We start from the raw sequence: 288358 nt of genomic DNA on the forward strand, positions 1-288358 counted from the left end.
ACTTCGATGGCCGGTCACGCTATCGCCAAGTGGACAGCACGATTGAGCGCACGAGAGTGATAGACATAAGAATACAACATAAGAATAAAACACAACCGTTCATGAAAGAGAAAGAACGAGTCGCAGTCTATTATCATGACGTTCCTCGCAATTGGTAACTGCATGATCTTTTATGGAAGTCAATGCGATATAGCTTTCAATATCTGTTGGTTAAGTTTATAACAAATATATGTATTATGTTTTATCTGCTGTCTATTTTTTAAAGAAAAACCGATTGCGAGTTCCTTCCTTTCCTTCAAGTAATTAGTAATTAGCACTTATAAATTGGTATACAGAAATCATCTACATTTTCGAAAGTGTATATTAAATAATATATGTTCTACATATATATTTTATATATTATAAATAATATATGTATGTACTAATACGTATAAGTTTTTCAAGAATTTAGCAGGTTTTTGTAATAAATTATGATTGCTAATTACTATCTTTAAAGCGACTCGCAATTCACAACGCTCAGTCTTTTTCTTGACGTTTCACCAAACTTTCTCGTGGTCTAATCGCGCGCCAACTGTCATTTACGCATCGTGGAAGTTCCAGGCACGCGGAAAACAATTATCCGTCGCATGTGAAAGAAAGTACCGCGTCTCGACAAAAATGGCAGCGGCGGCGGCGCGCAGATATTCGTGCCGGGTCGACAAACTTGCGTATTTCACAGATTTTTACTCGCAACAAGACCTCGACCATCGCCTCTATTTGCATAGAACTTTCGAATTGTCCGCTTGGCCGTCTGTTAGAAAGCCATTACAGTCACTGATACGGAGGTATGCTTTCTCGTTGCCGGACCACACCGAGTTATCTTAATTTTGAAACTTTCAGGACGCTGCTACCTGCTGCCTGAGATTTAAAGATTCCTTTAACGTTACACATTGTCGAATCAATGGTTTCTAGACGTAGACACCTTTAGAAGGCTTTAAATATCACAAACTTTAAATTATTTTTTAACAAACAGAAAATCTTTCTAAATAACAAAGAGTATGATATATCCGTTACATCTATTTAGATCACTAAATTTATTAAGAAACGGTCGTACAATCCACAAACCTAAATTTTTGAAAAATTGAAAAAAAAACTGTTCACACACACACACACACACAAATGGAAAGTTTGCTTATAAAAATCATAGCATGTTAATTTTTATAACGTGCTATTGAATGTTCTTTAAAATCTTATTAAATTTTATTTAGGTATTTTTTAATACAATTGCTGGCGAATAACGAAAGATAGATTATTTGAATTATTCTGTTTTAATATTAAATTATTCACTAATATTACATTGTATTAGATAGTAATATAATTGCAGAGAAAAAAAGGATATAGCAACATCGACAAGTGAACCAGTCACGAGTAAACGTCATCGAAGAGGGGATTGGAGAAGATTCTTGGACAAGAGGTGATTGCACTGTACACACGGCTTTTGGAGTCTTTGTAATTAACGTGACGACAACCCACTGACCCACTAGACGATCGATTTTTTCGTTTAACAGTTTGAAATAAACGCTTTTTTTTAATGTACCTGCACTTCTGAGATATTTGGGCGTTTATAGAGCTGAAACGTTTTTGGGCTTGCTAAAAATAGCTCTTATTATAATTATAAAAAGAAAACATCGCGACTTTTCTGCGACTCGGGGATCGCAGATTCTGAATTATGCTCACCAGTCGTCCTTCGAGACACAAGGCACATCGAAAGTCGACATTCTCGAAATAAAATATTTGGGAGATTCTGCAGTAAAGAAACAACTAATTTGCATATTAATCTGTCTCAGTTCGAACTATCTCGAATGTCTACCTATTTTCAAAGAAACACGACAGATATTTAGTGAGACCTTCGTCTCTGGCCTTCGCAATAAAACGCATCTTCGTCTGAGATATAGTAATCGCTGCAAAAAAAAATATGCTTATGCACATCGAAGAAAATCGTGATCAAGATAAAAAAGTGAATAGGCTTCTAAATTGATTATAAAACATCCATTTACATTACATTTGTATTCTTCAAGTCTCTTGAAAGAATAAAGAAATAATCTTCGGCATTAATGTCGTATACAAAGTACAACTGCATTAAAGACTGGTTGTTCCAACCTGTTGGAATCACATATATGTCTTTGTTTTTCCCTCAAATTAGACAAAGATAGACATATAATTTAACTATTAATTAGATTACCAACAGGTTGAAACAACCGGCCCTAAGTCATGAGATTTTTTTTTGTAAATTTAAATTTTCGAAGAGTGAGATTTTCTGACTTCTCGAAAGCATGTCTCAAGGAGCGACAAACAAGAAATCTTAATTGGATCTCAAGAGTTCGCATCCTTATCGTTATAAAATTGTGATACAGTTACACGCAACAGTACTCAAGTTAATTCGTACGTTTCATGTCGAACGGAAATGACTCCGCCGTATTCGTCCTGCTTCTAAATGTGTCAGCTGTGCGAAAGGATTCGAGGAGAATTCCCACTGAAAAATGTCGACATTGGGCCACGGTCAGGGTCCCGGTCACGCGACCCTGATTCCGCGTCTCCGCGATTTCACGCTCGCGACACGAACTCGCTACCGGATTTTCTCGTCTTCCTGTCGCGCACAGCTCGCGGTTAATTGCGTGGAAAATGCATTGAGAAAGCATTTCATTTTTGTGCGAAACCGAATGAAATATGCGGAAAATATGTCGTTCATATGCGGCGACTAAACTACCGGATACAAAAGCTCGATGGGAGAAGAACGATGTTTATTGAGTATCAAAGAGAAATTTAATTCTTCCGTAATGGAAGATATACCGTTACGTAATGTTTAATTTTAATTATTTTGCGTGAAAATTATTTTATCTCTGCATGTATTTAAATACAAAAATAGTTTGTATATTAGGATAGATAGTAGATGTAGAGATAATTATAAATTTCTTAATTGATTCAATGAAAAGATATCCGATGCTCCTACTCAATATGTCGTTAATTTAATTAAAACAATTAATTTAGCTAAACCAATGGAGTTAAAATAATACTGTTTTGTGTTAAAATAATAAATTTCGACACAGTAGTTAAAAACAACAAAATGTTATTCAAGGTGTTGGTTTAAAAATTTCATCCTTTAATATTTAACGGTGTACAAATGCAGACTGCAAAGCAAACTCCGTTTAAAAGACCTTTGCACTTGTTGTTTGCTTATAGTCTGGCAGGTGTCTCAGTTCACATTGTTACGCAACAAATTTGTGATTTCACCTTCGTGATCATGTTCTGCTTCGTCGATATGAAGAACGACCTAGAGACCACGAATCCTACCTCTTGTCAAAAGACAATCGTTCACTTCCCAGGCCCCGACAGTTTCTGTGTGAAAACCGTGTGCCGGACGGGCTTTCCTTCACGATACCTACGCAATCTTTGACCTATAAAGGGCAACATGCACATAGCAATACTGCTTGATGTACGACTCGATAAATAATAAATACGAAGATATATGTGTGCTCTGTGGAACTATATTACTCACTTTCAATTGAAGATACAATATTTGAAATACAAAGTTGATTACAACCTGTATTATAATTTCATGTCCGCGTCACCATCTGTAGTCATAAATTAGCATCGTCCGACGTTAATATTGACGGCGTTGAAGAGTCAACTCTCTCGCGACATCCTGATGCGTGCAAAATTCCTGCGTGCTAAAATGTCACATATCTCGAGTCAAGGTACTAACTGGTATTAATAGCAAAACAGCGTCGCGTTGCGTCATTCGCAGGAAAGGGGAAGCGCCATTAACGTCTCCACATAAAATCGAGCCGAAGGAATGTCCATTTCCCTCGGCATAATTCCCCGCCGTCCTATCGACGGTGTTCGCCACCGAGAGGAGATAGGTACGGCGACAGGATCGGAGTCCAGGGAGTGACCCGACGATGAAAAGCGCAAAGGAGGAGAGTGGGAGAGCGTCTGGTGGTGAAGCCGGAGTGGGACCCCAGTCACGAAGTCTCACGCCTTCCACCAGTTCTCAGTCCGAAGACGAACGTTCTGGCAGTTAGCTGGTTCGCCGCTCCGCTCCGAGACCGTCCGTGCGCGTGTGTGCGTGTCGCGTGGTTGGTGTGTTGTGTGTGTGCCCGGACGCAGAAACGGCAAGAACGGCAAGAGCGGCTCCCCCGCAAAGTCGATGATGTGTCAGTGTCGAGCTTGAGGCCCCCCTCGCGTACCATCTTCGTGCCGCTCTTCCTCGAGCCGTCAGCCGTCTTCGATCGCTCCGTAGCATCGAATCGGCATTCAAACCGGAGCAGCATCCGCCATTTTCGCCATCTCCGCGGCGTGAGGCCCAATGAGGCCCACCGGTGCTGGGTACGGTGATTCGCGCGGTCGACGCCTGCGGCCGCGCCTCTGGATTCCACAAACACCAGCACACGGCCCGCGGGAATAGTCGTTAAATCCTCGCCGCCGGGTATCGCCGGGTATCGCCGAGCTGTTTTCTCCATTTGTCGTTCCCAGGTATATTCCACGGCGACCGCGAGTGTACGGAGTACGTGTGCGGAGTACGTGTGCGTACATATATGTGACAGCAGCTACACGTGGAGGTGCGTTAGTGAGGGACAACAACGGCGACGTCTACGCCACTGCGCCGCATACCAGCGAGGGCCCCGGGTCTGATCGCAGAGAAGGGGATAGAGAAGCCTAGAGAGAACTGAAAGGAAGCGACAGAGACGGAGCACGGGAAGGGGGCCCGTGATAGAGGGAAGAGGCACGAAGGGAAAGAAAGCGGCGGAGAGAAACGGAGACGGCGAGGGAAAAAAGGAGAAGGAGAGAAAGAGAGAGACAGAGGGCAAAGCGGGGGCCCGATACGCCGGTGAGAAGGGGGGATTCGCAAGAAGGCGGCCATAATGGCCTGACGCGATCTCGAGCGAGCGGCTACAGCTGCTGCGAAATATACGCGCCGCCGGAGTTCCTCTCGCCGTTGCTGCGCGCACGTATTTTGCAACGCCGCGCTGCGACGACGTGTACACGCCGCTTGTCCGCCTGTCTTTGGAAAGCAACGACTGCGTAATCGACTGCGAGTGCTACCGGGCGGAGTCCCGTCGCAGCGTAATCGCTCAATGAGATCCTGAGTCACATCCGCGGCCCCACATTGCGCATGGGAAACGATCCGCCGCGGCTAATAATTGACGTTCATATCACTGAGTGTCGCCGATCGTGGGACTTACGTACCACGCATTGAAATCTCCGAACGGTTTCTCCGCTTAGGACAGTTTAGGACCACTTTTGAGTGTCATTCCTATATGACAATGCGATTGACTCACGTACAATAATTTTTTTTAGAACTTGAGAGTAACCAGCTAATAAGATTATCTGTAATCGTATTAAACAAATATCTCTACCTTCTACAACTGAATTGTTAACGATAGTTCTCTGATTATTAACAACTATTAAATTTCATTACTCAATCGCGCTCGCAAAAGTCGGTTGAATCTCTCTAATCAATAAGTTAGTCGAGTCGAATAAGAAAAAAAAATGAGGGGAGCTAATCAGGATACGGCGACGCCGTATTGTCGCTGCAGAGTACTCTATTTAGGTAGCTCGGTACCTCACACGAGCAAAGAGGGGCTCCTGGGCGTGCAGGAACCCCTGAGAGAACTCTACCCCGAGCAAGGTGCGTTGGGTGCGCGTGGGATAGACTCCTGGCTAAGCGTTTGGAGCAACGGCTTGCTCCTGGAGAATGTCGACGAGCATCGCAAAAAGATCACGCGGTTCTTCCCCATCGAGGCGCTCCACTATTGCGCTGCGGTCAGACACGTCAAGGGTGGAAACGGCGACACGTCCAATACGCGTTTCCTGCCGTTGGACTCGCCGTTCGCACGGACGCCCAGCGCGAATCATCCACCCCTGTTCGCCGCCGTGCTGCGAAGAACGACCGGCATCAAGGTTCTCGAGTGTCACGCGTTCATATGCAAACGGGACATGGCGGCCAACGCCCTGGTAAGGTGTTGCTTCCACGCTTACGCCGACAGCAGCTACGCGAAAGGCCTGGACCCGTCGTCGGCGACGACGAACGGGGTCACGACGGGTCATCCACAGTCGAACAACAGTCTCTACCACACTCTGGGCGGCTCGAGCACCACCCTGGACAGCCCCCAACCGACCCGTTTGGACACTGCCTCGACCGACGACCTCAGTTTGTACAATGGCGACGAGAATCACAAGGTTTGGGCCAGGGGTCGCGACGAAGTCGATGGACTTTATCAGGAACAGGGCACCCTGCGAAGCACGAAGGGATCCAGACCGCGCCAGTTGGTCGCCCCACCGCCGCCGCCGCCACCGCCGCCCCCTCCCGCCCAACCGTTGTTGCTGGAGGAATCCTCTTCCGCGCGACGGAAAGCTAATAAGAAGCTCAAGAAAATGAAGACTCGTTCGTTGCACGAGGACGCCTTACAGCAGCATCAGCAACAGCAGCAGCTTCTTCACCATCAGCTGCACCAGGGCGTGTACGCCAATGGCCACGGACATCACACCCTGGGTCATCCCATCAGACAACAACACTACCATCCTCACCCGCTACCACCCAGTAGCCGATCCGTCGCCGGTACTTTAGCCAGACCGGCGCCGGTGCTTTTGGTGCCGGCGGCCACCTTGCCACGGAAAAGTCATCATCCGCGTTTAAGGCCCATTCCGGCAGCGACTCCGATAGTCCCGGTCTACGCTCCTCTGCCAGTGGTACCGCCGACCGCGGCACCGGCGGCGGCCATTTATCCAGCCACGTATGGTACCGCCGGAAACAGAGGCAGACGACATCCGGTGGAGGCGGATAACTCCACCCTGGGCACGTCCAGGAGATTAGCCGCCTCTCACGCGGATCTCACCGCGCCGGAAGTCGCTCGACAAGCGGACAGTCCGGAGAACGAGTCCCGTTTTGGTACCGGCATATACCGGCGGAAAGGTCATCTGAACGAGAGAGCCTTTTCTTACAGCATTCGGGCGGAACATCGCAGCAGGAGCCACGGCAGTCTGGCCTCCTTGGGCTTCAGCGCGCAGAACGGTAACGCGCTGCCGAAGGAAGAGAAGAAGGATCGCGAGATTGCTCAACTGGTTGCCGGTTTGAGCCTCAACGATGGACCGGAACGAACACAGGCCATGAATTCGAGGGGAGGATATCATCATCATCAACAGCAGCAGCAGATTCAACCGTTGCCTAGGCCGAGACCCCGTTAGAATCGCTTCTCGAGATTGGTCTCTTGCAGTGTCATGCTGCCTGAAGCTTTCTAGGTGATCCAGACCGACTTCTGGATACTTTTTATCGAAGAGAATACTATAAAGAGCGAAGCATTTTTAGTTAAATTGATATATTCACCTTCTCTTTATCAAATATCTTGGTCAGCTACTAATGATTTGCTAATGTCCGTTACTAGTTTAGAATGCTAACAGATAAATATGGCATATTGGAACATTAATCTGTCGATAACGATAAAGTTATAACGAATAATTTATATCTATCGTTCGATCGTAAAAATTCTTCGTGAGATCCTTTTTTCTTTTATTAGCGATGTTACTACCAGGCGATTGTTCGAAATGAATCTTGCTTTTTCCGGTCGATCGCGTTGATGCAATAGACTTTGTCTGGGTTAACAAACATCTTCTTGCAGCTTGCTTCTCCAAGCGTGACATCGGCGCTACAGTTACGAGCGATTTCATGTTCCGTCGTCATGTCACGTGGAAAAAGACCGCATTGCGAAACGTTGCAATTCCGACTCTCCGTAGCAAGTTTTGCCTAACGGTATTATACAGCAGCAGGCGTATTTTAAATTACTTTTCTTAATTAAATCGATAACGATATAATTCGTATTCATTTTGAAGATATAAGTATATTATTATGTTAAATATAATTATCTATCAAATTTCTTAAAAACATATATCTTATTGGATCAGTTTAATATAAAAAGCATTTAATATAAAAACGGAGAATGAACGAAACGCCATACATTACACGATGACATAACGTCTCGAGAAACGCAACGACCTTTCTATCGCAGAACAAACTAATTAGGTAGTAATTATTGTCGGCTTAGAAAGATAACAGTTCTGTCTGAAGCTCATTAGATGAAGGCGTAAAGCGTAGAGGAAAAAAGAGACATGCTACATATATTTTCTCTGTGAAAACGAGTTAAAAAGTTTGCGAATAGATCAACAAAGATTTCATTGTCGCCAGCACTTAAAAAAGCATTTAAAAGCTATTTCCTCGGATACTTGGACACGTACAACATGTGTTAAATATCAAAACATCAATCGACTCTTAATATCTTTTTTTTGTTTTCGTGTAATTAAATAAACCTCATTTTTCAAACAGTACTTTAATGAGATAATCAGCAATTAACCTGACGTACTGCACATATAACATCTGTGCGATTTATATAACTCGAGGAAAAGAGCAAGAAATGATACGTTATATAAAGAACAGATAAAAAGTCTGGTCAGAAGCCTCGATATTTGCATTTGCGAGGCGCGTACAATCGTACATTACCGCCGACCGAGAAAAGTGTCCTTGGTTAAGACATTTTGCGGCCACGCGCTTGTTGAAGTTTTATCGTGGCACATTAGCACTGATGTCGTAAGCAAAAGCTTAAACGCAAAGGAATCTCGTTCGATGTTGAGACATGTGTTTTTCACGTTCGAAAGATCTCCAGAAATCACGTATTGATATATTATACGTTTATTATCGTGTTATCGAAACATTAATTTTTATTACTGCCGAGAAAAACATTATCCACGATGTTTTCATAGTTGAAAGAAATCATTTTGCGAGGTCGTGTTTTTAAGGATAGGAGGATAATTATATATTAATGATGATATTATGATGATTATACGCGCAAAAGATGTTAATTCTCTATAGATGATAGTAACACAAGTGTCCTCACGATTAAAAATAACGCATCGAGATGTTTTTGCGTAGACGTCAGCGCTGGTGATGATCACAGAGAAGATTTTAATCCCTCAGTCGCTATAATTAACACTTTCGCCTTGTTTCATTGTGATGCGGTTACATAAACCGTCGAATCCTTCGACGTGTCGCCTGCGAATCCTCGAAACTTGCTCAAATTTTCTCAGTCGCAGTTTCGATCCTTTCAGTTTTAAATGTCGCTCTCGAGGTAAAAATGGCGAGAGCTGCGAAGATCTTGAATGATTCATATATACATATTAGTATTCGGTGATTAGTGACCAGGAACTATGCAAGAACAATTATTCGTCATTACGTAACTGGGACACAGCATTCAAATACCGCTCAGAAGTGCGTTTCTCTTTCATCGAGCGCGTCGATTATAAGCAATAAAAAAGAGCTTCGCCTTTCGCCACGAATTTCTCCGAGCGGCATAATGATAGATATTACGCAGAAAAATATCGACGAAGGATGTACGAACAGAAAAAAACATAATTCGACATTCGATTCGACGTCTTCTAAATGAATATCGAAAAAGTTTATTTAAAATATCACTGACAGTATACTTTGACAATATTCATGAGATTTCATAACGCGCGTAGAATAATAAAAATAAATATAATCTGATGTATATTTTGCACTTTCAGCAGAAGCGTTACATAATCGTCACGTTTTTTTATCGTTCCAAATTAATATTCAAGTGGGCAAAGAATATGCAAAGCGATTCAATGTATAAATTCGGAATTATAAGCGGCAACGTGTTTATAGAAGGTGACATTGCTGCTTAATCGACGCGTGTCTTCGAGCAGAAAGTTGCGGCGTAGGCACGTAGGCATCGTTAATGCGTCACAGCGTAACTTGTTCACGGCGGAAGTATTATGCAAATCAGGAAACGAGACAGGTAAATCCTTTTTCTCCGAAGTGATCCTTCCTTGAGATCTCACCGATGAAAGAGAACCGCAAGTCATATCGCCAATATGCAAATTTAAATACCGCTAGATTAAATTCTCTCTCCGACCGATTGATTACCCGATTGTAAAAGATAAAAACGGAGAAAATATTTAGATGCAAACGCACGGCAGGAAAAAGAGAGAATTCCACGCCACTGAATTATTATCGCCGGTCGTGCATACTAGGATGCACACTTTATTAGTCACCGACTATCGTTGCCACGTTGTTTTCACGTCAAGGCTGTAACACGGTCGTATAATTCCCTCTCTTTTCCTTTCCTTTTTCTTTCCTTTTCTTTTCTTTTCAACTGCGCTTCTCCCAGGCGCCTGATCGAAATTTCGCGACGCCTGATAAAGTAAAAATGTACGTTTACTACGGCAAAGATTGTTTTATTGCTGCGACAATTATATAGTATTGCTGAGGTAGAAAGTGAGTGTAAAATATTTATGACCAGAAATGTGCGTGTACAGGCATATACGTGTACGAATACGGAGATATATCTACATACGCGTGTGTGTGTGTGTATTTACCAAATAAGCCAGTCAAAGCTAATTAAACGAGCATGCCATTAAATCGCGCAGGAACGTCGGAGAGTGATCTTGATTCTAATCGACGCGCGCATAACGGAGATACAACGAGGATATTCGTGCTTGCAATTGGAAGTGTTTTGCCAGGCACGAAATTCATTTTGTCGGAACGTTGGATTTCAAGCAGAACGGTCTAACTGATAGTAGTCCAAACTGTTTTGCTGAAACATATTTTGAACAACGGACGAATTTCGTTGTCGGAGCATCACGGTTGCTCGGACACGAGACGCGTTATTTCACTTTACGGTGCATTATATGCACCATGCACGCGAACCTATCCGTCGCCGGCCCCACATTCCGTTCTCCCGTGTAATTTTCAGGGTTAACCGCCAACCCGTCTCGTACGCGATACTCTAGTTTCAGGATTGCAACAAACAACCGGTGGAATGCAAATTACCTTGATTGGTAGCTTAAGTGGAGCGCGTTCTTTCTCTCCGGCCGTTAATAAAAGGGCTTTTTGGCGAGTTTATTATTTCCGAACAAGTTCGAAAGCTGAATATAAAATCTCTTGGGCACTCTCGAGGAAAGTCTGCGCTCTGAATGCTTTAACGTGTACGAGAGAAAAATTACTGAATTATTAGACTACAACGAATTTTCCTCCAAAAAAGGAAAGAAAATGCAATGTCGGTGTCGAATGTGAAAGAATGTTAAACGAGATATGTCTGTTCGATATGAAAAGTTTTATCTTGTGGAAAGGAGAAAAGGCGATAGTAAAAGATTCTTCAGATTCTCTTCTCTTTCATCGATGTTATACAGAAAAATGATTATTGGAATTGTCGAAGGGAAGGGAATGCTAAAGAGATCTTGCAATTTTCCTCCTTTTCAAATAAGAAAAGAGAAGCATGGTATTTTCGAACATTTTCCTCGAGCTGGAAGTGCGGTAGTACAACGGTTTCCAAGCTCGTTTATTCCAGCGTTTTCACGCTAGGATGCAGCCATTGTACTTGAATACATAGGATAATGAAATGTCGTGTGAGAGACGCGACTAGCGATTTATAGTTTTGCGATTATAACACATAATTATAGAATGTAAAACGGCGCTGCGGGGTATAAATGCTACAAGCGGTACAGTTAGAGCGCTCGGACATTGTAACTGTAAATTTCTATGTCGATTTAATCGCCCTGTACATTCGGACAAATCATTTATCGTCTTCCATTTGAATTCTCCCTATCTGGATACGTTAGTATGCCAAATATATATTAACTCGACGTAACGATTATACTAACCGCGTAATATCAAAACTCATCTGTGGTTTATCGTGTGGTAAATGAGCAGCTGGCTCTGCGAAGCTGGCTTGGAACTCACAACGAAAGTCACCAATGCGACAGATTGAGAAATGACACATCGTCAAACGGTCAATCGCAGAAATGATGATTCATTTCATAATTCTTCGTTATTTTCTATTCTACCGTCCATTTGCATTGTTGCTCGCGATCGCGTAAGGGGACTATTCTACATTTTTCACTTCGTCGTATCTATAGGCTTTAAATAATACGCGCGTGACAAGCCACGTTACCAGTCGATCGCGTAAGGGGACACGCATAGCGGTACAAACGCGTGTCCGAGAATAGTGCCTCACACTCCTCTCTCTTTTTCTTATCGCTCTTCCGCCGGTTGGCAGCCGGCGCGCGAGTACAACAACCGCCGGAAGAGCTATGCCAAGATGAAGGGGACGAAATGCATTCGTAGGTATGCGCTAATGGCATCCGGATGCCGGTGCATTACTCCACGACCTTGCAGCTTTCCGCGGTGAAATGAGAAACTGCATAGCTGCTTCGCGCGGCAGGGCACAGGTCGCCACTTCATTGTACGACAATCAATAATACCATAATTAATTGTGTATGCATGCGTGTGTGTGTGCGTGTGTGTATCTGCGATTGGACGCGACAGTTTATTTAAAGACGATTGCGTCGTGCGTAAGACGCCTGTCATTAATTAACACTCGCGTCTGAGACGAGCGCTGATAGGAATGTGCCATCGAGAATGCGAAAGAGAAGACTCATTACGTTTATAACTGCATATATATATAGATAATACATACACAGTACGCACACGCGGAACGCGGCGAGTAGCGAAGGAATGAGGATGGAGTTATCTTCCGCTGAAGAGAAAATGCGAAGATACACCGCGCGGCGTTGCGCAAGCCGCGCTTTTCCTTCGCGACGAAAGTGCGTCGCCGATTAAACTTCCGCGTGTACATACGTACATACGTAGGCTAATGTCATGAATAGAGAAACAATGTGAATATAATGTACACGCGTTTTGTCGCAACAAATAAATATCATTAACTAAATCATCGCAGAACTAATAAAATATTTCTTAATTATTAATTTCCCTCGCATCTCTGCGGTCCAAGTCGTTGCTCCGAAAACGAAAATTATCCGATTTGACAAAATTAACAGTCCAGAAATACTTACGTTATCCCAATTTTTTTATTTCGACAAATAGTACAATAAATAAATATTTAATAATTTGTAATGCGAATTAAGTGGAAAGGTATAATATCTAAAAAACGGAACGGTGAGAATGCAACGTCTTGTTGCAGCTACCACGGAATTTCGCAATTCAGTATAAGTATCTCTTACGAATTTTAATATCGAGCGCTGCGCCGGGTGGCCTTCACGGATCGTTGATTAGCGGAGAGTCGACGTAGCGACCTTAACATTCTCAAATTCCTGCGATAACGTAACGCAGCCGCGCGAGCTAAAAGCTCGAATTACAGTTAGATGGTGGTTCTGCGATTTACAGTTAACCACGTATACACGCTCGTATACGGGCGTACGGGCGTAAAGAAATCGGGTCAGAGGCGAAATTAGTTTTTAATAATCCGTCCAAGCCGCGTCGTCGGCGCGATTCATCCAACCCCCGCCGGACGATTATTGCACTCTAATATCTCGTGCAAATTTAATTCCTATAACGGTGCCGGTGGCGATATAACGGATTAACGGACGATCGTTTGCCGGGCAAAGCGGTCGGCGTAATACTTGCATATGCACGTCAATTACAACAACAGATTACTATTTCTAATACCACCTGCCGCTTAATATTCCTCTTGTACGGTTTTCTTTACTTTAAATGACGTGAGAGATGTTAACGCGCGCGTAATAATGTATCCTCAATCGGACAGCTCTGTAAAGTCTATTGTTAAAAAAAAACAACATTGACATAAATGTAATTTTTTTTATCGCATTCACCTATTAGAATTCGCGTAAAGTCCACTTGCTATTCAACCGTTTACAGTTATCTTCGCGGAATCACTCTTCTCGGTTTCTCCTTGTCTCGGACGACGACAATGGGTCCATCGAACGTTCCTTTTCGAAGGAAGCAGACTGTGTAATTGCATCGCGCACATTACGGCGACTGTGGCCACGAATCTGGAGTATAAGCAACGTGTGAACAGGGTCACGTCGAGATGCATCAGCGAAGAAGATATGGGTAGGGGGAAGAGATCTGTAATACAGAAAGAATACACGTGGTCAAAGGGGAGAAAAAATATGGGGGCGGGATCGATCATCGGGGCAGTTGCGGGTTGATGACACGGCGAATAAAATAATTTACCAACCGCGTTTGAAATAATGGTCTGGTGGCTCTGTTCGAGCAGCTCGAGACCTGATTTACTTTTTATGAAGAAGAGATGCCTCGTTATACTCGCCGGTAGATGTCGGCGGCTATACCGCTCAGAGATGGTATATTTGGTGATTTTAATGAGTGGTGCTATATGAGCACGATCGACCGCGGCCGGCCATCTTGACAGACACGATTTTATTACTCTTTATCGAACTTCGAAAATAAATACTTAAAATATTTTATTTATATTTTTTTATACTTTTTGATTAAAAACATATCTTTTATATTTATTTTTCATACTTGAAATTTGTATGAAATTTGTATGGAATATTTTATTAAACGAAACTATTTTATTAAAACAATGCTTCGTAAGTTAACGCTTTCAAAACATACCTACATATTTTCATCTAATTTCCAACAGATGGAAAGAGTCATTTCCTGCTATAAGTGCTTTTTAAATGCAGTTTCGATGTATTATGAAGTAGTAAGGAGTAATTGTGAATGATGGGAGGTTCCGCAATTAGCTAATGGAGAAACGGCATTTAAACGCGGAACTCTGCATTTAGAAGAGACGAGGTAACAGCTGCGAAAACCCGTGCCTGCGTGACAAATCGATAGTCGCCAATACTTCCGCCTGAATCCCTCTAAGTGATTTTAAAAGCTTTACGTAATCGCACATACCGTGGAGACTTCCGCCGGTTTTGTATACGTCGAAATTAAAAATTAAAGGATATCACGATATCGTGACAATCGAGCGCAATTTATCAATTAGTAACATTTACTCAAGAAAAGGTCTTATAGTTGCACGTTGATTATAAAAATTATAGATCATTAATATCTCGTTCTTTAACGGTTCAGGAATCTCAAAACTCTCTCTTAACAAACGCTTCTCATTAAATGTTTAACCGATTCAACGTGCCGGTTCACGGTATGCATATGTGTAACGAGAAATAAGGCGCATTCGACAGACAGATATGGAACACACGAATCAACAACTCGATGAACCCCGCGAAATAGCGGTGCAACGACACTGCGGCGCCTAATCGGAGATATCCGGCTTAGGTGCATTCGCGTGATTTTCAAAAGGATGAACACAACAGATGCGGGATTGCCTTCGTGAGAAATTGGCAGTCGCCGTAGCCTCTCGCTAAAGCAAAATGTTCCGTGGCTACGAGGCATATATGCCACCTGCTGTTGACTGAACGATACCTATGAGACGTAAGCCGTAATCGCGCGATGCATAAAACCAACGGTTATTATGCGAACTTGATCTATAACGGGTCTCTATCGATCCTGACGGAAACATCGCGCGGCTTATTTTATATATATAAGTTTTCTGAAAGATGCGCTTTTTTTAGACTAACGCGCAAACAATCACATATAATTATTAAATATGTAACAGAATTAACAGTTATTTCTATGTTTTATTAATAGTATTCATACAATTAACCCACTAAGCTGAAATTTTTGTTGCAATGATTAATACATTACACAGAAAAATACGCTTTGAATTAAAAAGCGTCGCAATCATCATCGCGCGAGTGCTTTTAGCCTGCAATTTTGTAATGCAAGTAATAAAGATAATGTTAAACGTATGCGGTATCTTTAAAATTCGACTTTCTCGCCATTAGCTAAAAGTTAATGTCGAGCAATGCATCTACGAGCGTTGCGGCGGCTAACAATACGCAAATGAAAGTAAATTGCGATTGCGACAGAAATTATATGCATAGCGAGACATGGTCACTTTACCCGACTCGAGCGATTGTAACAATTATTTTTCTCCACGGAAGTTTGCTACTACCGACTTACCGTTTTTGTATTAATATTTCGGCACTCAATACCGTTACGTTGACATGGCTGGCTAATTTTGAAAATAACGTAAATCAGATTGTGACGTGCAATGAAGGCTTTTCGCTACAGAAGGAATCGTGATTTTCTCAGTTATCATCATTAAGTACGTATTTACTCCTGGTTCACGTTCACCCCTGGTGGAAAATGTTTCAGAATTTTTCACATTATTAATCAGAATTTCTATAAAAATCTTCAGATTTTCTCAGAATGCTCAGAATTTTTCAGATTTTTTATTACGAATTGGAACGTTTTTTACATAAATTCGAACAAAATAATAAAATATTTCAGATTTTTCCCGCCAACATGTCTTTGTAGAAATCTAAATAAATATGAGAAAATCTGTGCAATTTATCAAAAATTTTTATACATACGGATACCTACTGAAATATATTCCGAAAATCTCCATCCAATTATTTTCAAAAGTATCTGAGAAATTTTATATATTTTTCCAGAATTTTTCATAAATCTCAATTCTTAGAAAATTTCTGAGAAAATACGAGCAAATTTTTCACCAGGGACTCGGGACATGGGAATTCCAAATCTTTCGCTAGAAAAGGAAAGAAACCGGATCGATAGACGTGAACGGTAACACCGAGCCGGACGTGTCGCGGAACGGGTAAGAAAGAGCGAGACGGAAACGCGGGAGTGACGGGGCACAGCCGCTGATGGAATAGACGGAGAGGGAGAACAGGGAGCCCGCATAGTTGGAATAACAGTACTCTCACATTGGTGCGGCCATCCGGTGAACACCGTCGAAGCCCGGTACCGTTACCGGTTACGACGTTACCGCGGCAAGCGCGCACCGGCTTCCAATGCCGGCGGTAATCAGAGGATCGGGACGAACGCGCCATACGGTCCACCCGATTGCCCATCGATTCAGTTGCAACTATCTTTTTCCCTCGCTCTTCCGCTCTCGGCGAAATCCTCTCCCGCGTTTGCTCCTCGCCTCGCCGGTGCGGTCCTCTTGGCATCATTCGACTTAACCCACCTCGAAACCAGTCGGATATCGGTCAGACGAAGTACACGCGTCATGTGTAAAATAATACGCAAAAGTTATTGATTTATTAGGTACTTGTTTTACGAGAAAGAGAAAATGCACGCGCAAGAGCGTTTAAAAACTGGCTGTATCTACATATGTAAATGCAAATAAAATGAAATAAAATTTATCGCAAAATATGTCGATTAGAACAGAGTTTTGATATTAGAAATGTTTAAAATAAGTACTGCAAAGAGAGAATGCTGATGGAAAAGGGAAATATCTTCCAGACAAGATCGTATTATATCCTCATTAGCCAATTTCGTTGATTACTCCAAAATATAAATTAAGGTACCTAGATGAATCAGATGCCTCTTTGAAACGGCGGGCAAAAATTTCTCCGTGAAGCATCACCTCTTTGGATAATAGCGGATGTAATAGCGAGGGAAGAAAGCGTCTTATCCGGCAAAAGTGCAATATCGTGGGCGTGTCAATTGGGTTTATCAGCGCGGTATCATTAGCGCGAGATTTCCGGACGTCGCAACGAGAGAGTACCCGGCGTGTTTTCGCGACGCCCGAGAGCGCATCGGGAGAAGGCATCTCGCCTCTCTCTCTTTCTCTCTTTCTCACTCTGCCGATCTTCATCCCTCTCCTCCTGCTCGTTCCGCGGCGCGGAGGCGCCGACTCGCTAGCTAAAGGAACTCGGGCCTCTCCTGCGGAACATCCCCGGCAGTTTCACGTCGACGGCCATCCGGATCGACTCGCCGCGGCCAAGGTCGGCGGACGCAAGGAGGAGGATCCCCGTCGAAGGTCGGCCAAAGAGATGAATTGGCGAACGATCGTGAGTGAGGCTCCTCGACGTGGTGCGGCATCCTCTCGCGAATGACGCTCCGGTTCGCCAATTCTCGTGATAGATTCTCTGTACCTGACGGTGATATGACAGTGCGAGTTGATCGAACGATTGAGACTGTGTCAGGGGTGGCAGCGCCGAAATCGGATGGTTGAGTTTCATCTTGGAGCACACGTGGCGATATTTAAGAAGCAAACAGGTAGGTATCTCGGACAATTAGTCTTATTCGAGTCGTGACGTAAATATGCCAAATTTTTCACAGAAAGGAAAGTAGATGTTTCTGCCGCTCTAAATATCTAAATAGTGCGCTATATGACGTAATCTCGGGGATATGTAAATCTTAATTACATTATTAGCTTCTCGTATATTTTGATTTGACAATAAACATTGCGACAATCAAATCATCACGTTGTCCACGTGACGGGACGCGACTATGGAGTTCGTTCTTCATACAAATTCGATCAATACTAACAATAGGTAAGTGAAAAATGTAAGTGAAAAATTATCAATCAATATTCTGTCGGCATCGACAACCGTTATGTGTGCGCGTCTGAAATAAATGAAATCTCCGGCCGCGCACGATAATTACCGAGTTTCTAAAATTCCCGGAACCGACGACGTGCCTTTTAAAACCGCTAAGAAAATGATCCATCGGTGCGATCGAGGCGATGACGCACCGACGATGTATGTCTCGCGCATGTGATTATCGGTCGGTTCGAAATCCATTAAAGCAGATGCAGGCGGGAAACGAGCCGTGAACCTGGTAATTGTAAGCTGAACGACGCACACGCATCAAAGTCGAGCGCTTATATCGACCAGAGCTCTCGTCTACGACACGTGATGCCGTAATCTGTTCGCCGACCTTAATACCGTTGCCACAAACACGACGCGGACGCTTCGACAGTTATGAAAACAGGGAGAGATGATGCTCTCGAGAGAAACGCGACGGACAGTGCGGATGCGGATCGAGCGATCGCTCGCGAAATCATCTCCGTTTCCCCGCGCGATTTTCCCGTCCACGCCACAGATTCCTCCGACGTTCCGCTCGCGCGGCGCTCCGCGTTAATTTTTCAAACGTCATCGCTAATTCGGCGCGTAGTCACAGACTGTTAATAATAACATCGATGAGGTTCGTGCTGCTGCAGTGATTACGGTAGCGTGCAGAGCCGAAACTGGGTCACCGGCATCAAGAAGCTCACCGGCGGTGATTATTCAGGGCCGGCTTCAGGCGATGAGCAAGGAGGCAGTCTTCTCGCGAGCGATCTCACGACATAATGAGTGGCATCACATATTTTGTGCTGTATAAAGGAAAATTTGAGTGTCAGGAGCTGTTTACGATGAGTGGAGCGCGCGGAGAGAAAACTTCCGTTTCGATTAAAAGCACGCGCGTGGCCGAAGGTGGCCTCTGTTAATTACCCTGCGCCACCGATAATTATCGTGACGCAGCCTCCCGCTCGTTTTCGAAATCGTCGGTGGTCCAATCAGCCGAATCGTAATTACAGTGCTGTTTTGGCAATCGATTTCGTCGTGTAACGATCGCGTACGATCGGCACGTAAGGTCAGTACGCGTTCGCGACAGGGACACGTACTGACAGTTATTTCAGATTGCGTGCGGGGATGACGCGTTGCTCCGTGGCTGCGCGAGTGATTATATAGTAACTCAAAAGTCCGTACTTCGATTCCGGCCCAGTCTTCATCCTGTGTATACCTCGTTTAAAAGATAGATTCCCTGTTTAATAGGAAGTTAAGGATCCATATAAATTATCTAAATTAAATAATTCGTTTAAGAGTTTAAAAATTATTGTTGACATATTGCAAGTGATAGATGATAGTACTCAGCGCCACTTCTTATACTTTAAATTTGAAAAAAAAAGATTGCGTGCGTAATAACCCGACTCCAAACTCGACATTGACACCTTTCGGCTACCGGCCAGGCTGCATGCCGCCTCATCCAGCTGGCCCATAACTGTAAAGCCTAACTGTGAGCAGTCGTATATAGATATCTTAAAGCGCTAGCTCGTACCGGACGTGAGGCTGACGTTGACTCTTTATTGCAAGAATACATCTTTCTAATATTACGAAATTTGTAATTTGAAATGTTTGTATAACTGCATCGAATATTAATTATTTAATTTCAACTACATTTATAAAGTTTTCAATTTAAAAAAATGTACCTTTAATTATAACATGTGGCAAGATAATCGTTCTGTCTTTTGATTAAGGAGAAAGTCGCATTACTTTTTAAATTATAATATATTATTAATATAAATTTACTGCGGATCTCCGTTGAAACCGGTTTTGCACTTGGACAACGGCACCATTTTTTTAAAGAGTTATTAAAAAGCGGCGCGCGTACACCACCTTAATGAAGAAATGCGTAAAGTTTCAATTGCCGGTGAAATCCGTAACAGCGAATAAACACGCAATTTTTCTATATATATATTATGTATTCCCATGAATAACAGTTTTTACGATTTCTAGTTTGCAGGACAACGACCTTGATATTGATTCAAGGCAAAGGAGTAAAGCACTCTTTATATCAGTTCGCTTTATATTAATTTACGCTTAAATGCGTGCTAACAACTTTCATCATTTAATACGTTGACCGATACGCCAGTCTCTCAAGCCGTTTGCATAATCGCGAGACATCACGTGCAAGAAAATTCAAATCGCCGCTGCCGCGGTCAACCGTTTTATCTGTCACGCATCGACGATCGCGAGCTCATATTGTTCGCATTTTCCTTTTGTCCCGATCACTTTTACCGTTGCCCGCGTCTATCTCGCCTCGTATGTAAAAGTACCGAGGCTGACCCGGTCCTGTCTGACGCGATTTTAATTATTCACGCACCGTCTGGCGCCCGCATAAATTTAACGCGCCGCGACGTCGGTAATGAGCACCACGTGAAACACCAGATGAAAGCCGAAGGACCCGATTGTGCGTATACGCGCGGTCCTAACAACTTTTCCACTGATATCGTATTCGGGTCATTCGGGGAAACCTTAACTAACTTCCACAAGGTTGTTAGAAACAAGTAGGCGCGAGTAATTACCATATACGAGTTCTGTTTAGATATGATCGACGAACAAACTAGCGTCAATTATATCATCAGCTATAATAATTCTTTTCCAATTGAGGCCACCGCTTGATTACACCGTAATAATGTGCATTTTTTTTCAGAACGAATGACGTCAGCGGGCAACACAATAGAAAAACAATTTGCAAACACACGCATCTCGAACGGGTTGCGTAACATTCGTACGAAGCATGTCGACCTTAGGAATATCCCACTACGGAGATGGCTTCCGATTGGGCGGGCCACCGTCGGAATGCTCCCTCAGGAGCAAGGCGCAGATCGACGCGCTGTTCGAAGACTCCAGGTGAATCGAATTTATTAAATTGTTTTAATTACATTCGACCAGTTAGAGAGCATAGAGAATTAACGTTGATCTTATACTACTTCTTGTTTATCTTTCATTAAATTCTTTAATTACGTTTTACCAATTACAGCGTAGGGAATTAATATTGATCTTGCGCTACTTTATTTTTTATTATTTACTATTTTTTTATTACCGCTTTATTCTTATTATCTTCGCACTGACGAGTCTTGATCACCTCAGATCGATCTGCAGTTCGACGTTGGGAGGGTGGTACGCCGGACTGTCGGTCGTCATCCCGAGCAACCCCAACGACGCGAACGAGGAGCAGAAGAGGGTGAACAGCGCCGTCCAGGCGCGCATCGAGGCGATGTTCGCCTCGGTGGAGGCCGAAAGTGGGACGCCCGGTGAATGTGCCGCCGCAATTCTGCCGGTAATGACACGAATAATTACGCACGTGGAGCACCATCGCGAGATTGCCCGCTCGAGTCGCCCGTCGGAGGATTCAGATTCGGGGATCTCGCGGCGGTTCAACCGTATACGTAGCGAGTACGCGCGCGGCTGCATTTTCACTTATGTTAATTCCATTGTGCATCCGCACACGTCCTCGCTTGAAAAATCTCGCGAATCTCGACGTGGCCGAACGTGATCATTCCGTTCTCCAAGGGAGACGAAGGTTCGGGCACCGCGACGAAAGGCTCACCTACTTCGCCATCGAACGTGACTTCACGGGCGCGTTTAATTCGTCTATCTCAGTGTCAAAATTGAAACAACTGCGAAATCCCGCGAGTGAATGTCGAGGCATCTAATGAGAAATTAATGCGACGTAAAATTGCGGAAATCGTTACGCGCGAAAAATAGTTGTGTCTGGATGACCTAGCTTCGCTCCTTTGAGCAGAAATATAATTTAATATGTATATATCTTTTCGTCGCGACCACAATTAATCAGGTTCGTTCATTTTCAAATTCGATTAATTCACCTTTCTCATTTCGTCTCAACAATAAACCGTTAATCTTATATGTTTTGTTCTTCATCAAAGATGAGATCTGAAATATGAGATCGGTGAAAAGCTTCGTGAAAAGAAGCACGTTGGGTGGTATCCATTTTCCGCCTCAGAAATCTCGCGTAGATCACCCTGACGATCGTGATGATTCCGTGTCAGAAATAAAATTGAGATCGACGTATAATTACTCGCGAGCTGGTTGCTCATTAGAAAGGAAAGAATTGCTCAGTGATCTTTTAAGGAGTAATGTACTTATAGTATATACAGAATTGTAAAAATCCGAAGAGAAAGCAAATCATATATCTGAGATCTCTATATATCTAACTTGAGATGGTATCAAACCCTTCGGAGTTTAATCGGTCTTACACAGCAAAATTAATTTTTTACGTGTTAATTAGTTCGTATATTAGTAGATACGTACATTTATTTGATGGTATCGCTTTAATTGAGATTATAATAGATTGCAATGTGCGGTACAAAAGAACTTTTAATAAGCGAAGAAAACGCTTTGATAACGCGTTTACCTAAATTAATTATAAACAGAGTTGCAATAAGGCTTATATTTCCAAACCGTAATAGTATAAATAATAGTATAAATAATATGATGTTACAATTTATATGAAATAAATTATCAAAATCTTGTAATTAAAATATATAAATATATTTAATTAGTGTATTTTTCAAGGGATTGACTTGGGTATTTTGATACATAAAAATTCGACGAACACGAGATCTACATTCGGTATACGTAGCACGCGTTACAATATTGCAATCGCCATTCCTGCGGACGTGCCCCGATTCGCGAAAAAGGGTCGCGAAAAGTCCTTCGACTTTCCTCGGGGCGTCGATCCGGAATTTTTAATCGTCACTTTCATTCCGCTCACGATCCGCGAAGCGTGACAGACTTCCATAAACTATTCGGAGCGCTGAAAAATTCTCCTTCAGTTGTTAGTTGTGTTACGCCGGTATGCGGATTCTTTACCGCCGCCGACACGGTATTCTGTTTTATGGGCTCCGCCGCATTGTTTCGCATCGCTTCGCGCACTTCGATTGGGGCTCACGAAAGAAGATGCCGATCAATCGATAGAATTACGTCAGAGAACCTGACGAGGAAACCTGCTTAGGCGTGGCAGTCAATCATAATGGCACGGCAGCTGTTTGTTACAGTCGAGAGCATTGACTCCCTCCTGTCTTCTTTGATGGCTGAAGTCACGCCTCTCTCTCTATATAACTCGAATCGTTGGATTTCGCGGATAATTGTATGATAAAAGTGAGCACCGTTATTTTTCATCCGAGGTACGAAATCCGATGTCCACGATTCGAGTTTTGCACATTGTAACATATATATTATATAATGTTTATTACATTCCGCACGGGATAGATATTGAAGCGGTAGCGAATAAATAAGCAGCAACGCAATAAAAATTTTTCAGAGAGACTATAGTTAGAACTTTATCGCGTTCAAAATGTGCATAATAAAGTTCCCGTTTAACGACCCCTGTTTATCTTCGACATTGCCCATCGCGCGAAACAGGTTCCCACCGCTTTCAGACACGCAAAAAGAATGCATCTATTGTCAAGCGCTATTTTTACATGGATGCGTCGGTCTCTCGTAATGTCGTCCGAAGTAAAAAAAAAAAAGTTTTTATGTTAATTATTCGAAACTCCCCTGTAGATTTCTTATTCCCGCTACGATCTCTGATGATCATACTACTGAAATAAATCACATTCCAAACAATAAAAAGCTTAAGATACGTCGGCTTTACGTTACTTTAAATTATCTTCTCTGTCTTCTTTCTCTATTAAAAATATATTCTTCGGGATGATTTGTATATTTTGCACGTTCACGTAGGTAAAATACATGGGAGCTGCTCCAGTCGGCGGACGTGTGGCGAGCGTGCGGGGTCTTCAGGAACCTCTCCGTCAGCTATTGGAACGGATGGAGGGATGCGTGAGGGCCGAGCTGGAGGTCTCCCGGCGTGGACTGACGTTCCGCACGAGCGAGGTCTGCGAGAAGAATAATCCTTTCCGCAGAATAGCGGTATGGAGTGCCCTGCGGCTGCGATGCAAGAGAACACCGTCGGGCGATGTGCACCACGCCTTCTTGCCTCTGGTCGGCGATCAGGACGAGGGACAGACGATGGAAGACAAGCACGCCGATCTCTACAGGTGGACGCTACGTATAATTATAATTAATTTTTTGGGATACAAAGATCTACCAATACCTATTATATTATATATATTATATTATATGTTTACCCTGTTAAATATTTAAGGATGCAATTTAATTTGATATTAAAATATTTTGTTCTTTTTAATTACCATGTGTGTCGAAATTTATTATTTTAACATAAAACAGTATTATTTAAATTTCATTAGTTTCATTAAATTAACGACATATTGAGTAGCTGTGACGACCTATAGAAATAATTAAAAATATCTCAAAATGAGTATAATTTGGCACTACAAATTTTTAACAGCGTAGAGAGCGCATATTCATACATTTAAAGATTAAATTCCACGAACAGATGTTTAATTTTGCTTTTAATTTTAGAACAATGCGCGGTTTAAAAAGCGAAGCGGAATTCTATCCCCCGATCTTCGCCGTGGTGATGCGACGGCCCGGGGCGGCCAGGCTCCTGGAGTGTCACGCATTCGCTTGCGAATCCGAAGAAGACGCAATAGCGGCCGCGGCCACGTTGTATCGCGCTCTTCTCGCCGATCTGGACGCGAATCGGCGACGACCTCGTCACACGAACGGCGTCGGCTGCATCAGTCTGGCCTCCGTTGCCTCCAGCGTCCGCGAGCCCAGTCACAGCAGCAGGATCAGTTGCCTGCTGCCTCCGCCATCGAGACCGACCGCGCCGCATCCTGTCAGACCGCCCAGAACCAAGAAGACTTCCGTGAGTAGCTCCGTCACCGAGGACGAAGGCGGAAAGCCTAGCCAGCAGAAGGTACCACGTAGGAAGAAGAAGAATTCCGACGTGAAGGCGGAGGACATTCTCGAGGCGCGCGGCAGGAGACGCGACAATGTCAAAGTCGAAAAGTGCAACCTGGGACAGAACAATCGTGACATCGTGTTGTCCAGAAACGAGGAGCTGCAAAATTCGAAGAACAAGATGTTTTCCGCTAAGGATCAGAATTCTTTAAGGATCGAAATAGAGTCTAATAAGTCCGATAAAATTTACCACGCTCGTGATAACGATACGGACGGAATTTACGAGAGACAGTCGAACAAGTACGAAAAACTGTATAAACGGAACAATACGAGACGGGACATGAAAGATGACATTTACGAAAGAAATTACGGCTCATACGATTTGAATCGAGCGAATTGCGCTGGGAATTGCGAATTATACTCTTCCGGAACTGACAGCGTTCTGATATACGAGAAGGTCAATAAGACCGGGAGAAACGAGATGAGCTCCATTTACGAGCAACCCGGCAGGAAGAAGGAAAATGTCTACAGTTCGCGTATCGAAGACGCTGATAAAATCTACAGTCTCGGGAAGGAGGACATTTACGCGGGCAAGAACAACAGAAACAGTCAGACGAGAAGATGTCAAGAAGACATCTTCTTCGCGAAGAACTTAAAAAATAATGGACACTATCAGTCACATCACGAACATTCAGACGGCACGATAAACCAGCAGAGACGCTCGAGGGACCCGGAGAGAGCGTACTCCGGCAAAAGAGTCAGCCGAGTCGTCACCATGGACAAACCGTTGAGGAAAGAGGATCCTGGTTATTCGCTGAGCATGCCGGAGTACAGTCATCCTCGGGTGAGAAGAAGAAGCAGAGCGGGCAGCGAGCCGCCCGTTAGCCATTCGGAGAACGCGAACAGGATCCTGCAGGAGAACGCGCTGAAGAGATCGCAGAGCGACGTGGACGTGGACAGAGGGGACCTGATGACGAGGGTCGAGCTACCTAGGAGAGGCAGTTTCCTGACTTCCAGAAGCACTCGGAGAACCAATAACGTCAAAGGGGGCACTCCGCTCGGATTCACGGAGCTGTTTGACGAGTTCAGGAATCAGGAGGGTCTGACCAGCGTGGACGACATTTTGGCAGCCATCATAGGTAATAATCTACGCTAAATAATAATATGATTGAACACACAAAGTTCAATCTAACAAAATTTAGATCTAATTCAGGATTTATTATAGCGCGCTGAAGACGATCTTATTTTAGATCGAAACGCATGTCACATTATTGTTTATCTAATTTATAATACATTCTTAGCACCAGCACCAGCACCAGCTTGCCCTTTTACCTCCTTTGTTCTTAATTTTCCAAACTGCGATCTATTATTATTTTAGATCTCATTATTTTCCAGATCCGGAGGGTATGTCATTTAACGATCTGAAGCCGCTCTACAAGGAGTTCTTACTGAAACTGGCCGCGACCTTGACGCAAGATGAATTGTATCAACGATCCGCCAGTATCATGAGAAGACGACGGAGGCCACAAAGACGAAGATCGAGCCGTCGATCTTGTTTATTGGGCAGAGCTATAAAGAGGTCGGTCTCGAGACTGAAAGGTGGTCCCACAGAATTTACCTCCGTGATATTCCCGGCAAGAAGATTAAACGATAGCTTCGGCAGTAGTTCGTCATGCGACGTCAGGAATAATCATCGGAACCGAGTGCTGGCGAGCAGACTCGGTAGGAGAAAATCCTCGCGGAGGACAAGCAAGAACGGGATGTGCCACACAACTTCGGAAGACAGCGATACATGTTTGTAGAAATATTGCAATTAAAATCTAAATTAATCATACTTGTCTACACCTTTAGTACGTTCCAATTTCTCAAAATGTTATAAAGTAAAACAAAATATATATTATAATAATATAGTAATATAACAAAATATCTGAATTTCGGTATAATTTGTACTTATTGACGCGTAATAATTATAAAACTACGCAGGTAGACGATTGAGTCGCAGCATGGGTGCCACCGCGAACAGGAGCAGCAGCGGATACGTGAGCTGCAGCGAATGCAGCTACGACTCCGAGTCGTGTACGTGCGTGTCGGCGGATAAGTGTTACTGCTCGTTGTCCAGGAGAGTACAGGCTACGCCTGTCTCAGGAAATACGGTCGTTTGCGCTTGCGACACGGACAGTTGCTCCGAGAGCAACAAGTGTTACTGCGCGAGGAAACCGATACAGCCGACTATACTGGAGCAACTCAGGCAGAAGGGAATCGTGCCGGCGGAGAGCACGCTCAGCAGAGGAGACAGTCCTGAGAGGATCCGAGGTTCGAGACTCACCAGTAGTCACAGTTCATCGCGCAACACCGATTGCCTCAAGGTAGCCAAGGAACTTTATGTTAACTGTTAATCTTATTTTAATTTTGACAGTCATATTAAAATCTCTTTGTACGAATTCTATCGCAGACTCGATCGTCGCCAGTTTGCGGCAGTTCGGATAACTTGGCCTTGGATTACGATCTCTTCAGCCCAGGGAGAAGATCTCAGCAGTCGTCCGGCAGCGAGAAAGTCCTCGTGGTTAGCGCCAGAGATACTCAGGGCCGTTTGGTTTACGTCGGTGGCGCGGAACGGGACAAGAAGTATTCCTCCCGCGGTAGCGGGAGATCCGGAGCGCATCACGAAGCGCTCTCCATAAAAAAAAGCGCGGAGATCGCCGCGGTTTTCGGCGCGGGTGAGAACAATCGTATTTCGAGAAGGGCTAGTAACGCGTCAAGTACAAGAAGTTCGATCAGCCTCGAAGCTGGATTGGGCTACTTACCTTGATGGAAGTGTCCAAAATTATCTTTAACAGTACTTTCGCATATTTAGTATTTAATATTATTATATACGTGTTCGTGTAATACCTTGCCATTCGCGTTATGATCGATAAAGGATCGTTCACGAACATATCGTGATTCAATTAGTCGTTTCTCGATAAATAACATGCAACTACTTATTTGTACCTGTTTTCATGTTGAAAGATTTTAGCGCCTAAGTTACAGGAAATGAAAATCATTTATATATTTTATTTCAACTTTAAAGCGTTTACTTGTAAGCGATAAAAATCAAGTTATGATATTTCTTTGCTACGCCGGACCTGATAGTTTATTATTAATGATAAAACGGGACAGTGCAATATGAGAAACGCGAATACAAAGAGTCGAATGTGTTATAAATCACCATTTTTATGCTCGTTTCTTCGTTAGATAAGTATTATGTACACTGTATGTGAAATACTTTTCAAATATTATACGTATTTATAATTCAAACTTTTGCACTATCTATGTATCGCTAATAAAGTCTTCATCCATCTTATGGAATGTCTCTGTGTACTCAGATGGCACCTCTACTTCTTTCAAGTTATCTAAGCCAATTTCTTCTTCGGTTCTGTAACAAAAAGATACAAATTTCTTTTATATAAAAAAAAAACAATTAATTAGATTTTAGAAGTAGAATTTTATTCGGAAACATTTACTTTATCAAGATATCCACGACATTTTCACATGCCAATAAACAGCTTCTATCCTTTTCCCATTTATGAAGCTCTCTAAGTATGACATATGTATTTTTTTCTCTCAATATTTTTCTACCTGCTTTTGTTGCACAGAGTTGATTTAATGCTTCCAAAAGTATAAGTCTGGAAATAACATAATAATACTGTTGTTAATGTTTCTTTACATTAGATTTTTTTAAGTATTCATCTGCCGAGCTGTATTTTACCTTATACCTGGATCAGCCTCTCGAGTTTTTGTTGCAGGAAGATATTGCAAATTAATTGGCAATTTTTCATTATCTTCGTCGTCAAACTCTTCCGGACCAGCAAGTGGCAACAACAGGTATGATAACAAATCCACTTCGGGGCTTAGCAACCACTCGTGATTTTCCGTGTCAAAAGTGCAATTTTTCAAAGTACCAACAACACCGCCTCGTCTAATCTGACTTTTAGAATATTCCGTGAACGGAAAGAGCCGTTGAATAACGCAACGATTTCGATCCATCAAATACCTGTAATTAAAACACATGTATCTACGAGATGTAACTTAGTAAAATACAAAAATTATCAATTATCAACAGTACCTTCTGACACGTGGCGATTGACTAAGATTGCTAAAGACATATCCAAGATAATGCAATTTCTCGCCTGTAGTGTTGTACTGGTTTGCAGTAAATGCAGCTACTATTTCATCCCAAGAATAATTACTTTGTTCGATAAGTGTTATCACTCTGTTCACCAGATGAAACGGTCTAGTCATATTAGAAAGTATCATGCAACAGGCGTCAGCTAGAGTACTGGATTTATCCATTATGGCCCTATAAAAAATAACATGTAAAATCCGAAACGGAATAGAAGATACAACAATAAGTATACAATAATATATATTACCTCAGACAAGTTTTTATTAAATTCTGACTAGGTCCCTGGGTAGGCAAATCTGTTGAAAACAAACTTTATAAAGTGTCTGCTACAATTTCGTCCGCAGAATGCCAACAAAAAATGAAAAAATCTGCCATTTTGTAATTATTCAAAATATTCTATTTATGAAGTGACCAGATTTTGCTCAATTTTTTTTTGCTGCTTTAATCTGTCGTCAGATTATTGGAAGTTCTACTGACAGAACAGAAATAACCTAATGCGAATATAATTGACGCCAATAGGATCAAATCCGTTAACATCTTGCTTACTAGGCTACGGTCAACGTGACGCTACAAATGCTTCGAAGCATTCCTCTTCTCTTTTCTTTCAATGAAGAAAGAAAGAGAAGAATGCTCCAAAGCATTTGTAGCATCACGTTGATCGTAGCCCTAGTCATATCTTTCTTTGTCGAATTACCTAGTTCCGAAATAATCAGCATTGCATTGGCTCCTGCCTCATCTCCGGTAATATTTACTAATATTCGTGCGGCACACCCGCTGATGGAAGCGCGATCATCTTGTACAAGAGTAACAAACTGCACCAATGCTTCCGGTGCCTGCAATAGGAGTTCCCGGCCAGCAGCGGTCGCCGACAAGTCTGCGTGAATTTCACAAGTCGATCAGTTGAGACTTTAGCGAAATAGACAAACGTAGTGGGACGCGAGATACTTATACATATATGTATGTAATTAAAATACGTGAGAATACGTACGGAGCACGTGGTTCGACGCGCAGAGTCTCAGATCAAGTCGGCTGTTAGGGCTTAAGTATTCAGTGGAAATTTTTTGCAGAAATTCCATGATTTTTAATTGATGTATTTAACTCCGTGGCTGTGAATTTATCAAAAGTTCTGATAATCTGAACCCTTAGAAATCGTAGTTTTTTTACTTACGAAGAGCAACGCGTGCTATCAACACAAATGCACGTGCATCAATGAACGAATGAAGAAAAATGAAGGAATACAGGATACAATGGGTCTGCTTTTTTTTTAACTGCACTGGCTGAACTGGTGCAAGTGGTGCACAGTGCACACTGATGCGTAAGTTAGAGTGAAACAAAATATATTTGTCTCACTTCAACTTATTGCACCAGTTCAGTCTAGTTCAGCCAGTGCAGCTTAAAATACATGGTCGTGAGTCAAGTGAGTGGCGTGAGTAGCGGTTATTCAGTAGCCCTCTGTATAGTATACGCGTGTAACTTGCAACTAATATCATAATGGTACATACATATAACATCTAGCAGTAAAGAATAGAGTTCACGTCCGACGGTACATACAGGGTGCTCGAGGATTAATTTACCTGCAAAGACAAAAATCAAAAATTACAAAGTGCACGAATGAGGATTATTTTCGATAAAAAGAAATTATTTGTAAAATCCCAGGGGACGTCTCATTGAGAAGAATACAATCTTTACAGCATCTTGTTCCAACGTAACGTACTTGGCAACTGAAATCAATTTTGAACTACTGCGATTAAAGTAGCTCCCTGACAAACGTGCTACTAAATAAAAAAAATAATAATATAAGATGAAGAAAAAATAATAGGGAACAAAGATGAGAAAAGTTGATAATAAAGAAAATTCGATTTTTTTCTGCGTTATTTTATATTTTGTCGTGTTACATTTCCGGTTGCTGGTAATGCAGCTCGTGGCGATTTCACTTCGCTTATTGTCCACTTCTCCGCCAGTTCCGCCACGTGACGGACCAAGACTAACCTCCGAGAAGATTGTTTACATGCTGGAGTATTTCAAGAGCGCACGTTTCATCGATATTTCCGAATAATGACGAGCGAAAAAGTAACGCGTATGGAAGATATATTGAATGCGGCGCCGGTGCAAAATAAAGACACGCCAGAGTCGTCGACTAATGCTGAGAAACGTGAAAGACAACGTATCCCGCGTGGCAAACCGAAATCCGGTAGGATATGGAAGGAAGAGAAAACAAAGTAAGTTACAGCTTGTTACAAATAGTAATAATACAATTATTCTCAAAACAATTCTTCCTTAAGCGTTACAGACCAAGCAATTATCTAGAAATAAATAGTACTGTAATTTTTATGGGAGGGGGTTGTAAGTTTGCCATTACCTTCACTTTGGAGCTTTTTTTTTTTTTAACTTTAATCATTGTTTGAAGGTTTTTTGTTCTCCAAAAATCTTTTGTTGATAAGAAACTGTTTTAGCATTGAACCATCCATGCAATGTTCCGTTCATAATAAAATTCTACAGTAATAATTTCAGTTAATAAAATGAAAATATTTGATGTGCTCTCCAAATTTCCTCCAAATGATATCTAATTAGATTCCAGCGTTTTATATAAGTAAATGAGTAAAAGAAACATGAAGATATGAATTAATGATGCAAATACAAATGTTGTTTGCAGATTTTCTTCTATAATTAAAACGCGTGGAATTCGGTTGTCGTTCGATAAGAAACAAAAGTTGAGAGAAGATTTGAAACGCGTTAAAGAGATGTCAAGGGCAATCAAGGCACGAAAGCAGGCGGAGAAAGAGGCCAAGAAGGAACGAAGAAGAGAAAACTTGAAGAGAGCAGAAGAGAATAGAAAAAAGAGTGAAATCGTGCAAGTTGTAAGTGTAAATGCTAACATCATGTATATTATATAGCGTACATTTGTTGGGTATATTATAAATCTCTCATTGTATCGTCATTTTCAGATTAAAAATACTGCGAAAATAAAGAGGATGAAGAAAAAACAATTAAGAATGATTGAAAAGAGGGACACAACCAATATGTAACATTAAATAAATCCGTATAAATAGGATGCTTAATTAAATACGTAACATAATAATTGTTAATCATTTTTAATAAAAAAAAAGTTCTTCATTCAGCGCATAGACTTTTATATATCTTCTAAAGAAAGTGTTAATTCTCTATACATTTTTCTCCTCTTTCACGTGCAGCTTGCATGGCTACAAAATCTTGAAGTTCTATTTCTAGATCGTAATCATTGTTACATCTCACCTGCGATATAAATCAATTATTAGTAAAAAATTGTAAATATAGTTTACAATAATTTATTTTGACAATTAAAACGTACACTTGTTTTGATCCATTTTGGTAGATGGTTCAATCTGGACTGATATCTAATAATAAAACTTAATCAACATAATGAATATTTTTATCTATTCCCAAATTTATATCTACACATACATACCTTTCATCTACTAGCAGCACAGCCCCCCAATCGCCTATATGCCTGACACAACGACCTATTGCTTGATTTACCGCTCTAAATGCATTGATACCATACCATTCGCTACCAGATAGCAAACCTTTGGATACTTTCGAATCATTATACCTCATCTTCATGTTTATATCATTATTTTTACAAGGTTTATACGGTATGCCAATCTAATAGACATAAGGATATATAAATGTATACTACATATGTAAATACATGTGTACATGCATGTGAATGTGTAAATAAAAATTAAGAATGTTACTTACTGCTAATACGCAACGAGCTTCATTATCACTGAAATCAATTCCTTCCGCCACTTTTCCTCTGTAAACTGCAAACAAGATAGCTCCGCATGCTGTTCGAAACGATTTAGACGACGATTCCTCAATTACTCTGCGATAATTTCTCATGACTGTGGGCAGATCTTCATTTTTTTGCGGTTCCATAAAAATTTCCTTCAAGTCGGAGAGTTTCTTCAATATGCCGAGTTTTTCCCATCTCTCGTGTATCTTGTTCATTGTCGTGTAGGACGAAAAGAAACATAGTACACCATATGGTACCGAGTCACATACTTGAAGAATCAAATTCCCGAGTTCGTCCTGTTAGGATAAAAATTATTACCTAACTGATTTTCGCATACTTATAATATGTAATGTGTCTAAAATAAAATCATTAACAATCCGTTTCTCCTGACCTGAAAATCATAGGTGCCCACTTTCTCATAGACGGCCTTTAAAGCTATTCCTTTTGGCCCTCGTGATATGCATCTTACATACACTTGCTCCTTCGGTATAATATGATTAGGATTGACTATATGCGGGAACTGCGTGCCGAGTTCACTTTGAAATGACGTAGTCGGCGTCAAAGTACCCGAAGTGACTATCATAGAGCGGACAGTACGGGCCAAAGGCGCAAAAACTATAGCGGGATTCATACATATCAGTTTCATGGTTCGCACTTTAACTTTCGGTTTGAAACTCGGTTTGATCCAGGTGTCTTCGGGTGCCTGATAAAAAATGGCTGTGTGATGTTTGATACAATTAAACAGATTGTAATTACATTGAACTGCTCAGATATACGGACTTACAACGTTCTTAGTAAGTTCAATCGTTTCTATGACACACATCCTGTAGTCATCAACTAAGATATCTGATACAATCATTTGCATAGATAAACAAACGTGCTCAAGAATTCTCTTAGTTTCTTGCGAAATAGTCAGTATCATTTTCTCAGGCTCCTTCATATTTTTATTAAAATCTTCTATAGCCTCTCTAGTGGCGGCAAGAAAATTGGGAAATCTAGAACATCCGACGTTATTCACGTCGAGCAACACCCGGAATTCCATACCAAGCCAAGTATTACTAATCATTTCCCTATCAGAACCCTATAAAGCATATATATTCTATTATAATAAAGATAACGATTATAACTATTTATAAATTGATAATAAATATCTGAATTACGAAAAAAAAATTTAAATAAATCACAATAATATACAAAATTAATGTAAAAACTAAAATTAATGTTTAATTGATTATTTGATAAGTACATTATCTCTGACTTCAATATTCTGAAGGAATTTTACGATATCCATAAGATAGTTCTGTATAGTATCATAAATGGCATGTTCACGTTCATGGCCTTTGGACAAAAGATGTTTGCAGTCTTTAACAGCATTTGTAATCTCGTCATCTCTGAGATTCACACTGGCAGCATCCCGACACATATCCTCGATGTTGTGAGCCTCATCAAGAATCACGATATCGCCTTTCAGATTGATTTGCATCTGTATATTTTAATTATATACTTTATTATTTGATATTTAATACTATAGAAAAGAGTGTAAAGGCTATTTTAATATAAAAAGATTAAAACTGTTGAAAATTCTATTGATAAAGTATTTTTGCTACAATTATTCATAGCATTTCCTTGTTTTAGATACTTTATTAATAACAATTTATGCTTACGCTTTCGCGAATATCTGGATCCAGGATATAGTTGTAAGGACAAAAGATGATTTCCGCGGTGGCCATCAAAGATCTTGCGCCGAAATATGGGCAGGAATCGATGCTTTTGCCTAATGAGACCAAATCCTCGATATCCCAAGGCGTTTTCATACTTTTAAATGCGGAATCCCCCCTTATCCTACTGCGGTCATTGTAATATGGACATGTTTTACCCTGACGTGCAGAAATAATGTCGTTACACAATTATTTAATTTTTAATTTCTGTGAGTATATATAACGCTTATAGAAACCTTTCGCGGATCGAGTAGTTCGTTGCACAACTCGTTCTTATCCCTTTTGGTTTGCTGAATGCACGTTTGCTTTCGGCTGCTCAATATGGTCATCCTAAAGAAATTTACTCGTTATACATTCATTTAACAAACGGATATTTTGCGAGTTGCTCTACCTCTTGTGCCTGTACGCGGTCTTCTTGAATTCTCTGACTACCTGCTCGATTTGCTTGTGAGTTCGCGTTCCGTAATATACTTTTGGCACTCTTCGTATTCTGTAATAAACGGGCATTCAATTTTACAATTAGTCTCTGTATAGATAAAACATTTGAAACACTACTTATATTTAATAACGCACTTACTTGTTCTTGCTCGAAATTTTATCGACCATTTCTTCATCAAAGTATTGCGACGGGTTAAGGAAGAAATTTTCGTTTAAAGAATCATCGTTGCAGCATGGACTGTCTATTAAACAGATAATACATAACAATTATTAATTTACTACATTTATAAAAGTTCTTACCGGCAAAAATAAAACCAATATATTTTTGAAAGAAATTATTTTCCCCGTGTATATTCCATTCGAGGGAAGTAAATTTTATTATCGAATATCGAATTAGAGAGGCACGGAGATATATTCCCAGCGTTGAGGAAGCGAGCGAGAGAGGCGAAGAGACGAGCGCAAAGGATGTCAAAACATTACGAATGCTGGCACGTGAAAGGGCACGAATCCATTGAACGGGGATCAATAGGAAGGTTTAATCCTCTCGTAGCGCTGTGCAGTCCCGACAACAAGCCGGCTACTCGAAGAAGGCATTGAAAAGGAAGCCAATGGAATCGCCCTTAATCCTTTCGTACAATTTACGGAGCCGTAAAAATAGAAATGACTCTCAATGACATCGAGAGCCAAACGAAACGCGGCGGTTTACTCGGTAATCGGATTTCGAACGGATGAATCTACGGCAAATAAGATTCCGGTATATCCTGCGAAAACTAGTTTCAAGTTTTGCCGGAGTTATCTAGGGGTACCTCCCCCACCTTTCTACTCGGTATTAAAAGAAACATACGGCTAAGATATGCGTTATTAGCGGGGGAATTAAACGTAAAGAGTCAGGTTTGATGAAAGAAACGTCTAGTCGCACTTTCTCTTCGGCATATTCCTCTCGCACGACAATACGAGTAGTAACAAAAGATCCGTGTTATTTATCCGAGATAATATTACGTCGCTTTCCCATGTGCACATACACGTACGTTGCGCCATTGCGCCGAACTACCCCCCTAATACCTCCTGTTCGTGTAGACGCGTTGCAGCGTGTTCCTCGGGTTTTTTTTTTCTTTTCTTTTTTTCTCCTCTGCACGCGCCCGTGTGTGCACTTCGCCCCGACGACGGCGGTTTCCATCGGCGAGAGAGACCACGGAACGGGTGGCTACGGTAGCACGGGCGAGGGGGAGGGGGGGGTCTGATTGGCGACGGGGTGAGAAGAGAGGCTAAGACAGGAAAAGCGAGACGGGGCCAATCAGAGCGCGGACTTCGAGGGTGTCGTTGCCAGGCAACGAAACACACCCCAACACCCAAGGGGAGAAAACCCCCGGGGGATACATCATCCAGCGATACAGTCGGCGCTGAAAGTTATCGCACCCTTGAGAGATAGAGAGAAGCGCCCTTTTAACCTTGCCCACGAGCCTGGATTTTAACGCGGCATCGTCAAACGACGTACGGTCGCCGAAAATTAATTCTAATTCACAGAAGGATATTAAATTCGACGTTTTAATTGATAATTGTTTCTTTCTCATCTTGGATTGCACACATCCTAACGCAAAAATCGTATTAAGCATCACTGAATAACCGGAAAAACTGCGTGATTATGTTTAACTAGATTACACAGAGAGACAATCTCACGCCGGAAGTTTCAATTTACGTCAACCTTCCACGTAAAAATTACCCTACAAATATTAAAATATATATATATCAAGTCAGCCCAATCTAGGCTGATCGCACAGTTTCGATCCATTCTACGTCCATTCAGGATTACAACATCCAAGCATGAATGAACTCGTTTCACGTCGATCACTCGCGCTTGCTGTTGCTGCATTCCCTCCTCCCCCGCGCAGCCTCTCCTCCCCCGGTCCTCCCCCTCGCCCCGCTTTCGTTCCATCTCTTTCTCCTCTTTCTCTCGTTTTCGCTATATACGCTGAATAAACAGTTGATTCGCGTACATAAAGGCTGCGATTCTTCTCCTTTTTTTTTGTTACGCGCTCGGTGCGCGCTTCCGGTCCTATCGCCACGAACTCGACACGAATACGAACTCGACGCTTCCATCGGCATTAATTAATCGTATCGCGTTGTCATTCCGCCGGATCACCCACATTCGTTCCCGTATTTTAAAACCGCAGCTGGCCGCGGCGACGCGACGCGGTCCCCGTGAATGGAGGCCACGGTTGCGCATTTGCAGAATCGCATTCCGATGCGTCTTCTACGGATCGTCGTGCCCGATGACAGGCGTCTTCTTGTTTTGCCCGCGATGCAGCTGGTATATGGCGAACACGGCCCGGTCGAGTTTATTCCAACGTTCCGTCACGTCTCTCGGACCCCGCGAGTCTTTAAACTATTTCAACGCCATTGAAACGTCGATACTTGTCTCCCAATATATCAAGTATTTGTTTTTACGCGAATGCATAGGACGCTGAAAATTCTATCCCATAGACAATGGTTCTGAATACACTCTTTGTGCTATTAGTGATCTTCTTATTGATTTCTCGAAGAGGGATATTTCAATATAAATAAAAGTTTCGACGTAATAAAATATATTTACATTTCAATATAAATCAAAGTCAAGAAAATGCTCTCTAGATATACAATCCACTTTGAAACACGAGGCAAATAAAAGCAAAAAATTCTGATTAAAGCGAAAAATATAAATTACAAAACAGTAACTTATAAACATACATATAAATTACAAACATTTCGGTCTTAAGGTTTAGACTCTGCTCGGTGTAACAATTAGAAATCTAGTGATAATTTTAAAACAAATGACGTATATATAATGACGTAAATGTAGTCATGTTCTTAAACAACTGGTCGGCCATGAAGTTGGTTAAAAAGATCGACTAATGGTGTATCAAGTGATTGCTGCCTTTTAAATAAAAGAAAAAAAAAGATAAATATTCGATATAAATAAAAATTCGCGAACAATATATATTCGTAATAAATGCAGCCCTAGATATAACTGATTGTGCTTGTTCCATTCCTAAGATAATTTAAAAAAAATCGGAATGCAGTACACAATACACCAGAGTATAAAATCTTGCCAAGGGTTGAGGGCTCTTTTAATTGGAGCCATACAATTAATTGGAGCATTTATCATCGATGATTGTGGTTTAAGAGTTTCTCGCGACAGACGAGGGAGTGAGTTGAATGTCAAGTGCCAATTAGCTCGCGGTTATGGCTTGATTTTAGGAAATCGTTGCTAATTGGTCGGGATTGTGGTGCTTCGCGAAACTTTGTGGCCAAACGAGACAAAAGCCGCGACGAAGTCCTTCCTAATATCCGCCAATTCCGCGGGGGTTGGAGGGCGGGCGACTGAGAATGCCTTCGAGAATGTCTGATAAAAGGGTCGCCCCCCGTTAGGAAGACAAAAGGAAGATTGTGCGGAGTTTCCCCCCCGAGATCGGCTCTTCGATATAATTAGCGGAATTAACGCCACCACCAGCTAACCAATTCCAAATACCGCCGGACATTTTTTTACAGCGCAGGCCATTAAATTCGCGTAACACCGAAACCGCAACTCGCATTTTGAGCAAAAACGCCGATGTTCCTTTTTAATCAATATAGGGAAGTGTTGTTAACCATTAATTATATTCGGACTATCAATATTGGACGCCGAATTTTTATCGGTATTGATGCTGCACGGAAGGAAACATTTCGAGAAATATGCGTATAAATGAAATTATATTTCGTAGCTTATTAAAAATACAATTTTACAAGAAGCAAGAACAAAAATAAACAATTATAATTTTCTTCGTTTAAATATGAACATATTAAAACAATTTATTAATCAGAAACAAAAAATGAGAGTGATCGTAAGAGATGTGATATTGTGAAATATAAGATTGAGAAATATTAAAAGTAACAAAAGTTGCAAGTGATAAGAAGAAAAAAAAACAGCAGGAACGAAGGATTCATCATTGAAAAATATTATTTGGTTTAAACATGATGAACACTACAAAGACACTAAAAAAATAAAAATTCAAAATTACTCAAGAAGAAAAAGATATGGACAAGAATGAACTATGATGGAAGAAAACAAAAAAAGAACAACACAAATTCCAAAAATCGAAGATTGGCATTTAGCTATCCAACAAAGAGGATGAAGAAATGGAGGACGAGCGAGAAAAAGCAGACAAAAGGAGCACGATGAGAAAAAGGAGAACGCCGTCAAAGTGAGGCGCAGGATATCGAAAGACTCTCTCTTTGGCGACGAGGACGGCAGCGTGAACGACGCGCGCGACGAGGAGGAAGGGTGACGGAAGAGGGTAGCGAAGTGCCGAGGGATAGGGAATCGGCGTTTGGTTGAGGGGGTTGGGCGAGGGTTCGGTCGCCATGGCGACAAGCAGCCCCCGGGACCCTCGCAGCTCGTTGCCGGGGTTGGTCGAAAAGGGTGGCCCAGGGCGTCCGCCGGGCAGGTTAGGCTGGGCACGCAGCCCGAATGTCACTCGGTACAAGGGAACACAAGGATGTCCTTCGGATGCGATGGGGAGCAGAGCGAATGCGACGAAGAGAGGGTGGGCGGCGGGCGGCGGGCGGCGGTTGGGAGGAAGAGGAAAACGAGGAGGAGGACGAGGAGGTGGAGGTGACGGCGGCGGGGAGACCGCGCGGCGGCCCAAGATGGCCGACGACGCGACACCCACCATGTCAATAACACCCTTCTTCAGCGCAAACCGACCCCTTCCCGACCCGCTCCCACTTCCGGCTACCCCCTCTCCCCTCCCCCTCTCGCCGTCCTTCATCGCCCGCCCCCATAGCCGACTTTCCTAACCATCGACGCTCAGCGTCGAGGACGAAATATCTTGCCACCGTTTCCCCGGCTTCTTGCCTCCGTCGGTAATTAACGCGACCTTCCTGCCGCCGGAAAAGTGTAAAGGGACGCTTGCGGCAGATGGCTTGGACGGTGCGCGCGCGCGGGGGTGCACGAGGGGGACGGGGGGAAAAGGACGATGTCGGGGACCATTGCGAGCAAGGGCGTAATTCCGTTAAGTGTCTTCGTAAACTTCGTTAGCTGCATTTCCCGACATTACCCACCCTACCGCACTGCCGCGCTGCCGCGCAACCCCCGACACGTTCCCCCGTGGGGCGGAATATGAGGTCGCAAGCGACAACGACAACGAGGACGAAGATGACGGAGGTGGCGGAGGTGGTGGCGGCGGCGATGGCTGGTCGGTAATGTTACCGCCGATAGGTCGCGTCGATGATTTTTCGGAGTTACGTAATGGATGGGAATCGAGGGATGGATATATGTTCCATCGCGCGCTTCGACGCCAGCTATCAAGCTCCGCACCATCAAGATATTCGTCGCGAATGCGAATGTCAACGCTGGGAAAATACCTTATGCCTTCCGCGTAAAATCGGATTAAATTTTCTCTCCAACTTTCTTCACGACTGAGAGATAATAGTATACGCGTTTCTTAGTACACATTTTTCGCTCCCTCGAAAAACACGTCGCGTAACGAAAAAAATTCGAGCGCGACAAGATTAGCGCAAAATCGCGCTAATGAAAGAGTAAATGATTCCGTTATTGAATTATATATCAGTCCGATGCACTCGATCACGTTGAGATGTGCGGGTACGCTGATATTATTTCGAGAGCTCATGAATAATGGACGGCACGTATTAGTGTTGCAAATGTAACATTAGTTACATTCAAATCAAAGATAATGATAATCATTAACCGTAATTTACAAATAATATATGATTTTGATTATGCCAGAATGCGCAGTAATTTTCACCGGCGCAAATCCGCACACGGTCCCGCGATTGCTAACGAACCAAAAACTATAGTCTGCATTGCAATTGTACCGCTAAATTCATTTTTACAACCTATTATGCTGTCGACATTCGTCAACTGTCCATTATTAAATAAAGTTAAATAATCAGGCGTCTCTTTCCTTCATTCTTATGTTATTACATTTTATTTATTCATGCCATCGTTAAATGGACAGAGAAACTTTGCTCGAATTCTTGAGGTGTTAATTAAATCCATGGTTAAGAAAAAAATGTATTCCCCGCGGAGCATAGTTCATTTTTATTGATTAAAATAAGAAAAAAATTAGAATTGCGCAAAATAAAAATATTAATGTTAGTAATAGTATTTCTTCAGAAGCACAGAATCTTTCAACAGCAAAAATGTATTGATTACACGAATACATCCGTCACGTCGTTGCACGTTTAAATTCTTGAGAGAGTATCCCTCTCGTTCGCGATAAAGAAGCGCGCCGCGGGCAGATGCTAGCAGATCAGGATGCTGTATTAAATATAATAACTGCGGCGGGTCTTCGCGCTTGAACTGCTCGAATTATGTTACATCATATTCGCTTTGTGCTTTTCGAGTATCGCCAACTACAATAGGAGCAGACACCTGGAACGGCTCGCGCAACGTTTCGTTTCGTGTCCGAGGATACAATGTATTCACTAAACCACGTAAAACTGACGGAAATCTCTCTCTCTTTCGAACAACTCGGCAGCATTTTCATTAACAAACGCGTTATCCTATCCGACCGTGTTTTAAACGTAACAGGTGAACACAGGTGAATTTCGAGCGAGCGACATTTTTGTATTGACGAGGAATAATAGAAGAAAAATATCTTTCTGTGTTACTCACCTGTATCCATCCCATCGCCTCCTTGGAATATTTTCTCTGAAACAGAAAAATATTAAATATTATCAAGAAATGGTAGAAATTCTTGGTAAAAAAATGTGCTTCTTTGATGAATAAAATTTTACGATAAAAAAATTATTTGGTACGATCAAAAACTGCCGAAATAAAAATGCAAAAAATATACAAACAAGTTATACTTTGTATAACTATATATAATAAATTATCAATTACAATATCTTTTTTGTCCTTCTCTGACAAAATAACGTATTTAAATTTTTCGATGTTGTGACATTATACGAAGAAAAAAAAATTGTTCTCTGACCTATATTTTACCATCACAGTCAGACTGCCGACACGAGATTTAGACGTAAAATGCGCGGAAAGGGAGACATGAAAATTACTATGCGCGAACCAACGCGCGGCCGATGCGAGGGAAAAAGAAATAAAGGCAAAGAAAAAATCCCGGGGGCAACACGAGCCGCGTTGAAAAGATCCTCGCTAATAGGCATTATATTTTTCGTTCTGTACATTACGAGAAGCAGTCGGATTATACGGGCCTGTCAGCGGGCTAATAACTGGTCTAAGGCCCGCCCCGCATCTGATACGGGAAAAAGGACCCTTTCCTATACATTGTGCGCATTAAATACTAATCGCAACGCGCGCGCGAGCGCGAGCGCGATATAATGGCATCGAGGTAGGCGATATACGTGTGGCAGCTTCAAAGGGTGCCGACTTGAAAAAAAAAGAAGAAAAATACGTTCCATAAGACGTCAATATGCGATCATCTTCGTGAGACTTCTTCCGTCATTTTTATTAAACAAAGATAATCCCATAATCCGTCTAAAAATAAACCTATTGAGATCATATATTCCTTCAACTTTAAAAAACTCATATCTATATAGGAACAAAAGAGAATGAAGCTGGAAATGGATAACAGCGTCCGTTTTGTGTTACTGAGTTCGCCGCGTATCGTTCTTTCTATAGCTTCGAGAGAGAATAGACATGCCAAAAACGGTGTAACCCGCTCTCGCGCTGTATACCGTTATTAAAATAGCGCCTTCGTATTTCCAATCGCCACGCGCTAGGCCATCGGCCATTTTACTGTCGCCGCACGGCGATCCCTTGCCCCAGTGTGGTCGGCTGCTGCAATTTCCTCCCTCGCTCGCTCCGAAACGCGCTGTGCCCTCCAAAGGGGTTGCTCAGGCTGATGCTCCTCCACCAAGGGGTCGCCGCACAGAGGGTTCATTTCTCATGCGAGGTGGGTTGATGGCACGGAATTTCACCCCCGTGGGGTCGACCGCGGAGAGATATCCCGGGATATTATCCCTCGGGAAGCCGTGTAATGAAACCGTTCCGGCACCCCCGTGGCATTATTCCCTCGCCGATGTAGCTTGCCACCCTCCGCGAGGGATATAGGTACATGATATCGGGCACAGCTGCACGTCGGTACCGATACGCCCCCTCCCTCCTTTTTTCACGTGTGTCGTCCCTTAGCGGAGGATAAACATAGCAGAGCTCGCGTCAGCAACGACAGCATCATTAAGAAATCCCCAAGCTCCATTACACGAGCCCTTCACCCTTTTCAGAATCGGCCGGTCGCCATTTTCTACCAGCTTCTCGCGAGGGGTGCATAAAATGAATACGCGATAGAACATCGCGCGTTTGCAGAGGGCTTTCTGACGTTTGAAACGTACGAATTATTGCTCGTATAAAAATAGAAACTTTCCATTTTTTTCATCAGATATGATATAATTGCAAGATGTAATCGCGGGTGTGATTTTAAACCCTTCGAAAAAAAGGTGAAAAGAAAGGTAATAGAAAATTTTTTTTAATACGCTTATAATATGAAAGAGGCAGTTTTATAGTTATAGTTGTTAGAACATAACAGAAAATCATTGTTTCGAGTTTATATTTAACGAGGATGAACTGTCGGAGAGAGAGAGAAAGAGAGAGCAGCATGTGCTACGGGCATCGTTATTAGTGAATCCACGTAATTGCTTTATCCCCTCGTATGTATCATACCAGCATTTTTCGATTCTCCTCCATATTCACAGATAACGAGATATCGTGTGTCGAAAGATGGTAGTTTTTGAAAACGACAGCGCGCCGTGCACGAAAGTTATGTCGTACACGCAACGAGGAAAACAATAATTTGCAATCGTCTTTCCTTCATCCAAATAATATCTTATTGAAAATAATAAGAAAAAAAATTGTACATTTCATATATTTTTTGCACGTTGGCTAACAATATGAATAAAGGATATTTAGACGTAACATGATAACGGTTCACCACGCGTACGAAAAAGGGATTTTCGTACACGAATGCGTTCTCTTTGAGCGCACAGAGCACAGATGCCATAATGTTCATATATTTTTGTGCCTTTTATACGTTAACATACGTTATATGAAAAACTTCTCATTTATGTGTAATTTTTCTGCGATTCACTCGAGTCGCATCTTGCATTTCGTCTGCGCTCCATTTTCTTTTATCTGATTCCGCTCGTATCATTTTCCTCCGGCCATGTTATCGCTAATAGACGCGCTACATTAATCAGTAATTAATATCTACCTACGTATGTAATTATCGCATGATAAATCGCCTATGCTAAACTTATCCTCAAAATTTTCTCGAAACATCATCAAAGCTTTCTCCCTGAAAGTTCTCCTATCAAACTCTTTTGCCTTCAATTTCAAACGCTATCTCGTTATTTTATTTCTGATTAAATAATTCAGAATACAAAAATATTAAATTTGGCCCATTCAAACTTTTTTCCATTGAAATTTCAGCGATGAGTTACTCTCTACCTCTGAACGATAAGGTAATTTTTCTTCATCTTCATCACTTTCATATTGGAATCGTGTTGCCTTTAAGGTAGTTCTCTTGTCCTTATACTAGAGAAAATCGATTTTTTATAGATTTTCTTGAAACTGTGAATATACGTTAATTTTTAGGTGTGCTTTATGCGTGGTATTTCAGTACCTCTTCCGGTATAAAAAAATCAAGATACTAAGCCTCAAAGTTTCAACTTTTACTAATGAAAAGGTTTTCCAGGCCAAACGGTAAGAGATACAAGGTTAACCAAGAGGACCAAAGTTTCTCCTCTCGTCGAGTTCTATAAGGAAAAAATGCCAAAATTAAAAAAAATTAAATTAAAAAATTTTTTTGGTAAAAATTGAAACTTTGAGGCTCAGTATCTTGATTTTTTATACCGGAAGAGGTATATTCACAGTTTCAAGAAAATCTATAGAAAATCGATTTTCTCTAGTATAAGGACAAGAGAACTACCTTAAATCGAAATCCAACGAATGATGATTTTAGAGAAAGACAGGTTACCATAAAATGAGTTTTTTCAATATATTTATCACATATTGGTCTATAGTTACCTAGTCCATTCTTATAATTGCACAGTAATCTTATAATATAATCTCAGTTCTGAATCTGACCGCGGAAGCCTATCCACAGAAGCGTCGGCACGTTTCTTCAGATCGTTGACTTTGTCCATTCAACGAAACCTACGTCCTGTAGCAATAGCACCGCGCGCGCACAGAAGCGGGGGCCCCGTTTCTCGAGGGCCCCACGAGAGAGCAGTTTCCGATTCGCCGTACAATAATATGACGGAAATGTCAGTCAATTAATAAGCATAACGAACCTGACTAATTTCCGCCTTTGTTCCGCTGCGCGACTGGAATGGTTGAATGAGTGGCCATTATGCGCGTGTATATGTGCGGCCTTTATGATTGGTCAGATCCGTATCACGACAGCCGGTTCCGCTTTTACCGTGCCGAGGCCCGCGGCCGACGCGGCGAAACCTCGTGAACCTTTTTAACCGCGTGCACGTGCCGACGGGATATCGTTTTCGTTCTTGGTCCTGCAATCGCCCTCCCCACCTCCTCTCTTCCGTCACTCGCTTCTTTTTTTCTTACGCCTGCATCTTTCGCCGTGCCGCGGTTCTGCGACCGGCGTAATGGCGGAGAGAGAGAGAGAGAGAGAGAGAAAGAAACGAAAAAGAAACTGGTGGCAGTATGACACAATCATCGTATATCGCAGTAGATTTTTAATCTAATTAAGCATAAATTATCTACTAAATTATCTACTGTATGTCTATAATATGTCATAATAGGTCTAATTTAGTAAACATGTAATTAAATAGACCAGGAATTAATCTAATTTAATAGATATCTAATAATTAAATAGATTAGAAATTGTCTGTTTAATCATTTATACAAGCATCGATTAATTTGATAACACAAGCTAAAAGATATAATTCTTGGCTTGCTATATAAATAAGTATATAATTCAAGAAGTATTAATATTATTATCTAATAAATGTGGTGGATACATCCTGATCTCGAAACAATTTCCTTAAACAAATCCGAATAAAACGGTCGAGCGACAAACGGTGCAACCGAGAAATTTTCTAGTCACAAAATACCATATACCGTCGAAATATTCGAGAATGCAGAAAACTGGGGAAAAAATGCAGTTCCGAAATCAGTATTTCATGCAAACACGAATTGCGTTTTTATATTCATGGAAATATCCAAACACGCTAGGTGAGAAACCAATGGTTATGTGCCAAACGCGCGTCGCTGCGCCTTCTTCGTGCTTTCATTGTACGATTGAAAAAAATATTTGCGCACATTTTCGAGCACGATTACACGTTTTTTCGCCGCATCTTTTCTCGCACATTTTTAGCGATTTTAAAATTTCACATACATTTCGTCATTGTATATTTGTAATTAAAAAAAAAAAAATAAAACTTAAAAAATATTGCGTATAAAATCAACTCTTCTTCTAAATCAAGCGTTAAGCATTCCACTAGAAATAACAAATATTCCTTGAGTGACGAATAAGTAAACTTAGTTTAACATATTACGAAAACAAGTAATAGTTAGTTATTGGAATCCATTCCGTGCAAATACATAGACCGCGAGCGAAGATTAAATAATAAACGTTAATCGGTTTTATGGAAGCGTTTCATTTCGCACATCGGAAGAATATTATTTTTATTATTTTCAACGATAACAATCGCCACTGTTGAACCGAGCAGAAATCACTCTTCGGTTTCGACCGATTACTTGAAAACTTTTCCAAGGGATTGCGAGCAATGAAGGCGGAAGGGGTTGGAGATTTCGCTGAAGGATCATCGCGCTTTAAGCATTTTCATTTCGTGGCATTTCTCCGGACGCGAAGGGCCGTAGGAAGAAAAAAAAGAGGCAGAAGGGGAAAGGTTCGCGATGGCGTCGTGGGATTCGTTGCTGATTGGACGATGGCAAGGGTACGCATTTTTAGCCACCCTTCGGATCTGCCCTCATTGTCATTTTAATTTCGATCCCCTTGGGGGCCAACGGAAGGGTGGGGCGTAACAGGGGGAACGCTATAGGAGCTACGCACCCTTGGCAAGATTGGCTCGACGACGCAGAAACTGGTTACAACGGAAACACGATGAGATTATACCGGGTGTCCTAAAATATAGAGATAATAAAAGAATTTTGCAAATATTTATAACTCGAGAGATTTCGCTTTATTTATATTTCATTTAATTATTTACCGTGGAAAAGTACAAATATGTTAATTTGATTATTTTCCCAAAAATTATGTGACTTCTTTAATTATAGTCACCATTATATTTTTTATATTCATAGTTAATATTTTTTATATGTATAAGAAAATAATGTTCGTCACAGGAGCATTGTTCTTAATTGCATAGTTTATAAAAATTACCAGTTTAAGTACCAATACTATTTCACTGTAAGAGTTACTCTTTTTCTTAGCGTAATTATATGCTTAACGTCTACGACTTCGTGTCTTGTTAATTAATGTCCGGATACAAATCCTCTATGCATAACCGATAGCTATCGCAAGCGATCGAATATCGGTGTCGATCAAACGGCGGACGACAGGTCGTCTTGAAAACGCGAGAGAGGAGATCCCGATAGGAGCAGAAACGGATTAAAAAAGAGAAAGACAGGCAGCTAGCGGGAAAGAGAGAATAAGGTAACAAAAAAATGTCGGAGAAGTAGGAAGAGGATGGTTAAAGGATGGCAAGCGGCAACGGGGATGGGTGCCTTTCATCCTCTTCCTCTTTTCCTCCTTCTCCTCCTCCTCCTCTCGCCGAGGTTTTCCGCAGGAAGAGCACAACCCCCGGCTGCGTGTGACAGCCATTTTAATTCCGAGCCCCGAGGGGGCCCCTGATTTTCATTCCCCATGATGGAACATCACCCGCCTGCCCACCCCCGCCGCCGCCTCATTCCTCTTCCACCACTTCCCTCCTCCTCCTATGCGGCGAAAAAGCTTTCAGACCGCATCCGCGAGCATGAGGGAGCTCGGATGAGCACCATGCTCGGCGCCGCGCCGGCTATCTTGGCTGTCGCATAGCGAATCAAATAAAAGCTCTGGCTGTGGGGTTGCAGGGATGAACCGCCGTCGTTTAATTTCGGAAATAAGAACTCCGCCAGCGCGCTCGAGGGCTGCTCACTTCCTGCAGGCACCATTATCGACTAATCGACGAAATCTAGCTGATGCCAGCCGATGATTTATTTTCTTATTAGGCAAGAAAAGGAAAGGGGGACTTTGCGAAATTTGTTGAAAGTCGCTTCGTGCGACAGTCTGTTCGATGTGTCGACTTATTAATAATTCTAATACGCACGCATATAGAAAAGTTCTTACAATAATTCCAACAAGTATATTATATTATAAATATCTTTCTATCCATATTATTTTTAGATGTGAATACATCACGGAAGCATTTGACCATAGAACAAAACCACAGAATTCAAATTATTTTTTAAATAAAAGAACATGGAAAATTTAATAAAAATATGTGTATGTGTGAGCGCGCGCGCATATGTATCTGAATTATTATTTCTAATTTTAGTCACATCGTGTTTTCTGAAGACCATTCATTTTTCGACGTTTAAACCCCCTCAACGATGGCGCGGTATTTCGCCATCGTCGACTCCTCTTTTTTTCACCACAAGCTGAGCTAATACTCCGGCGGAGATAGACGCACGCGAAAATTGCGTCTTTCTTCGCGCAGGTAGGTGCCTTTTCCGCGACGCGGAACGACGACAGCCGTGCGATATCTCGCTGCAGCATCTCGTGCACCGTCTTTTTTCCTCATTATCCTCCGTCCAACCCCGTGGCACTACCACTCGTCGTCGTCGTCATCGTCGTCGTTCGTCCCCATCCTCACCGCCGCTCACTGACTCACCGGGGGGCGTCTAATAATGTCGCCAGCCAGCCGTTCCACCCCCGGCTCAACTATCTATCCCTCCCTGTCACCTCCGCGCACCCCACATCACCGGATGTGCGGCTGTGGAAGGCGGCCGGGGTGTTGGGGGTGGCGGCGGGCCGCGCCATATCTGCCGCCGACAAAATGAGCCTCGCTTAGCCGACCATCCCCGCGTGCACCCCCGTACGCCATCCTGCCGCCAACCCCTCCGGCCGTGGGTGAAGCAGCGAGAAAACGATTCGCGCCACCGGCTAGATATCCCAGCGACGAAGTTTTGCACGGAACCGCACAGGGCACATTGTCCCGGCTGGGCCATTGTCTCGTTTCCTCGAGAACGAAATGGCCGTATTGGAGCTTTGGAACGTTTTCTCCGATCATTTTCTAAATCCGAACAATTTTTATATATTTTTTTTTCTCTCGACTCTTCCTTTCACGTTATGTCCCTACTACTCCCCTTAATCATTCGTATAAATAATTCAAAAATTATTCTTAAATAAAACGATCGAAAAATATAGTTAGGGGAGTTAGGGGAGGCATTTCGCCGCCGTTGTAAACCGTAAAATTGAAATCTTTTCAAAGTTCAAAATTACGGTTGACTTAAAAGAAATTATTTTATTGCCAAACCTATCAAGTTTCGTGATCGAGCAAATAGATTTTTTTGAGCGATAGGAAACGCGGCTTAGATTCGGGGGAGGATTATTTGAAAATCGAAACTGGGTTATTGAAATTTCGTTTCGCCGCTCGCAGATCCGCCAGTAAAACGATACCCTTTTTCCATAGATACATTCAATTGAATATCGAAATACGTTACAACAAAAATACGCAACGCAGTATTTAGCAGAAATAGATTATATTCCTGATGGTTAGATTGTTACAGTACTTCTCTTTTATACATGTTACCTTTTCAACCTTTTTAAATTAATTACGTTTGGATGTTACTTGATAAATTTCATTTATTGCGCGCTTACATTTTACAAGGTGCATCGCGATAACAATAACAATTTTAACCATGATTTAAAAATGACATTTTCCAGGACGATCGGTGCGCGAGATTGTAGCATCCAATTGTGGCTTTGTATCAGCGCGACGCGACGCAACGCAGAATGTGAAATTAATTAATTTCATAATTCATAAGCAATTGTATGCAATAATGTATAAGGTTGACGTAATATGCCCTAGCCGTAACGTTGCAACCTCGAAATGGCATAATTACACGCGCGATAATTTTATTATTTGTAATTACGAATGCACAGGACGTTCCGTATCCGTGCTTCAATTAAAAACGTCCCATTAAAAACACAAATCGTCATCATCGCTGTAAAGATGATATATGAAATTGCTGAAAGAAAATAGAGACAAAACACCCTGTATATAATTGCGAAGTGTGCGTATGTGTATAATTAAAATATTAATTTTACAGAAATATATCGCAGGTGCTCGATATTTTCTAATTCTCATCGCGAGTTGACCCAACATCGAGCGAGATATGTATCTTTATTTGTTTCACGTGTTAGCCAAAACTTTTTCCCCGTACTGTATTTTGACTTCCAAATCGCTGGTTCTCGCCCTGCAAAATGCACGACCGGCCGTCGAACGCAACTATCAAGTAGCAATATCCTGGAGCAGACACGTGCAACCGCGAACAAAGCATTCCGATTTCAGAGAGATAGTGATCAAAGTAACTTCGGTACGTGGCCCGCGGAGCAGATCTCACGCTGTGAATGCAATTTATTGTTTCTCACTCGTGAAACGCCGGGCGCAACCGGCAGCCATCGAGCGACTTGTAATCGTCGATGATCAAGTAGCAATTAGAGTGGCCCGGAGTACGAATTCGCCCCGTTCGGAAAATGGAGGCTGCGGGAGAGCCTTCTCGCCCCTTCCCTCCCGAATGAATCACTCTGTGGCCCGCTCGACTTTATGACGCGCGGAATGCCGTGTGCAAATATGGCGCCGTCAAACGGTTAAGTCCGCGCGATGGATCATCGCGCTGAAAATTTGATGAAGTGTCTGCGCACCGAAGGTGCATAATTGGTCGGTTTGATATTCCCGAGGTCGGTGTGGATCGAGTTTCGAAAAGATCGGTTCTAAGCACCACATCGAATGTCGGATCCGTACAGTGCACAAAACTTTTAACTTTCATTTTTCAACGTGTTTTTTTACGCGCTAATCGCATATTGGTTGATACGTGAGTTGCGTTGCGGATTTCCCGCAAGGTTCGGTCGAAGTATCAATATTTTATAGGATATTGCATTCTCGAAATATGCGATTTACTTTGTACAAATTCTTCTCAATATGTGGCAGTTATTCCTCTATAATTTACAAACATTTTACCACATTCTCCATATTGTTATTTTTTAAAAATTGGCTTAATATGGTGGATGCATACATCACATAAAAATCAGTTTACAATTTCACCTAATACGCTTGTATCTAAAATCCCGGAGAATTATTTGTTCAACATAATTCCAACCGTTTCAATTATAATTAATTTCGGTACCAATTCAGGGAAAGATGTCTGTTTGAGATTATCATCACAGCCATTGAACATAGCGCAAAAGCGGGGAACATGTCACGACCAACGTGCGAATGTTCAATATCTGCGAAAGTGCAGTTGGCCGGGCGCGAGTTAGACAGGGAGTCTCTCAGATTGGATCACTCGGTAGATTATTTGGCTTTATGGTGCGGGGAATATACTATGCCAATATGACGTAGAGGGCTTGTTCACAGCGAGGGTGGTGGTAGCCATGGTAACGGCGGCACCCGCGAGTGTCGGCTCCAACGCCACCAGAATCCCTCATCTCCCTCCTTGCCCGGCCACCCTCTGTGCTACCACCTCCCCTCCCCCCGCGCCGCTCGATAGCCCCCTAACCCTCCCTCCGTCGGCAAAGCCGCCTCTCGCCCACCCTCGTGCTAGCGTCAGCACCCTTCACTCGTCTCCCTCCGCCCCGCTCTCTCTCTACCCTCTTCGAGGGTGAAAACCACCCCTAAAACCGTCCTGTAACAGATATACATGTATATACATACGCGCGTATATGTATATAATATATATACGCTCATACATATAAAGAGAAGAGATATATATATTTTCTGTTTCATATATATATATATATATATATATATACATACACGCAGGACGCTCCTATGCACACATACACGCGCGTACATATAGGCAAGCAGAGTATCTACCGCCTCCACGATCAATATGGTGGACAGACGCACCGACACCCTCCAGGGGAAGGCCAACTCGATTTACGAAATTTCGTCCTTCCCTCGATTCTGCCGAGCACTTTTTTTTTTCAACAGACGCGGCACCGCCGCGGAGAATGGCGTCGCGACAGCTCCACTCGATTTCGGGGAATGGAGCCCAACACACAACGGAGATATATTAATTGCGAATTTTTTTTTACAATGGCGCACGCTCAAGGACCGAAATTACTCGAAACGACAGCGTAAGAGTCGCGAACAATGGAATGACGTTCTGCCATCTTGCCTTTCGCGAATTTCTTTCCTCGTGCATTCTGCACGATAAGGATCGAGAGGTTCGCTGTTGGATTTGTCGCGAGCGTACAAGAGCGGCGGACAGACGAAAATAAAAATTTGTGAAACGATATTTCGAGCTACCGCATTGTCGATCGCGATGAACGGACGATTGATGGAAGCTGGAAGGGAGATAAACGTATCGGCGTATGAAAACGGACAGATCGCGATTGATGGGATCTAAAGAACCCCCGGGGTGTACTTTTGCGAAGCGTTTAGTTATATTCGCTTCCTCTTTTTCCGCGGGAGTAACTACTCAATAAAAACAAACCGGTAACCGGCCGTGCGTCCGCCGATCGCTCCGGGCCGGCTCGGGATGCCGGCTGCGTCGAATTGATGTCATCGCGCACAAACGGAATTACGAGTTTACTTGTTACTCGCAATCTTTTCGAAAAGCGTTGACGCTGTTTGTTATGATGCGCAACGTTTCTATCCCGGGTCATTTTCGGGTGTTCGCGAACGGCTATCTTACACAACCGATTCCACATCCATTCGTACTGCCGTTGAATGCAATCCGATCAATCTTATGAATGTCACATACTGTGATGGAAACGTCAAGAAGTACTTATAAAACATTTCGAATAAACAGAAAAGTTCTGGTTCCCTTGATGAGAAGAAGAAAAAATCAATATTATTTAAAAAATGATAAAAGTATCACGAGCCGTAAATGTAATCAGTATCTTTGAGATTTGTACATACTTAAAATTTACAATAAAAATATTTGATATGTACAAAAGCGATATATATAAACGGTCTAATCAGATATCTCCGTTGTAGAGGATAAAAAGGCTAAAAGAAAAAAAATATACACACATCAATAATAAATAATTTCTTGCAAAGATAGTTAATTGTAAAATATCTGTGCGGTAATCTCGTAGAAGTATTAAAAATTAATTTCGGAATTTAATACAGTCTCACTCAGCGTACGCGTAAACTTAACAAATTGATTTCAAATAGCTTCGCACGAAGCAGAAACTGAATCGCACCGGGTTATTCCCGCAGCCGCGAGAATTATTGTCCCGGGTTAATTACCGTGGGAACATTACGCGGTATGCGGAAGTTAATAAAAACTTTCGGAGCGCGAATATAAACGCAGGTTGCCACGCGAAAGTATGACGCGTAAATACATTACAATTTTCCGCGTTTCGCATCCAATTTATTTATTATTGACCGGTGCCGGTATTAATGTCCGCGTTATGTTTATTCATCAGTAAATTATCGGGCGAACGTCCAATTTATTTTTCGTGCGATATATCTCCCTCTGCAATATATCCTTATTTAATCACCGCGACTCATATCTCTGCTCAATAAAATATCAAGGCATTGAAAATATATTTTTTCGATATTCGATAAATTTCGTCGTTCGCATTTGGCCAGTTAATACTACAATTCGACACCGAGCTGTCAAATATTTACGAATCACGATTCGGTCGCATAAACTCGACACAATGAACTTCTTCATAACAATCTGAATATTAGGCAAAAAAAAATATATAGAAGAAACTTCGTATTTAGCGCTATATGCGACACTAAATAGATATGAGAATGCTAAAGATCTCATACAAAAACATATACTACGTTTACGCGAGCGTTACTTCTGTAGTAACTTACGATATATCACTCGTTTACGTGGAGTAAATTATTGTAAGTTACTACAAAATCCCGTTTACGCGAAGGCATTATCATAAGTTACTACAGAAGTAACGCTCGCGTAAACGTAGTACTAGACGACCGCAGGAAAAAACCATTATTAATGGCGCGCTTAAATTATATCAGGGAAGAGTTCAGGTGTGCAAACAAGCCCGCGGCTAAAGTTGCCAAAAGCTTGGGCGCAGCACCGCAGGATTTTAATCCTTCGCCCGACGGCGATTCCGTTGATTTTCAAAACGCAAAACGACACGTCGCCCCTCAGGGCGAGGCACGCCCATGAGAAGTAAGATGGATCTGTCGATACATCGCCTGAAAGCGCGCAGCTTTCGATTTTCAGTTACGGCGAATGCGTTTTTAAACGTCGGCCCGGCTAACAGTATTTGCGTCGCCGTGAGCGAGAAGAATTTTATTTGCACTACCATTCCCATCCTCTTCTCTGCCTCAAAATAGAAACCACCGGAGATGTATCAGCGGTACAAAAGTGAGCGGTTTAACGCGTGTCCGGTTTTGAAAATAAAAGGGAACGCGTCTCGTTCCCGTCCCGTCGCTGAAAAAAACGTTCGCCCGATAGATCTGGTTGTGGCACGTAAGAACGTAAGAATGACATGTGCGGAATCATCGGTGGAGGTATACGCGATGCGAAATAATACGGTCGAATATAAGTGCTTCATCGATAAATTTAACGAAAAAACTGCTGAAATTAAAAGCACACGCGTTCACGAGAGCGGATTTCCTTTGCGGAACGAAGTCAGGCGTAGGGGGTGACAGTTGGCCTTTTGAAATTCGCATTGTTCATCAACGGCGGCGAGTGGGCAAGCGTTTCGTCGGCTTCTCCGGTTTCAATCGTCTAACCGCTTTCAACGCACATTTCGCCCCCGCACTCCCAGGGCGGCAATAAAACTCATAAAACTATATGAAAAATAGATCTTTAGAAGGGATCAGTCTAGACCGACCGATTCTTTCGAGGATGCCGCAAATATATCAGCGCTATATTAATCCACGCGAGCAAATAAAGAAGTAATAATAAATGAAATAAAATATATTTGCTCGTATTTTTTTATTTACAGTTTATAAATTACGTTAACGAAAAATGCGTTAATCTCAAAAAAATAAAAAAAACGCGTTTTGTATTTTATATTAAGAATTATAGTTTTTTAAAAGTATGTATGTGAAACTATCGCTTTTCATCACATAGGCGAAATACGATATTAATGTCGATAGCACACAATTAAAAACAGAGAAGACCCGCCGCATCGCTCGCTGACAAATTATACCGCGATCATGGTAACGATTATCGTCCGGTAATTGACTGTTTCACGCACGCGGAATGAATTATTATCCGGCGGTGAAGCATATACCCACATTGCCATATTTATATTCCGACCGCAAAAGCTGTACAATTAATAGGGGCTATTAAAATTCAATCACGCATGGCGAGACAGAATGAATAAAACACGTTGTAAGCACTAACGCTCCCGCGGCCAGGTAGCCAAAACCTGCGCGCGTACATCGCACCTTCCTCCGGTTCATGACGATATCATTATGCAGTTTGCAATTAGACAAGGATTATATTAATCGGTCACGGAAGAGTGGGTGGAGGAGGGGGGGAGAGAAGGGGACAGGTCGTTCACCGACCGGACATCGCCGCGCGAGCCGCGGGGAAAGCTTAAGCTCGGCCGGCTCTCATCGATATTTCACGGGGTAACAATTTGTTTAAAATGACCGGCGCATTGATTACCGCCGGTGCTCACCCACACACTTTCGCCCGTTTATAATTAATTCTTACAAACTGCGCGGCGACGGCGACGCTGCGTTGTTCGTATTTAAATTATAAACCGTCGGCGTCGCGCAGTTAATCGCCAGCATTAAAATTCAATTGAGTGTGGGAAGGGACGAAGTTAATGGGACGCCCTGTATGGCATGCAACGTACACACACGCGCTCATGCACATGTACATGCGCGGGTATACAAGCATAATCGGACGCCCTCGCACGTAACGAGAGAGCCTCTAGGAAACATAAGGGATCTGATAGGCTTCATAGAGTGCCGCGAGGCTTTGATTGGTCAGCCGGCACGTGCACGCGCGCGTAAAGCAGTATGGTACAGCTGGTTGCATTACTAATTCTCCCGGCTTTGGGTTTATCTATCCTGTGTTCTCTCTTTCTCTCTCTCTCTCTCTCTCTCTCTCTCTCTCTCTCTCTCTCTCTCTCTCTCTCTCTCCCCCGCTCGCCCGTCCGCCCGCCTAACGCAAAGTCCATCTCAAACCATGGTCTGCGTCCATCTGGGGCAAATTCGGCCATAGCCTCATCGCGTTAAATCCATTACACGCATTCGTTACGACGAAACGCGTGCGCGCGCGCGCGCGCGCGCGTCACGTAATTAATTCCGCCAGTAATTTACGCGCTGAAACGTTTATACGTAAGCCTGTAAATGTTAATCGTTTTAAAAAGGGTTGTCAACAGCGAGCGATGTCGATATGATACGGATTTTTAAAAACTCGTTTTGCTTTCGGGCAAAATTCGCTTCTCGAGTTCTCTCTTCCGGACAATCTCGGGACAATTTGATTACGAAAGATCGTCAACGCGATATGATGACGAAACTTGAGGCTTGAGAGTGTAAGGTTTGCGATTATGCTGATGTACTTCCTCGATTTTTAGCACTTTTTTTATAAATTATTTTCGCTACAATAATTTTTATTTTATCTCCATAAGCTTTAATATTATATAAAGAAGAGTATAAAGGCTTTATATATAAAGCACATGCACTCTTTTGACGTATCTCTCGACATTCCAGTTCCTTTGTCGCAATTAATTCGCGCCCGGCAGTATCGCATTGTGCTCACACTTCGGACGATTTTTATTCACTTTTTCATCATTCACTAACGACCTGTTTGCGCTAACTACCGTGGCATATAACGCGCGGCCTTATTATCGCGATGGCATAAGAACGGCCGCTTGTTTTCCTCGTTTGTGTTACCCTCGAGAAAAAGAAAGCATGGAGAGAAAGGAGCAGCGAAAGAAACGCGCGGCTTGTTAGTAATAACTTGTTAGGCGTGTGCCACTCCAATAGGAACTAGGAGAAGACTTCTCGCATCTTCTCCCTTTTCCCCAGCATGCCCGAAGCGCGGAAGTCCCCTGAAGAAAAGGTCTTTCACCTTCGGTTTATCCTCTTTACAAAAAATAAAAAAAAAAATATATATATATATATTTCAGAAAAGAAGAAATTCAAAATTGATGAAAAAGAGGGGAAACGTAACGAGGGCAAGAGAGGAATTTTTATTCGAGTGACATCTCTTTCGCCATTCTGATCGATTAATCAACTCAATAAATTAAATAAAATATATTTAGCAAATAAAATGTTTTTAAACGGAAAATGTTTCTACGTTAAAATTTCACTAAATCCATTTTTCAAGTGAATTCCTTACAGGTACATCAATCTTGAAAGTCGCAAAAGTAATGTGATTCACTAAGGAGAGAGAAAGAGAGAGGAATTATGTCTGAAGAAATATTTGGAATTTCCCAATTAGGCTTGTGGCAAGTTATCTATATACTTAGTGCTAAATTATCCCTGTTTAGAGAGAGTATATCAGGTAAAATACAATCCTTATAAAATTATCCCGTTACGTTGTATGATATTAATAATATGCATAAACTGGCATAATAAACAAAGTGTTTGAATTTCGACAGCTATCAAAATCCATTAACTATAATATATTCTAACTGCGGATATCTATCACCGAAATGGCGGTACATTATGTACTTTTGACAGTGTCTGTACGCCACTTACGTGGCGGGTATGGACACAGCCAGTATACAGACCCCCTGCGAGGCTGGCGATCAGGGTAAATATGGCCACCGTAATGGCACCCGAGCGACATTTCACTCTTGAACGCGTTAAACGCGCTGCTACTGCGTATCCTTTTTCATTTTAGGTCAAGAATAGGAAAATCCCTGAATAGCTCTTTAGAGACTTAATACCGATTTCATGTACATTATACGCAAAAAATCCACAGGCGAGAGTAAATATTTCTGAAGAATTCTATGTACATGCGTATAATAGCGATATTATATTTAAAAAAAAAATAAACCGAGTTCCCCGTTCGGTCCATTGTCGAAATAAAGGCAAATTTTAGTCTTCGCGTTAAAAATGCATGCAATATAGACGCGAGCGTGACGAGCGGTCGACAGTTTAAATACAATTTGTTGACGGATAAATGTGGCAACTGGGTTTTCGCAAACAGGCATTGCATGCGATTTATTTTATTTGTTAACACCGCGGTGTGAAATGTTTTCATATTCGCGATCGACAATCCAACTATTTTCCCCGCTTGCAAATAATAACCCGCAAAATACCAAAGATAAATTATAGTTGTAAAATTATATACATATGCATAAAACGCTGGGAGATATTTTAGGTATTATCTTTCTTTGTAGGTACATAGTAATAAACGATTAATATTAATATCGAACAATAATGGTCTAGACACTTGCAAAAACGTTTACGCATCAATAATATTTCATGCAGATCATCTTGAATAATATAAAAGCAGACTTTTTATATCCACGAGAAGAACAATTGAAGTAATGAGTGAATCTGAGTCGGCCACTCATCGTTACGTTTGTGTAACTTCAAACTCAGACTCTATGAGGACCGAGCCTTGCGATGTCCTCGCAACCATCAACGGGGGTCCTTCGACGAGCCGTGCGTCCATCCAATTAGAAACAAGATCCGGCTTCAACAACATTCAGGATCTCGAGATCGATTTTGGCGTCCGCTTGTACGCGTCCTCGTCGTTTCTAAAAAGAACCAGTAGAGTAACCTGTCTCGGTAGTTCTCCAAGAGCGAAGGTTGCATCCCGAGAAATCGAAAACCCTCTTCGGAGGAGAGTAAGAGCGAGAATGGGAGAGGCGGGAGAGAGAATCAGGAAGATAGATGAAAAGGTCCTGCAAAATCCTGCCAGGATCCTCCGTCCTCTCCTCGCGCTCTTCTTACCGTGGAAACGAAAACCTCCGCAACGGACAAAGAACAAAAGAGGGAACGAGGCTCGGGCGAGCTTCTCTCATAAAGGCACAAAAGTACATCTTCGAGCTTGGAGAGGCCGCCGACGGGGAAGAGAGAGAGAGAGAGAGGGGTGGGAGAGCGAGGCAAAGACGAAGAGAGAAAAGGAGGAGAACAGGGTCTTCTATCCTGCCACTCGCGGATATCTATTCGGTAAACAGACAGACAGATGGACAGACAATGATGCTCATCGCTCGATGGACAAAAGCGTCTATTGCGTAAACACTCGAACAGGACCTGACCCGGGGGCTGCTTCGCGTACAAGATAGTTGGGAGCTACGGGGCGAGAAGGGGGCGAAACGTGAAATTCGTGAAGCACAGCATCCTTCGCTCCAGATCACCGGGGATAAACCGAACCGCGAGAGAGAGCGCTCCTCTTACCGACTTCTTTATTCCGACGTATTGTCGGCGGTGGAGAGATCTCACGACGGCGATAGGATTTACGTGAATCGGAAATTCAATCGTAGAAAAGTAGCGAGAAACGTCCCCGAAATGAGAGGGGCCACCCGGTTCGCTTGTTTCTCTTGGGATCCGATTTCGATCGAATCGATTTCGATCTGTATGTACGACACACTTTTTGAAAGTCTCAGAGATCACGATAGTTTTTTATGGACAAAACGGAAAAATATATACTGTGAATATCCGCTTCCGTAGAAGTTCATAAAAAGGTCTTTGTATCGTAAGCTGTAATAATAAAATAATAAATTGTATTGGTTAAAGTTTTTAATCTTGGTGGAATTTTAAAAATAATGTAGCCTTTACTCTCTCAAGAACTCTAAATTAATAATGCCTCTTTTTACTTTCTCAAACGATAGGGAAAACGTCGCAACTGAGATTTGCTTCAAAACTTCTTTTAAAGACAGAACATTGACAAATACCAGCGCGTCGTATTTTGATGACCTTTTTGAGCGATCGAACGTGTCTGAATTATTTCCTTTCCGGGACGCGTGGAGCTCAACGTTTCCACATTACGATTTTACGACTCGTGAAGTGTAGCCCTACCGGATCGCCTGGACTCTCTATCTCTTTCCAGCGCGTATATTTAATTAAAGGAATTAGAAGCGATATTACACGGCGGTTCGGTCGACGGATTTACGCCGTCCCCCTTCTGCCGCGCTCCACGTACGCGGTAGGATCCGCGTGTATCTATATATCCCACGAGACTTTTTGCACGCCCAGATTTCCCATCGAGATCGTAGACTACCGACTACTTCCCGAGGCGACTCCCGCGGGGAAATAAGTCGACGAAATGAATCCGCGCGTGACTTTTCCCGCGGGAGTAAATTGAGAGAGCTCTGCGATGCGAACTTGCGCACGAAACGGCGCGTTGAATATTAACGTATATATATATATGAAATTCTCTCATCCAAATGCGATAACTTTGAATATGAGGACGTATCTCAGTTTTCGAACTCTCAACTATCAATCGGTGACTTTTAATTCCCAGTTCGCGACCAATTCCCATTCAAACTCTTGGCTCTGACTAGGATACGGCAAATTACGGCAGCTTTGAAAACACGTACCAATTTTTCTTAGAAAATAATACGGATCACTGTGCAAATCGTGATAAGCATAATTAAATAGGTTATTTAAAGTCTCAAGAAGTAAGTAGTTTTATTCTTTTTTCTCTTATACACTCAAAGGACCTGGCTATTAGAAAAATCCGTCAAATTTCTTAAAATTATTTTGTCTCCATGATAAAATCAGAGGCAAAGAATTTAAACAGGTTTCGTACCTTTAAATTAGTATAATTTCTTAGATTATAGATAATACGAAATATTAAAAACTACGTTTAATCATTTTCAAAAAATCAAATTTTCACGCAAACTATAAAAATTAAATTCATTGCGATATATCTTATTATTTCTTCTCTAATTTCTAATACTTCGCTATAAGATAATATTTTATATATTCACGTTATGCATCATATTTTTCGTTACTACACAAGATTTTACATTATATAAACAATTAATTTTTCATCCTTTAAATAAATACAACAATTTTGTTATACTCCATTTTAATTCGCAAACTTCTCGTCGCCTCAGCATGAACCTTCATTAGTACTCTCCCAGCTCCAAGTTAATTTTCTTGAATATTCTTTCGAAATATTCAGATGAGGAGTATTTCAATTGATCTCCCCATCTGCGTTCATCGGCGCGGCCTAACGAGTTCAAAGCCGCACCGATTCTTAATGACTCAGTTTCTCGCATATTTCACGTTTTACACGGCGCGTGTATAAGCGGCGCGTGCGCGCGGGAGGCCTCGTTATCTCAAGAAGATTCTTTATCCCGGATTACAAACGACAAAGGAATAAATTGTTTTCGAGAAATCTGCCGGGCACAAGCAGATCGGAGCTCTCGCTAATAGTGCTTTCTACTCTTCCTTGTTCTTCCTTGTTCTTCCTTGTCGACTCTTCCTTGTTCTTCCCTTCGTCTTTCTCGGGGGGTAGCGCGAACACGAGTAGTACCCTCTGTTAGAGGTAACTCACCCTCTTTTCCGAGGACTACCCCCTTCCTTCATATTTTACTTCTCTCTCTTTCTCTCTTTTTCTTCATCTCTATCTCTCCGTCTATCTTTGTTTCTCTCCTTCAGAAAACAGAAGCGAATAAGAGATCGTAGAATCGTAGTGAAGCGGCAAGAGCAAGTATGTAAGCCGAATGAGGAGGGCGAACTGCACGGAAAGGTGAGGAGAAAGAGGAAAGGAGAAAGAGAGTCGAAGTGCAGCGAATCGTGCATGTATATCCGTGGTGCGCGTGGATTCTCTCTCGCGGACGCGTCTCTCTGTCGACACGCACGTGTGTATACATCGACGGAAGCGCACAGAAGCTTCGTCTCTTCGGGACGACGAGAGACATGGAGCGAATAAGAGAGAGAAAGGGAGAGATAGATGGAGGAGGGAGATAGAAAGAGGGAGAGAAAGAGAGAGATAGAAACAGAGAGGCAGAAAGGCAGAGAGAAAGAGTAAGAGAGAGAGGTAGATAGATAGAGAGAGAGAAAGAGAGAGAGAGAGAGAGAGAGAGAGAGAGAGAGAGAGAGAGAGAGAGAGAGAGAGAGAGAGAGAGAGAGAATCTCTTCGAAGACTCATGGGTATAGGTGAGCCTCTATAGAAGGTCCGATGGGCGTGGTGCCTGTGACGGTTTTCGCCCAATGGGAATTCAGAATCCTCCTGGCTAGGAGCACAATGTACATGGGCACTTTGTGTGCGATGGAGACCGTCTACCTCCTCGACAAAGAACGCGAAGTCGAATCCGAATGCCGTGTCCCCGAGAAACCGATTGTCAGGAGAGCGCAGCCTCTTCCTGGACTTCCACCATCGGAGGTCGGCGAAGAGCGGCGGTGAACGGGATCGCCGATTGCGCGCCGATCCAGCGTTACGTCGCTCGATATACGTTCCGGAGTTCGTCGAATGCACGACATTCGGACAGTCGATATACCGTGATAGAGAGATAATTTATTCGTTATCGAAATATTTCAAAATTACAAAATATTAATTTCGATCTTTACCGCGACGTTTTTATTGTGACTTTACTTCCTGCCGGACGTTTCATTGTCAATTTTTAAATTCGAAGTAAAATTGCCGGATGTTTAGTTGTCAATTTCAAACTCGAGGTAAAATCGCATAAATTTTATCACATATTAAAATCTCATTACAGTGTATAGATCATTTTTTGTATTACTTTAAACATTCAAACATAAAATTAAATAAATGACTTTTTTTACTCTGTGCGGTCATATGAGGTAATTGCAAGATCGATTGTTAGTGTCCTACATCGCGAGACACGGTTGCAAATTTTACGTATCGTTCTTCACGATTCCACTCTATCGAATAAAAGTTGAAGAAGAAAGTATAAAAGGAAACGGAAAGGGAAAGCGGCAAAACTGTTTCGCGAAATACGACGCGGCGCGTTGTGACAGTGAAAGTTCCGGGAACTCTCACGATTGCATTCAGCCATCGTTAATTATTTAGCACAGTAAATTAAGCGCGAAATGAAAAGACTCGCTCATAATTACGCTGTATATCGCGGCATACCCTCGTATTTAGAAATCGCAATAGCACGTATTAACATTCGTTGAAATCGGCCTGTAAAAAACTTACGATCTGCACGATTGACGGCGCATAATACGGCTGGCGTCTCGATAGAGCAGACTCGCTCCGAGTCTCGCGAGATCGATACCGGGTGCTCGCGATAAATTCTCTTCTCGCGGAGGCATGCGTTTCTCCTGCATTTGTCCGCTGCTTCCTCTCTCGTTTAAAAAAATCCATCACCACCCACGACGGAAACCGATCGTCTCATCGCGACATAGCGCGCCGGCCAGACGAGATGTGGACCGCGAGAAAGAGAGATAGAGATAGAGAGAGAGAGAGGCTAGAGAGCAATGCGCCGATGCAGAGAGGGATGAAAATAGAGGAAGGGGGAACGGGAAGGGGGAAGGGAGGAAGAAGGAAAGCCGTACGACGTACTGGTGGTCTCATTAAACGCAGCTTCGTGTAACGCGACTACGTAATGAGAATCGGTTAATTAGAGCCGCGACGCGGGGCGGTTTCGTCTGGTACACACGGATCGCATCACCGTATGCGTATGCGTACACACCCGATTTACATTTCCATGCGGCAGGGGAGAGAGAATATGCGCGCATAAAGTGTCAGAGAACGAAGAACCGTCGAAGAGCGAAAAGGGGAGACGAGAAGCGACGAAGTCGACGGAAAGATAATCCGAGCAGCAACCGTTAAAAAAATTGTCATAATTGGGAATAATATCGTTTTTTAATCGTATTTATCGTATTCTTGTTACATCTTGTCTTGACTAGTAATTACTTGTTGAAATCGTTAACCCACGAACATCATCGCGCTCGAAAATCTTAAAATTAAACTTGTATTTTACGCGCGCACACATTTTCAAGAGTATATTTTATATACTTTTAATTCTCTAGGTATTTAAAAACATATGTATATCTGACGATATTTTCTTTAATAGCGATATTTGTAACTATTCGAAAAATATAGTAAATTAAATTAATTACTTCCATCAATAGATCAGTAGACATCAATGTTTCGAATAAACTATTTCAAATCTTCTAAAATCCATATCAGCCTTTGCATCTTCATGAAAAAATTAATAATTTAAAAATTTGATAAGAATTTGACTCGATAAGAATTTGATGAATGCGCCAACGCGGTAAACGGTATCAATTTGATAGGGAGGAAGCGACAGACAAGGGGGAACAGCATAAGCGTCACAAGGAAGTCCTCATCGTTGTCATCGTCGTCGTCGTCGTCGATGAAATGCCGCTGAAGAGCACATTGACGCAGATTCCCGGCATTGTTTTCCTCGTCGGCATCGTCGAGAATATCGCGGGCCCGCGAATGGAAGCTCGGGCACGGAAATCCAAGCCCGCTTCATTCCACTCTCACCTCCTTTCGTATATACCCGGTCGCTTCCAGGCGCATTTTTAATTTCGCATTGTCGACGTCGTCGTCATCGTCATCGTCCTGATATCTCCTTCAGCAAGGGTCGCATTACACCCGCCCACGATGAGAAGTCACTTCGGCCCCCTGTCTCGTGTCTCATCCTTACGTTCCCATCCACGGCGTTACATTATAAACGTTTCTGTCGTATAACGAATGAACCGTTGCGTTGGTATCAGAGCTCCGCGCAATGTGACCTTGTCGTCGCTATGTTTCATCTTTTTCTATTTTTTTAAATTTCCCTGATCATCGCATGGTTTAATAAATATCAACATATATATAAGGACAATTTTTTTAATTTGAAATGTTTTAAACTGCTCAGAATAACTTTACAAGTTTTCCCTATTTGTTATAAGTAAGATCTGTTTTCTAAAAACTATTCACGATTAAATTTACGTAATAAAAGCGATTATTAAATTATACATATATCATTTCACAGGAAGATTCTGTAATTATTATACGCATTTCATGTTTCTTAATATCTGACTTAATCCATAATGGATTTTACATGAGTGTAATCAAGAAAACATATTCCTGTGTGCCTCATGCAATATGGAAATGCGTGCAATAATTGCGCTTCGATATGTAGAATTACAGAATGAAACTCTTTGACAAGTAAGAGGTCTCTTTGATGATGAATATCATCACCGATGAATAATAAAGAACGACAGAAGTTTTTAAAGACGCGGCGGCAGTTCGTTAATGAATTCTGCGACAAGTGGAAGAAAATGTAAAGATAGAATAAATACAAGAGAGAAGACAGAGAGGCATTGTCATTCAAGCATAAGTGATATTCATTATGCTATCTAATAAGGAGACTACGAATAGATTTCGCTTCGTCACGGCGTTTCTTAGTATACAGGGTGTTTCCTGAGTAATGTCGAAAACTCCAAGAAGTAATTTCCTGGACAATTTAAAAAAAAAAAAAGTTTCTATGAACATGGGTCTGGAAATGCTTTCATGCAGAATATGGCCCTTCAAAGTTTTATCTTTCTTTAACTTTGAAGGCCTATAACTCTGCAGGGAAGCATTTCCGGACCCTTGTTCATAGAAATTTTTTTCTTTAAAATTATTGAAGGAATCATTTCCTGAATTTTTTGACATCACTTAAGAAAAAAACTTATTTTTCTTCAATTTTGAATGCCTATAACTCTGTAGGAAAGCATTTCCGGTCCCATGTTCATAGAAACTTTTTTTTTAAATCATCCAAAGAATCACTTCCTGGAATTTTCACTTATGAAACACCCTGTATAATAAATTTGTAGATAAGAAGAAATAACAAACTGCGAGTTTTTAACTTTTCATTAACACGTTGACTGCCAATTAACTTGCGATTCGGCCCATTGTCTTATTATCGGACTTATTTATTGTCTTATTGTACATTCATTAACACGTCTACTAATACTGATATTTATTATTTTTATATATTATATTTTGGGTTTTGAATAATTTACCATGCATAACTCAAATTGATGTCAGGAACCCTTTTCCCAAATATAGCATGGCAGTCAACGTGTTACGCATTTTTTTCGTAATTTACTGAAAATAAAAAGTGTAACAAACAAATCAACAATAATCATTAATAAATAAATATCATCTAGATAACAAAAAATAATTTTTTTTCTATTATATGGTTACTCTTTCCACCCCTTTCTTCGCATCCCACCCGGTATGCCGGGTTCGCGTCTCAGCTAGCTCGTGCCCCAGACATTTCCGGCATTCGTTCGCAGATGGAGCCACGAAGTCCATCGCTCTTCTCGCCGATACCAATTGGAGATTGTCGCCTCTTTTTTTTTCGCAATTAATCGCATACCGGATGGGTCGAGTTTACTTGGCAAAGAGAGAGTGAGAGAAATATATGCTCGCAAAGACGCCCGCTGTGGGAAACAGAGGCTCGATTATTCCGAGGGAGTCTACAACAATCGAGAAGTAGCTACGGGCCCAGTGTTGTACGCCGCGCGGACGACCGCCGCGATCGGCGCGGCGTTTGTAACGACCAATTAAGAGAATTAAGAGTCATTAATTAGCATTCACTTCCTTCCCGGCCCGCTGACGCGCGCGCAACGAGGAATTCTTTGCGCTGTGGGCGCGTTATTGGCTGAATGCCTTCTCGGTACTCGGCACTTTCGTTTAAGCCGCGGCGCGGCGGCGGCCGATCCGAACACCGCCTTCGGACTTCCGCTTCAGGCTTCAATAAATCCGACCTTTTTGCCTAAACGCTCGGCCGGGAATACTCTCACCTCGTTTATATGCGATTTTACGCGTCGGTTGGCGCGCCGTTGACAAAAAAAAATCGCCCCGGCGCGCGAGCGAAGACCGTGCGAACCGGAATTGCCGCGAAATTAACGTTGAGAGTTAGTTGATTTAATTTTTCCGAGAGTCATGTATAGCGCGCGGATGTTGGTTAACGCCGAACGAAAATATTCCTTGCGCGGCTGGAAGTTCGTAACTCTCCGCATATTTAGCTTAGCAAAAATTATACAAAGTGCACGCAACATTTCTATACATCGCGAACGATAATTTTGCAACTTTGCACTCGACATGGAAATTTCTATTTAGATTAAAAATTCAGTCCTCTCGTAAAGCAGATCCAAAAACGTAGATAAAAAATTTCTTAACAAAATGTTTTTTTTGCCCCGTATTTATTTACTACGAACGTATTTATTACTAACGTTACGTTCACGAACTGGACGGTGGTGTTCTACCGCAGAATCGTATCGCGCGTAACATTCCGAAAAATACGTTTTAATACAGCGGCGGTGATTACTGTCGCATTCGCTGATAAACGTTACGCACAGTCGCCGTAAAGAAGAAAGAAGGCGATGGAGTGCGAGAGACGGAGGACACGGTCGCGTAATCTACGTATGCAGGAATAAAGAGAAGTAAGAGAGAGAGAGAGAAAGAGAGAGAGAGAGAGAGGAGAGAGACAGAGAAAGAAAAAAAAGGAAGGGAAAATATGCATGTGTGTGAGCGACAAAAGGGGATGAAGAGAGAACGGGAGATGGGCGGCATCCTTTGATCTCGCACGCACACACGAGTCTCGCGCGGGGGCAAAAAGGACACGCACGTATCTTCCGCAAAAAGACCCATACATATTCATGATCGACACACGCGCGCGCGCACGCGCGTGCACACAGGCGGCTTTTGTTTAACGCCGTGTGCGCGCATATTGTGCGTATGCATGCTATAAAGTATACCCAGGCTAGAGAAGTGCACGGCGATGCAGAATGCGCGGGAGAAGTTTCTGCACTTAACTAAGCGCTCGCGAATGTACTTTCCTTTCCCTGTCTCATCCCCCTTCCCCTCCCATGGTCCACCTACATTTCATTCCACTGCCGCATTCTCTCTTTCCGCGTGAATATGTGTTTACGCGACGAGGGGAGGGAAGTATCGATAATGAAAGAACCCGATGGATGTTGATATCGAAATTGTAGGTATATATTGCCGATAGTGGTCCGCTCTTATTTTAATACAAGGCTCAAACAGCGATAAAATAAACATGGAGCATTCCGATATACAATACTCTGAACATAGTAAATTTCTTTCCTGATAACAAAGAAAGACACGTTATAAAATTTCTACGGAATTCATTTCGACTCGAAATGCACGGTTGATCAATTATCATTTTTGTATTGTATCTTATTAATTTTTATTAATTTTACTCAAATCGCTGTACATGTATGCGTGTGTTTGCGTTGCAAACAAAAAAAAATTAAATCGACCAGACATTATTTTAAGAGACGACGACAAGTATGTTGGCGTCGATTGGCGAAACGGTGGCGGTGATTCCCGACACGCCCGGAGGCGCCCGGCGCCCGCGATTTACCTGCGAGAAACATTTCCGCCCGAACGAAAAGCGCCCATACCGAAGTTCTACACGATCGATTCCACGTGAATTACATTAGGGAATGCGCGGCCGAATTCGTCGAACGAACGTGTTTCGCGAGTTCACGCTTTAAATTATCCCGGCGTTAAGAGACCAATGTAGTTAATTTCGCGTTTTTTCGGTATCCGTTAACATTGGAAAAAAGTCTCAAAAATCTCCGGTTTGCGTTAAATATTTGTAACAATAATACACGAATAAAGTGTAACATGCTAGTGAGGCCTTAAGAGTCCAAAGGATGGAAAATTATAGATCGCAAGAACTATTTAAAAAAAATCAGGTTATTATTAAATACGTGAAAAAAGAAAAAAAACAAGTATAAGGCAATATATTAACGAGACGAATTAAGAAATGTTTTTCCCAGCCCGTCCGATTTGCACATCAGAAAATTGAATAAGCGGATGAAATTCTGAAAGCCGAGAAGACTCAGATTGTCCCATTCTGCAGTTGGAATATCCGGAATAGTTAGCGGAATCCTGGAAATTCTGAAAGGGACGATTCCAGGACGTCGGGCGGTCTTGCCGAGCATGTGGAATTATGTAAGATCGCGGGTCGTTTGGAATTCGCAAGGGCGGCGCTTTTTGAATCGCGGATCCTTTCTCGGAAGGAGGTGGATCGTCGTGGCTTCTATCGACCGACCGACGATTAAGCGACCGTGCAATCGCGGCTATTCGATCGCGAACTCATCGCTACTGAATTAAACTCGAAAATTGTTCAAACCTTCTTCGTAATTTATTTAATTTATTTAAATATTATATGATATCATCTATACATTATACCCTTTTTTCCTAAATTAATTTTCTGTAGCTAATTTAAGTATTTTGCGACACTATTTTATCATTGGGATCGATAATGATATTCGCGCAATTTTCTAAAGTCGATCGGCAGCTGCGTGAGATGTAACCGGAAGCAACCGGGAACGCCGTCGCGGAACGAACCGCGGCAGAAGCGGGATACAGAAGAGACGGCGCAAGAGAAGGAAGAAAGGGGGTCAATATAAAAGAAGGAGCGCGGAGGGGTAGAGGGATGCCGCGGACCACCCGAGAGAGAGGTTCAGGACTGGTTGGAAACCGGCGCGGCGGCGCACGCCGTATTCGTTCGGGGGGTCCCTTATCTTATTCGCTTACCCGGGGACCGTCCGAACCGACGAGACCTGTCCGCGAACCTTTCGCTCTCGCGAGGGCTCCCCGACATCCTATTATCGCTCGGCAGCTACATTTTTCCGAGGTCAATCCTAGGTGCACACGTACGAGAAACACTTTCATCGTGTCAGGATTTTTCGTAATTTGCGAAGTTTTAAAGTTTCAAGCACTGATCGAGAAATCAAACGACGCGACAGATTTCTTTCTCACAGAAAAAAGAAAGCAAAAACACAGTATCCTTTCGTACCAGTTCTTCTCCACCGAACAGTCATCACGATGGTTCGTAAATAACCGAGACTCATTAGCCGCGGAATCAATTTCGCCGAACGCCGCGGGTTTATTATCGCTCCGCGGATAACGCGCCGAATGTTTTACGACTTGTCGAGTATCTTAGCGGCTCGCGTTGGCGCTTCGATAATCCTTTACCCTGGAATTCGGGGCCGAAGTGCATAGCCGCCGCCGTTCGAAGGAAAAGGACTCCCAGCGAAGGGAGAAAAAAAAGGCGCGGGGACAGGGGAGGGAGTGAGAGAGTCTCATTGTGAGAAGGGTATACGTGTACACAGGAGACGTGAGATCCGTTGGACCCGCATGCGGACCTTATTGTGTCCCGAAAGGGCATATACAGTAGAGGTACCTTAATGTCGGCACGGATGAAAGCGTGGGTCCTCCTTTGTCTTTTGCTCGCGAAGCTGCCACAGCAAGTAGCGTGCTCTGCGGGTAGCCCTGCACCATTCCAGGACTACCGTTCCAGGTTTCTATCTTTCCCTTTCCATTCCCCTTTTCTTCTCTCGCATATCTCGCGAGTCGCGAGAAGAAACGTATAAAAGAATGAACGGTAAGGAGCAGTAAGGAGTTTCGACACTCGATTTCAGAATCAAATTCAAATTTTCATTCTCATACGAGGCGTCACTATTTTACACCCCAAAGGACTTACCATAAATAATTTTATATCGCAATAAAAATTGCTTCTACGGCCATTAATCGTTATTGCTGATATAATATAATTTAAGTATCTATGGTGATTATGTAATTAAGCAAAATTTATATCAAACCGATACGAAATCTCGGGACAGTTGCTCCCCTTAAAAGCCACCCAGAAGAGAACGCGAGAACGCGGGTCGTGCAAGAGCGAAACGGCACGATCGGCGAGCTCCTTCTGGGAAGAGTCCTCGGCGATGGTACCACGGTTGGTACCTTCGGCATAAAAGGCGGATCCCCGGCGCATTATTAATGTCAGGACGTCACAGGGCATGTAGCGCTGCATATTCCGTTGCATGCTCAGGCGCAAAGACAATTCGCGGCGACGACGACGGCGATGACACGATGACGACGACGACAACGACGACAGGCTGCCACGGGGACACAATATATAATTCCGCGTTCGCCGATAATTATTATGACTTCCCAAGTTTCCTGCCGCACAATGAGTCTCGTCGCTGCCGGTTATTTCGAACTTATCCTTTCCGCGCGCGGCCCCTCCTCCCCGAACCTCGTCCCCCGGACAGAGACGAGCCTGTCTCCACGTCGCCGTCGTCTTCTACTGGTAATAAAGTGACATTAGCCGGCATGCGATTCCGCGATAAACTTTCGAAATTTATTCGTCCAACCCTCTCGATGTCCCTTCCCCCCTACCAACGCGGCGCATCACGCTCCCTCCGTTCTACGAACGATTTAAGTTTTTCGAATTCTCCGGTAAATGTTACGTCAAGCTAATCGGGCGCTATGGCTGGCACGTAAAACATGCGGCTTACGAGTCGCATGCGGCTCACCAAACAAAGTGACTGCGGCGGGCCGACTCCTCAAGTTTCGCATTTTCCTTCCATCAACACCTCTCTCTCTCTCTTGCAGCGGAATACATCTGAGATCCGTGTACGCGATTGTCCCTTTTCCCAAGCTTAGAAATGAAATATTTCACTGTCACCCCGCGGTTTATACGATTTTGCTTACGTCAAGTGGATTAATTGCATTTTTTGAAAGCGAGTTAAATGTCGTAACAAGTCTCGACGGTGAGTCGACGGCAACGGCGGTATCGATTAAACCGCGACGCTAGAAAATTCTCTATTCCCTTTCGAGGACCTAATTTATGCGGCTCTCCAACGAGCTAAGTTTACAGTTTGGCGGCTAGCAGTACCACTCGACCTCCGGCAGAGCGTGACAGCGCCAGGTTTAAAGCATAAAGCAAATTATAACTGGGAAAAGCAGGATGTCGTGCAAAGCGGCACACCTACGCACGTATATCCCTGGCTACACACATACGAAAATCGGGGGTATCATGACTAATTCCCATCGAGTCGTTCCATCCTGATTTGCCTAATTAGGGATGCGCATCGAAGAACGGATCGTAAATAACAGATAATTGCCTTGATATTTCGTCAAGAACATATTTCATTTAGCGTAACGTGTATAAGTGCGATTCTTTTGCTCAAACGTGGCCTTTTAAAAATAGAGAAATTATGGATCTAAATTCTTATAACCTTGTAAAAAGTAAGTAAAAAAAATAACAAGGGCACAAAATAAAGTAGAAACTTATGCTTTCTAACTTTATTCCTTCTGTCGGCAATTAATCATATATATTTATCTATTTGCTACTTATCATAGTAAAATAAGTCAATTTCAATTCTACGTCGCTATTGCACTGCATAATACGTAACATTGTTCAATGACATTAAAAAGTGATGATATATTCAACGAGGGAATCTTGAATACTCTGGAACTGCTTTGATTCGTTTCTTCATAAGAACGGAAAAAAAAGAACGTTCGCGTGCTTAGTAATTTTCGATTTGTGACGCGATGTCACGGAGGATGAGACTCGGGAGGGGACGCGTCCATAATTCCGGAAGGCGACGACGGTTCGTGCTGGCCTTCCGGTGTATTCCTGGAGACGTCCTGTCCATCTTTATGTCGTTCTCGCGGACCTGACATTACTCACGCAAATTTGACGTTAACATCGCGGAACATTTAATCCGCCGTTCGTGCAGCTCGAAATGGCACGCAATCGTCGAATATTTCGCGACGTTCCAGCATCATTGTCGCTTTATGCACTTCAGCCGATGTTATAATTACTCAAACTCAAAACATAGTTCGGCATCAAAATATAGGTAAATTTAACATATCTTTCATAGAATCCAATCGTGTAATATAAGATACACAGTAATACGAAGACAAAGAATGTTTCGTTAAAATCGAATCAGAAAAATATCTCAATCCAAAAATAAACGAATAAGTTATTTGAAAAGTAGATTTTATTTTACAAATCGCAATTGTCCTTCTGTTGACATTCGCCATGAGGAACAATATGTCACATTAAGCGTTGTACAATAAACCATTGAGTTTATGGACGATTCTGGTTAATTTAGTTGCTTTCTCAGAGAAAACTCCGAAGACTATAAACTATAGTCCCGGAAATGTGTCTTCGTCGTCAAACTTTCCGACGAGATAGGAAGTGTCATCGATCGTTAATGGGTAATAGTTCTTGCATTGCGAACAACAAATTGACCCTAGATAAGACGATTTTAAGATCAAGAAAACTATAGCGCCTCAGCGAAACAGTAAACGATTTCGTTGAATTGTGTCAAACGAGAACTGTCAACCTCAAGTAACGTACATAATAATTAATATAAAAATTTGAATGAAACTACGATGTCACTTTCGCCACGTCAGACAATTTTTTACAAAAAAAACATTATAATGTTATAGAATTACGTGTACAATGCTGTGCAGATCGTATCATTGGCAGCATTTGTTAAGAACGTATAAGATGCCAATATCTTATCGCTACAGATAGAATACTGTGTATCTTATATCGCTACAGATTGAATAATATATATATGAAAACGGCGGTTGGACGCTCGACATTGAACGAAATTACATTCTCGTCGCATTATACTAACGAAATGTGATTATGGCCCGGCCGTCCCGCTGTTTTTCGTAGACTGGTACGACCGAGGACGGTACGGGACACCGCGCATTGGCGAAGGCAAATCTAATTGTTTAGAAATTGCACGGATCGCGAACAATTAGCTGCATGCACGCGTGCAGGGTTCGAAATTACCGGCGACTCGGTGATCGTCAAGCTTATTACCGGCCGGCGCACATAAACGGTTGAGTAATTTAAATTAATATCATAGCCAAGAAACCGCTAACGATCGGAATGGCTTTCTCGGCGAGGAAACGAGAGTCCGCGTCTCCTTTTCACCTGCAGTTAAATTTGCTCGCCCATTCGGCGCAACGCGGCGTTTATACGTGAGAATTGATCGCGCAATATTTACGATCCGCGATTGATTTTTATGTCCTTTCGTTGAAAAAAAAAATCACATAAATTAACGTTTTCAAAGCAGTATTTAATTTCGACCCGTATTAACGAGTTAAATGTCGATGAATAAATCTGCCGTTTAAAGCAAGAATGTTCTTTCGATACATGTCATGCCTGCACGCAAATTTATTTATAAAGTACATAGAATTTTTCAAATCGATTCTTTATACATTCTTTAAAAAAGAGATGTAATAATTATATTAATATAAAATAAAGATTAACGAGCTGACGATCCGACGAAAGCGACAAATTGCATGACGTCGCGTCGAGAAATGCGTGACACGCGTTGAGAAATTATCCGGAAAACTTTTTAAAGTCTGACGAGATAAGTAAAACGTCGACAAAACTTCGGAAAACTTTAATAAGACCGAGGCTCTACCGCGAGACGAAGGAGAGACAAGCGCGATGGGTGACGGCTCGATCTCTCTAATTTCCAAAATTCGCACGACAGTTAAAAATCCAACGAGAGCAATCGCGGGCGTGTGTGCGTGTGTTATAGCGAGACAAAAGTCGCTAGAACGGTTGACGTTAACGACCAGCCATCACGAGACGTCGCACGACGACAAAACGAGATTTTCGCGAAACTCTACTAAATAAATCTTAAGGACAGACATAATCGCGGTTGCGAAAAACGCTGCACGAACACGATCGGTAGGAAATTAATGAATATCGTATGATGAATCGCGCGGGAACACGCATTATTCAACTCTCTAAGCGTACACGCGAATTTTTAACATAATTTGATGCGTGAACCAATTGAGAATTCCGGATTTTATAATCGTTTAATCATGAAACGCAATAATCGTTGAAAAGATTAGATAAGATTAGATAATCGTCGAAAATAGTTACACATTTAACTAACTATTATTGTAACTTAAATTGTTACGCATTTAATATGCGCGTAATGATAAACGTGTTATAAACACTCACCACTAAACTGCTCTTGCCATGCCAGGGCTCCACAGAGAAGCGCCAGAGTCTTACCACTGCCAGTAGGGCTTTCCAAGAGACAATTCTGCTCCTTAGTACATCCTACAATGAGCTGCACACATAATATTCAACATAATTAATAACGTAATAAAACTATGATGAAAGAGCAACAACATTGATTTAATCACACAATCATAGTACTTACACTATTCATTACTGCCATCTGACATGGATATGGTTTGACAGGAAACTTAACTTTGACTCCAGCTATCATTCTTTCATGCTGTATTCTAACTTGAGGCGGTGAATCATCTTTCTTAGGGCTCAAGTATATGATCTCATCTTCACTGCAGCTTAAGTCGTCAGAGCTTTTCAAATCTTTCATTAGTTTTTGTCTCTTGTTAGGTATCTCTTCAGGCATCGCGTTTCTCGTGCCACTGCTCTCAGGAAATACATTTTGATGCAGTATATCAGTAGCGAAGATTGACTTATTCCAGTTAAACATTGACTGGCTTTTAGGAATATTTTCAGAAACAGCATTAGCCATCGTAACATCTTCCTCACTATCTAAATCATCTGATATATCATGCTTCGAATTACATTTGGCAGCATCTGTCACACTATTCGAAACGTTAGCTGCTTCATGACATGTTACATTCATGCACGCCTTTGTATTTTCCTCTATATTCAGCGAATCAAAGCTGTCATCATCCGATATTTCTACTGGATCATTAAGCGTGCCTTGTGCCTGGTTGCAGTAGCCGCTTCGCTTCAAAGACAACCTCCTCATGCTAAAAGAATACAAAGACAATGAATAAACCCGTGAAACTTTGAAGCATAATATCTAGCAATACTGAAAGCTTTCGAAACGTTAAATCTCTGCGACGGAACTCAAAGCTGAGATCAACGAATAGCTTGGAGAATTAAGGTAGGCATTGCTCTCTGTCAAGACAGGTTCACGTTGCCACGCTTGGATCACAAAGCTAACCTACAAAACGCTCGTGACACGTCGGTACCTTGAATCTTCGAGCCACTCGTCGAGTCTGGCTTTAAGCAGCGCGCATACAAATAATCCTATCACAGCAAAGATAACGCAGATTGCGATCATTACTCGACACCTGTGCAACGTAAACAGCCTCGCTGTGTGTACACATGCGACACCTTCCCACCGGTTGCTCTGTCCTAACCTCGTAACTAGCTCACCGGGCTCGCCCCCTCTTCCTCTCCAAAATGGACTACGGAATCTTCTTTTACTACCATTCGTATCTACCTGCTCACCGTACGGTAACTACTCGCGCGAACATTTCGACCTGTCAAAGCAATCTCATCGCGAATAAACGATCAAAACAATCTCGGGTCCCGGCGCGAACGACAGGGTCACGTGATTCGTTCAAAGGCGCGCGCCCGTCGCGCGACTCGCGCGTCATTTTATAAATATTTACTCGACGTCGTATATAAAAATGTTTAAATAGCATCAGACAACGCTTCAATAATATTTACGATGCGCTTGTTGCGTACGACGTGTCGCCTCGTCGAAAAGTTTTCGTTCTATTCGCGCGCGCGCGGCTTAAAAACTGACCAATTTTCCGGGGTCCTAAACAGTTAAAGCACGGACGCTGTTGCAAAACTGATCGAACTTTCCGGGGTCCTAAACTGCAAGGGCACGGACGCTGCTGCGAATCTTGCATTCCGCGATAATGGCTGTAGCGGGTGGTCGCGCGCGGTGAAGCGGGACGGGACGATCGGATTTTGTCCATTTACGCCTCTCGGAATTCGTCGCGTTTGCGTCGCGGGGTGTTTTATGCATCTTAAAGTTCTCGGGATCAGTGGACGCACGGTCGCGGCGTCGCGGAAGCTGCGCGGAAAAGCCGAGAGCGAAATGACAGTGTGCAGCGAGGTGAGTATACATACAATCGTCAATCATTGTAAGAAAGAAACGAGGCATATACCATATGCACGCAGGCTCTATCATACGTTCTATAATCGTGTTTATGTTACGCTGTATTCAATGGGCCAATTCCTTTTAGTGACACAAGTCGACACAAACATCCTATCCTATCCTTCTTAGCATTCAATGAATAACAAAGACAGAACGACACTTGTGTCGACTTGTGTCACTAAAAGGAATTAGCCTAATGTTATCGTAAATATTTTCAGTCCGCGATATTGACGGCAACGGGTGGTCGCGCGGTGGAAGCGGGTCGATCGGAATTTATTTACGCCTTTCGAAATTCATCGAGCTTGCGTTCGCTAAGTGTCGTGTGCTCCGACGAGTGTCTTATGCATCTGGTTCTCGGGATCATCGCGGAAGCTGCGCGGAAAAGCTGGGAGCGGACGGGCGGGGTGCAGCGAGGTAAGTACAATGTATAATCGCCAATCACTGTAAGAAAGAGACGAGGCATATCATACTCATGCAGGCTCTAATATACGTTCGCCGTATGCATGGTACGTTTAAACTGTGTATCTAAACGTGAGTGACTTTGACTTCGAACCTGTGCTCTATATGTATATATTATTAACTTTTGTCCTATATGTATATCCTATATGTCATATTACTCTATATTATCATAAATATGTATATCGCGCGAGAAACGTCACATTTTTACGAGAATAACAGGGGAAAGCCGAGTTCTTCCAGATAATTATTCGTTCGAAAATCCGAGGAGACAATTCGAGGCGGGATTTGTCTTCAGAAGCATTAAACTTTCGATTTATTACATGTCTCTCGGGTTTCGAGAGCCGGCGCCTAGTCAAAGCCGGCGACGTCGACCGGAATCAAAACTCACGGCAGGCCGCCGCGCGCGCGGAATACAGAAAGCTCTCGCTGCCATGCTCTCGGAGTAGCTCCGACTTCGCCGCTGTGAATCCTTATCAAATCGTAATCCAAAATTCCCACGCGCGCCGCTCACGCACACGCGGGCTGTGCGCGGCGCGGCGTGCTGGCGCGGGCGAGCGCGCGCGTATCGGGAGCGTGAACCGGGTATCAAAGGGGGGTCCCCGTCACGTATGCGCGCCAGACATGAAATTGCTCGCTCGTACCTCACTTTCAGCTCACGTGCCGTACCAAACAGTTCCACCGGCTTCTTGCACTTTCACACGGTTACGATGGAGATCTTAACGGTCGCGCCGGCGTAGGATGACGGACATATTCGCCGAGGATGCTGCATCTCCTCGGCGGAGTTTTCTCCGCCATTAACGACGGTGTGCGAGATCCCTCGAGACACTTTTCTCACGTTCCGCAAACGCGTGCACGTGAACTAAGTAAACGTATAACTCCGGTAACAGCGCGATATATGTAAATCGTCAACAACGTTGTTACACCCCGGAATATCGCGTTTTGTTATCTCCTAACGAATTTCGTAGTCGAGAAAGGTTCGCGCCGCTCGCGGAAGTTTACTCGCTGGACCGTGAGTTATGCATACTCAGGGTGATACCCATAAAACACGACGAAGGGTTCGCCGAGTTATTATGGCGAAACGCGGCAAATTGCGTGTAACACCCTTCGTCTCAATCAGACGACGCTGAATTAAATTTGGGCGCTAAAAGCGAGGTCGATCGATTCTCTCTTGAATACCTTCCTCGCGCCCGTCTCAATTTTTTCCCCCTTGTATTGGATTATGAAAAAATGGATTGTTAATTGTATCTTTTTATTTGTTGCACGTAATCTTTCTTTTTTCCCTAATTTATCCACGATTCTCGAAATTCATAAAGAATAAGATATGTATATCTAAAAAAAAATCACAGCTTATTACATACATTGTAAGGACAACGCACGCAATTTCATTAATGCGGCATTTCAATAAAGCCACGCGAAGGAATGGAACCGAGACGAACATAAATACTCTTCGCGGAAACATTGCCAAAATATTTTCACCCGGCTAAAGGCGACTCCCGGTCCCCTCTCGAAAATAGGGGTGTTAGGGGAAACTATATACGGCGAGTATACGCACAGCGTCCGGGTTTCTCCTCCGCGCGGGGAATCCCGTATCTCGACTTCATATTTCGTGGTCACCCTCCTGTGTGAGAATCCACGACGGTGGATCGCGTCCGTCTCTGACCGCGGATTACGAAGCACAGCATAGAGAAAAAAAAAGAAACAGAGAGAGAGAAAGAGAAAGAAAGGGAAAATATGAAATATAAATAAAACATATTCTTAACCGGCGGCAAGTGCAATAAAAATGCGGGGAGATCAAGAGGGATGCCCGAGGAATACGAAATGGGATCTCTTTCCTCCCCGGGATCCCCCCGCTCGTTCACCCGCTCGCTCCTTTTCGCTCGGACCCGTCCTTTCTATCGTTCTTTCCCCCCTTGCCTTCTTCCCTTCCGCCGCGCCGTTCTCGCTACCGCGCCCATATTCGTAGCTGCACGACCGTGAAGCCGCGGAGCAGCGGTGATTGCCGGACAGAAGCTGAAATATGCCCTTATTTCGGGACGGGCCGCTTCCCTGTATTTACGATGGCACAATGGGCCCATCTCTCATCCGCGGCGCGGCTCCCGTGCCGACGTTTCATCCCCCGTGCCCGCCGCCGCGCCCTCCGCGTCGTTCTTTCGGGGACACTTTTCGTAATGCGCATAATTTGTCCTCGCATATAGCGCCAGCTCAAATTTGCGAAAGAAATCCGTCACAGTCGGCGCGGACGACAGAACTGCCGTAATATCAAGAGAGTCTGTAAACTCTAATTTTTAACGTTAAACTAATGTTTATTTACGACATCCGTTTATATATACAAAAGATACACTCTTTATTCGGGAAGTAACTGCCTGAGAAATTATTGCATTGATCAATAACGAATATATATGAGGTCTGAAAATTCCGCGTTTTCAGAGTATTTACTTTTTTTTTTATAAAAGATAATTTCGCAGCCTTAGGTTTAGTATCGTTTTCGTCCTTCTTGCTAAAATCAGCTTCTTCAAGTATCTTGAATCTCTCGGTTAAGAGTCTCGAAAATAAATCCGCGTTTTGAGAAGCGTGTTGTCGAAGTGCGCGAGCGTCGACAACGCGTCTTCTGTCGCGATGACGCTGCATCCGCCGACACGGACGCGTGTAATCGCGGAGCGAACGTCCCGAGGGTACGGCAAACAAGACAATAAACCGAATAAACGGCTGTCCGAACTTAATTAAAGGAGTGGTTGGTGCAGCCACGCGAATCGCGCCGTCATTTCTTCGCCGAGCTTTATCGGCGTGCGCTTATCTATCAGCGGCGCGATAAGATAAGAAGGAGCTGCCCGAAGGGAGTTAGGATAGTCATCTCTTGGACGAACACCAAACTTCTGCAATCCCTCGTTTTCCGCGCGGGGGTGGACGAATCACGTGTAGCGATGGGGAGAAACCGATGTCCCTCATCCGATCAGAACTTGTATACTTTTGTACCATTGTTACGAGGGTTGATCCGTTGCATTTCCATAATTCCGTCATAGTCTTGTCCCTATAAATAGTATCTTTGACCATACAAATATTTTTCTTTAACATAATCGAATGACAGAAATGTATTACATCATGATTCGAGATTTGCTTATCGGCAAGACTTTTCTTGAGATATCGTGGTATAATGTGGATAATATAGCAGTGTTTTTTTTTGTATGTTACGCGAGGGTATCGTGCCCATCGCTAGCCATATGCGACCGCCTCGTCCACTCCTAGAGTAGTAACTCTTCCACTTTCCCTACTTCGCTCGTGCTCTAGCCGTTTCTCTGTCCACCCTCTGTCTGGCCCCGCCGAGACCCTCCGCCGAGAGCACTCTCTTTCGTTATTTCTCCTTCCTCGTCTTCTTGCCTCGTCCACCGTATGAAACGGGTGAAAATAGACGCTAGGAGAGCAGCGGAGATGGAGGGTCAAATTGAGTACGCCCGTGTCCAGGAACAAGACCGAAACTAAAATAAAAGAATCATGCTGGCTGGGGCACGGCGACGACGAAACTGTCCGCTCGCGCGGGAACGGCGAGGATATTTTGTCCGAAGCGCCGGGGACGCGGCGATTCCGCAGACTCGAATCATCCAAAGGTGGCTTCAAAAGTTCTGACATTTTTTTTATTGCCCCGAGATTTTATTGCAAGCGTAACCTACCGTGGTGTTTGTTGAAAATTCGAACAAATCTGTAAATAGGAATCATTTTCAGGAAAATTCTCTGACTTTTGAAAGATTTAATTTAATTTACTAATACGATGAAGCTTTTATCCTTTAATTATAATTGTAATAATAAACATGACATACGTTTTCGCTTTTATTACATATACATGTGAAGAAATATTTTCTTGAACAAAGCCAATGAACGATATTTAATTACAAACGAAAATTTCTTTTGAAAAATTAGGGGTTATATGTGATATTGTCAGAAGGCATCGCATAAAAGTTAGGTTTGACGAACCGCGAAGGACAATAATTTTTCGACGAGGGCAAGCGAGGGACATCGATCAGATGTGATCACGGTGGAATTAGCCGTCCCTTGCAGGATTCTAGAATTCCTTCGCCCTCTTCCGCTTCTGTGCTATCGTCGCCGAGCCACCCCTCCCCTCCTCCTCCCTCCCCTCACTTCTATCCCTTTGCCGAGACGTTCGAGACGATCAACAATCACCCTGTTACTGTCGGATATACAATAAACGATAGACGGGGCAAAGAAAAATAATTACTTAACAGAATCAGCAAATAGTATTATTTCTGGCGCGGATTTATACGCCACACAAAAGACACATTTCAATTTCTGTAATAAATTGAAATTGTCGTTTTGTTCGTACTTTTCTTTACTGCCACGGAATCATTTCTCTTCATCTCTTCAACGCAATTTGCTGTTATCTGCTCCGCTCTGTGTATATAAATTATTCCTCGTTATTCTTTTGTGTAAATCAATTTCGAACAAAAATATCTCGTTCAATTAAATTGGTGTCTTATTTAAACTCAATGTTGTTTTGAGATCTGTTTAACAGCATTTTCGAGAGTCGATAACAAATGTCTGTCTCTCCATCTGATAACGTATCGAGGTATCTTTTATAGGCGAAAATAGAATACTCGTTGTCCCAGTTCGGCACACATTCGCGGTTAATATAAATATTTTCCGACTGTCACTTTGAGGTAACAAATTCTCAGACACTCGACGTTCAGGTTCAAACACACGTCTCCGGTCTCAGATGCTTCCGTCTACGTCGAACGCGTGTAACATCCGTCACTCGCGGGGCGAACGTGAAAATAGAAAGGGTCCCGTCGTGCGGGGATGCGTCTCTCCGTCGGCATGAAATATGGATAGCCCGGTGCAGGCGTCTCTCTCCTTCTCTCTCCTTCTCTGTCTCACGGCTTGGCTCGGCGCCACAAAAGAAAGCGTCACGGCAAATTAATCGGGCGACGACGAGCACGCGAGATGTGTGATTTAATAAAAAAGCCGCCCCCTCGCGCACGCAGGGAGTGAATGATGCGGACGCGGCGATACGGCGCGACCCCCGCGGCGTAATAAGTTTAGTTTCTACGACGAAAAGGCCATAAAACGCGGCGCGCCACGCAGCGTGGGGCCTTGTTTCGCGACACTCGAATTTCAGAGATCAGCAAGAAACATGAACTCGCAGTGGTATCACTTTGCGGCGCGGGGTATGAGGATGTCAAAACATGCGTTCATGGATGTTGCAACTTATCGCGAGGCAATAAAATGTCGCGGTTAAGTGGAGCAACGGAATAACTTTTCCTCCAGAATCGCGTATAGGCAATAACTAAATTAATGTTCCTTACTGCGGCTACAACTAAGAACTAAAATATATTAAGGACTGTAACTGAAAACAGAGAATACGATGCCCTGTCGCCCCTTACGTAAAGTCAGGCGAACTTGCGGACTTTTTGTCGGTCGCTGGTAGTTATATATCCCATTCCGGTCGTTACGCTATCCTCCTCTCTGATATACGTTCGCGCTGTCGCGAACGTACAGCGTATGCGTGTGCCAACACTAACGAGAAATAAAAGCGCGACGAAAAGGCACACTTTCTCGCTCGCTTCGTGTGTCATATCAACACGCGATCGTCGCTCGCCCGTTCACGTGCCGGCCGCTGTTAATTTTTTACACTTTCTCTTTTTGCCTTTACTGAAATTCGCGACGCTATCATTAGCCGCTCGTTGATGGTTAACGCAAGTTCAACAATCGTGAAATATATCAGGGGCTCGATTCTTGAATTTATTCGCAAGAGAAACGTACTTCGTATGGGCTTTCTTACTTATCTTTTTATTGATATTTATTTCGTTTTAAGGGGTCATTCCACTTTGACGGCCTAAAAACTAGGCTATTTTTAACAATTTTTTTACAGTAAATACACCATATAATGAAATGGAATTTATTAGGGCACTCTTTAAATAACACCAAAAAATTTTTGTCATAATTTAAAAAATTTTTTAATTTATCGTTTTTACAGCGTCAAAATGACATGTCAAAAAAGATGCAAGTCCGCTGCGTTGATCAGTTTTTTCATTTAGGCTTACCTGAAACAAAAAGTCAAAAAGATTCTTAATCTGTATGAGTGTCGCTATGTCCCGAACCTCAATTAATAATTTTTGTTTAAAAGTAACAAATGGCGCCGGTTTGAAGAAAAGTTTGAAAAAAATCACCTTTTTGGGGGGTATTTTTTAATGTAAAAAATAAGATAAAATAAACATTTTGCCCTGATTTTAGTTCGGGACATAGCGACACTCATACAGATTAAGAATCTTTTTGACATTTTGTTTCAAATAAGCCTGAATGAAAAAACTGATCAACGCAGCGAACTTGCATCTTTTTTTTGACGCTGTAAAAAAGTAAAAAAATTTTTTAATTATGACAAAATTTTTTTGGTGTTATTTAAGAGTGCCCCCTAATAAATCCCAAAAAGATTTATTTCATTATATATGGTGTATTCACTGTGAAAAAAATTGTTAAAAATAGCCTATAGTTTTTGGGCCGTCAAAGTGGAATGACCCCTTAAATCGAGATGCTAATAATTAACAAGTGTTCACATTTTCTTTTACATTTCTATACATTCAACTTTCATTATATGCAGAATCCTTTCAATTGGATAGCAATAATTTGTCTATCGAAATATGCAACACGAAAACTTTGCGATGCAAATACAAACTGCCGCGAACTGACCCATCCCCCGACGGGGGGGCTTGCGTACAGTGAGACTCCCAGAAGTGGAAGTTATTAGGGTGTGATTTCATTTCCGTATTTCTCGCCGGGGATCGTTGCCGACTTTCCCTCGACTTCCCCTGCGTCCTTCCCTCGCCGGCAGGTTAAATGGCCGATGCAAAAAAGTCATAAAATAAGTTATAATTTGGCGCAGTCGGCGTCGCGTTGCTCAATGTCCTGTGTGATCACCGTGTTCTCACTCGAATGAACTTCGGCACCCCCTGCTTCCATGAGAGAATTGGGACTATTTCTGTATCCTTTCCTCCCTTCTTTTTCTTCTCTCCTTCTCTCTCTCTCTCTCTCTCTCTCTCTCATTTCTCGTCTCTCTTCCTGTCGATCTGTCTCCTCCTTTCTTTCCGTGACTTTGTCCTTTCGACGTGCCTCGTTTAGGATGCCGCGTGCTACCATAGTTTGGCTAAGTTAGGGTTGCCTACGTCGTTTGAAAAGTATTCTGTTCTCGACTACTGCCGCCTTTAAATTTAAGTGAGTACGATGAAAGACTAGAGGAATATACCATGAACTTTCAAATTCCCCGTTCTGACTCACTTCGTACTTTTCGCAGAAGCGTTAATCTAACGCGTCATCCATACAACATCAAAGCTTTAAAGAGCACCATAAGCGCTCGTCTTTTTCATTTTTTTTACTACAATAAGAACAACGTATTGGCTTCACACAGCAAACATAATCTCGCTCGAGAAAATTCTACTTTTCTCTCTATGTTTCTGTGAGAAAATTGGAGCGATTCTATCCTCTCGGTCCATCTTCCACTTCCTAAAGTCGCTACGTTCTTGTCCCTTGATATGCTTTACTTAGAGCATCGAATGTTACACTCAAACGGAGTGGCAAAAAGACTACGGGGTGCGCGAGCGGGTGTCCTATCCAATTCCAGATTAATTGCAGGATCGAGCGGGAGGTCAAGGGTCGATAAGGACCGACGAGAGAAGTTGAACGAGGGAATGGCGGGCGAAAAAAAAGACATAAACGCGGGAGAATGCTGCAACGACGGGAACAAGTTGATGCGTCATGCTACTACAATAATTTGGATACCTAATGAAGCGCGCGCGTAATCCAATTTGCTTCTTTTTGCGTGCAACAATGTTTTCTACGCGCTATACTTCTCTGGGTTTTTAAAAAACTTCGTTGGTAGAAGAATAATTTTCATCATGGCTTTTATAATACGTTAAAAACTCGAAGAATTTGTATACATATAGTTCTGGAAAAAAAGTTTCGTTTTGATGATAAGATAATTGTAAAAGATTTTTGGAAGAAAGTTATATATTTGCAATTACCGACTGGCATATGTGCTCAATATTGGACGAGTATTGGACGAGTCGATTAGTCATCCAATAAAATAGATAAGCTTAATTACCGTAATCGACATCTCGGTCGACTTCCACGCGGCGGCCAAGCGAGGGAGCCAAATGACGTTACGTATGGTGGACCGTAATGATACGGGGGAAAAAATGTCACAAGTTGTCTACGCCCTTGGACGCAACACATACACATACATACTTCATGATACGTAGGGTCTTGCAGATTAAAGGTCGCCATGCGATCGAGATCGTAATGCTAGTTTGAAAAACAAGCGGTGTGAAAGTTGAAAACGTCGGTCTCGCTCTGAGAAGAGAGATTTTCAAAATCTGAAGCAAATATAGGGGGCCACCGAATTCGAAATTGTGTAAAGCGCGAGTAATATCCACACGAACGATCCTTGCAGATGTTCTGCGACCGCGGAGAACATTGTGCCAACGGAAACGCTAAATTTCAGCGATTCCGCCTTGTGGGAAGCGGAGCCGAGTACGTAGACACGGCAACAAAAGACCGCAAACTCGTTCACCTTTGTCGTCGCGTAATGGACACCTATAAGCACCGGAAAGGCGTAATAACTCGCGCATAGCCGTCTTATTATTCACGCTACGCGACGGCACATGTTATGCGTGCACGGCCCGCGATCGAACCGCAGCGGATGGATCGGAAGGGAGGAGCGAGGCCGAGAGTGCATAAGGTGCAGAATGATAGATATGCACTTTCAGCGACACGCATCGACGACACGGATAACGGAACATTGGTCGAGCTGTCGCGCCACTTTTTATTGTGCCCGATGGCATCGGTATTTCGTAATAGTGGAAGTGCCTTTGTATTGGCTCCACGCGTTTGACATATGTGACATTTCCTCCCTTCGTAGAGCAGCCTAGAAACTCTATCGCGCATCATACAAGAAGCGACAAGATCCGGTACACTTCATCGAGCGTTACACAGATGTGATAGAATGAACGTGATTTTGAAAGCTAAGGCATAAACAGAATTTTTTTTTTAAATATTTACGCAATTTTGTAGATACGTATGTTAAACTAACTTACATTTAAATCTATTTTTTTTTCGAATACAATGAAGTCAAGCGTATTAAATCTTATGTGTTTCTGGTTCTATATTCTCTAACTGACTGTTTCTCTATCATAAATTGCATATACGCACGCTGTCCGTGCCTAAGTCGCTAAATCCCGTCGTTGAACGGAACCGAACGTTGCACCGACATTGCAGCAACGACTGATCCGGTAGTTACAAGCCAAACTGCCGATCGGAATTGGTAACAAGGCGACCGATGAGCGAAGGGGCGAAGGGAAGCTCGCGCGAGCGGGGGCGGGAGGCAGCGGGGGGGCACCCATAAATCTTGGCACAATCGAGGGTGTGGTCAAACGCAGTGTCGAATGACCATGGTCTCGTCTACAAATCTATAAAGGCCCTCCAACCACCCTCGTCCCCTTCTACCACCCACGAGACACACCGACACGCGCGCACGTGTGCCCGTCAATAGGAATGTGAGTGCCAGTATGCGTACGCGGACGCTTTTCCACACCGTACGCGGACAAACGATCCTGCGGGACCACTGGTCAAACACACAGCACACCCTGCACACCTCTCGTCGGCCCATAATATGTTCTCGTCACTAGCAACGCTGTTGCTGTTGCCGATGGCACCGTTGGCGACGTATTTTCCCCTTTCGCGGAAATCGCCGTTTTTCGGTGATTTATCGGTCCGGGCATGGCCGCACTCACTCGGCCGGAAAGGAGCACGGGCAAGAAATTTCCTGCTTTTATGCATTAAATAAAAACAGGGGGAGTGGGGGAGAGAAAGAGAAAATGAGAGAGAGAGAGAGAGATAGGAGTATGGCCGCGACCGTGCGAATCGTGGACACCGGCCGCGATAAGTTTTCGACGGGGTGCGGTCGGACGTGGACAGAAGAATGGGAAGGGTTGCTGCCAGATGAATTTTACCGAAAGCATTAATACGTCACGTGGGAAAGAAATAGCCTATGTGAATGCATAAAAATACGTATTCTATTTTTGTGCACTTATATATAGGAGGTCCGTTTTTTTTTTAAGTTACACTTTGAATTGTTAGGAAATAAATCGAGGCATTCTGTGAAATACTTCCGTTGGGATCATATTACATAATTTTGTTATGCTTTAATGATTCAATTTTCCTTGCTTCTCGTTAATTTCCGTCGCATCACTTAAATCTCTCGGTTCAGTATGACGAGCAACTGTCGTTCAACTCCTTCATGGGAATAGATTGATATCGGGATTCGCTGGCTATTTCAATGGTTATTGGCATCATTTAATTTTCTGTCGACGCTCGCTGCTAATCGTGGGTCTCTCCCTTCGAGGAAATAGCCGATCCATTTGTCAGCGGCTCGCCGGAAGCAGGGAGGGATCCATCCGATGGATGAGCGCGCAAAGGATTTCCTGGATATTGCAACGAACCATCCTGGGAGTACGACTCGGGATCAGAATAAACATTCCGGTGTAGAACGTTCATTTAGAAATTGGTTTCGAAGCGGAAGTGATAAGACTTAAAAAGCGCATATAATACATTGTAGAAACTCCGGTATTGGTTCACGCGGATACTGTATTTTTAACGAATAATATAACTGCCTTTCAAATAATACTCGATTTCAGCTTTAGAAAAAAATGTTGCGTTTTATTATTTACGATTATATACGATCGACATTCCAATAACTAGACGCGTGATAATGTAAATCCTCGCTGACAAGTGACAACCCCGCCATTCGCGGAATCTCGCTGAGCAACGGAAAGACGGTGGAAGAGGTGTAACTAGACTCGGTGTGTGTGAGAAATATGAAACGCGACAATAAAAAGGCGTAGCGTCTCGGTGCGCTCGTAACGTGCAATCAGACGAGCGAACGGCGGGACGAGAGACGACGCCTTTCAGCCTCTTTCCACTTTGTTTCTTTCCGCAAGGCCAGCCTGCGGTTCGTCTCTTCGGGCCTCTCCCACCTCTCTCACGTGTGTGAGCGCGCGTATTTTCCGAAGGCCGCGTCACGCCACGATCGGGGGATAATAACAGGCGAAATTTCTGCCGCTCGGCTTCGCGATTCGCAGGAAGTCACTTCCTCCGCGGCCGGCGTACCTCGTCGGCGAAGCGGCACTCGCTGTTTTCCAGGTGTCTCTTCCTGCCGCTGCTGGCTGGTGCAGGCCACGGTGAGAAATTTTCGCCGCGGAATCGCGCGTGCCAGCGGCGCTCCTTCAGAGAACTCAGGAAACGGGACGACTAGCTATTATACCGAAGGTATAATAGGCTGTGAAGAATTGCCTCTCTCTCTCTCTCTCTCTCTCTCTCTCTCTCTCTCTCTCTTTAACAGATTGTCATTAATATACTTAACTTGACATGTTTTAAGCTCGTTTGTAAAATTATTTCAAAAGTTGTCGATCGATATTAGAACTTGGAAAAAATTGGAACGCTTGGAAAGCTAATTTGATCAGTGAGCAACTTTAACGAGAAATTTATGTAATTCCTTCACTTGAGTATTTAATACGCAGCCATATGGTTACGCCTGTCGGAATGACAGGGTTAACAACATCGCGCATTACGAACATGGTTATCGTTCCACGATGAAATCGAGACCTCAGGCAGGATGACGACGCACCTCCGGGTGCGATACGAAAGAACGGTCTGTGTAACCGATCCGGCGCATTAAAGTGACAGAAATTGGCCGCGCCTGAGGTGTGCGCTGCCCAATGGACGGACGGCCGTGGTGGGGCCCCCGTCATTTCCATATTGTAATGTCCCGTATCCTGTCGCCCGGGTACCGGCTGATATTATGCGCTAACAAACCATTTAGGCCAGGTGTTAAATTGTCTGTGACGCCCGAACGATCGCCCACTCGTTCTCTCTCTCTGTCGACGTTGCCCGGCGTCGTCGTAGCCGCCGTCGCTTAATACAAACGACGGGACCTCTCGTCGTCTACCGTTCATAATGCCACGAAAGGAGATGAGAGAGGACATCGGGGAAACGGTACATGAACGTGTGTGGAAAAGATTGGGACTCGAACGAGCGTTAATGACGGCAAATTGGCCAGAAAAACGGTCGAGACGTGAGCTTAATCGGCATGAGGTAAAAAAAAATAGTCCCGACGAGTGATACAGCCGTTTCCTGTTTACAACCGCACTGGAGAAAAAGGAAGAGTGATCGTGTTGCGCCGCGCCGCTTCTTTATTTCGAGTGGTCTCGCGACTGGTTATAATCGATTCGATCGACCAATTCGTCAGGTCATCGGTAGGAAGGCGGGTGTGAAATTTAATCTCTCGCGCGTCCGTCGGTGTGTCGTGTGCGACCTGCTCTTTTCGTTCTCAGACCGGTGTTTATGGTAATGAAAAGATCGATGATAACTACACACGCGGTTAATAATTGATTTTCCTTTTCTCTAGTTTTTCTTTTTCTTCTTGGTGGATAGTACGCGAGTTTCCGAGTATTGCTCGAGCGATACCAATTTTCTCGGACACATTGGAAATTAACGTAATTTGTCTTTTTACGCTCGGCAATTAACCTTCACGTTCTTAACGATACACAACGCGTGTTTGAAAAACGTCAGAAGAGCATGTTGCGCACAAAGTACGGAAATGATGGCTATTATACTCTCAGCGAGGTTGACACTCGAAATGATTATGCCGTCGGCACTCGCGGCAAATGAACGAGTTCTGGGTACAGAGTATATTCCTCGGCTGCATACTGTAATCAAGCTGCAGCTTCGAAAAGCGAGGTAGCGGGGGCGAGTAGACAGGCTAAATTGGCGGTCGACATTATGCTGCGCGTAATCATCCTAGATTGGCCGGAAAAGAACGAGCAGCTCGGTGTGACGAAATGCATTTCGCGATTCCCGAGAGAGCGCTCCTTCGATCATCTTGCGAAATCTCCCGATATAAAAGAAAAATACGCGAGTTAAGATCTTTTCGAAAAACGTTTTAAAGCGGTGATACCTTTACTCAAATTTCTATAAATGAGCACGAGCGTTCACGGGCGATCGCGTGATCGAAATCGACATGGCTCGTTTTACAAAAAAGGTGCAAGTAACAAAGAAGATTGGTATCTGAAAGACAAACAGGCACGCGAGTCGAGGGAAGAAAAAAATGTTCGGCGCTCACTAACACGCTCCCGAACTGCTCCCTTCGCTATCCCATCTGTTCGGGCTGACTCCAATTATTTAAATGCCAACTCTAGCGATAATTCGTCCCATTACGAATGCGACTAGCGATGAGTCCGAGCGATTACGCGCCTACCACCGAATTCACGGTATCGAGGCTTAATCTCGGTTGGGAAAGCGACAGACTGCGCGTTTTCACGTTAACACGTTTGAACGATTCGCGCTTGCCTTTTGTTTCCTGATAATTTGAAATTTTGTATGTATGTAGTAAAAATAACATAAATAACATATAAGAAGTTCTTTATACCTTAATTGCGATTATACTGATAATTCTTTTAATGATAAATTGAATAATATAGATGAAATTAAAAAATAAAATATAATTACATCTACAATTGTTGCGATATATTCACTAAATTAATATTAATTTATATATCAGTGTTATAATTTTAACTTAGCTTCTGTGGCGTTAATTATTTTTCTTTTCCTATTTACTTAATTCGAGCCTTGGCTTCCAAGGTGTTTTTTTTTATTTCTTCTATTATACGCGTTCGAGAGGAACTCGGTAGCTACTCGCGTGGTTGGTCACAACGAACGAGCATACCTTGTGATAATTTCTTCGTGGAGAACGCAAAACACCGTCAAATAAATGCGTGGCCCCACACACGCGGAAAGAGGGAGAAAGCGTAATAGAAACACAGAGTGGTGGAGAAAACGGTGCAAGAGCGAGAGAGGAGAAGCGTCAGGTAGAGATGGTAGAAAAGAGAGAGAGAGAGAGAAAGAGAGAGAAAGAGACACGCCACGGTCGCTCCTGTGTGGGCCTTAAACGGGGCCCCAGAGCGACTTAAGTGCGGTGGGAAGCCTTATCTCGCTTCGTTACTTCGTTTTAACGGCGGCGAATACTTGAAATATCGGCGCGCCGGCTTCCGTAATTCCGTATAGAAACGCCGCTTAATTCGGCCATTAGTATAACGTCGGTAGTTCAAACGAACGAAAATACTTGGCCAGCGAGAAGTCCTCACCGAAACGCTCACCTGCCGCATTTCCTCTTCGCGCGCTTAATTCGCCTAATCGCCGTACCTCGTCATAAAGCTGCCAGGATCCGGAACGATTAATCCCTCGGGTGTATTTGCGACATTAATGCCATGCGCAACCAAGAAACGTTCTTCTCTTAAGCGACAGGTCTACTCGACGGTTCGATACCGTCCCCATCGATGCGTCTTGCTATTTTGACATTTATCTAATCCCCTAATTACAGACATTGCGCGGCAAATAAGTGTAGTACATTATTATCGTGCTCGGTACGGTTTTTGTATATCACATGCACTAAAAATAATATGATAAAAATAATTCTTGAGATGGGGTTAGATTGGGCCGCAAGCCACTCCTTTCTATCGAGCGCAACTCGCTTCCATGCGAATGTGGATAAAACGAGCCGCGATCTTTCAATCGGTGAAAGACACCCCGTCGACTCGAAAGTCAAATCGAGAGATGCTCGTTCTCTCCTCGTTGACGGGGGGAGGCATTCGATGATGGAGGAACCGGTTCGAGCACGAACGACGACGCCTCTTCCTTCGGGGACAGCGAATTTGCTCATACCTTCTTTGTCGTCGTCGTCGTCGTCGTCGTCGCGCTTTCGCAATATCGGGAATTGCATGAGGCACGCCAGCCACGGGGTGTACCAGGACGTTCGGAACCGACCATTACGAATCAATAAGCCAGGACGAGAATGGTGGGCCTTCCGTGGGACGTTTAATTTGCGACAAGATCGCGGGTGGGTTAACGACGGGCTGAAAACTACGAAAAGACGCCTCGAGGACGATGACGACGACGACGACGACGAGGGAAGTCTGGTACCAACTGTCACGAGAGAAGACCGGTGACCGAGGAGAAGCAGGGAGAGAAGTCTTGAGGACAACGCGAGACATCGACAGAACAATTAGATCCTATAATACAACGCGTTTGCTATATTGTCTGCTCGCGAGATGATAATGATAATGATTTATTTTTTTGTTTTCGCGACGTTTCTTTGTGAAGCACTGGAAATAAAACACTGGAAAGGATTACACGAATTGATTTTGCAGCGTCAAACTATTTTTCGACAAATTCAACTTTTAGATACTTTTATTTATTCATTGAACATGTATTTTCAGAGATTTTTTTTATTAGATGATTTATAATTATCCCTGTAAAGAAAAAAAATATGCTTAATTTACACTACCTATACAATACCAGATTTTACTTACAATTGTTAGTAATTCGCTTCAGATTAAGTTGCTAAAATTTTGCAATATTTTCGCAGCTCTTACAGTGCAGATTGTGTTCTCTCGAGAAAAAGGTTTCTTGGCCATTAACAAATTTTCTCGACACGAGATCGTTCTTTCGTGCGGATAGCTCGCGGTACCGGCTGTCACGGTCCTCGGGATGGGACGAAGTAAAAAACGAATGGGCCGCGCGTGAAAAGAGCGCGGAAGGTACGAACGGAGTGGACGACAGGATAACAAGACGCTGACGGCCCAATTAGATCCTAAACGCGGCAATAATTTCCTACGTTATACCCGAACGCGTTAGGGGATGATATATTTCGTCGCTGAAGGTTTCCGAGAACGGCCGCTTGTAATTGGTCGGATAAACCTTTAATTTTCTCCGCTGATCGATGGCGTCTGCTATCACCATAGCGAATTGGTTACAAAGACGATGGATCGATTACGTGTCAACCTGTGAGGTATCATGTGCCTGGTATCGATTAAATCGCGATCGATCATGCGAGCTGCTTTTAACGATACAAAATGCCGATGTTAACGATGTTAAAAGCCGCGTTAAAACACGACTTCTCAATTTTTGACATTTATTTATTTTAATGAAATAGAGGACGTATACTATAACTAAAGAGAGATTCGACATTAATTATTTATATAATTAACTCTATGTTAATGTATAATCAGCTTTAAAATACTAACTGGTATGTTATTGGCAAGCTAAATGCGATTTTATACGTGCACCATGAATTATTATCATTATGCATTATAGTGTAGTCTTCGTAACAGTTGCAAATAAGGTTTGCATCAACTGCACTAATAATTAATTCTGTTTAATATATTCCGTTGTGTGTGATATATTTTATTATTATATACGCTTACGTTTTGATCATATTGTATTTAGCTTTTCGTGGAGCTGAACTGTTGGTAAATATCAGTCAGATTGTCACGTTTCTCCTAAATCGCATTCCTATCCTATCCAAAGGCTCGGGGTGTACTAGCTCGACGAAAAAAATACCTCGAGGACCCGCTGCCTCGGAATTTGGCACTTAATGCAGGTGTAGTCTAGATTGTCGCAGTTGAGATTGTTACGTCTCCGCGACGCACCTGCAGTCGGCTTTTGCGCGGCTTGCATACGCGAGTCGCATACCAGGACGACGACGACTTTATGGCCCGGGCCTTAAAGTCCGGGATTCGAGGTGAATTCTTCCGATCCGTGAGAAGGGCGAGCGAGAGAGGAGCGGGTGGCGCAAAGCAGGGCGAGGAAGAGGCGGACGAGGAGGATGAGAAGAAGGTCCATCGGATTTTTCCATGGCATGTCGCCGGTTTCACACCCTAAGTGGCGCGGTGCCTCTGCCCGACGACACTCACACATCCGGCCGCTCCTGGGGCCCGGTCGTGGGCCCAGCTCCGAACGCGGCGGTAGACGCACACCACGATCGGACGGCTGAATAAAAGATGAGATTCACACCGAGTCTTGTTCGCGGCTCTCTTTTGGTTTTTCTGTCGTTTCTGTGGCAGCACCGGCTGCCGACCGACCGCGGCTTCCTACACTCTTCTCCACCGCTACTGCGCTTAATAAAATGTTCTTCGGGATCGGCGCAAAAGCTCCCGGCACGATCCTACTCGCGTCTCAGCCGACATCGCGAGACCGGTCTCCCGCACTCGAGGATCGACTTTGAGCAGTACTTGTCCTCTCGACGCTTCTCTTCAACCATATCCATTCGAGATGTGAAGGGATCTAATTTCACGAGGGATCGATCATTTCGTATGAAAGTTAAATTCATGAGTGGGAATACGTGTGAAATAAATATCGGAAAAAAAGTTATAAATACAACGCTGTTGCTATATAACTTTATATATTGTTATTCCAAGCCCGTTAGATTAACTTTACGAATAGGTATAATAGTCCTATATGTTTTATAAAGAGGCTAATAGTTACAAAAATATTGATTGAATTGATAAACTATCGTAATATGAAATGATTAACAATACTCCAGTTGGTTTAAATTCACGCAACTTTTATTATTCGTTAGTATCCGGCAATCGTGATAACAATTGCAGTCATTTTATGTGTATTTGGCACAAGAAACGTTTCGGTATAAGTTTCTTCATTGCACGCATTCTGCTATATATTTGCGCCAATTTTTCCTGTTCGCGTGCAATCCCTGTCCGTTTTTCTGCCGTCCTTTTGCCGCTATGCTTAATTAAGCAATTTCACAATCAACGTAAATATGGCCGCAAGTTTTTCTACGGCTTGCTTTTTTTTTAGTTTCGTCTTCGAGAACTTGATCGTTCTTCCTTCCTATTGAAGACCGAAATGATCACGCCAACCTTCGGACCACCGACCGGTTTTGCCGCGAGTTAAGCTCTTAATGGATACACGCGGTTGTCTTCGATCGTAATTATCGAAGATTCGTCGATACTTTCGCTCTTCACCTCTCTCTTTTAGATCTATAGATCTTCGTTTAAATCACAAATCACGGTCATTATCACCAAATCAAATGAAACAAAAATTGAATTTAAACATCATCACTTTTAATTTGCGATTTAAGTTCCTACCAATTTCATTTCAATATTTCGATCAATCTGCCATGAATGTTATATGAAAATTTTTTTTAACGATACCGTTATATCGATAGCTATGTCATTAAAAATAGGAAGTTGTGTACGAGCACTTTTTGCTATCGAATGACCTCACGACGGTAAAAGCTTCGAGCTTCTTAATCAAATTCAAGAGTTCTGCTTTGAAACGGCATAGAGAGGGCTGTTTGTGGTTCTCTGAAGTCGCTCATACCTGTTCCGCATCGAACGAAGACATTGACGGATTTGTACGTCCCCTTTAACGTCAGACTCCAATCTTAATTGAAGTGAAACCGAGCGGACGCCCAGTTTTTCTGTATACCGCGCTTTTCTTCAACGAGCTATCTATATGTGAGAATTTGAACCATTAAAATTGCTCGGGCCATTTTCGCTCGGCTGCCTTTCCGCGGGGATACAAAACGCGAAAAAAAAGAGACACGCGTACGGTAAGGCCGCGATTTACGATCGAACGCGTAAGAAGCGTTTTTCTCACCGATTTCTTGCGGCCCGTATATACTTCACGAAGAAGAAGTAGACGTGCGAGTTCTTTCACTCGTGTTCATCCACCCGATATCGATCTCACTCTGTTTTCAATATCTTTGTTTTTCTGCCACGCGGAACATCGAAAGGCTTCTCCAAACTCGTTGAGGTTCTACGGGTTCTGACAGGTTACTTCAGACCGGTTCTACTTCAACTTAAAGTGTAGACGGATCTCCGCCCATACACGAAGTCAAATATTTTCGCCGCGTCTCTATAAAGATGAACCGAGGGGTTTTGAGGGGACTCGTCGTTTGGGTATTCTCTCCCCAGATAATTGAGACAATAATTAACACCTTATAAATATGATACACCTTTTTTTACGAAATATTATAATTTCGCAAGCGGGCTTACATTAATTGCAAGAAACTTACGATGTAAATTATGCAAATTTATCGCATATTGTTATAATTTTATGACAGTCACGCATAGTTTCTCGTAGTTTCCTTCTTGTATAATGCTTATACCAACATGTAATTATCATTGAGTCGCTGCCAATAATAAAAGATAGAGGGTAAGTTACCCGTATTACTATCAGAAGTAAGTGACCATGACAGTCTTATATCCTAACAAGTTTCTCAACCTAACGCAGGTATAATCATATGATATATATATAGATATACATATATATATATATATATATATGGGATGTTGATTGCTTTTAACTTTCTTGCTGTGTTCGCTAAAACTTCAATCGTGCGATAAAGATAACATATAGTGCATTATATATGTCCCTATACTCTTAATATTTTTTGAGACACTCAGAAGACTTTTCTTCAAGCATGATTTTAAAATTACAATGCCTAAATTGCATCGACATTTTTTCAGGGGCGCATTTTCATTAAAAATTAATTTATTTTGCGAATGTTGTTTGTTCATATGGCATCAGACAGTTATAAATTCGTTCTTAACTCTTTTTGTCAATGCCGTCAATGGCTTGAAAAAAGTTTATGTCATCAACAACTCTCTTTCTTTCGGGCCAGTTTTTAAAAAGTTTTTTATTTTAATTATAATATCTATTAATAGAAAAAAAAGCAAAATCATTATTACAAATAACTATCATTTTTAACGAGAAAATCTTATGTTTCTTCTACCAATTAAATTTCGATGGAATATCAACACATCTCGAGAGATCATTAGCCATTGAAAGCTGATGATTATAATAGTAGTCGCGAACTCTTGACCTCATACGCTCTTATATTACAACGTGTGAGCTTCTTTGTATGTTTAGTCAAAGCTGGCATGTCGCGCTGCCTCTATAAGTACGCGTGATACGTGTCCGGTTGCGTGCGTTCTCGCGCCCGAGTGCGTATACGCAGACCGGCCAAGTGCCGTGAAATGTACAGCTGTTAACCCGCAGCTAAAAAGCATACTAAATAACCGCCGTTAAAGGCCGCATAATGATTGCTACGGGATGTGCGGAGCGTCGTTACTCGTCGCTACATCCGACACGCATAGTCCATCCGAGAAATTGACAGCGCGCACCGCAGGTGAGTGTGCGCCTGATCTCGATTAATATCACGAGACCCGACCCAAACGCGATCGACGTTAACGAACACCGGCGAGACCCCGCCGGTTGCGCACCTCACCGCGAGGTGTAATTGCCCGGACGCAAACTATTCGTTCGTCTGTCTGTAAGAAAGAAAGAAAGAAAGAAAGTGCTTCCTTCTATTCGTCGGCATAGATAACGTTCCGCTTCCATTTGCAATGCAAAGTGATTGTGAATTGCGCACGATGGAAGTGCATTTCGCGTTAGAAGGTGCGACGCTTCGCTGAGTAAGCTTCACGTATACGAGCGAGAAATTGCTCGCGAGTTCCTGTCTCCCGCGCGCATTTTCAGCTGTAACCGGCCGTGCGGTGGCAACTTCGCCGATATGCCTAGTTCAATGACACACGGGAAGCCCCTTAAAACTATTTGCGTGTCAACGATGCGACGATCGCCGCCGCGGATATACGGAAACAACGGACAACGGTGCTATCTCGAAATACACGTTTTCCTCCCGTTCCCTCGTTAACCAGTTATCGGTTAGTCGGTTACAGGAACGAGGTCGAGTGAGAAGTTTCGATCGCCAGTTTCGATGTAACTGTCAACTGAAGTCAACGTCGGTAGTTTATCGCTTCCTCGTCCTGAAATCTAAGAAATCGAACATGCAATCGATCATACGAATGCGTAGCAAAGTTATATATCTTTAGAGATCGATGACATATCTTCATGTACACGCGCCACTCTCTGCGTTCACTCTCTTTTACATGTAGCATTATTTATTTGAGAACTGTATTATATAATTTGCTGCTCTTGCGACGAAATTCCATCGCATCGTTTGCAAGTGCGAAGACACAATTTAATGGAGCGCACTAAAACGAACTCTCCTATTAACACACCTACCTTACTATTAGGTTGTTGCCTCGCGAGTGCAATCGTAAACGAATTAAAGATTTCCACGCGGGTTGTAAACCGATACAATTAAACCGGCTAAGAAGGGCTGTAAAGGGTTGTAAAAGGCAATTAACGCGTGGCGTGTGACTAGGATTATAAGTCACTCGGGCTGTTACAGCTGTCGCTGTAAAAACTGCGTCCTGGCGCGCTCGATTACCTTCCTTTTCACCAGAACTCTTCAATTTTTATCGCGATCTGCAGCGCGAGATAGCAACTTTTATTAATTCTCTCACAATCAGCTTTGTACAGAGTGTCTTTTAATTTAGCTTTAACTGCGCCGTCCTAACGTTCGTTTTTATGGAGAGACAGAGAAAAACGCGGTATAACGACGACCAATGGCATTCGTGGATCTCGACAGGGCACATTGTATTTTATAAGGCAAGGGGTGTCTCTGATGCGTGAGATAAGATCGACGACGTTATTTAGAGGGTTTCTGTACAGTTACTTCTTCGCACGACCGAGGAATTATAATGATGTCGGATTTAACGTGCGTGTCTAACTCCATATCGTTCTGCGCCTACAAAATTTTAAATTGCGTTGTACTATGAAAAATATAGAAAGACGAGTGACCCCGACTTCACTGTATAAAAGGCGATCATATTAAAATACTTATTAAAAAAAAAAAACATATTTCAGATCTCTCCCACTGTGTTCGTGTCAATAGAACTTTAGAAATATTGAAGAGATGGCTTGCGACAATTTATAAATATGTAACGTTTGTAATCGATAATGCGAATCGACGATTACCGCGGTGATACCGCAACTAACGTAAGCCACGCAATCATTCTAGAAGAAAATTGTGAAAGAATTAAAATGCAAGAAACTACGCAAGAACTACCTTGGAAACTGCCTTGTTCTTTGGACGATCACAAATCACTCAGTGTCTGGCGTTAATCGCACACATAGCACATGATTTCATTGAGCAATCCCACCACGAAAGGACATTATTATCTGATACCACAACGGATGAGTAACATTTACAAAGAAACAATGATGATCCCACAAAGAAATCTTTAAGAAAGAATAACTTTGATGAAGGCCATATTAAATATTATAAGGAAGTCTTTAACCAGATTAAAATATTATAATAGAAAATGATGGTTTTATTTTAGTGAATAAAAGAAAGAGATAACAAAGGCAGCTTTACACATATTATCTTTCAGTAATAAACTTGCACATTTATATAAATATTATCTGATACAGATAAGTAACATTTACAAAGAGACAACGATAATCCCACAAAGAAATCTTTATAGAAGAATAACATTGATGAAGGCCAGATTAAAATATTATATTATAGAAAGTGAATAGATGGTTTCATTTTTGTAAAGAATAAAAGGAAGAGATAACACAGCTTTATACATGTTATCTTTCACTAATAAACTTGCACATTTATCACGCACTTAAAGAAACACGATTTCGGAAATTGAGTTCTGTTGATCGAAAACAAATTATCTTCGTACGAAGGAAAGAGAGCGTGTCACAAGTGTGTCCCCCGATGCAGTTTCGGATCTCCACGATCGAAGAAGAAGCGTAGGAAGAAGATCACGAAGAAGCGACACGAACAACCACGGGAAGAGAGGGAGGGAAGAGTCCAGGGAAGTTGACGAGAGAGAGAGATAACGTAACGGGGAATGTGCGCGCGGTCGCTCGCCTGGAATTAAGGCTCAGCAGGAATGAAGGATGGAGGAGAATGAGGATAGGAATGGTCCAACTTGGAAAGACGAGAGGTAAGCGGGGCACCGGTAGAGAATGCCAGAAGACAAGACGACCGTTCTCCGTTGATGGATGGAACCGTACATCCCCAATGGCGTCGATATCCGTCGACGCGCTTTTGTCCTCGTTACAACGACGACATCCTTCGTCGCGGGCTGCTCGTCCGCGATCGACGGAATCGTTTGAACCACCGACATCGCCGCCAATGACGCGCGGGTAGGAACGTCCAGTTTTTCACGATGAGACAAGTGTCGCCCGACACCATTGCCTCCCCTCGCGAAAACCACATTCACGAGTGCTACCTGCGCCAAAGGGATCTTCTGACTGTTGACGTGCTTCCAGGCTGGACGAGAATGACTCTCGGTGATATGCGCATCTCATACTTCTATTCCCCACAAGGACGCCCAATGATACCGAGTCGAGCGTACCAGTCTAATCTTATGAACACGAAAACACAGTCATTAATTCGAAATCATGAAATACCCCGCTCGCCCCACCAGTGAACCAGCGGACGGTCTCATCAGCGCCGGCGAGCATTAAGATGGCAACGCTTCAGATTATGATTACGTTACGATTGTCGGTTATTAGTTATTAAAGCGTATGGCGAGCGTTATGGCCGGCGGCTTCCAGGAAGCCTCTGCACCGAAAGTCTCGCTATACAGTCCAATCGGTCCGCCTTTTGCGCCTTCGTCAAAGCTTAATAGAGTTTATTGTTTTACGACCCAATTATAGATTACTTTTACGAGGCGACTGCCCCGGCCGCATTATACAGACTAATCGTACGTTTCTAATGAATCTAACAAAAAAGCCTCACAAATTTCCTGCCGCGTTTTCTCTTCCCTTCGCATCCCCTCTCCCACCCTTTTATCACCATTAACTTCTTTCTCGATCCTTTCTCGCTACAAATTTTACCTTCCCTCTTTCGCGCCTCCCTTTTCTTTTATTACATCTCACGTCTCTTTCCTCGATCCGCGATTCTCCTAATCTATAGTTACTCAAATTAATTTATTTTCAATCGCGCCCCGGTATCTTGTCTGCATTCGTATCGGATTTCGCACACCAATCATGCTCCGTCTATATCTATGAACTTATGTTTGCGACGGTGTGAAAATGTTAGCTGCTACCAGAAGATCTTTCGAGTCTCTTCGAAAGGGACAACGCGCTCAGTTCCATCAGCGCATCTGCTCCTTAAAGAAGCCGAGACGGCACAGCGATGTTATCGGCGAAGGAGTTGAGGGAGAGAGAGAGATATTTCGTAGTTTCACCACGTTTTCAGTTTTCGTGCGGTTGAAAGCAAAAGGAAAGGGGATCCTTATGCGGCCGGTCCTCTATTCGTCTCCTTCTCTCGGGGACCGTCGTCGGGACGTGCACCGGAAACCCTGCACGGACCACGGAGTTTTATCTCGAATGCATCTGACACCCGCGCCTTGTTCTCCATGGCACTTGCACGAGACGTATCCACCAAAATGTGCGCGCATCTTGCACGTACACGCGTATGTCTCTCATCTCCTCTCTTCATGGCGGACAGGTCGGGGTCGCGAGAACTGCTCCGGCCGGTTTTCTAGAAGACAAAGGTGTGACTAGCTTGTCAGAAATTGAAGTTTGCCATTACGACATTATTCTAACTTTGAAACTCTCTGATATGAATTACAAACGCAAACGTAATGATATGTACAATTTATAATTTAAAATACTTGCAATTTGACGATAGTATTGATCGAATATGCTCTTTAATGCGCGCACATTATATTGCTTTCAAGCTTGAGGGAAGAATTACACCACAGTTCATAAATAACGTTCGCAAACGCCAATTCCCTGCGGGACACGGAGATAGAGAAGAATAAAGAGATCGGTTCTGGTGGTCAGCGGTGAACGTCGGTTTTATCGGTAAGGGTGTCGAGAAGATAGACATCGCCAGGGAATACGGCAACCAATGCGAGATCACCGCCACCGGGCGAGATAACATCTTACCAGCAATACAGATCGTTTACCAGTTGATCGAAGATTGTTGCGGATACCTTTTGCGCTGTCCCTTCGGTATCGTTCTGCATAGACGCAATTAGATCCGTCGGCAGTCGGCACGAACAAAAGAATCGGACGATTTTGGGTCAAACCACACGAAAAAAGGAACAATTTCGAAAGGCCAATCCTCGTGTAAATCTACCGTCGACAGTTCGATATACCTGTGATATACTTAGAAATCTAGCAAGGACAAGAGTGTTATATTCCGAGGAATCGTAAAAATAAGAGAATCGAAAAAGAATGTGCATGAAGCGTAAAGATTTGAACGTATTTAACGTAGTTCCGCGTAAAGATTTAAACGTATTTAATGGAGTTCCGCGACGGGGTTATAACGACGTTTCGACCACACATTGTTTATGAATAATGCGGAGAAGCCGCGTTATATACATATGTATTCACGTCAGCAAAACCACTGCCATTAAGTCGGCGCCCGGTTTCGCGCGCAGGAACAGGAAACGCGGCGCGTAAAATACCACCAAGTTGGTCCTCTTGCGCGCGTTTAATAGCAGAGATCGACGCGCGGACATGCAGCGGCGCGGCGATGTTCAAAGGAGCGGACATTCGCGAGCGAGACGAGATTGTCGAGGAGGGAAGACAAGCAAGAAGAAGAAGAAGAAGAACAAAAGAAAAGAAGAGAAAGTCGGACGACAGAGAAAGAGAGAAGGTGAGAGAGAAGGGGGGGAGAGAGAAAGAGAAAGAGACAAAACTTGAGGAAAAGGCGTAAGCCGGGGGAAGGTCCTTAGTCGGTACGGAGATCGGCCTTAATTAACTCCAAGTCGACGAGGAGGAGAGCTCGTTTGCGAGCGCCGATTGCCGGCGATCCACGAAGACGGCGACTTGGTCGATGACGAGGACAAGCACGAAGACGGAGACGAGGAGAAGACGGGCTGGGAATCGGGAGAGCGGGGAGCGGGCTCTGGGTGGCCCCTGGGTGGCCAGAGATTCCAGTTTCTCGATAATTGGTCGAGCTGTTTCGACACCCAACCACACCAAGCCACACGAGTATGAGGAATAAATCGAATACGCGCGCGAGCTCCTCTTATGGCCCTCTCTCTACCTACACTACGGTAGGGCTCCGGGGGCAAGGGCGAATGGCCGGGGGCAGATGCGCTCGTATGATACCGGAACGGACGACACGCTCGGAACGATGCCTACCTACGACCGTTATAGCACCAGTCTGTTCAAAGGAGTGACACAATTAATTTGGGACTAACACCGCCGCGAGGATGCGATCCGTCTGGATTACCAGCTTTATCACGAAAGAGATAGCAGTGGATATCGGATAGACGAGGTCTAAAAGTAAATTTCGTATGGCTTAAATTTATCTAGAAACAACGAGAATAACGAGATATGTGTACATATATCGTATTATTTATTTTCAAATTATTTATCTTTTACCGTTATTTATAAAAGGGAAGCAATTAACATAGAAAAATCGATAATATCAGTTCGCAAATTAAAAGAAAGAGAAAGAGATTTTATTGGCAATCAGATTTGGAGGATCTTTCCATTGACTTGACGATGTCATCGCATTCGTCACGAGGATCGCGTTCTGATCGAGCCGGCTAGTCGACAGACTCGCTCGATAGGGCGTCTCCAGCCGCTTTTAAGGGTGAATTGTTCGAGGGTGGCTCTTCTCAGTGCACCGGCAGCACAGCTGACTCATCTCCGTCTCGTATACTCGGAGCTGTATCGGTATCACCCCATGCGTTATCGCGTCTCAGCCACCCCGGCCACCCCACAGTCACCCTCTCTCCTTCCGCAGCGACCGACCCCACCGTATGTCTGTAGCATCCAGCAGAAGCACGCAAAATTTCGTTCGTCCTCCTTCCCTCGCCTATTCGTTCAGCTTGTCGAGGGCGAGTAATGCGTATTCTCTACCCACCCCGCTATTCAGCGGGGCGACCGTGTCACGTTTATTCGTTTGTGAAATTAGTGCTGGTTTTGTCATGTTTAGGTTGACCGCCGCGCCGGCGAGAAGGGTTCCTTCCACTTCTTGGACAATCTTGGGTACAAGAAACGATTCCTCGTCTCATATAATCAATAATCGTAATTGGTCCTCAAGTCGAAAATTGCTTACAACGTATTATATTTTATCACGCGTTCTGTTTTATTTTATAAAAATATTTTATTTTAAAAAGAATTGTCGAAAATGTTCATAATCTTATCAAAAAATTGACGCAATAATAATTTTAATATAGAGAATTTTGTTTATATTTATAAATTTAACTTCAAATATGTTCTTTTTTTTTAACTACTCAAATCATGATTTCAATAAATTCATTAAAACTGTATCGGCGTCGAGCTCCCGATGAAAGGGACGTTCCGTCGGAGTCGGGGATCTTTTTTTTCCTGTGTGGAGGTCTTCGCAAATTTCACGGACCGATGTCGTCCCCGTCGAGATCGGCGATCGTGCTGATGACGTGAGTCAATTGTCACGCGAGCCGTGGCTTAATCCAATCGACCGGCGACGACCTTAATGCCGGATTTTGTCGGGCTCGCTTCTCTTTCTCTTCAACGTTCTCTTCGTTCTCGCTCATGCTCTTGGATGCCGTCGAGCGTGCCGTCAAAAAGTGCGAAAGCTTAATTGGTAGAATTGGATCTTTCACTCGGCTGCTCGCAATCAGATGATCCCCGCAGTTTAGATCGTCGAATCGACCATGCGGGGCGCGGCCCGACGACGTAACCGACGCCGACCAAGTGTCTCTCAGCCGTAACGGGCTTTCCAGCTTCTGGATTATACAGAGAACAACTATAGATAACTTTATACGCGAGAGAAACTGGTCGGTCGCTCTGGCACTCTGGTGAATCCCTTGAAGCGATTCTTACATCGTGTCCAGAAATCGTTCGACAAATGCTTAAGTTTCACTATAGAATTGAAACAATTACCTATAATAATGTTTCGTAATTTATTACTTTTATATACATAAACTGTCAGAATTAACAACAAACGTTAATCTTTATTTATATTTGCAATATTTTATTACTTAATTTTATTTTACACAAAATTTTAAAGAAAACAAAATCTGGAAAATAACATGTCAAATTACATATTAACATTAGAATTTACCACCGTCACATCGACTGCCGAAATGACATATTAACGATAAGCATTCATGGAATCTTTTACTGTTGCGCAAAGAAAATTTCACTTATACCGCAGAATTTTCAGTCGAGCGTTCAAAACCGCGCGACGTTTTTGCCCTGGATGCATTTCCTCATACACTCGGACCGAGCAGAACCAGCCAAGCTATACAGGAGCTAACGATTACACGCGTTTTTGCTTCCGGTCAGGCAACTACTCGTATAGGATGTTTCACTCGACTGTGCGTTATCTTCTCTTTCAGAAAACACCGAGCACTAGCATGTGCGTCCATTCATATTCGCATGGTCTCGGAAATGCTGCTTTTTTTTCCAATTTTTTATCATCATTAATTGAAACTTATAAGAATTTAATTTTAATCGTTTTATTTCTAATCTTTTCTTTTATCTAATTATTACTTATTAGTCATATAGAAAATATTACGATGCTTAAAGATATTCTATTATCTAAAATTATGTATTTATACAACATTCAGACACTATTTGATTATACTAAAAATGTTTAGCATCACAGATCACGTAAAGCAAGTTTGATAGGATGCCATCTTTGCCCCAAGGCATCGTCGATAGTCGCAAGACGAGATCCGAGCCACCGCGATTTGTTTTAATTGCGGATCGATTTCGCAGGTCGCGATCGCCAACGACGAAATTCATTATCCCCCGTTATCTCGGCTCATCGACGGGGAACATCCACGTTGTAAACACCGTTTCTTAACTACTCGCATTAAGTGTTTCGACAGCGTTACTCTTTTCCCGATTCGATGCAATTAAATAAGTGCAGAATCGCGCTCGTAACGAAACCGCGATTTGCGCAAGATGTAACAAAATCATTAACTCTCACGGTGAAATTGAACTATAATCGATTTACGCAGAAATTTCTTACTCTCTCGATAGGGAGAAGTAGCGACGAAAGAGTTGCCGGACAAATCCAACTAATAAAGTCAACACCTAAAAATCATCGAAATCATTCTACAAGTCTTTATTTACATTAATGAGTTCTACTTTTATTTGAAAGTCTAAATATTATCCTTATTAGCCTATTAGACTAATCTGATCTAGATTTTGTCTTAATGCGAATATACGACTATATAATTCAGTTTAATTTCGAAACATATAAATGTATTCAAGATTGAAATCCCTCTAGTTGGCTTAATATGAGATTAAAAAATCTTTTCGAAGCGATGACGCGACGCGAGATCGAGCATTTTATAGCTCGCGAGCAAAAATTTTCCTCGCTTTTGACATTCGACTTGGGACGATCTTGTTGCGAGATACGATCAGTCCAAAGGTAGTCGATGCCTGGACGTTAGGGTAGAAGAGAAGGCGCGGAGCAGCTGTGTCAGTCTCACCTGTTGTTTCTCACCCTAATTATGGCCTGGTACCTGGCTATAAAGTGACGATATATGTATAGATACACGTATACTCATACACTCGTAATGGAGTGCGCGCGTACCGTTGATGGACAAGATTTATCGACTCGTTTAGCCCTTTTCGCGGGACCACACAAGAAATTAGCCGGGACTAAAGAGACACTCCCTCAACATCGTTAGCACCTTCCGTCTTTCGTCGCCATGCTATATTTTCTATGCATTTTAATGAATCCTTTTTTTTTCTAATCAACATTCCGAAGAATTTCTTGAAATTAAGTAATATCTTAATTCGTCATGCATATCTGATGCTATGCCAATTCGTACAATTAACGCATTGGGCCAATTTTATACAACACATTTTTATGTCTGTAAAATCCGTACTTTATGATCGACTATCGATTCGGTATTTATTTTGGCCGATTTATATGCGCTTCGATCCGTGACATTTCTTATATTTCCAGTTTCAATTACAGATCCAAGAGTTTTGCAAGGTGCAATGTGTCATTAACGACTGTCTTAAGACGGATATTACGTGATTATCTGCGCATTAAAATTCAGTAGTGACGGTGGATAATTCATTGCTTATCTTTTTTTTTTCCACGTGAAAACGTTAAAGGTAGCGCTTTATTATGTATACGCGATCGACAAAAACAAGGAAAGAATAAAATGTCCATCGAGTCCAAGTGTGATGTAGAGCCTCGTGTCGGCGAGCAACATTGTAGCTCATCCATCGATTAGTATCTCACTTTCGTACCGAGAAAACGATGCGGTAGGCATCTTATCCGTAACCGATCTTTACACACATCGCTTAGCGAATAACGTATCATCAAAGTGCAGCGATTCTAATTATATTCCTAAAACTCTTTATCTCCGCTTCTATTATCTGCTGACGCATTGGTAATGACACACTTTGCAACACGTGCGCTAATAAATGCGACTGCTTACAGATAATGTATTCGAGCATCGATTCGTCGTTATAACTCGGATCCCGCGTTTCTTACGCGTATCAATTACGTAAAGGCACACTGCAAAAACCTTTCTGGCATTAAAAGAAAAAAATATTCTCTGAAGAAAATGGAGATATTCTAAGTCTGAATACGACGCAATCCTGCAAGTTCTTTTTTTTCCAAATAAATTATAGATCCAATAATATACCGTTTTTCTTTTTTTTGCGTACGTGTATCGTTGATATATTAAATTGTTATACATAACTGCGATGGGAGATTACGGCGACATATCGATATCAAGGTGTCCGTCGTCCAACCTTTTCATCCATTTTATTCGCAATCCATCACGCGGTCGCACGAACGCGCATAATTACGACGGAAGGGGGGACTCGAGTTAAACGGTCGAGTTCATAACTCACCGCTTATCGGTTTTTCTCGCGGCGAAGCTAACGAGCGGTTTCATTACACGGCTGACGATAAGGGAAGACGAGAGAGAGAGAGGACGCATGCACTGGCCTCGTCGTTGTTGTCGATGTTATCGAATAAGTGCCGAGATATCTGTTTGCTGTTCGATAATGCAGACGGTCGGTCGGTCGGTCGGTGTGACCGTCGGACAAACTCTCCTCGACCTCGCGCCGCGCGTTTTCAAGGCTGTCGCACCCGCATATCCTTCAGCAGAAATAAAAGGATAAGAGCTAATCGTTCGCGCGCCGCGCGAGACCGATGTCGCGCGCGCGTACTACCTGAATAAATACGTACCCGTACCGCGTGCGTATTTGCGAGCGTGGAGCTCTTAAAGATATTAATCGTGCATGTCGGTGCTTTGCATAATTTTGTAATGCATCCCGTCAACGGTCGATAACATCTTTCGCACGGCGCGACGCGGCCGTGGCGCGGTCTCACCGCAGGAAAACGCACGTGGGTGTTTTATATGTGAAATCGTTTCCACGTAGCCCCGAACGACCAGCTTGTAAGTCTCTGCTCGAAACTACCTCGCGTCGCGAGGTAATTTTCTAGATAAAGCGCGAAACCTCATCGCCGCAGGAATTTACATGAACATTCGCAATTTTTCGACGATCATCCAAAAATATGGGGAGCGAGAAAGAGTGGCGTTTTAGACGAGGGATGCATACGGGCGCGAACTCGACAGTTCCTGATGTGTGCGATCGATACAAACATTACAAACTTGCCGCGGGAGAAAACATCGTCGATGCTGCAAGTCAATTGACGATCTATTTCTCTAACGACGACAGATGACCTCATCTCTGCCTGCCAATAGCCGGTCCGCTGAAAAACCAGCGTCGCCTTTCGCGGTTAGCATCCTTTTTCAGTCGACTCCTTAATTGCCCCGCTTCTAAAGATCAGTCCGCTTCCACGAGTAGCACGCGCGTCGCCGATAATAAAGTGCTTGCCAGAATAATAATCGACCGCACAAAGGATCCATTATTCAAACGATAGAGAGAAAGAGAAAGAGAGAAGGAGAGGAGGCGCAAGACAGTACTGTCGATAATCGATGCTGCCATACTCAGCGAATAAGTTGTTTCGATCGCGGCGTTTGGCAAAAATTACTCCGACGGCGAATTTATTGCGGGGACATGCCGCGTCGCATCGCCGCGCCGGCGCCGCGCCGCGCTGCGCCGTCGTGTGGGGTTCGGAGCGCGGGGCCCCCTCATCGGCGTGGGCCCGCTCATGACAGCTCACGGCGGACTGGTCTTATTAGGCCCACGCGTGACTTCAACCTGGTTCAGTAATGCAAGAACTCGTGCCGTTCGTGTCTCCAGGATTTTCTTCGTTCCCAAGATATCTCCTTACTTCGATTTTAAATTATCGCCGGGAAAAAAAATTATAATTATTAAAAGCATCATCATTCTCTCAATCTACATATTTTTTTCTTGCAGAGATGATTATACGGAATTCTTTCGTTTAACACTACAAACGTCGAAGCTGCGTTAACTGTCGGGTCATTAGGGAATGAAAATTTAAACGTTTCCGCGAATTAAGCCGTAAATAACACGTCATCGTAAAGGGATCTGGTGTGGTTCCTGGACACCTTTGTGCTGTCTCCGTTTGCAACAAACTATCATCGCGTTGGGGGGGGGGGGGACCATGTGGTACCTCGCGTGGCTGACTGAAACACACCGTTCTGTACTCCGGTTGAACGGCTAACGCGAGCAAAGCATTCCGGCGCGTCGCCTTCTATTTGCCCGATAATTTAACGCAACGTCGGCTCTCTCGTCCGCGGCTCGAGCCATTCGCGTCCCATTTTACATTTTCGATTAGCCGAAACGCGACGCACCCTGTCCGCTCTCTTATTAACGCGTCTCTATATTCCAGCTAGTGCCGGACGGATCTCTCTCTCTCTCTCATCGTCCGCGCTCCTATTTTCTCTCTTCCTCCTTCTACATCGCGGCTTTCTCTGTTTCGCCGGCTCGCTCTCACCGCCTCGCGTCGCCGACCAGAGCAATAAATTTTCGCGCGCCGACACCGAGCAATATTTCCTTGCCGTTTGTACGCGCCAGTTCCTCTTTTTGTCGAGGGGGCTCCGTACACGCGGATAAACGCTCCGCGTATTACGGTTAAACGCCGCGAAAAAAAGGCGCACCCGGTACCATTTCAATTTGCGAAATGGTGCTGCGTTCGCCATTGCCGCCGCCGTCGCCGCTGCCACGAGCGAGTTAAGGCCTTTGCACACACAAATCTGCATAAGAACATAAGCATGCTGCAAAGTATCTTGACCAATGAAAGGGCTAACATAAGTTATTGTAGGTATATTGTGGCTCAGAACTTACGTTGAAAGGCTCATTACTCGAGAGCTTAAACCCTGCTAATTGCGAATTATTGTTTGCGTCCTCACAATGTCATTTTGCAAAATAAGAACAAAAACTTCTTTAAAAAATTGAATATTAAGAAGATTAAATGGAAATATCGCGTGACAGCCGACGCGGCAAAAAGCTTTATTATTCACATTAGCCCGCACGTGTATGAAACGACTCTGCTGTGCACCATGCAGGTACTATCAGCTATAAACCTTAATCACCATATTGAATTACGATCAGCTTTTCCCCATTCCTCTACGTCTGAAATATGGTCTAATTGTAAGTGCAAAGATGGCAGAAAACTCGCACACGCCAAAGAACAAAATTTGCATGTTACATATTTTATCATCTGTTCATTAAAATAATATAACACATAAAGATAAGAAATAGTTTGCAATGTATATTCTTCTATGATAACTTGATAATATTTTCAATATTAAATTTGCTAAAGTACATATCTCTTAAGACGTACGCGTCGCGCGCGGAGATGCAACATGGCGGTTATATAGCTCGTAGCGCAAAAACGACGTCTCGCTGAGTGGATACCTGTTTCCTGTCTTCCGCCCAGAGAAAGTCTCGGCGAATTTTTTGGCGCTTAGCCCGACGGAAAGATAAAAGAACGGGGCAAGGAGGGAGGGAAGGAGCGAAAGAGAAAGAGAGGAACGAACCCATAAGGAGGAATCAGCCGCGACGCGACGCCGACACGGAGCGGAGCGGCCGCGGCGCAGCGGCGCTTTGCGCAGAGCGCCGTAAATCCTGTTACATCGTGCCGACGAGGCGAGGAGAGCGGCGCAGGTGTTGCCGAGGTATCCTCGTTATTTATTGATTTACTTAATTCGGCCAAAGAGGACCGTGGGCCCCTCGGCGTTTGAAGAGAGCCGGCTCATTTCGTGATTAAAAGACGTTACGGACGCCTCGGCGCAGCATGTGTGTGGTGGCGGGATTCTACCTCCCCCTTCGTATATTTTCGTGCTTAACGGCTCTCGCCTTTCTCAGTTTATTGCTATTAGACGATGAAAAAAGAGAGAGAGAGAGAGAGAGAGAGAGAGAGAGACAGAGAGAAAAGGAGCGGGAGAGAAAGAGAGAGAGGGGAGAGGAGAAAGGGAGGAGGTGACCATGGTGAGCAGACTTGCGACCCGGGAGAAGAAATTAACGCAAGAAATCGTCGAGATCGGCGACCGGAAATCGAGGAAAAAATATAGCTCGTCTCGGACGTGTTCTCGGTCGTAACTCTGCTACGATTGAACATTCCGCGGGAATACGCCTGAGTTTTCGGAATCATCGAGCACCGTTCTGGAATTGCGTAATCATAAAAAAAACTTATAGGTTTAAGCGAGACAGATTGTTAATCACGATTCTTAAAGAATCATTTTTCATAATCCAAACGTTAACGTTAATGGTACGGAGACATGGAAAGAAATTAGCCTCTCTCTTCCTCGCTCCTTCTACCCGCGTTTAATTATATTCGCAAAAAATATCTATATCGCAACGCGTCACATCGCCATTGAGCGGTCGAACGTGCCGATGTGCGCCATATGAAATTAAAATATCGAGAGCAGAGCGTACGACGTGAAAGAGCGCGGCGGCGGCTGCCGGCGAGCGAGAGCTGCGCGACGACGCGACGAGGGTCGACTCGATGAAATTAATTAAGCCAATTTTTTTCGCCGTCGTATAATTACGATTTACAATCCCTAATTTCAATTACGTCCCAATTAAGTCGGCAGCGAGCACACCAGCGAGCGCCGCGCACGGTTATGTTTATTTCCCCGGGATCGCGGGTTATGCGTTCACCTCGTTCGCGGAAAGTCAACGAGCGAATTAACGCGCGGCGGACTTGCTCGCGGAATTATTCCCCGCGCGCTCCCGCTCCGGCTCCCACGGTTCCGTGGATCATATCGGCGCGCGTGATTGCCGGCCTCGCCGCTGCTGGTCTACGTCGTAAAAAGGGGCCATCGGCGAGACCGGTAAACGCCCGGATCAGCGTCGCCGTTTTAAATACCGAGAGGGGAGACACTTTTCATATTCCGCTGCTCCACCACCGTGCCTGCTGGTCGGCCCGAGCTGGTTGTAATTAGCGGGATCGGAGCTGACCGGTGCGCGCCGATTACGATTGCGCGCTGGAATTCACCTCCGTTCGTTCGCTGCGAGAGATCCCATATTCTCGCTTTTTTCCCGTCGCGCGAATGGCACAGTACGGGGGGAAACTGATCCTCTTGGACGTGATCTAGGTCGTTCTTAGCATAATTTGCTACGTGCTTCACGGTGCGCGCGCCGGTGTGGAAGATTACCCGTATCCGTATTTTATCGTTGCGAAAAATCTATTTCCCGAGGAAGTTACGAGCAAGATCGGGGCACGCAGCTAGAGATATGAATAAAATTTAGTACTGGAATTTTATATATACCTGATAGAGATACATTAACGATCACAATTTTAATCTCAAGTTACAAATTTGATACAGGTTTTTAAATGGCTATAAAAAATTGTTCGCGTAGAATTCCCACATATGTTTCCATATTCGCATTATCCTTTCCCCCTTCTACAACGCCTTCTACACCGGGCCTTGAGATATGCGAGAAGAGATTGAATATGGAAAGTGACGAGAGAAGTATCCGGATACAATGAGAGGGATGGCAAGACCCAGCGCGACGGCGAAATACGACCAAATAAAAAATACCGTCCGTCTGTGGCTGGCGCGGAGAGGCGCATAGGAGAAGGGAGAAATAGTAGAGGCCAAGGGGCCCGTGAGCGGTGCCCGTCGGGTCCTTCGCCGCAGGGGGTCTCACACGTACGCGGCAACACACTCGACCGAAAAACCAACATCGGCGCCGACAAATAACTACCCATATTATCCGATCTTGTAGGCTACCATCTCACCACGAGTCCTTTGTGAGAGGTCTCAGCGTTATGTATGACGCTACGTCGTAGGAGCGTCGGGCCCCGTGGCGGACGCGCCATGGTGAAATACCACGCCGGTCGACATGTTTGACGAGTCAGCCTCTTTCCTCTCCGCGTCTCGCCTTTTCCTTTAGTCTCTCGCCGTTTGTCTCCGACGTCTATCTCGCGCACACAACCAACCGCAGATCTTACTAATTACTACGGCAGGTATTTTCGATGAAACGCCGAATTTAATCTTCGATTCATTTGATCCCTGGGAATGTGAGCGAGAATCACGTTCCTTTCAACGCGCGTGATTAATGTCATCCTCTCTCATTTGAATTCGTGATACATAGATGCGGAAATTAAAATACGAATTTCTTGTACAGTTCAATCAATAGCTTTTATAATTCCAAGTTTTCACAAATTTTATCTATATATTTCGATCGTTTAGCATATTAATGTTTTTCATTAATATATTTATCATTAATATTATTATATCATTAATACATCATTATCTTTGATATATTAGTGTTTTTCATTAATGTATTTATCCATCTTTTATTCTAATGTAGTAACTTTAGTAATTTAGAGTTTCCAGTCTCGTTATGAATCATTTGCTTAATTTTTGCTTGAACAGTTAGTTAATATATAAAGGATGTTGAAGTTCTTCGAAGAAGCTTGGGGCACAATCGGAATGCTTCTCGAGGTCGACAACAAGCCTAAAGCCTAAAGCGTTCTCACTCGCGACACCGATTGTAAATCAGGGCAAATTGATCGCAAATCAGTGACGGGACGCGGAGAGTCCCTCCCACGCGATTCGACCGAGAATGAAAAGAGCGCTGTTCTCCTCCGACTAGTACAAGTTGTGCGTAAATGAGCCTTGCGTCGCAAATCTGGTAAATTCTACATATTAGCCACAGTAAGGAATTCTGTATCTTTATCTCTCGATTCATAAAATCCAATTTTAAAAAATATATATAACGCGCTTTATACTGCGATCCTCTTTTCCATTTAAAAGTTATGTCAGCCCAGTATGAAATACCAATTTACGCCCAGATTGGGTCCAGCGTACGTCACGAATGTCGAATTAACGCACGCGAGACACGCAGTTCCGCCGCTCGCCGGAGTCGTTGCAACCGGTGGGCATTATAGCGCACCGTGGGCCTCTTTAGAAGACTGCACCTTAAGGCCGGCGGCGTCGGTGCCCACAAACGCGCCGACAAACGCTGTCTCACTAGAAACTTCTCCTACCACCGGCCACTACCGCTCCACACAACCTTGCCCCCCCCCCTCGCCCCCTTTGACATACACGTATACGCGATCGCGTATACGGCCTGTTCGCCGAGCTCGTGTGAAGAGCCTTCGACGTGTGTACGCGGAGTTTGGATTTTTGAATGATCCCCATTCGCGACGACCAGGTGCTAATCAGGATCGTTGGAAGGAGGTTATTCGTGACAGCCGCTCTGCCCTCTTGATTTGAACGACGGATTCAAATTTCTCTTGGTAGAAAACCGTTTGCTACCATCGCGATAATACGAGCTTTATGCAATATAGAAACTCTTGATTGAAATTGTTTCACTGTTGAAACAAACGCATACATCAAAGTTCTCAATTCCAGTAGCCTGGTAGCGTTGCTCACGACGCGACGGCCGGGTGTCGCGGGTGTCGCTGTCGAAATGCAGAAGGAACGAGAATAAATCCGTGGAACGACGTGGAAATGGGCGTGGAGGGGTGCCGGTAGGAAAAAAATGACGAAAAATGCGAACTTCTCACCGTTCGGCCGGCGACAAAGGGCTGCTGCACAGTCGCCGCGGAAGATAAATCTCTCCGTCTCTGTTTCTCTGTCCCTCCACCCCCGTCTTCCTCTTCCTCCTTCTTGCTCGCTCGCTCGTTCGTCCGCTCTCTCCGGATCTCCTCTGGGTGTTCCTCCGCAGCCGGGATCGAGTCGAACTCCCTTCTGACTTGGGCAGCCGCGTTCTCTCCCGCTTGGCTCTCATTTACACTACGAGCGGGAGGATTTACTGGCCGCAGAATACAATGCGGACCTGTCCGTGTCCATCCACCGAGACCGGGAGCCGTCCTCTAGTCGTGTACCTCTTCGCCGTGGCTATACATATCCGCCCTCTGCGGCACGTCGCCGGCACAGAAAAGACGAAGAGAGAAGGTAGAAACAGAGGGGAAGAGAAGAACGGCACCGTCGGACTCTCGGAGTATTTTACGCCTGGTCGAGTAAGTTCTGCGCGAGTGCTACTCGTGCGAAGGAAGTCGCAAAACAGATGGTCGCGACGACCGTCTCTTGAAGACGCGAAGAGCTGAACCTATACGAGGATTAACTTCCACGATTTCTATTACGATGAAATAAACGACGTAAACGAGTTGAGGATGAAATTTTATCATACGCGCGAAAAAGAGAACTGAAAATTGCGAAAGAGATCCTCACGTTAACGGCGTATGTAATTTTTGTTTTTACATTTTTTTTCACAAAAGAATGCTGTAGATGCTGCAGATAATGTTGAAACGTGATTTAACATTCACGAGAAAAACGAAGAGCGGCCTCGACTTTTAGAGGCGGCCGATCTTTGTCATCGCGCCATGAAGAGCTTCGGTATAAACTGGTTCGCGAGGAGGAATTCGAGCCTCCCGTTAGCGCGGAGAGACGACGCATAGAGCGGTGAGCGATGTAGAAGAAACGTGATACCGACAGCGTCAATAATTAATACGTTTCAATATGAGTTTCCGCCGAACGGATCGTTCGTTCGTTCGTTCGTTCGTTCGGTCCGATCGAATGGCGGAGCCTCAATTTCTCGGATCGATGATCATCCTCGATCGTCTTCGCGGACGTCAGACGTGCCGACGTGTACCTAGCGATGGCTCGAGTCGGCTCTCGAGAGGCCGCGCACACGTGGCCGACATCAGAGGCCCGAAGCCGCCGACGAGCCGGTCACTTTGCATAGTTTAGAGTCGTGACACCTACCAGTGTCAATTAAGCGCGGCCATTGAAAGTGCAGACAATGTCCTTCATCGGGAATAAGACGGTGGAAATTTCTCGAGTATCCTAAAGATGCTGCACCGCTATTCAAATATCGATTGTCGCAAGGTCAACAGCTTTAATAGTTGCAATTTTTGTTTAATATAATTGCGCAAAATTCTGTCGAAGGGTCATAAACTTTAGTACATTAGTGTGAGAGATTGCTCACGTTAAAAAAAAACTTACCGATATATATGATATATCGATGTTATGATATATCGATTTTAATATTATATATCGATGTTTACGTATGAATATTATTAGCATTCGTACGCGTTGATTACGCCATTAACCGCTGCTTGATTAGGAATCTTGTAGAGATCGATTATTGCGTTTTCTAATTTACACAAATTGGTGATTATCTTCAACGGGTCTCGCGTCTCCTAAATCATACAACACGTAATATTTCAGTGTTGCTGAACCGGATGGAGATACGATTGGAACTAATTAAATTCGTTACGGCGTTGTCTATACAGATATCCGAAAACAGAGTCTCTATAATTCGATTTAACGGAATACTAATAATAAAAAATTTCATCAAAATGTAAACTTCTTAATTTTATTCAGCCTTCGCGCGTCAGTTTTTTTTCTGAAAAATGTTTCTACATCGTCAAAAATAATCTACAGTCTTTCTTTAATAAAAAAAATCTATCGAGTTTTGTTAAAGGGCACACCGTCAGTCCGTACGATCGATAATCATCTTCGACAGGTCGGCTATCTCGATAGAACTCGGCGATTCGCGCAGCTCGTCGAAGGCTTCAGAAGACGAAAGCCGACTACTTTGCATAGTTTAGTGCGGCGACACCTCCCGGTGTCAATTAAATCCTCGTCGCTATCGGGCTGCCAAGTGGACCGCGCGGCGCGGTTCTTCGAAACTTGGAGGATTCTAATTCCCTCGAGGACACGGACCTCGCGAGGACTGGACCGGCAATGCCGGATCGTGTCTGTTCGCCGATCAAAGACGGCCACCGTGCATTCCGATTGCTTCCTAATCTCTCTCTCTCGTTCCCGAGGAAGTCGGGGGCTTCTCTTCGAGAATCGGAGTCCGCGTGGTCGTTTTCTCTGCGCCTCTTCGTCTCTACTCGTAGGACATTTGGCTTTTAATTTTTAGAGCCTTTTAGAGAGAAGTTTCTCATTAAGTTTTCGCAAAAAGCGAAAGATGCACGGAGATGGCACACGTTATTATCATAGATAACATAACGATTGTCATAATGGGTCACATCGAGATTTTCCTTTTAAGAATGATATTCGGTAGCTGTGAAATTAATGCACCTCTTAAGCGTTTTAGCATAGATAGAGAACGAATAGATATCAACAGAGGGAATTATGATCGCGAGAGCGCGCGACCGACAAATTCTTTGACATGTTCCCGGTTCCGATTGTTCCGGTTGAAACGACTGCGAAATTGCGCATTTGTAAAACTTTTTCGGAGCACTTCCTGACATGACTTTCGTAGAAAAATGGCTCGAGTGAGAATCTAGACGAGATAGCCCTCTCTACAGGAAGCCTCGAGGTCCTGGGCGAACCAATTTGTATGCTGATGGCTATCTCTCCGCGGAGAATAATTTATAAACGATATTAAACCGAGCTCTTTTAGCGGAACACGCTACGTGGTGTGTGTAGTGGTTGCTTGGTACCGACTAATTCTTCTTTCTCTCTTCGCTGCCACCCTCGTCCCTTACCATTGGCTCAATCGTAAACCGCATTGACATGCGGTAAGACCTTTAAAACTTGTACTCCAGCAATGCAATCTGTCATGGTTGCAGCGACATTGCAGCGTAGCTACGAAAATTGCTACTATGCAAATTTAAATGCCTCCCTCCATTGGAAAGCAATAAGCAATCGATTTCGCGATACAAGAGCAAAATGAGTTTGATCGAAATCCTTTCGGGTCGTGCACGTTACGAGGATATAAATTATTTAGTGCGCGCATGGAATATCACGGTAAACGTTAATAATTGCCTAGGGTTCCTTATTACGTTACGTTATAGATCCGATCGCGGCGTAAGACGCATCACCTTCATGATCGCGTCGATTACTCACGAGCTCATTAACGGCGTTCTGATGAAATCGAGAAGCAAGATCTTATAAAAATCATACGATGTGCGATAGTGTGCCTTCCGCCTTTTCCCTTCCTTCAGATGGTCGTTAACCCTGTTGCTGCCAGTCTGCAGGACGCAGTGCGACGTACAGTGCATCAACCATAAATGACAGTTTTTGTTTTACGTGCATAACTTCGATGTTTTTATGAATCAATGAATTAGATTATTAGATTGAACGGAAATGATTCCACGATATAACGAAGTATCCTAGCACGTTGTAGCACGCGGAAAATTACTGAGAGATCCTTAATTGTTCGCGGGAATTAATTGTTTGACTCTTAATTCTCCCATAAATCCATCCGTCTTATCGTGCGTGACTTTTACTATCGCGACAAACGTGCGTTATGGCTCTATAAAACGCAATATTCAGCATCGTGAATCAACTTATTATTGTAATACAGTCATTCGCATTCGTGTTCAGCTCGCTGCCGAGCGACTCTCCTCGGTGACGCAGTTTAGCATACTGCGACACGAAAGTCTCTTCGATTTTCGTCGTGAAATAAAATCGCCGCCGCTCCGATCGCCCTTTTCGTCTCCGCCCTTCCTAATCTTGCTCCTTTCATATTAATTTACTCATCGTTCGGCGAAAGCGCTTACGTGACACGAAAGTCGCCGCAAAATGCAAGCGTTTCAAATTACCGGGATAATCGAGAAATCGCGATTGCTCCATTTCTGGCAACGATGTCGGAATAGACACGTGGTTGACAAAAGGAGAATTCTTCCTCGCCACAATTTATTTTATGTGAAGGAGCCCTGTGTCCGAGAAAGACACAACCACGTAATTCGAGAGTCATAATAGAAAACCTCAAAATTAACTTTTTCACGTGCCAGCACTGTGTCAAATATATTTAAAAAAAAAAATCAAATTTAGAACGCAATAACATTCTCCAACAATTTTATTCCGTTATCGACACTCCACGTCGTTTTATTTTTATTTGACAGTCGTAGCTTTCCGTCGTTGCAAAATATTATAATTATTCGCACTTAGGAGTTACGTCGCATGGTATACGTGAAAGCGACAACAGTTTGAGTTATAATGTGACGAAACTTATGCACGGCCGCCTAATTACCTATGTAATACCCCTAATTGTCTCGCTGCAAGGAATCGTTAGTCTGCTTGCTTCAAACAAGGCCGTATTCATTAACTTTTTATCTACGTAATCATCGGAATTTACCTTTGCGCCATGGCACGGAAATGCGAATTCATCGGGGAAACCTTTCATTAAAAAAAAAAAAAAGACGCATATGCCGGCTAATTACGTCGATATCTCATCAATTTGCACCGTTCCTGGAACACGATGTTCTCATGTAACATATCGTAGTGAGTCTGATATAACTATAACTCTCTTCCGAAATATTGAGAGTATTTAAATTAAAGTGTTATGTAAATTTTGCAAATTCTCGCGAAATCATAAAGTATGAATTTACAATAATCCAAAGCAGATAAAAATGTACTGATTTTTTTTTGTTATTAAATCTATATATGCTTCCTTGTACGTATTTCAAAACGTTCGCTGCCCCTCACGTTTTCATTACTTTATTTTGCGGTCGGGAAAGAGCGCATCGCCGTATCTTCACACGAGCAAACCGTAATTATTACAATCGTCCGACCGATCGGCCGAAAGATTAAAATTCCTGCGCCACCGAAGCGCGTTCTTGCGCGCTTATCTTCTGGGCAAAAACGAAAAACGATTTCTTTCATTAAAGAGGCGGCGGAATCAAAAGCTTCTTCGTTAAAACGCGTATAAAACGCGTATCGGCCGACTGGTTACATTCGTACGCAAACAACATCTGTTTAATGCTAATCATCATCGTTCGCTTCGCGTAGTAGCCAAACGGTGATCGATTTTCTGTAACGGTGGCGAAGCGAGATTACTATTCCCGATTTACTTGGCCTATTGCTAGAGTTAGTGTCAAAGTTATTAACGGGCAATGTACAAAGATAGTAAAAATTAACGTTACGACACGTTTTATCCAATAGAGCTGACGCAACCGTGGCTTTTCGCGCGGAGTGTAAAAGGAGAAAATTGCACGGAAGTTGATAAGTCGCGAATGGCGCGACGTTCGTTAAGGAATAACATATTGTGGCTTTATTTTGCGCAGATATCCGCGCGCGCGCGCGCGATATAACTATGCAACGATAAGTTCATCGTGCAATTAAGTTTATTTATTAATCGGAGCGTGAGAAATGAGTTGTATACACAGTGTTGTATTTTTAAATTATTATATATATATATATATAGAATTCTTAATCACGTGGATTTTTTGCGGAGGGACTTTTGATGACGGGGCAAGATTGGGAACGGAGTCGGGAGGGCGGAGGACAAAGAATCTAAGGAGTGTACAATATACAATACAAGTCACGGAATATCACGATTCTCGTGTTAAGAAGTTAGATCCGCTTTTGACGCGCGCGGCCCACGTCTGAACCGCTCGTTCTTCCCTTCGTTTCCTTATCTTTTCTCTTTAATCATTTTTTTTTATTGCTTTTCCTATTTTCTCGTCGACGATGATGCTCGCGTCGCTTCGAGTACAAGACCGTGCGTACGACCGAAGGAAGCCACGAAAATTATGCGAGGGATTGAGCAAATTCCCGAAGATTCGGGGGAACTGAGACGCGATTTCGATCGGACGAAAGTAGCTTCGACCGTAACTTAAAATTCCGGATGGACGACGGACTTTTGTCAATCGTACACGATCGAATCGTTAAATTGAAGGAGCAGATGGACGAAGAAAATATTTGATATAATGACGCCTCGTGATTACAGGTTTTTAGCGTTTAAATTAATACGTTCGCATTAATGTGACTTAATATTGTACAATGGACTTTTCGTATCCACAGGCTAAACTTTCACTAAGAACCATCACAGCACTAAATTGATAATACACTTTACGTACTGATACGTATGGTACAGTAGGGAATAATGTTTATCCATACAAATAACTTAACGTGCGTAAGAATGTGACAAGCCTTCTTCATCCACTTGCCTGTTCAATTGCATATCTGTACATATCGATCAGTTTCTACTTCTGCACCGGAACATTGGCTCGTTTTCATACTGTACATTTAGCGTTGAATACGGCAAATCTCCCATCTTACATTTGCATCGAGGTTTTTTTTTTATATAAGTAAAATTCAGAACCGGAGAGAAAATTCAGGGGAGAGCCCGTATTTAGCGCTGAATATAAACAAATTGGAATAAAGTAAATATATGTACAACGTTTATCGGACATATCTGAACAGGATTCATTAAAATCAACACGCGTAAACGAATTAAGGGTTCTGCGTAATCAGTAACAAGTAAATAAAGTAATAAAGATTTGTGGAAAATATTTATCTCGCCATTTTTGGAGGCGATTTTTTTTATCATTGTGATAACAGTTCTTCGATCAACACATTAATAAAATAAAAAAATCTACCTGCCGTTCCGTCTACCAGATTGTAGAATAGGCTTCTGGTTATCGCTTAAAGTATGATGAACAATAATCGTCGGGCCCTTTACTCGACGACACGATTCTAAATCGACCTCCGACTATTCGTTTCGAATCGCTCGAAAATCTTCGTTTCACGAATTTTGCACTGGATCAAAGTGCCTGCCAATGGCGATTTTTGCTTATGGAAATCTTGGCCGACCGCAGCAGTTCATTAGAACAGCCGAACCGATTAGTTTCATCCGCGATAGTTGCACTCACAGCTCTGCTCGATTATTGCTTTCGGATTTCAGAACACTTCGCTCCCTTGTAATCGATTCGGATGTACAGACATTATTACAACGACGATGCAAGCCCGCTTAACGGGTATCGCAAAATGAAACTAAGCTGATTAAGACTTCCAACAGTCGATATATCTCTCGTTTTAGTCAATATTTTCAGATATTATACATATTCAATAATCAACGCGTCATATCACGTTCTATATATATTCGTGTTTTTGCATAATGTTTCTGTAAAACCAAAATTAATGTTAATTGTCAATCTAAGATATATTAAAATTTAATATGCTCTAAGAATTTTGAAATATCTCGGCTTGGTAAATATCGAGTGAATATCAGCATGAAATTGATTATTTTTATATATTCGTGTAAATCGATAATAGAATGGCTATGAGAGTCAGACGCAGTTATCGGTGCGTAGGTGATCAAAATCACTAATTTATTCCAAATAAATTACATTTGTACGTTTCGGCTCAACACTTCGAGCCATCTTCAGCTATATCAAATGACGAAAATTAAAATGTTACAAAAAAAGAGGTTTCTCAAACATTTCATCTAATCGGCTTTCGGGACTCTTGTCTTTTTTCGAACGTATCAGCAAATATATCGTTGAAATATCGGGGCAACTTCGTAACAGTGTCTCATTGTCAGTCAATATTTTTTCCAACAAAACCAGTACCACCTATAAGACAAAATAACAGGGTTATTATTTTGTCTTATAGGTACTGGTTTTGTTGGAAAAATATTGACTGAGACACTGTTACGAAGTTGCCCCGATATTTCGACGATATATCTGCTGATACGTTCGAAAAAAAGACAAGAGTCCCGAAAGCCGATTAGATGAAATGTTTGAGAAACCTCTTTTTTTGACCGAGTAAAAAAAGAAGTACCCAATTTCTGCAAAAAAATCGTACCTATCATAGACGATCTCGATACAGAAGTCTTCGGATTGTCAGAAAATGACAAGAACATACTGATAAATCAGGTATCCATAATTTTTCACGTGGCACCAAATGTACGGTTCATCGAGAACAACAAAACTTCTACGATAATAAACGTTAATGCTACCGCTACTATCTTAAAACTTGCTAAGCACATGCTAAATTTAAAAGTAATACCTTTTATCTAATACGTGTTCCAGTAATAATAATTGACATACTTGATATGGATCTTGTAGTCTTTTTCAATTTCGTTTCTTGAAATCTCCAAACAAGGAAACTTACCACGTTGGAATGGAGAACTTTGTAACATTTTAATTTTCGTCATTTGATATCGTTGAAAATGGCTCGAAGTGTTGAGCCGAAACGTACGAATGTAATTTATTTGGAATAAATTAGTGATTTTGATCACCTACGCACCGATAACTGCGTCTGACTCTCATAGCCATTCTATTATCGATTTTTAATTTCGAAAGTCCTAACTTATTAAATTATTCGTGTAAATGATATTATAATTCGAGCACTGTATTTATTAACGTTGTATTTAATTGATTTACTTCGTCCAGTCGCTGCTGACTTACCTTCTTGCAAATAGTGAACAACGGCAACAAATGATTTAAAAACGAGAGATCGACTTAGAAGATCCACTCGTGTCTTTCTCATTTTACGATACCTACTCGACGTTACTGCAGGATCGAAAACGCGTAGGAGACGTGACAGCGATTAGTCGAATTACGACAGAGTGGCTTAGAATACGAATGAGAGGCCGATCGTCGATTGCACAACGAGATGATAGACGTTGAACGCCAAGGTGCATTGCGCTGGGGGTATCGAGTCGATCTTTCGATCGTCTCTGCAAATGTGCAGCGCGCGGACGTGCGGCGCATTCGCATTGTCACAGTGCGTGCAAACGATAACGGCCTCCCATTCTCGGACATCACGAGAGAATCCCATTCTCGGAGACGTTCCCTTAAAAAAAAAAGGAAAGGAAAAAAACACCGCCGCGCTACGTTCTCCCGCGGGCATCGCGCGATTTCGCCTTAAATCACCGTTATCTTCCATCCCAGACGTCAGGTTTTTCTCTTTAGACCGCTTCTATTGTGTTATACGTACATGCAGTATTCGCGATAGCGAATCCCTCTGCTCCCTAAAGTGACTCGCGCGAGTTGATTGCAAATTTACTCGACGTTCTTATCACACGCGTTCAATAATTATTTACACCGACCGCCACTATTTATACAAATTACAGGCCGATTCGGATTTTTAATCGGCGCGTAGGATTTCAGTCCTTCGCTACAATTCGGCAATCGAGTCTTGAGCAATTATAGTAAAATAAAAAATCTCGATTTGCCTCTTTTAAATAAAAAAAATATTATGGAAATGAATTGAACTTCTAACTTTGCAACGTTTGAGAACAATGTAAAAATAAAATATTTTTGATAAATCGTTTCTCTATAATTTTCAAATTATTAACCTAAATGACGATCACAAGCCCGACGTATTTCGATCTACTATTTTAAAAGGGGTAACAAAGAGGTTCTAAAAAAAAAAGTATTCGTCGATAGTGACATCCGAGTAAACAAATGAAAAGCTGGTTGCTCACCACGTGTTGTTTCGACCGACGGCTTTACCTTCGACGCACGTTCAAAGGACGCGAGTCTCTCCGGGCGACGTGGAATTTCGAGAACGAGAGGATTCGAGAGTGGCACTGCTTCCCGGTGAACCAATCCGCGGTTTATGCCGCGTCGCGTTTCTTTTTCTATGGATCGTCAACTCGGATCCCGAGATTCTTCGTATTTAGGATTTCTTGCGCTTTTTGCTTTGCGTTTTCGAGGCATAAATCGGGCAGCGTGCGTTTATGCGTTTACGTCTCTCTAGTCGTTATAATATAATAATATATTTAATAATTAGTACAGAGAGAGTAGATGTTATTTATATTTATAATATAATATTTATATATATATATAATATAATATAATATATATATAATATCACTAGGGTACATATGTACAGGGGCTGCAAATAGTAGGAGGTGCTCTTATATTGCAATATCGTTCTCTGTTTTCTTCCCTTAAGACCTAACGTACACAGGTAGAACGTAGACTCACACGTGACACAGGTACGCGCTCGTAGACTCTCTCCCTTTTTTTCTCTCTTTCTCTCCCTCTCTCACATTCATTTTCTTCTTATCGCATTCACTCTCGCGTCTCATCTAATTTACAGCAAACGCGCGATCGGTGCAGCGTCCGTTCAGAGCCCAACGCACCCCGCTTCGCGGTCCTTTAACAGAGACGCACACTCCTAACGCGCGCGATATCGTGCTCTCTAGCTCGCGCGAACCGCGTAGGTCTATTTACAGATACAGGAAACACGCGGGGGACTCCTCGTTCCGTCCCGAAAGCACGAAGGGCGCCGCTCCCGCTCGCGAGAACGACTTCTCGAGCGCGGCGCCGCTCCGGAAATAAAATTGCACTTTGTAGTATGAGAGTCCGGCCTTCCTCGCTCCCGTCCGGTGCGGCCAGGACTCCCGAATAGGATGAGGAGAAGACAGGGAGAACCGAATGCCGACCAGCCAACGTTCCCGCCGCTACGACGGCTCCGACGTGGAGTCCGGCTCCCTCTCGTCGTCGGAGAGGTCCTCCGGGTCGCCGCCGGACTCGTCGGCGCAGTCCTCGTCCTCGTCAGGGTCGTCGTCCTTCGTGCTGCTCACAGGTTCGTTCTCCTGTCACGGACTCCCTCCGCCAGCGTCATCGCCCCGATGCCCGGGCGTCAGACTCGGACTTCTCCTTCTCTTCTCCTGCAGTCCGTTCACCATGTTCTCGATGGACTTGAGCTCACCGGCGGAGCTGGGTGTCGTCGAGGTGAGAGCACCGCCGCCGGTGGGTGTCGGCGAGTCGGTCGGCGGCCTCGGCGGCGGTGATCTCGGACTTAGGGTCCTACTACCGGGGGTCACGGTCTCGAAGGCCGAGCCATGCGAGGGCGCCGGGAGCGTATAGGGTGCGAATCTGTGCCCCTTGAGCTGGTGCAGGGGACTGGCCAGGGGATGGGGATAGTGCGCGAAGAGCGCCGGATGCTGGGCCGCCAAGGCCAGCTGGGCGTTAAACAGCATACCGGGCGTGACCCCGCCGTGGAGTCCGAGGGGAGTGGGTGGTATCAGGTGGCCGGGACCGGGATAAAGTCCGGGCACCGGCGGGTACAGATACGGTAAGAGGGGCGGGTGAAGCGGTGGGCCGACCGAGACGTCCGGCCGTGGACCCTCGGACCCCGTTGGACCTGGCCCGCCACCGCTCTCGGACCCGGACGATTCGCTGCCCTCGCCCCGCTCGCTCGTTCGATCGTCCCTCTCTCGAGAGTGCTCCCGCTCCCGATGGTGGTGGGCCGGGTGCGGCGTATCGGGTCCGACCACGTCCAGCAGCTTGTCATCGTCGTCCATGAGATCGGTGGCAGAGTTCGACGAGCGCCGCTTGTCCGGCGACGCTGGTCCACTCGCTGTCAAACGGGAACCGCCGCCCGATACTGTCAGTAGCGCCTGCCTTCTGCAACAACGACGCAGAGTTAGCAATCTTGCGAGGTTCGCGTGCGACGCTTATTTTGCGCTCTTAATTACTTCTTATTCTACGAAATCATTTTTCGCATTTATACCGCGTTTAAAAATTAATTAAATTATACCGTGCTGATCTTTGTCTCGCGAAGAATAAGTCGTACGTTAGACAAGCAAACTCGACATCGTCGCAAGATAGATTATAAAGGAACCCGTTGCCTCGGTGTTTCTAGATTGATTATTGATTTATGGAAAGGCGTGGTTGGTGAGTTATCAATCGTTAGGGAACGTTAGCGGAGCTGCGCGGCCACCGGGTAAATGGGTTCCGCCTATTTCGATATGATTTACCGGCATTCGCAAGCTGACAATCTTTTGAGACGCGCGAATGCCCATTGATTACGGCACACTATAATTGGTTCCGAGAGTATAACGAGAGGGTCGGTGATAAAGTTACCTCCCTCCTTGGCAGCGGCAATTTCGACGCTAAATCGTTCACGCTCGATCTCGTTGCGGTTTTGTTAGGATACCGTATGCGTATGTCTCAATCGAAAAATTGCGACGAGGACGAGCGTGCGGTAAGAGGATATCCCCATCCGGAAGATTGCGAAAACCAATCGGCGATTTCTATCTATACTAGCGCAATATCTCGACGACGTCCTCGCTCGGTGTGCTAATTGATTTATTGGTGAATCGACATGCGGCATAATGAAGAACTGAGATTGCAAGTAGACCGAGTTCGTATTAACGTTAATTCTGATAAACATTATACGGAAGCTATTGCAATCGTGTAAGGAAATATAACAAAGTCAGAATAATAATTGATTGTATATTAATAATTCGCCAAACTAACTTCAACTTGTAATATGAAGCATTAAATGGCCTGCAGATGTACAAATCTCATCACAAGATGAACACGCAGTCTATTTACAAATCTTAGTGTTCGGTTTCTTCGAAACTTTCACGCGGACATTGCGTAAAGCGTTATTTCGATTACGCGTAACCCACTGAATGAGAATCTATGAAAATCTTACAGAATGAAATATCGTCGCTCGTTAGCGACGTACGTCGTATCGAGTCGTATCGTCGCGCGTGCGAGGCGAACAGAAGGCGCGATCAATGCGATCGTGATTCTGAGAGACAGAGAGAGGTATTGTGTCGAAGAAAATCAAAAGGCCCCGACGTTAAACGCGGCGCGCCGCGGCGACTCTCGGAGCCGCGCTTCGCTCGTCCGCGGTAATAATTCACGCGGAGCGGAGCTCGGCGTTCGCGTCGGCGCGATGCAATAAACGAGGCCTCGGGATTTATGCGAGCGCCGGTAGCTGTATTGCCTCGAGGCGAGGCCGTGGTATTAGATTAATTATCTTAATTGCGCCTTCAACGCCTTTCCTATGCGGCAAGTGTCTAGCGTTCTCGCTCGCTCGCTCGCTCGCTCGTGCGTGCGTTGCCTTCACGTGCGCTTAACTTTATGCCACTCGCGGCTATTTGCACTTATAAACAGACGAGCGCGAGGGCCCGTGTGGTGCAATTCGCGCCTCTGTATGCGTGCGTGTGTACAGGCGGCTCGCATAAACGAGCGGCGTGTCGATAGAACCCTCAAGATATACGCGCGGCACGATTACATTGCGCTCCGCGACGACGCGGTACGACGCCGGGAAACTTTTTTTTTCCGCGAATCGCGAGCTAGATGTGCGGAATCGAGAGTGATTTATCGCGCTTGACGTCCGCCTGCACTCTCGCGAGTCGGAGTCTCGATCATTTTTCATCGATGCCGCGGCGATATCGTATCGATTCACGACACACTGATCTATTCGCCGATTCCCCAGGGCAACGTGTTTCTCTCGCCCGATCTTCGCGAAGAGTCGCGTAATCTCGACGCGATTTATCGAGTTGCGTTATACACGGATAGCCTTTTACATAAGAGAAATCGAACGCGCCGTGTGGATTTAATGATTTCTGATTAATCTGCGTTAATGAATTCCTTTATCCGTTTCTAGACTTTGATTTGTCCCTGCAACCAATTAAAGCACCGAAGCAGAGAACGAAAAAAGTCAACCAGCTGTTCCGCGCTAAACGACATTTGGCGCGATCGATCTCAGTGAGCGCGAATAAAATTGAACGTCTCCAGCCTACGTCGTGAAGCCCAGAACGAAGAGGGCCGTACATACATACCTTACTCGAAAGTCCTATATACCGAGCGCACGGCGGACTATTGATTTGGCGCGCGCTCTCGCACTTACGAAAACCAGAGAGCCTGTATACCCTTTCTCTCGGGGGGGCTGCAACGAGTTCATGTCACGGAGTGCATCCACGAGGAGGAGCGTGCGCGAGGCGGATGCACCTCGGGCGAGCGATCGAGCGAGCGAGCGAAAGCGCGCGTCTCTGTGTTGGTTGGAACTGATCGCATTACATGGCATTAAGACACCGGTAAGCCTCTCGTTGTGCGAACGGCTATAGCCGAGACTTACACGAGGTTTAGGTTTGTTCTGCCTGCACGAGACGATGCATTAGATTTGCCCTGACCCCCTCCCCCTTGGTTTTCCGCGCCACGCCGCGTCGCGCCGCGCCCTCGTAATCCCGGCCCGTCATTCGGCTCGATTGTCGACGGTAACGTACCATCGAGTTTCCTTTGCGTGATTAGGAGCGTTCCAGGAAATTTTGTTCGAGCCCGACGAAAGGATCCGCGTGCGCCAATTAATTCTGTATTAGGTTGCGGAATCGAGCTAGTATTTGGGCTTGGCGCAATTATGGGAGGAATTGCGGAGCTCTCCGAAAGCTCATATCGTTGTCTAAAAGACTTCGTGTGGGAATTGGGAAAGATAAGCCTTTCATTTCGCCAAAATATCTTCGCAAATATATCATCATCGCGATTTCGAGCGAACCAAATGACATTTGACATTAACGAAAGTAAAAGGCCGAAATCGTGCGGCAAGAAGTATAATGATATAATGAATATTGACACGGCTATATCGCAAATGAGAAGATACAAACCGTCAGTTACGTGTTATCCTTATTAGTGTTTTCGATATTGCCCAGATGTAACATGAGATTACCGAACGAGGTGAAACGGATATTTTTTTTTTTTTTTTACAAAAATCAGGGATGCAGCCTAGGGCTAGTCGGGCCGTAATTACATCTCGTAGGAATGCTTTGCAATGCGGAGAAACGCATAGGAATCCCAACGATTTCCGCTTTGCGGATAATTAACTGCAAAAGTTAAGTAAAACTCGCCGGCTTCGGCCAGATTTCTCTCGGCGTGCTCTTGCTTCGCTCATTAATCAGAAGACGTTCGTGGTATGTAAGCGAGTTACCGATCGCGAAAATTAACCCCGGGGACAATGGTCAGCGTCACGAATATTAATTGAACACCTGTGCTAATGAAGCGCGCTAGAAAATACACGTTGTTCGCGCTATACGTATATTAACGCGCGGTCGTGGGAGTTTCACGAGCGAACGGGTTAATCCGCCGCGTGTATCGCAATACGATCTTTCCGCGGTGTGTATGATGATAAATGACGTGACAACTCGCCACACCAGAGCGGTTCCTTCTTTCTTTTTCTCCCCCCCTCTCTCTCTCTCTCTTTCCTTTTCTTTTTTTAAGCGGCGTGGCGAATCAACTCGTCACGCTCGAGTGGCGTTACATCTCGTGACGAACCGCCGCGTCGCGCGTTGTTAAAAAATTAACGAAACAATGCGCCGGCTGTCAGTGTCGTTTAATCCTGTCGCGTATCGGGTGTAGCGATTTTATTCGGATGTAGTCACGTGATTACTCTACATTTTCTTAAATCTTGAGGGATCTCTCATCTAAATTATCGTGTAACTACAAAATTCCGACTGATTTTGTTATACATTCACATTTTATTTCTCTGCTTTTCTAGCCTACTTGCTTCGTCTCGGTTCTCGATTATTAGCGGTTCAGTGTATCGTAAAGAAATCTACGCAACCGAAGAGGTAACGCATAAAAAATAACACATGGGATCGGGGAAAGAGATTTCGCGCTTTCGTTGGAAAGATCGACCGAGGCTCTCGAAGCGCAGTCTTTGTGCAGCCGCAAAACGATCTCTGTAGGGCCAATATAAAATTCAAAGCCGCCAAGAGTGGCACCCTCCACGTTAACGATAGCGCCGCCCCTGAGCATCAGTATGCTAATCCGATGATTGGCTATGTTCCAACCCCGATCCCTCTCTCGCTGTGCCACTCTCTTTCTCTCGCGGTCTCTTTCTGCCGGTGTTTCCCTGCCCGTGCCCTCTCTCTTTCTCTCTTTCCGGTTTCCCTGTGGCTTCCTGATGGCATCCAACCACCCTTAACCGAAACCATAAGCCAAAACTAACCCTTATTCTAATTAGGCGGTGCCGCGGCGACGCGCCCCCTGCTTTGCATATTTTCTCGATTAACCTCGCCCTTTCTTTATCCGCTCGACGTCGCAGACCGCCGCAATTTTCCGAAAATTTTCTGACCCGCGGCTTGCATCGTCCTTTTTTTTTGTCCTTCCGTGTAACATAATGCACTTCTTGATACGAGATACACGCTGGCACCGCAGACAGAATATTCTCTTTTATTAATGAAATTTCAAGAGTTCCTTAATGATGTTAGAAGGATTAGGTACATCTTAAATTGTTATGCATAGCGACTTAATTTCATCAAAATCCACTCGAGCTTTCACCCTGCGACCAATGGGATCGAAATGGGTTTCCATAGCGGCCTCTGGTCCACGGCAACGGCGGGCCAGCATCCCCTCCGAGGGATCACTCGCTGACATAAGCTCATAAACCCGCAATATTGAATATAAATGGACGGCACTGCCGGCGATGCGGAGTGCAAATGAGCCCTGTGAAACCAACCCTTAGCTCGGGGGGTGACCCTAAGGTCGGCATAATAGCGCCGATCGAGGGGAAGCTCGAAAGGTCTACGATCAATTAGGTCGACCCCGAAGACAGATTCGCGCTCTTTGCTCGTCACAAAACGCGATTCGAAGAGAGGGCATGTCTGCTTTGCATTTAGGGTAGTTTTTTAATCTTATATACTAACGCAGATTCCGAGTCGTACGACTTTCGTTATGGGACGTTCGAAAGATACTTAGCCTACTGATTTTTTTAACTCTTTCCTGATTATTGATATATTATATGATTTTCACAAATTTTTGTTAATAAACCTCGTGACTGTAATGGAACGAATTAAACGAGTCTTTCAGGAACACGGATATACATATAACAAAAAATTTGTATATTTGGCATAAATTTTTTAATTTCAGGAAAGTGTCAAAAAATATACCGCATAATCGCTTTAAAATGCAGTTTTGAAAGCGATACTCACTTTTTCTCGCGCTTCCCCGCACCGGTATCCCGAAATCCTTTCGCAAAGGGGTTGTTATCGATCTTCAGTTGAGTGATCTGCAAGCAAAATAAATATATTTGAGCATGGATAAAAAAAATTGCGAATTAAACAATCTTTCGTTACGTCGGATTTAACAGGGCTGTAGCCTCTCGACTCTAATATGCTTCCTCGCTTTGCTTCGCGCGGCTGATATACCGAGAAGGCGCGATAATTAAGATAGGATTAGAGCCGCATACATAACCGACCTACCAAAAATCTATATAAGGCCCGGTTTCTTCTTATGGCCACGTGCGTGCGTGTGAGCAACTCATTCACTACTAAAAATAATGCGTACCGAGAAGACGCTGTTCCACGAAATAATGCTCGCGTCCATGACTTATCAAGACACAGGAACGGGAAGAAATATTAATTAACGGAAGGCCAGTAACCAAAACGACCCGCTCTCTCAGATCGTAACGCGAGATTGTTTATTTCTAACGAATTCTCGCCGCTGTGGATGAGCTTCACATTTCGTCTGCGATAAAGGTAATGATTTTTTACATACAAAAAGCAGGAGTCATATTTCTGCAGCGATAATTTTACGAGATAAAAAGAAAAGAGCTAAATAAATATTACAATTAAATAGAGAGAACGCCACCTTCGGTCGAGTTAAATCTTTGTAGCCTAATAATATTTTGTGCGAATTTATATACTTTTTTCCAAACTGCGTGCCAATTATTTGTCAGTCTTGAAACACAGTTTTCATTAAAACAGTAAATTCACATAGTTGAATCTATATTCGATTTAACTGTATGGTGTTAATAAGCATTCTTTAAATCACTGTCAAGAATTTAAAATAAATAAATAAATAAATTTTATGGCCTCCTACAAGAGTTCCCCGGGCGTTACAAAATACAAAGTCGTGCTTCGATTTTCCGAAAGATTGCACTTTGACGTTCCGAAATTGATCTGACGGAAGATCTCTTTCGCGTGTGGACGATACGTGTGTTTGAGCAAAAACCCAGAGATCGCTTACCTTCTCGTTTTGATAGGCCGTCACGGCGATGAATTCCGTCTCCTTGAAAACGTAACTCCTGAACGTCGAATACGGAAGTTTCAGGATGTCGTTGGCTCGCACGAGATGAAACCTCGGCTGATACTTGTGCATCGAGTTCAGTATCGTCTGTAATAAGAAAGGGATCATACATTGGGACAGATTGTTTTAGGCTAGCTTTGGCAAAGAATGTTTGCAATTAATTTCGCTTCGTTTGCACTTTTAGACCAATTGCTCGATGATGTGATCAATTCCACATCTAATCGAAATCATTTTAGAATCGAGTCAAAAGAAAATCAAACAACACACAAATCAAATTTTTTTTCTCTAGACTTTTTCGAATATACTCGAACTTCGTATAAAGTGGATTTCTTATTCATTCTAATGAACAATGTTCGGAGCGTTCCAATTAGAGCAAATCGCGGGGTTCAGAAGTCTCGTGATTAGACCTCGCGAGCGTGGTCTGAAAGTGATCTACGGCGCAAAATTAAGAAACAAAAGCGGCGCGAGACACGAGAGAGCGATTTTGCACGAAGAAAAATATAGAGATACGTCAGATTAAAAAAGTGTCAAGAAGGTGTTGCCGTTAATCACACAATCAGAGAGCGTGTGCCTCGGCACGTTACTCTTTCTCCCGGTTAATTAATCTTCGTGCAAGTATTTCATAAAGTTCCGTGCGGGCCAAGAAGGCATGAGCTTGGCAAAGCGGCTATTACACTGATGCATCATGCCGAGCTGATCGATACCAAAGTCTGCAAACGCAATCGAGCTTGCCGAGCGAGCTCCGCGCTCGGATTTTATCGCGCCGCTGACGATGACGATTGTGCGGTTACGTATTTACATTGGAAACATTAATTATTTGTCAAAGACATTCCTAATATTTCTCTTATTAGCACTTGGCTGATTCGCTAATTAATAGAAATAGCTATGATAAAATAGTACGTATTTACCTACAGCATGAATGTACATTTCGTTGCGCCTATCGCCAAATTGCCACTGTTCATATTTGTCAAATTATCGAAGTAACGAACTTTCCGATCGCGATAATTTATTGACCTCATCCTACGATTAAAAAGCTTGCGTTACACTGGCGGACGCCCATCGATCTTGTTAAACGGACGCGAATATGCACGTGCGAGTCGCTCGCGAGACTCACGTCGCGTCCGGAGCAAATTTGCCCGCGCACGCGTTGCTTTTATTATCCGATCCGAAAGGCTGTTCAGAATATTCCGGCACGCAAAACGAAAAAGGGCGAACTCGCGCACGCGTTCGTCGCATGCGTAAAGGGAACGAGAGAGAGAGAGAGAAAGAGAGATTAATATGTGAGCGGTAACGAGCAAATTACCGGGCGACGTGAACGCGGGCGATCGATAACCGGAAGCCGCGTGTGTCATCGCTCGATTCCGCCATCGAATTCACGAAGATGGATTCTCGGATTCGCGACGAGCCAGTTCCGACCGTCCACCCGCTATCGAGGAGGCGACATCGGCCCCAATCGTCATCGGCATAATTTATATGGCGCATACATAGTGATCGATAGGTTCCGAAACATGGCCGGCCGTATTCTGGATATCGGCCGCTCCGTCGAGACTCAATCGAATTCACTTATTAATTCAATCTCCGGAATCCGCAATCCCGCGCTGCCCACTTCGCTAAATAAAACGTATCGATGCCGTGCTTATCACCCGTAGATCGTGACTCGATCGTACGATGTAGCGAGGAAGCGAGATTAATTTCAGCGCGGCGTTCGAAACCGGTTCATCTGCCACCGCGCCGACATCGTAATGTTTCTGCTAAACCGAGAAGAATCTTCGCGTTCGTCAAAGGAAACATTTATTATCCGAGATTGTTGTGGCTCGCGCATCTTTAAATCGGAGCCGATGCCTCGGGGCATCAAACAAGTTTCGCGAGAAATTTCAGCTGTGGAAGCTAAAATTGTACGTAGTAAAGTATTTTATATTATTTTTATGAACTTCTTAATAAGATACGAGACGAGTTGGTACTTTCAAGTTTTTCGCCGATATCGTGAGCAATATCATTAAAGTATTAATATATAATATCGGGTTAGTCTAGAAACCTAGACTAGAGACATGCTCCGAGAATCGTTCGCGGAAGCCTTACAATTTTTACAGCATTCCTTAATTAACTGCGAAGGCCAAATCATTATATAATGATGCGAAATATATAGGTATCGCTCTCGTGGAATATATTAGTATATTTTAATCTTACCTAAATTTTTGTAAAAAGAAAATGTTTATTGATTGAGAAACATTGTCACAAATTCATAGAAAAATCTATCAATTAAAATAAATGTGGTTAGGTAGACATTATATAGACCATTCTAAAAGAATAAAATGCATTCTAGAGAAATATTTGATTTGCGTTCAACATTTAACACATTATTGTCTACCTCTACACTACGGAATGTTATGTCGATAAAATGAGCGAAACGTTTTCGACGAGGGAAGAAAACGATTGGGAAGCGCGATTAAAAAAAGTACATCTATGATCCCGATTTCGACGGGTTGACATCGATTCTCTGTTTTCACTTTTTCCCCCCGTGTTCTTTTACGATTCCGTCGCGTGTTTCTCCGCACCGGCTGCCATCCTTTCGTTTTATGCAGATAACGTTCAGAGCATCTCGCTTTGTCGCGGGAACAAGATTGTCGAGAACATTTTATCAACGACGATAACGAAAAACGAACAAATGGACACAGCATCCTTGGTGTTGGCTGATAAATTTATGCATCAAATGCTTCACTATACTTATGGAATCCGGATAATTATCATGCGCTCAAAGAGAGAACTTTCGCAGTTGGAAAACGTTTGAAAAGCGGATACGAGTGTAATGTGTCTTTTAACGAATCGCAAACTGCCGTCGATAAATGCGGAGGAGAACGAGCGCAGCTAAAAGATCATGATTCTTTAAAGCGGGGAAGAGGGAGGGGAGGGGCAAATTATTCCAGAAAAGTTTTCGATGCTGAGGAAAGTTCTTAATAGCGCCAACTTTGAAATTCTCGAAACCGCTTCTTAGCAATGCGTCGCAACAGCATTGATTGTAAGCAAGAAAATGTCAAAGAAATATATTTTTCAAAAATTTATCTCATATATTAGTAAAGATTTTATATAAAAGTATATTCTCACAAAATAACAAGCTTTTATATACTAAATTCTGCTGAAACTAAAATTAACTGAGAGATAAAAAATTTTATATTATTTCGTAATCAAAGTTCTAATGTTTAATATTATATGATTTGTATGTATTGTATGTATGATTGGTATGTTTTTATAATGAAATATGATGCCATTCTTTTGAATCTGATCTCTAAACTGAATTCGATCTTCGCAATGATAAAAACAGAAAAATTAAAAGGTTTGGGATGACCAAATATCTGGGAATAACTGCAATTACTCGTGCAGACTAAAATCCGCTTTTAATTGCGTTGGTCCACATGTTGGCCACAGTAGCGGAAAAAAACAGAAATTGTCAACAGACATCTGGAGGGAGCGGGAGAAGGAACGTAGGGGCCAAAGGTCCACCGTGTCGTTGAACAGAGTCGATAATCACTGGAGTGCGTAGAGGCTTAAGTGAAGGGACCGATCGTAACGCACACACAACGTCAATCCGCGGCGAGAAACTCACGTTTGCCGCCACCGCACGCGGTAACAAATAAAATTCGTCGACGCGCCGCTCGTGCGTGTAAATCGGCATGGCACACATGAAGCGGAAAGAGAGGAGAGAGAGAGAGAGAGAGAACCTTCGCTCGTTCCCGCACGGACGCCATTATGCGCGGCGCGGTACAAAGGGGAAATAATTAGCGCTGGCCGGGTGATAAGCCGGCAATCTAGGCGTTTGTCATTAGCCTATCAAAGCAGAATGTTTCTCTCTTCTTTTTCTCTCTTTCCCTCTTTCCACCGCCACTACCATCGTTGGCCCCCCTTCCGGTCCTTCGCGCGACGCCCCGGCGGTTCCCTTGTCTCTATCTCGTTTCTCGTGGACCTTCGGCCTCGACACGCCTCTGGCGCCGTGGAAAATATGTGCGAACGCCGATCGGAGCAATTAGTATTTCTCCGGACTCTAATCTGGGCTCGCTCGAGCGCGGCGAATGCGCGTCTTTCGCGGTGCATTCTGCCCGTAGAACATGTCGGCGAAAGAGGGATAAAAAGGAGAGAAGCAAAGGGGTAGGACACGGTTCGCGAGAGAAGAAAGAGGAGGAGGCTAGTACCGCGAGACGCGCCTAGCTCAAAAAAGAGGAAGAGAAAGATGAGAGAGAAAGAGAAAGGGAAAGGGAGAAGGGGAGGAAGGAAGGAGAGGATGGAAAGTAAGTGGTAGGATCTGAGAAGCGATCCGGTGTATATATCGTGCCGCGTGAATTGACCGGCCAGATAAAACCGCACGGTAGACGAATGGACGGTGGGGCGAGCGGAGGGAGAGAGTAGCAGCGGGACGGCAGGGGAGGAAAGTGAGAGAATATCTTGGCCGACACAGAAGCCGACGCTGCTAATGACTCTGTCCGCGGTAATCTCCGGGTGTTATCTGTCCTGGCTACCTGGGGCCCACCTACTTCGAATCACGAACCTGCACACGCTGCCGCGTCTCTCTTTCTCGCATCTCTCCTTTCCCCCCTTTGCCATCCGCTTGTCCTTGCGCCATCAGGATCACGGAATCCGGAGATCTCTTTAGGCGTGCCGCTTTTTTGAGAATGCGATATGTATATCTTTAAAGTATGTGAATCATTAAAAAACGTTTAAGCGCGCATAGCGACTTACAGATCGATTTATTATCTGATTTTAAATATCCAGATAAATAGTAGTAATATTTAATTTTAAGTTGTAAATGCAAAATAAAACCAGGAAGATCGAAAAATAGACGTAGTATAATTTGTCCTTCGAAAAATTCGCGTTGGTCAAGCCGAGAAGACGAAGAGCGTAACAAAACCTCGCCATTACTGTCCTGGGTGTTTGACCAACTGATCGTACAGAAAAGCAAACAAATCACTTAGGCTTAAAAGGGACTACTTCAGTGAAAGACTAAAAAAATAAGGAATCTAGCGTCAAAGATCAGTTGACGGTACTGTGAAATTTTTTCGTCACAGCGAGGAAGAAAAGGCGAAGAGTAACGACGTGCTTGGACACATCGTGAAGTTAAGAAACCAAAAAGTAAGAAAAAAAACTGCAGGAAAAAAGAGACAAAGAAGAAAAAAGCCGGGGCTTTTCACTTTGAGAATCAAGAAGTTGGCCGATGGTCCGAGGATTACTTAGCCATCGGTACATCAAGTAACCACGTGCAGTTTAGTTTGCAGTGTTCGCGAGCACACGAATCCCGTGCACTTTCATCCACTTGCACGCGTACAGAAGTGTACACACAATCCACACAGTACATACATTTAAGTTCGGTTGGGATCTGAACGAATATACGAGAGAATAACGAGAAGAAAGATATACCGGTAGAAAGCTATCGGATGGGAAAGGGGATAAAGGGGGTGGTTCGCGTATGTGTACGGCGCGCGAGGGCAGGCGGGAGGAAGACGAAAGGGTGGTTCTTGACAGCGAGTATGGCGCCACCTCGGCAGAAAGCGGTGGAGGAGCGAAACTTTTCGCCGAAGGCGAGGGTGCGAGCGAGATATCCCGCTCGCCAACACGGCGCGCGGCGGTGCGACGAGGTAAGGACGACGAGGCGACGGGGGTGAAACGCACGGGAGCGGAAAGGGAAGGTGGTGGTAAGGTTGGTCGTCCTGGTATCGACCGCCTGAAAAAGGGGTGGATTTTTCTACCCCTGGGCGGAGGACCCGCCGTGTAGGAGGACGTGTTCCGGACACGAACGCGACTGGCCCATCTCGGGACCTTCGTCACGTGGAATAAAAATAAGGGCGGTTTTTCTCGGCGATATTTTATCGTTAGACGTCGCACAAAAATGTATTTCTTTACTTTCGTGTATTAATCGATCAAGAATTAAAAAACATCAAAAACATGGGTTTATCAAAACCATTGAAAATTAAAATTGAAATATAAAGTAAAATATTAAAGATTTCACTTTGGATTTCGAGTGTTTCGAAATTATAAAAAATCGAAAATGAAAGTTAAAGTTAAACTTCAATATAAAACTGAAAGCAAACGCACAAGCAAGCACTGGATCTCGCAAACGCCGTGTGTGAGCTGTTACAAAAAAATGTTTCATTTACGTTCGTAAAGATAAATATGAAATACGCGTAGCTTAATTGAAGGTAATCCCGTTTAATTTTCTGACCGACCGCGTCGCGTCGTAAAAGACCCTTAGAACCGGAGCGCGTCGCTGATTGAGCAGTTGAATCTAATCGCGTTTCTAGTTCACGCCATCCTACCGCAGATGTTACCTCGGAGCTCGCGATTAGGCGCATAATTTCGAGCAAGTCAATTAACTTGAATCAATCTGAGTTCCGGGAAGCGACGCGTGGGAGCGTGACGGAGTGTCTTCCAGTTCTAAGAACGAATTAGGCGATGAACTTCGGGCTTACAGACGGCTCGGCGACGCGACGCCGACGGTCTCGGTCGTTGGCGAAGCGAGGCCAGCGAAGTTAGGTCAATTCGTGGTGGCACGACGGCAAAGAAGACGACGACGACGACGAGAAGGAAGAGGAGAAGGACGAGGAAAGGGGGGAATGTGGGAGAGAAATGGATCCTTGGGGGGTTTCTCTGCCACTTACTCGCCCGGAAGCTAATTGGCCCGAATCGAGGGTGGCTTTTCCATCATCCGGTTCGGGCATTATGGCCGACTTGCACGTAAGCCGACAAGCCAATAGCAGGCCGTCTGGATGGTCGAGCGAGCACGAGGAACTCCTTTCCTCCGTGCTCTTTTTTCCCTTCCACGCGAATTCGTACCAATTTCCGAGGCTACTTTGTAAACGCTGCTGCTCGGTGAAATATGACAGGTGTCACGATGCACTGCGTTCGATTGACACGCTAAAGGGCGGCGGGAAATGTTTCTTATGAATAAGAGAATAAGTACGATCTCTAATACTGGGCCTTTTCGACAATCATAAACGCATCAATAGAACTTGGAATTTTAATAGAACAAACTTAACAGGTTTATTTTTTTATTGTCATCTTGCATTATCATAGCAATTTAAACATTTAATTTGCGCGTTATATCATTACGTTCATTATTGGACTAAAAGATAATGGGGAAAAATAAAAGTAGATTTAAATTTATAGCGCGATTAGAGAGAACCGGCATCGCAGCTAATATTTAATTCCGTTGTCAAGCCAAATTGCGCACAAGCTCTATAAGGCTGAGCAAATCCCGATTGAATGGACTCACTGTGCACGCGAAGAAATAAAGATTATCGACTTAACGCCGTTCTTTGATCACTGAATGAAAGCAAATAGGTACTGTCGCCAACCATCAGTGCCACCACGCCTTCATGGTAATTTCTGATAAACTTCACGGGCCAAGTCCAGCTCATTGGAGAGAGAACGGAAATTCAATCGCTATTCCACACTCTAAGTCTTTATTACTTTGTCACGAAAAAATCTCAGGAATGTTTACACGCGATTAAATTAAAAGTATTATCCTCAAGTTGCGCAGATTACTGTTCAACGTACACAACAATAAAGCTTCTTTTTTATAAATACACATACATAATAAACTCCAGCAAAATGCTCGTGCGGATTTATATTATGAGTCGCGAAAAGATCCAGGATAAATGCGTTTGATGTAGCCACATACATATTTACACGGAAACATGCACGAGAGAGGTTATTTAAGCAAGAATTGTCAGAGTTTAGAGGGGTACACGCAAAAATCGTCCTTTCCCTTGATTTCCTCGGCGGTTGATACGGAAAAAAAGCAACAGAGGGAAACGTTAAACGGAAATCAGGCTGCTTACAGACGGGCGTGTTATAAAGAAGCGTCACTCCGTTTCTCTCTTCTCTTTTTTTTCACTCTGCCTCTTTCTCGCTCGAAGGGAAAAAAGGCTCTTTGACGAGGAGCGAGCGCGGTATCTCTCACACTGAAATACACGGAAAAGATGGAAAAAGGAGCGCCGCGAGGGGTGTTTGCGCGGGTCGCAAGTGTGAAATTGCCGGCGATGCTCGATGCGCCGTGAAATACATAAAAGTGGAAGCCTCGAATTTTTCCTTTAATGGCGGGAAAAATTGTTCCTGAACATTCGAGAGATACGCGGGAGGGCGATATCTCCTTCGATGATGCGCCATCGTTTCCAATCGCCGTTGTCGTCCCTGTTCTTTTTCGCGGCTGTTTGCATATCGCGCTAATTGCAGCACGGTGCTCGAGAAATTTTACGAGCGGCGCCTCAACCCTTTGAGGCCCTCGAACACGGGATACACGGGTGATTTGAAACGCTCTGCGGATCCGACGGTGTCGCAGAAGCTCGCCTCTTATCGCTGCACGCCGATACGAACAAGATAAATTCCGCCGGGCTGCTCTTTTCCCTTTTGCCATTCGTTTAAATGACGCAACGCGGTGAATTCAATTCCGAAATTAACTTCTGTATCGCCATCATCGATAAACGTTTCGCCGCTTCCCATTGTTGGAGATTATATAACTCCATTATATTTTTATCTCTCCACGCGGATTATAGAAAAATCATCCGATAGGAGAATAGCGAGCTAAAAACGTATCGATGTATTAACAATGGCAAGCACGGGAATATCACGACCTATGTACATCAGAGTTCTTCTAACTTCCCTGTTAGAATAATGGTTCGACGCATTGGCAACGAGCGTGGTATCGCGTATTTATCGATCTCACCGCGTCGGACGTAGAGAATCTAGACGATCCGTTAAATATAGAACATTAAATATTGGCTAAAGACTAGACGAGGCTATACAGCACGTGTGTTCACCGGGAACGGGCTTTTCCCGCTGAGCCAGCGAAGCTCCCTCTCGCCTTCGGTCGTCCGATGCTCTTCCTTCCTTTTTTTTTCGATGCCTCAGCCTGGCGGATTACGCTGACCGACAATGGTGCTGATTGAAACCGATTATCGGACTCTCCTCCTCTCATCTTCTCTTTTTTTTTACTTCGACCCCGCCGCAGCGACAGCCGTCGGATTCGTTTCCAGTCGAGGTGTTACGACCCTGTGATTTCATCGTCGTAGAATCAAACGTAAAAAAAAAGAAGAAAGGGAAAAAGAGAAAAGAGAAATGCCAGAAAACGAGGAGAGAATCGAAAAAGAGAAGAAAAAGGAGGAAACGGAAGGCTAAAAGCTCAGCGAACTTCTCCCTCCCCCCCCTCCAGGAATTCTGGCTGGCAGCGACAGCCACCCCCTTCGTTTTCAGTGCCGGCTTTATTGTCCCGAAGAATACGAGTCGCCGCGATCGCGCCGGCCACCCTATCTCGTAATCGCGCGGTCCCTTCGTTTTTCGGAATACTAATGAGGGCTCGCGTGGCACTCTTGCGCGAAGGGATACTGACCGTCGCCGCTATTTTTTTCCCCCGTCGAGAGCACTGCGGTTTAGAAGCCGTGCTCGCGCGGAATACGGAATGCACATCGATTATATCGAACCGCAGCTTGGAGATACTGCGAACGTATCTAAAGAAACGCATTAGGTGGTCTTCCCCTTTTAGATGCAGTTTAGATTCCAAAGCGTATTAACGTGTCTTACTGTTAATCTGCGATCTCTCAATCTTCCTCGTGTACTTACAATTAGATGAAAAAAAAAATGGTGAAATAGACGGTTGAAATTCCTTTTCCGATATACGTGCAAAATTTGAAAAATTTCTTACACGTTAATTAGTCTGAGTAACGATCAGATTTATTAACTCGAATGCTCCTCGCTGATGATTTATTTCTTCAACCAGCACGTCACTGGCAGATAGCGTAGAAAAAGATTGAGCGCGATTGATTAACGCCATAAAAGCTGTGCCGAGCATCTGACATCTCGCGTGAAACGAGACGATGCAATCTTCCAACCATTCGTTCACGTCACGCTCGCTCTCCTGATTTTACCGAAGAAATGGAATTGAATTGGTCGTGTCACGTGAGAGAAACATATGTCGACAACACGCATGAAGTATTTTACCCCTGGGACGCACAAACCCTTTTCACCGCTAGCGTTACTCCGTTGCCCTTAAATAAACCTAATCTATTAGCATTAAACTGGCCCTCCTAAACAAACGAGTTACAAATATGTCCTAGTGTTGTTGCGCGTGGAAAAAGAAATATTTTTTGTTGCCCGATACATCTTTTCTTCGCTTACACCGTTGTTAAACTTCGTTCGAACAAGTATCATATTTTATTGTTCGCCACTGCTATCTAATGACACGGAATTGTATCCATATCGATAACGTTGACATCCTAAATGAGCCATTATCGATTAAAAAACGATCGTCGTGAGAAAAACGTTAACAGCCCCGCCGAAAGGAAGACGAGCCACAACTGACTTTCAAGAAGGACCGTTCGAAAATCGTAAATATGGATAGCTTGTCGGTCATAAAAGAGATAAATGACCGGGGGAGTGCAATAATCGAGAATTAACGCGTGCATTAAGCCTCTCGGAACCCGTCAACACTGGACTTTTTTTTCTTCCCGGACCGATCTTTTCCCCCCTATTTTTTTCCTTTCCGTTCAACCTCGACCGATCTCCGGTCGAGTGCTCGCCTCGAATTATCGGTCCCCGCTAACCGTGACCCGGCCGCGGAGGCGTTCAGATAACCCCGGGGTTCAGGACACTTTATCACAATCTGTCTCAATAATTCGGAGTAATGACGGCGCGCAAAGTGCGTGGGATCCGCCGCGGATGAGTGCCGATAACGTTGGTTCTTTCGAGCTTCGATCGGTTGTTCCATTCGCGCGATTAACTTCAATACCGCGCAATAATTAACACTAGAACGCCTGACCATTTCTTATTTTACGAGATTCCCCCCCAAGCATAATTTAACGGTATAACTAACTCTGCTTTCCTATATCTTGATACGTCGCGTATTAAACACGTGGAGGAATTTGTGTAAAGCTTACCGCGTGTGAGTCTCCATGACAATGTAAAAAAAAAACAATAAAAAAAGATTGCAGGGACAATCCGCCATCCGAGGCAAATCCCTGTCCTCGGTACACCGTTAATATAACGCCGACTGAGCAAACCGGCGGCGCGGCGTACCCGGAAGCAAATTTGAACACGAAAATCGGTAGAAAAATAGTAGGCGATAGTGACGCGTCGATTTTTAACTGCCGCCCGTTGCACACACCAAAAAATACGGTGGTGTCCGCGCGCGGCCGCCAGAAAGCGCAAACAGATACGCGTGTTTGCAGAAGCATCCGTCATAGAGAAAACGTCTGCTGTGTAGATGTATAGCGACACAGAAGGTGTCCGCAGTTTCAGGAAGAGTGAAAAAGGAGGAGGATGACGACAACGAAACGGGACGGGAGAGCGGACAGACGGACGGACGGTACACCACCGTGACCGTCGCCAGGGAAAGGGGGGACGGAGGAAAGGAAAGAAGAAATGTTCCGTGCAAACACGGCAGCGGCTGTCTCCCACAGAGGCAGTAAGTAAGTTGGTTAAGCAGAGGTCCTAAAACATTCAAACGACAAACAGTAAGGAGCCCCCTTTCTTCCGTCCGCGTTCCCCCCCACGGCCGATTCCCAGGCGCTCGGTTCGCCGTCGTCGAGCGTCCATTAGTAGAGTTTGCGCGGCGGCGCCTCTGATGTCTCGGGGCCCCGATCGTGCGCGCGCGCGACATGTTCGACCGTAACACAAATTTCTACCCTGTCTGCGGCCACTTCGGAGTCGTCGCGGAAGAAACCTCTCGCGCAAATCCCGTTCCCCGTGAGGGAACCGAAAACGACGCGCGACGGGGGTAACGAGGCCGGCTGACAAATCTCGCGCGCGATTTCTCGGTACGGACTTACTTTGACATTTATCAATCTTTTTTGTCTCCAATGCTTTAGAAAACATGCGTAAGTCGTGCCAGGCTCGTTGTTCATACTCTGTACAAATTTACATTAATTATTGTTGAATTAAGGTGAGCAGATAGTCGGGAGATCCGATGTCTCGTCGTTATAAAATAAGAAACGTTTCTCTGGGACTCGCACCAAATCCGCGTTGCATTCGTAACTTGCTCTACTTGTCGCTCAAGGACTCGCGATGCTTTCGGCGAAAAGTAGCGCCTTTTTATAGGCCGCCCTAATTTGCAACAGATGCACCACCAACGACGTCGTCGCGACGCGACATGATTCGCCGCCGACGAAGGTGGTCCCCTTTAGAGAACGATTTTAGGAGCGCTCGCGATAGCCGCGAAACATCTGTCCCGCTTGTCAGCTCGTTAGGTATCACAATAAAATGACAAGAAACGGAATGGATCCAAGTACGGTCGTTAAACTGATTTACTCCCTATCCGCAACACCGAAGTTATATTGTACCAACCACTCATACGCAACAACGTGCGTTCTAATCACGTGCGGCTTGGCGTCATGTATTCTGAAACGAAGACAAGACAGAAGAACGGGAAGCATTCATCTGCGCATTAACCGAATGTCATTTTGACGTATTAAATCATGAATTATGTTCAGAGTAAAAACTTGATACATACACACGCACACACAGTGGTAAAATATCATGAACGGTCGTGTTAAAAGCCAAGCTGCACGATAGACCGGAATTGGGAATCAAAGAAGGCTTTCCTATTCGCCGTGAACGAAAACGGAAGACGAGAATCCGCGAATTCTGATGACGTTCCATGCATTCGGCGGTCGGGTGGCGCCAAGCTGCTAAAAGGGTGAAGGAATCGACCGTGGCTGCCCGGACGACGTCGTAGGAAGAATGAGGGAAGACGAACGGCGGAAGACGAGCGGGGAGAGGGCGCTCATTATGTTTCGGTAATTAGCCGAATCCGACGGGTGTTTTCAATTTGCTCAAAGGCGCCGCTTGTGCGCCGTCGGCCCGCTCTCTCTCTCTTGCGGGGGCGTAAGCGCCGAAAAAGACGCCGGGAGGAAGAGAGAATCGCGAGAAGTGGGTAAAAAGAAGAAAAAGAGAAGAGGGAAGGACGGGATGAGGGAACATGATTCGCGCGAAAGAAGAAAAACCGGGCGCGAGCGCGCGTGCAATCTACACGCGCATCACACGAGTCAACCGGGTCGGCCGAGAGAGAGAAAGAGAGGAGAGAGAAAGAGAGGTGTACACGTTTTCTTCGTTGAGGGTTGAAGCGCCGAGATGTTTTTCTGCGGCTCGGGTTTCGCGAGGAGAGCTCGTGCGAAGTTTACAGAACACCGAGAATACGTGTCTCACCTTGAATTACCACGCGCCTTCTTTCCATCCGTCGAGTTTTCTTTTTTCTGAACAGATACATCCGGATTTTTATCCTCTATTTTTCTTTTAAGTTTTCTTTCCTCGAGTAAATATGAAGTAAATGTGGTAAATATACTGTAGATTTCAATAATGCAACAACTTATGATGTACATACGACTATACACAACGGCTAGAGTTTAATCCCGCGACGTTCAGCACCGTGCATGGCGTAATATTATCAACGCGGATGAAGCAAAAATGAAGGAGGCCCAACGGCAACGGCGATGATGGTTGCCGTGGTGCGCGTGGCAAAATTGCTCGAGTGCATTATTGCCGAAGCCCGGAGGGGAGACAAAAGGCGTCCGGGCAATCTAGCGATTGTCGGCTATCGTCACCCGGAGGTGGCTCTGATAGAAATTATGATTGGCGGATTGATGCGGTCGCGCCGAATGTGAGGAGAGAGAGGACAGAGAGACAGGGAAAGAAGGGACGACCTGGAATTGTGTGGAATGAGCGGACGTGGGCGAGTGGCTCGGCGTTAAGCAGGAAGCCGTCCCGACGAAGCGGACCCATTAAGCGCGTCCTACGGCCCCCTACCTCGGGCCCTCTCTTTCTCGTTGCTGGCCACTGGCCCTTCAGATTACGTTTTATCATTTCAACTCATTTTTCAATATGGCCGGCTTCGTCGGGATGACGGTGACGATTCGTCGACTATTAGCCGTGGGAATTCCCATTTAATCGAGTCTAAAATTATTAAAGTTAATATAAATCGCATACATTTACCTCATTTACGTACTGGAAAAGTTACTAATCTAATTTATATATCCAGTAGATAGTATAAAAAGAAAAAAAAATAAGTATTTTAAATTTCTAATAGTTATTAACTGATACAAGAGCTGTTATAATATCGGAATTGAATCTGATTTAATTGAAAATAATACATATCTTGCATCAGCTTAAAAGAACCAACATTTTAAAGAACTTTTATGAAATGCGATAATGCCGCAAGACGGATATTGTCGTTTCGAAGAGCTGCAGAGGAGAGAAAACAGTCAGAGACGGTTTCGCGTGAGAAGCTTTCTTGAAGAACGGAGCTTCAGTAAAGAGAACGGACACGTGTAAGCGCTCACCGTCATGTGCGTCAAAGGCCGCACTTTTGCGATGCCGGCTACGAGATGCGACCGTACATATACTGTCGCGTGGGCGTGTGTGCGAGAGCGGGAGACTCCGTATGCGCTGTGCGATATGTGTACGTGCCACAAAGTAATTAAACGTCCGCTGCTCGAGCCGCAGCCACTTCGCGCTTCGTCCCGAAGAACATCGTAGTTTCGTCAAGAAAACACAAGACATAATGACGAGATTCACTCTGCTCGCAGGGCTGCCGGCGGTTCTTAATGAGACACGCGCGAAGGAATGACAGATTTTGCTGTAATTAGCGTTAAATGCGATCGAGCACGATAAGCGTGATTTCTCCGTAGAATACGCGGAGATTCCTACGGTGTGCATGGAAAATAAATGCCTCGGGCACATATATACGGTTTATATGTGGCGTAATGATTTTACTTCTATTCGTCCCCTTTAGCTCAATCTGGTCGGCTGACTCTCCAATGTACGATTTAAGTTTCCTCTCTCGTGCGAAAGCTCTGGATAACAATTTACGACAATCAAATTGAAAAATGTAAGATGATATAAAAACATTGACTCAGATATTTCTTAAATTATATACAGAATGTATATAATCGCTGAATTAAAGATCTTAGTTTAAAATCACGTGGTTGTTGCGTGATTGAGAGATTCTGCTTGAGATATTATGCATTATAACGAGAACGACGCGCGGAGGACACTCGATTTGTGGAAATAGGAAATTAATCGTCAGAAAGGGACAACGTGGGGCGCAGGTTGAAGATGGTCTGATCGTTGGCCACAGGTCGAGATAGTTCTTAGGTGGCTACTCAAAAAGACAGATACGTCTCTCCCTGTTTCTCTCGAGGCTCCAAGCACCTCCGGTTCCTCCTCTTCCTCTACCTCCTTCTCCCTCATCTTCTACGGAAGATGATGGCGTGCTATATAGCCTCCAGCCACAGTTCGCTGCCTCCTCTATTTCCCTCTCTTTCTCTTTTTCTCCAGACTGCCCGGGTATGAACGACGATGTTCGAGAAAGACGGGGAGAGGAGAAAAAGCGAGGAAAGAAAGAGAGAAAGAGAAAGAGACTTGGCAGAGAACACCGGATGATGGATTTGGAGGGACGAGAGAGATAGAAGGAGAAAGAAACGATAGATGGTTACCTTGGTAGGCAGATATAATGTAGCCAGCTGTAGGCAGAGTCGGTAATCACATGTTTGTTTAACCTCCAAAACCCCTCATCTACAGGGTCTCCCCCTCGACCACCCTAACGGCCCGACGGGGCCTGGGCCACCCCGAGCCTCTACCAAACAAAGATGTCGTGTCTTCTTTCTCTCTTTTGCTCCTCCGTGACGGCGGATCCGTTCTCCGCTCTCTTTCCCTCTCTCTCTCTCTCTTACCGAGGTGGATCGACTTGTGGGACCGGAGACGAGGGGCGCCAGTGACGAATGACCTCGGTCCACGGTGCGTATATTTAATGGGATACGGACTTCGCACGTGGGGATTACGCGCGCGCGTTTTTTTTATTTTTTTAATTTACGCATCGCGACCGACGACGCGCAACTCGTCCTGCCGAGATATCCCTCTATCTCTTCCACGAGGACCCTCCGCCGCTAGAATATTGAACAAGGATCTCAAAATCCTGGGAATCCGCTTAATTATCTCTCGCAAACCTCGCGTCGTTTTTGTTTCAGAATCCCATTTTGCCGCAGCATCCAATTGAAATGTAAGGAGCAAGGATCCGTAAGACAAGATCGATACTCGATAATACGTATGCGTAGCCGCCGTGGGTGTACGATAAAACGCTATTCCTTTGGAATAGCAGGTTGAGAGCTTGATCCGCGGCGTGCAACCGGTATAATGTAGTCATAAGTATCCACGACGAATTTGCAAGTGCATACAAGATGAGCCCCGCGTGTTATTGCCAATCCGAGCGGTGGGCATATATATATAGAGCACTGAGTCGGGGGCAGCGTAGGGCAAAAGGGGGAGGTTCTAGGGAGGCTTCGTTCGTGCAGAAACCACCGTGCTCGTTATTATAGCCGGCTATAATATGGCACTCGCACCTATGAGGAGCCTTCAGGTGCGACCGACGTAGGAAGTCGTCCGGAGGCTAGGGAATCTTCCACTTTGAATAAGTATGACGGACGAAGTGTTTCAACCTGTAACCTTCGCGAACACGATAACGTACGTCTTACCCTTGCCTCCCTTACTTCGCATCTATACCGGTATTTTGTATGCAAACGACGGATCCCGGCCGTTAAAATTGGCACGGTATCGCGTGACGTAGCGAAGAATTCGGCCGATTATTCGGAAAATCTATGGACAATATCAGGCAAATCTTAAGATAGGCTTAGGTTTAAATAATATATCGGAATAACATGGTCAGAGTTCCAGTGATTTCGCTATTACTCTTATTATTTAAAAGAAAAAGATGATTTGTTCATTAAAAAGTGTTTTAAATTCAAAAGCATCTCTATTCTTGACGAAAGATCCTGTTTTACAGCGATAGACGGTTCCGGAGAGATTTTAGTTGCGGCCTGCAAAAATTTGGCGTTACTCTATCTCGCGCAGCAAATTTTCCCTCCCTGTCAAAAAACACCGTCGTAGGTTGGTTCCCATCAAAGCAAACGCATATAAAAAGACAACTAATTGAGACGGGGGGCCCTAGCGACGGAGCTGATTAAATCTACCAGCACTTTGTAAAAAAGCCCATGTAAATTTCCATCGACACGGTGCGGTGGTGTGCAAGACGAGGCCCGGCGCGGCGCGGACCGCCGTTTCAGGTGACCGAGGGACTTACACGACGACTACGACCAGGGGTTATGGGCGCGCGATCGTGAGCGCCTCGGAGGAAGGCGGAGCACCCTGGCGCCATGTCGCGGGGGGTCCGTGGTTACCAATACGTGGAAGGGCCGACGAGCGTATCCGTGAGGGAAGCCACGGCACTAACCGGCTTATATCCGTGACCGCTCACCAGCGCGTTTACGCTCGCGCGCGCGCCACTGTCTTCTCTCTCTCTTTCTTTCTCTCTTATTTTCTGGCGAGTCCAGGAGGCGAACGATGAAACTGCGGTGCTTACCAACACTCGAGCCAAACTTAGGACGACTCGCACACCGACACGCCGGGATGGTTATTAACCGTGGACTCCTATCGCTGGAGGTGTGCTGATGGAGGCTGAGATTTGTGATTTAGATGAGCTCACCGGCTCGGCTCTGGGCGACCAGCCTCCGATTCTAGTCTTCTCTCCCTTTTCTTTCTCCAAGTTTCTTTCTCTTTCTCTCTCTTTCGAGGCTGTGTCTCAGTCACGAGGCTTTGTTTTAACTGTTCCAAGTTTCGGGCGGCCCTTAACTAGCCGCGGCCAGGTATGCGACGACCTACGAAGATGGAGAAGCGGAGGCAGACGCGCCAGAAGGACGAGAAGAAGCCGCGCGATAGAACGAATCGCGTTGGGGGTTCCAGGACCTTGGAGGAAAGGTTTCGCTCCGCGTCTGCCGTTATTTCGTGAAAATTTCAACGTCGGTCATCTCGTATCGAAATTCCAACTCGATGTTTCCATTAGAGCAATCTTTCAATTTTCGTTTAACGACATAAAATAATATCTAATTTGACATAACATATTAATCAATCGTATAACTCTTGGTATTTCTTTCGACGAAAGTATTACTAATGGGAATAAAAATATATAGACACATCATATTTACTTGTTATCAAGATACACATATCACGAGAATATATTATTTTACTTCAGTCTGACGTTATGCGTTTGTTTAAGATTACTTTAAAGCGGGGAGCACACACTTCTGCACAACGCATAATGCGTAAGCATAAGAAAATTGATTGGTCCATATACATGTGCATAAGGAAATAGACCAATCAATTTTCTTATGCTTATGCATTATGCGTTATGCAAAAGTCTGTGTTTCCCGCTTAAGTAAGTATGTGCAGGCATAAGTTTAGCGAACGTTGTGTAATATAATTTATAAATTACATCTTTATATATTTATCGACAAAAGAGAAGATAAAACAAAAGTAAAACGGATCGCACACCGCGGAAACTTCAGTAACTATAGATGAAATACAAGAAACAGAAATCCGAATATGTTATGAGATATTAGAGGAAACTTTTATGCTGATAATGAGGTGCTGAAAACTGTGTAGGCGTTACAGTGTCGGTTATTTCTTGATCTAGGTATCGCTCATTGAAAAAAACTTTATAACACGTCTGGTACACGCGTAGTATCAACGAAGACGTTTACATACAATGCCACAATGTGTCAAAGGCGTTTAAATGCATCGCGTTGTCGTTGCTTGCAAATGACGTCGCTGACAACACAACATCGCTCTATAAACGTGACGAAAGTAAAGCCACAGTGCCACTTTTCAATGGAGACCGTATGAAACACGATTTTTCCTTCCATATAGGAAATCGATATTCGACTCTTCGAGACACTCGACTAGTCTACATGTATTTTTTTCTGCCTTCTTTCTTCGTGCAATATTTGCGTTCTAATCCACGTCGGTCTATAAAGTCAATTTCGCGCTTATTTTTGTCACCGCGCGTCGTCCGCCGTGCTTTATGAGCTTTCTTTCTCATTTCCGTATATGCCATAATTCATATCGCGGCTATACTGAGGATACGGATACGGCCTGCAAAGGGACTACAAAATGCGATCGGTCGAACCCGGTGCTCGCTTTCTCGCAATATCACGAGGGCGGCACCTTCACTCGCAGCGAAGAATTCGTAGACTCGATTCCAGGATTCTCCGGATTGGGCTATTCGCGCAGCGCGCCGGTTTTCCTGGAAGGCGGAAACGGGATTTGGGATGCCTGAGGGACAGACGCACACCAGCAGCGGCAACGGCAGCAACAACAGCGGCGGGAACGCACATCGATTTAATCGGTAGCCGAGAAAGGGCCCACATAAATAAGATCTATCTCGGGAGGAACACGGGAATCCTTTACCGCGTAGAGATAGAGGCCGGGACACCCCGTAGATAAGACGCGGCCTTTCATCGCGCCGCCAAGCCCGGCGATAAAACGTTGTCTCCGTGACCTGACGTTCCTTAAATCTCGCACGGTAAACCGTCTACTACCAGCTACCGCATGTCGGCTCTTCTCGCCTCGGATGAGCAGTACACTCGTTGTCGCAATAACGGTGTGTCGGAAATTACCTTGCGACGCCCCCTAAATTTCCCCTCCTTTTATTTTTCCCTCCGGCGGTGGTCCGCCGTGCATTACAGCGACCGTCGCTGATAGCTAGAAGCTGAAAGTCGGGAGAGGAAAAATTTACGCGAGATTACAGTGGCGACATGCCACGAGGAACGATTATTGCGAATTATTGCGATACTGCGTACCGCGCGGCTTTCCTATTCGATACATCGTCTATGGAATCGTCGCGATATCAGAAAGTGCGATACGCGTCTCCGTACACTTACGCGAATAGATGAAATGCCTACGATGTTATGTAAAGTGATGCTGATGCTACGTCGTAGAAATTAAGATAACATCGTAAAATCGTGTGCCAAAAAATTGTGGCCTACCGGTTCTACGTATGCGGCGTGCAAACAGACAACGTCCAAGGTGGCGAACGCTTGCGAAGCATTGATCGTTGTTGAATTTTTGCAGGGTGCTCGAGTCGATCTCTATTATGTTCTTATAAAAGTAATTTACGTTACACTCTCGGCCGCGGATTAAAATTCCGATAATCCATGATCCGTTACGCTGGAATTCACTCTTATTATGCCCCCAGCAACGTCAATTCCTTCCCCCTCCTTTCCACCCAATAGCTATGCGATTATTTTCAATGCTGACATAAACGAGAATCTAAATTAACCGATATCGAGATTAATTAAAACGCATCAATTTCTCACTGCGAGAGCCAATCGCGCGCTTCGGCGAGGCTCGGAGCGCGTTATATCGGGTACACGTTGCGCCGCGCGGGCAACGCACGATCCGAAACCCCCTTCCCCCATTCGACCTCGTCCGTTCCTTCTTAATTAAAATCTCTCGGAGCAACAAGCGCAAATTGGCAACGATTGCCGTTGGTTGGGAAACGCACGGCGGCGAAATCGGAAAAAGGACGAAGATACCGGCAAGCTCGTGAGGAGGGAACGGGACGCGATGGTAACCCTCTCTCTCCGGCGGCGAGAGAATTACTTTTTCCCACGGGGGCACCACCCACGGCGGGGTGCTCGCCCAGGTAGATATCTGTATGTGCATGAAGCATGTGCACCCCGATGTGCACTTTCACGGTATCCGTCGTATCTAACGAGTCGTTATGGAAATACATCGAAGCATAATGATCCGGAGGGGGTATAATAGGGATGATGCTTACCTACCGTCTCACCTACCTACCCGCTCGCGATGCACCTCGAATTCCGCGCCTGGAAACGAGAATGAGTCCGATCCGATCCGAGCGACTTTGAAAAACGTTACACTCTCTCTCTCTCTCTCTCTCTCTCTCTCTCCCTCTCCCCTTTTCCTCTACGCAGAAATCCGCGCGCGGATAGTAAGCTCTTTCCTAAGTACCGGTATTTAGCCCGCCGAACGCGACCGGCACGTTAAATACCCGGGCTGTTAATGCGGCGGCCGAGCACCGTGCACCGGTACTCTCGGCGCGATCACACACCAGGCGGAATACCCGCGCTGTGACTCACCACCGCACCCGGCCACTGCGCGCGCCGTATCGTGGGATATTCTCGGCGTTATTCCGACGGTAAAGGATTTTTCTTTCTTTTTTTCCTCGAGCACCTCGGTGTCGATGCACCTCGATGATCGGCGCGGCGCGGCCGTTTAATGCAGCGCGACTGAGGATGCCTAACGCCTGGTATCCGCCTTACGACGACGATCCGCTCTTGCCTTCGTTAGTTCCACGAGCGGTAGCTAAAGCAGCGGGATACAAGTCGTTCAAGACGTTAAAGAACACGAAGTGATACTCCGATGGTTGCCGGGAAAGATCTCGGAAAATCTGTTCCTCGACATAGAGCAGTATTTTTCAATTTAATACAAATGTTTGGTCTACTTATTCGATTAAAAAACATTTTAGCCCTCCGTCTGTATACGTGGGTCTACGGCGTCCAAGCCAAAATAATATTTGCTCGTAACTGTAAAACTTGCAAGCCTGCCAGAAAATATTGAATAAACGATGTTTATCAAAATGGCTATAAAATCGTCAACTAAAATGTAAACAGACGTTTTGTGAATTTTTTCAGATTTTTTTAAATACTTTAAGTAAAGAAAAATAGCGTCAAATATGACAGACCCACGTATACACTCCGAAGGGGCAAAACGTATATAGACGGACGGTTAATATACATATATACATCGTCAGTATATAGTAATGATACAAAGGATTGAAATCTTTCATAGGAGGTAATGAAACATCGTGGACAAACGCTCCAGCGTGTTCCTTTTCACGCGAAATCGGCCATAGGAAAAGAACGGAAAGGAGATCGATTTGTTTCGGGATAAAGCGGTCAAATCGCGGAGGGATCACAGAGATACGGCAGTTATACCCTCTTGATATATCGTATCGCGGATCTATGATCCCCCTGGAGGTTCTCCTGCGGTGGACCCGTAATCCCGAAACCCCCTCTATAAAAAAGCCCCGTAAGAGATAGTTCCCCGTAATACGATAGAACTCGGTGGATCTTTATCGCGCTTCCCGATCGGTACACGAGCCATATGTCGCTCTCCTCCCTTTCCCTTACTTTGATATTATTTATTCGCGTGCCTCCCCGCATCCAAAACACATCGCGGATCGCTCCACGCCCCGTGAATTATACGGAATTGCCGAAAATTGCCTCCAATTTTCGTCCGCCTAACGCGTGCGCGAATCGCTCCACCGTGAAATTCGTTAAAGTTTCGGGAGAAAAAAAAACAGATAAGGATGGACGGAGTAAATTGCGAGCAAGCAATATATGTAACTGCAAATACACGTGTACGGTTGCTCTTGAATTGACAACAATTTGCGTACTTAACGACAATCGCCTTATCTTTGCCGAAAAAATTCAGTTATGTCATCAAATGTACCTTTAAATAAGATTCGAAAATTTCGTCGAAACTTTTACGAATGAATTATGAAAAAGCCCACGAGAAAAAGGTACTTAAAAGTTTCAAAGAACCGTCTCCATTATATGCACTCGTAAATTATGTTAAAGCTCAGAGCATCATCTGAAACTGTGTTCTAATGCGGTAATCGGTAATCATAATAGTTATGAGTTCTCAAGTTATATGCATTTTTCGAGACGCTGCGCTGTGAGAACAAGGGGGAACCGAGTGAAACTTTCCGAGCGCGCGTGTAAAATATGCAGAAGTCGACGAAACCGGAGAGTGTCATCAATGAACTTTCGTGAGGAGGCATGCCCCGTTGGGCCAGACCCACGTCAAAATACAAAATTGACGAATGATTTCCCATGAAATTGATGACCATCGTGGCTGGCCGGCGCCACGAACCCAAGATTAGCCACAGGCGTCTATGGGTTATGAATGGACCACCGTTTTCTGGATTGTTTCGAGCAGGTACATCGAAAGTGGTCTGTGGCAATGGGAGAGAGTGAAAGAACGAGCCTCTCATTTCGTTCGCGTTTCATCAAACGAATCTTTTGTTCTCAGCGTTTGGGCAAATTTGAGAAGTCGAGGGCTTTCTTTTATTAATATATTGAGAAGATGATCGTCATCGTTCATTGATTATTAAAAGAAAAATATCCTAATTAATTCCACTTACATCTGAATTTATCTCTAGAATACTAATTACCACTGATTTCAAATTCAAACGCTCTTTATCGCCTTTGGATTCGAAAATTCACGACTATGACAGTTAATTACAGACGCATCATTGCGACGCGTATTTGGCTCTCTTTAAATCCCCTGTTGGGGGAAACGCGTCGGTGTTTCACCTTTTCGAGTGCTTCCCTTTGTCAGGAAAATTACAGTCGCCGCATCAAGGGTATACCTGGTGTGTACCTACGCGTTTGCAGTACCGGCACGGCGAATTGTCTGCTACCGCGGGCCGCATTTGCGCCACGTATAACCGTATACTTTGGGTACTTCGATACTCCGCAATTCCCTCTTTTTGTGCATTATCGGGGCTCGATGTAACGCGCACTTCCCCTTCCCTTCGCATACACGGCTACTACGGCGATAACTCAAGGTGTAAGGCTCGCAAAACGTGAGCGAACAGAACGCTCTACGTAGCTATATAGCAACATTTCTAGAAACGTGTTCTTTGTATGAAGAGAACAACGTTAACGTTTCAAAAAAAATTTATAAATTTTTTATAGATTATTATATAATGTATAATATTCATAAAATAATAGCTAAATAATAAATCAAAATACATTTTAGTCAAATATTCCATAAACGTGTTATTCTATAGTTACACGTAAGATCGATATGTCGTTCGTGATCAAAATCACAACTGCTTCTATCATCAACAAGCTAGTTTTTGTTAGCGGATCACGGACCAATGTTTAAGCCGACGTAACTAGCAGAGATTCGAAAGATCTCTCGAAGCCGTTTCACAGGGTGGTCCCTGATTACGCCGATCGCCCGCGAGGCCCGTCCGTATCGGGTAATTACAACTTCCTGACCGGTCGCGGCGGGCAAGCGCGGCGCGCGGCAAAAAGTGTGAACAATCTCTTCGAGGCTCGTAAAATATCAGTCGAGGGACCAGAGAGATTAATGGGGAAAATGGGAACGAGCTGCGAGAAACCGCGAAGGCGTCGCCCACGGCGGCGATAGAAAAGTGGCACGGCCAGTAATTTCGAGATCGTTGAGGATCGCCTAACGATTATTACCGCTGGTTACTTCGCGTAACGATCTCTCTCGCCGGGACGACAGGGACAACGGGTGTATCCCGGGAGTTCGCAGCCAGGATGCGGTCGATCTTCGCGCCGCGCGGCGTAAATCAGCAAAAAATCGGCCAACGAGCGAGCGAGAAATAGAAATTCGCAATGGGAGAAACGGAACGGCGCGGCGCTCGGAAATGTTTCGTGACAGAGAGCGGTTTACCATATAATCGCAGGATCTCCGAGAATTTTTTTTTTTTTTTCATGGAGCGACTCTCAACATTCAGGAATGTTCAACTGCTTTCGGTATTCGTCCGCGCGCGGTAAAAGTAATCAAACCATTACGAGCTTTTCCGAGTTTCCCTGGAAATTGCCATCAATCGGCCCCTTTAAAATATGCGGTCGCCTTTCTTCCCTTCCAATTTTCCACGCGTGCCCATGTGGCCTTTCAGTCGCCAAAGAATGACCCTCCGACTTTATTTATCTCTGATGATTATCGCTAGCTACTGTAGGACAAAAGCTATTTCGACTCAATAATCATCCGAAACGAATCGTCTCTTCGGAAACGTCCCTTTTTTTCTTGCACCCTAAATTTTTGACAATATACTAGAACCATACATTTTTACAAACATACGAAAAAGATAATTCTTTGCAATCCTAAAAAACGACGTTAGCTCTTCCAGATGCACGGTTGCGCCGTATACGTGATTACCGATTGCAAAAGCGGGAAAGCTGGCTTTATTGTTAAGCCGCGAGGCTTTTGACCGAGGTGCTAATTATTTGTGCGGGACAGTGATCATTAATCAAGGCCGACATTGTGCAACACGCTCCAGACGGCGGCAATCTAGCGCCATAAAAAAAATAAATAAAAAGCGAAAGGCCGTGTCACGGTTTTCGCGGTGTCGCTCCGACTTAGTTGGCGTCAAACGAGAACGGAAGAGAGCCTTGTCGGTCTTACGCTTCGACGGCAGCGGTGAACCGTAGAGGGCTGCTTCTCTTCGTTATTTCTCTCTCTCTCTTCCTCGGCTCCCTCTCTTTCTATTCTACGGCAAACAGTGTTGCTGCGTTGCTGACAATGTTTGTCGCATCCGTCATCTTTTTTCCTTATCTAATACCAATATAGTTAACCTTCAGAAAATCAAAAACATTTCCTTTTTTAATAGTATCGCAGACAATAGAATAAAGCTTTAGTTCTGGAACAGCGTCTTCGCATTCCTCTGTAAGAGTATCGTAGAAAGTTTCTTAGCGGTATAGAATAATCTCTTCGGATCTTTAAGAACAAACATAATTTAGGAAGACCATTCATTTCAAGCGCTAAAACAAATATTATTCCTCTCTATCTACGCGTCATGGAGAGAAAAGGTAAATATATCGGCAATCTATGCAGCGTCGTGGATTGCCGGGGTTTTCTATTCTTGCATTACCGTCATACCTTTTTTCCTCGCTTTTTTTTTTCGAAGCGCGCGGTCCCTATCCTTCTATTTTTGTCGACCGCACCATTTTCTGCGAAAAAAAGTACAACCACGGGTTTTTATCGCATCAATTTTTTGGGGTTGCCTTTTTCTCTGCAGCGACCAATTTCGCCGCTGTAATTTTAAATGTAAATACAGAACGGGGGGAGTGCCGCACGCACGGCCTACGGTTATCGAGAGATCGATTGCGAATCGGGGAACAATTCAAATATATCGCGTGATAATATTTCGTTCGGCCCTATCGAAAACTGCAAATGTTTTCATCGGACGGATAAAATCGTCATCCATTCTCGCGCGCCGGGGATAGTTTTATTCCACGCGTTCATTGAGCTTTCTAATCGACATCGTGAAATCGAACGCGATTTTTTATATCGCTCACCGCTGTCGCTTTTGTTCGCTCCAGCACGGCTGTTGCCGTATAATTACAGGATCGTTAAGCTCTAATGACAGCCAATCCAAGGAGAAACGTCTGGAGTCGATGCGTTATGAAATGATTAGATAAATTGTCCGATAAATATGACATTTATTGGCGCGGCGCAAAGTAGCGCGACAGAGCAAAGGTGCACAAACGCGTGTCGATAATAACGATAGTCGATAGAAAAGCCGATCGACGACGAGACAACGTTAAAGCGCATTTGTCATTTTATTTTGTCTCAATGAATGGTTTCGATTTCCCAATAAGAGCTACGAGGAACTAAATTATTACGCAAAGCATGATATGAAAATTAAAAAAAAAACACAAGTCACTTCGATCGTGCCCTTTTGTTCTCTGTACACTTTCTCACCTCCGCGCTGTATGTTTCCAGGAAAATGCAAAGCTATAATTTGCAGCAATCGGGTATCCAATTTCCAAATTTGAGCCCGTCGTTTAATTATTCGCGACAGCCGAAATCCCGAAAGGTGCGATTGCTGCCGGGCGAAAATGTGTTTATTCGGGTTAACACTGCGCCGCGCGTAGAGCGAGATGAACGTGGAGTAACGCTAATTAATATTTACCCTCCGACAACATCGCACTACCGTGACGCACTAAACACCCCCGGAGTGCGTTTCCCTTTCGAAACTGTGCGACACTATCCAGGAAGAAGAAACGAAAAAATTTATTTAGCCTAAAAGGAACATAATTTTATCTCATTTCTCTGTACTAAAAAAAACTGATTCCTTTCTCTTATAAATAAAAAAAGAATAAAAAATACGAACTAATCTATTACTATCACTTTTCAAGGTTTCGCTTTAACTTGAGAATCCTACAAGTTCATGAAATCAAATAAAAATTTAAGAACGTTTCTCTCCGCGAAGCTCAAATTCTCAAAGGGTTCAAGATGCTTAGAAAAGTCGCGGAACCGTCATCGATTTCAGAGACATTAGACATAAGTCATCTCGTTCATCCATTAGTGGATTAATCGATTATATCTCCGTATCCCTGTATCCCACCTCTCTTTCTCTATCTTTCTCTCTTTCTTCCTCTCTCTCTCTCTTTCTCGTTCGTGATGCATCGGCCGCGCGCGCACATAAAAGCCTGTTCTGGGCATTTTCGTCGTCGGGGAGGGACGCGGCCCTTCCACCAGGATATACGATATGCTATATGTCCCCTCCGTGCCCCTTCCCCGCGACCCCGTCGTAATACTCCCCGTCCTGGTGGGGACGACGACCGCCTCTAGAAACGCCCTTCGACTTGCTTCACCCGACGCGCGTATGCTCCACGACGAACGACGACGACGACGACGACGACGAAGACGACGGCAGCAGCCCTGTGCAATATACTCGCAATATACTCGCAATATACGCACGTATGCAGGCACATACGTTCCCGTGAGTACGTGTGCGCTTCTGCCAATGCGCACTCACACGCGCCCACACCTGGGCCTGCGTGCGCGTGCACATACGCAAGGCGCGCGTATGTAGGGCAAACTGCATGGCGGAGACCGTTCACGATCTTCCTCAGTCGTCTGTTCCCGGCGTCGGGAAAAGGAAGGGACGAAAGGAAGCTAAAAACCGGTCATCCCTCGATATCGTTCGAACGTGACACGCACGCACGCCTGCTTACGACGGAGGCTCCCGGAAACACGTACACGGTTACTCGCGAATTAAAACGACCATGTTACGTACGGATTACAGATATCGTTTTTTTCACGGTAATACGGAAATACAAAAGAATCGTCGTTTTCATCGCGCTTCAGTGAGATTTATATCCGAGGTGAGACCAGGAGAGAGCACCGCTGTTAAGTTGTCTGTATTCGAGGCTGAACGGATCGACGAATCCTCTTACAGGACATTTCTCAACAAGCAAATATTGTAACAAAGTGGAAAATAGTACACGTGGAGATTTCTTATCCGAAAAGCGCGCAAGTTAGCTTCGAGTTAGTTATATATGATAAATTTCCGGCGACGATAAACGTATAGGCGTACGGAATTCGACTATCTCATTATAACTATAATAACTTACAGTGCATCTATGTGACATTAATTTTCGACGAAAGTGCCTTTCGTTAAAAATCAAATAATATTCCAGGTAGTAGGATGACGTCTAAAGATATCTTAATGGCGTATTAGAGACGTCATTCAGACGTTATTAATACGTCATTTGACAGCTCACTCTGCTACCTGAGATTTTACTAACAATTTTAGGTATACACAAACACCAATCATTTTTCATTGATAAGCTTTTCTATTTTTTCAATCGACTCGTGTTTACGTGCAGCGGCAAATAAGTACAATGTCACGTCGATGTATCTTACTGTACGGGAATGGAATAATGCATAATAATTAATTCTGCTTTACATTATGCTGCATTTTATCGCATCGGCACGCATCATGTTCCCCGGGACACTTGTCACGAGCTGTCAAATGCCTGACGATGCGTAAATATGCGTATCGTCGGCGGCCGGCTTTATACGTACACGATAGAAAATCGCGCTAGATGCATTTAATGCGTCGTGTGAACGCGGGGAATGCAACGCAACGCAACACGGGGAACGCGACGCAACGCTGACGCACCGACCGCCGCCGGTATTTTTTAATAGAATGGCAATAGAGAGCTCAACAGCCGGGCGGTATCCAATTTTTTTTTCAATTTGCCGCGAAACTCAGGGCGTCCGGATTCGACACACCCCGGTATAACGCGCGCTCACGCGCACATGTGAGTAACGGAGGGGACACTCCGTTGCGCTCGCGTTGCGAACGGCGATGGAAAAATCCAAAACAGAAAACAAAACGAGTAAAAAAAACACACACCCGCCTCCTCCTCTCGTTGTTGCCCTCGGAGTAAATGCCGACGAAATTTACCTCGCCTCCGGTAAGGTCGTGGAAATGATATCCCGTTGCCGGCGCGGCGTCGAAAATTTCACGGGGTACCGCGCGAAAAATTCGCCTGCCCGAAAAGCGCGCGGCGATTCATTTACCCGCCACTCCGCGAAACGGGCGGAAATGCGAATTTTCGACAAAGAGAATACGGCGAACAATCTGATTCACCGCGCGCAATTATCCGGTTGGATATCACCGACGTGCACGGAATAACCTATCTCCTTTTTTTTTTCTAATTTCGTTTCTAGCGTTAAATATTCCGGAGCGCGTTTTATGTATTCGTGGACACACATTTCGATATTTTACGCATCAAAGACGTAAAGAATAACTAATATTGAAATAGGAATGGAACTTGCGTGCGTTGCAGTTTAAAGAGAAACGTAGGTGCGCTTTCGACTCGAGCTCGCTATTTTCGGGCTTAGAACCGCGTGTTTAAAAGTGCACGCAGCCACGTCGAGGAAAATTAGAAAACTGCTATCCGTGCGAATGATAACCGCACGTGTTCTCGTTTCCTTTCCGTCGCGAGTTTCGCGGCTGCGGAAACGGAAGAACGCTCGTTCCTCGTCGTCGGGAGCAGGTCGGCAAGAAAAGAATTGTGCTTTTTATTTAACCCTGCCAGCCGACCCTTCCCGCCCTGCGCAATGTACCTTTTAATTTTACTTTCCTCGCTCCGTTTCCACCGCGCGTGCGACGACGTCGTCTAACCGCGGGAAAAAAAGTGAGCAAACGGTAACATCGTGAAACTACCTACCAAGAATAAGAATACCGCATTCCCTCCCTGTTTTTTTTTGTGTGTTTCATTAACATTCCTTTATCTTCCGAATTTTCTCTTCTCGAGTCGTGCGAGAGTACTCGGCAAGGAAAAAAGATTTGAAGAAAGTGTCAAAGGCACGGAGATGCTCCGATAATAAGGTGACATTAACCATACAATCTCGTTGATAATTAAATCTAAAAATATTTAAACAAAGCCGATGTCATGTCTGCAAAAGACTTTTGGGGTATTTTCTACGTTCTGAAAAGTCACGTATTTTTATACTTTACCGTTTTTCCATTTCCTTGAATGTTTCAATCATTCCTTTTTTTTGTATTCAGAGAAATTGAAGCATTTTGTTCCTTGGATAAAACAACGTCTCTATCGTCGCCATTTTTCGCCCTGCTACAAGGAGTATCCCGAGAAATCCATCACTTACGGATCGCGAGGGCGCGTCTTACCCCACGAAACAGCGCGCGGACGTTAGGGACGTTGTACGAGGGGTTGTTTGCCGATGTTAAGAGGTATGGGTGAGCGGGGTGAGGAAATGTCGCGTCAGACGTCGCCGGGAGGGTTTCGATTGGGCCGTTCAGTGGCAAAAGACAGATCGTCCGGGATCGCCTTACCGCCTGTTCGATTCTATTAAACCGACCTACTCTATCTTCCCTTGCGCGCCCCTCGGCGCTCTATCACACGTACACACTGAAAGAGAGAGAGAGAGAGAGAGAGAGAAGAGCTTACTGTGGAAATCCATCGGTGGTGACCCCAACGAAACTCATTCCTATCTCGTTTCAACTCCGCCCGGAACTCTCGTCTCTTTTCGTTAAGATCAATTTATGGCTTCCTCTCACCTCGATCGCGACTCCATTGGCGAAATCGGAAAGTAAATGCCGCGAGGCCTGATTTTTACGCTCTTTCGTTTCGCTTTAATTTAATCGCTAATTTCATCCCACGTCAGATTACGTAACGATGATGATAATTGATAATAACCTCATCTTATGAATTATTCACTCTCGTTTTGGGAGATGGAAAATAAAGGGCGACTAAAAAAATACATGAAGAACACGAGTAACCGTATTAACGAGACTAGCTAGATAAATGACGATTTACAATAAGGGCGCGATCAGTGATAGGCACGAAACTAAATCAGAAGCAGATACCTCTGTCCTCAGATGCGTGATTACGCATTTGGGATTCCATAAAACACTCGATTATTCAATGTAACGCCAGTAACGCGAACGCTTGTGGAAAATTCATCGATTCGATTAGATTGCTGGAAATAGAATGGCTGGTTTCGCTGTCAAGACATACAGCCAGTAAGTATATACTAACGCGCGCGTATACACACACACACACACACACGCGTGAAATAATCGACCTTGCGAAATGAATGCTGCTAGTTGGAATAATATGCCAACCTCATGGATGATGCATGCCTGCTGAGTGACAGCTGTCACGCTTGGGGCGTACTCAGCGGACTTAGCGTTCTCCGGCGTTTGCCAAGATATCGCAGACTGCGGCTTCGCGAAAAATCGCCGGCTGAAGAACAATGACGCCGACAGCTGCGGAACTAGGTGAATCCGAAAGCAGCCGCGCGCGCGCTCGCTCGTGAAATTTTCAGTCGGAAACGCGACAGGTGACGTATCCATGTAACGACCTACAAATTGAATATTAAAGCGCGGAAAAGCGGCGCTTACATGCGGGAAATGAGAGCAGAAATATTAGAGGAGACGACTGGAGATATCAGACTCCTCCGAGAGATTTATCTTCCTCACGGGTATTAAGAATAAAGCTGTTTATTATTGACGTCCTACGACGTTGTAAGCTGAGCATGTTATATCTTTGTGATTAGTCTATCTAATGTGCATTGTATGCATGTACTCTTTAAGAAAATATGTAAAGTAACGATTAGTCTAGAGCCTCAAGTATTCGACTTTCAAAATTTATCAGAAAAGAGATTGATCGATATATGTTTCTTAAGTTTCAAGATTGTTAGCTCCGTAAACAAGCCAACATCTCAGATGGAATAACGTGCGTTCCTTTGTCCGTCCCAAATACCGAGCCCATTTACTCCGTTTCACTGACGAGAAACGACGCTCGCGACTCCAATTTAGCGACGGTAAAATCCGCGTCGCGGATTTCTCGTCGCTCGCTAAATTGCCCACCGAGTGCCACCTACGAGAATGCCGCGCCGTGCCGTGACATCAAGACGGAAAAATAAAAAGTGGTCGGTTAGTCGTTCGGTAGACAAGTGTGCGCGGCCGTTGATTAACGAACGGCGGAAAAGAGGGCTGTTAGTCAGCGCGGGCGTAGAGTTGGCGCGAAAAAGAAGATAACGGAGCTCCGAATGGATTACAACCGTCAGTAGAATTAACTGCGACCTTAATCTTCGTTCAACGTGATGTAACCATCGTGCATTTTCTATTTGAATTTTTGTTTGTGATATATTTGATGTTTGTTTCTTATAAGAATTTACATGTTTACATGACCAATATATAATTTTTTTTTCTGCACCACTCGTGTGCAGAAAATCTACGATTATTTACTTATATTTTATATTCAGTAATTTCTTCATTGATCTTCTCGCGTTGTATTGTAGAGTTTATTGAACCTACGTTATGTTCCCGAAGAGGACGCATAGAAATACTGCATACGAAAGTTGATGAATAAAGCAGGAAGTAGCCGATAGTTGGCGGACGCCTCTTCACTCATCAACTTGCTTACTTACGCGTAAATGTTGCAACAGTTATCATAGTTGTCTACTTCCTTCTTTGAGTTTTCGCCCCGACGGACCAATAAACGTTTACGTCCGCGCATCACGGGTAAAGTTTAGTTTCCTCGAACGAAGACTTAACTTCGAAAGCGAGAGGCGAACCGTACGACCTACCTCGCAAGCGAGACTTGCAAGTTTCGTCCGCATACGTTATGTCTTGCCTACACGAGTCACGCGCGAGGAAACAGCTCGCGTGTCCTGCAACGTAGGTGTACACTGTCATTGCCCATTCCGTAGCCGCCCAAAATATCGGTCTCTCCTTTTACGAGCGCGCAACTTTCGGTGACGCGTCCTCTCGCGCTAGAGGAAAGCGTTCGCGTAGTCGCGGGGGAAACACGAAAGGAAAGGATACGAGGGAGGAAGGGCGAGAACGTCGAGTGAGCGAACGAGCCGAAAGTAATAATTACGACGTTAGGACCCGGGCGCGCTCTCGATCCTGGCGTGCCCGTTATGTCATTATCCCATTTATTATAACGATCAGGAGCCACCGTGGCGGCTCGACCGGATTCCACGCCCGTTTCTCGCTCGACGGACGCAAATTGCCCGGCACCGCAGCGCGCGATCTTCGTGCACCGGCCGCGCCGTCGCGGATGATACACGATGATGTCTTGATACGGAATGCACGATCGTTAATCGCCGTTTAATCCGAGAGCCGCTCCTCTCTCGGAGCCCCTCTCGCGAAAACACGGACGGACATGCGGTGCGTGCGCGCGCGTCACGTCGCGCGGCGCGGCGCGGCGGACGGTCGCCTCTCGGTTTCTCGAGAATCTCATAAAATTTTAAGAGACAGGTCACGTTGGAAATCAGCCCGCCGTGAAGCTGCAAATGAGCGCGCGCTCGTTAATTCGGAGTGTCTTAAGTAAACGTTGAGGCCGAGCAAACGAGCGGTATGCGAGACGTCGAAAGTATAGGGTACCGAGAAAGAGAGAGAGAGAGAGGGGGGGATAGCGGGGCGGTGTATATTTTCGATATACATTCTTCGATCACGCTAAGATTTAACTTAGTTATTACGGGTGCCCGTTGTTAGCACGTTCATTAAGGATTCAGGAATTTACACGCCGGCATGCTTGCGCTAGCTGCGAAAATCGATCCAGGATATATAACGCGAGCGAGCGAGAGAGGGAGAAAGAGAGAAAGAAAAGAGTAAGCATCGCTGGATGAAGAAACGATGCAGAAGTTTTCTTTCCATACCGAAATATCGGCCCCGTTAAACGATAATGCGCGGGGTGGGGGTCTCTTTTCTTCTCTCGTGTCGACTAGAATTCGTAGTAGAATTCGCGCTCGACTGTTACCGGAGGGCGAACCCCCAGGGAAATTTGCGGAGTGCGTGCGAAACGCAGCCGCGGGCAAATGATTTAGTAATGCCTGCGTGCGAAGCGAGCGGGTTTTTTTTTTGCCACAGAGTCTGGAAACGGGCGTGACGCACAAAGCAATGCAGTTTAGTTTAACGCTACTCGATGTAGTTAAAGATGAAAATTGAAAATTATGTAAAAGAACGCAGCACGAAATAATTGCTCTTTCGATACCGCGATTAAACGAGAATAGAAAGATGGAAAAAGGTTCCTACTATACGCGTTCTTTATGTTCTTTTGCTGTCGAGATTTAAATTGAAATAACGATGTGTGGACAGGCGGAAAAAGTATCTCGCTGAATTGATATTATTTGTTATTTATCGTTCATCATGCGACATTTTCTAGCGCATTTCGCCGACCGAACGAAAGCTTATCGCTATGTAAATAAGAAGAGCGATAAAATTGAAGGCAAAGGATGCACAACTGTTGGCAGTAAAAGCATGGACGAGCCCCGCGAGTCATATTAATGAACTTGAAAAACCCGGGGCACAAAGTGCGTGTGTGTGGGTAGAACATAAAGGATACACTTCGTCGATAATTAGGTAAATACGAGCGGTGCCGAGAGAGAACAAAGCGACACGGATTCTCGACGTGCGCGCGGCAAAAGGATGCCCGGCGTTATCGGAACCGCGCGGAGAATATTAAACGACAATTTATGCGCCGTAAATAATGACAAAATGCGTACCTATAAAACCGGAACGATCTCTTCAGGCCGCGATAACTTACGCAAATTGCAAAAATCGCGGCGATCGTAATCGTCAACGGCGCGCGAGCGCGAATATAAGCACAGTCCCATTGACGGTGATCTTCGCGGGTGCGTAAGGACTCCTACACAGCGTGACTATCAACCCTTTCGAACGACTCGCTTTCACAATTTGTAGTCGATAAGAAATTTGCGTTCAATCAAACATGAGATGACGTACGAGTCCCGTAATATTGAAGTCAATCATCGTGCGCTGCTGAGTCGACAAGGTAAGCATCTCTAGCGTTTCATATTGGTACATTTGGTACCGCAACCGCGCGTGCGACTTCCGCGTGCGGACGAGTCGCCGATGTAAATCGCGTGCAATCTCGTCGCGATTTTCGTGACTAATCCCCATGAAAACGGGGCCGCGGCATCCAGCGCGCGCGGCCGTGCTTTAATGTCCGCGACGCGACACGTATCGAATCGGTGTTCCTTTCGCACAGCGGACAGCAAAATGGCCCCCGAGCTACCGCCGAGAATCGAAGCTCACGTACGCACGCACGCACGCAGGCACGACGCCTCGGGACACGCGAAGCCGTCGTAATGAAAACGAGCGTGCGTGTGCGTGCACGCGACGCACGCAAACGAGCCCCGCGCGAACCGAGACCGCTGATCTAACGTGTACCCGAGATATACCGATTCTTGCGTCTTCTCGCGTCGCGTCTATCGCGAGAGCGTGCACGGCTTGCGGATAACCGCGTGTCCTATTTGCACGCGGCGCGAATACACGTGTGAGCTGTCATGAGAGCTGCGGTTGCCAATCGCGTTCGCGGCTATCCTCGTACCCCCGACAAACAATCTGAAGTCTACGTCGTAGACGCAGATTGTATTAAATATTATCTTAGAACGTGGTCTCCATTCTGATGTGGAAATGCGCAAGTGCCGCGGGAGAAAAATCGTGGAGAGACCGAGCGCGGTGCGGCGCGGGGTGAGGCAGGCAGATGGGAAACGCTATCTCTCGGATAAGCCGCGTTCCATATCGGTCTATCGCTGAATGTCAACTAACGAACACTACTACAGGCACGTATCCATTACTAAACAAATCACGAGCGCCGTTCGACCGTGCTTCTGTAAGCTCTGCCGCTGGGCACGGGATAATTAAAGCTGCGAGGCACATTTGATCGAGTTTCGGTCGCTCTCTCCGTCCGACAGACCGATTGTTCCCCATTTTAATTTTTTTCGGAAAATTGAAAAAGGAATTCTCCCCCGTTTTCTCGATATTTTTATTTTTTTTGCGCTCGCTCGCGCGTATGGGTATGCCGCCTGTGCACGCGCTACAGCCGGGCGAAAATTGGAAATTGATTTCGAGCGGAATTCCGAGCGATATGTCGAGCACGTATCGAACAATACCGAAATTTCGCGCCTTTGAAATAGTTTCTCGGCTGTACCTTCGCCGGACGATTCATCAGAATGTCATTCGCTGGATGTGGGTCACGATGGATTTAGATGCGGAAGAAAAACGGAAAAAAGATTGTTGCGACTCGTTATTCCGCTAACATTTGAATCGAGCAAGATTCACTTTATAAATGGGAGCTTAGTATCCGTTATATTCCCGGAAGAATTATGTAAATATAGGACATGTCGATAAGCGTCCGCTTTTCGATACGCTATTCGATAAAGACATCTGCAGATTTTGAAACGTAAGTATTCATTCTCCATGGACGCTTCACAAATATCGCCCCGACGGACTTGCATGCAAACGACAACGACAGCTTTGAAAAAATATGACTAACAAGGTAGCGAACGTCAGAGAGCAATAAAATCGTTGGAACACGGAGTAAGAGCGACATATTTGAGTACCAGTTGAAAGCATTTTACCGAGAAGCTGCAACCGAAGCGAGAGAATGCGTCTAAAAGACGATCTCCAGCGATGTGGAGGAAGGTCGCTCGCGATTCCAGTATTTCCAGTATTTCGGGTGTCCCGCGGCGAGGCGGCTCGCTCGCCGAATCAAACTACTTCATTAGCAAAGAGCCGTAATGACGATAACGCGCCTCGACCGCGAAGAAAGAGACGATCGCCGACAATTAATAAATAGCCACGGTATCCGTGAACCTGCCACCGGATTGTGCTCGAGGCTAGTTCAAAGAACGAAAATAAATATATTTCGAACGATGTGGCTCAGAAGTATAAGCCCATAAGACAGCAGCGTATAAAACTGTGCATAAATTACCGCCAATGTAAAAAATCTTGCATTGTGCACCCGTCTTTACATATTAAATAAAATTTATTTTATATTAAGTAAAATGCCGATATGTATAATACAGAATAAATAAATATTGACATTTTTCGGTCATCGGCCGGAATCTTATGCCTAATTATATAGTTTTTGTGAATCTTATATACATTTCGTCTTTCGAATCACGTGCCGATTCAAAAGCTAATTATTTTTCATTTCATTTCTTATATATGTATCGCTGCATTTTAACCGGTTATTGATGAACTATAGGACGTATCACACATGGGACCACCATATTACAGCTTCTATTTAAAAAACAGATCCGCCCCTACGGCTTTCATCCTGTCAAATATTCCCACGCCTAATGCTTACTAGCGCCTGAAGAAGCGCACGCGGTGTCGCTTTAAAACGGGAGTAACGAGGTCCTTTCAACCGCTGTTGTCACCAGGATGGCCTCCAACCGTTCTGGTAACGCACCGTCAGTTTCCTGTTTGCGGTCCTCGACAGCCTTTCACCGATATTTACTCGCAGGCCTAGGTCCTCCCTTGGGATTGCTCTCGAAGACATCTCGGAAGGACGAGGACTCGGCGGTGTCTCGTTTTTGTTTGCCACGCCAGGATTTCCCGACAAAAGGCCCGGTGCATCGTCATCCCTTCCCCCAGTCCCTTAACACTAGGATTAGAGTCAAAAGGATTTCCAAGTTGTTCGTGTTAATTTTTCGCTTCTGCTTTTTCTTCGAGATTCCTACAACCGCCTGTCCTATGAAGAGGGTTTAAATCTCAAACAAAAATTCAGGCCAAACCAAAGTCAAGCCTCATGATGATTCCTTAAACTTCTTGTTAGTCCAACTTCCACTTTCTATTGTCTTAGTAGATTTATGTACATAGGAAAAGAAGTAGCAGCGAATTTCTGTATCCCACAACGCGACATAATATATTTTAACTGTTAAAACTGTATTTAAAACTCTTTAAAACGATTTTAATAATTGTTAACGCGTTGTTATAAGGCAATAACTGAATTTAAATATTTTATAAAAGACATTATAACAAAAAGATACATTATTTAATAAAATACATTAAATTTGGAAACCAGCAATAATTTTTATGTTACATTCAACTTACACCTACGTTTCTTCTTCAATGTGCCACGTTAAGACTCCCTGACGTTAGCGATCATTTAGAAAGAATGTAATTGTGAATATATGTTTTTATTTGCCCATCGAAGGACCACCTAGGAGCCTTTTTACCTATCGGTATAACACTATTTCAAAGAATTAGGATATTTGACCATAAAGTGCAAATTTTGAGGTTTCTTTCTACAATAATCTCCTGGGAAATAATCAGAACAAATTTCCTAGTAAACCTTTTCTCGCCTTGTGTAATCCTTTGGAAAATAGAATGAGAATCCGAAATCTATTGACTATTCTCACACAAAACCACTCATCATTCCAAGACGATGCGTCATCCACACTTATTTTTTCAAATTTCATGTTTAGGGAAAAATAAGTCACTCATCTTTTATTGTACCGAGAAATAACAAATGCTTCTTTTCTTAACAAGTTTGTTTCCATCCGTATTCATACGGATCGCTTTTATAGATACGCTTTTGAGATACAGCGTGAAAAAACACATAATCCTTCAAAAGACTTCCGAACCAAATCTTTCGTAAACCTGGAAAGGGTTAGGCCAGGTGAAAAGGGCTGTCATCTATTAGCCGTGGCAAGAAAGGGGTTTGAGAGATATTTTTGAGAGGCATTTTCTGGGCTCGTGCACAAACTGGATCCTGTCTCTCTATCGAGGTGAAGAGAAAAAAAAGAGAGAGCGAGAGAGAGAGAGAGAGAGAGAGAGAGCCCTTAAGGGCGGAAGACGCACGCCCGCTGCCCCGTCACACGATGTAGGTGAACCATGCATAACGTCGTGGCCACATTACCTTTCGACGACAATCTGCCCGCTGCTCCCTATCTCTCCCTCTCGCTTTTCCTATCTAACTTCTCTTTTCTCTTTCTCTCTCCCTATTTCTTCATCCATCCCTTATATTCACCTCTCTCTCTCTCTCTCTTATAAGTATTCACTCACTTTTCTCTCTTCGCGTCGACGTGTTTATGAGAGTATTTACGTGAAAGAGAAAGAGAGATGTTGAAAGAAAAAGGAGATTAGAAAGAAGAAAAAGAGAAGGAGAAGAAGGAGGCAGAAGAGTGGTCTTAACAAAGGTCGATCTGCCACGCACTGCACGACAGCCAGCCATTGACATCGGGTGGGCTCTGGGTAAGGAGGACTAGATTTCACGAGCCAGCGATGCAAGATCCTTCAAAGGGCGCCGACGGGCTGCCGCAAAAAGGATTCGCAAAAAAAGGACGAGGTAAGGAAAAAGAGACAGAACCACCATGGCCGCAGAAAGGGGACAGGCTTCTTCTTTAGTTAACGCTGGCTTCCGCGCACCCCGTGTTGAAGAGAAAGAAAAGACGAGAGATTGAAGGGGTCGAGACCAAGGGGGCAGGCGGCCGAGGCTAATAGAGAGGAAGAAGACGAATAAGAGGAGCGCGAAGCGGGCGAGAAACGCGGGAGGGGGGGGAGAGCGAAACTACTTGACGGCGAAATCCATCGCGATAACTTAATCCCAGGATTACGCTGCGGTTAGGTATCCGCGCGGAAATCCGATCGCGCGCGCCTGACGGGGTCCGTCAAGGCCGTTGTGAAGAAACGCGACTGCTCCGTTTCCGGTTTCTCGATTGATTTCACGAATCTCGGCCTCTTCGCTGGTGTGTACGCGATTAACGTGAGGATTATTATTCGGACGCAAAAAACCAACGTATCGCAAAGTTAGATTGTTAATTAGGTATAATTAGCGACTTTCTTTATCGATTTTTCCCCCGTGTTAACGCTTCGTGCAAAAAATATCACTCGATGAATTATATACTTCTCTCCAGATTTTAGGAGAACTCTATTGGCTGAACTAAATAGATCCAATTTTACTTGTATTCCACCGATCGTCATCGTCGCGAAAATTAATTTATCGCGGAGAGTGCTGCATGCATGCACATCGATCACGGACGTTTCGCAATTTTGAATCGGCCTGTCACGCACGTTTCAGGCAGGTTCAAGTTAGCGATTAATTGCAAACTAAAGGAGCAAAGCTTAGAGTAACTAGTAAGTAAGTAAGTAATTGTTTGGTTGGCGTTACGTACAGTACTTACAAAGCCGTGCTTGTCGCTGATGTTGTTGGTGAGCTTGAGTTTGTGAAAGCTCACGACCTTCTGCATCCACTGCTCGCCGCTGCTGGGCGAGTCCGGATGTATGTACATCCTCTTCGGCATTTCCGGATCCGCCTTACCCGCTACCATCCACCTACTGCCTCGCAACACGCGTAAGAATGTATTAGAAAGTTACCGGGTGCCGGTTATCCGTGTGTAACATGCCTCGACGACGATGAAGATACCGAGAAACGCTCCTCATCGTTATCTAGGACAAATCGCTCGGATCGAAATGCAGACCATAAGAAAATGCCCGACTAGACTATACTTTGTTTCAACATCAATTACTGTCTGATTTATTTCCCTTGTATCTCAAATGAAACGGTCTACGGGGAATATTTAATTTACATCCTCCACGCCAGAATTATCTAAAACTAGATTATAATTCGTCGGTTGAGATTTTTATTCGATATATCTGGCTAGACTCGACTGTAATTTGGAACGAGAACGTGCTAATCGCGCTTCCGATAATCAAGCGGATACCAACGGTTTCCTCGCAGGGCAACGGTAACATGCCTATGCATCTCACAACGCAAACGACGAAACCAATGATCTATAACGAGCCGAAAGAAGGCTCGAGATGACCGGTGTTCCTCGTTGGCTCGAATAACTTCGACCCGCCGCGAGCATCAACCAGACGCGATTGTTGTCTTTTAAGGGAGGCGTGTCCACCGTTCGTACTCTTTCCCGTCGTCGCAGGTGGGTCAAACTCGAGCGCGAAGGACCGAAGGAAGAACTCGTTCGACGAGTTCCAAAGTGGCTGCGGTCGCCGACGTGATGTAATCGTTCATTGTGGTCTGCGTTTCGATCGTCCGAATGTGTCGGTGTCCCGAGATGCCTCGCGAAGAGTTTTCTCGACGTGGAGAGCGCTAATCGAGTTCCCTCTGTCGGAGGAACGAGTTCGGGATCCGGGATCTGTCTGTTGCGAAAAAGTTCCCGTGTCTCGCGCGGCCGGCCGAGAGAAGTGCGCGAAAGTACGTGAAAGAAATACACGGTTGTTCACTTTTGCAGCTAAGCAAATATTTGCGCTGGACCAAATTCGAGAGAAACTCTAAACGACAACGAGCAAACAGTCGCGAGAGTCATTCTTAAATCACGAGCCGCGATATGCCGAAATATTAATGATCATCAGCACGCGATTGCTTAACGGGATTTTTAGAGAATTATAATATTTATTTGGAATACGAGCGAAATTTTGAGAAACACAGAGGTATACGCGAGTTTCACGAAGCATCTCGGTTAACTAATGTGAAGGCTTGCGATCCCCATACAAGTCGAAATAATTTCCCATGGGACCCTCCCTTATGTGGCACTTCTGCGAGAGAATCAAACATTCATTATTATTTTTTTTTTTTTTAAATAAATATTGCTTCACAAAAGTACACAAATATTTACTGGTTAAACATTTGCAAGTGAATTTTCGAAGTACCGTCCGTAACCGATTTTTCGCACGAAAAATGCAAAAATTGAGCGTGGATTTGTTACGCACGGCGGGATGGATTAATCATAAATTAAGATCGCGATATAAGTTTGCACAGGATTACAAATAAATTATCTTCGACGAGTATGAGGAATTGTTCGCAGCGCACGCTCCACACTTATTTCAGGAGAGTCTCCTGGTACAGATAGTGTAATTCGCGATCGGGACCGATCCAGGATCATTATTTCAAAATATAATTCCAAAAATTTATTTGGAATACTTTCTATGCCAGAAAAATATTTAATTAAGCGTACCTCCCAGAAAATTTTCCAAGTATTAATGTAAATATCTTTAATTCGTAATTAAAAACAATGATCCAGGATCGCTGCGATCGCGCAGGGTCAATGATATCACCTGTTGTGAAATTTATATCGGCATTCGTCCGATGCCACGATGTCCATTAGAAGTATGTAGCTAGCCTGCTTGTCTAACCCGAACACCCTCACTTTATACGCGGGAAACATGCGTCTGCGAACAATTTTGCAATCGCAAAAAAAAGACACACACCATACATTAGTTCTACCGTTCACTGCTGACTTTTCGTTATTATTCCCCATGAAAACGGGGGACCGTGCTTAAAATCATCATCTTCGGATACGACGCTTTTGGTCGGACAACCGATTTCAACGATCTCGACGCGAATTCTATTTCACAAATCCGTTTGTACTTAATGACTTTCCACTTTCAACCATTAAAAGTAAAAGAAACAAAAATAAAATACAGACATCAAGATCGGTATTGAAAGATCTCGTATACAACATGGTTCAGAAAACGCTTGAGATCGTTCACACGAGTTGTCCGCGACAGTTATATATTTTTGTGAGCGCTCTCGCTTCCCCCTACATCACGCAAAACCTCTACCTGTTGTGGAACTTGTATCTGTAGTCATCGGCGGCGACAATGTCCAGTAGAAGGATGTACTTGGCCTTGGCGTCCAGACCGGAAACTCGGAACTTCATCTGAGGAAACATCTGCCTAGACCCCCGATCAACACGTACAGTTCGATTAGATCGCTTGTTCGATTAAACGAGCTAACTTAAATTAGACTATCATGCAACTCGCAGTTATCGCACCTTATCTTAATTCGTATCGTTCTTAAACTCGTTCGATCCTTGTATAATTGACAAAAATACATTATCCCCGCGTACATGTTGCTGAAAGCAACATGTCGTTTGTTATCTCTGCGAAACACAAGGATAATGCGCGATATTTCCGATAAAAACGTTGAATTTCAGTCTAGAACGCATTTATTCAAGAATTCGCGAAAAACTCGTCTCTCGCGAGAAGCAGCTTCGGCTCGGAGGATTCTCACTCCTGAAACGAGCTGAAATGGGATGAAACGCGCGTACTCGCGCGCGAGGAACGTCGCGCGGCCGCGAGTCACGTCGGCGACACCTGGTAGAATCCTGAAAGGTCGGAATAGAAACGTGCACGAGTCAATCCCGGCCGGCTGTCAGACGGCGGACGCGCCGTTGGCTTCCGAGGCGCGCGTTCTCTGGAATAAAAACCGGACCCCGTTCCCCGGGCCAGAAACCGACGACCACGGCCGTGCTGCGCCGCGGATCCCGGTAGCGGCCGTCAAGGTGCGTTCGGCCGAGGTGCGCGTCGAGGAATTATATTCGCCCGACACGAGAGATCTGGAAAATCGTCGCTCGGAATCACGTTTTTCGGATGCGGAGATCCGCCGTCCGTGCAGCTAGCCGGTTCCATAATGAAAGTTATGCGCGACGTGTTTTTCTCGCGCTTCGAGATTCCGCACGAGGGATTGCATCGGAGCTGCATCGTCCTGCACGTGCTAATCACGTAAAAAAATAAACGTAGTAGCTACACTGTTTTTCTATATCGTAAAATGCTCCCTCGTAAAATCGGAAAAATAAACACGTTTGAAAATACGTGCACTTTGATTAACTATAGTATTGTCACTTGCACTGATGACAAAATGTATCGCACTCGTAACATTATTGCGATTCAAGAATTTTTTAATAAAAAATTAATATAATTCAACAATAATAATTGGAATATAGTAGACGTAATCAGTAAATTATACGTACATTTATATTCATCACATTTACATTATCATCACTATCATAATATATTTATATCTGACACATAATATATTTGCTATCGTAATAAAATATTTATATCTACCACGAAAATGTTCAATATACTACTAACTCCTTTGTAATATGCTTTCCAAGTTCCATCGCACTAAAATATTGCAGAATTTTATAAAGATATTTAAGAAACGCCATTATACCCTCGGACTTATGGGCACACTTCAACGTAAAGAGTTTCTTACTGCGAAAAACTCAATTACCATAATTAGGCGTTATAACTCGCCAAGTTTAAGAAAATAGATTAGCAGGCCAAGACATTATAATGTAATTATAGGCGACGGTGTACAAGGCAAGACGTTTCAGTACGTCTAGACCTGTACCCAGCAATAAAGAGTCATTAATGGCAGCAAACAAAGAATATTTGCAACTTTCCCGATTTTTTGTCTCTGTTCACGAAACTGTACTGTCCAGTCGGCTTTTAACAAATCGCTTTCCCAATAAGTAAGCAAATAAAAAATAAATATTAACTACAGAAGTTTTTGAGCAATAAAATTATAAGGAAATGTCAAGTAAAAATTATTTTATATAAGGTTCACTCAAGATTTATTGTGAATCAGACGAAATTAAGTTAATCAGCGATTCCAAAAAGATCTCGCGAATAAAGATCTGCTGAATGTCGATCGAGGGCGGTTACCGAGAAGGGCCGATCGTTCGTCTCGCGACGTCAAAGGTATCATGGGGATTTCTGGTAGCATCTGCCTACTGTCTGTCCGTTGAGACGTTCCCCGTCGAATTTCGGCGCGAGCGAGGACGAGACAGGATCTCGGCTCGGCGGCGCATTCGGTCGCGATAAACGAGACGCCGTTCTCATTCACGTCAAGGAGGACATTAAGCCGGATTATCCGCGCTATGTGAGCCAAAATATCCCGCGGGAGGAGACGCGCGCGCGAGAGTCCTGGCGATGAGTGCTGTCGACGCTGCATCGCTATAAGCAAATGCTACAGGACGCGGATGTCCTCCGTTCGACGGCGACGTGAATATTGCGTAACGCTAATTGTGAGATATTTTATTTTCGACGCGCGAAAAATGTTTTGTTACGTCACGCGCTGCAGACTTCTTAAATGTTTAACGCGAGCATTATACGACATTTAATTAATTCACATCAAATTAATCAATGACACAAGAGTGTCATTGGTCTGTTTTCGATCGATTAAGAAATGAGCCGGAGACGTGTATAAACAGCCGTTTTGTCTCTAATACATATTCAATATACCTACGAAATTAATTGCCGCAAGGACATACATAAAGCCAAAAAAAAATGCGACACTCTCACGGAATCTGCACGCAGATCTCCAAAACACTGTGTCCGCGATGCGAAGTGTGGCGCTATATTATTTGATGATCACAGACAAGACGTTTAAAAAAAAAAACCGGACGTACGTTATCACTCTGAAATCACATCACGCAGGGTTAAGATTTATCCGGTTGTCTTATGTATCATAGACGCGGCGCGACCTTCTCCTCCGTCGTACACAACTCTCAGCTGGTAGAAGCTAATGAGCGACAATACGAATAAACAAATTATGAACCGGCCGTTTTTGCCACAAGGTTGCTGAAAGCTGTAAATCGTCCGATAAAGGCGCCTTTGAGAGATCCCGCTCTCGTCTCCGTCGCCGGCTCTTTCTTTCCTTAGGCCGCCACACTTGACGACGTATCGCCGCACGAAACGATTCGATAAGACGCTTGCCACCGATCGGAAGCAGCTGTCCGTCCGTCCAAGTGACTACCATGTTTCCCAGACCCAACTTTGGGGACACACTGTCAATCGAGACAATCGCTCGTTAATCTTGTAATAGATCAAAGGTCAAAGCAACCCAAAGTATGTTCATTTATACAGCTTTATCTATATGTAATCTTTTTTCAAAATAGTGGTGGTTTCCCCTTTATCCATGTTTTATTTACCTATGACCTATGTAGATACGAAAGTGAAATCAATTTTGCGAAGACACAATATGCGTGTTTCATTTATATTTGTACCGTTGTTTTAAACTGCTTTAAACTAACGAGTGATGAAAAATGAATGTTAAGGTTAATGACTTTTTCACAGCGTTATTTATTTTGAAAACTCAACCGGGGACATAGTTTCCTCTAGAAGAAAGGGCGTGACATTCCTCAGAAAGCCGAGGAGGCGCCGCTCGGCTTTAATGGCCATCCTCCTCCCAGATTACGGGAAAGAGGCTTTCGAAGTCTACGGATCAGGGCCTTACGGCAGCGGCCGAGTCATCAGAAGTATTTATCGGCGATCCCTATCCTCATTACAGTTTATGTTGATGTCGGGAAGAACGAGAAATTAGGTGTCAGGATCGAGCCGCGTTGCTGTTGTCGACGCCGCGTCAATGTCTATGCCGGCAATAATACTAAAAATTAGATCGTAAAAAAAGCAATCGCGCGCACGATAAATCGTATTCGAGAAAATTAAACGGGACCACGGGATACGGCCCGGCCGACGCGATGGCATTCTTTTCTATGATTTCTACTTCGAGATCGCCGAGTATGATAATAAAAATTGTGTAATCTTTCGGTGTCGATTAAATTCATTTACGTAAATTTCCCAAAGAGCAGTTTTAAATTACACGTAATCCTATTATTCTTAAGCTTAATTCTTCGCGAGAAGAAATGAAAATAATACGATGCAATAATCCCGACATCGAAGTCGTGGTAAAAAGTTAAGATAATAATCGCGAAACGAGGAGTCAACGGTGTTCACTTTCTCACTTATATATGCACGGTGCATATGCTACGCCTATGTCCCGCGATTATTGCTATTAAATATGTAGCGTGTGCGACGACACAATTACATCGGGAAAACGATAACGGCAGCCGTGACGATATCGCGTTATGATTGATTCGCGGAGGTATCGCGCGATGAAACGGAATAGAATACAAAATAAAGCGGCAACGTAAAACGGGTAACTTTGTCGAGGCACCTGCTCCGTCCGACATTCGATCATCCGCCGTTTCCTTCCTCGTTTGTAATTCTTCGTCCCACTACAATGTTCAAAGGGCTTTACACATAGCAATCTCCATCTTTTTCTCTCTCTCTCTCTCTCTCTCTCTCTCCCTCTCGAGCGTCCCGCGTCACTTTATATTCCCATATGGCATATGGTATACTCCCATTTTCGAGACTCTCGATCGATCCACTGCGCGAACCTGTATCGCGGATGCCATCGCTAATAAGTTGGGAGATGCTAATCTTTTTAATCGATATATATATATAATTTATGCTCTTCTCTCTGCTCACGATGATCGCGATGATCGCGACGATCACGATGATCGCAATTAACGATCGATAGGATGGACCCATTTTTTTTATAACAGCGTATAATCCTGTCAGATTAATTGTAACTTTAACTCTCTGTGCCTCATAATATAACTATAATTAGCATATGCAAATACGTTTAATTAATTGCACGCTATATAAATATTAATTATACATGTAGGTCTTAATTATATATGCACAGAAACACGTGACACCGAACTCAGTATATTTTTATCGTCTTCATTTCGATCATTTCAACTTAACATCACCGAAACTATTTCTCCTCCCTTTCTTCCTCTCTCTCCTCCCCCTCTCTCGCTATATCTATTTATCTCTCCCCCTCTCTCTCTCTCGCCGCGTTTTGCCTCGTACACACGGAAGTGGGCTGCCAGTTTCGAGTTTAACCACAGAGATGCACTTCCGGGACACCCAGTACATCCATCCCCGGTACTGCGCTTTCCGCGGTGTATGGCAGGTGGAAGAGAGATCGCTTCCACGAAACCTCAGGAGCCCGCGGTGATGTGCAAGAGCACGACGACGACGCGAGGAGACGACGACGAGCGAAGCGCGTGCATGCATCCTCTTCCCGCCGACACAGCGTGCACACATACGCATGTCTCTCCTTCTCTCTCTCTCGTGACGACGACGCCGCGCGAGCTTTCCTCGTCCGTCCCACGAAACCACCGCTTTTGTCCTTCTCTTTCTCTCTTCTCACGTATTTGTTTCTCGGACGGCGCTAATTTTCGGCGTTACGGCTCTATCGGCGGAGCCCGATCTAGATGCGGCCTCGGGCGTTTTTTCAGCCTTTCGTGCCGGCCCTGTGGCTTCTACCTCGTTAACGAGAGACGGAGAAACGCCGGAGAAGCGGTTGCACGCCGATCGAATACGCGTATACCTCACACACGCGTACTCTGCTTTGCTCGACGAAGCATCGAGTTTCTATTTCTATAGTCGCGATGATCGCCGATTCTTAATACAGCAAAACGTGATAACTTCTTATCAAATAATTGATCACACAAACGTTCGGCAAAAATAAGAACAAGAAAAAAATGTGTATCTCGTTAAGGGGGAGGTCATGGATATTAATTTTTTCCAAATACATTAAGCTCATTAAAAAACCATCGAACTTTTGTTGATATGAATAATATTCAATCATTTATAATTGCCTGTCTCTCTTTCTCTATCGGTCAATTCATTCATTACTTACATATAACGGGAGGAAAAAATAAGAAGAATAATAAAGTTCTTTAAGCGAAAGTGATCCTACGAAACAATTTCATTCGTGAGTACCGCAGTTACGTAAATCCAAGCCTTACTCGAACATAAATAAGGAGCAGCTCGCTCCTAGCGAAATATCTCTTACGATATTGTCGATGAGTAATGACGACAAATAGGGGAGAAAAGGGACGGCGCAAGCACACAGGTGCACGTTGCTGCTGCTGCTGCTGCTGCCTTTTCTTCGTCGTTACGAGAGTCGGAGTCGCGCCGATATCTCGATGGAGATACACCCGCCGCGGCCGTCGGTTCGATGAAACCAACCGCGGATTTACGACGCGGTCAGACGCGCGATAGATGTATCGTCGTGTGAATCGCGCCTTATTTACGACAGCTGATTACGCACGCTGGTTTCGCACTTCCGAAAGGTGATATTTCTCCAAAGCGCGAACGCATTTATTAAGAATGCAAGAAGGATGCCGGAGGAATGAGGACGAACGAGATAGGCGCGAGAATGATTGAACGATCTAAATAATACATTTTAAAAAACGCGTCGAACTTTTATATTTTTATCTAAGAAAATAAAAATATGTTTTTCTTTACCGTGATTATATTATAAATACAATAACTTTTATCACAACTTTTACTAATTTATAAATGTTCAAAGATCATTTCCCTTTCAAGGAGGATTCCCTTCATCTCTTCACGCTACAATTAAGAAAGGCCCTCGAGCTCTTCAGGTGCGTACTTTTTTTTCGCGGCGCCGAGAAATTCAAACGACGCGGCGACGTGCCGATGGAACGTTACGACTTTGCGCGACTAATCGTTACGATTTCTCCCGGGTCGTGGCCGGCGGGCGTAGAAAAAGAAGCCTCGTTATTATCCCCGACGAGAGCGAGCTCCCTGGTAAGGCGTAACGACGCGGCGCGGCGGACGGATAATGCTCGTCGTCCGGCAACTGTAACGCGCATACCGCCGCATCACTTTTATGCAACGCGCCCAAGAGGGCCTGGACCGATCCTCCCCGCCCTCGCCGTCACGTTCCCTTCATTGATAAATCGAAGGGGGAAATCGTTATTTACGGCGCGTCATTACACGCGACGGGGACGCGCCACCGAAAGAATCCCGCGCAACCCGGTAGCTTTAAGTTAATTTATTTTATCGCTAAGAGCGCGCTCTGCGCGGCCACCGATGATTTGCTCTCGCGTCTCTTTCGCATGCCTATTTATTTCTCTGTGCCCGCCAATCTCCGCACCGCTCCTTATCGCCTTCCTCTCCTTCTTCAACCTCCCGCCGATCTCAGGCCACGTAACGGGTGACACGCGAATCGTGCACGGTACATAAAAGCCCTCCGCGAGTTGTAACTTTATTAAGAGATTGTTAATCGATTGAGTAATTTTCCTCTTAACATTGCTGGCCGAGTTTTGTTTAGTTTAAACCAAGAGTTCGCGTGTGTAATTAAAATTTGTCAATTTTGATGCGAATTATACATGTTTCATCAATATGACAAATAACCGCAAATTTCAATAAAAATTTCCTTTTGAAGATCACACGAGCGACCAATCTTCCTCGACCCTCCATTCCGGAAACACCGGTTGCAAGGACACCGTTAATCGTATTCTTCACGCTCTCCAAGCTAAGAAGCATAAAGTATGGGTTTAAGGAATCGCACGACGTAGGTACTCTCTGCGTAAAAGAGCCGCCGTGCAGAGGAAATTAAAAAATCCCCTCGAAACTACACCGTAAATCGACCACATCGCGAACATGCTCCTCTTCGTCTCGAATCCCGATGAATCAATCGCGTCGTATATTACAAAATTATCGCGTGCACCTCCGGCGTCGTTATTTTAATCTGCTTACGCCGTTACGCAAATTTATCAACGCGCCTCTCGTAACTATACGCGCACCGGCGTTCTCCTCGACGCTTCGATGTCGGAAAGAAGCAAAACACGCCGGAAAAGAGCGGGGAAGAGCGAGAACAGAAGGAGGCGAGGAGAGGAGACTTTATGGGACGACGAAGGGCAGGACACAAATCTATTCGCGAATTGACAGTGAAAAAGAGAAGCAAGAGGAGCGAGGAGAGGAGAGTCACCTTCTCCGCCACCTTCCTCCCCTCCTCCTTCTCGCCACCCTGTTCAATCCTCTCGGCTGCGCGAGAGTCTTGTCGAACAAATCGGTACAAACGATCGTCGTAAAGCAGTTAAGGCCGAGTTTATATACGCCTTTCTACCGCAGGGCCCCGCGTAGAGGGCCCCGAAGAGAGATGAGCGGGCGCGATAGGGAAAGCGATAGTCGCCGCTCTCGGGGCACCGCCAGGGTTTCGAGAGAGCTTCTTCTCCGTTCATCCTTCTGGCTGCATCTCCTCTTCACGGGACCCCCGCAGCGAGGAACTTTTTTAACCGGATCCGAGAGAGGAGGATCGACGGAACATACCGTAGTCGCGTCTCCACCGAAAAGTTTCTCCGAACCTTTCGTCCCTTTTTATTACTGGCGCGATTCGGACGAGACGGAAAAGCGACGCGTGTCTTTGTTTCAGTTTTGAACTCGGGGAGAGAGACTCAAAAGAACTATTTCATATATATCTCAGTTTTCGTGGTTTTTCAACTTAACTTTATTCTTCATAATAATTCTTTAAATAACGATCATCTTTTTAATACTTTCGATTGCACGTGCGACTTGAAAGAAAAAAGAAACTGTGACGTAACGTTATACAGCGCGAAATTAAGAAAGAACTTAGAAGGAAATGAATCACTAATCAAGGATACGTCCCCCGAGTGTCAAATGCACTTTCATCGCTTCCTGTTGCTCCGAAGGACAACGGGCAAAAAGTTTCGTGGCCGAGGAGACTCCGTGGTAGCTCCGGTATAATTCTGGGCATTTATGACTTGCCAAGAACAAATAATAATTTAGTGGGCGTCTCCGGCCTTCACCCCCTGCTCGGAGAAATCCCCCGCCTCCCCCCGCGGACGAAACCCCTTTTTCGCCGACCACACTGTATAAATAACGAGTGGCGCCAGCCGAACTTCCACTGTTACATTATCTCTTATGGTTTACACGCTATAGGGCACGCCATGGCCATCATTATATCTCTCGTCTTCGCTCCGTGCGTGCGCGCCACACATCCGCGTGCCTACATGTGCGTGTGTGAGCGCGGAGGCTCTCCACGTCGTGATCTCGCCATGCGGCCGTTCCTATAGGATTTCTTATTAGTCCTCTTCAACTCAGGTGTGAGAAACTCGGAGAACTCGGCTCGATCGTAATGACGCACGATCGATTACGTACCGGGTGTCGTAAATTTACAGCCGCTATAAAATATGACGGAAAGGATCAGCGTGGCGTACAAGAAAAAAATCTGTTATTAAAATTAACACTCGCTTTCACTCCCACTGATTTTTCATCGGTTCTATATTTTTGTGCACAGCGCACGAAATAACAATCGACGGCGATTTGTAGCGTTAATTATTTGACATCATTAAATATTAAAAGAGAAAGAAGAAAATAACGTGATTGATGTTATAATGGTAGCAATGTTTATCCCTCCCCCCTCTCTCTCTCTCTCTCTCTCTCTCTCTCTCTCTCTCTCTCTCTTCCTCTGACTTTCGAATTAATAGAGACTGCTGGAAGTGGGGTAACCATGTCCCGTGCAGCGTGTAGCGGCAGCTGGTGAATGGCGAGGTACCTATTAAAGTCCTCCAGATAAAGCGCGAGATTAACTTACCCGCATACGATCGCTAATTAATCAGATCCAGCTTGTCGCTGCTGGCTTAATATCGCGCCTGTGATATACGCGTACAGAATAACGATCGCGCAAAGAACGATCTCGCGACGCTCGGAACTCGCTTCACGCTCGAGTTGATCAATATACACAGTTATTTATCCGTTCACCGAAACGAGCAGATAAACACGATCGATCGAATTCAATCGCGATCGATTCAATTAAATTTCCTTCTATACTGATGTGTGAAATGACGAATAAAAGCTTGGTCATTTTTGAAGAAATTAAATCAACTTAATTAATAATTTCTAGGCTACGTTTATCTCCGTGATAGAATTTCTGAGAATTTCAAGACGGTCGAAAATGAGCCGCTGAAAATGTGACAAACGCGTGAGCGCGGAATCTATGAATTCAAGATCTTTTTATTGCACCCCACCTCTCGCCTGGCGTTTCACATTGAATTCACACTTTCCACGCCGCGCCGTGAGAAAGGGGTTGGCTCGCGCGTCATATTCAAGTGGCGTAGGTTAGGCCGAAGGCGAAGAAGACGCCCGTAACAGCTTTCTATTTGCATACCACCGCCTCCCCGCGTTTTCATCCGCGAGGCCCCCCCTTTCAACACCACCGTTATTTGCATTCAGAAATTGGCCGTCGACCGCCGCGCGGCGATCTCCTTCCTTCCTTCCTGCCTGCTTGCCCGCCTTGCCACGCCACGTATCGCGTTCTCTCCCTTCGTTGTCCTTGCCTTCGGAAATTTTGAATGAGCCACCAGCTTGGCCGAGATCCATTTACTTCACGGTGAGAACAATGTCACCTTTAATTATTTTAAACGTGAAAGTAACAAGAGTATTAATTAATTCACCAACACGCGTTTAACCTCGCTTTTGACTGTTTAAAAAGCATTTCGTAGGCTTCGTATAAACATAAATTAAAATTTTATCCGTCAACATACATATATATATATATATATATTATATCTATCATTATAAATATATTTATGAAATATATATTATCATCTCTAAGTTGTGTGTCTAAAAAGATACAACGTGTCTAGATATGTATCTGTTTGAATTAAATTTATAATCTACCAACTTACAATATTGGACTGTTCGGCCTATTATAGCTCTTTTTTTAACGTTTGTAACTCATGTAAATGTATTTATGCGAATAACATTGAGTTTTGTAATTTTCTAATCGCTTTAACACATTCAGTACGTCGGCTTATCCGATCCTTTTTTTTCCTACGTCTGAATTTGAGAATATTCTTCTACGATATATCCACAAATTTAATTTTGACGTAGCAACTGTAACGGGGGGAGGAGGGGAGCCGAGAGGAGGATTCCGTCGGACGCAAGAAACTATAATTATCCCCCTTCCGCGCGCGTATCAGTCCCGACAGTTTATATTTCGTAATTATAAAAATGAACGCGCTGCCGTGTCCATCAAGATTTAACCCAGCTGTAATGCACGTAATACGATGCCGGTAAAAATCCGGCCATTAACGCGCCGCGTTGTTATACATTCGTGCGATACGAGCGAGCGCGCCGTGCGAGTCGAGGCGAATGCGATGCGCGATGCACAGAGGAAATGTGTCGCGAGGCGCTTAATTAGACACTTCATGGACGTGCACCTATCGTGTTCAAGGACCGATAACGTTACAACGTTTTTATCGCGAACTTGAGCTGATCTGCGCGTCATCGGGGATTCTCTGTTTCGTTATCGAACGTAGCCATCGCCGACCACGATTTCGGCCGTACGCGTTTTTTCCCTTTTCAGACGCTCCTTCAGGTAACAGCGCTTTGCATTCCGTATTGACAATGTGCATTTGGGAGACATCGGTATATACTTTACCCTCGACATTAACCGAGAAAACCGACGTCGCTCATCCCGACGTCGATGCCGTGTTAAGTTCGAGCGGGCCCGCTTTCAACGTGCCCCGTCGAGTTTGAAGCGCGTCGAAAAAGATGATCTCGACGTATCGCGAGAGGATATAATAGGTATCGTGCACTCTACTGACGGATAATAAAGCTCTCGCACCTGTTTGAGACGCACGTCAGATCGCAATCGCCGTTTAATCCCGCCGAGCAGAGCGCGGCGGCAATTTTAAATTAATATATTCCCGCGGAATTCGATCCGATAACGTCCATCCGATCGCCTTTTCCCCCCGCGGTCCGATAACGAGCCGAGAGCCATCGGTGTGATACGCGTGCTTTCCTGTACACGCGGCAGCGCCGATCGATGGATCGCGGCCGATCGATCAAGATCCGGCACTGTGCAACCGGCACACAACCGAGCGCTGTGCCGTGAAAGCCGACGTGCGCTTTTACGGATTATTACGTGGCGTAATGCGAGGAAGGGCTAAAGTTACATCACACGCTACGGATTTATGAATCGTTACCATTGGCAACGTATCGAATTCGCGCGTAAATGCTTCGATATCATTTCACCGATTGTTCATCACACCGGGATGTAAATTGCTCCCGGCGATCCTCTCCTCCCTTTCCGTGCGTTAACGAATTTTCTACGTTTGCGGAATTTTCCACCAAGTGCGAGTAAAATGGCTCCAGACGACTGTTCTCCCCGCGACACCGATTTATCGCGATATCGGAACGCGGTCGATGTTTCCGCGCATGATATCTCGTGATTTCGTTCCATTTGCATTTATCGCGCGTACTTAAAGCGCGGTCTTAGACGACGCATCCCGTAGACGGTACAATACCGCTCGACACAAATAAATAACTGTCCGGCGGTAATTTGATGCAACGTGTCCTACAAAGAACGGGAATTTATGGCCTGCGCATCGGTATCCTCGAACTTCACCTGCATTTTTATTGCCCTGGAAAACCGTCGCGCATAAGCAAATCGCGAGCACGATTATCCCCGTATTCATGATGGATGGTCCGCGACAAACGGCAAGAAAATGTCACGGCGCAAGTGTATCGCCGTGACAATGCAGCGTATTTAACGCCTCATTACCGCGTCGCATGCTAATATATTCGCAATAACCTTCCGGTACGTGGCATTGACTAGCAATTGTAAGTAGTAATTTCTATGCATTCATCACCTGTTCGGAAATTTTCATTTGTCAGCGAATTTTAAGGTGTAATTTAAATACTTGCAACTATATTATAATAAACGTGAATAGTCCAGCGATATTCATTCAGTAATAAACGTGACGGGGAAAAGATGGACAAAAAGCAGTCGAGAAACATACGAACGATTTCAATCGTCAGGCAAAAAAAAGCAAGCGTAAATAAAATTTCTTTATCTCCTCCACTTTTATTTCCACAAAAGCCCGTGTTTTTTTCCATCTCGGAATAACTTTAATGTTGCTGAAAAAAATTGAGCTATCGGATGGTAAAGCTCGACGATGGAAATTCAATCAATATGGATGCGTGACTTGCATGCAACCGACACGCGCCGTGTTTCGCGCCGATCGTTAAACGCCGCTCGCGGTGTGAAAAGTGCGGATTTCCACGGATAGTTGGAAGCTCACGAGCAAGAAAAATCATTTTAAAGCGCGGGTTCAGCACTCTCCCGAGCGCCGCGCCGCGCGGCGCGGCGCGCGCAAAACAGCTTCGCGTGCGAGGCGATACGATGCACTATTTTGTAATCGCGTGTACAGGCTTTTGTAGCCTTGAAACGACGCCGCGAAGTGCCGTCGAAGATAAGGACATTCGCGTTTGAGTTCAAAGTAAAAAAAACCAGAAACGAAATCGGTGGAGAGAGTGTGTGAGGAGCAAAGAGAGGAAAAGAAGGGAAGAAACGCGGATAAAAAGCGGTGTTGAAAGACATTAAAACAAATGGAACGAATGGATGGATTTGAGGCTGAAACGGATTCGCGCGCGATAATAACTTAATTTGATAATATATAACGAAATATCAAAGAGAAAATTAATTGCGAATGCAACGGAAAGAATAAAGTATAACGAGGTGCAGCGGAGAGGCAAAAATAAGATGAGACAAGGTGGTTGAAGACACGAAAAGCCTGTCGACCGACGAACAAATAATACGATAAGAGCCGCTGGGGGAGCAGATCATTTCTTTCTTTTTACTTTTTTTTTTTAATGTAAACCCGCGAAAGGGATCGCCGGCAGCCGCGGGACAACCTGTCGTTACGTCGGGATCGCGAATGAAACAAATTGAAATTACGCAGTTGTGTCTCTTCTCGCATCGTTTATTTTTTTTTTTTTTTTTCATAACGCGAGACAGTCTGCGTGACGACAATTCGCGCGGCGAGCAAGGCCGCGTGAGGGAAAGGTGTAGCCGATATAACATGTGAAGCCGTTGGAGACAAAGTGCCCGCGGCACGTACGAGCGCGGTAATGAATTGACGCTTTGGCTAATATTTATGAGCGGTGATGCAAGAATGCGGCGATTATACCCCCCCCCCTCCCTCCCTCGATTTGTGTAATTACCGGGCGCGTGGAATGCACGGGACAACTATCGTTTTACTGGCACGGAAAGATTATAGGCCTCGAATGCGAATACGTTGCGCTAATGCTCCGCGAACAGGGGCGTCGCTCACATTTTTCTTTCTTTATCGCGTGTGCATTTTCGACACACGGAGACCATCTCGAGTCGCCAAAACGGTGGTCTTAAATCAACGCTCATGCAATTCTCGCGTCCATTTCGGTTTTCTTCTTTTTTTTTTTTTTTTTTGCTTCGTGAAATGTCTCCCTCGCGGATTGTGATCTTCGAGGGTCGCGGCTGACTCTCGTCGAAGCGTAAAGCGTAAAACGCGATACTTCGCAGGCGGAAAAACTAGCGGAACGTGAGAAGGCTTAAAGTCGTCCAGTGCAGATATGATCGCTCTTAAAGAGTGTGACCCAGAGAGCGGAGGGCGCGCCGAGGGAGTGCGAAGCGAGGCCACTTTAAAAAAGAGCTCGACTATTCGCGCTCAATTCTTTGCACATCTCGCTCCGAAATACGATGAAACCGAAACGTCGACTCGCCGTTACGAACTGTCGGTTTCAATATCCCGACACGAGAGACTTCCTTATTAGCGTCACGCGAAGTTCGCGAAACGAGTCGATCGCAATGACGCAAGCTGCTTTCGCACCGAAAAACAAACGCCAATATATACGTACATATCTCTAATATTAACAATCTAATCTCACACAATTGTATTTTTAATCCAACGATCAATTTTTTAAAAAGCAGATTACGGCTCGCGTTATTATGCTATAATGTCAGTAATTTACATTGTTCGCGCGCTTGTGTAATTACGTAAATTATTTTTATGGCATAAAATACTGAAAATTATATTTTAATGTTTAAAAAGAATTTAATTTGTAGACTCAGTTTCAATGTATAGATATTTAATCGATTTTATGAACAAAATTATCCAACTTGCTTCATAAATCTCTTCGTTACATTTAAGCAAGACGCGACGTTGCTGCACTTCAGAGTAAAAAAAAAATTAGGTGCGAAAGGTCGAGGCACGTGACAAGGAGAAGCTTCTAGCAATGGCTCGACAGGGGAGGGACGGTACTTTCACCGACGGCTTTCAAACACCCTCATCTCGTTCGCGGGGACCGTCATTGAACCGCAACCCCGAAGGAAACGTCGATACATGACGGAGAATATATACTGACACTTCCAACACAATCGCGGCATGCATTTTCAGGTTCGCACGCGCGTGTGAGCCCGCTATACGGCTAATTATATCGAGCTCGTTACCCCGCGACAAGCGCGCGTGACCCTGCGCGTAGAAGAGGCACAAGAGGGGAAGAGGGGAAAAAAACTTTGTCAGTAAGGGTGCGCATTTGCGTTGAACGCAGAACGTAGAAACTATGTGCGAACCTGTCACGCATGCGCGCGTGCGATAGATATGGGGTGGACTCCAGCTGTTGACCCGGGAAAAAGAGAGACGAACGAAAGGGAGAGAGGGGAAGAAAGACAGAGGGAGAGAGAGGCGAGAGGGAAACAGACGCCGCATTAAAGATGGAGCAATACGGAGAAAAAAAAAGATGCTGCGTCCTTATAAGTGTGTTTCAAGTTTCAAGAATATTGTCGAGATACCATCGACACTGTTCACTTATACGTTATTTTTCGCATGTCGCATTGGTATTTTAGATTAAACACGAGATATTACGATACCCCGAAGCAACGTTTTGCAATTCACGCAAACTTGACTTTAAAGACTCGCGCGCGATACCTCTTCAGATTCAACGATTCGCGAAATAAACGGTATATACCGAGCGAGTTGAGTATATTCGTGTTTCACAAGACGTCGAAAATGGCACGAGACGCGACCGGCTCGTGCCGGCGTTGGCCAAGAAACTGAAAGTGACGAAGATGAATCCTGTTAAGCCGATTACATAAGATTTCACGGGTCTGCGTCCCTTTGATGGCTCGCGCTTTGTTTACCCGCGGTCGCTCCGCGCGCGCGCGCTTATTTGATTTAGAAATCAGAAGAATTAAAGCGCTTACACGTCTCATCGTTAAGTCAATCCGTCAGGCCTCGCGGGCTGAAAGTGGATTTTGGCAGCGCTGGGCATTGATGAATTTCGTACCAGTCTCTTAACTGGCGCGTTCTCTTAATTTCGCGCCGTGGCGAGCACGCGCACACGCGTGCATGCACGCGTGTGCGTGTATAAAACGCTCGTACGTGAAACTCGTGAATGGTGAGCAATTTGAGGGCAGTCGCGAAGGAGGAGGGGAGATAATTTTGGGGCCCCGAAGCCCTACTGCCCCCCTGCCTCCTCGTCGGTCGTGGCGCTGACTCCTTGTTCGGGGCAGCGCGAACACGAGCACAGCAAAAATTTTCGCCCGAACCTCGTCTCCCCTTCGTCTCGTCATTGTCCCTCTTTCTCTTATTCTCACTCGCTCTTTGTCGTCCTTCTTGCTCGAGCGAGACGAGCTGCTCCTCGGGCGCCTCACCACACGACCACATTCGGGCAAGAGTTTGTGTATCGCAACGGGTCCGGGTAATATCTCGTTTAGAAAGATTACAGGTTCGAGAAGAGGCTGCCAATGTATAAAACAAACATCGTTAAGGCAGCCCTATACTTAAGACCTCCCCACCCGTTTCCGGCCCCACCCCATGTACCCCCTCTGGCATTACATGCTCGCTACTATTATGTGCATCTACGATACTGCTGCGTCTCATTATACTTGCCCGTGTATGGGTGTGCATAGGGTGTCACGGAAACCGTCGAGAACAGTAGCAGGCATATATTCCCAGAAAAATTCAAAGCATTACGGACTTATTATGCGACAAATTGAGCTTCGAGTCAACATAATGTTGTTTCTCAGTTACCTTCATCCTTAATGCAAATTTTTGTATTGCCGTAATATTTACTTAACACGCAAAGATAAAAAAGTTCCTAACGTCGACTAACAATCAACCGTGAAAAATTCGCTAAACAGCGTGAAACTTCTTGCTGCTTTTTTTCCCGAAACACCCCGCACAAAATTACAAATATACATGCACCGCGGTGATGCTGCGGGCGAGAGACGACGAGGGTGAGAAGGAGAGGGCGGGGAACATCTTGTGGATCACGCACGCTCCAAGTGTAAATGCGCTTTGCGTGTGGTGGCGAAACGTGTCAAGCGCGTACGCCGTATTGAGACGTAGACCACCGGACGGGGTTCGAGCGCGGGGTCCGGCGAACGGGCCCCGGCATAATTTCCACGCGTATAATTATCGATGATCGGCCGTTACGAGGGCCCGGCGCGCGCGGCGCGGTGCGGCTTTCGCTCGGTGTTTCGCTGAAACCCGATCGTGAACGGGCGGATACTACGACCGGACGGTGGCGGGAGAGACGAGGAAGGAGAGGAGGCAGATTGGGCCTCTCTGACGGTTATTATTTATCGATGGAGATTGATTTAGAGCGCTGCCAGTCGTCGGAGATTACGATCGATCGGCACCGTTCGAATCGCGAGCGCCGAGCGATTTTCGATCAATCGGAGGGACCGGTTGTCCGGTTCTGATAACAACACTAAGCCAAATCTGCTCATTTCAACAAGGAATTGTCTCAATTCTTTTCGTTGTCGGCTCGGTTATTCACGTGTCTCGTTAAAGAGATGCAAGTATGTTTGTCTTTGAAATTCGTAAAAACAATACTCGAATTGCGATGTCAATTCGAAACTTTCAAAAGATAAATGTATATGTACTGTAATAAATTAACATTGTCGCCATAAATGCTAATTTCTCTCGTATGAGCGTCCACGGCATCATAGCGCAGTTTATTGTGGCATTTAAGATCTGAAACGTTGAATAAATTTCAGATGTAGAACAGCTGTCACATAACGAAAGAGGAATAATTATTACAGTTTGATAACGAAGCATTACGACGTATGTCATTACATACGTATGAATTAATCATATTGCCAGTACTTTGAAATCAGTCGTTACTTCGTATGTTTAACTCGCTCTTCGATGTTGCAAATTGAGTTACTAAACATCACGATCGATTATTTGTCATATTAAACGACAGCTTGTATTTATCAAAGACGCAGTTGAGATTGGAAGATCGTGCGTGATACGCGTACGCGTTAAAACTATTGTAGGCTGTCTTGTTACATTAATAAAATTGCTGATAGCTTGATTGACAACTCCACGCGTGAATGTAGAATAATGAATAATACTTAATATCAAAGAGAGCTCGATTTTCAAATTTTAAAACATTTTAAACACTTTTTCTACCTTTTATTTTTATGGATTTTGTTCTCAATAGAAATTTAAGAAATTAAATTAATTGTCCTTTCTGCAAGGATATTACGTTGCTAATTAGCGCTGATAAATGTTTAGTCTAAACCACGATTCTCTCGCGCAGCGCAATCCTCTAAAGCGATCCCCCACACGTCTCCCCTCGTCGCGACTCTAATGACGCAAATTAGAAGAGCAAACGCGCGCGTTTGCGAGACACGGACAAAGCGCGTTAACCGAAGATCGAAGGCAAAGAGCGAGGAAGATTTAATCCGGCCGATACGCGATACACGCATTCGCGAAGGACGTTTGACGTTTTCACATCGATGTATGGCCGTAATCCACGTACACGCGTGCGCTTTAGCACCTGTATATATCGCACATGAAATATGTAAGCGTGTATGCTCACCCTTTCGTCGCGCTCTAGTCTCGGCTATTATAGAGCTTGCCGCCGCGCCGTCTTCATTCAGACGCGATATACCTGCCCGCTGGCAGCGCGGCCTATCATCGCGAAAGACCTCACCTCTTCATCGTTTCTTTCTCTCTATCCCTCTGCCTTTTCTTAGCTTGCTTCGCCGCCTTCCATATCAAGCGCTATTTTCTTTGCTAGCACGACAATACTACCATCGAACGCGTGGAATAGAGTAGATAGATTCACGCTTCGAGAAAAGAAGAAGGGAAAAGCTAAAGAACAAGAAAGTGAGAGAGAGAGAGAGAGAGAGAGAGAGAAAGAGGGGAAAAGAGTGACGGAGAGCAGTGGGAGTGAGAAGTTTCAATTGCTTGATGACGAAGGGATCCAACAACTTCGTGTAGTGATATCTTTTTACTACTGCGCTGCTATACGTCATCGGGGAAGTGCCGCGTGATGCAACCCACCCCCGTACACGTGCGCGAGGATCGCGGGAGGGTACGCAGACACGTGTGCGTTGCGTGCGCGATATACGAGCGCGGTTCGCAATAACGAAAAGTAAAAGCTCGTCGAGAGCACACGCGCAGATTCGCGTGTAATAAAACTGCTCGCCGGTGACACTTTCTTCTCCCAGTACCTAGAGATAATGAAATCGATATGTCGCCTATTACGCGTTTACGATTTTTCCTCATATGGTATAGAAGAATCGAATCTTTAATCGAGATGTCGACATCTTTTTCAGTACCTTTGTCGCGTATATGAGGTTAATAAAAATTTATTTCAATAAAGAAATTTAGAACGTCTGTATTTAATTTAATTTACCGAGGGGATTATAAAACTCCGCATTGTATATATGCTCGCAAACACATCAATGAGCAAGTTGAGACAACCCGCATGAGATCTTTTTCTCATGTTCATTTGAGGTCTCAGGTTCGTTCAAGAGTACTTATTCGCGGCTACGTCTTTCGACAATAAAGTTGTCAAGTTCTGTATGTATATATACGTAGAAACTTTGCATGCAAAATTGTGATTCTAGCTTTTGATGTAAAAAACTTTTTATTTGTATAATAGATATTATCAGTAGACCTCCGTATAATACGGGAGATGCATTCCGTGTTGTACGAGTCACATAGATTATACATACATTATATGGATTACGTATGTATATATGGAAACATATTTATAAAATATGTATAATAAGAGTTTATTATAAAAAATGTAAAATAAATATTAAAGATGTAATAGTTTAATATTTCTTATTTCACTTTAAAACAAATATTAAAAATTTTCCGCCATGTTATATGAATCCATGTTATATGGGGGTCTACTGTACTACCTTTAGTGTGAGGTCCATAGAAATGTATTAATTTCACTAAAAATTTTCGCGCGGGTAACCAATCATTCTTGCGTGAAAAAAGTCTTAAAGTAATCAAAAGAAGATTAACTATATCAATGTAACTAATATAAAAAATACGGGCATTCTAGCTTACGTTTTAATATCTCCGGCGATATAGTAAAAGATGATAGTAAAAATAATTTTTTTTTTTTTCATATCGCAGGAGGAAAATGGTGCGAAGTATCACAAGTTAGTAATCGCCGTTTAACATAAACACGAGCGACTCATACGTCGGTCACATTCATGTCAAAGCGTGCCGAACGAAACCGCAATTTTCGATAACGTGCCACGCAATCAGCAAGATGCTATAAATAAATGGACTGAAGTCCAATAGCTTCGACTATTTGATGTCTTTTAAACATAACGAATTTACGTGGACGCGCGCGCGTGCGATGAAACTTGGTAGACGGCATCCTAGATTGCTCCGCTCTTGGGAGAGCCAGCGATCGTTCAATTAACGACAAAGGATCGTAATGATAACGATGTTGAAAACGATATTGACACTTACCGGCCACTCTTCGTGATGACCATTTCCGTCCCGAGCTTGTGGAATTTCTCCCAGAGCTCCTTGCCCTCGAGCGTAACCTTCGGGTCATCGACGACGCCGTCCTCCTCCGGATGATGAGGCGGCACCAGGGGATGATGCGGCGCCGCGAGGGGATGATGCGTGGCCAGGGGATGCGGTGACGCGTGAAGCATCCCCGGTGGTAGCGGCGGCCTCAGGGGCCTCATCGTAGGACCGCCGGGGCCTTGATGATGATGATGTAACGCCGCCGCGGCCGCCGCCAAGACCTCTTCCGGCGTATGCGGGCCCAGACCAAGACCTGAAATTTCGTAGAAAAGTTTGGCGATTTAGTTTGAAGAAAATATCAATCTGTTCTTTTATAAATTATTACTACGTGAAAGAGTACGGTCAAAAAATTAATGGAGGTAGAACAGCTATTTTTCGGTAGGATTAATTTAATCCATCGAGAGGGGGGGGCTATAATCACGGTTGGTAATCGAAAATCGGTATCAGTGCACGTACGATGGGCAACATCTGGTCTCGCTATTCCACGTAAATGCAAGATGCAAGCCGTAATGAGCCGCCGATCCCGGGAGCGCCGAGCGGGCCGAAGATCAAGCGACGGGATAACAAGTAAAAGACAGCTGCTCAAAGTTTCGCGAGGGTGAATCACCTGGCAGTTCACGATAGCAACCCCCGGGAGGAAAGTTGCGGATTCTTCTCTACGCCTCCCCTCGATGGCCACCTTTTCCTTTTACCTGACCCTGCTCCGGGTTCGGAATTTCATCGTCTTCCTCTTTTCCCTCCCCCCTTTCCCCCCCCATTATAGCGACTTAAAAAGGACGTCTTGCGGAAACTGCGAGAGTACGCGAATAGCTATATAGACTTTATTCTCGAACCGCAGAGATGCATCTTTAAGAATAGACCTGGCGCGTCCGTGAATATCAATAGAGCGATCTACATATGCTATCTACTTTAGTAATCGATTATTGCATATTACAATTTCAAATATAGCGACAGTATAGCGAATTGATAGAACGAAGGAATACAGCTACATTTCCAAGAGAATTCAACTCTATACAAACGACACAAATATGAAACTGTGTGACGCGAATCCTGTTAGCTTACTTAAAACCAAATCGCAAGAGTATTAATGCGGCAAAACATTTTTAAACAATTCAGCATTAGACGTGCATTATCGAGCAAAGTTGCAAAACTGCGACGATTTCCGGGAAATTATCGCCAGACGTACAAAAATCAAGAGTCTTATTTTGCGCGTTGTGCGTCAAAGAGAACAACACGGGTCATTTCATGAGAACAAAATTACATTAGTACATCTAGATAACACCGCGGTTTACTATAATGTCAAGTTAGCGAGAATGATTAATGTAAATCACCGTCCATAAATGTTATGAGTAATGATGCAGTTAATAGTTAACGACGTAGATACGACGGCTCCCGGTATTTCCTTTCCTTTTCAATCAATTACCATCTGTAAACGGAAAAAATGCGGAAAACCTGTTACCGCATAATGACTTCATGATTGTTACCGCAGCAGATCTCTGTAAATTCTTAGCTCGATAACTATTATCTTCAGTAATCTTACTAAATACATGAAAGAAAATATAACCGCTACTGTATTATATGTATACTGTAAGTTTTTCTATCGTATAATCTTTCTTGACGAGACATCATGTCGATTAAACTAATCGTTTACGTATAACCAGCAATGTGATTTACTTTCGTTCACAAGATTTCGAAATTAACACATCAAATGTATTTGTCACGCGATGTTTTCTTCTCGAAACGGAATAATGATAATTATAATAATTTCATGAAATTCTATGAAAGTCTATGCGTGTGATTAACGTTCATTCTTTTCGTCTAAATTGTTTTGCGTTAACAGATAATATTTATTGGTGTGAACGTGAGAAAAAGATCTATCTGCATCCTCAATCATATCTTTGGTTAGTCATTCGACTTGTATATTAGCACCGTTTTAAAAAGTACTTTAAGCAGTGTATATAGTCTTTCTTATAACAAATTGGTCTGATTTATTGTAACGTATATTATAAAGATAAATGTAATGTAATTTCACAGAGAATTCATTTTTACTTTCTTCACATATTCTATTTTGTTAATACGACAGTCCATAATTATATGTAATGTAAAGAAATTATTATTTCTGAAGGAATTAGTCCACATGTAATAATTTCTATACAATTATATATCTAAACAATATATGTAATGAAAAGGAATTATTATTTGTTATGAAAAATGATTACATTTTTTCACATCTCTTTATATGAAGTATTGCGGTCGCAATTAAATTTTAGCCGACGATCACAACGGACGAAACTGTGAAAATAAGCATATTATATAACATTTTTACGAATCACTCTCACGACGGCAATGTACATATATCTCAAATTACAGTCGTAATAATAATTTATACGCGTGCGTTAAATGTATGTTACCTTTTGTGTTGCGATAAAACTCTAAAATATAACGATACCTACGCGGTTTTGTGCGATTTTGTGCATGTTATACATCTGTTTTTATTGTAACTTCTCGCGTCGATAAATATCAGGGGATGGCTTTCATATACGAAACTATATCCACACGCGCCTCTAACTTAAATTATATTTCGCAATCGTAAGATGCATGGCGTGCAGAAGATGAATAATTAGGCGACGCACGGGCGGAGGAATTTGTTTGCGACCGTATTTGTTGTTGGCGCGTTAAACGTAATATGTATTTACGTCTGTGTAAAGACAAGTGATGTGGATATAATACTAGAGTAAAGCTATGGGCACTAAGTCGATAATAATATATCCCGCGCTCTTATAACAGATTTGCGAGACCGCTTATTCCAGACACGGTTTCTTGCCGCCGTCTCTTTTTCGTCATTATTTAAAATATTGGAAACGCGCCGCGCGCAACATTTTGCTCGTTGTCTCGAGATGCAATACGCAATGTAACCGCAATACGTAATGTAACCCATACTCTGCGCATGTGACCACGATTATAAACATATCACGGGTGTCGTATCACGCGCGGACTTTCGCCAACACGGGCGAGAGAGGATCGATCCGCGCGAAACGGGTGATATTTTTACCGCGTTAATGCATTCAGGAAATGGCTCAGATTCGGCCGAAATTCGTAGCATATTAACCGAACGAAAGCGCTAGTGAACTGTGACCGTTTGGTATTCTGTTCGTTTATCAAACGCACATCCCAGATCCATCCGACGCGGCCGAATCGAATTTTATCCAACACTTACCCCCGCGCGCTCCATGTATTTTGATTTTTATTCGCGGACCAGTAACGGAAATGTGCTCGCTCCGGCGCGACGGCTCGGCGTTATTTAACCGCAGCGCTTTTTAACGGGCGCCGCGTTATATTTTTCACGTGGATCCACGCGCGATGAGTACCGCTAAAAATGTTCAGACCGAGCGGAATGAGACGATTGTTTACAATGATTGCGGTATCGCGAATCGAGGGAGGAGAGAGAGAGAGGGAGAGGGGAAAAAAAGCATCCACCGGCCGTTAACCGTCCGCAACGCGGCATTTATGTAATGCCGCGCGCCATTATTTCTTATCAAAATAAATGAAACTCCGAGTATGACGCAAGTGCGAGGTTCCTGTCGAGATGGCGGCGCGGATTAAGCTGCTCTTCATTTAATATTTCCTTTTTCTTTTCTTTTACTAATTTTCGTGTCGCTCCTCGACCGCGTCGGATTGCATATTCATTATATTGCCGTTGGCTCCTACGTATAGGAAACATTCTTCCTGCCGGCTTTTCGCCAAGCCCTATTTCTATTTTAATGAAAACGGAAACATTAATTAGTGCAAAGTGTGCAACCTTGAGATACATATCTACTTCTTGCGACACACACGAATCACTTTGTTGTGCTTGATAAGATAGATTGAGGACAATATTGGGAGCTTCTTGAAAGAGGCTTTAGGGTGTACCCGAATCATTCGTCGGGACAAATTCGCGACCTGTCGCATTTGCGGTTGCGATTTTTCGCTTATTAATTACGCGCGACATGGAACTTTGATTCGCAAAGCGCTTTTGTTACGCGTCACAAATACACGGCGAATTTAATAACTCTCTCTCACGATTGGAAGGACCGCTATCAAGCAGGGAAAATACATTGCTTCATTGCCGCCAATTTATCAACGGCCGCGCGCAGCCTATTCTCTGCACCAAGTAATACATTATTGAAAATTATAAACAAGTGCAGTATGCGGATTTTCGATTTACCGAACGCGATTTCTGCGTCGCGCACAATACTTTAATACAATTGCCAACAGCAAGACACAACAATGCCCGTTACATTTAATCGCGCCACGATCACATTCAAATTTTCGTTTCTCTATCGTTTCACGAGCGGTACCGACGCGGCGGTTTTGCCGCTGCCTCGCGCCTGGCCTTTTTTTACGCGTACACCTAACTGAAATGTGGCGACAGATTAATGCGATTAATGCGATCAGTCGCCTACGAATGGGATTATTATCCATCTCCGCAAAGTGGAACTGGAATTAATTTAACGACAGAGACTAATACGTTTTATTTCGACCTTTAGAATCCGATGTAGATCTGATCGGGCGCGTTTACAAGGTGTTTCCGTTTCTCGTCCAAGCTGTCGCCGCGTCGGTACATCCGACAAAAATAAAACGTACATCTCACTTTCCTTTTTGCATATCTAACTTCTTTTTTTTCCTCTGTCTCTCTGTCTCTCACCCTCCACTCCCTCCCGTCGCTGACGCGGTCGTTTTCTCCTCGCTCGGGGTACACGGGTTACGCGCGCACGTACACGCGTCCCGAATTTCGAATGCAAGGAACGTCGGGCATGCCCTTGGAAAGATTAATCGCCACTACCTTATGGTCAGTTGGCCGCGAGCCCGACTAGAAAAGAGGAAGAGAGGACGCTGGACGAGCGCCGACGTCGCGCCGCGTTGCGCCGCGCCGTACCGTTTCGAAAAATGACGGGAAAGAGGCACAATAACAGATGACAGATCGCCGTTGTATCCTGGCCCGACGATCGGGCATTGCGATGAACCGCGAGGACGTCGCCGACGCCAACGGCTTCGCGTCACTCGAGGGGATCGTCGCGTCGCCGCGCTGCGCGTCGCGACTACAAATGAAGATGAAAACAAAGCACAGCTCTGCTTTCAATTTTTATTAAATTAACTGCGTTTTAATCTTAAACGTCGTTTCGCTTTAATTGGAAGAAAACATATTAAAATACTTTCGTCAGACAAAGTATATTTGTCGATTTAAACGTTGTATTGTTTAATTTTTCTCGGAAAATTTTTCGTCCAATATATTCAATCGTGAAACGTTATTATAAGCAAGTGAAAGAGCTGTACGTCCGCAGAAGCTAAATTGTCTAGCCAGCAACGTGGTAACGCGTGCCTATACCGGCGTCGGGAATTAATTCATCATTTAGCCTAACGAAGGGAATAACTAGTTGTAGCGGATGAGGTGGACGCGCGTAATAATGCGATGTCAGATAAGACGGGGACGAGCGATGAGCACGTTGTCGGCTCTGGAAATCGTCCTTCCGATTGTTTTTTTTTTCACGCACCTGGCACGACATTTGCAGACGACGTCGCACCCCGCTGTTATTACTGCCACAAAGTAAAAGCGAACGTAAAAAGTAAAGAGCGCTTTCGTGTCGCGTTTCCTATTTCTAATCCGCTCTTCGTACGCTAATAGAAAGCTTATAACTTTTTTTTTATTTTATGGAAAGAATTCCAACTCTTAAAAAATTTTACAAAATTATGCATATATGTTGGACTTGGACTCGTTTAGCTCGCGTATTGCGTCATCGACTTTTTTTTCGAGACACTTTTCTGCAAAATGACTTACATTTTTGCATATCCGCATGTTGTGTCATTCGTCGGTGGAAAACGCATACGAAAGGCAATACATTTTGAAAGTAATGTCGAAGTACCGAGTCGCGCTCCACGTTCGCATCGTCCTGCTCATTTAACACCGGAGATATGCCAGATCGATTACATTATCGCTGTCTAAGTAGTAATGTATTGCCGGTCATGTACGCCAATCGCATTTTTCTTTCCACCGCGTTAGAGTCGCGCTGCCTTTTCTCGGCGATGTTATTCTGATCGCTGATCGGGTGCGATTCGAATACTTCTCACGTCAGTTCGCGGATTATCGACATGAATCACGTTCCCGTGATGATTGACAGCTTTTTTCCGAAAGCTAAAGAAACCACGCTAGTGTTCTCACTTCGGGGGAAACGAAATTCATTATATTTTCGCCTTAAGTGTTCGCAACAAGAAGTTGAAGTGTCTATCCACATCACAAGCCGAGTTAATCGACGAAAAATGTTTAGTAGAAAGATGTTTCATGACTCGATAAATTCTAATTAATCTTTCGACTTGAAATGCACGAGAGGAGAAACACAATCTCGAGATATTTGACAAGCGTTCATTCACGCAAAAAAATATTTGCGAACTATTCTCAGAATATTTTCCCATTCACCGAGGATAATCCCCTCATTTTGACGAGTCGGGCCATCGTAGCCGCGACTCCGATGACTTTCACGCGAGATTCTCCATTGAAAAACAACAGATAAGCCGACGTCGGGCCATTGGCGACACTTTCGGCGACATTTCTCTCTCTTTCTCTCGGGCGTGGATTGCGTGGAATAAATATTACTGAGAAAACAATTAGCGGCCGATTGGTCGCGCGCAGAATCAAATGTCGTGACATTAGTGCCAATCTTTATAATGGCACCGAACGACTCGGCAAACAAGGTAATAAACTGTCTTTAATTAGTGGCATTTAATATCAATAGCGGCGGGCCACGTCGGCTTTATCGTCGCGCGAATTAACAATGGCCGCCGTTCGCGAGATGCGAGATCTAATTATTGCGCAGTATCGCGGGCGAGGGGGAGAAAGAGAGACGCGTGAACGAGAGATCTCTCGAGAAAACGCGGCGTTTCTCCTCGGAGCGGCCGACGCGGCGGACAGAAACGCCGCAATATTTCATACGCCGTTCTTCTTCCGTGCAGCCGTCGCCGTCGCGCGCTTTGACATCGCACGCCAGGCCGTGGCGCGCGATCAGGATGTTGCGTAAGGCCCGCGAGACGAAACGAAACGACATGAGTGACAAACGAGAGACTTCCAGCCTGTCACAAACGTGTCCTTCCGAAAAACGTGCGCGTTTCCGGCGGCGACAATGGGCACCGCGCCAAAACAACAAGATGCGCTCGTGTGCGTTCGCGAGCGTCTCGAAATGCCGAGCGATTATTACGTCGATTTCCGTCTGACGAGAGAACTCGAGACCGGCGGCTCTTGCCGACCTTGCCGTTCAGTTCATCCGCGATGTCGCGCGGCTCGAACATATCACCGAAAAGATACACAGAAAGTCCAAACTTGGGATACGAACATACGAAGAATATTTAAGCGGTCAAAAGGTCTTAAGCGCTAGTCGAAGGTAAAAAGCCGCAGAAAGTGATACGCCGGCTACGTGAAAACCGGGGAAAGTAAACGTGTCCATAAAAACGAGCCGGCAACCTGCCTAATACTCGCGCCAGTAACTACCGTCTCCCGCGGGCCGCAGCCGAAATAAGCACCGTCGGCATTACTGTTGGCACGCAACAAGTTTGTTTGCAGTTTAGCTCATACGGTTATTGTACGGTTCATAAAACTTGCTGGCTCTATTCGCCTCTTTCTCTCTCTTTTCCTTTCGTCGTACTGACGTATTAATTAAATGCGAGAGCACTTTCCTCGACGAGAACACACTCTTTACGCGAAATGGCCACCAGAACAGCTAGGTCGCGCGAATTCTCTCGTGACGGCACGAGACGGAGACCGGACGCAACGAGGATTATCCGCGCTAACTAATCCGACAGATCTCGCGAGCACGATTGCCGATCGACGAAGACGACAAATTTAACGAGAACGAGACGAGTATTCACACACACGTAGGTCACTTTTGCTAAGGAACATAACGGTCATTTTGTCAGTCTGCTCACCTGGCGGCGTGATCCCGTGGGGGTTGAGGTGCGGATGATGGTGCGCGCCGGCGAGTATCGCCTTGGTCTGAAGATGATGCGCCGCCGTTGGTCCTGGCGAGCTGGTGGGCGGCAGATGCGCTGCCGGATTATAGAAACCCGCCGCCGCCAGGGCGGCAGCGCTGAAGTAACTCGCGGCCGCCACCGCCGAGGACGGATGCGACAGGTCGCGTTGGCCGCTCGCGGCTAAGGGCGGCGGGGTCTCCGGTGCCGCGGCTGGGCTACCGGGTCCGCCGGGTGGCGGAGAAGCGCTGCTCTGCGACGACGAGCCGCCCAGAATACCGGGCGGATGGGTGCTTGCCGCGGTCAGTAGCGAGGATACGCTAAAGTCCGTCGGTCGCGGTGCCGCCGGTGCCGGCAGGGGTCCGGTGATGTGGCCGTTCGGGTTGCTGGCGGGCGGCGTGCCGCCGGCGATCGAGCTTGCGAAGGGCGAGTGCTGATTCAGAGCCGTCGCTGACGCGGGGTACGCCATCCCAGGCCCCCCCGCCTCGGCCCGCGGCCCCGTATTTGCACCCTCGACCACGTTAGCCTCCAATTCTCCTATGCCAAGTCTACGCCGTTGACCGTCGACGTCCTTCGCGGAGGAGTCCTCCTCCTCCTCCACCACCACCTCCTCGGGCCGTGATCGCTGCTGCAGCGCGGAGGGTTGCGGAGTGCTGGCGCAGTGGGTACCCCTGCACGCTGTGTCTTGTTCGAATCTCATCGAGACGGGCGGGTGTGCCGAGTCGCGCGAGATTCCTCTTCGAGTGACTCAAACCTGCTCCCCCGGGTGTTGCTTCGCCTCCTCGCCTCCTCGCCTCTCGCTCGCCACGTCTTACTCCACGAATTTGCGCGCGCGCGATCGCTCGCGGGAGCCGTTCGGCGTTCACGAGCCGTCGGACGGATGGACGCTGCTCTTCCTCGCGAGTGTACGCCTGTCCGGCCTGGTCAACGATCGCGCTCGTTCCTCCACATATCCAAGAACGCGCGTTCTCGAGGGGAGCACGCGTTCGCGCTTCAAGACTGTGGATCGCGATCCTCGGAGTGCCCGCGTTTTTCTTTCGCGCGAATTTCCAGCCGCGGAAAAGCGCCGACGATCATCTCATTGAGCGTTGTCAGATATTGCCTAGTCGACATCTTACGACGCGGACAACTCGATCCTGCCGGCAGGACTGTCCGACGTTTTTCTCTCTTCAGCGACCTTTCACCATAGCGCGAGGTTGCATTCAATGGAGTATTCACTCGCGAGGATGTACGAGATGTGAAACGAGCGAGTCGTCCGCCTTCGGAACACCTGATCTGAACCGAGACGAAGCGGTACACTGGCACTCCGAATTCTCGAGGAGCTGGGGCACTCGCGAGCGGACGTCTACGCCGACGCCGCGTGATAGATCTTCAGTATAAGAGTCACTCCCATGTCGAGACACTAGCCGCGAGTCACTCTAGGCCATAGTGCAAATCCGACGTTCACTAATCACTCACTTGTCACCGACCCGTTCGCAGGCCCCCTTCTGTCGCCGATTTCTTGCGTCGTTCCCCGTCTCTCTCTCTCTCTCTCTCTCTCTCTCTCTCTCTCTCTCTTTTTTTTATCTTTCTTCGTTCCTCTCGGACGCTCCGAAACACGACACTGTCCCTCGCGATAGATAGGTTTGGACACCCGTTGATCGTCCGAGACAGGTTTAAAGACCACGAGTCCTCGTGAGAAGATAGTTCAGTTCGATGCTTGACGCGCCGGTCGACACGCGTATCCGACGCGAAGGACGTGAGTCGACGATGACGACGTCGAGGACGACGCGAGGACGACTCGATAAAATGGACAGATAAAAAGAAGCAAGTTTATCTCCTCTCTCTCTCTCGGCGACTTCTCTCGGCGGTGACGACGTTCTCGGTCGAGGGCTGAAGAGCGGACGAAAGGTGTTACTTGGGTGGCGCCGCGATGGTCACTGAGCAGCGCTAGGATTGACACCTACTCTGGGGGCTCACCCCCACACCTCCCGCGGAGGTGTTGGTGTGCTAAAGTCCCCGTCCGGATTCAGGGCGGTGTGTACGCGGCGGTCGCGTGTATATGGGTGGTCCGCGAGTCCGTATGCGTGCGTTACACGCGTGTATATAGACCGCGGTGTGCCTGCGCCGCGGAACGGACGCGGGAGGCGTGAATGCTGGAGGGCAGCGACGCGAAGACTGAGACCGTGCGGGGGCTCCTCCTCCCTTCCCCTAGGACCGTCGGATCACCGGGAGTGGGGGGGCCCCGGCCTTCCCCAACTGTCGACACACTCGGCAGTCTCGGCACCAGCGGCCGCAAGCGGGCCGCGAGAGTGACGAAGACGGAGACGCGGACTGACGAAACGTAGTGGCGGCGACGGGCGAGGGTGGGGGGAGGGTGAATTTCGCGGCACCTTCTCCCTACCAGCCGGTCGGGCGATAATGAGCGCTCGTAGTCCGGATTGGCGTTCCGGCGCCAATCCGAGCGGCGTTGGACTCGACGCCTTTTCCGACGCTACTCGAGCCAGCGGCGCGCTCTCGCTCGCACCCTCGCGCGCTCTCCCTGTCTCCTCTCCTGTCGGACTTATCCCCACCGCTCCGCGTCACCTACACACGCTCGCGACGCTCTTCGCTCGTCGTCGGTGAACTTGACGTGCGCCCCCACCACGACGGTTCTAAGGGTGTTAACCGCGAGTACGCCCATTAACACCACCCTGCGTCACTGCCTTCCAACGAGGGCGGGGGCATGGGATACGGAGGAGGGGGCCCACGGCCGACGTCGCGAGGTGTCGTTAGTGGAGCTCGCTCGAATCTTCGCCGACTGAACGTTAACGCTCTCGCATTTGACGCGAGAGAATTTTCGCGTCTGAGTTGCCACGTTGGTCGACACCTCCCTTTGGTAAATCAAAGAATAACGTTATTGCTCTCAGATATTATTTCGCATTTCAATTAACTGCGACAATTGAAAAACTTTTCGAGACATGGTCAGTATAAGATATTGTATACTTTTTGTCCGGTAAAAATAATACGAGTTGAGAAAACAATTTCTCATAAAAAAAACACAAAAATTTGATTTGAACTAAGAAATTACCCAACTGCCCAAATACACGATCCACATATTACTTTATTATACTTATTAATTTTTACTAATTATCCAAATTGCTCAAATAATCGAGAGGTTTACTTAATATAAAAATATTTATTATATATACGTATGTACTATATATTATCAATAAGCTTATATCTGTACATCCATTCATTTTTCATTAAATCTTAACATGTAGTTCGAATTATAACTCTATTATGATAAAAGTATTGAAATTTATGTATTGTGGATAAGCAAATCTCAATTATTTGAGCAATGCGGGCAATATGTAGCGGGTACCTATATATTATTATATTTTAAGTAATTTGAACAAGTATCCGGGTATCCAGATAAAATTAACGCTCTAACTTCAACTATCATTAAATAAAGTTTTAATTCAATGATAACAGGTGTATATCTCCAATTAATAATAGCATAACGTATATGTCACAGACATATTTTAGTCAATAATATCACATCATGTGATTACTTGTGGTATTTCCAATTCTAAACCGGGAAATTGCAGAGATTCCTATTCGAGCGAATCAGAATGCACGAATCACATAACTCATCTGTGTAAAACCAAGTTTGACGACGTTTTATCCGAAAAAATGTATGTGTAAATATATCTTTCCATCGCGCGCGCGCGCGCCCGCGTGGCAAATATACTTTATCATCACCGTAATGCAATACAATTGGCTACGCCAGGAATTCACCGAGTTTTCCGCGAAATACCGCGAGTGAGAAGTTTTCGAGAGCCGTGCCAAAATTCGCACGGTACAGCGTCACGAATCTCACCCTATCTCATTCCGTCCTTCTCGCTCGCACTCAGTCGCTCCTCGCCCGTTTTAGCGGCAGCGGAGCAGCGACAGAGAGGAGACCTATAGCCACACCCCCTATACCCCTACCGTTGCCGCGAACATCCCCGCCACGATGTCACGTGACCCAATCCGTTCCCCTCTCGCGCTCCACCGTCTCTGTCGTCCGCTGTGCCTCCCCCGTCTCGTCTCTCGCCGGGTGCCGCCCTTCACCCTTTCCTTCCAGCGAAACCTCTCCCGCTTTTTCTCTATCGCGAAACGCTCGACGCTCGTCCTTCGCGCCGCAGAGTGTTGCTGAGACGCCCAGAGCATCACAGTGTTGCCAAATCCGCGAGAGCTTTTCTACCCGCGCGAACTGGAATTACATATATTCAGAATCGCATTATTCGGGAGCGTCGTAAAGAGTGACCGTCACGCTGAAACCGTCGATCGGAAGTCGTTCTTTTGTTGGCCCAGAGCAAAATTTAGTCTGGGCCGGGCCATGATCCGGTTTAATCGTAATTATATGGCAAGAGAGAGGGAGACGCGGGAGGATTAAACGTCTGGAACAAAGGGGCGGGGATCACATGTTGTTTCATTATTTATTGCTTCTGCAGTGAATTATTGGCAACGTGCACCTTTCCATTGCACTTCTTATAAACTCAATTCTTCTTATTTACGTCACAAGACAAAATAATAATTATTAGTGCTTAAAAACTTTCATCTCCAATTATATTTTAAATTTTAATATAGGTGTGCACACGTTTCGGGATGTCGAATTTAATATAATTATATTATATTCAATTAATACGCATATATAACATATACATACACAATAATTTTATCATGTAATTTATATATTACAATACAAATAGTATTCATAGTGTTGATATTAGTGTAGCACTTGATATGTGGATCTTTTTAATATTTGATTGATTTAAATGACTTATGTCTATATGTAAGATATTTCCCAAGTTATTTAACTTTATTGCGTTTTTACTAGCGCGAGTTTAAATTTGTTCACATTAAAACTTAAATTTCCTTTATTAATTAATATCTTTGAAATAGAAGATTACGCTAGTTGAGTTATTCATGTAACAATTATCAAAATAGCGTGTAAATTTGATAGGCTATTTTTATGACTTTACCTCATGCCAGTTCTCATTTGACTCCATCCTACTAGATTGCCAGACACTCGTCGTGAACAGCTCATACTAGACTTTTCGTTTTCTTTCTTTTTTGGCCGATCTGAGGAAAATGTACCGGCGGCGATCGATGCCACTATATGTTAGCTATCGAATAGAGGCAGTGGAACATAAAGGAAACGAAATAAAGAAAAAAACATAAAGCGGAAAGCGAGAGAAAGATCCTACGGGTACACATATATTGCGAAAAAAACCCTACAGTGAGAAAGAGAAGGAGTTTAGTCGCCTTTTCGCGTGTCCGAGACGACGTGGTAACGAACGGCTGAGGCAAGAGCAAAGTTTGTCCTCGTCGGCAGGGAGAAGATAGGGGTAAACGAGACAGAAAAAGAGAGGACAGAAAGAGAGAGAGAAAAAAAATCCAGCCACCGAGCGCCGTGATACGCGGAGTCAGGGGAAGCAACGTAAGATGGAACGAGAGCGATGGCGCGGGCGAGAGAAAGAGAGAGGTGGTCATAATCGCGCAGACCGCGTCATAATCCGCGACGAAAAACATTTGACGAGCGCGCCGGGCTGGTAAAGGGGCAACGCGATTGGGCGTGGTTCGGCTTGACGCCGCCCACGTGCCTGAGTTCTCCCCACTATCGTCCACCGACACGTGGGTGGGGGGGGGACTAACTTTACGCGACGCGCGGAATCGCTGAGCGACGAGGCGAGGAAGTGGGGGGTCCGCGAGACGAGGACGGAGACTCGCGTGGCATTCATCCCGTGACCACGATGAGAGTAGGACGAAAGACAGGACACATACACGGCAATGCCGCTCTACACGAGCGCGCGCGCACACACTTTGCCCAGCATATATATACACGGTGAGATTTTTTTGCGCGCGGTGGTCTTGTTGGTTGGTCAGTGCGGAGATCGGCTGAAGTTTTGCACGAAGAAACTTGGTACAGCGTCCCGTATGCCGTGTCCGTATTGCTCGGTGTGCAGTCGATGAACGTCCCACAAGACCGCAGATTTTGTTGGACAATTACACCAAGTCAAATAACGCGATTTAGACTCCGTTAGATAATTGCGTCCACGAAACAGTTAAATTGTAAAGCTAGGCTTAAGGATAGAGAGGCTAATATACGAAAAAACATGAGATTCCTGGCCTATAAAGAATGGTGTATACTGGTTCAACTTAAGTAAAACTGAAATATTGTCATATATAAATACAGAACTTTTCTATTTGTTTAAATTGAATTTTGTTTCTAATGTAGGCATATTAAAAGCAATTATTTACCATTATATTATTTCAATTGTGAATTAAAATAATAGTCGAAATGCACAGAAAGAATAACTAACATTTGTTTCGATTAAATAAAAAGCTATCATGTAACACGTATAGTGAAGTATGCAATGGAAAGCAAGTAGTTTTATGAATAATCAGAAACAATTTTGCCGCCCATATACGTATAACACACACTTTTCTTTAAGAGATTGCACAAACTTCATAAAATAATAATTCTAAACAGATTCTTCAAGATTCTTGGGAAAATATAGTTAGGAAAAGTATACTAACAAACATATTTACGATAAAGTTATGTAGACGTAAGATATATCGACGTAGGTATATATAGATGCATGTTAAAATGAGATATCATATATATACCTATAGAGCTAACGCATACATTTATAAAAAAAATAAAGGGTAGCAAAAAATGTTACGTAACAAATTTCTCCAACCACAATTGTGTTCATTGTACACAGATTGTTTCATCAAAATGATATAAACTTTTCACTTAGGGCGATAATATTACTATCAAATTATGTCTTCGATTGCGTTGCTATTCCGCCCGCAGGAAGTGGACAGTACGCGTATGTATAGTGCATCCGGTCTTTGAAACGCTACGTTGATAGTGCCAATAACTCGCATATAATTAATGATGCCTACCAACCACTGTTCGCGAGTGCGCTACCACGATATAGACCATTTGTTCCTCCCCCGATGCGGTGAACCATCGCATACGCGTAGTCGCATTAGTTAACCACAGTGGCTGCGAAATTCTGGAAACCGACGAACTGCGTATAGGAGACGGGGGATTTCACGAGCCGGTAGAATTTATATGTGCGAGAAAAAAATATGTTGACTCTCGTGATTGCAAGGTTGATATATAATGCGCGATAAATCCGCAAATGCGAGAAACACAAACAGTAATGAGTGTTAACGATTATATATCCATATTCACTCACACTTGTTTGTTCAGTATAATCATGCACTACGGTGATATCCGTATTTATCTAATTGTAGATGTAAATTTTATATTTAATCACCCCTTATTAGATATTTCTTTAGACACTCAATGGTTTAAAACTTGGTCCGCAAAATCAGCAATCTCGACTTCCTATCTCATCCTCAAGTTATCTCCTACAACCGGATATCGTGTTCCGCGACGCCTTTTATTTCACTAAACAGCAACTCGGCGAGCTGGATACGCAAGATGAATTTCCCCTCGCCAACGTTTCGAACGAAGATTCCAGGCAGATAGAACACGTACATACACCGACCTCGCTATATGTATATCGGCGCGCAGCCTATAAATCTTCTCGGCCCATAAACAAAGCTTTTGAACGCGAAAGGTCGTTGCAGCATGTGCGTGACGACCGTCGCTTCGCTCGCTCCGCGAGTAACTCGCGAGAGAGACAAGAGAATAGGAGGAGTAACTCGTGCGAGGGTGGCAAGACCAGAGGCGGGGTGGAACGGGGCTGAAAGCTCTGACGGCTGAATTTAACGCCAAACTCATCAAGTCGTAGCTTGCTTCCTCGCGAGGAGTATCGCGTGGTATCGCGGCCAATTTTGTGCTCTTAGCAGCTTCGTCTTCTCGTTCGCCGTATCTTAGCATATGTATCCCTTGAGTTCCTCGAGATTTCGACGACGTTATAAACACGAGCCAGTATGCGGTGTAGACTACCCATGAAGCACTATTCATAGTACTATTCGTATAATATAGAAATTATCTTTATATACACATAAATATTTGTATATAACGTATACAAAATATACATGTACACAGTTGGAAAATTTGTGTTAAATATAACATAAATCACATGTTCCAAACGGTCCACTCAAATTTTTGTGTTAATTTAACATAATATAGATAGTTAAATGGTAACACCGATACTCTATGTTAATATTTCAACAGAAAAAAAATGTAATTTTGATCGTAATTTAAAGTTAATTGTGTACAATTAACGTAACTTTTACGTTGAATCATTCCCACTTCTGTTATAGAGTAAAAGCAAATACTCTTTTTCTGTATATTTCAACACATTTAATAAATACGTTCAAATTGTGTTACTTTAACATATTTTTTAAATTATTTTATTTAATAATTTTACATTTGATATTTGTTAAGTTCAATTAACATAGCAGGCATATGTTAAATTTACACATGTATGCACACGTGTGATTACTTTACCCAAAAATTTTAATCAGCAGATTTTTTCACAAAAGTACAAATTTTTTCCACCAGTTTATATGAAATCATACGCGAAACACTGTACAAATGTAATATTATTATGCTCCAAAAACCCTTTAACGTGAAGAGAAACGCACTTTTCTTTGAGCACGAGAGGCTGGAACGTGCAGTTACGGATCTTGCTTTGAGTGACTTGTTCGCGTCGGGGAATCGAAGCAGACACTAATGAAGGTTGCGTGATACCAGTTGATCGTCAGTTGCATTGAAATTGGAGCGTAAACGACGCGTACTTGTCGCCACCTTTGGACATGCGGCTTTTCCTTAGAGAAAATTCGACAAAAAGACACACGGCGAGTGATAGAGGCCTAGCGATGCATCGCTCGGATATAGACGAGAGAAAACTGTGCGCGAGCACGGAACAAACCAATTAAGTATTTTAATGGGACGGGGTTACCCGCGGCTCTGTAACAATCGGATAAAACAATCGGAGGGCATGCCGATCCATCCCCGCCGAGAGCGGTGGTAAAGCCGGATTGCCTCGGGGTGATCGTTGTCGACGAGGACGAGAGGAACAGAGGGGCCGGCGGAGAGATGACGAGAGGTTGCGGCGGTGTCGGTGATGGTTTAGAAGTGTGGAAAGACAGTGAAAATTCCCGACGTCACTCCAGCGCGCCGCGGGCGTGTAAATTTGCGCGGATCGATTCCGGACAGGAGAAACGAGGAGGGAAGGAGAGACAGAGAGAAAGAGAACGAGCGAGCGAGCGAGCGAGAGGGGAGATCATCGCCGGTTCATGGAAAACGCGGGAGCGCGCGAGAGGAGAGTCAAGTACCTAACCGACGCGGCAACGAAACGCCCGGAACAAACAACAAACAAGCAAACAAAAACCGGCATCCGCCGTCTCTACGGCGCCTGCCCGCGCGAGGCGCGCTCGGCGTCACGATTTTCGAATTCTCCGGCCTGTCCGAGACTCCGCCGCTACGTGGGATGCAGTGGCGAGAAGCAAAAAGAATGCGTGGATGTCAATTACACGTTATGCTTCTTAACCCGAGATCGGACGATCGACTTCACGTGCAACGCGAACAGATAATTCGAATAAACGTTGCTATACATATAGATGATGTAAAATTGGTATTTCGATTTAATAACGTTTTATAAGGGCAACACATTTATGTATTAAATGCATATATATAATTGACGCAATAAAAATAGGAATGAACTTTCTATCCACATTTTTATCAGGGTTAATAACACGCAATTGCAAACATATGTAAATTAAATTAATGCGATACTCGTAAGATATATACGGATAATACAGTCGTCCTGTTAACACGCGGCGACAAATACGATGGATCTGGATAATAAATCGGGGTCGGCGAGTGTCGGGCCCTCGATGGGATATCGCCGATCCATCGATGTGTTTAGCAGATTTTGGGGTGGAAGAAGCTAGAGAGATCAGGATTCGTTCGGCGAACCCCGACGTTTACCGACGTAATCCGTAGCGACCGTAGCGATCTGTACTCTGTAGAAGAGCGGGAAAGCCAGAAGCGGGAGGGTGATTCTCGATCGAGTGGTTTGACAGGGGTAGTTTAGTCCGAGATATATATATATTTCTAATACTATTAGCCGGTGTTCCGTTACACAACGACAGATGGACGGGCGAGGAGATATATACGTTCTGTTTGGATTTCGGTGTTTCGAGGGTGCAGCTGCGAGTGTGTGTTATACCGCGCGTTACCCTGTTTGTGCCCTGACATCAATTGATAGTTTTGGTAAACGAGGATCTCTCCACAATAGGCCTCGTACTGCTTTGCAAGAAGGCTTGGCGTCTTCGTTCAAGTACATTCGTTTTCTCTGTGTAATGCGATTTTGAAACCTCGCAACTCTGCGATTCGACAAATACGGGGTAAATCAAGATTTTAAACGATATCTACTTGATTTTTATTATCCAAACGATCTAATAAAGATTTATAAAAATTTGAATGGTATATGATTTGGCCAAACCTGGTCATAAAAAAGATAATTAGCCATAAGTTATTTTAGTAGCTACGCATTAATTAAGTTAGTTATAGTTAATCATATATTATAAGAATAATCAAACATATAATATCTTACGTGGTGTAGTGGGAGATAGGTGATGAAATCGTTATTACTTTTTGGTTGGAAACGCGAAAGCGTGACGAACAAACAACCGCGACTATCTGCTAATCGCGTGTACCCCGAAGCCTCGCCATTAATTAGATAATTAATACTCACTTCGTGCGGCTCAAGGTATATGTCCAATAGATTGCAGCGAAATTAACACAGCATATGTTGCTTAACCGTCGCCGGATCTCGGCAACGAATTATCGATTCGCCGCCCATGTAGCTGCGAGCGACGATTGTTCTACTCGAAATTCACTTCCGATAACGCGGAGACTCGATTGTGTTTCCGGGAGTCAACTTCGCGCCATTGATTGAATTATCGGGCATGCAGTTGATTGAATTCGCCGTAGGTGTACCGCCGCGTGGAGAACCCATTTAACTCATCGTCCAAGTAACTGTTTAAACCAACCGACTAGATATATGTCTTCTATTCTGATTAGAACTCGCATATGAAACTCTTCGTCCATTTATGTTATCGCACGTAAATTTTAAAATAATTCGCGTTAAGTAAATTTGGAAGTTATCTGAGCGCGCGTATTCTATAATGTAAAAAATTTATATTTATATACATCTAACATCACTCTTGATTTATACTGTGACATAGAATTAATTGTAGTATAATAATAAATAAAAAATAAATACAGCCATACAGGAAAATTGTATTAAAAAAATTTTAATTAAGAGGTTCTCTTTTCGTGAAATTACTTTAAAACATCTATTTAATACACTTTTATATAATTTATCGTCTAAAATTGACATTGTTAGGCCATAAACGATGACGCATTAAATTGTAAAAAATTAAGATCACGAAATTTCTAAATATATTTCCAATTGTACACATAACGTGGAAAAAAAGCACGAGGCCACAGACCTGTCCGACCTGCATAAAAGCCACGACTGACATTCGAGGGCTTCAGGTTAACAATAAAAGTGGCGATGCCTACATGTATGACGAATCATATGTAGAATATCTCGTTAACTATTACCAGCTAATCTTAAAATAGACGTGAGCTTTAGCGTATCAGTATAGTATATATCTAGAAATATGACAAATCGATTGAGCATGAAACGATACTCGTAACGAAACCTGTAACATGCTGAAAGCGATGGCATGTTGCTACTTTGCACAAAATCTAGAAGATTACTTCAAGGAGTTGTAAATTTTGTGTCTGATACGATTTTCAATACTTTTATGTAATTTTTTATAATTAAATAATAAACGGCGCTTTATTCTAAAATGTTTCTTACATTTTTCAAAAAAATTATTATTATAACTTACGAAAATATAATATTGGATATTTCGCCAATTAAAATAATTCGTCCATCGCATATAGATATAAAAAAAGTCCGATATACATACATACGCGATATCCTCGGCCGTAGAGAATTATACGTGTCGTAATTCAAGTTCGTAGAGATGTCAACGCTGCGCAACACGTATGGGGAATACGTATGCACGATCGCCATTTTATCGACTTGACTTTTATTTAGAAACTGATTACCTATGCAAGTAAGCTATAGTTTACCGACGACAACTTTGCTATTCACCCTTCGGTACTATCTCGGTACTGTCACCGTCGGGTTTCGTCCGGTGCGTGGTACACGGCAGGGAAAACAGTAGGATAATTTTATTGCAGAGAGATCCGGCATAGAAAAGCCGATTCATAATTAAAGAAAATAATAACGTCGGCCGATGTTTACGGTGGTAACATCGCGACACGCGCGATCCTTTCCGACATCGATCGTGACTGCGTGATGTGTGACACATAGGGTTGCTTTCCCATGTGATGACAAATAAAATTTTCTATTGTTTAGTAACGGCCCTTGATTACATTAGTGCTTCACAAACAACGTAATTGACATCGGAAAGAGAAAAATATATCAGACGAATGTATTGTCGAGGCCATTTGAAGCGATCAATCGCGATTTGATGCCAACGAATCGTTACGATCATAAAAATTTAATTCTCCAAGTATCCCCGGAAAAACGGCGCTGGCCCCCTTTCGTGGCATTCAGCCCAAAGTGTTAGAGGAAACGTTAATGGTTAATTAATAGATCGGCACGCGAGGAGGGCCCCGCGAGTTCTCTCGCGTCTGCCCGCTGCCGATATCGGCGAGCGATGCCCCGTGACACGAAAACACCGCTCGCAACCATCGTCGTTCCATCTTCTCCACCTTCATCTCCGCCGCTCTCATACGCAGACTATCGTCCGATCTATCGTCCTACTCTCTTCTGTCCGTTTCCGTTTCGATGTCGCGTCCCTCTTCTTGCTCGTTGGTTTACGAAACTCGCGAGAGACCTCCGGAGCCCCTTCATCCCCGCCACCGCCCGGCCCCGCTCGTTGTCTCGTGGTCCAAGCTGTTTTGTCCCGTCAGTCCCGGGCGCGCAATGCGATATCTATGGGTTTCTTTTGGGGCCTTGTGTCGAAGCCGCCATTATAACGGAGAGAGAGAAGTCCTCCCCTCGATTCCGTCGGTCCTCTTCCTCCGTTCCAAAGTACCGGGCCCGAAGTATGGTTCACAGGGACGTCAGGCTGCAACCGACAACGACGACTATGACGATGACGACGGCGGCGGCGGTGGCAGCGACACGCGTGTACGAGTGCAGCGCTTCTGGGATTGTTTTTCTGCATCTTCTTTTTTTTTTCAAGAAAGAGGATATGTGCGCTTCATGCGTGTTAAGCAGAAAGAGTAGGAGAAGATGAAGGAAGAAGAAGAGGGCACGCTAGAATCCCGTGCTCTCCCTGATCTCTAGTTGGGCTATTCACGGCGGTGCGCGCCTTCGAAAGGGATGAAAGGGTAACGCGGTACCCACGGCGACTGTCCTCTCGTCGTCCCTTCGGACCCTCTTTTTGGCAGCGCGCGTGGAAAGAAAGGAAGAGGTTCGAGAGACAGAGGCGGCGGCGCTTTCTGTACACGAGAACTCCCTCTTGCCTGCTTTTGCCTCCTCGTCTTTAAGCAGCCTAATTATTGCCCTATCGACATAGATTTCTCAGATCGGATTACGCCGCGGTCTCTTGGATCGCCACCGCTACGATTTAACGCCTAAGAGCGTTCTCAAGATTCGTCGGACGAAACGTTCGGCGGGGCATAAAACCCTACGAGGATTTCGATGATGCGATTATTCCTCGTGACATAATAAGAGATTGTATATAATACATATTAACTGCATATTAATAAGAAAAATATAAAAAAATAATACATCTCGTGGCGTAAAAAAAAATTGCAAAATAGAATTGAAATTTATTCACTACAGATTAGCGCTTCGATACCCTATATGCCTCGCTTCGAACAGGATATTACCTGAGACTGTCACAACGGTCACAACGAATGAATCTGCGCGGTGGATCCCGCAAAATATTTACCCAGGCCTGCCTCGTGAAAAATGGCTATTGGGCGGCGCTGAACGTGACAGAGCAATACGAGGGAACTCGTTCGGTCGTTCATCGGACATAATGTTGCCGTTTGCCGCTAACACATGAATATCCAAACGCACGACACTCATCGATAATTCAATATCGCACGTAGCAGCGGCCTAGCCCGCCACGGCCTCTTTTGTCGTGGTATGTCGCGCCGTAATGACGCGTCTCTCCTCCGTCGTGAAAATTTAATTGATCTGCCAAGACCTTCCCACATCCACGAAGGACGTACGTGTGTACGCTACACTAATATGGGCCCCCACGGATACCGGAAGTCTAAGCGCGTCTATATCATTTCCCTCCACGCACTTAAGACATTTAAGGGCTGCGCACAATGAAAGGAATAGGGAACAGTTCAATATTAATATATGACATTCATTAACATATGTAATTTATTAACACAGAATAGACGAACAGAGGAATAACGTTAATGAAATTTTATTCTATTTCTGCATGCCATATGCACAATTAATATGTTAATATTCACAATTTACATTTACAATAATACAATTTTAATTGCTCCTACAAATAAATTTTGTCCGTGATAAGAAAGCCGTGAAGAGGAAAAGTAAAAATGGCACTATAGACCAAATTTACATAACACGACAGGTTATTCATATATATAAATTGTGACGATGATAAAATTATATTTAAATATCCGCGACGTACCCGCGCGAGATCTCTTCGGATGGGCCAGGTACAATCTTGTTATAGGTGTGCATACGTGCGAAGGGAAAAGAAATGAGAATTTCAGAAGAGTGTAGACACACGACTTTATGACCCACGCAACGCGACGTTTTTTGTTGGCGGATAATGTACCTTGCAACGTTTCGATGGGGTAGAAGGAGAGGCGATCGAAAATACGTGAAAAAAACGTCACTCGGTATAGCGACCTACCGAAGTTGATTACCTCGTGTGGCCAACAGTTTGCGGAGCAAACGTCGTTCAGTTATAGACGTGCTCTAGTTTAAGTCACGGAATTCGCACGAACGAACGAGGACACGTCGGACTGCGGCGGACTCCCAGCCACCGTGGTTTAGCGACTGGAACTTTGCGAACCGGCGGAATCGACGGACGATTTGCTCCACGGGTCGTCCGAATATGGAGCAGAATTCTGGCGCGGAGTTCCGCGCATCGCGAAAGTGTGCATAGTTGCGCGTTCCTGATTCCGATCGCGATAACAACCGCAGCACTGCGGGAGTATTTATTCAATTATTCAAAAATCTGGAATATTTCGAATAGGTACAAATGTAGTATTTTCTGGCAAAATCTTCGTGCGTTCGTTGCGCTGATGCTTCTTTGCGATTTTTTATCGACGCATTTATCTGTGCGCGCATATATAAGATAGCTATCAAGATAGTAATTTAAATATTATTTCCACAAAAGTTTTGCTTAGTAGTTTTGTTCGCTGTAGAGATTTGTTCGCTGGTACAGACTTGCTAACTTTTACCGCAGGTACTCCAAAGCGCAAAATTATAATGTAATACATGATATCAACTATCAAGGGGACAAAGTTTTTGCCCGTTCTACGTCCTGTATTTCGACAGACTTTTGTACTTACTGTCGTCAGATAATCAATCCGCGCTAAATCCAACACGTGGGGGAGACAAGGGGGCGTTTCGTCGTTCCGCGGCGAGCTGTATTTTAAATGACGTGTTTGTAAGTTTGCCAAAGTTTCGTCGGTTTACTGTTGGCCGTTTCCACAGCGAAGATTGCCGTCCATTTGCAGGTTGCGATGCACCCGTTTAAACCCTTTCCACTTATACGGCTGGAAACCTTATCTATAGCCTTTATACGCGTACGGAGAACGACGCGAACGTGCGCTCTCGGCATCTAAATAAATTAAAGAGTCTCTCCATTCGCAGTGCTCTCCGCCAATCGAACCGGCGCGTACTGTCACTGCAAGGAATTCCGTCCCTATATACATACCGTGAGAGAAAATGCCAGTGGTTGAAGTCACTGCAGCGAGCGCTACGTCTCCTTCGAACCGTTTAATCATTCGTTAGCTAAGATTATAAATATTTTTCGCTACTCATTATTTTCATTCCTGGTTGAACAAAGATAAATACCTTGATAAAATGAGTTTTACAAAATCTCTTCCGCACCTGCTGCGTAATATAATAAGAATCGAGAGCTGCGTCGAAAAAAATATCCAGACTCAAGACGTGCGACGAGTCACACCACAATGGCCACTCAAACTGCACTCGAATTTGTTCGGAGCATTCGTGAGGGAAACTTCACTTACGACATTTTCTTTATTACAAAAGTGTACCACGATTTTTATATCATTACATATACGTTTTGTCTCGATACGCCTGCGAAAAGCGGATTCGTAAAGCGAGAGGAAAATCGCGAAGGAAAAAAGCCCGGACGTGTGGAGTAGGGGCACACACCACACACACCGCGTCGTAAAGAGAGAGCCCGAAATACGATCTCCCTCGCGCCGCTTGTGAAAACGTAGGAAAAGATGGAGGAAACTATGAAATTCCGGCCATTCTTCGCCCGACAATAGGACGCACGGGGATATATATTTCGGAAATTCCCAATGGCACACGCGTGCACCACCGTCAGTATAAAAGGGGGTCGCGGAAGGGCGGATAGAGGAGGCAGGAGGGGTGGCTCCGCTTCCATTATGAACGACGCGTTTTTTTTCCCCGAGGGGTGGGTTTTCTAGCGTCGTGCCCAACCGTACGTGTATTAACGCGAAGCGTTTTGTGCCGTCGTGTGCGAAGGGGCCCTTTCTTCGGGGCAGCTCGGCCAAAAACCACCCCTGAGGTGAGCACCAATGGAAATTCGGCCGGCCGACCGCCTCCCCGAGCCCGATATCCCCGGAATCGGTCGGAAACTCGACCTCTCGATTCATGTCGCGCCATGAAAGCGCGCCGGCGAGCTGCGCTGATGAACGCGATCGATATCGTAAATATTTAATTAATAGATGCGAATGCGAACGATTATCACGCTGGGAATATTTTACACTTGAATTAGCGGTTCATGCGAGTCGTTTATATCGAGGTCCTAAAAAATTATCGTTTCACCTACATATAATTAAATTTTATTTAATATTATATTCAGTAGAGTAGATTATTTTGATATTTCCATTTTTTTAGAATTGTAAAAGTGCCTCTTGTATTGCGCGATTTCCCCACATGTAACTCTCATATAGACATTAACCGCCATCGTTTGTCACCAGAAAAAACGTTCATGCATATGTATATATGATGCAAGAGAGACAATTATCATTAACGATCATCGCGGTATCACAGTTTGTGGAACTTATTATTATTCAATTATCACTCGTTAATTTCTATTTCTTTATCGATTTACTCGCGTATTTCACTGCGCTTGAATATAGATGTTTTCATGTCTCATAAATTTTTACAAATTAATGTAATTTAATCACATCACGTTATTACATAAATCGCGAATAATACCAATAATATTTCTGTAAGACATTCGTGAAGAATATTCCATCATGAAAAGCATGCTTAGTTAGAAAATGGAATCCATGAAAATCCATCTATCATTTCATCGATACCATCGAACGGATTCAAGCCGAGCCGCGTATTGTGAGCCGAGAGAGGTGAGATTTGTGTTACGCGCTCGCGTTTAATTAATGCCGAAAACTCCCGGCGCGATACAACGAGAATGAGCGATTTTTTTCGGCAGCGCTCGCAGAGTCGCGAGATTCGCAAAGTTCCGCGAGTACCGCGGTTTTGCCGGTATTCGCGAGCGACGCGTGAATATTTCATGGAAATTATAAATTACACGGCACGCGCGGAATGCCCGGATGGGAGCGAGCCGCCGCGGATCGCATCAAATTTCTGACGTACAATCGATGTCAGTCGACATTTCCTCGCGACCGCCACCGCGGAAAACGCGAAATTTCAATCGCATTCAAATAATTATTCGCGATCCGTTTTCGACGCTCGGGACACCGTGAATTCGCGCAATAAAATTGTCGTTAATTGCCGTCAATGATCGATATACTAATACGAATTGTTGGAGAATTTTTATTCTCTGTTTTTGTTACTTTCGCGTAATAAATGCATGACGTCAGCGCGGCAAAATAGTTTGACCGTGTACGCATGTGATCTTTTGTTTCGAGTATTTCGCGTATATGCATATATGCATATATGCATAGACATACTTTTCTGAGGATTTCCCTTGTTACCCGCTTCAAACGTAGTACGCTCGCCGAATGTAAACAGACGCGCCTTCGGGATTACTTCCAAAGCCCTGCAACGCCACGCTTTCGTCGGATTAATCTGGAATACATTTTAATTTTCGTGGGGTAATTACTTTTAAAATACACGAGCACGCACGCAACGCAAATTTTTCACGCTCTGAATTAATTAACTTAGCACATGTATATCAGTTTACCAAATTCTTCAAAAAAATGTGGCTTTATATTTCTTTTTACATAATTTTTTTTTATATTTCCTTTATTTTTTCTCTCTCTTTTGTAAAAGAATATTTACGACATGTAAAAGACAAAACTAACAAAATAAATATAAATAAAAATTTATCAGTTTTTCTTCTAAAATACTCACAGTATTAGTTTATATGACAGACGTATTTATAGAATATTTTCTATCATCGTTGCAACAAACTCCATTTGTGTTTCAGATTGTTAAGTGTTACATTAATCACGACAAAAAGCAACTTAAAATTTTGAAAGTACGTTCATGCAGCAAATACATATCTGGGCCGTGTGCGTAGTGTCGCGTAGAATCTCTCCCCCTTTTCCGCACATGCAACACCGCTACTGGCAACAACCCCTTATTATCCCGGGCACTCCTACCGCGATACATAACTGCCATTCGCATTATAACCTGCACCTCGGCCATTGTGAAACCGTAGCCTGTGTTTCCACGGCTCTTCTTCGACGTCTGTCATTAATTCAGCTTTACTCCGTTGACGTGTACCTCCGTATCATTATACCGCGCGCATACTCTCGGAGCAGGAAGAAGCACGGAACTGGCAATTCAGAATGTCGGAAAGAGCACGGGAAATCGGCACCGGGAATTTCATTAACCTTAGACCAGATCCGTGTTAATTGGCGTGCAGCGCGAGATTCGCGCTCGCATTCAACATCCGGCGAGGCATTTTTCCTCTGACACTGATATTAAACAGCAGATGTTACAAAAAAAGGTATTCAACCAGATGCACTTCTCTTCACGATTTGATCTCTCTACGCGGATATTCTCCCTGGATTACCGTCATTCGTGTAAATTACACGATCTTTGACCAATTTTACGTTGGAAGCCCGCTTCTTTCTTTTTTTTTTGTCTCTTTTCAAACATACGATTGGATTACCTCGCACAAATTACTATACATTTTGTCTGATAAACGAGAACGAGAAGTTCCGTTAATTTGGCAACGGCAACCGAGCTGCTTGGAGCGTCGACTAACGTTTTCTCGACGCCGCCCGATGGGGGAAGATTTAAACGGTAGGTTGTGTGGACAACCCAGAAAATTAGTCACATCCGCATTCAGCGCTAAATCGTTCCCGTGTTCTGCTCTTCCTATTGTCGCTGGCTCCTCGACTGTGAAACTTTTGTTGAGGTTTCGCCCGAGGGTTTTCCGCGGAATTCGTGGCCGGCAAAACGACGACGAACGTCCGCCCGTCCGACCGAGTTCTTGGTCCAATGAGATCTCGGCATTGAATAATATACCATATGTACAAAACATCAAGTCGAGAGAGGATAAAAGTAATCGCGCGATCTAATTTTACATCGCGTCCGGTTTTACGCTGCGCACAAAAATGCAATAGAAATTAAAATAGAAGAGGATTCAATCGGCTACTTTACTTCTTGGCCCTCAAGATAATGATTGATGGCCGTTAAAAAAAATATATTATCGCTGTTTATCGAAATTACACTACAAATTGAGATCAAGTTTTCCACTTTGTCTCAGGGAAATTTTGTCTCCAGGGTACTAGCACGTTCACAAGAAAGGAGAATTAGGTCACTATTTCTCTACTTCCGCTTGTAAAACTCGAAAAAGCGCAACGTCAGGCGCAAGTTTGTGGAAACCGCCAGGAGAGGTCAGGGGGAGATAAAAAATATCCGAGAATTCTCCGTCGAATTTCGTGGACTCTAAATTTTCGCGCGACGGAATCCAAGAGAAAAAAGCAACGCGGACAAAACGCGGAGTGGAATGGAGAGCTATAGGGGACAAGATCTTTGGGGTTGGTTTTTACGCACGAACTACATCCCGATACCGGGGATGAAGGAAGAAACATCGATCCCGGGGTAACCCATACGCCACCGCGTATACCTATACCTATATATACGCGCACACGCGGGCGCACGGGTGCGCGTCACGAACGCTCCTTCGGGGGCGAGAACGTTCTGTATAAAGGGGGATGAAGTCTTATGGGGTTGCGTCTTTATGTGAAAGCATTCCGCAGGTTCTCATGCCGGTCTACGAATTCTGGTAAGCGCCCTTTTCGTCGCTCGACGCCCGGAATTCTTTCTTGCTCTTCGATTTTAAGTTGTTTTGCGAACAAAGCACAAAACATAAAAGCGCGATGCGCATAAATTATTTAAGACAATTTCGCAAGAAAGAGATATTAAAGAAATTTGATTCTCGGAAACTATCCGCGATAACGTTGCAAGATGTAAAACGGATGCGAACTAGTGGAAAATATTTAAAAAACTTTGAGAAATTCGAATATCACTGACGTGAGCCATTCAATACTTGGAGTTTCTCGACGCTGTCGCGTTATTTTTTTAATTACAAATTCCTGAAAAAAAATTGATACTACTGTAAACGACAGAGTTAAAAGACAGTGCGTTTCTCACGGTTATCTATTGTATTACATTTCGCGTAAAACACCATTAACGTTCCCGTCGCAGGCTCTCACTCTAGTAGAATTCGGATGTCTCAATCATCTTTGAGGAAATGAGTTTGGTCGTGGTCACGTGACTTTGTCCGCGAAACTAAAACCGCAGAGATTATTAATTCCCGTATAACAGTGATTACGGATCCAGAACCAATATCATTATGGCTCTCGTGGCTCTCCCTCTCTCTGGCTCTCTCTCTTTCTCTCTCTCTCACTCTCTCTCTCCCTAGGCCACCTACGGTCAATCCTCTAATACTCGCTGACCACAGCTGCGCACGCACACTCGCCCTCACGAACACGCGCGCGCTGCTTTATTTATCCCTTTTACCAGGCCCTGCCTGGCCCTGGCGCCAGGATAGGAGGGTTCAGCCCTGTGAAACTCCCTCGGGAGAACTTCAGCCCTGTGGAAAAGACGGCCGTTCGTGGCTGATATTTTTTCGCGTTTCTCTTGCGCATTCACGTCTCGCTTTTCCGTTTCCTTCGCGTATTCCTTGAGATTGGAAATTTCCACGATGGAAACGCTCATGCTCTCCGGTTTGCAAATGTATAAAACACGATTCATTTTTGTTGCTTCTTCCGCGTGAAGATTAATGGCGATTTTCGATTTCTATTCTCCTAGCGATTGCCGAACCACTGTAAAATTCTCGCAGCTTTTGTTACCGTCGCGCGCGCGTCTTCTTGAAACTTTCATCTCTTGTTCTTTACCTCAGTGCCGTCCCTCGAGAAGAGGGAGGAAGCCAATGCGAGGTCAAAGGTCGGGACCTCGTCAGACACTTCGACAAAAGATACGAAGAGAAAAGCACCGCGGCGAGAAGGTGGTGTACAGGACGAGCGAAGTTTCACTCCGAGGAATCTCCGTGCTATCTCTTACGAGACGCAGTCACGATAGCTCGTACTTTTCCTGAGTTACTGTTCTCTCGGAATTATTAGAGCCATTGCTCATGTACGGGGAAAGAGAGAAAAGCAGGGTCAATCGGGATAATTGTGGCGGTGAAGCGAACAGGGACGCCTTGCTAATTTCCAACGATAAAATTGATAACCGGCCATTAATAAAGTCATCGTGATAAAGATAACAATTTACTTAATTAATATCAAAAAACATTACGACGACTAAACGTACAAAATCGATGATAGCTAAATTCGGAATAATACTACTTAACAATCGAAAGTGAAATATTATTTCACCTTTATCCGTCCATTATCAAATCATCCTACGGTAATCCATGTCATTAGAGGCACGTATATGACCGCTTCGAGGGTGTAGAAAAAAGGCAAATTGTCTCGACCTCAGCAGGGTTGCTTCTACCTTGGGAACACGGACTATACTCCCTAAAATAATGAAGGCTCCGGAATAATTCAGCGGGGCGATTACGTTCGCGCTACTACGGCTACGGCTTTCGCGTTATTATAGCAATCGCTCGCGCATCTCGATGAAAGAGATATATCGTTCCCACGATTGCGCGAGCAATGGGAATATTATAGAAGAATGTTTAATGTTCGATGTGTTATAAGAAGCGAGAGATAATCGATTTCAGATGGAACGTCATGGAAGTGATGTGAGGTCGCTCTCTGGTTTTTCGAGTATTCATCGCGGTCTGATAGCGCGCTAATTCCGCGCAATCAGCCGACGAATCATCAGCCGCAGATCTCTCCTATGGCGAAGATAGTGCTATGTTGCGAGGGTGAATAGAGTTTCCCGGGGCTTGTTGCAGCATAGTATTCTTATGGCTCTCCAGCATATCTACGAGGCTCTTGGCTTCTCTCCTTCTTCTCTTTCTCTCCTGCTTCTACCTTCTCCATTTCTTTTTTCTCCCTCGCGCGCGGTTAGGAGCGTTGGCCATGGCGCCACTATACGCAGAAGAGAATCGAACCCCTCGGTTGCACCGAGAATGAACGAACGAACGAAAGTGCGCTTGGCGGTCGTTTTTTAAAAATAAAATGGCGGCCGCGCCGACCGACGTCGCACAGGGACGAAGAAGCGAGAGAGACGCGAGGGGCCCCGGGGTCCGAGTGGGAGGAGGGACGAAGGGAGACGCGAAGGGAAACCGCTGCGGCGGTAGATGGAGCCGAGGAGGACCACCGGAGAGCCGTTCTGCGATTAGACTTACAAAACAAACGGCCCGGCGGTCCGGACCACGCAGACCAATGGCGTAGCACGCTGATCCCGACAAGGGACACGAGATAATTGGATCAAGACCCGGCGAGTACGAGCCGCGCGAGCGGAGCGCCTCGTAATTTTCGATTGGCCGCGGGTCAACGACCTTGACTCCGCACCGATACGCCAACGCGGATTCTTCGCGTCGCCGTTGTCATTTACGTCGCCCGCGAAAGTGCAGCGTTTCGTCGTCGTCACATTGGACACAATGTCCGGGAACGATAACGAGTCTTGCCCCAGTTTTCGAGAGGCTACAAACAACGTTACTAACAAGATGCAAAAAAGACGCCGCTTAAAAAAAATATATGCTACCGTGATATTCTTGAGAAACGTCGAGCGCGAAATTTTCAGATAACAATGCTCCGCGAACGCTCGAGGAGAGTATCGGTAGGAAATTGCGAGACAAGAGCGACGAAAGGCGGCGGTATCGCATGGAAGGTGGCACGGCGCGATCGTCGTCGATGGCATATGCGAGGGGCGGCAGAGAGCAGGGTGTCCACCTCCTAGAAACGTGTAGCCTCTACCCTCTATTGATCGAACGGTCTGCCCTGGGCTCCACTGGAGTGGACTGGACACACCAGCAACCCCTAACCGTCGCACCATCTCGCAGACCCCCACCTCCACCCCGCCTTATGTACGTAAGAATATATATGTGTATGTGTGTATGTGTGGGTGCGCGCGCGCGCGCGCGCGCGTGTGTGTGCGCGCACATGAGACGAGAGAGAGAGCTCGGCAGCCAAAAGACGCCCCAAAATGCTGCGCCCAAGGGAGGATGGTCATCCCGGGGGTGGCTCGTACGATTTCGACGTTTACCTCGAGAAGGCCTTTCCCCGTGTGAGTGTTCTACGTGCTGGTGTGCGTCCTGGCACGTACGAAAGCTTTATTGGACACTGGATATTGAGCGAAGGTGATCGTCCGGAAGGTGGCCGGCTGGAGTGGCTACCAAATATGAAATTTTCATACACGATTTCGATCGCTAAATGAACCGTGTTCCGAATTCTATCATCCATTTTTTTCGCAGATAGATGAACAATTCGACGAGCGGAATCTGCGTCTTGCAAAATACAGAGACTAAAATGGTAGAAAGAAAGAAAGAAAAAATAGTAGGTTTTGTACACATGGAACTGTTCGCTGCACACATAGATAAAATATACTAAGCATATTCCAACGAGAGACTTCCGCGACGTTATTTCTCTGCATTTCCCTTTTGCACTCGACTTGCATTTATTAAAATGACATGTTCGCTCTTCGCGGGTATCGGAGTCCGGGGATGGACATTTATTCGACGAAATCCTGAAACCCGTAGACTTCGCATTGTAAAACGAACCCCCGACTACGTTCAACGTGCTTGCGAAATTGCATCGCCCCGCCATAGTGATTTCTACGTGCCGTGCTGCCAGTCGTTTCGAATAATTCCCGATTCGCTCGGCGGGATTCGTCCTCAAGATCGAAAGAATCTTCCGTGGAAGCGATTTCGAAGTACGACTTCCGGGAACCGTCTTTGCCGGTCAAGGATGAGGGACGGGAGGATGATAGGGGACGGGGAGACGAAAGCAAAAACATCAACTGCCTCTATCACGGCGAGACGGAATTTTTATAGCACGCGTTTTACGAGCCGCCTTAACCGATTAATCGTTCGGCGATGCGTGTGTCGTTACCAACATGTTGCCGATCACGAAAATTATTTTAAGATATAAAATTATGTTTTTTTTAGAACTAGCTAAAAATAAATAATGTCAGAAAACGATTATATCAAACGAGAATCAAGTATTATACGGTCCGGCATTAGATTTAATAATTTCATATTATTATTCGCACAGGCATCTCCTGTCGTGCGATTAAATTATCACAATATGAATCACCGCCACTATTTATGAATCTATCGCCGCTGGACAAATATCTTTGACTTTGCATCGGCGAAACAATAGTAGCGTGACCGTTAACGAGTGTCTCTTTGAAATGCCTCCGTCGGAGGCACAGCTGGAAGCGATAGTTGAAGTATCTCTCTCGGCTCCCGCGTGCTCGACTTTCATCGACCAGGAATTTGCATCCGCGATAGTCTCGCACGAGCAGGAGCGCGCGAATCGCGGATCGCGCCATACGACCGTATAGTAACCGTGCACATTGTGTAATGCAATCTCGGCGCATTACAGCCGTGTACGGGCGAGCATTCCGCGCTCATACGCGAGTAATGGCGCGCTGTCTCTCGAGTTCTTTATGATACCACTCCCGTTCTCGCCGTATTAAACAATAACGGGCGCAACGACAGGCGAGCACCCCGTTAATCCGCGCGGACACGTTCGCGATCGCGGCCGATTAGCCGCGTCGTGAGACACGGTAATAATGAACCGGCAGCAAGCATGCAAGCGAGATACCCTGCGATACTATCTCAGACTATCTTCCCTTTCTTAGAAACCAACACCGTATGTTTGATACTAGATATATTAGTCGTATAAAAAAAGAATAAATTACAGCGTTAATTTACTTTCTATAATTTATGAGACAAGTAAAGCTTCGAGCGCGACTCCTTCGGAAATCCGCAACTTTGTTAAGGCGTTCTGAATACGAGTTAAACTACCTGCGAAAAATAAAGTAACGATACTTGGGTAAGCATCCCTAGAGACGGTACTCGCGGGTAAATGGCTCGGCTGTCTGCGGTGAACCATTCGTGATACGGGTTGTCGTGACTGCGCTTGATAGCATTCGAGTGAAAAGCTATCCCGAACCCGCGGAGTCGTATTTACATGGGTAGAGCCGTGGAGACCGAGGTTTCGTGTTCGGATTTAAGTAGCCGTTGAGTATCGATTACGGTGTGCGCCCGTACATTTGTTTTAACGTCGAAACGTAATAGTCGTTTAAAGTAAGTATGCGCGCGCGGCGGAAAGCGCGCCCACGCCGTAAAACCGCGAACGATAGGTTCGTCGTCATCACCGCGAATCGATACGGCGGTGGCGCGCGCTATTTTGTTTACAAAGCGTTCGAAATAGCTGTCTAATAATCCCGCCAGTTGCTGTGGTTCGTGGAAGGCAAAAGTTTTCCCTCGGAAGGAACGAGTGCACGGCATGGAGGGCTTTTTATAGACCGTTTCTCTGTGTACACGCGAAACTACGAGCTCCACCGTGGATTTGGAAAGTTTAAAATTCAAGATTCCCGGTGTAAAGTTGTACTTTCCCTTTTTGTTTTTTTTTTGCAGCCGCGCGAGCGGTTATAGATCGCGGTTATAGATCCTTTGCGCGTAGGTATACGCACGCTGCGAGGGGCGCAGGTTAACATCCTCCCGAGCTTAATAGCTTCTATAGATTTCAACTTGTACGAAGTTTTTTTTTTGTTGGCTATACCACACGTCGAGTGACGCGTCGATTTTGCCGCGGATATGTGGATAAAGATCGACGTATGACACTCAGGAGTAAAATGATCGAATCAAATATTTATTCAGAATGCCATTGATTCACCGAGAAAATAGAGCCAGAGAAAAATTTCGGATCTTCTTGAAAGTGTCTTGAAAGCAATATTTTACCGCGATCGAGATGGCTTGCCAATCAAACGTTTAAGTGATCTAAAGGAGAGAAACTCTCTGCAGAAAGCTAAAGCTTAAAAGCGCTTGTAACCGATACCGATGTTAGATCAACACGCGCCCGCCGGGCGTCTATCTCGCGGGCAAAACGCACGTGGCGAAACAGCGTCGGATACAATATGTGCGCCGAGTGTACTCTAATGTGTACGAAGTTACGTCGCTATACGTTACATGGCCGGGTCTAGCCTAGCTTCACCATTAGAAGCAGACCATGCGCACCTAACCGATGCGAGCGCATTGTCCTGTGGGCGACACGGCCGTTATTGAATCGGCCGTCGAGTTATGTGAGAGATCGTCTCTCTCTCATTCCCGGGATCCCGCGGCAAGCGCGCGGCTCGCCTACCGACCTGTGCTCTGTGTTCGCGCGCATGTGACGACGCCGCGGTCGGCGCATAAAATACACATACGCGAGCATAACCGTGTTACTACCGGTCGCGCGTGTAACTATGCGCCGCATCGCTCGTTCCCCGTCTAACTCTCGTGCCCCGTGTGCGTATGCGATGAAAAATTAGGATGCTCGACATCACTCAGCTCGAAATAATCGCATTGCCACCGATGACGCGATCGAGACTTCTTTCAGACTCGTATCGGAGACGGTATATACCTATCCCCGGAATTAAAACAGAATATTGCGCAAACGTGTAAAAAACATAGTTCGTAGCACGTAATGCTCAGCGACATTATCACGGAGAGAAAGTCAACCCACGCAGCGCTACCGATTTACGACCGTCCGCGATATTTGCTAAGCAATTGGTCGGGTAGAACTTTAGTCCCTTTCCACCATTCCTTCTCCTTTTCCCTCCTCCCTCCTCTCGCCCGATCGTACAGACTATTTTCCTCGCGTTTGGAGATCGATGCGTGCCCATGTGCGTGTCTATGAAGAAAGACGTTCCCTTTGAGGGGTGGAAACATCGCGTTTTCCCTCGTGTTTATATGTGTCGGAGCAGACCGCGGCACTCTCCGATCCTCGGAATGGAAGATGCTAGGCGTCCCTCCGAGGCGCCTTTCCCGTCATCTATCACCCCCTGGTGGGCCCACCCCCTTAATGTCGCGAACGAGGCCGCAGTTACATGGGGCGGGCGGGCGAAGCGAGGGAGGAATCCGGCGGCGACCACAACTCGGGATCGTAAGTCGAGAGGGGGACTTATCAGAGCGTGGAGGATACTCGGCTTTCGCGGCAGGGAGACATCGTGGAAGGAGTAATAATTCGGCATACTACGCTTTTTATACGCCGGATATTTTTCCGCGCGAAAAAGGTCGCTGCAGGATCGCGAGGATTGATGGAAACCGCTAGTGCTCTTACGCGACTCGGTGCGATCTTGACCTTTAACTATAATGTGACGTTTTGCCGGTGCTAATGAGCGAAGTGGCATCTACGTCTGACGACAATGAGATAACGACTATCAATCGCGACACGTTTCTAGGAGGATAAAGCACACCATCTATTTTCCTCCGTTTATAAATACCGTTTGAAATATATCGCGTGACGGTTTCAACGGTTTTTCTGAAATATCATCCCGCGGAACATAATATCGGCTCCGACTTCGTTTCGTCGCGTCGGTCGATAGCTGCTTACCCCAAAGTCATTGTATCGCGGGTAAATATCGACGTTCGGTGCTCGCTCGCGGAGAATTGAAAGACAAATAGTGGTACACAAGGCCGACCGACCGATTCGCTATCGCATTCGATTTCTATCTCGTTTGCCGATTGCGATATTTCCGCGTCGGGGAATGGCAGCGACAATTAGATGTCTTTTGCACCTTTGAGATTTATGTAGCAAAACGAATCGCACAAAGCAAAATTATTTCGCACCATTTTATCTTAAAAAAAAATCCAGAAATATAATAAATTTGCAGAGCTTGATAATTATTTTAATTAATTTAAAAAATAATGAGATAAATAAATGTTTAAAAATAACATTTAATTTCACGAACTGCTGTTATCGATTATAAGACGCAGGGTGTGTAACAACGTCGAGAGTTCGCGAATAGTCGCTACGTACGGTGTCACCCACAAAGCTCGCCGGAAGCATCCAACCGACTTTATTCAGACGCACGAAAACAACCCCCCATCAACGTTTCTGTCACTCTCAGCCGTTTCATTACGGATTCGTATATACGAACGCGTTTTCCGTAGTGAAAGACTGCTCGTAACTCGAACAATTTTGGATCGCATCGTAATCCCCTACAGCGGCAACTTTTAAACAGCGAGACGGGTTTGTTCGGAAAGCGTTTGCATCTCGTTGAAAGTACGCTGAAGTTTTATGGTATCGCATTACATACGACTAATATACACTTTTCAAAAAGAAAACGACACATCGCGAAAAGAAACTCGCGACGTGACATGAAAAAATTATATTTATTATCTCTCTGTTCGCGCAAGTCAAAGTGTCAGTGAAAAGATTTGCATCTTTTGATTCCCTAATAAGCGTTGTAGGCCTGAATTCGCAGGCATGGCGAACAGTGTGGAAGAAGGCAAAACGCGAAAGAAGAAACGGTCGGTTGCGCGCGTGTGGGTGCCACACTTACGTGCACACGCGCGCAAGTCGCGGAGCGCAGCGAAAAGGGAGCAAAAAGCTGCGGGCTGTTCTCGGGCGGTCGGTCAAATGTTTAAACAAACGAGCAATTATCTTAACTCGATCTGGGATCTCTCGGGGTGTTCCAGCCCTCGAAAGTATCGCCCTCCTTCTCCCACCTGCGTCGCTATCTGGGTCCTTCTGGGACCCCTCGCGTCTGTCTCTTTTCTTCTTTCGTTTTTCGGGTTCCCGCCGAAGATGTCGTCGGCCGGACTCCACGTAAAAAGCGCAAGACGTGCATTTCATTCGCTGCTCGTGTTGAATCCCAGTTCCCCTTTATGTCCCGCCGATTCCGATCGGCAACCCTTTCTGGATCTCTCTCTCTCTCTCTCTCTCTCTCTCTCTCTCTCTCTCTGCGCGTGTACATAGCACGCGCACACATGTAATTAAGTTTTCTAGTCATTAATTGTAATACTTCTGTATATTATGGCTTTTGCGCTTAAAAAGATTTATCCTGGAACGCATAATAATAAATAGCGATATCTATCTATCTATCTCTTTCTCTCTTCCCTATTACCCTTCTTTTCTATCTCTATCTCTAGCTCTCTCAAATAGTTCTTTCAATCATCGCTATTGCGCGATGATGGGGTACGTTTGCAATGTACGTCTATTTTGATTCAGCTCGAAGTGAGATTCCACAAAAATTCGAGAGATAAAATAGTTATGTTGTCATTATACTATTGCAGAAATCTTTTATTGGAAATTTTATCAGAAATCTAGAAAAATCCTGGTTGTGGATTATAAGTTTCAATATTGAAGGCGATACAATTTTTATGTGAGTGAGCATTCATATTTTTCTTCCCTATGTATGTCTATATGCAATAGAAAAGTACTATAATATATAAAGAAAAATAGGTCGTTCTCTCCTTGCCCTTATATTATTTAATTTATAATTGTTTATTTAACTTGATATTATCTTGATATTATATACATTTTCATCCATTGTTTCGAGAGATAAGTTGCAAGTTTCTCAGTGAGTTTGCAACCTGATGCAAAATACAGAATTGCAAAGTTCTTAACATAAACATAAGTAAACATTTATAATTTACAAGATCAAATGTCGTCTATCGAAGCGGCGCTTCGTCCCGACGTATTCCAACCGAGGCAAATTAAAGGATAACTCGCGTAACTGGACTCGCAACCAACCGTCGTATCCTTTCGACGAGGTCCCAGATCAGGCGGCTGATCCTCATACGCCTCGCTACACCGGAGAGGTACGCCGGAGGATACCTAATGCGAGAACACAAGGAGCATGCGCCCGATCCTAACAGTCCTAGAAACCATTTTGCGGACGGTTGATAACAAAAAACACGGAAGAAAAGGAGACGCTCCGAGGAGCGGGCGAGCAGGCGACGTGCACGACTAAGAGAAGGGATCTGTTTAACCGGATGATCCGAGCGGAAAAGAAAGACATTTATACATACCCTCTCTCGGTTGCGGAGTATTTCTGTTCGGCATTTCAGGCCTAATTTCTCACGTACAAAGGGGCCCACTCCCCGGAATACGCCTGCCTCGGCCTAAGGCCGGTTTACGCGTTTCTATTTTTATTATACGCCAAGCGTCGTGCCGCTTTTCCGACTAGACGAATCTTCGACCCGCGTAATCGCGTGGCCTCCGCTCCGAAATATCGCTCTCTGATGTTGCGACGTTTCCCTCTCCGGCCGCGTGCACACGCGCACGTTATACTCCACGAGTCGTCTAGATGTCGGCGAGCAGCAATTCCCCTTTGATGTCTTTCGTCCGTTTCTCTTTTCTTCGTTCGTCTCTTCCGACTTTCTCTCCCATCCCTTTTCTCTCATTCTCTTTTACTCCTCCACGCTCGCTCTCATTGCTCGTAATGATTACGCTGCACCACCGCGTCCGCACGCGTGTGTGCTTCTTTATGGCTGATCGGCCTGACGGCCGACATATATTGCGCAAAGGGCACCACGCGATAAAGTATGTGCTTGAGAAGCGGTAGAAGCATTCACCGCATCGCAGACTATCGGTTATCTTTAACGACGAGTTTAAACAGTGAAAGTTGTTCACAAGAAAATCATATAAAATTCATGACTAATGTAATTAGTCATAAAAATTTGTAGGATTTCAATCGTACAATAAAGTGTAATTTAATTATTAAATACGGTAGTGCAAATTTTTTGCAAATCGGAAAAGCAAGGCTTTTCCCTCCCCCCCCCCCATCATTCTCATTCTTTGCGAGTCCATGCATGAATTTTCACCAGACTTTCTCTCAATCCTTAACAAAGACCTTATTTCGCCATCGTCGGCCATGCAGTGAACTTTTCGGGGACGGCAGGCTCCGAATAATTTCGGAGCGCCGCGCCGGGTCAGATAGAGAAGGATCGTCGTTTTGTTTCGACGTTCCGAAAACGTCCAACGCAGCGCTCCAACGAGCCGGAAATTGGACGAGTTCGAAAACAGAGGCCGGAAAAGAAAGAAGATGTCCTTCGTTTCGGCATTTCGCTTATATGTCTTCGCCTAGCGGCGAAAATCAAACGGACGATTCGAACTGGATTGTTCGAGATTGCCTAATTCCACTCTAGAAAGTTATGCGGATAATCTGGCTGAGGAAAGGGCATTGTGCCCAGCAGAGAAAAAAATGAGTGACATCTGATGAAATCTGAATAACAAGCCTCGGGCATCGAATAAGAATCGTAGGAGGACTATTTGAACCGACAATAGTAATGGATACATTTAATCCAATTGGTACGGAGGGCCAGAGAGACCCTCTCGACAATGACCTGATCGTACCTGAGTGGTATCGCGACAATGTCGGGAAATATTGGATAGGCGTGGCGGGGGTTCGTTCGGCCCAGGTAGACCGACACGCTTAACCAATTTCGTGAAGAATGGTTCCTAAATTTGCTTAAAATTAGGCCTTCCTAAGGGATGCTTGAGCCCCTCCTTAGCTCGGACTCCTGCTCTGCGCTTCATATCATGACGCAAAAGTGGAGCTGAGTTCACGAAATAATAACGTGTTACCTAACAATAGACAGACGCAGTCCCGTTTACGAATAATACTGCATCTATCCACTTAATAAATGGTATTTATTATTCCAGAGATAGAGATTGGAATAAACGTAGGATGTAACATGTTACGACGGACCCCCACGGTGGTCCAATAAAAATACCACGACGTCGGAAGATGCGATTCTCTCGCCGGACGTGTACGTACGCCGTCATCCCGCCGCGTAACGGTGAAACCTACGATGATCGATCGCGCCGATTGATCGCGCCGGTGCCGATCGCGAAGAGGCTGCTCGCTTTGTTCTCCGTTACTTACATCGATAATCCTGACGCTCGAGCGCAATATCCCGACTACGCGGAGGGCGGTTATAAGAGGAGGAAGCCAGCGACTTCTCTCGCTGGCACAGCAACGACGGGGCAGCCACTAAACACGGCGTCCGAGAGCTCCATCGGGAAAGAAAGAGAGAGATAGACGCTTTACCCATCCGCCGTCTTTCTCTCTCTCTCTTTCTCTTTCTCTTCGGAGCTAACAAGAGGATTCACCATTCACCTGTCACCGGCTCGCGGAGGGCGGTTAGTTATAGTTTATTTATCGTTTCCACGTAGGCTGGTGTTTGAGATACGTTTACACCGGCCGCCGCTCGTATGTTCACCCTTTCTTTCGGTGTGGGTACGGCGCCGGCGTGTGTGGTCCGGCGCATACCATATGGCCGGGCAACTATAGTCCCGATCGGACCGGTCCATGTACAGCCGATCGGCGGACAATAGTTGGGCCGTATACGCGGGACGCCCAGTAGATGTCTTAACCAGATCGCCTAAGCGGCGCATGCGTTCGTCCGATGGCTCTTACGCACGATACCACCATGGAGACTTGGTAATTTTCGTAGATTTCAGGGTAGGCGTAACCACACGTAGCCGCCACGCGTGTTTCATTTCCCCTTCGCCTGCCTACCCCGCGTTAAAGCCCGTCTCTGTTGCCTTCGTATAGTGCGGTTAGCGTTGTTATCTTTGTTCTCCCTGGCGCTAACGGTGCTCGTTCCGTTGGTCACCCTCCAGCGTATCAACCTCATGGACGACGGTTATTGAGGTCGATTTACTCCATTCTCTCCTCGACTCATTGACGAATCTCATTTGTTTCTCGGGGCGAAATGCTAGGTAGATAAAAGCATGGACCAGACATCGGTGATGAGTTTCTTTTATCACAAAATGTTTTACTAGAACAATAAATCTCGATCATAGAAATTTGATGGTTCTCGTAGAGAAAATTTGTTGAAATTGTAAATCGAATGCCATGACGAAATTTACCGGTATAATATTATTCGTGTTGAAGTAATTAATATTCGGAATAATCCTGTGGGCAAGGGTTGGGACCACGAGTTTTAACGGTATGTAAACATTAGGATTTATCTAACCCGTAATCTCGGAAAAGGCAACAGTCGAAAGCCGAGAAGAATTTTCGATATGCCGAGGTGCATCCCGAGGGAAAGAGTAGCTGGGATCGAAGTTGACCGGGGATGAATTCCGATTCTACCTGGATATCATAGCTAAGCATTTGACACGTGATGACAGCTTATGGCGCCACCAACCCCCTGGAGTTTCTTCGCTCCACGGGGGGCTTATCTTCGAACCGAGGGATTCTTTTGTTTCAATCTCATTAACGTGTCGCCAAACCTTCCTCCAACTGCTCGGGGACGTTGCCTGCCGTCAATGATTGGCCTGGCCAAGTCAGACCCTCTGCTATTGTTGCCTGGTTGTTCCGTTTGGGTGTTTGTATTTCCAATAAACACGAGCCATTGGCACGCCCGGTCGACAATAGAGCTGTGGATTGTGCTTTGTGTAACATCTTAGCACATCTAATGGCACTATTATCATACATTACGTAAACGACATCGCATTCCTTTTATCGAAACATGAGTCATACATCAATATTTTGTTGTAGCAAATGCGTTTATATTTTATATTTCATATTATTCACGAAATATAAAATCCATTAATTTCATATACATATAAAATGTTTTGTGTGTTTATATTTTTCCTTATTTTTAACAAAATATTAAATCTATTAATTCCACATGTATATGTGCATAGATGGAATTAATAGATTTAAAATATTTTGTTAATAATATGAAAAATGTAAACACACATGAAACATTTTATATATGTATATATCGTTTTTTATATCCCTTCAAATCTTCGCGAAAAAAAATTTCAATATCTTGTACCATACTCTAATTCGCTGGATAAAGCATCAATAAACTATTGCCGAGCACCGCTGATCGAGCATCACTGTCTCAAGTCTTCGTTATCAAGTCCGTCGCCCTAACATTCTTACGTCCAGTCGGTACTCGACTCTGCTTCCATGATATCCACAGAAGATATTTGCGATCCACTACGCGAGTTTTCGAGGAGAAACAGCGTCGTTACGCGAACATTTCTTTCGCCGACGAGCAAGCCGGTGCTCTCTCACCGCCTCCTCTGTCCTCTCCGAGGTTCATCAGCGTAACTTCGATTGTCAGCCGGGACGTCCCACTGGCTGAAGTGTTTATCGGCACGACGAGCGGTCGGGGTTCCGGCTACAAGCCCATGTTACAAGCGCCGGTGCTTGTCCATCGTGTCGTACCGGCAAATCACCGAATCTCCTCTCTCTCCGGCAGGACATCGTGGAATCCGTACTATTCCCCGGCCGTTCGGGTTGTACGCCGGCATTCGGAGGAATCTCCGCCGCGACTTCGATTCGATACTGTCGCGGCGGCGTGGCGCGCGGCCTGTCTCCGAAAAGTGAAGGATTCTGGCCTCGGCATGCCGTGTTCGGTCGCCGAATGACGAATCCGGAATCGATCGGCCGACTCGCAAAACATGGTGTCGCGGTGTGGACGTCGTCGACCGAACCGGACCGTTGTTTATTGCACAAACGAAGATGTCCGACAATGTCGCGTAACATTACTTTATTTTCTCTACGTTGGGGGAATTACCAACGTCCAACGTCGATTGAGTCGAGCGGACAAGAATTTTAAATATTACTGTTCCATTTCATTTGCTTGCCGGCGATGTGATTGACAAGACGTACACACCATTCCTACCTCCACGTGCTCTACGTGCGCGGCTTTCTCGCCAATCACGGTCGATTCCGAGGCGGCGGGAAAAGTGGTCGCGGCGTGGCACGGCGATCGAGTTGGCTTCGTTCTCTAGGTGGTCCAATAATAAGACAATAAGTTAGGCGCACTCGGATGAGACCGGCGGTATCAGTGTGGGATCGAAATGCAGGACGAGAACGAGCGAGCGCGCGCGCGAGGGAACGAGGGAGAAGAGATCGTCCCGAGCCCATGCCGAAGCGAACGAAGCGAGTGAACGGTATGCCGAGAGTGGCGCCAGGATTTCTCCTCGCCTCTTTCCCCGGACTTCTGCCCTCTCTTCTTTTCCCTATTCGACCTCTCTGTCTCTCCTCCTAGCCTATAGTCTCTCTTTCTCTCTCCTTCTCTTTCCCCATCCCTCCGCCTTTCGTCCATTATCCTGTGGTAACGGCCTAACGCTATCTTCCTCGTCGTCGCACTCTCGGGGAGAAGAGCCGTCGATCCAATTCTCTCCGTAGCCTCTTGGGAGAGCCGTTTCGACCACGGGAACAGAAATTAATAATCTCGACGAAGAGGTACACTCCTCTAACTGGCTGCATTCCTCTCGTTAAGGACGGGAATCCGCGTGAAACGCCGCCGTGGATTCCGATTCTTATGTAGCCGGCGTCAGTTCCTTTCAAGAGTGACTAATTAAAGAGGATTCGTCGTAAAGGGGACTTTTAACGATTGGACCTTCGAGCGGCGTTTCGCCGGGCATCGATGGAATATCGATGGCACCGTTCTCGCTTTTTAGAGAGGTAGCGTCGAATTTTTTCATCAATTTAAAGTCCCCCTCCCCCCCGTTTATAGCGCCGCGTTTATGAATCCTCTTTACATATCCGGCGTGACGCGGTTGATCTGAATTCGCGCTCGGCGACGGACGATGAATTCGCAAAATCGCGCGGATGCGCATTGGGAGTCAAAGGGTATTTTTTTTTTCAACGCCTCCTCGTCTCTTTTTCATAAATTAATTAACGTCCCGCTTTCGCAAACACTTTTCGAATGGCCTTGGAGCAATTAATAGCCGACCGGCGATCACGGACGATTTCTTCGACTCACCGCGGAAATCGGCAGGCGGAACGAAGCTGAGGAGAGACAACGATGAAAAAAGAAAAAGGATGTTGCAACGAAGCAGAAAGAGATAGACAATATATCGCGGGAAGAAAGAGAGAGAGAGAGAGAGAGAGAGAGAGAGAGGCGGGCGGACAAGAAAGGGAAACGGGATCCAGAAGGAAAGACCGATCGAGCGAGCATTATACGACTGGACATTTCGGGCATTTTTACGAAAGGGACGCGCAGGAACGCGTGTTCTATTAGCTAAGACAAAAGAGCGGCGCCTAGGCGGGGGCCCCTGGAAACGGGCCCCGAAACTGTCCGACGGCGTTTATTTATGCGTCGAACCGCGGAAAAAGATGTAAGTCCCCGAGCCTGCTACATTCCTGCCTTCGATCCAGCACGCTCCGACAGGGATATTATCTCCCGGGGATATATAATCGACGTGTCCTCGAGGTCGTAAGGACGCATTTTTGTGCGCGCGGAGAAAGGAATAGGTTTTCGCGCGCGTGCACTATTAACCCCGCGATCGCTTATCTGCCATGCCGGGTGAAAAGACATGCACGCGAAAACGGCACGGAACGTAACGGGATCGCGTTAGGGCGGTTAATCGCGATAAACCTGTTAATTATGAAGTATTAGTCGGTGAGGAAGAAAAATAGTAATCGACCGGGGAATGAATTTGAATCTGACGGAACAAATATAATACTCCGTGATGTTATTATATAAATTTCGCGATTTAATTACAAGTCCATCAAAGAAATCGCAGCTGAAGAAATATTTAGCATATACGTGAGACAATACACGTACCTATTTCAACATTTGTAAAATTTCCATTTCAATAGCACGAGAAATGTAAAATGACTGGCTTGTTAATTACAAAGTGAGATAATTGGCTCTCGAGACATGAGAAATCACCGACCACAAACAAACTTCCGTCAGGTATCGTTGATTCCTCCGAGATACAATTTAATTTGAGCGATCCCTTCGCGCTTATATTTTTTCGTAATGCACTTTTTCCGGTTTCATTAATACAAATCGGTCGGAGTTCGGAGTAAAAGCGAGCGAGGGGGAAGATTCCTTTTTGTCGTCGATCACGGACGCACAGTAGCGTGCAACGACTTCCAATTCATGACGGCGCGACGGCACAACACGAACGTTACGTGCTTTCGCGCCAATTATAATTATCAGTATTTCCACGGAGCGGCACGCAAAAATCGCCTCGAAACGCGGCCGCAATGTTCACGGTGCATTGCTGCGCTCGCTTTTAAAAGCCACAACTGAACAATGTCTCGTTAATAGTAGCAATAACATTTAAACGCTCGGCAACGCATATCGAGTGGATAATGAAAAAAATCGCTTTGGATAACAAAAAAAAATCACTTTACACTCACACCCTTTCTTGAAAATGCATTTTAATATTAACCGTCAATATTCGTTACAAGAAGTGAGTAAAATTACGAGAACTGTCATAAAATTCACGCAAAAATTGATGGTTCGTTACTGTTTTTTGAAACTCTTACATTTTTTGTTTATTATCATAGTGCTATTAATGACAGATATACGTGTATATATGAGCTGAATAATTAATTATTAAGTTCAGACGTATAGTCTACAAATTGCTAAGATACACTTCGAAAGTTATAACCACTACATGTTTTTATATTTTATTACCACTGTGTTATTAATAGCAGATACATGTATATGAGCCGAAAAAAAGAATTATTAAATTCAAGCATAGCATACAAATTGCTAAGATATACTTAGAAAGTTATAATACCACTACATGTAAAATCGCGTTAATATGTTATATGCAACGGACAAACATATGTTTCTCAATTTAAAACGTGTACCGAATACCACTCGTCTGGCTTTTAAATCTCGTCTCGCCCGGGCTTATCAGCGATCACGGTGGTGCGAATGACAAATGTCCGGCGTGTCTTGTGCCACGGTCGTCGTTATTCGATCAAAATGCAAAGCACAGCGTTGGCGAATGTCTTCTTCGTGTCCGAACACGAAATCATTTCACTCCGTTTCTCCGATCGTTTTTCTCTTTTTTCCCCTCTTTTTTTTTCTTGACCGTGCAAACACCATCGTTTCGAGTGTCTCGCGACGGTATCGCACGACCTGAAACGGACGAAGCCAATTCGCTTATCTCGACTAGGGCTTGATAAATTAATCGGCATTAAGGCAGATAAGGGAGAAGGCGCTGCGCCATCTGATACGTCGGAATTGTGTCGATGTATCAGGCCTAAAAACGGTCTCGGTCGTCGGCTAGAGCGCGTCGTTGACGTCACGCGGATGGACCCGGTGCTCAGTTGCCGCGGTAGATCGTCTCGGGGACGGTGAGATCATCAATACAGTATCTATTCGTTCATCTGGCGCATACCGGCGCCGCGCGGTGCTGGAATATCAGTTAATCTTCCCTCCCTCGACAGATGATACGTCACTCGAGGGACCGAGTTCGCAGAAGTCTCGGCGACGGATTTAATTAGCGCAAAACGATAACGCACTGCTCGCAACATGTGTACTTCGATCAACGACGCGACGCGTTGCTCGGCGAGCTCGCTCTTGCTCGTAAATCCGGAGAATCGGCACTGTTACGTCGGGGGGCACTAAAATTTTACTTCCTCCTAACAGTTTTCCGTGGCTCTCGCGAAAGGGCATAAATCTCGCGGCGGTACGGATCCCAGCGAAAGTAGCGCAAGCGCAATTAATTCCGTGCCCTCTACGCGGTTTACAACTCGCGCGATGATTTACCGCGCTTCGAGAGAGGCGAGGCGAAGCGTCGAGACGCTTATATATTCTCGCGGGACGCGAGACGTTTCGCTGATCGCAGCGAGGAAAATTTTAACGGCGCCGTAAACATCGCTCTCGCAATCTAGTTGCCGTCACGGGAAATACTTAGAAACGTAAAATATAAAATATTACGACGGAACTATACACGCGAACTTAAATTATACGCAACTGTCATCGATGCGTTGACGAATTTAGCGAATTAATTTCAAAATACTGTGTACCTATATGTTATCGAGGAAATATAATAACGAAATTAATATCTCGCATTATTTCTCATTTATATCCTATTCTCTTTTTCTGAATCTTTTTCGTTGCTGACTAAACAAAATCGTACGACTTGACTCATGACGAACGTGCAATAAATGGATGCATCGGCGCGATGAAGAAGCTTTACGGTCTCCATAATGCGAGCTCGAACGCACGTTAAACGCGGGGAGCGGAGTGAACGCGAGTGAACGAGTGAGCGAGCAAGCGACCGTAGTCGCGATAGTCGAGTTTATAACGCAAAATTAATAGAGCTTATCCCGTGCCGCTCGTGCCGGCGCGGCCTTTTGGCAATTTATCATGGGATTACGGTGCAAATACGTCAACCAAGGGTCGAACCTTCCGAGGCGCTCCCTTCGCCCCTCGTGTCGTAGGGCACGGCGCCGTTGCGCGATTCCCTTACCCCTCGACCCGCTCGCGTCATGGGCGCAGCAATCACTTCCTGTGTCAATAAACAGCTCTTCCCGTTGGCTCACCCCTAATTCGAGCCAGCACCCAAGGGGATCGGCGAACCGACACCACCCTTTCTCCCTAATGTTCCTTCCTGAATTTTACAGTCTTTTCTTTCTTTGATCCCGCGACATTGATTCCTCCTCGCCGTCCGTCGCCAGCGCTGTTTCCCTTATTCTCCGGAATAGTATTGTCCGATCCTGCTCTCGAATGATGTAATCCGATCATGTAACTTCGCGCTAAGAAAATTGATTTTGTACTTACTCGTCGAGAAATCTTTTACTATAGTCGGTAATTCTAAGATCACTATGTTTCTGACGAATCTTGCAACTGGTCTTGTTTCCAGGATCAACTGATTTAAATGAATTTAATTACGTATCATAATCGAGTAAGGAACGAATAGAGATAATAAGTAAATCTCGACAAGATCTTTCGTCGACGAATGTGGGATACTCGATAAATAGAATTGAGACAGAGGATTTCGCGCTGGATTGGAAGTCGGCGGGTCAGACATTTATTCCGACGTAATATCAAATGCTCGCCGGCGCCTATGACGAGTCGGCGGCGAGTTGCGAGTTGGGGATGCGTTATATACCGGCACGCGCACCACTTTCGCATTATCCATTATTCCCGTCGGCATTACAATGACAATGACCGCAATAACGATCGCGTCGAGATCGGAAGAGACGCGAGAGATGCGGGGCCGACACGTGGGGTGAGAGCATACGCACACGTCGGCGCGTCGCGCCGGCCGACAGCTCGGAAAATTGCTAACAAATAATACTGCCGGGGATAACGATACGGGGTGTCGTTGTCTCCGACCCTACGGCCAGATCGCTCGTCCTTTTTGCGCACAATCACCCGTGAGATTCCGGCCGATTCTGCTTGGGACGCTCGCCACGTTCGGTTCGGAAACAGCACAATCATTACATCATGGTAAGCGCGAAAAATACGCGAGACGAGAAAGCGTAGGCTTCAATAAAACGACATTATCTATTTAAATATTCTTATAGCGATTGATAATCATGCGACGCGAATTTGCAATTTATTGCCGTCAAACCAATTTGCAAAGTACATATTGCGGTGGAAATTATGTCGCGTGATGCGTGAGCGATAAAACTCGATGTGTAAATGTCTCTCGCATTGTCGATAAATAATACACCCTATGTGCGCGTTGAAATAATTACACCGAAGTTCGATCGAAGAGCGGCCGAGGGAGGAGGGGAGGTAGTGCGCGAATGTCCCGCTTCATAAATTCGATCGTTAAAACATCGAGGAATTATCCGCGACATATCGGCCGACATATAAGTACGAACGGCGTACGACAGGTATATGTATAAAGATATAAGTGCAGCTCGGCTCACTTCCAGCCGTGCGAACTGCAATTCGATCCACTCTGGACGTATAATCAGGTATGCAAATGCCGGATGCGTGCGTGTACGTGTGTGCGCACGCCGGCGTGTCCAAATAACGCGTAACTGTCAATATCGCGAGCAGCTTTTGCGCGCGGTCAACGAGCGATGTGCAACATTGAAAGAGAAACGATTTTGCATTTTAGGATACTTGCAACTCGAGATACCTCAATCAAGCGTGCATTTGGAGCGTTATATCTACATAGATATCACTTTATATCTATGTAGATCTATAAAGAACTTCTGTAATGTGATTTTTTAATTCGCTTGGATAGGTTTACTTCAATCAGGCGAGATCAATTGAGTGTTAACAATAAAAATTACCAATTTTTTGCCAAGAGTAGATATTCATTACACGATGTCAAATTGTACCATTATGCTTCAGCTTTCCAATTACAACATTTACAACATTTACAACAGTTACAATTACAACAGTTCCATAACAACGCTCGTATAATCGAGCGCCTAATGCACGGCCTTGAGCTCGCGCGTTCCCGTGCGTCTCGCGTGGGTAATTTGCAACATCGTTACCACCAGCATCTCTCAGGAAGTTTCTCGTAATTCTGCAACGCGGTGTACGAGAGCCGCGGCGCGGCGTTTCCAGAGCTCGCGCAACACTCGGCCGCGCTTTATTACCGCCCCGAGCTAAACCTACCGCGGATTTAAACACCGTCACACCGGCAACTAATCTTCTCAGCGACAGCTCCTTTTCGTTAAAACGAGAGCCGACGGTTTCGCGCTTAATGTAACCTGGAATCTTACTCTCTGACATTTGGCTCCCGATAGCGCAATAAGATTTAGAGTCTAACTCTAAAAATCCTTCATTGCTAATCTATTTATATTATATTATCCTAAAATAATAATTTAGATTTTAGATAATAACTTATCCAATTAGATATCCAATCATTGATCATTATTGCTCTCGCCTGAGTGAACAAGAATTATTCTTAACATATATCTACTGTATACAATTTTACTCTTCCATGCAAATATGTCTTACACGTTCGGCGTTATCATTTAGCATCGTGTATCATCGTGTTTGACCCCCGGCAACGTTTAATTCCCCCTTCACTTCCACAGACCGGTTGCGGCTGGTAAAGCCAATAATTCCTATCATCCGGAAGAAGCCGCTCTCGGCCGGTTCGATCTCTTAACGCGATGCTACCCCTATCGAGACAGTTGGGAGAGGGTTGGTCCACGTCCGATGGGAGCCACGTTTCGATACACGCATACGAAGATGAGAGAGAGGGGGGGGGAGCGACCGACAGATCTGTCAGGAGGGCATAAATCAATGGACGGCTCCTGGATTGCCCTGGGAGAGAGCGTGTTGCGTTTCCACGGACAGATAGAGCCGATGTGCTTTATTATGCCGGACACAATTGCGTGTTGCCTAAGCCACGTGACCGGCAACTTCCGGCCGACGCTTGGGTTCCGCTTCATGATGTCCTCGCGCGCGCACGTCTCCCCTGGTCGATTCGCCATTCTCCTCCCCCTTCCCCCCGGGGTTCTGCTTCTTTCCCTCCCGGCGTTGACGATGCAATCGGTGACAATGATCGTCGCGTGTCAGATCCACGGCGATTCAAACGTGACATTTACAAACTTCGACTGTAATATCTACGGTCTCACGAAACGCGTACAGTTAGATATAAAGATACAAAGAATGAAATATAAACGGGGAAAATTAATCTACAATCACTAATTGGAATATCAGATCCTCCGAGATTATATCATCTTCCAATATAAAATTCCCATAGATTGTCGGTTACTTCGACCATTGTCCGTAGCTTCAACAATGGTGCGAGAGCCGCGTGCCTTTTCAGCACACGGCCGAGCGTACGTAGGCGAGCAAAAAAGGACTTTCGCGTAATAAAGAGATCCGAGGGAGTATGGTGTGCCGAATCGATTGGTCACGGTGTTCTCATGTTAATGCCGCGACGGTTCTGCTTCGGTTTTCCATTGGCGCACGTTGGGGGAGCCCGCTCCGGGTCGCCAGCACCAGCGTGGCGAATTCTCGGGTTTATCGTCGGGGTGTGTAGCCACTGTGACCACTAAAACCGACGGTCTGAACCGGGGCGGGAACGAAGACGGCGCGCGAGAGACGGCCGTAAGGGGGAGAAAGATCCGCTCTCTCGCGTCATGGGAATCATAAAACGTCCCGGATAGGTCTAACTAACGAATACCACCGCGATAGATACGCGATAGAGAGCGCCTGTTCTATTCTCTCTAATTATATCTTATTTTGCGTAGGCGTTGCCTATAGTGCGCGGATCTATATATCGAAGAGTATCGGAAACATTATGCTGAAGTAAGATGATAGCGTACAAATGATATACCATTAAATTACGCATATGATGAGCATCATTCTTACCGCAAGTCGAGAGATAGCGTAGGCATATCCGCGCAATAAGAATGACTCCCAGCAGCGACGAAGGTATTCACGAAACTCAATCTCAGTGTGGTATACAATTATAATTAAATGCGTATTACTAATTAGGGTTATTATCTTTGTGCGTCGCTTATTACGCGCCGATACATTACTGCGAAGACTGAGAATGTGCGACGATTACTCTGCTAGCGTGATTAAATAAAAAATCACGCGACACACTTTAATTATAACGAATCCATTTTTCAAAGCAGTTTGTCCATTAATAATTACTGTATCCCATTCCTTATGGAAATGACTACTGCAGGTGTAACGCTTGTACCAATTTTGCTTCATATGTTTCAAATGCTCACCGAGTATAAATATTCATACTAATATATTGCTTCAAATCGCAAGCGTCGTTTGATATAAAAAAGTTAATCAAGGAAATCTACAATTACATACAAATTATGGCAACACGTTATTCGATGACATAATTTTTGCACAACTTATGCAATTTGCATTCTACGACCTTTTTATTCCTAGCTGAAATAAAAACGGGATAAAAATAAATGAAAGGCAAATTGAATTAAAGGTTAAAATCAAAGAATTATTTCAAATGTTAATGAGATCAGGCACTTGCTGCGACATAACGCGAAAATAGGGAATATTTTAATTCCCATGCGCGTGCCGCGTTTCCGCGATTGCGAGTGAGAAAAGCATTCCCTCCGCATTGCCGCCGGCCGCGAAGACCGACGAGAGGAAGAGTTCGCGGCTTCCATCCCCTCGATCTGAGATCTCGAGAATGCTGAGATCCAGCGTCGTACCCCGCGGTGGCCCGACTCCGACACGGTGGTCCAGGTCAACAAATCATAATCGTGCCCGTGACCAGGTAACGAGGAAAGGTCTGAATGCCTACGCGAGGTTCGGCGCTGTTTCGCGGCGAGCAAACGTGGTCAAAGCCGATGCGAACGCGAAGGAACGAGACGTCGGGGCGCCGCGCGGCGTCGAGCCCCGCTGCGAGATCACCGAGGTCCGCCGCGAGCGTGAAGAGATGGAGGGTACGGGAGAAAGGCGAGGAGGGGATGGGAGGGCAGTACGGGTGATGGTCATGAGCGAGAACAAGAGCAAGAACAAGAGAGGCAGTAGATTGTACCGGGTATTAACGTGGCGCACGGAGCGTCCGGGGTCCACGCTCTGTCGCGCCGCGACAAGGTGGTCCACGGGCTCTGACTTACGAACGTCGGGTCCCGCACGAATACCCTCGCTTTATGAAGCACGAATTAAATATTGCGGTCCTAGACCGGCGAAGCGCGCGCCCGGCATCGTCGTCACTGCATCAGGTCCACGAGGCCTGCAGCAGCGTGTCGTAGGCCCTCCAGTGGTTAAGCTAATAATCATTTCAATTTACAAGTGGATTATTTGGTTGGAAATTAGCTTATACAATCGGAATTGCTATCTAAACGCTCGGTCGTAGCGCATCAACTATTCACCCATTATCCCTATCAGGATATTCGACCATCTGCCGCGCTCCGGGGCACCTCGGTATCAGTCGGTGGTGCGCAGCATCTCTAACGAGCCGTAACGATATGCATTTTGAAAATCCGGAAGATCGATGAAAAGAGAGTCGTGTGTGAGTGCGCTGTGCGCGCGCGTAAAAGATGCCCCGAAGGTCGGCGGCGGGCAGCTGGCCCCCACGATGGAACGGGAGGACCTCCTCATTAGCCATGCATGCGCCTAAAACCAATTCTAGTTCTCTTCGCTCTTCGTGTGCGAGAGCTAACGAGACGTCTATATTATTATACCGCGGCTAAATGGAGAGAGAGGGAGAAGAAGAGAGAGAAAGAGGGGGGAGGGAGAGGGAGAAAGAGAGAGAGAGAGAGAGAGAGAAAGGGAGTGAGCCAGGCGCGCAACGCGTCGGGGCCCTCGCTCGAAAACCGAATAGGATGGGTTACGTCGGATATTAGCCGCGGGGGCCCCTCTCTCTCCCGTGAGGGGCCCTCTCGGGAGATAAAGACGAGGAGAGCCACTCGGAGCTGCGGACCACCGTGAAAGAAGGGAGTACTCCCGGCCGGCAGCTCCTCCTCATCCTTCTTCTCTCGTGCTTCCCTCTATCCCACTCCCTCTCTCGCCTCGTCTCTCCCTCGCGCGCCCGCTTCTATCCCGCGTGGTGGCTTTTCTTGCCCTTCGAGGGCCCCGGACCGCCAATAACCGCAAACACCGTAATTCCCTACAGCACCTACCATACGCATTACATCGGTTATTTGCCCCCTAACCAGGTGGAATTTATTGCGGGGAAATGTCAGTTCCCTGGCGCGGCCGCTCGCCACCCTGTGCGATCGACCGATGCGGCTGCACACTGCACGCTGCTGCATGCTGGCTTAGCTTGTGTGCCCCGACCGTTAGATCCTCGCTGCCACAGAAGATGGCTGCTGACCCGACGACATCGTAGAGATCGGTCGGTCCCACGGAATTCTCGCCGTGAAAAATGTCGTATCGGTTATGAATAAAATCCGAGAATTGCACACCGTTCTATACAAATCGACTTATTTGGAAACGATGAAGAGATTCGTATGCGAGAGATTGGGGTCCGTGCTTGTTTGCGAATGCGACCGCGTTCCAATATCAAACAAGATCAGAAAGAAGCAGCCGACGACGATGCTCGATTGACTTAATTTGAGAAAGTCGCGTGAGCATTCGCGCTAAAGATGCCTCAGAGATGCATTCTCGTCCTAAATGTTTTATTAGAGCGTCTGGCAGTCAACTGCGGCCGCAGTTGCGCGAGATTAATGAACGACAGGCAACTAATGAAGCGATAATTCTCCTCGCGGCAAAAACCCGACCATCTCGAAATCTGAATGTTCGATCCGTCGCAACTTATCTCGACGTGGTGGATCCCGCAAGGAAAAAACGTGGGACGCTATCGGCGGCATTAACATCTCGATCGCGCGTACTTTCGGAACGACGACGGTGTTCCGGGAATCCGGTGATAGGCGCAATTCGTGAGTTCCTCGCCGTGGGTTTTTGCCATATAGAAAAACAGGTTTCAATCCGGATGGAAGGTGGCGTCATTCGTCGCGATTGCACCTGCACGGCAGGTGCTCGGTTGGGCTCACGAGCTACTCACGCTGATTATTAAGCGTCTAATCGCTAATCTCAGAGATTATCCTCGAAACGCGGAGTAATGATCCTTCGAGCGATTACCATAGCAACGATCAATTTTCGACGTCGCGTGACGTTGTCGACACCATAACATCAATCGTTGCTCTTTCTCAGACTGCAATTTTTTTCCTTTTTTCTTCTATCATACAGATTTTTATGTTAGAGGTAAAGTGGCAATACTCACAGTTTATTAGTCGCGCGAAGTCTTATATCCTGGTTTCCGCTAATCTTGTCGTCTCTCAGACTCATAATCAAACTAGAGTTTCCCACGATCAGATCACGAAGGCAGAAAATCTGATCGTCATCCTTCGAAAGGTTGATGGGCGCGAATTGTGTTCGGCAAGGAAGAGAGGCAGGAATGGAGCAAAAAATTTTGTGAGGTTTACGTGGTCCCATCGTGAAACGTGTCGACGCAATGGCTTTCGCTTTAATAATTAAAAGCGGCAATTGTCACGCAAAAATAATATTTGTTATCGCGTTTCTATTTCGTTTTTTTTTTTACGATCCCCGCCACGACAACAATTCGTCCAATTATCGATTGAAAAGGAAATCGATAACGTTGACACTCAAATTTCGTTCGATAAGATTAACGTAAACTCAATTCCACCGGCTGCAACCGTACAAGCGATCGATTATCCTCGTGACGACTATCTTACGTTTTAATTGTTCTCCGTCATCCACGTAAATCTCAATTAAGACTGAATTATCTCATCGCCGTTGGTGAGAAGCAACTCGAAGACCGCGTTCAACGTAAGAAAGACCTCGCAGCATCTCCGGTCGTGAGATGGAAGAGAATTCTTCCCGATTTCGCGAGAATGATTCTTCCTCCAGCCTACTACCACCCGAGCTCGATACTCCACGAGAACTCTCAAGGTGCCTCCTTTCCCTTTTTTCTTTCCATTTATTTTTCCCACCTACCACCCCCTTCTCCTTTTTATCCACTTCAAACCGCTATCTTTCGAGTATCCGAATCTGCGGCCAACACTTTCAACTTTCAAGTGTCTATAGTTCTTATATTCTATTTCTTTACGAGTCGTTATCGGGGAAAAAACTTTCTGCGCGACCAATCACGCGTCAGCTAATTTTTTAATTGTGATTAGTTCAACGCTAAGATATCGTACAACGAACTTTCAACGTTCGGTTCGCACGGAATCGCTTAGCTGAGACGCGTTTAACAGGGATACCGCTTAAATTCGCCCGGGATCAGGATGACTCTGCATTATCGCTGATTCCAAGCCAGCCACGGGATTTCCATGTCCGGACTTGGAACCCACCACCGCCATCAGCATCGGGATGAGACCCCACAGCTCGATTTAGCATAGATTAAAGTCGCGCATACGCTCTGCGAAGCGAGACCGCGAGCGTCTACGAGCCGGATGAGAGGAGCGGAGCGGAGGTAGAGGAAGAAGATTGGGTTAGATAAAAATCGAGTCGATCCACGAGTCTCCTCCACCTTTACGAGGTAAGGCACTAGGAAAGACATCGCGGATGAAGGGGGGAGAAAGAGAGACGAGATCTGCTGAATACAAACTGCTGCGAGTGGAAGGAATCCGAATAGTTTCGTCATAATCTTTTATGAATTGATTGGAATTGGGCGATTTATTCGGAAAGCTTCGAAATCAGAATTGCAAAATCACGAATGAAGGAATTATGCACATCCCTTGCAGTTCTCTAAATTTTATTTGATTCCACCACAGAAGTTCTCTTTCTTTTTTTAGATGCGTCTCTTGATTTATAAAAAAAAATTTTAAAAGCAGCGGAACACGCTTTTCGTTGTAAAAGCACAAACAACGTTCGAAAATTCGTAGTCAATTCCAATTCCGCCTTTACACTGTGTCCAAGTGGTACAGCGAAGTGGCATTGCGGGCGAGGTTGGCAGCGAATTTTGGCGCCCGGCCAGGTTCGTCGAGAGGATTTACGTCTATTTAATTTTATGGCGTTTGACGGTCGGTACCGGAGATAGAACCGGTCTACGAGATAGTCGACGTTATTCGGCCTACAACGAACGCTTTGTTCTTCGGGCGCATCTCTTTGTATACAAATAGCTAGAATGGCAATTGAAACGTCATTATTTTTCCGTCTAAAACGACTTACGGTACCAACCGCATATTCAATTTTAATTAACACAACGCTCCAGATTAGTGATAAGTTCGATGTCACGCAAAAAAAGTTCAATTTTCTTTGGAACTCATCGAAAGCAATATGCATAATATTATTTCGCCCTCTTTTAAATTTGCAAATTGATAATTAGAGATAAAAATGGCACGTCAATGTTTGCAACTTATAGTACTAGCAAATTTGCCTTGACGGTGATTAATTCGAAAGTGCTCCGTAGATTGTTGAGAGTATAATCTCGCAGCACCTACGTGTTCCTCGTATATTAATCAAGCCGACTGTAATCCTAACGTGTCATCTACATCTCCTTTTGCGTGCATTTCCACTAGCAGCAGCCTTGTCATCATAATTAAGGACCGCTACGTGCACTTAAGGTGTTATGGATCTGTGCACGATATTTATTACGAAAGTAGTTCGGCGGGGTAACTTAAATATTCACTATCAGAGGCACGCGCAGCATTTTGGAAAATAATTGTGTTCCACTTTGATATCAAAAGCTATTCTTCATTTTGTCACAATATGCCACCTTAACGCCCAATCTATAACGTCTTTCTATATTATAGGGAACGCCAGAGTTCCTTTATTTAATCTGCAATCTACAGAATGAGAATGTACGGGAGTACTCGACGAAATAAAAAACTTTAAACCTTTTCCATTCTCAGACACCATAAACAAATCGACATCTACTCCAGAACTAAATGATAACGCGTTATCGCAATCTCCATGCAATAGATTTCGCGGCGAGATGCGTAAGAAGACGCTTAGCTCATCTCGCCAGGTGTCACGCCGACGCGTATTCTCGAGCCATCGCGCACGGCGGGCACGAAGCCACCGCGGAGAGACATCTCGGCTAATTGCGGCATCGCTCACCGGGTTTATATTATATATCCTTTCTCTGCGTACCGCCATTCTTATCGCGCCGCGCGGCGAGAGGAGGGACACGGGACGCGGGATCCACTCCTGGCTACTATATACCTCGCCGCTCTTGGTATGTGGTACCAAGAAGCGCGTCCTTAATTCACGACGATCGCTCAACGTTGCGACTCGCCGTCGAAATAATAAATAACACGCGCGTACGCTGCGTGACGCAAAAATCTCCGCGGGCTTGTTCTGTAACTTATTAAAGCGTGGCTCGCGGTTGCATTTCGCGACTTCAACTCCTCACAATTATTTTTTGATAGTCTCAGATAGCGCCACGCAAAAGAGCTCGACTTGTAACGGATAATATCTTTGCGGAATTGTCGCGATGGCGCAACGCGCAAACTTCGTTACCACCGGGGAAAACCGTAATGCAAAAAGCTATGGAGGAAGATGACAGAAAATGACTTGGCGTATTACCGCGAAATAGGTCTTTAGAGTTCTTGCATCGCCGGGGATAAATTATCCAGACGAACGCACGCGTAACGTCCACAGATGCAGAAACGAGGCGAATGAAGAGAGCACCCGGGATTCATTTTACGCGAATCGTCCTTCCGAGGGCAGTAATACGTCGCCGGTCCTCCGTCGGAAGATTAAAAGTTCCGAAGGCAGTGTCACGCGCTATGATCAACCCCGAATTTCCGGGACGGTGCGCCTGGCCGTTCCAATTACTTTCCTGCCTCTCTCACCGTTCCTCTCTCTTTCTCTGTCTCCCTTTCGCTTTCTCTCTCTCTCTCTCTCTTTCCTTCGTGTTCCTCTTCTCGCAGCGACTGCTGTTCCTTCGCCGCGAACTCACGTAGCCGCCTTTACCAGGTTCGTAGCGAGCAACCCGACCGAAGATCCCTGACGTCTTCCTCCGCGGGGTGTAATAAAAAGAAACCACCCACTGCGCGCTCAGCGACGAAATATACACCGATGCAATGCGCGTGAGTGATATACCGGTGCGCGCGCGTGCATGCACGAGAGTATCGCCAAGATTGCTGCCGAGGCCGGGAACCACCCTCCGGACAAGTAACGAAATTAAATTCAAATATAATCAAATAAAATCTAAAATTTAAATCCTCTTTGCCCGCGCGCGCGGTGCTGCACGCGTTGGATACGTATACATCTCCTTCTCTTTCTTTCCCCGTCTCTCTCTCTCTCTCTCTTTCTCTCTGATCCACGCAAAATTTAGTGGCTGCCACACCGCATCCGTATTCCTCCTTTTCTCTTTCTCGCCGGTCTTCTCCCCTACGGGGACCACCCCCTGAATTCGAGCCGAGATTTAACGGGTCAAACCGCGGGGGTTGATCCGCGAGAGTCGAGAAAACGGCGATGCGCGAGGAAGGGTGGCTGATTGAGAACATTGTTTTGTTTGTTCGGCCGACGCCGCCGTAGCTCCGCGACGCGACAGCCTCGGATGAAAAAGGGGCGGAAGAGATAGATGCGTTTTACACTGACGCTGTAACTCATCGCTCATCGATCTTTACGGGGGCTCTTGAGGCTCTCTGAACGTTTAATCGGTAATGATTCTAATCAAATCGTCGTCTGAAGTTTTTACGATGAAAATTAAATTACTTTTTGCGTTTAAATTCATACAGAGCTTATTCGTATTAACTGCACACATATGATTCTTTTTTTATTATTTATTTTTTATAAAAAATGCATTTTTGAAATAAAAAATAAATAATAGAAAAATCGTGTAAAAATGTTCGTGAAATAATTGTTCTACAATATATAAATAAAAGAACTACTAGAATTAGTAAAAGATTATTAAAATTGATCAGAATTGATTAGAGTTTTCTTAACATCTGTCAGGCTTCGCAAGTTTGATAAATATGCCTGACCGAATATTTGAAATTAATATTTTTTATTCAACGTTATGCTGTCTAAAAAACACATATTTTTAAAAAAAGTGTTGCTTTCTTTACAATCGCTGAAAGTGTCATTACTCTTAATTACATCGTCTCCGTAGTCACGTGTTAAGCAATTCGCGTTTTACGTTCTCCAAGCAATTTTCCTCCCGCAACGGAAGGGAGAGAAGCGAAACACGATACGTTTTCTAAGTTCGCCCGACGCGAAGCAAGCGAATCAATTAGTCGCGCTCGTCGTTTGGAGTGTCCGATCGATCGAAAGATTCTCATCTAGGATGCGTCTCGTTCCTCTACATGTCCGCCCCTGGCGGTGACGACTATTCCGCTACGGGGTAGCTCGGCTGTGTATACCGCCGTCGCCGCGCCGTTGGTTGGGGGAGGGTGTCATTCTGTGTCAACCACAGCGCCCTCTGACGATGACACCGCGGAACGCGAAAGGGGATGAAACTGGCTGCGTATAACTCGAGCTGGCCTCGGCAACCGAGCTAGTTGCAGGGTTTACTTTGCCCGTACACTCCTCCATTCTCCTTTATACATCGCGTGCGTATATGTGTACGGGCGCGCGCTCAGGGGTATATGTGTGCGTTCGCGAATGCTTGTGTTGTACCTTAGCATGCACGCGCGCGCACACACTACCCACACAAACGAAAACACATATACGCGCGACAATGTGGGAGACGCGCCTAAAGCCTCCACCACCGAGTCGTCGGCTCAAAGCGAGGGGGTTGGTTGGTCTTATTTGGAGACAAAGTGGATCGGATTAGAGATACAGATTTCAATTTGTTTGCCCCTTTCGACCCGCGCGCGCAGACCCACCCCACCCTCAGAAGCGAAAAGTTATCGGGTATATATTCGGGTCCCGACTTCCACCGAGGGTAAACGCAACGGATCTCTGCCCCGGATGGACTCACAGAACGAACGGACGTTTGTCGTCAGTTAAGTCACTCCGCCCCGATGTAAACGCTCGCGACAAACGCCGATAACGTATCCCTCTACCTCGAAAACGCTTTTCCTCAGCAACGGCAATAACGTTTGATCGCAGGGCTATTTTATTTGCAGCTGTTTGCAAGAGTATATTATTTGCGCGCGCGCGCGGTTGCTCTTTCCATCACTCTCCTCGTAAAGTAGTGAAGATACTTGATTGCGCTGCGTTAATTATCGTATATTATCCCTTGAGCTATTTTGTTTGATATTAGCGAAAAATATCATTACGCGGATAACGATTTATGTCAGTTGAGACCGGTAACTTTTTTAAGCGTAAAATAACTTGGCAAACGTTTACGGAAAAGCTACGAGCTCATTTCTATCCAATATCGTAAAGAGAGAAAGACATAGATAAAAAGAAAATCTCCTTCTCTTGCATTTTGAATTATAGTATCGATTTTGTGGATTTTATTTTTAATCATATATACGTTGGTTACACGATAATATACGAAGTAAGAGAGAGGAACGGAGGAGGGATTACACACACCCATGAAAGCATTGTCGGAAGTCAGATCTCCGCAGTCTGCGCCATTTCCTTTGAACTCTTTTTTTTCGGTAACGCAAGAGCTAATTAATTTCTCTCTCTCTTCAATCCCTCGTCCCCATCCCTCATCGCGATACGACTCCACCACCGCGCATCGCCTGCTCCCTCTGTGCTATTTATTTTTCTGGAAGTGTATAGATGAAAAGGGGCGGGAACAAAAAGAGAGGGATGCGACCAGTAAATACAGATGAAACGAAAGCATATTTTGGATGTAAAGAGGAGGTGAAAAAGAGTTTGCGAATCCATTTCGCAAAGAAATAAAATACCTCGATAAGTGTAACTTTCATTATCTTTCAGGTACTACTTAATCTTAACGCCGTAAAAGATAACTAATGTATACTAAAGTTAATGTTCTACACGCCACATATGCATATAAATGGCACATTGATTCTACTAAAGATACAAATGAGCATAAGCACGTAACGCCGCGCAAACAGCCGCGCGATTTCTTATCGCGTTACAACGAAAAATGATAGTTTACGAGTTTGTATCTCATTTTTCGCACGACGTAACTTCGTTACGTGCACGCGGTGGGTCTCGCAATTAAAGTAACTCGAAACTAATTGCGAGCGCGAATCAAAGAAATCGTACGAACGAGCCAAACATGCGGCGCCTCTTATCGGCGTGACCGCGCGCGCTTAGAGTTACGAGCAACGTATAGTCTCTCCGCACCGGGCCAACTTTACGTATCGTACAGCATGGCGCGGCACAAATGCATACATCTGATATCACACATAGTCGCGATTTCACGAGGCCCCACGGTCCCTCTCCTTCCCTTCCCTTACCCCGTTCCTCCCCGCGTTGCGCAATCGCAAATGGAAATTCGTGACGAGCTTCTCGGGCGCGCGGCACGAGTCGCAATTATCGGTGAGAAACACGAAGTGGATAATTGGAACGCTTGCTAATTAGAATACTCCCGCTATACGACCACCTGTGCAATAATGGGGCTTTGATACAAAACCGTGTACTCTCGAGAAACGACAATCGCCCGCGACGCGGCGAATTCTACGCCGCCGGTCGAAATCTCAGTTATAATTTAGTATTCGTCCTCAATACGTCGAATATCGCGATGTGTATACCGCGTAAGAAGACGAAGTCTCTTGGAGTCGCTGATTGTGCCGTACATTAAATATTTGCGCACCTATGCAAAGCGTAAAGGAACTTTCAGTTTGCACATCTATATATTTGCGAATTTTATCATGTATAAAATTTATAATATTATGTAGTAATCAATTAATTCGAACGAGATAGATAAGTAATACCTGTATGTCCTTAATTAATGTCTAATGCTGGATATGTTTAAGACGTGATATGCGAAATTCATGGCGAATCTACATTTCAAGCGTTTGCCGACGGAAAGATAAACTCCTCTTAGTCCTGATGAAAAACGATTTTCTGTCTTACAATAACCGGATTAAAATACTATCAAACTTACTTCGAATCAATTCATACAGTTTCGATTAAGTTTAATCGAATCTATAAAAAAAATACCAAAAGTACATGATAAAATTAAGCACCAGAAACAAAGAAATGATAGTCGACGTTACGGACTATCCGTTCTTCGAGACTCATCCGACTCGTAACCACGTGCTTTCATTGTCGAAATCGGAGAATCGGATTGCGAAAAAATAAACTCTCCCGGAGCAAAGGGCGAGGAAGAAATCGCGAATTGAATTTTGAAGCTAGCGACAACTTGCCGTACGAGCCCGCAGAGGGCTCCAGCTCTCATCTGACGGTCGCAGAGCACCAAAAAAAATCTCGCGGAGTCTGGCACGGTACGGTAGACGAGAGAGAAAGGACGGAGGAGCACGGCCGGAGCACGAGAGCGAGACGGGAGCAGCGAGAGGTAGGCGAGGGAACCGGGCACTCGAGGGAGAAGAGGAATCAGGCTGGTTGCAGAGGTGTGGCTATGTGAGCGTACCAGAGTGGTTCTTCTGGTTTCTGGTTGGCTCCAGGCCGACGGGAGGCCTAACCGACACTGGAAACCGGGCTCGGTCGCCGGGCTTCTTTCAGTACTTTTTGCCGTGGCGCGTCTCATGGCCAGTCGTAGGTGTCAGAATGCGCCTCGCTCGCCTCGGCCGAGAGACGTCGAAGGGGTTGGTAGGATGGAAGAGGGAAAGGAAGGCGGGTAGGGGACCACACGCGGGGGTTAAGGGACCCGAGGAAAGAGAGTTACCGTGGAATTACTCGACTATTGAGATCGGCAGATAGTCCCGAAGAAATCATAGCGGCCACCCACGTCTCCGATTATGGTTACCGTGCGCGCGTCCCTCGTGCGCTCGCTCATCGATTCGCAAGAATATACAGAACGCGGCCGGAATCGTCGCGAAAGCACGGATTAATTGCCGGGCAGGAATGGATTTCCGACGCAGCCGAAAGCGTTTTTTCCGTATATCGACGATTGCCTACCGTCGACTCGCTTCTCGAATGGCAATCGTAATTGGCGACTGGTTTCGACGCCAAACGGATATATCCGCCCTTGCGATGAATTCCGGGTGCGAGGAGAAATTTCGATAAAGTGGAGCGTAATCGGAAGAGAAAATAATACCGATAGATAGCAATATATATCAGTGATATTATTTTTTCGGCAATATAACAATCTGTTGTAAATATATGTATGTACGCGTAAGCATAAGAGACATTTTTTAAATATAGTATAAAATAAAAATAAAAATAACTTCGTATTGTAAAATTTATTCCGATATTTTTCCTAATATTTAAAGATTGTGTCTGATATACATATATGATAATATTTTAACGCATTATGACATAATTTAAACACAATCGATATAATACTTTGTCAGCTTCATTAAATCGCGGTAATAACGAAACATTATAATTTCATATTTGTCGTGAGTAAATATATAAAATTTACTCATTAAAATATATCTCGTGATATTAATTCTAGCACTTCGGTGTTTAATTCTATTAAAACTCAGCGTATTATTAAATATTGTATCTTTTTCATGACTATTGTTCACTTATGTATTCGGTTTTATTTATTTACTCCGCGATACCTCCAATCACGGTATTGCTGATTTAAAAATAAGTCACATCAACGATTCGCTTATACACCTTACATGTTGCGAAAGATTGCAAGTGTTAACGGCCATGGTAATTATCTGTGAAATGCCCCACATTCGCTACTTACGTCCGTTTTGACGCGAGATGCGTTGAAATTTATTAAACGTCGACATCGTACGCGGATACGTTTCGCAGATGTACACGGGGTTTCTCCGCGCGGACTGACAGCTCACCCATCAGAGATGACAGTCTAACCAATAAGCGAAATTATAGTGATCCGTCGGAAATTCACAGTCCGACTGAGAGACCCTCGTGAAATGCGATCGTTCGCGACAGATTATTATTTCTACGCGAATGCGTTTCACTCCTATGTACACTTAGTTTCCCTAATTCCCTTAATTTTCAACGCTGAATAAATTCGCGATTATATTCCCCCGTTGAGAATTGTAGGGGAAAAATCGACTACAAATTTGCCAGAAAAAGGATGACTATATGACTACGTCAGATGTACCTCGTATCCGATGCATTTCCCCATATCTAATTTATGACGATAATTGCGAGTAACGGTAGCGGTACAGAAATAGAGGGACGCGGAAAAGAACACGCGGTAGAGTAAGAAAATTACAGCTTTCCACGGAACGGGTCGCATCGCCGAGATTGATTTGATCGAGAAAGGGTTAACGCGCTTACGGCGCATTTACCGCCGCGATCGAAACGGGCTTTAACTTCGTGGTATCATAGGAAAGCGTTTGACTATCGGCAAATTGAATCGATCCGTCACGCGAACGCGGAAGCGTGAGCTTGTGCGCGCGCTTCGTTCCCGCCGCGCTTCGCAGGATGAAACATTATTTATTACCCCCTGTCGGATAGCGCGCACGGCAAATATCGCCCGCTCCAACTTTTTCTTCGCCACCGACCACCCCGCATATTTCCCCCACCCTCGCGATTTTCCGTGCGCACCTACGCCTGCACACGCACGAGCATGTACCATATAGCACACGACACGCGAGGGTGTACTGATTTCAGTTTCTTGTAGTCAGGATCTTGATGTATATTGCATAAATCCTATCATGAATTTCATAAAGCAAAAGTATGAATAACTTCGAATTTTAATACATTGCAGCATTGCTCTAATTCTTTGCTTAAACGCAGAGAAAATAGTGATCTAAGACGGCATGAAGCAAAAAGAGCGAATAAATTCTTTTTCTCGATCAATGCGATCATTAATAATTACGCTGATCGCCGCACGTGCACGTGCGTGCACGCAAACGGTGAAATTACCGTGGAACATTATTGCTCATCTTGCTTACATTACATTGACAGTCACAGACAGAATTCGATCGCTATGATTACGCAAGTACAACGTTCAACTGAACGGTAACGCGCTGTGAAATAAAATTTCTTCTTCTTAGTTTTCCTGAGAAAGACCAAAACCAATGGTCAAAACGTCGTGACGATTATAATTAATAAAGGTGAGCCAGTTGGGTCGGGAAAAAAATCTTTATTGTTAATTGTTTCCTGGCAAAGCAAAATTTCTGATTTGATTCAATTTCCCTCATATAGTAATATATTTTAAAGATATAGGTTCGACACAGATTCTCGGCATGTGAGATCCGTTTTATACGGATGCAGCAAATGCCGATAATAATGCACCATGACCCGCGCATGTCAGCTGCGCGAAGCGTAGGGTTTCAGATATTAACATCTCGGCACGGACGTGAGTTAAAGTTATTGCCCTGGGGCATCTGGAGTCGCGGACGGTGCTCTCCCCGAGACGTGGCAGCGATACCCGATCGAGCGAATCGACTTTACTTAGTGCCTTAGCACCGAATTCGGACGGACGACGAGTCGGACTCCGTATTTCAAAACGGCTATAAGAAGCAATAAACGTAAATTACGTTACGTGCGCGCAAGTTACTAGCCGATGCGTTAATCGAGCACGTACGAAGGCGGCTTGCCTTCGAAGCGAGAACTTCATAACTCGCGTGTAACTCGAAGGGGAATGAGCACGTTAAATTCATAGTGTCAAATTATACTCAATTTAAGTCATTTTTAACCATTCTTATAGGTCGCCACTGCTCTTACTCAACATGTCGTTAATTCAACACTAAAGCAATTAAAATAATAAATTTTGTGTCAAAATAATAAATTTTGACACACATGGTAGTTAAAACTAACAAAATGTCATTTAATCTCAAGGTATTGGTTTCATTTCAGCTTTTAATATTGCAAGTCCCAAATCGCGCACTGTGCAAAAATTTGCAATTATCGTAGCGATGGGAATTTAAAAAACTACATTTGAAAATCAAATCCAAAATATATAGAATAAATTCAGCACAAGATATAATATACTTAGCGCGAAATGACGTTTTAAAATAAAAAAAATTAAAGGTATTTTTTATTTTTAAGATAAATCGTAGGATACGTCAATTATACGCGTTTTCACACAGGCGTGTCTTTGTAATATTAGAATTTACGCGATGACGTGATCGACACTGTCGGTTCGGTGTCCGATCCGGCTCGGCACCGGAAACCGAGCGTGGCTGATGCATGAACGGCCGAGTCGACTATTAGCTTCGCGCCGCTCCACCTCGTGCGTGTGTCTACATACGTTTATATTGTACCCCGTAGTCTTATTGCCAAGCGTGTGTAACGAATAATCCGAGTCGCGATGCGAGGAGACTCGAGAAACGGAGAGGAGTTTCGCAGGAGGGCAGGCAGGGAAAAGGGAGAGGCATATACGGCGAGCATATTATAGTGTCGCGTTGTCACAATGTCCGGTAGCCGCGACGCGAACCGGCCTGCGCGATCGAAGGAGACAGGACTGTAAATCGCGGTGGCAGCCAAGTAAGTACACTCCTTCGTAGACGTTGCGAAACATGCAGGCGAAACCCCTATAGAACGTCATTTTCACGCTACCAGAATAAAAGTCACCTGAACCGCCGTATATACCAGATTTCTAATAAATTATACATGCAACACCGATCATAAGAAGAGATAAGACCTTACATAATTTGCTATGCAATTGAAAAGCTTATCTCCAAACAGTTCTAAATTTATATTTAGAAAAAAAATTGGAGATTACGTGCAGAAAGCTTGTAATCCCGTAAATAAAATCACAATCAGTTCTCTTTAAATATGAATTCAGGACAATTGGAAAACGATAATTCTCCGATTGTAATACAAAGAACGACCATCGAATTAGGGAAATCGAACTAACCGGGGCAGAGAGAGAGAGAGAGAGAGAGAGAGAGAGAGGAGTGATCGACCCTTAGCTTCCGATGTCGTGTCCGTCATTAGGAGGAAGTGTGGTTAGTCGCAGGCACCCCTGATCGAGTGGAGTATTCGTTATATGTTATAGTTATAATAGGCCGGCTGCGTAATCGCGCGCTTGCGGTCGTGACGGCACGTCGCGTCGGTGACCGAACGAAGCGGCGAAAAGAGCGAGGAGGCGCGCGGAGGGAGAGTCGGGGTGTGAGCCGCCAGGATGTTCGCCGATGGATAGTCGCACGGTTGTTGGCGGCGGCGGCCGCGCCGCGTTGCACCGCGCGCGCGATGCGTCGCATCGCGTTGTTGTAGAACGATGGATGCTTCGGCCGGTCGTTCATTCGTTCGGTCACGCGAGCTCGTCTCTCACTCTCTCTCTCTTTCTCCCTCTCTCTGTCTCTCTCTCTCTCTCTGTTTCGCGGGTCTCGCGCGGCTGCCCCCAAATTGCCCGAAATTATTGGCTTCTTTTGTTTTCCCGTCATACGCCGCATGGCTCGCTCGCTCGCTCGCTTCGCCGTTCCATGTCATTTCTACCTGTCCCCGTGACGCTCGCCGCTTCCACATATACTCGTTTGTCGCTTTTCCTCTTTCTTTACGCTCCGTCCCCCGCCTCTGTCCCCTTTACCCCCTCCGACAACGCCCCCGCGACTTCTGCCGCGATGAGCTTCCTCCTCCTGGTTTTCCTTCGAGGAGAATGCTCGTCGCGAGTTCAATATCCTTCGTCACACGCTGCGCCTATTTCCCTGCTTTTGTTAGCCGCGGTTTCTCGCCACGGAGAATACTGTTATTAACCCTGATATCGGGCAAAATGGAGAGGGTGATGAGCGCACGACGACCGTATCCGTTGGGAGAGACAGAGCTCGCAATATCTCGATTAAGAAAATTTACACAAGTGGATATTCTTATAATACGAACAAATAACATTTCTAGATGCTTAACTATGGTCTGAAAATTAGCTTGAAACTGAAAATGATTAGCGCAAAAAGCATCGGATCTCTCTATATGAAAGTAATGGTAACATTCTATCGGACAGTATTAGTTCAATTTTTTGGCAACGTCGCTTAAGGATTCCTACATGTTCTCTCATATTTTCTGCACGAATCCGCTAGCTATGATGGATTTAACGAGTTTTGAAAACCGATTGAAAATTCGCAGCGAATGCGCGACGCCAGTTCGCGAAAAGAAATAAACTACGGAGGCGCAGGTATTAGGAGTTTCTTGGCCCGAGGCACTCATTATCGTATCCATTGTCGTCGTTAACGTGCGGCATTGTGCCGCAAATGGCCTGTGAATATTACGTCCTTTCCGGGGACCGCCGCGTCGGAAAGCTTTCTTCGTGCTTCGATCTCAGGCAGGTTTATGAGAGGGCAAAGTAACGATCTGGTCGTGGAAAATTCCGGACGAGTATTGGAAGTTTTCGGGATTTACGCGCTTCCGACTTCCGGGAATACGCCGCGACGCGCCGAATTTACGGGCGGCTTTTCAGCGCCCGCCGAATTCTAAGGATGCCTACGCCGCGTCCCGCCGGGATAACACCGCCGAATCCTGTATATATACGGCGCATTTCGTAGGGCGATGTCGCTTTCGATGTCGTACGGCAACCAGTCGCGTTCGAAAATATTACCACGAACATAAAAATGACAGAAAAATGGAAATTTAAATGAAGCATTCGAGAAAGCACGATACATGTACGCGTTGAAAATATATTTATTTTATTATTTATGAAACGCGCATAAATTTCACGCAATAATATTATAATTATTAATAACTTAACACTTGTGTGATTTTTGTGGAAATATAGCATGTCTCTTCGAGAAATGCGACGTATCGATCCTAGAGCTTTTTCCGCGTACTGTCGTCGGCAGACGATCGTGATTAACAGTTGATTTAAGAGCGCGCTTACGAGGAAGAAAAGGACGACGTTACGGACTCACTTTCGTTGCACCGCAAACATCGATTTGCTCGTTTAAGAATTGGACAAATTTACGATTAACCCTCCCGAGATCTCCTGGTATCTCCGGAAGTGGAAAAAATCGACGTCGACTGCAGAGGACCGCATTTCTCGCCCCGTCTTTAACGCGCGTTCTTTTTCCGCGGATTCGCGTTTTTCCGGACGCGCCGAGACCGCATAAAGCTCCGTTCTATCTACGTTCGCCGGATAAGGTGATTGTCGTCGATCGTTCCGCCACGTATCGACATTCGATATCTCGATCGAAGGCAATTAATAACGTTAATCCGCAGAGGAAACGAATGGTCAAAACGCAGGAAGGAAGGAGGCGACCGATACCGTGCGAATAACCGAGGCGAGTCGTGCAAGCCGAGAGCGCGAACGGAGGAATGAGATGACGAAAGATGGGGGACGGTCCGAAAAAAGGAGCAGGACGAAGAGGCGGCAAAACGTTCGACCGAACGAAGATTGACTCGGTGCGTGTGGGCCGCTCTCCCGGCATCAATTAGACGGCATCTAAAGTGTGTGCACGTGCACACGTGCGCTCGCAAGCCGGACGGACGCACGCATGCACGCACGCACGTATACAACGAGATGAGCGCGGATCGTGGATCGTCCATTGTGCTCCGCATTCGCCAAGATGGCCGGCATTAACTTCGCCGCGCGGCCCGCGAAGGCTCGCAGGCGGCGGCGCAGGAAATTGACAAAAAGCCCCCGATCGGGTCCACTAAAGTGTCTCTAGGTCGCGACAACCGCGACAATTAATGATCACCGGGCGAAAATCATTTTATGTTTTCATCTCGGCTGGTCCAAGCGTCTTTCGCGTCCTTTGTCTTTCGCGAGATTGTCACTGCCGCTGTGACGCGATTTGCCGCTGCATCCTTCAATCACGGAAAGACTTGGATCTGAGTCGGATATAAATTTGCAGAGGGAGATGCGTGATTTTTTCATATAAACTGGACAATGTTTTATTTTATATTTAAATTACGTTTAAACCTTATAATAGAAATAAAGCTTTCTACTATTACCATATTCACAAATTAATATTTTATGAATATATATTCAGCTTCTTATAAGTACATATTACAATTACTTAATTAACTGTAAAAATTGATAAAGCAATTAATTACTATTATTAAACTCTAATCCATCCATGAAAAATATTATTATAACTCAATTTCCTCAGGCTCTTCTAAATTAAATTTAAATTTAAGCGGATGGTAATAGAGGCAAAAGACGTTTACAAACCCGCTGGAATTGCAAGCTAACATTTCCGAATAAATTTAAGGCGATGCCCTTCATTTACTTACTAAATACGTAACAGTGGCTTACTATAAAATGTGCACGTGCTGTACAAAGTGAAATAATAAAATGCAGTAGCGCGCGGAAGAATATAAATGGAAAAATTAGTCAAGCTTGCTCCGTGTTAATACATTCTTAGTATGTAGTCTGTAGATTAATTAATTTCCCTGGCGGTGAAATTGATAACATTTCGAATTAGAGACTCTCAAGGATAACGAAGAAGGACTATTATCGCGAAATACTCAACACAATCTGACTTCTGCGGTAAGTTTTCTATAATTTGCCCTAAAAGAACACCATGTTCTGCGATATGTGTTAATTCACGTCATAACAAATTATTGAACAAAGTTGACAATATCACGGAATTCTGATTAGCTCTTTAACATATTTTCTATTTAAAGTATACGAGATCCGTGAAATTAATATGTTATCGCTCTTTTCAGATTTATTATCCGTGAGAAACAAGACTAAAATACGAAATCTTATTTCCTGACCATGCTATAATCCTTACCAGATTTTAACCAGTTACGATTATAGTGTCGCCGGTATAAATCATTTTAATCGCTGATAAAAAAAACAATGCTGCAGTTACATCGCGTTTTGCTCCTACCAGTTTTCTTGCTACAGGCGCTGTTTCCACGAAAATTTCTTTCGTCACCGGCGCCATTTCAAAGACGCGACGATCGCGATTTCTGGCCGTCGCAGAGATCTAGCACGCCTAAAGACGCTTAGACCAGCGCGAACAACGCGGTTCAGTTCATTCCTTTTGGATTTCGGAGTAGTAAGGGGGGAACAGGAGGGGACGCGAGTCTTTCTCTCATGGCCGAAAATAATACCGAGAATGGGCCCTTTGGCGGTGACGGTTTCTGCATAGCGCCGGCGCCTATGTTTTTGCTATGTGTCCCGTTTCCTGCACGCCTTCTGTCTCCCTTTCGACGCCGCGAGTCCTTCCTACAGGCTAGAATATACCCTGCGCGGCATATGAACATTGACATACGCACGAATTTATGCACAAGTGTAAGATAAACACTTTCGCATGTCATCCACGGATCATTCCACTTTCGTCGAATGACAATACGTTTCAAACGCGAATGGATGGAAAGACATTTTTCTCTATTTTGTCTTGAGAAAATTCTTCTCTGCATAAAATATGACAAAATTTTATGTTTAAAAGAAAGAATTGCTACTATAGATTTAGTTTCCTAGATATTGTTTCTTGAGTTGTATTTTCTTAATTCTGGGACTCTCTCTAAGAAACGTATTTTACATTATTATAGATCCATTTCTCAGAGAGCTGTCTTCGAACACGTGAATAGGGTTTCGCGCAAACTTCTCCTTCATGAGAAACGCGTCGCGCTTACGCGACAAATTGTCGCGCGACCCTCTAGCGACCCTTCGATCGGGGTGTAAAAGGAGGAGGATACGACGAACCACGATATATTTCTGCTCGATAGCCTGAGAAGAAACAGGCTGCGAACAGTCCATCCATCGTGCGTCGTCTCGGCGTAGCGCGTCACAAAGCACGTTTTTTTTTTCGGAATTATCTGGATAATATAATTATGGCTTGGCAGTTCTCTCTGTGGCGTTGCACGTGAACGGTGGAAACCCAAACGAGGTCCGACACGGGACTAAACTTGGAGAAGGTGTCCATCGGTAGACGCTAGTCGGTTATTATAATTATGGTTCGTGAGACGAGGAGCGAAGTCTCGTCCTTTGCGAAGAAAATGCGTAAAATTACAGGGTAGCACGGCTTCTTTAACTTTGCGTACTACAATTTGGAAAATCGGTTGGAAACCAACTAGGTCTCGGCCGACCCTCGCCTTCCTCACAGGAAGTGGATATGACATGCTGTTGCACAAATGTACAATTTTTGTATCAAGATAATTCACACATACTTCCTCTTATACACTAAATAGTTATATCGCTTATTTCGGGCACATTGAAGATTTCAAAGAAAGGCAAAGAAATTCGTAAATCTCTTTTACAAAATGTATAAAATCTCTAAAATAAATATTAAAAAAAACTCTTTTTAGGTGTTTAAAGAAAGTTTCGAATTGACCGACAAAAATAGATTGCGCGACGACAGAACTTTTCATTAGCATTTTTTTTCCGCGTTTTCCCCTTCCTGTTGGGACGAAACCAGGACGAAATTAATAGTATCGGGTCACGGGGACGCGAGCAGGACACCGAGGAGACTCCAATCCTCTCCATGGGTCCTTAACGAGAAAATAAATGCCCGCCAATTTTTCACGAACGACAGCGGCACGCCCTTAAGCGAGACCACGCGGGGTAGATGAATTTTTAATTTCACGGCTCCAAGTTTTTCACCGGCAGGAAAAACCCGAAAAAGCCGGCCGTCGTCGTCACGGGACAAGATTACACGGCTTGCACTCCGACGCGAGATATTAATTCTTTCTTTCCACCCTTGTGTTTTTCGGCCATCCCGCGCCGTTCGTTACGCACGCTTAATACTTCGGGAAGAAAAAATAATATCACCGTATCATTTCTAGCAACGAATTTTATACTTTGTCAAATCTTATTTGGCACGATTTTTAACGAGATCGCAGACACGATGATTAGAAGGCTGTTTTTTGTTTTATTGATTTGAATTTTTATGATCATGTGAATTTAAAGATGTGATTATAAAACACGAAAGGTTCACATGCTCAAAAGAAGAGATGACATTTTACCGGAAATTTGACCGAGTTGCAACAGTTACGAGTATATGCAACGTCAAGAATCACGTTCTCGGAAGAAGTACCGCAGTATCCTTCCGGTTTATCGAGTGGGCATTCATTCTTACTGGCCGAGTATATTGGCCGTCCGACCAATGACTCAAGATCCAAAAGCTCGAGAAACGGATCTGGTACCGGTGTAGCAGACGTCAAATTGCGCGAACGCGGATGTTTGGAGCGTGCACGATTTAAAGACAAAAACGTCGGGATCCACTGGAAGCAACGGTAGTTTAATGCTCAATGCACGCGCTACATACTGGATTTCAGCTTCCTTCACATATAGAACACGATTTGATTAGTGTCGTAATTTACAATATTGAATCGAGCACATCTGTGCCGTATATTATGTTCTTTTAATGTAAAATTAATCTTCAACATAGTTACTTACTCACAGTATCAAAATATCAACCATATAATTTTCGTGAAAATTTTCATGATGCATTTAATTTGCTTTTACGACGAAACAGGTCAGATGTTGTGAGAGACAGCTTAAAGTGACGGGTCCGCAGTTAGGGCCCGTTTCTTCCCCCCCCCCCTTCCCTCCCTCCCGTCCACGAGAACCTCAAAATTTCGTGGCGCGCGTCTACGGACTGCTCGGCGCCCGCAAAACCGCAGAAACGACATGCTGGCCTTTTGTCGTGCCGCGGCTGTCTGCGCAACGAAACTAGAACCATTATTATTACGTCACGCGAGCGTGTTGCGCTGCGGTGCCGTTTTTATTGACGAGGAAGTCGCAGATGGCGAGACATTGTACGCACCTTTCAGGTATCCATGCACCGGAGGCGATCGTCGAACAATTTTTCGCGCCGAAATCATCGCCTTCCGGATTCGAGAGCCAAATGGCTTCACTCGAGGGAAAAGAAATACCGAACCCGGAAGAAGCGTCACGCAGCCGCAATTGTTCGCCAGAAAGATACTTCGAATTGTTTTATTTAGAACAGATGGAAAGAGGAAATACGAGCGCAATGAAGTATGAACCTAAGCCACGCGAAGAGTGACGACAGTTCCGGAGCAATCTGGCGCAAAACGATGGAGGCGTCTAGCCGGTGCCACTGACACTCTCGTATCGATCATCCTCGCGTCTCGTGAAATGGAAGTCTCTCATCGTGTACCGTGGTGGAAATCTCTTCAGCGAAAATTTTCGACTCCCAGGCATTTTTCCTCGTCGCAGAATCACGCTCTTTTTCGGTGACCTCCTCGCGGCCATCGATCACTGACAATTTCTTTTGGGTTTCTTCCCAAGATCCTTGGCCCCTTTCTCTCGAGAACGGAGAAAACGGCTACGGTGAAAAAAAAAGCCCTGGCTGGCGGGAAAAGAGAAACGGAGATCACGGAGAGAAGAGAGAGAAGGAGGAAGAGATAAAGAAGGAGATAGTCCTGACCATGCCAAAGCACACAAGCTCCAGCGAGCCGTGAAACTCTCGTAAATTGTCGATTCATTAGCGGGGCTCGAAAAAAAGCTCCTCTCTGCGCGCTGCCTTTTTCGTGGCTCCACCCCCTTGGAATATCGAATTAAACGGGCCGTGGCCAGGTTATACCTCGCTCGTTATACAACTATATATATATGTGCACGCGCTTACACGTGTGTGCGTCATCCATACGCGTGTATACGACGGTCATTTGGCGACTACGCGACGAAAAATCTTCCCGGCGATTATAATGTCATTTGTGGACGACGCGAGGCGAGGCGAGGCGAGGCGATGCAACGCGACGCGACGCGCCGTCACGCCCCTTCCTCCACGGTTTTCCGCATGTGAACAACTCGTGAAACAACCGCTGCCGCTATCCCATTATGCGACAGGATGGAGACGCCGACGACGCTGCCAGGAAGTGCCGCGGACACGAGCGAAATCGTTTCGCGGATTCGCGATTTGCGGAAACGTCGCCTCGCGTCGCGTCGCATCGTCCGCGCCGAGGTGTTTGCATCCGTTACGCAGAAATCCAACTTGCGATTCTTTGCCGTCTGAGAAAATAACGTAAAACGCGAAATACGGCGTCGTGCTGCGTTCAAGCGTTCACTAAAATTCGACGCGACTAATTTCATCAACGCTCGCATGACAAAACGAAAAAAATAAAAAGAGGGACATCGCTTCAAGACCTACTGATTTTCAGCTCAATAACGCGAGGCGTATCGGATGCCCTCGATTAAACGTAATTCTCGGACTAATTGAATTCTCGTACCGCGAACAAAAAGGACGCGAAGGGAAAGGTGAAGGCAGGAAGGGCGAACGGGGGAAATGAAATGGGAGACGTTCGTTAAGAATCGCGCAGACCAGAATTTCACGGTCGGTATCTGCCGATGTCCCGACGAGACCGGCGACCGGGCAACGAGGAGCGGGAGGCCATCGCGTATAAGCACCAGGCTCTTTCGAATCGGCGTACGGCCACGCATAGTTATTTTCACGACATCCGCGCGGCAAAAGAAGCGACTATTCGCCATGGTCCGGTGCGCGGCGATGACAGTGGTTCGGGTGAAATTGGTCACTATGTTGCCGCGACGAAGGCCGTTGCGGATCGACCGCAGTTACGGTTAAGCAGCGTCCGCGCATAATTTCTATGGTTATCCGTTGTTCGTCCGTCCGTCGTGAAACCGTCGTCGTCGTCTTTCGCCGCTCCTCGATCTCGGGGTGTCTGCGGTTTCGCCGGCGCGGATTTCTGCGTTTTAATTCCGCGTCACGCGGAACATTGTCCCCACAGGTAGATTAAAAGAACGTAATGACGATAATAACGTACGACTAATTGAAAATTTTGTAATGGACTTCAGTGTTCTAACGGACGTAGAAGTAATTAGAAAGTATCCCTCTCTCGGCAAAAGCAATGTCAGTGTAATCTGTCTTATAACTGTATTTTAACTATTACCTTCTGTGTGTATTTTATTTAGAGATCCTCACAATACGAATGCTAACATGGTAAGAAGCCTGATGCGACGCGACTGCGACGTTTCGTGACGCGAATCGAACTAGAACCGATTCGCAATTAATTGATCGATCCGAACGAGGGCGAATATCAAAACGACAACCAGGAGGCTTCTAGGACGCTTCATTAAACGATAGCGATCCTCTCTCTCTCTCTCTCTCTCTGGTGAGTTATGACCATGAGACGATGATCGCGCTCGCGCACGATGCATTTACGTTGAACGCGATTAACGGCGCGTTAATTACTCCCTCGCACGTGACAAAAATACATCCGCATGTCTGTTCATTTAACGGCGTCAGCCGCACGAACGCGGCGGCGGATTCCGAGCGAAATCATCCCCGCGCGCGCGCTTCGGCGTGCGTTACGTCCCTCCCACCCCTCGTGCGTTTCCCGTTTCCCGTGAAAGCTAGCAGCCGGCCGACGTGGTAGGGGGTGCTTTAAAATGAAAAGGTAATGACTTGTGACCGGAGATGATTTCGAGTGGCCGCGTATCGGCCGGACAATGGTCATTGTTGGCCAACACGGTCACGCTTCGCAGGGGGATGATCGCCGGCGGCCGCGCGGGTGGCATGATTTATTTTTGGTCCGCTCTTAGCGCGCGCACGCCACCCGCGCACCATCGGCGCTAAACACAATCGACCCATCGTTCTGCCTCGATGGACTAACCGTCGTTACCGAAAATCGAGTGTCTACGTGACGGACGGCTTTAATGCTCTTCGACTTCGACCGATCTGTCGTGTAACGCAAAAACAGCAATTACATGTTACGTAACATTGAAATATATTAAATAATTGCCGTTATTATGTCTTACGTGGAATATAATTTCTTCAAGTAACTGAAAAATAGAATTTAAAGAAAAAAAAAAGAAATAGAGGATTCTGCCGATTCTTTGTTCGCCCTTTTTTTAAATAGAATCTCACTGCACGCATCTGGCGATGGATAAGACTATAAATTATGCCCCGTCATAAAAGGTTCGCGTTATCCGCGATCTGCGATATAGTTTTTGCGTTTGATTTATCTCTCCACTGGCCGCGGCGCGCCAGTCAACATCCCACGTATCACTTTCTACGATGTTAGCAACGAGGACACGGGTTCTACTTCGCCGGCTTGATCAACATACACATTTTCGCATGTAATCGAAATCATGGATCGCAGCGAGAATGATCTCATCCGTAACAGGCGGTGTCGATCATCATATTATGACTGTTACGTGTTTAATTAGATAATTGCGAAATAACATCAATAACGGGACGATCTACCTATTAATCTATTAATTTTAACCTGGGAGAAACTGTCTCGAAGCAAGTACTCGGTATTCGATTGAATGTTATGTCACATTGCATAATATACAAACTATTTGCGAAATACACGCTGACTCACTAAAATAATTTTATCTTTCTGATTATTTGTAAAAGTTACGTCTTTTAATATATTATTTTTATCATTATCATTGTGTGTATTTTATTTTTAAAGCAATTACTTTTTAGCTCTCTCCCTCTCTCTCTCAGCTAATATTTCAAGTATTTATCTCTCTTTACATTATTACCTATAAAATTTCAAATATACGCGAGTCGTGTCCTTTTGTGATCTCACCGGCTCAATTGGTAGGAACGCTATTACGTTTCGCCGTGTAACTGCTCGCGGGGTTGACAGACACTCGCGTGTAAACCTCTGGGAGAACTTGTCCCCCCGGTGCTCGAAGTAAATCTCCTATCTATCCTTCCAGTCGCGAATGTCGGAAAAAGAGGAGTCTGCATCTCGGTAAAGACGCTGCTGCTTCGTAGAGGGACCTTGTAAAGGGTTCACGGCGCGACGCTCGATCGCGTGATTTATGGGCCTCGCGGCGGACGGGACAGGACGGGCCCCGCCACCGGCCGATGAGAACCACTGTCATGGCGGAGACAAAAGGACCTCCCGATACCAAGTACGGACGGACTGTCTGTCGTCGCGCTGTCAGTGAGAGTCTGCACCGCCGTTTTGTATATCCCACGAGCCCCGGGAGAAGAGGAAGAGAGAAAGAAAGAGCGACGATCCGAGAGGAGATCCGAGACGAGAGGAGGAGAGAGCGAGATCGACGACTCGGAGGCGCCATCTTAGTCTGCATTCCATTGTTTTAGATGATTCATACGCGGGCCCGGCCCCGGAGGGCCTCCTAATTTATTAGTTTGAATATCGAGCGCAGCCAGCGGGAGGAGGAGTACTTGGAGGCGAGATGGAAAGGAGGGCGAGGGGAGAGGAGGTCAAGAAAGAGGAAGAGGAGAACGAAGAAGTCGGGCCAGAAGAACGACGAAGAGCGAGAGGAGGCTGCTAGCTGGGTGGCCGGGGACCGTCTCTTGTTTATACTCTTGCCCCCCCGCCTCCGGGGGCCCACCTCCTCTCTCTCTTCTTCTTTTCATCGTTCTCCTCATCTTCTTTCTCCACCGCCACCACCACCACCACCTCCTCCTCATTTTCTCCTCCTTACTTCTTCCTTCGCAACAGACTTCGCTACAGGCCACTCTCTCTTTTCAATTCAGGTGTCTAAACCTCGTTTATGACTAATCTGATGCTGACAGCGGAAACGTATTGCGTCGGTTAAACACACGTATACACATGCGCCGCGGTTATAAAGATATTACGCTACGATATAATTGTCGGAATACAATCGGCAGGAGAGATAAGATCGAGTGCATCGCTTCATAGATATACCTTAGACATTTCGATTTTTTTCCTATTCGTAATTAAAGATGACGTAGTAACATAATCGACCCTAATCAGCGTTCGCCACCAGCCTACAGCGATTTTCCACGCCATGCATCATAACTATCGTGTACTTCTTTTTGCTCCTGATTCGGAGTTTCGCTTTGCTTCCTTAGTCGCGGTCGATTGTCCCTTCCTCTCGATGATTCGAGCGTTACAGAAGCGCATCACGTACTCCAGATGCGCCACGGTTCCTGCCGCGTTTGAATGACGCTCCTTTCTTAGAATTTAGCGAAAAAATTGTGCGCCGCGCATTGCACTCAAAAAGAACGTCAAAATGTGGACATACCCTCAAATTGAATTGAGACTCTCATTCGCGAAGAGTAATTTGCGTTGCCATTAAACTTTTTTCTTTTCTTGTGAGGAGAAATTTTGACCATCTCTGGCCTCTTAGTATTTAAACTCTTAATCTGATTGTGAGACTCTACGAATAGAGTTGTAATGTCTAAACATGCATGTTCGCTTAATGGCATTCTTAAATTTTTCACGAACGAGTTTTAGTTATGCGCCGCGCGCGTAATTCTCAATAGAGAACTATATTTTACGCGTCGCGCGGAACTTTTGAAGAATTCTGCGGAAGATGTCTTAAGAGGGCATCGGCCGACGAGAATGGAAATAAAATGCAGCAACATGCAACACGAGACGCTGTCAAACGATTTAGCCTCGTGGCACGTATCCCTTAGATACGCATCTTCCTGGGAACGTTTCTTTCTGTCGCGCCTAGAAAAAATCAGAAAAAGATTCGTGGTCGCGGACGAGAAAAAGGAGAAGGAGATGAAAGGCAAGCGGTCCCCCGCGCGAGAGAAGGAGCGAGACGGAGGGCGAATGAAGGGCGTATTGCGGCGAACGTAATATTCATCTCGGGTCCACGTCGAGGTCAGCGAGGCCATCAGCAGACTGGAGATGAATGAAAACTAGGCCCGCGCGCCGCAAGAGAGAGAAAGAAAATAGTGGCAGAGGCGAAGCTGAATGGGGCCTCACGATAATGGGACTGACCGCTCGTAAACGCCTGCGTAAAAAGAAAAGGCGCGGACGAGAACGCTAATTCGGCGACAATGAGGCTTCTTTCTCGATAGGGGAGTCAAAAGTGCCAGATCATTATGCTTGCTAATATACTTAACAAATAAGCGCGTATCTCTCGTGATTAATTATTTAAGATTAAATACAAACACATTTGTGGTAATAATAAATACGTTGAAGAGTTCCAATTCGGTCATACTACATATCAAATAATTATTTGTACCAAGTTATCGCAATTTTTTATATTATCATTTTACTACGTTGGTATATATTAATTTACCCTATTACATTAACTTACAAATTAAGTTGAATATTATTATAATATATTATATATTTTTCCAAAGCTTTGCGGAGCTTGCGCGGTGACAGATAGTCGATAGGTAACGGATACGATGGAAGACCTTTCGGCTGACTCGAGTTGTCGGCCATGTTTTTTCATCGCCAGTTGGGGGATGCAGGTCTCGAGTGCATCGCTCTTTGGCGAACCTCTCAGCTTCCACCTCGTCTCCTAACGAGGGGTGCACTCTACTCTGACATTCTCTCTCTCTCTTTCTTTTGCTTACTCTCTTCCTCTCTCTTTAGCTCTTATTTCGCCTCTACCAGGCTGTCTCTCGAGGAACATGGTTGCCAAAGACCTGTCTCATTCCATTCTCTCTTTACTATTTTTACAAAACAAAGATGCTTACTTTATTCGTGTCTTTTGCCTCTAGCTAATTGTTAAATTCGAGAAACACGCAGCCTGAACACAATCTATTCTCCTTACTTATTGTATAGTGCAAGAAAAAGATGATTGACATTGTTGATTAATAGACAATAAGTATAGTTGATTAACACGTTTTAGATATTTCAAACTTAAGAATCGTGTGAACTTTTTCCATTATATGTCGAAATAAATGATCTTTTTCCGTGTGCTCACATTCGAAGTGGAATGAATCAGTAAAATATATCAAAAACTTTCTTTTAATTACCCTTTAACGAATCTTTTGCAATGTTTTGTCTACCTAACATCACCTGCAGACTAGACCGCGGATACTCGCCGCAAATCATGCTCCTCGATGAAATAACGACTCTCTAGTGGGGTTACATCTTCGCGGTTAATCCTCGGTGGCACGGCTCGGTGGCGAGCGTCGTTTATGGTCATTCGGGAGGAAGTATTGCCAATTAGTCAAGTCGGCCATCTCCGATAGTCCGGTATTGCGAACGGCGTCGCCGTTGGCAGTCCGCTCACGTAGATAGCAGAGTATCGTATCGTTCGTGCTCCGCTCTGCTCCGCTCCGCTACCGCGATAGGCGGAACGAAATCCGAAAACAACCGGTCGTGGTCACGACTACCCGACAAATCCCATTGATTCTCTCTTCCTCTCGTCCCTCTATCGCCATTTCTCTCGCTTTCTCTCTCTCTCTCTCTCTCCTCGTCATCTTTCGTCTCTCTACCTTTCTCTCTACATACCGTACGCGAATGAACGCGACGTCCATCCGTCCATCCTTGTTCCGCAATCAAGCTGCGTAGGCCGGTCAGTTTGTTCTAATCAGTGCTGACCGCGAGAGAGCGGGCTAACTCAATCAGCTAACGAACCTAGTTTTGCGCCGCCAAACTGACCAATCTCTACGTCAAACGTACCTCGAACGCAACCCTAACCAGTGCAAACACTTACCTCCCGGCATATCGGAGGCCCGCGCCGCATCGGTACCACGATCACGTGAATGCTACCGCTAAGAAAGAATATATCGAGCTGACAATAAACTATCTATGATTCCCTCTGAAAGAGATGCAAACCTGAAAATTCGGATAAACTCGTGAATACAGAGATACGATAGAATCCTATTATACTTTCGTGAAAAAATTCGCTCTCGGTGGGCGCAAATTTCATTAAATATATCTGCAAAATCTTTTCTTTTTCTAAACTAAACCATTGCTAGCCATTTTATTTTTTAAAAGACGCCGGATATCGGGATATATACAATTTTCTAAGGTTTACGACTGGCTAGAAAAATCATTTTTCGCAAAATTTTTATTTTTGGTGTGATGCGTTCTTTACTGTCTCAATTTCATCTTTTTTTTCTGTCTTATGTGCAATCTGTAGGATTCTCTTTGCGTACGAGGAATGATGTTCATGGCGGCACATCGAGCAATTTGCATGCGTGGCAAACGAGCAGGCTTTGCCATGCATAAATCCAAATTTGAGCACACCGAGGACAAATCCTGACAGGACAACGTGGCGGCACTCTTTTATGTTGGATCATACTTCTGTTTGTTCCCCAGGGTCCTTTCGGATATCGCGGCTGCTTACGGATTGCCAGCGTGGTGAAGAGGTGAAGAGGCGGACGGTGCAGAGTAAAGGAGCCGGCATTGTCCTACCGGATCTGCCAAGATCACCCGCCGGATGTACGGCCTCGTACAAACATGAAATTGTCCCCTACTCGTCCATCAATCCCTCGGATCAACCACCCCGTCAGCGTTTCATGAATAGTCATGGAATCGTCAAGTTCGAGCGATCGCGAACCATACACGGCGCGGTGGAAAATTACGGCAATCTCGAATTACGTTATTACTCGACGCTACTTGCTTATAGAGAGACGCATAAAAATAACTCTGCACAATAGTTCGCATCGCAATAATTTTCTCGATCAAGATCGGTTCCCCTGTAACACGATAAATCGTTTACGTCTACTACACCCTAACAAATCCTTAAATGAATGTTCAAGACTAAAGTAATCGCGACTCGTGGATCGACGGAGAAAACCGCGATCGATGGGTGCTTCATAAATCAGTAGCTCTTTTGACGCGTACGTTCGAGAGTATCGCCGTATCGCCATATCGCCGCGTAGCAGCTTTCGAAAAGCGGCTAAACGATATCTCGCGAGGCGCGCCGCTTTTCCGGTATACCGGGCGTAATGCAATCGGTTCCCATGCCCATCACGAAGCCGGGCGCAGCCCGATGTGGCAGCGGACGACGCGATGTGCGTAGGAGAGATGTGATCCTTTGATCCGGCGCCGACCTACCTGCGCGCGCGTGCACCAACTGACTGACCGCGCGGTCTCGTAGAGACCGGTATTAAACACGCTCGTTTACGAGTTTACGCGTCACGCCGCCCGAATTTCAGCTCGGAAAGGTCGTTACCGGGAATGTTTGTCCCTCGTCGAACGCCACGGGAATACACTACGACGGCCGATCGACGGAACAGAGGAGAGGTGACGAGAACCAGCTCGATCGTGGATGTCGTTCGATCGTGACTGACATCCCGAGATGGCCGAACGATGTCGAAACGCCCGCGCCCGGGTCAGCAGCAACGCTGCTGGCTCTCGCGACTGTTGGCGGTTGGCCGATGACACGTTTTCGCTCAAATCCTACTTCTGATTTTTCGAAAGCAGAGTTACAACGAGAAGAGAACAGATCTCCACGTGAGAAAATAATATTAGAATATAAATAATATTTTCAAATAATCAATAAATTATTGGTGCTTTGCAATGTAACAGGCAAACATTCCTCTTATAAACTCCTACGTAAGAATCCTATCTTCATTAATAAAAGCTGGATATCGTCCCGATTCTCATCAATGTAGCTCACGAGAGACGTTAAAAGAAAATACTTCGACCAATCTGGCGACAATAGCAGCTCCAATTAGCGTTAATATCGGTAATGGGCTAGGCCCGGGTGCGCAGCGGGAAAACTCCTCCGAGGACGGAGGGTAGCGATCGTAGAAGCGAAAACCAATCAGGATATATATCCATCGTATGTGCGTGGGACTCCCCCTTGCTCCTGCTGGCGTGACTGCTAAGAGATTACTTTACTTGACCTAATACCTCTCGGTAGGATGCATCGTGATACTTGGATCGGTTACGCAAGAACATTAATCTGCTGTACAATCGATCCCCGACAAAAGTCCCGTCTGGCAATGACACCTGCGACACATATCACCGCGAAAGGTAGCGAGAGATACCGCCGACTCTTCGATACAATTAAGGAGGAAGACAGCCTGAAAAGGAGACGAACTTTTAATGACGTGAAATAGCGCGACCGCAATCGCTCGTTGAATAATACCGACGCGTTACGAAATCGCGACTTTCGTCGTGATGAAACTCGGACTTCGCATTGTCGAAATCGGACCAGAACCGTAGGATCGCGCGCTCCGCTCCACCAATGGATACCAATTTACTATTAGATAGAAGAGTCGCGGGTCGATCGTAATCGCGATAGCGACCGCCATCGGCGCTTCGGGCCAGAAAATGCGACGCGATCGGCATGAAGATAATTAGCGCGACAACGGTGTTTCGAAGCTGCTATAATCGGACGCCAGGAAGCGACGACGCTCGCGCGAAAACGAACGCACGTGTCTCCCAAGACTGATTTCGGAACAGTGCAACGATACGACGACGACGATTTCGCTGGCAAGGCGTCCGAGCAAGCCGCGCGACATAGATCATCGTATCTATCCGAGCGATCGGTACGACGGCCACGTCGCCGACGAAACAGAGCTAACGTTGTCGCGCTGCTCGCTTCGAGAATGCGTAAGAATGAAAAGGCGCGAGAGCGCATTCATCCTACGAAGAGCAACCGGGAGGTGGTGAGCGTGGAGCCACGAAGCTTTATCTTATCAGATCGAGGGCGGCTTCCGAGGCGAGCTCAAAGTGCTAAGCCAGCCGACCGACACGACTCTCTCTCTCTCACTCTTTCTTTCACTCTCTTTTTCCACTGGCGTAGCCTATCCGATAACCTCCGCTTCTTTCCCTCTCTAGAATATCTCCTCGCTTATCTCGCGTCTTCGTCGCATTCGCCGCGAGAACGGCTGATCTTCTAGCCCGCCTCATTATCGTAATTAGCCCCGGAACTCTCGCCGGTGATCTCGACCTAGCATCTCCGTGCGCGAGTGGCAGCGCGGATACTCGGGAGAGGAAACCGAAGAAGGACGCGGGAAGAGCGAAGTCGCGTGTCCGAAAGAGCAGAAGAAGGAGGAAGACCAAAAAGAAGCATGGTCGAGGGAAGAAACGCGCGCTAACCCAGAAAAACACTTGGTCACCTACCGGCGCTTTTATTTATAAGACTTATCACCGCTACGCGCACCGACTCCGTTTGCAGTTGAAAGATGTTCTCCGACTTGCCAGTGACTACGTTTTTCGCAAACCCACTTGATCCGTTTGATGTCGCTTAAGGTAACGCGTAATAATTAAATGACTGCAAGTACCCCGCGGAATACTTTTTAATCAGTGATATTCTATTTTAATCTTATTGTATCTACAGGCCCACCCGTTTTTATCACAAGATTTCTCTCTTTTTGGAAATTTAATTATAAATCAAATACCAGTTTATATATACAACAGCATCTTAGAAATATACGATTCTTTAGTACTATATATATAATAATGTAGGTAATATTTAATCCTGTACGAAAATATATAAAAAAGCTAAACGCCAACTTCAAATATTATTTAAAAGATATTTAAAATAAAGAAAAAAGAGAAAGTAAAATAACACATTTCAATATTATTACTTAACTTTTTTTTCTATTGTCTTATGCATACTATAATTTATTTTTATTTCACGTAAGTATATCTTTTTCTTCATCATTTTTAAAATACAAGCACTATGAAAAAATAAATAAAAGCTTTGCATATTAAAGTCATTAGAATTTTACTCGTTATATTTTTTATTTTTTCCTTATTTTTCTGATTTATCTGAATAAAATAAACTCGAAAATTATAAAATCAATTATAATATACTTGATACCGAAAATTCCTCAAGTAACATTATTAACATTATTATAACATCCTCTTAGTGTTTCTTTTTTCTGATAATCTGTAGAGTACTTGATAGAAAGTAAGCTGAATAAAGGATACTAATATTTTTATCAAATTTAGAAATAATTTCTTTTTTACAAAAATAATGATGTTATCACTCTACTTGCTAAACATGTATTTCGTTATAATTTACACCTGCCAATATCTCATATAAATTTCAAAGGATTAGCGTATATCGTAATTAGAATTCTATTGTATAATGAGATATCAAAACATATATGTCGATAGAACATCGATGTACGTAACGAGCTCTATCTATCATTCTACGAGCTTTGCATGTGTATACACATTATCTCGACAAATAATATTACATATTTCAACATTTTATATATATTTATAACATCAAATATATTAATACTAATCCGGTATGTTGATCCATTAAGGCAATGAATCTGTGAACTGTTACATGTATCAAGTTAATACCATGAGATTATTTTAGTTAAATGTAACATTTTTTTCACAGATTCATTGCCTTAATGGATGAACTATACCAGATTAGTATTAATATATTTGATGTTATAAATATATAGAAAATGTTGAAATATGTAATATTATATCATGTGCACATCTTCATATATTTTATGTACTCTCTTTTCACAAAAATCCATTACCTCAAATTAAAATAAAACTTGTCACTCACCGATACGATGCGCAGCAACGGAGTTATGATGACGTCGAGACTACGTTGATCTGTAAAACACAAGTATATTCAAATTATAGTAATTCCAAATTAATTAATATTTCAACAAATAATTGTTACCAAAAAAATATATTTCTATCGACAAATTAAATAATTGTTACACGTTTAAAATAATTATATAAATAATTCGTTTAGCAAGTAAAATTAATAAAAATATATAATCATTTACTCACCCCACAGTTGCTCCGTCGACGCCTGATGCCTCCCCGGGCCTCCTCCTCCTCTCGTGTTTTCCTTCCGTTTCTCCTTCACGGCATTCACTCGCGTTAATTATGATCGTGCGCGCGCTAATCGCTAGAATACGATAAACGCGCGGTACTTTGTACGGCACTCCCGACGTTAATCGTATACACGATGCGCATTTTCCCACATCGTGACAGACAAATAGTCGCGAGAAAACGTAATCGCAGAAGCTACAAACTACTCGCAACAGCTCGCACATTAGTGCGATGATTGAAGATCTCACACACACGCGGATGGTTTTAACAAATTATTTCTTGAATTGCTGGAAAATTTAAAGCGCGACACGAGATACACTCGAATCCAAGCGTCACCAAAGATCCATAACGCCTCGTCAAATTCTGTAACAAAACGAAAGATTACAATTTCTCTGACGCTTCGAGTGCCGCTACGAGCGAATAAATCACGCGAAATATCCGCGCTAAATAACCATCGGCTTGATAACGTTTACGAGAGTCGAGGGAATTAATCAAATATCCAGGCTAATAATCATTAAGTATTCGCAGCGAACGATTGCGTTTTGCGTCTCTTAGTACCTGCCGCTATCGTGTTTCGAGAGATAATAACATAGAACGGCTCGCGCGCCGCTGCGTGCTGCCTGCCTGCTCGGCGCGCGAATGACAACAAGGTGACCGCGTGTATATAACAGCGTGCCGTACGCCGCAAAAACGAACAGCCGAGCACCGTATATCTGTTTAATTCGTTGCCGTCACGAAATATTTAACACGCACAATAAAATAAATTCACGCTGAATATCCGGTTCCTTGCATCTCGATTTAATTATTAACGTACGATCGATATTTCGGCTTTCCGCTGCTAGATTGCGATGCTAAATTCCGAATTATCTCGCGTCGCGTTTACATTTTTCACCGATTTTAAATATAATTTATCCACCATCCTCGATTTCAAAACGCAAAGTAATATACGAGTCGCTGGATCGAATGATATGAGTGATAATAAACTTATCGTAGCGGTAAGTTTAATGTAAAAACCTGGTTTGAAGTATGAAATTACATGTTACCTTAATTAAAATATTTTACGTAAATTAATTAATTATTACTTTTACCAAATTTATATATCCCGAAAAAAATCAAGTAGCTATTTTATTAAATTAAGAATTTTTCTTGTTACTTTTTAATAAACAGAGAGAATTAAATCAAATCTTTATAAAAAAATATAACAATTTATTTATTAAAATAACATAACTTTTTTATTTCTTTGAGATGTAAAAATTTGTAACAAGATAATAATAATAATTTACATAATTTCCATTTTCTAATTTCAAAACAAAAGTAAACTTAATTTTTACATTTAAATTTAACATTACATTTAATAATTCTTTTTAAATGGAATAATCGATCAATTATTCAAATTTTCATTAAAAAAGAATATTAAAAATTCAGGAATAATTGCGACTTTGTTATTTCCCTATTAGAATTTTCGATTTTATTTACTCATTAGAATATGTTATTAAAATATTAGGCAATAATTGTGGAATACCTTGTATATATACGTTCTCCGACAATCAGAAGAGCCAAGAATAAATTTCACAAGTAATCAATCTTTTATAAATCTAGTTGAAAAGAATATATTCATTTGGAAGCATCGCATCGTAAAGATATATTTGAAATATTACAAAGTGAAGGATAAACGTCTTTTTCTTTTTGTTTTCGCGATGCACTTAATTATTTGTAATCAAGCCAAATATCTGTCTTTCTGAAATCGTATGGAAGAAGAAGCGGGGCTAAGATCGCAATACGATGTAATCCGTGTAATTAATGACGTCTGAAAGAATCGCTTGGGGAATGGATACTTATGGAAAGGCAAACACGATCAGGGGCAATAAAAACTGCTGCTAGTCTATCTACTCAGATACGCTGATTTTAGGGAACACCGACGAAGTCCATTAACATGCAATAATGCGGACGTAAGCTGTTACTGACAAATGAGTTCCTGATAATTACATTGCGAAGGTTTTACGACCGATTGAAACTTCGACGAGCACAGAGCAACAACTCCGATAGCGAATAACGAGTGCCGCGCTAATAAATTTCGAGTTGGCGGGGAGAAATCGCGATGGTAATTAATATATGACGCGCCGATTCTGACGTGCTTATTTTACGATCGGATCGGTAGCAGTCGAGCGTATTAGCGACTGCATCTTCATCATTTCATTTCATGAAAAACGGTAAAAAGTAGGATAAAAGTTCTCAAGGGGATAATTAATATACAAGAGGATCGATAAATGCGCGATGTAAATGTGCGAGCACGCACGCGAGGGATATAAATACGATTCAGTATACGAATGCTGAAACGGACAAAAAATTGATATCAATATGGCAAGGAATAATGATATAGGTATCATTCGCGGTAGGTATATCTCCCGTTTAATAAACGGAGAGATAGAGAGAGAAACAGAGAAAGCTTTTACTTCCTGCTGCGAGAAGAGGAACATATTCGTAATTAATATATTCCTCTGAATTATTCTTAGATCATGCCTCGCTCGATGCTGCGCGTATATTATAGTATTAGATTTTTAATACGGTCACTTAATCGTAAGAAAATATTTATCCACGCGTAAATTACCCCTCGTTCGACGTGCATGACTCCGTCGTTCGGGACTCACGCGGACTCCGAATAAACGAGAGTCGGTCAATTCTATTTCTAGGCGCCGCGACACCGACGCGATGGTCCTCGAGATCGCGCGTCTCTCGTGGTTACATCACGCGCGCAATATAACGAACCGAATCGAAGATCGGAGAGAGGAGGATACGTCGCGGCGAGCCGCGCTCACGTACGTTATGGACGCATTGGCAGATGCAAATAACGGCGATGACGATTGGCGTCCCGGCGACCCGGCGACCCCACGGTCGGTGGTCCAATTTGCGGCTAGCTTTGTCCAATTATCCGCCATTAGGCATTACCGAGCGCTGGCGCAAGACTCCTACGCCACTTCCCTGTCGGCTAACCACCGTTCCTCGTCGGCGACCGAATCATCCGCCCCCCCCCCCTCCTGATAATCCGTCCCCTCGTCCACCTCGTATTCTGGCTCTCGGATCCCGAGAATACCAAACGCGTAATACCGGTTGTTTCGTGGCATGGTTGGGTCTTACACGTCGCTTTCCACGAGTTTGGAAAGAGAGGCAAAGTTCCCTCGGCAAACGAGAAAGTTGGCACTTGGCACGCCGATATCGCCGTATCGCGTGCACAAACACGAACGCGCGCCACACCATCGCGCCAGCTCGATGCGAATCGGCCGAATCAAATAATCACCCCGGATACACATTTTGGCTCGCTCCCGTATTGCTTTTATGAACGCTAATGAATATTAATGATCGAAATAATTATCTTATCGAAGGCGCCGTTCGCGTCACGACTGACGACTATTGGCACGGATTAGATCGTCGTTTATTTATAGACGGAAATATCGAGAATATCTCCGTTAGCCACGTGTGAAACTTTAATCGTACAGTGAATAAATAGTAATAAATTCTGAAAACTGAAATTTCTATTCGGAATAACACGAACATAACAAACAGGAAATAAGTATAAAGCACGTAATCGCGTGACATATAAGTTCACGCTTATGTCGCGAAAACGGTTTCGCGCGCGAAGTTCTGACATAATCGCTGGAGGAAATAACTTTGTCAATCAGCGAACAAGCGACCCTAATTTTCTTAAGTCTACAAACGCTATTTTTACGATCGCGCCATTATTTTGTAGAAGCGAGATGGTAGACACCGGAGAGAAGATCGCAGGTACGGGGGAGTGACGACAGTAATAGTAGTTGTGGGCATATACTATACATCGAGAGGTAAGAATTCCGGGAATTTCGGGCAATTTTAACGGCGTAGGCGCCAGGACTCCTCCGGGAGAGAAGAGAGATCCTGAATGAGAGTGGCTGGATATGGTCATGGGGGCCCACTGGGCTAACAAGGTGGGCCCGCCTCGCGTAATGACGGGTTTCGCACGGGGCCCCGCACTTATTGCCTTTTATTTATTTTTAATCTCCCGTACACCACACAGAGATGCGTACGTGAACGGATGGACGGACAGGCGGACAGACGTATCGCAGGAGGGCACATCCGGGCCCAAGGGCCCACCGCGCGGGCTGCCTTCGCCGCGATTCATTAGTCTTATTGGAGCCCGCGACCGATTAACAGCCGATCTGTGCGATTCTGGCCGATTTACGAGCCACTCTTCGGTCAGGACTACTTCATTCGTCGCTTTCTTCATGTGAATGGATCGACGGCCGTTCTTTCTCGCGACTTATTAACTCTTTGACTCCTTAATTCGACGATAATTATCTCATCGGGTCAGTCAGCGAAGAAGAGCTATTGAATATTGACTTTTAATGACTAATTTAATAAACATTCTGAAGCTTTATCATATAGCTTTATTTTTTTATGAAACAATCCGTTAATAAAGACTTAAATAATAATTTTCTCATAAATACATCAGTGACTAAAGCCTTTAGAGAATTGCGTGGGTAGATGAAAACGTCACTATTAATAGAATCTTCGATACTTTCATACTTTCGCGATTTTCATTATTAATCAAAAAGACAATGTTCGAAGTCGCTTTATGTTTGACGTCAGAATAGTAATCGTAATTGCCGTAATCATTTGACATCGCGCTTGTCGTCGTGTCATCGCGGTGATGACACTCGGATGTGACGATCGTGTCTGCCGTTTAATGATTCCACGGATAAGTCACTCTCTCTCTCTCTCTTTCTCTCGCTCTCTGTCTGTCTCGTCTCCAGTGTGTTTCCTTAACGACACCATGGGCCCGAGGATGCTCAGCAACGTATAATCAACACATTTTTATGTCCCGCAGCCAAACTCCTCTTCTGAATGGTCTGCACGCCCGGTGGTGAAGCGCGCGCCCTTCCTCCCTCCCCTTTACAGCTCTAGCTGCTCGTTTTTCTGCGCCTTTTTTTCTTCCTGCCTCCTGTCTCTTTCTTTTCCTCGTTCTTCTCGCCGTCTCTCTCACTTCCCTTTTCTCCTTTTTTTTTCACTCTCTGGACAGGGAAAGGGGGAGGCCACGCGAAATTACTCGACCACCTTGGGCGCCAGCGCGGCCGTCGCGCGCGCAGCGTAGCCTTCTCTCGCAATTTGCCAATCGGGCCCCGGGCCCACGGATCGTTCATTTGCATTTTACGATTTTTCGAAGTGAAATTAACACGGCGCCTTCCGCTCCCCACCACGACGTCCCTTTATGCACGATATATTTCTCTCTCTCTCTCTCTCTCTCTCTCTCTCTCTCTCTCTCTCTCTCTCTCTCTCTCTCTCTCTCTCTCTTGCGTCCAGGTCGCGCGGATCTTCTCGTTTCGTGCCGGCCGGCTTCTGGGCCGGTCCCCGCGGCACAGCCCACCGACCTAGAAAACCGACGACGCGGTTGCCGTCCTTGCGAAATATCGAGAAGCGTGGAAATTGATGCAGAATCGCCTCTCGGTCGATCGATCGATCGATCGTGACGACGGTTAATAATTAAGAAAACGTAAAAGACCTTTTTCTGCCGGACCACGGACGATAATTAAGTATTTTCATAAAGTAATGATAAGACCACCTTTTTGGAGACGATTTCAATTTTATCCATATAGAGGAGAAAGGAGAGAGCACATTACCGCGAAATGTCGATGTAATGCTAATAATCGCGGACAAGAAATGCGTTACGTAGGAAACCAAATCACTATAACGATGTATATTCTCGTCAGCCGTGGGACGCGTCAGCGCGCGATGCAATAGAAAATAAACCCTAATCAAGGCACCATAAGCGACGAATTGCGGGCGAGGAGCGAGAGATCACCGATTGGCAACTGGCAATTCGGGGCAAT

The 288358-nt window shown here is 44.7% G+C and overlaps 6 protein-coding genes across 19 annotated transcripts; 3 read left to right on the plus strand and 3 right to left on the minus strand.

Annotated features, from left to right (window-relative positions):
• The first annotated feature begins 3534 nt into the window (after positions 1 to 3534).
• On the plus strand, positions 3535 to 12779 carry LOC139821277 (uncharacterized). The gene has a single exon (XM_071792201.1). It carries the CDS (start codon positions 5530 to 5532, stop codon positions 7222 to 7224), a length of 1695 nt encoding a protein of 564 aa, XP_071648302.1. The 5' UTR covers positions 3535 to 5529; the 3' UTR covers positions 7225 to 12779.
• Positions 12780 to 17400: 4621 nt separating this feature from the next.
• Positions 17401 to 28092, plus strand: LOC139821288 (uncharacterized). Its single transcript, XM_071792227.1, has 8 exons — positions 17401 to 17926; positions 20906 to 21105; positions 21346 to 21535; positions 23959 to 24275; positions 24661 to 26183; positions 26440 to 26838; positions 27028 to 27410; positions 27497 to 28092. The coding sequence occupies exons 2-8, from the start codon at positions 20993 to 20995 to the stop codon at positions 27851 to 27853; spliced, it is 3282 nt and encodes a 1093-aa protein (XP_071648328.1). The 5' UTR covers positions 17401 to 17926; positions 20906 to 20992; the 3' UTR covers positions 27854 to 28092.
• A 144-nt stretch (positions 28093 to 28236) lies between these two features.
• LOC139821354 (protein HGH1 homolog) lies at positions 28237 to 30596 on the minus strand. Of its 2 annotated transcripts, XM_071792369.1 has the most exons (8): positions 30375 to 30596; positions 30195 to 30312; positions 29901 to 30080; positions 29454 to 29502; positions 29147 to 29380; positions 28790 to 29074; positions 28545 to 28706; positions 28237 to 28456 (listed from the first exon to the last, which is right to left on the minus strand). In XM_071792369.1, the coding sequence occupies exons 2-8, from the start codon at positions 30280 to 30282 to the stop codon at positions 28351 to 28353; spliced, it is 1104 nt and encodes a 367-aa protein (XP_071648470.1). In that variant the 5' UTR covers positions 30283 to 30312; positions 30375 to 30596; the 3' UTR covers positions 28237 to 28350. The 2 variants fall into 2 exon arrangements, with proteins under 2 accessions (XP_071648470.1, XP_071648461.1); XM_071792360.1 differs by having other exon boundaries at positions 30195 to 30596.
• Positions 30597 to 31153: 557 nt separating this feature from the next.
• Positions 31154 to 32939, plus strand: LOC139821367 (coiled-coil domain-containing protein 86). Its single transcript, XM_071792378.1, has 3 exons — positions 31154 to 31425; positions 31860 to 32064; positions 32152 to 32939. The coding sequence occupies exons 1-3, from the start codon at positions 31262 to 31264 to the stop codon at positions 32230 to 32232; spliced, it is 450 nt and encodes a 149-aa protein (XP_071648479.1). The 5' UTR covers positions 31154 to 31261; the 3' UTR covers positions 32233 to 32939.
• Positions 32280 to 215155, minus strand: LOC139821293 (Fanconi anemia group J protein homolog). Of its 7 annotated transcripts, none has more exons than XM_071792291.1 (15): positions 214385 to 215155; positions 75206 to 75791; positions 75001 to 75112; positions 41790 to 41825; positions 35277 to 35379; positions 35091 to 35189; positions 34936 to 35029; positions 34646 to 34858; positions 34228 to 34464; positions 33766 to 34062; positions 33373 to 33684; positions 32945 to 33277; positions 32652 to 32848; positions 32535 to 32592; positions 32280 to 32458 (listed from the first exon to the last, which is right to left on the minus strand). In XM_071792291.1, the coding sequence occupies exons 2-15, from the start codon at positions 75788 to 75790 to the stop codon at positions 32360 to 32362; spliced, it is 2775 nt and encodes a 924-aa protein (XP_071648392.1). In that variant the 5' UTR covers position 75791; positions 214385 to 215155; the 3' UTR covers positions 32280 to 32359. The 7 variants fall into 7 exon arrangements, with proteins under 7 accessions (XP_071648392.1, XP_071648340.1, XP_071648381.1 ...); XM_071792239.1 differs by lacking the exon at positions 214385 to 215155 and adding an exon at positions 76017 to 76388; XM_071792280.1 differs by lacking the exon at positions 214385 to 215155 and adding an exon at positions 76188 to 76387.
• Positions 120575 to 206381, minus strand: Bi (T-box transcription factor bifid). 7 transcript variants are annotated; one of them, XM_071792314.1, is made up of 8 exons: positions 203646 to 206381; positions 195633 to 195948; positions 175219 to 175332; positions 174712 to 174825; positions 172821 to 172974; positions 132906 to 133052; positions 131870 to 131946; positions 120575 to 126554 (listed from the first exon to the last, which is right to left on the minus strand). In XM_071792314.1, exons 1-8 carry the CDS (start codon positions 204385 to 204387, stop codon positions 125744 to 125746), a joined length of 2475 nt encoding a protein of 824 aa, XP_071648415.1. In that variant the 5' UTR covers positions 204388 to 206381; the 3' UTR covers positions 120575 to 125743. The 7 variants fall into 7 exon arrangements, with proteins under 7 accessions (XP_071648415.1, XP_071648400.1, XP_071648407.1 ...); XM_071792299.1 differs by having other exon boundaries at positions 172812 to 172974; positions 203646 to 206378; XM_071792306.1 differs by having other exon boundaries at positions 120575 to 126551; positions 172812 to 172974; positions 203646 to 206374.
• Positions 215156 to 288358: the final 73203 nt, after the last annotated feature.

This window comes from Temnothorax longispinosus, chromosome 1 (genome assembly GCF_030848805.1).
Source record: "Temnothorax longispinosus isolate EJ_2023e chromosome 1, Tlon_JGU_v1, whole genome shotgun sequence".
Taxonomy (NCBI): domain Eukaryota; kingdom Metazoa; phylum Arthropoda; class Insecta; order Hymenoptera; family Formicidae; genus Temnothorax; species Temnothorax longispinosus.

What these genes read in the sequence shown, in the direction of transcription:
- LOC139821277 (XM_071792201.1), top strand. Translation starts at nt 5,530, where the DNA reads ATGAGGGGAGCTAATCAGGATACGGCGACGCCGTATTGTCGCTGCAGA.
- LOC139821367 (XM_071792378.1), top strand. Translation starts at nt 31,262, where the DNA reads ATGACGAGCGAAAAAGTAACGCGTATGGAAGATATATTGAATGCGGCG. An exon ending in TGGAAGGAAGAGAAAACAAA is followed by an intron (nt 31,426 to 31,859) that starts GTAAGTTACAGC and finishes TGTTGTTTGCAG; the next exon opens with ATTTTCTTCTATAATTAAAA. An exon ending in AGAGTGAAATCGTGCAAGTT is followed by an intron (nt 32,065 to 32,151) that starts GTAAGTGTAAAT and finishes CGTCATTTTCAG; the next exon opens with ATTAAAAATACTGCGAAAAT.
- LOC139821293 (XM_071792239.1), bottom strand. Translation starts at nt 76,108, where the DNA reads ATGATCGCAATCTGCGTTATCTTTGCTGTGATAGGATTATTTGTATGC. An exon ending in AACTACTCGATCCGCGAAAG is followed by an intron (nt 34,859 to 34,935) that starts GTTTCTATAAGC and finishes TCTGCACGTCAG; the next exon opens with GGTAAAACATGTCCATATTA. An exon ending in ATCCAGATATTCGCGAAAGC is followed by an intron (nt 34,465 to 34,645) that starts GTAAGCATAAAT and finishes TAAAATATACAG; the next exon opens with ATGCAAATCAATCTGAAAGG.
- LOC139821288 (XM_071792227.1), top strand. Translation starts at nt 20,993, where the DNA reads ATGTCGACCTTAGGAATATCCCACTACGGAGATGGCTTCCGATTGGGC. An exon ending in GCGCTGTTCGAAGACTCCAG is followed by an intron (nt 21,106 to 21,345) that starts GTGAATCGAATT and finishes TGATCACCTCAG; the next exon opens with ATCGATCTGCAGTTCGACGT. An exon ending in AAGCACGCCGATCTCTACAG is followed by an intron (nt 24,276 to 24,660) that starts GTGGACGCTACG and finishes TTTTAATTTTAG; the next exon opens with AACAATGCGCGGTTTAAAAA.
- LOC139821354 (XM_071792369.1), bottom strand. Translation starts at nt 30,282, where the DNA reads ATGGAATTTCTGCAAAAAATTTCCACTGAATACTTAAGCCCTAACAGC. An exon ending in CAATCGCCACGTGTCAGAAG is followed by an intron (nt 29,075 to 29,146) that starts GTACTGTTGATA and finishes TTTTAATTACAG; the next exon opens with GTATTTGATGGATCGAAATC. An exon ending in GTCGTGGATATCTTGATAAA is followed by an intron (nt 28,457 to 28,544) that starts GTAAATGTTTCC and finishes TTTTTGTTACAG; the next exon opens with AACCGAAGAAGAAATTGGCT.
- Bi (XM_071792299.1), bottom strand. Translation starts at nt 204,387, where the DNA reads ATGAGATTCGAACAAGACACAGCGTGCAGGGGTACCCACTGCGCCAGC. An exon ending in GTCATCACGAAGAGTGGCCG is followed by an intron (nt 175,333 to 195,632) that starts GTAAGTGTCAAT and finishes TCGGGGGTCTAG; the next exon opens with GCAGATGTTTCCTCAGATGA. An exon ending in CGGCCTATCAAAACGAGAAG is followed by an intron (nt 131,947 to 132,905) that starts GTAAGCGATCTC and finishes TTTTGCTTGCAG; the next exon opens with ATCACTCAACTGAAGATCGA.